Raw genomic sequence first — 204317 nt, 5'->3', positions numbered from 1 at the left:
TGCATCAGTGGTCCTTTTATCTGGAGAACCCCAGCAGTTATAATGAAAGTATGGCGTCTTTGGTATCTTACAACAAACAATAAAAATCACACATACTGCACAGTATGCATATATTAAATAAAGAAATGCCACTTATATTTCCTCTTTAAATGTAGGATGTTATTGTAATGCATGCTATGCTAAAATTGTTAAATCTATTTAATCACATTTTTTTTTTGATGCAAGTAAACTATATCTAACACAGTCAACACAAATAATTCACTTGAGGAGTCTACATAGTGCAGTTATACATTTGATGAAATATGCAAGATATATCAGAACACTATGTGTAATAACATTAGCACACACCATGTTTACATTTATCCTGCTTTCAATCATAAGAACAAGGGAATGTCAAGTTAATACATTTTCAAAGAGTATACTGTATGTAGGCAGTGGGACTTCAGTGTTCTCTGAAAAAGGCACATCTGTGAAAGTCACTGTAGACATAAACCACAATTTGTTCAATTGAATCCACAATAGAAAACGCTAAATGGCTACATATGTAGAAATTAATGCTTCCAAGCCAATTTTGCAAATAGGAAATAATCACTTCCAGTTTTAGCACCAAACTGTGTCACACAGTAGAATTTTCTCTTCATGTGGTGGACAACCTTTTCGGTGTAACCTGGAATCAAATGATTTGGTTATTTTGTAACATTCAAACAATGGATGGTGGTTAACATAACATGCAGCCATCACCTGAGGGCTTGTGTTTTGTTCTGCTCCTGGCTCAGCTTCCCTGAGGCTGACTAAAAGGCCAGTGGCCCCCCTGGCCTTCAGGGTCCTCAGCGGCCAATTTATTTTCATCCTGTTCCCCCTCATGGTTCCTTTTCTTGTTTATGTCACCGCCAACTCTTATTGTTCCAACGCTAGAACAAGCCAAGCTGCTCCGTGAAAAGCCATCCCAGTATTTGTAATGCTGCGTTCACACCGGATGTGTCACGAAATGTCCGTACATCCAGATTACATACAAAGTCAATGGATAGACTCGGCCCAGAGGCGAAATCTTTCCTGTGCGGCGGTGCGGTCCGATCCGCGAGTCAAGGGCGTTGGCCGTGCGAGCGTGCTCCTGATTTGACATCATATTCATCAAGAGTTGAAAGTATTGAACTCCTGCGACTGTTTCACATGGCGAAAGCCAATCAGAGTCTTTGTTGACAATGATGTCAGGCCGTCAACACGGACACCGGTCTGTTCACCCATTCAACCATGGAGTAGAAGCTGTGTGTGACCACCTGGAGCTGTATGACACGGCCTTTATAACTGGGACCAGACTAGGAAGGATTTGGCGTGGAGGAGAATCAGCGAGGAGGTGGTAGTAGCAGGTAAAAGTTCTCTCTGTAGTTTTCATCTTTGAAAGTCGGCGCTGAGCTAGGATAGCATTAGCCGCTAATCACACCATCTTTTTTCGCTGGTGATTTAGGTTTACGAGAGGAGCAGCTCCTCGCTTCAGCAGGCAGTGAAACTCACCGAGTTGGATGTGCCGCTGGTGGGCGGGGCTTCACTTCAGATGCGCATATGAAGCAATAGGGGACATTTTTTTGATCCTGCGAAACCTGCGGAACGTTTCGTGCGGCAGACGCGTCTGGTGCCACAGAAGACGCATTCGGCGTGAACCCAGCATAAGTTGTAGTCCAAGAACTGATTGATCTCTGGTTACTGATGACATTCACGCTTTAACATTTCTGTGTGGATAGCTTTTTTCTTTTTTTTCCCTTCTTTCTATCTGCTGTCACTCACACATTGTCAACCAGGTTCTGTCACTGAAATATCAAAGAGCAGCAGCAGCTTCTTTTTTACCTTATATTGTAAGATCAGAACAATCAGTCAAGGCAGTGCGTTTATACACACAACAAGAAATCAAACAATGGTTTATGTCTTCGTTTCATGATGATCTTTGCCTTTGTCACTAAAAGGAAACATTTAAAAACGAATCGTCTGCTGTGTTTGATGTATCCAAATACAGATATCATACATTTTTACAAAAACAAGACAAAAACATGAATAGGTTTTTGTTAGCTTAAGTCAGTGTGTTAAATCTTCCACCCATTTATTCATCCTCTATACCTGCTTATCATGAGGCCAAAGTCCATTACAAAGAGGCACACACACTGAGGCAAACATTTTTCAGACACACATAGATATTCACACCTTCAGACCTTTTATTGCCAAGGGTTAAAACTAAAGAAGTGGTTCTTGCACAAACATTGGTCGTGGATGCACTGGCATGCCTTGGGTTGTGGGATAAGCTTACTGGGCTTAACAAGATACGTTGATCCCAAGTTTAATTGTGTGAATGATCTGTGTATTTCATTTTTGTCTTTAATGTTGTACATTGGTCTTTGTATTTTCTGGATCTGCCAGCAACTACAGATGGAAAGTAGCCATTGGCCAGTTGCATGTAGGTATTCATACTGGGGATGGAGTTCATGGTGGGCCACAGAAGCATTGTAAGGTAGAGGCATTTTCACGGCTGGGTGAGGTAATTGGGGGGGCTTTGTTAGCCGTGGTATCTGTGATTCCCGTGCCGCATTGCCTGTGCTCTGCTGTAGACGGGTAGTTGGTGAGAATCAGAGGAGGCTATGTTGTGTGATGTGTTGTTGGCTGCTATACTGCATTGACTTTGTTCCAGGAGGAGTTTCTTTTAATTTGCCACCAGGTTAAAGAACTTCTACAAATCAGTGCTGGGTCTGGGCTAGTGGCGGCTTCTGGAGTGCTTAATGAGAGTCAGGGGGAGGCAGTTACCACCTCTGGCCCCACATCTGGCCATAGCACTGTGTTTGGCCAACAAGGTCTCACAGGGGATCGTGAAACAGTCGTGTTAATTGATCTATTATTTCGTGTATGTGCCAACAAAATTTTCTTAATTTATTGTCTGTGCTGCTTGGAACAAATTTGAAAGTCTTGTATTTCAAGTGGAAATGATTTCATGCTAACCGCAACAATGTTTAAATGGATGTGTGTTTTTCAGGACGACAGTCAATATTCCATTGATTTTATTTCAGTTCTGAACCTTAATTACAACTGAATAGAACATTTTATTCAGGGTTAGGGGTTAGGGTTAGACAGATTTTTACCCACGCCTATTTGATTGGATCCAACACATCATTTTTAATTTAATTTAATTTTTTCAGCACCTCCTTTGCTTTCAGGTGTTTTGATTACGTTTTTTAAGTATTATATTTGGGCAGCTGTGTCTTTTATTGAGTTGAAATCACTGGAAACTTCATTATACACACAAAATTGAAATGCTACGTCTAAATTTGCGCAAAAATTGTTTTTGGTTAGCACACATTTTATTTTATTTATTTATTGTAGGTTTTTGTGTTTTGAAAGTTTAGTGTCCTTTGTGGCTAAATTAGCTGTGATTTTGTAGATTTGACAGCTGTCACTCACAGAGAGAGACGGTTGCGGGCAATTGTCCGTGCTGATTCATCATTATTTTATTGAACATTTAGGTCAATTGGTTGTTTGTGTTCAGGTGATATTATTGGCTTATTTAGGTGCTTTAATTTTTTGATTCTTTTGAAATGCGAAACAATACCTAACTAGTTTTTTACTATGGTCTACCACCAGCGGTCATTCATATACGTCAATGTATATACAGTAAGTCCCGGCTTCGTGCTATAGACCCCAATAGGCTTTGGCTTTCTGTTTTTGAGACTGTCAATCAAAGTGAATGCGGAACTGTGCACGGAAACAAGGTCGCGCGTCACATCAGCAAACAGGTAAATATGATTTTGGCTCATACCTGACCCATAGACCTATATCAATGCGACCTTGTTATGTTCCGCGATGCACATGCAGAAAAGTAGTGAGGCTGTTTAGGGCGGGACATCGAGACGTTACTCAGAAACTCAACAGCTTTAAGTACGTCTTAAAGAAAGTAAAGTAATTAATTACATTTCTACACCCAAACATTACTGAGTAAATTATTATTTTTTTGTTTTAAAATGATCAACAGACATTGTGAAATTACAAAAAAATGAAATTACCACACAACAATCAAATGTATCACATCATTGCCGACCAGTTAGATTGAATGTAATGCACCGCACCAAAACAGCATTGAATGCTGGTTATTTTCTCAGGTTTAGAGTTCAGAAATGTAGCTATACTTTGTGACTGAGAATGTATTTAATTTTGAATTGAATTTGGGGGAGTTATGTTTTGACAAACCTTTTATTTTAAACAGATCCCTTTGTGGAAAATAAATCAAGTTCCAATTGTGCAAGATTTGGTCTCTTCCTTTTTACGTTTATACATGAGATGGGAACCATGACAAGATTTATTACCAAAAAATAAACATGTGGGGTGAAAGTAACTAGTAACTTTTAGTTTGAGTACTATTTAATTGAGCAACTTATTACTTGTACTTCAGTATTTTATGTATGACTTGATTGTACTTGTACTTGAGCACAATTTCAGTCAAGTAACAGTACTTCTACTTGAGTAGGATATATCAGTACTCTTTACACCTCTGATTATTGGTAGTACTTTCAATAGATAAGACAATGTTACTTTTAAAAGTGTTCTTTGAAAGTTTATTTTACTTTACATATTTCAAGATACTTGTGCGTATAGCTTTTTATACTCATCTTATAACAGATGTCTCATTGTGTCTGACAATCTCTACCACTGCCTGCCAGTGTGTGTAAAAGCGTTGCCCTGATGTCTGCGCCATTGTTCCAAAATGACACGACGAAGCCGTGGAAGCGTCTTTCAGTGCAATGAGTGCAGCTTGTGACAACTTACCACTCCCTTCTCATCTGCCACAGTAAGTCCTCTCTTGGCAGTGTGGAACGTATCTTCCCCTCAGCTCACAGTCAACTTTTCATTCATGACAGACAGCATTATAGCTCCATAAACAGATCGGAATTTATCATTGCGGCGCTCGAGCTCTACCTCACCGCCGGATTCATTATCTCTGACACCCTCTAATTCCTCACCAACTGCCTGCTTTAAGAGAAAGTAATCTTCCTCAAACACGGCGGCAGTAAATCTGAAATCATAAATATGTGCCCCGCTCTGATCGTAACTTCTCACTCAAACACCAGCCACTCTTAGACCCCCTCCCTTTTCACCAAAGGATGTCACGAGCAATAGAAAACACTCATCCATCTGAAATATACAGCCTTTCCCTGATACCACCTGTTTCTTTTACTCTTGTGGAGCTAATCAAGAGCTTGATCACTTCCAGGCATATCACCTGAAACTGTACCTTATTGTGCTGATAACGACAAGCCGTTCCAACACCCCAACCAAGCTCCAGTTTCCCCTATATCTTAAGACAGGTGTACAAGAAATCTAAAATAGCCACCTAATTACAATTGATTATTAGAATCTGGCAGGCCTACCTTTGTTGACATTGAAATGCAGTGAACATTCCTATTGGGGCTGGGCAATATGGGCCAAAACTCATATCTCAATATTGTTTCTGAAAATGGCGATATACAATATAAATCTTCATAATTTTATTTCAAATGAAGTCTGAGCAGAAAGACAATTCTGGGTTAAATTTTCTGATGCAAAATTCCACACAGGCACATTTATTAACAAACAGCTGCACAATATGTGCTACTTCTGGCTTTTTCACCTGGGACAGCAAGTGAGGGTGAGTTCTGTAGTGTGGCTTGTTATTGGGAAGGTCTGGGTTAGAATGCACTCAGAATTCCATCTAACTGAACTTTACATGCTGTTCTGAGAAGTAAAAGCAGCGACTCCTAAAATGAGTATTTTTATATAAAATAAGCTACGTACGGTTGCTGCATCAATATACCGACATTCTATCCGTACGCAGCTCCCCTCATTGGCCAGTTTAGGTCACGTGATAGGTCAGTCATTGGCCAGTTTAGGTCACGTGACTAAGACTAAACCTAACCCTAACTCTAAACCTAAACCTAACCCTAAGATGCTATGTACATGTTGTAACCCAGGTAGAAAAACAACGTACCAATAGCACCGGGGGTTGTCCGTACGGCAACTGTATGAATAGACACTTTCTATAGTATATACGGGTATATCAATATATGCGATACTGCAGTTTTCTGCATCCATTCATTTTCAAGACTCGCTTTGTCCTATTTCAGGATCGTGGGGGTCTGCCGGTGCCTATCTCCGGCTCACACTGGGTGCTAGGCATGGCTACACCCTGGACAGATTGCCAGTTCATTGTAGTTTTCTATATCAAACAAAACAGAAAACTCGATATATCTTGAATCACGATATATCGCCCAACTCTAATTCCTACATTATAATACAGCCTAAATGAAAACATAAAAGGGTGTATGAAGCACATGCGTTCATTTAATGTACTTACAGTTCATATACAAGTCAACGTGTTGCATATTTACTGTAAATTGCTTGTCTTTAAGTTTGACATTTACCTTTTGTTACCATTACATATTTTCTTTTCATTTCTTATGCTAGCTCATGTGGTTCTCTGGCATTCACTAATGACTTATTATACAGATTTGTTATTGCAGACTTTACATCCTTTAACACAGGGTATATTTGTGGCGCTTGTGCAAGGCTGATTTTTCATGCATCCTTCCCCCATGGGAGACGCAAAAATAACTGTGACCCATCCTGCTCCTCTTTAGGAAGGTTAATTTGCTGTCCTTTTTTCCAAGGTATTTAAACAAGGTATTTGTTTTTTTTCTCGTTGGAACGTCTTCTTCACATTAATTCATGAAAGTGTCTATTCGTACGGTTGCCATGCGAACAACCTCCGGTGCTATTGGTACGTTTACCGAAGTACACGAGTTAGGGATAGGGTTAGGTTATAACCCTATATCGCAACAATTTTTAGGGTTAGGGTTATGGTTAGGGTTAGCGGTGGGTTAGGTTATAACCCTATATTGCAACAATTTTTAGGGTTAGGGTTAGGTTTACGGTTAGGTTTAGTCCTAGTCACATGACCTAAACTAGCCAATGATTGACCTAAACTAGCCAAATAGAGGCTCTGCGTATGGATAGAGTGTCGGTATATTGATATGGCAACCGTACGGATAGCCACTGTCTTCATTCATCTCTCTTCTTAGTTGTTTCCGGGTTTTGTCCGGCTGTCACTTGTCTCATTAGAGCTGTCACCCAGGCCACTTCAGGTGGCAGTTCTCGTGAGGCTAGTGACAGCGTTCAGTTTAGAGGCAGAGGAATGTTTTTACTCATTTATCTTTTAATTATTACTACATTATAATGTGGATATTTACGAGATAATACTAATACGGGAGACGGGAAGACTTGACAGATATGGATTTTGACATTTCAGCTATAAAAAAAAGATGACCAGCACCTAAACAACATGTGCAGTTAAGCTCAGAGGTCATCAGGGATGTTTTCATCATCTCTGTGCAGAAGCCTCAGCGACACCACCTCCATAGATGTGTTCTTTTTTTCTAAAGAGTTGTTCTGAGCTGCCAGCCATCACTTTTCTCTTCGTTTTTTTCCTCCCGTCAGACTCGGTGCAATTTTGCCACATTTGCCCTCGCTGTCATGGCTGCACTCTTTGTCAACAGATTGCAGAGAATCTGCTGGATAAACACAGCAAAATTGAAAATGAAACTTGGCAGCTCGTGCACATACATGCACACACGCGCCAACATGTGAGCACGCAGTATCTTAGAAACAGAGGAAAACACTTGAATCATCTGCTGCAGACATTCGTCCTTGAGACGGAAAGAGAGAAAAAAAAAAGGAGAAGGTAAGTGAGAAAATGTCTGTAGTTTAAAATGCATCATCCACAGTGCTGAAATGTAGCTTTGAAAAAGGAAGACGTTCACAATAAGCACATGCTGGCTCACGTTTTTATGTAAGTTTATTTTCTGTTCATCAACGGTATCACGTTGTTTTTTTTTTTTTATAACTGCATTATAATGAAACATTGTTTTTCAAGAGAAGGACTGAGGACTTTAATTTTCATATTGTTTAATTCATGTATATCCAAAAAGTGGGAATAAAGTAGAATTCTATCTTTTATGACTTTGACAGTAGAAATACATCTGTCTCCATCTTTTATTAAATATGGTTTAAACCTCTGAGAAGTATCTTAAAAAGTATAGTTTGCTCTTCCTGGGAGAGTAAAAGGAGGAGACAAGTTTTGTCCTGAAAATCTTGTGTATTTTCTCTAGGTATTGTAATGAGTGAAATTACAGATTGTCAACAAACCACGAAGCTGTTATTGCATATTTGAATGATTTCTCTTCATTTTCTTATTCAAGTGGGTGAATAATCACGGTTAATTATCTGCAATTTTAACAGGCAACTCATGAGCAACATTCGGAATGACAAATTTGTCCCATGAAGAAAGCAAAAACCCTCTAATGGAAATAATAACAACCTCCTCTTGAAATTTCAGTATTTAAATATTAATTCACTGGACATTTTTTAAAATTAAGGTTTAATGTTTAATGTGCATACAAATGTACTACGCACTCAACGACTATATATACTGTCTACTATATACTGCATCTGAAATGCATTTTGAGAAACGGTCACCATTCTAATCATACTAATATTAGTATATGCATTTTGAATCTAGCCTTGCCTGCAAGATGGATTCTCCTGGTGTTCACAAACATCAGGCTCTTATTGTGATAAGTTAAAACTCAAAGATGGTGTAATTTACTCTGCACTCAACAAAATGTACAGATTGAAGCCACCTGTTTAACCTTTATAGTCATGAGTAAAGGTGAAAACGAAACACTTTAAGCATTACACAGCTCGGTCCTTTCCACTGCTGTGCGGGAACAGTACAAGATGTATGTATTCTCTGCTGGTGTTCACACCAAGAGAATCCATATTGTACTGTTCCCGCCTTTGCCTTTTGAATCCCAACCGAAACAGTTAGAACCAATCATGAGGTCATGTTGTGGTTTAGGGTGTGACAAAGGCAGAAGCGCCAAAGCAAAACTGGCGCATGCGCAGTTGCGGGGAGAAGAACTAGCTGGGCTAACGCTATTAGCATAGCTCCGAATCAAAATAGAAAGATGTCGACACAGGAGGATGGTTAACGTGTCCTTAACTCGCATACTCGTGTTGCAAAAACGGAAAAAGTCACTCAACGACATAATGACCGCAGCATTATTATCCCAAAAGAAAGTTTTCACCAGCGGAGCCTTGTTGTTGTTGTAGCAGCATCTCTGCAGCGCATGCCAATGACGACATAATCATTTGTTACCGTGTGATTGGCTAAAACAAATCATGGTGGACAGGCGCTTCGCCCAATCAGCTTCAAGCATTCTGTTCATGCCCTTTTGTGATTCGCCAGACATAGACCCAGATCGATGTGGAGATCTCCAGTTAGAGGGAGGGCTACACATCAATCTGGCTCATGCCAGGTTATTTCGAACTAACAACGACCAAAACCTGAAGCACACTGGGCAAAATTTTGAAAGTTCTGAAAGCGTTTTCAGCGAGAAAGTAACCTTGTAGACGGAAGACGGAAACACATTTCATGCCGACATTTTGGGAATTTTTGAATAATCATTCAGCGCTAGATATTTTTTTATTCAGATTTTAAGTTGAGTTCTTGTTTCATGTTTTCACTTGTCTTTGTGTTCCTGTTCATGTCTCCCCCCAGTGATGTCAGTGTGTTTGGTTTGTGAGTGATTAGCTGCCTCATGTTTTTCACTCAGGTGTGTCTCGTTCCCAATCAAGCCTCCCTCACTATTTAGCTGCAGTGTTTGGACACAGAATGATTGCTGGTTCATTGTCAGTGTTACCCTCTTTGTGTGGTTCAGTGTTTTTTGTTCCCTGCTCCCAGTTTTCTTTGTGCCTCTTTTGGATTTGGGTTTGATAAATAAACATGGGCTGTGTTTGAAACTGCATACTAACGTACTACACACCCAATGAGTATATATACTGTTAGTATGATTAGGATGGTGACTGTTTCCCAAGATTGACATTTTGACCCTACAATGACAAAAAACTGAAGCACATTGAGACAAATATCTGATATATATATATATATATAATATGATTTGCCACCTTTGATAGTTCTTCAAGCGTTTTAGGCGAGAAAGTGACCAAGTAGAATATCAACATGTGGTCATTTGATCCATAAAACTCACGGAAAACACTTTTCATGTAGACTTTTTGGAGATCCGCCATTGTGCTACTGACTAAACTTCCAGTTAACTTCAAAACAAGAGCCTTTTTACAATAGCATGAAAAACGACTGGAAGACAAACATCCCTGTTTTGAAACAGGGATGTTTGCCTTTTAGCTTGAAGCCGGTCCCAGGATGGCTTTACGTTCTGCTTGCAATGCATCATGGGGTGGTTAAGTTAGACAAGTGTGCCCACCGTGGATACTTCAAAAATGTCCTAATATAGTATACATCCAGGTATTTCTTGCATACTCCATCTTTCCATACTATCTAATTGGAACTCACTACATACTGATTTTGACGTCAGACTTAGTATGAGTTGTACCTTAGTATGTGATTTCGAACACTGCCAATGTGTTTGGGTTGTGAGTGATTAGCTGCCTCATGTTTTTCACTCAGGTGTGGCTCGTTCCCAATCAAGCCTCCTTCATTATTTAGCTGAGTATTTGGACATAGAATGATTGCTCGTTCATTTTCGATGTTACCATCCTTTTGTGGTGCAGAGTTTTTGTCCCTTGGTCCCAGTTTACCTTGTGCCTCTTTTGGATTTGGGTTTTTTTTTGTTTTGATAATAAATATGGACTGGTTCTATGAACACTATGCCTGCCTGCAAGTGGCGCTGCCGGGATTCAATTTCTTGGTATGCACAGATCCAGATTCAGTTTTAAAACGGCACAGAGAGGATTTTTTGTTTTGGCAGTGGCTGTCCGTACGGTTGCCGTATCTATATACCGACATTTGATCCGTACGCAGCGCGCCTCATTGGCCAGTTTAGGTCACGTGATAGGTCAGTCATTGGCCAGTTTAGGTGACGTGACTAAGACTAAACCTAACCCTAACCCTAAAAATTCTTAAGATATAGGGTTCTACCCTAAACCTAACCCTAACCCTAAGATGCTACGTACGTGTACTTTGTTAAACGTACCAATAACACTGGGGGTTGTCCGTATGGCAACCGTGCGAATAGACAGTTTTTTTTTTTTGTTTTTTTTCCCACACCTTCAAAAAAAATGTACGCACAGTGCGTACAGGTTTCTGGCTGGGGGCACTACTGCTGCCTCCCTCCTTCCTTTCTTTCTTCTTGGGTTCTCCACCACCACACCCACCCGGTGTGACAGTGAAACTGTCCATTTTTAGGCAATCAAGCAGGATAACTAGGGTGACCATATGTCCAGATTTACCTGGATATGTCTTCTTTTCACTTGTTGTCTTGGGTTATTTTTACAAATTGATGGAAATGCCCACTTCTCCTGGGGACCTTGAACGCAGCGCGTGGAACACTTTGATTTAAATGACCGAAACTCTGCGAATATTTGCTCTTTCTGGGAAATTCCACCAGTTTCTGAAAGCTAAGGTCTTGCTCTTTACCACAAGGAAAAAAGAAAGAGGAGCAAAGTCCAAGAGAGAGAAAGATATTAAAAGAGACCAAATACCGATAGATTTCATTAAAAAGGAAGACCCTCCTGGATTATAAAGTGACGTATTTGAAAACAAAGTAGGAAACTCAACTATTCTACTTTGTATTTTGTAGATTCAAGAAAACGTTGAGTTTGAGTATACCGAGGTCGGCCCACATGTACTCTTTTTTTGGAAATCAAAAATATGGTCACCCTCAATAACAAGTTTCTACATGAAATATGTTTTATGTTTCATTACAATCATAAATGATTTTTGTACTTGTGTAGCACATATAAATAAATATCAAATGTTTCCATTGGTGGACTAAGGAATCATGTTCTGCTCAGGTGATTGTCACTGTGCGACTTATGTAACTTCTATAAAACACTTCAATAAGCAATTAGGCAAATATAGTACTCTAATGTAATGTGCACAGTTTGTGAAATGATCACAGCACAATCTGTGAATTCTTCTTTGCCACAGATGTGTATGCTCTCATGCATGGTAATGAAATCTCTTATTCAGGTTAAACCACATCCGATCCTGGAATATCCTGTCCTTTATTGACATGTCATGGTAAATAAGTTCATAGACTCTTTTTTTTATTGTTGATTCAGGAACAGCAATATTTATTCAAAGAGAGTATTTAAAGTGACACATTTGCTCCATATTTGCCTAACTTAAAGAGAATGGCTGGACAACAGTACCACACTTTTGTTATTTCACCAACTGAGTTAGAAATAAGGATACCGTGGGGTAGACTGGCTGTTATTTCTAATCACTTATGATTTGGCAGAGCCTGACTCTACTGGATACCATCAGGTGACACAGTGCCATCTAGTGAACAATCTAGTTAGGACAGCAGCACTGTGGGAATGCAATATACATACTGTAGATATAGAAAGCCGTGAGCATAAGTTTGATATCTGTAATATCAACCATCGCAAAGCTTTATGTGTGCTCAAATTTGGAGTACATGTACTTTTGGTGAGTACATGGTGGTGACTAGTGTACAAGTAGACTTTAAAAAGTGTAGCAGCTAATAAGGGGGAGGGGACAAACAAATTCAGGCTTGCCATTGTAACCAATCAGGGAGCTGGATTTGGTTATAATCCCTCCTACTTAAATTGCGTTAGTTCTACTAGTGAATCTTTTGAATTTGAGTATAATGCTAGTAACAATTTTTAATTACAAGCTGGAAACCTATTTACTCAGTCTTGCTTTTATGTTGTGCTTTATAGTTTTGATATTACAATTTTATTCTTTGAATTATTTCACATGTTAAATATTTTATTATTGTTGTTTTTTCAACTTATGCTAATTTTCATGTTTTATATTTTATGAATTCTTCATTTTTCTGCTTTGTTTTTTTTTTATCTCTGACTCTGTCATTTTTTTTTTAAATTATTTTATTACTTCTGTGAGCATTTGTCTCTAAACCTCTCATTTTACCTTTTGTCAGTCACTAGCAAAATTCTTTAAAGCACTTTGGACTAAAATTGAATTTGTAACTATATAAATAAAGTTTGATTGATTGAAACAACTGTTTTGTTTTAGTAGTAAAGTTGTTTGGCACACTTGTGCATGACTAGAGCTCACTAGTAAAGCTAAATTGTCTACTAGTAGACACTTTTGTGTTACTAGTAGTACTAGTATGTTACTGGTAACAACTCCAAGTTTTAATCGTGCTAGTAAACCAAAACTGAGTACACATACTTCAAATCTGAACACTAGTAGAGCTTTCCATATATAGATCAACTTAAAATAAATGTAAAATATTACACATTTGGTTTTTGTTTTTACTTTTGCTTCATGGGTTAGGAGGATTTTAAAATCCACATAATGTATTTTAATTTGAACAAAGTGCTAATCTTTAACTGGTTCATCATAGTCAGTCATAAAATGATTGATGAATTGTCCAGCCATACTCTTGAAGTTTTGGCCAATGTCATAAGAACAAAGGGGCAGCAAAATGAAGTCTGGAGAGAAACAATGAATGGAACCAGTCCATGTGCACATTTTCATTGCCCTGGAACAAGGATGAAACTGTTGAGATGTTCAGTAAAGTCCTCAACTTGTGAATTTGCATGCAATTCTTTCAGTACACACAACAGAAAGCCTAATTCTGAATGAAAGCAGCTAAAAAGTATACACCTCAACACACAATCAGTCATTTTTTTTTTCTCTACTTGCAGAAGTAAACATAGAAAGTTATTTTCCAAGACAAATGGATTTTCCCAGTCTGAAATGTATTGAACAATGCATTAGAATAAAATTAGGCGATTGTGCTTTTATAACCAAAGTAGGACAAACAATACAAATACAAGATGTACATCACTTATAAAACATTAACACTGTCATATAAAATTTGACTTTGAAGCACTTCTGTGGCCGTAAACAATTTACAAGATGGCTGCTAGTGATCGTTCTCTCAGTTACAGTCAAAATAACAAGACAACTTTACAGAGATCATACGGACCGCATCAAGCAGTCATCATGGGAAATACTTTTGAAGACACTCATCATCAAATGTGCATGTGAAACCAGCCACTCAGCGTCCCGAGAGCTGGTTATCGAAAAGAGAGCATCAAACCAAAGTGTGACGGTTTAAACATAGAGCACGTTATCTTTTTCTTTTCTTTTTTTATTTTTCTCCAACACATAATGAGAAGTAAAAAGCCGTATCGGTAATTGTGCAGTATTTTTAGTCTTTCTCTCGGCGGTAAAACAATCATAGTCCTTCGTCTCAGGTGACCCCAAGGTTTTTCCTGCATTCTCACTTTGCTTCTTAACTTTTTAACTGTGAACATGAAACGGTGTCAGTTCTCTGATATTCACTTTTTAAATGTTTCAATTTATTTTGGTTAGAGATTAAAACAGTTGCATTACTTTGCAACACTACTGGGAATCCTATTATACATGTTTCCTCTCGACCTGCCCATGAGGGGGCCCCTGCACTTCCTGTTTGGTCCTTGAGTCTCCAAATGATAAAAAGTTAGACGTGTTACACTCAGCTTGTTCCCTTTGAGGATGACCTGATGGGAAGGAGGGACGGCTGTAAAGAAAAATGTCCCCGGATTCTGAAAACAAAATCATACATAGAAAAATGAAAAAATTGTTAACTACACCTTTATTGTAACCAAAGTAATCTACTTACCTGAATGCTGATTATTTTGACTATTTCCTTTCACCGTGATCTGATTCTTGTGTTTTTCCTGGTTTTCTTTGAGCTCACATGTTCCGTCTCTGACCCTATGAGTCCCAGTGCTGCCTCGTCGACCTCTTGGCTCCCCAGAGCCAATGCGAGGCAGCGTGGCCCCCCTGACTTTATAATCACCTTGGGACATCTGACCAGTGAAATTCATAGGCATGCAGGAATCTGAAGATACAATAGAGCAAATGTAAAAGAAAAACATCATTAAGAGTAACGAAAATCAGATACAGATTTGCTTCCTCTGTCTTTACCATCATTGGGCTGGTAGCAATGTTGAGCAGCCAGGTTCTGTTTATGCCTCCTGGGCCTTTTATGTGTAATTGCAAGGCTCATGTTGCTATCTGTCGACATAGGGCTGCTGGGTCGCTGCATCAGCCGGCCTTATGTAAAGAGAGGATTAGGGATTAGAGATATTACACATTACATAGCCTTACTTTATTCAGTGCATAGACTTGTATCAACATTTTTAAACAACTGCTATTAGAGGTGGGATGATATATACAAAGTTAAAGAAAAAATACGATATACAATCCTGGGTTGATGATAACAAGGTGAGATGATCTTTTTGGAAAGGGAAAAAAGCAGGAAGTTTGAAAAATAGCCATGCTTTACTGCTGGAGGAACAAAGTTTATTAGCTTTGAATCAGACAGATTACCAATCTCCTGTGGGGTTCCTCAGGGCTCTGTTCTTGGACCCCTTCTGTTTAGCCTTGATATCCATTCTTTATATCTATCACTGAACCCAGATGACTATGGTCCCATAGAGGTGTTGTGTGACTGCTTAGAAAAGGTAAACTGTTGGATGATTCAAAACTTCCTTTGACTAAATAATGACAACATGGAGGTGCTTGTCTTTGGTTGCAGCTGTCAACGAGTACCTTGAGTCTCAATCTTTAAAAGCTAAAAGCCAAGTCTGACACCTTGGTGTCCTGATTAACTCAGAGCTGACATTCATATGTCAGATTAAATAATTTAGAATAACAGCTTTCTACCACCTAAAGAACATCTCTAGAATGAATGACTTAGAAACTGGTCCATTCTTTTATCTCCAGCAGACTGGACTATTGTAATGGTCTTCTGACAGGAATCCCCCAAAAGAGCATCAAACAGCTACAGCTGGTTCAGAACGCTGCAGCTCGGGTGTTAACCAGAAATGCTGGTCACTGTCATTGTAGTTTATTTATAATTAAACATGGATTATTGAAAACGTAATTATAACTGAAAAATGTAATTGACCCCAACCCTGCCAATAACTATTCCAGGTTCCAGAGCCACAGTTAGGAAGTTAGGACATAATGTGTTCCAACATTCACCTGTCTCCTCTGGGTATCTACACATGCGCAGGCCGACTATATCTCGTGAGGAGGCGACTGCCTGGTTGAAGTCTCCGTCTGTGAAGAACGAGCCCTCTGAGGTGCTGACAACACTGGACCTGCCTGATGAGATATTGTCTTCGGAGGCCGATCCCCAGCTGTTAACCATGGACCCCGTGACTGATCTGTCCAGATCCCCAGTGCTGGAGGCTGGTGTCTGCTCCAGGCCGTGGAGGAGCTGCTTGTGAGTGGAGAGGTGGTGCAGCTGGTGTTTGTTCTTCTGATGCGGCTGGTTGTAGCGACTCTCAGCCAGCTCTGCATCGGTTTCCTCCTCCGCCTCATTGTCGTTTTCCTCTTGTTCGTCCATTTCCATGCAAAGAGGTATTGAGCTGTAGGTGTGTGTTGGGGAATGTCTGTAAAAACAAGTGTTAATATTCAATGGGGTTTTGATGGAAATAACATTTCTGAAATGTTTGAATTCAGTCAGACGATGGTTGAATATACCCTTCAGCTCCATTGTGCAGGCTTTGGCTGAGTTCTTTCTGTGATAAAGTAATGGGTTGATGATTGTAGGACACATCTAAAGAGGGTGATGCAGTTCCTCTGACGGGTGGAGTGGGTGCAGCTATTCTCTCCTCCAGATTGCTGCTGAGAATAAAAGGACAGCTGATATAAAGTAATGGCAACAAGAAGAAAAGAAGCTTGCAGTTCTGACACATTAGTCACAGCCCATTAAGCATTAATGCAAAAGCCCCAGTCTGCGATCAAAACAACACTTAATGGCAAATGAACGCTAAGCTGTCTGCACAATATGTTTTTAAATTGCTGCGAGTAAAATAAATAAAAACCCATTGTTCTTCTCTCTCGTTTAAGTTTTCATTCAAATAAGTTGCTCGGTACACTGACTGTGACATAGGGGGGAAAAAATCCTAACAATTACTCGGTTTTGTCTCAAGAGAGGTTGGAGGTGTGTATCAGATAATTTCATGGTTTAAATTAGTACAGTGAGGCACTATCTGCTAATGATCACCACATTTTGGTGTTGCTCAAGGGACGTAAATTATGGTAACTTTTCTTTACAGCAAGGCTTTGTCAGCCAAGAGCCTGAAGATGTTTTATTACCTCTAATGCTTGGCCTTTATCACTTCAGTAACTGTGTTAATCTTAGCAGTAAATCTTAATTTAGCCTTAGTTTTAGTCTCCTAATGAAATTGTAATTGATATTTAGATCTAATTATCAAATTTATATATAAGTTAATCTAATTAAAGTAAAGAAGAAAAAAAAACCCTGCAACATTAAAGGAGAAGCAAATAGGCAATGGAGAACATTGTAAATCAAATTAATTCTACACTTTTCAGCAGCCTCTTTAAAATATTCACAAGGTCTTATCTTTCATTTTCATTTTTTTCCAAAATATTTTTTTAATAATAAATAATTAAAAAAAATTAATAATACATTTTTAATAATACATTTTAATAATCTTTTTTCCCACATGGATTTGAAAGCAGCTGGACACATTTTTTTTTTTTATCAGATAAAGACATTTTCTGCTGGCCTGGCTGCATCTGCGGGCCCGGGGCAGTTCCTGGGTTTGCGGTAACGGTTTTTGCACATATACTGGTATACGATGCACTGGCACGCCTTGGGATGTGGTATAAAACTCATACTGGGCTTAACTTTTGACACGTTAATCCAAAATACCTTTAGGTACTACCACTCACTCATTCCCCCTGTCCATAGCCACCACCATTATAGCTAAGCTTCACATTTGTCACTATACTGGCTTGATTACACAACATAATAAGCACAATATATTCTACAACTTCACATCTCACCCTCACTGTATAACAATCTATTCTTCCACACCCTATTTATTTCCTATCTTGAGCCTCTCCTCCCTGCTCCCTTTCCCCTCCCCCTCCCCCTCCACTTAGGTGTAACACTGCTCTCCCTTTTTATATTTTCCCTATAATAAAAGATTTCTTACCCTTCCTTAGGGAGGGCTGGTGATGGTCACAATTAAGCAATAAAATAAATAAATTTATTTTATTGCAATAACAAAACATGCATTGCTGTCTCATAATGATTGCCCTTCTTGTAGTGTTGACCTTTTACAGCATGTGCAGACAAGAAAAAAAAAAAAAAAGATAAAAACATTGAATAGGTCTTATGAATCAATAAATTGACAATGATTTGGTCAAAATTGTAGTTTGTTTTTATCTACACCTAAAATGCTCTGTTTTTTAAGATTTTTACGCATTGCATTTTGGGATGTGGAGTTGCAGAGACGATTGCATAAAGGTGTTTTTACTTCAATCTGAACAATATTGGCCTCGAGCGAAACCCTGTCCTTCTTGTCTCCACAGTAAGAATGTAAAAACACTTCTATGCATTAATTTACAGGACTCCACATCCCACAATGCAATGTGCAAAACTTTTCCGAAAATGTAAATAAGACACTGTTTACAGTGGAGACCAAGACAAACTTCCGAACAGCAATTTCATACTTTTTCCTTCCTTTTATGGAGTAAATGATGTTGGATTCATTGATCTACTGTACACACTATGATTTGATCTAATACAAGATTATCATGGGTAGCAGCTTTAATGAGGTCTAGACTGAAAATATGATAATTTCTTGAGTTTATTGAGAAAAGTCTCAAAACTATATCCAATTACTGCAGATAAATGAGCAATTGTACTTGATATTTGACTTGTTTATCTGATCAATGAGAATAAACAAGCAAGAAGTCAATAATCCAATGACAGGATGTGTAGTAGTTCCTAAAATAATGAAATTATCCTGAAAAACAGCTGCAATGAACCAACAGATGGGCTTGTGTTTGACTGTGTGACATTAGTCTCATGTCCTTACCTTCTTTCCACAGGCATGCTATACGCATCGCAGTCCCAGTTGTCTGTATGAGGAGGAGATACGACGTCCCCCCAATTTACTGCGGTATGTTTTAAGATCTTTGGGGCCCGTCCTCCTTTCTTTTGGTTTTGACTCCCTGCGATTCAAAAAAGCAAACATTAAAGCACACACAAGCTACTGCTTTGTCCCATTAATATTAAAACGGATTCAAAATGGATCGTAGCTTCACCTGAGGTGCTAGTGCTGCTTCTGTCAGAGCTGTGATGTGAACCTCCGGTGCTGTGATCTCCACTCTGGTTGTACAGGATCGTTTTTGGATGATTCATGCCTTCACCTCCCTGCAAGTGATCTTAAGGAAAAAGCAGCCAACAAACTCAAAACTGTCTCTTTATCTACGTGAAAATTACACACAGGCCCTCAATTATCAAACTTGCGTGAAAACGGGTGCAAACCTCAGTGCACATTGTGTCGTAGGACATGACGCGATCGTATATTTGACCAATCCCAGCGTACCAATGAACGTATGTTGATAAATGCGGCGGCTGAATTTGTTTGTCAGTACATGTTACGCCCTTAAATATTCCTGGTTTGGGGGCCCCGCCCACTGAGGTCAAACAAACATTGGCAAGAACATAGTTTCCGAGATGAAAAAAGCATATTCTCATAGCTGAGGTGGAGAACAACAACGATGTGCTTTTTTGTAGCGTGAAAACTAGAATATAAGAAGCTCATTTAACCCTGGGGGTACTTTTAAAAGTTACAGTCTTTGAGCTTGGGTACCAAAAGGGCACCCTTCATAAAACTGTTATAAGAATATTGTATATTTAATAATTGTTTCGCCCCCCCATTTGTTCACATCAGATCTTTTCAACAACTGCAGACATAACCATAGATATAAAACATACAGAAATATAATGAAAACTTTATGTTTTTATGCCCTTTCAGTAAAAAAAAAAAAAAACAATTTCTTTTTTTCAAAATATGCATTTTTTTTCAAAAATAATGTGCCAAGTGGAACATTTCATATGAAGTTATTACAGACTTGAGTAGATCAATAATCAATAGGAACGTTAATTTTGAGGCATTATTACTTTTAGAGCTAGGAGCATTTTTTTTTTTTTTTTTTTTTGGAAAAAATCTACACTCTGAGCTTATACCAAAACTGTACCCTTCATAAAAGTGTCTTCAAAATGTCATATAAATATTTTTTTCCCACTTTTTTCCACATCAGATCTTTTCAACAACTTAAGACCTCACCATTAATATAAGGTTTCTGGGAAAACCACTTTCATATGTCAGGATAGCAGAATATCCAAAATATGTGGTTAAAATGGGAGTCAATGGGACTAAATCGGTCCCGAATTCAAAGAGTGACTGTACATTTTATAGCTCCTGTTCTGTACATCTTGCAATAAATGTAATCATGGAATTATGAACATGACAATAATAGAAAACTCCTGGCCAAAGTTCATACAATTATGCTTTAAGCTGAATGAGATATTGAGAATTTAAAACACTGAATAAGTAGAAGGTACACGTTTGGTCCTCAAAGGGGCCCCGAGGGTTAAACGATCTGTGGAAGAGAATAATGGAGGCACTGAACTGCGTTTCTGTATTTGACTTAAACTAACTTAACAAATGCCTAATGATGGTTTGAATGAAATGTTACTCATCCACAGCCTAAAAGCATAAATCCCTGCTTTTTGATCAAGACAATTCTTTACATTTTGGTCAAAAAATGGACGAGTCAGGCTGGCGAGTGTGAATCCGTGCTCAGATTTGCGTAAAAGAGGTCAGACCTGACGAGAGATCTGATCGTAGCGTACGATCATGTCAGAATTGGTAAATACCAAAGCTTGCCTGAATTTGGTCGAACGCACGTCGTACGCACAGATCTGAACGTACGAACGGTTGATAAATGAGGGCCAACGTGTGATATTTAAGTATACCTTTACTTTTTTGATCCATCAGGTTGTACTGCATCTGTGCTGCCATCTCCTTCGGTATTGGAGGGAGATTGGGAGGCTGGTTCCAACAGGGTATGTCCACAGGCTCCGCTATGGAGCCTGCACTTTTATTTTTAATGTTGGTCTGTATAAGCTGAGTGGTGGCATATGGAATGGGCTCATACGTGGCTGATGAATCCCCACCAGGGCTTGCATAGCACAAGTTGGAATTGGTGAATGATTTTACATCATTGAGCTTGTTGGAGAGGTTCACGTCGCTGTAAATGGCAGTCTCAGATCCAAGCTGTCCCCCTGCTTTGTTATCCAAATGGTTTCCATAGTTGGCAATGCAGTCAGCTGCAGGAGACACACACACAAGACTCAAGCATCACTGCACTGGTTTGTAACACATCCACCTTTGCACCAGGGCTGGGGTAAATTCTAATTGTAATTGCGTGGTTGGTAATTGAAAAAATCTATTGGTGGTGTAATCGTAATTGAATTGTAATTAGGTTTAGATAATTGACTGCAATTAGTGAGAACGCAGGAGGCAACTTTTTCAACCCATTTCGACTTTTTTCAATTATTCAACCTTTTTCAACCTTATTGCTCATGTTCAGCTATTGCTAGGTCAATGCTTAGCTAATGCTAGTTTAGTGCTAATGCTAGGCTAATGCTATTGTCAATAACGAATCCTTTCATGGAGCGGATCCTTTCAGATCCTTTCAGCGCATGCGGGAAACGAGTCAACATCCCACATTCTATTTTACAGCAGTTATTGTACTGTTTAAAAGGTTGAAACCATGCTATTTAAAAATAATTGGAAATTTATGTTCTTGAGTAAATTGCGATTTATTTAGTTTTTAATTTTATTTTCTGTTTGGTTTTTGGTTTTGATCAATGTTGTGTATTATTTTTTTTTTTTATCCATTTTTGTTTTTTTTAATGAACAATTAAAAACACCACAAAACAGTCACGTACTGCTGATTCTCATTCCGGCTGCTTCACACTCGGCTGCGAACCGATCCAGTGAGAGTTGAAGGTCACGGTATGTTGGAGCCAACAGGACCATATCATCTGCAAAAAGCAGTGATGCAATACTGAGGCCCCCGAACCGGACCCCCTCAACGCCCTGACTGCGCCTAGAAATTCTGTCCATAAAAGTTATGAACAGAATCGGTGACAAAGGGCAGCCCTGGCGCAGTCCAACCCTCACCGGAAACGATTTCGACTTACTGCCGGCAATGCGGACCAGAGTCTGACTCCGGTCATACAGGGAACGAACAGCTCCTATCAGGAGGTTCGATACCCCATACTCCCGGAGGACCCCCCACAGGAATCCCCGAGGGACACGGTCAAATGCCTTTTCCAGGTCCACAAAACACATGTGGACTGGTTGGGCAAATTCCCATGACCCCTCAAGGACCCTGCTGAGGGTGTAGAGCTGGTCCACAGTTCCACGGCCAGGACGAAAACCACATTGCTCCTCCTGAATCCGAGGTTCAACTATCCGGCGGACCCTCCTCTCCAGTACCCCTGAATAGACCTTACCGGGGAGGCTGAGGAGTGTGATCCCTCTATAATTGGAACACACCCTCCGGTCCCCCTTCTTAAAAAGGGGGACCACCACCCCGGTCTGCCAATCCAGAGGCACTGCCCCCGATGTCCACACGACGTGGACGAGCACAGAAGTCCAACAACAAAACACCGCTCGGGTTCCGATCAGGGGGGCCGTTCCTCCCAATCACGCCCCTCCAGGTCTCACTGTCGCTGCCAACGTGAGCGTTGAAGTACCCCAGCAGAACGAGGGAATCCCCAGAAGGAGCACTCTCCAGTACTCCCTCTAAGGAATCCAAGAAGGGTGGATACTCCGAGCTGCTGTTTGGCCCATAGGCACAAACAACAGTCATGATCCGTCCCCCCACCCGAAGGCGGAGGGAGGCTACCCTCTCGTCTACCGGGGTAAACTCCAACGTACAGGCACTAAGTCGGGGGGCAAGAAGTATAGCCACCCCGGCCCGGCGCCTCTCACCATTGGCGACTGCAGAGTAGAAGAGAGTCCAACCCCTGTCGAGAAGGCTGGTTCCAGAGCCCTTGTTATGTGTCGAGGTGAGACTGACTATATCTAGTCCGAACTTCTCCACCTCGCACACAAGCTCAGGCTCCTTCCCCGCCAGAGAGGTGACATTCCACGTCCCTAACGCTAGCTTCTGTAGCCGGGGATCAAATCGCCAAGGCCCCCGCCCTGGACGACTGCCCGATCCACACTGCACCGGCCTCATATGATCCCTCCTGCGGGTGGTGGGCCTACGGGAGGGCGGGCCCACGTCGTCCTTTCGGGCTCTGCCCGGCCGGGGCCCGTGGGCAAAGCCCCGGCCACCAGGCGCTCGCACTCGAGCCCCAACCCCGGGCCTGGCTCCAAGGTGGGGCCCCGGTAGCGCCAATCCGGGCGACGTGAACTGCCTTTGATTTTTATCTTTCATATATGGCTATTGAACCACTCTTAGTCGGACCCGTCACCTGGGACCTGTTTGCCTTGGGAGACCCTACCAGGGACATTAAGCCCCCGACAACATAGCTCCCAGGATCATTCGGGTACTCAAACCCCTCCACCACGTTAAGGTGGCAGTTCATGGAGGAGCACAGTAAACATATTTGGGGGATAAAAATGTCACATCAATTACATAGGGTTAGGTTAAAAAAAAACATTATAGTGTCTAGTGCAGATGTGCAAATTGTGGCCTCCAAAGTAAACACACAAAATTACACAAAAAAAACGAACTAAAATATCAAAACCACTTCAAAAACTGAAGACGATTACAAAAACAGCAAAAATACAAAAAAATAAAAAAAACTATTAAGAAAAGTATTTGTTGGACAGGAAATGTTTGTTAAATTTACATTTCACTCTCACCTTAAAACAGTCCATTTTCCTACCCTGAATCTCTCTTCCCTGTTCCCTTCCCCTCACCTAGGTGTAACAGTGCCTTCTCTTTTTATATCCTCCCTTCAATAAAGTGTTCCTTACCCGTTCTTAGGGAGGGCTGGTGATGGTCACAATTATGCAAAAACATAAATTCATTTATTTAATTGCAATAACAAAACATGTATTGCTGTCTTAAAAAGATTGCACTTCTTGTAGTGTTGAACTTCAACAGCATATGCAGACAAAAAAAAAAAAGAAAAGAAAAGAAAGATGTAATTGACCCAAACCCTGCTTTGCACTAACCTGGCCGGCTGTAGGTTGTCATGTTGCTGTCACTGGTGCCGTTGCCGTTGTTGCAGCAGTTGATGCTACTACAGTCCTTATGATTGGCGCAGGCATTGGGCCAATTGTCTGGCAGCCACAGCTGGTTCAGAGGCTCACCCATGTTGAGAAGGCCAGGTCTGCAAAGACAGGATCACAGTTCTGTCACTCAAATGTAACACCTCTGTGTATCACTAATGAGTGCAGGAGGAGGGGGATTTGGGAAGGCCAATAACTCAGGCAGGTAGACATCTCCCCCTGGTGGTGCTACAGTGGAAGTGTCATTTCTCTGCTCATCCTTATATAACACAAAGGGGACCAAAAATATCACTCACCTGCCAGCACTGCACACAGAGTCTCCCCTTTGATAAGCGACTGCAAAGCAGAAGAGAAAAACATTGAACCTTGATGAGCTGTCAGAAAGAGGAAGTGCTAAAGGCAACTCACAAATCATGAAGGAGGAGAAGCCGAAAAACCGTATCAGAAAGTTCAAAGTCTGCGCCCCTTTAATACATGCCCCCATCTATAGGGTGCAAGTTCAGACTGTCTGCTTTCATTTGCATAAAGATGACATAAAGAACTTTGTAACTTTCACCCGCCTCGACTCAACTCCACCAGTGAACTTTTCTCAGCCAACACCAAACATCCACTTTTACTTTCTATGTTTTAATCAATAACAACCATACTAACTTATTACACTTTTGGGGTCATATTTTCATGGATCTGGATTCACTCAAATATATATGTGTGTGTGTGACTTCTTACATCTATTTTAGCTTTTATTTTGCATTCTACTCTCAGGGTTTAAAATAAAACTACTAAATCAGTTGTTCTTTTTTTGCTCAAATACTTTTGAATCCAAGTACCCCTGTTTGAACTATATAAAGAACTATAAAGCATAATAATGGATAGGATGAGTTATAACACATTTTAAATCATCACATTTTGTAAATAAGTGGAATGAAACAGTATTTAGTGCCTCCTGAATACATTTGTTCCTATAGATGTTATCATTTCCAGTTATCAGCATCTGGTGTGGGACCAAGACTGACCCTTGTATTTTCAGTTCATGTTCTAATTCAAATAATTTAAATCATCATTTTGTGTATATTCAGTTTTTATCTGCTTTTTAAAAAATTTTCAGTACATTGTTCTCTTATTTTGTTGTTGTTCTTGTGTGTTGTTGTGTATTGTTTAAATTATTCTCTGTGTGTGATTTTTTTTTTTTTTGGTGTCGTTTGGTTGTTTCTCTGTTATTTTTCTGTATTTTGTAGTGATCGTGTGTGTCTTTGTTGTCGCTTTGTGTGTTGCTGGTAACGGTAAGTATTTATCTTTCTTAGTGCGTGTGTTTTTGGTGTCATTTTGTGTATTAGGTTGTTGTTTGTCTGTTCTTTTTATTAATCAGTATATATTTTTCTCTTATTTTGTGTATTAATTGTCGTCATTTCGTGAGTCGCTGGTAATATTTAGTATGATTATCATTTTTCACTAAAAATAAAAAGTATAAAACCACCATATTATTTATGCTTTAATTTGTTAATTTTTACCCTCTCTGTCTCTCTCAAGTAGTGCCATTGCATACCCCTAGGGATATACGTACCCCCATTTGAGAAACACTGTGCTAAATAATTCAGTTAAACCAAACATATAGGTTTGACATGGTATATGTACATACCTGATGGGGTAAAGGTGAATGACGGAACTGAAAGAGCAAAAAAAAAGAGATTTAACACCACATCGATTCCACATTGTGATATTTTTGCATAGCGATGATGGACGTCTCTTCATCAAAGAATCTGATGAATGAAAACATTTAAATAACCACATTTGACTTGTGCTATTGTGCGTCTCTGTCTTTGACTTGTCCGAGTGAAGGTTAATGGGAGTTTCAGGCGAACGGAGTGGCAGGGGGAAAATAACAGGCTTGTTGTAGCAGAGACGTGGGGATGGCAGGTTGACAGGCTTGTGCCTTGAAGCTTTGAGAAAATGACACCTTACAAATAAGTGATTAAAGGTCAGCTGGGGAATGTCTTCACAGGAACAGATGCAGATGAGGTCTTTGAGTCCAGGGAAGATTAGCCTGGCATATCTTAACCCTCTGATGTAATGTGTTTATCTGTGTCTGAAATATTCTGTGATATTACTTAGATGATGATGGATGCATTTATGCATCATGGACATCACACAGCCCGAGCTCATCATGACCTTCTTATAGTAGCTACATTATAATCTGATTTGGTCTGGGATAACTGGCTGTGAATTATTTATTTATTTCGAATAAAAAAATAAAATGAAAATTAAAACAAAAAAGCAAATCTGAACAGAAATACAGAAATTTCTATAAAATAATAATATTTTTAAAAAAGTCTGTTTCAATATAATACACTAGAGGTGTCCCGATCCGATATTGATATTGGATATCAGCCAGAAAACGAATATCGGATTTTATCTCCAATATATATTATATTACATTATATTTATTCAACTGTAGACTACTGTAGATATTATGTTGGACGTTAAAATGTATGTAACCAATTGGTTAATAATAAAGGAGTCAGTTTTTTCTCATACCTACTGTTGTTGACTATTGTTCTCTGTTTGAGTGACATCACTTGTCCAAGCCTTTTCTAACATTCCACACTACAAAATAAGTAATAAAAGTATGTAGGATTCATGCTGGTATCATACCGGATCGATATACACTCAAGGCTGCAATATCGGTATTGTATTGGAAGCGAAAAAAAGTTGTATCGGGACATCCCTGTCATACACGTTTGATTCGTTCAACAAGGGATCGGAAGAAGCCTGGGCTTGTCAAGTCCAAGCATCATTTTTCACCATTAACAACTGCAAAATGAAATAAACTAAATGGAAATTCAAATTCAAACGACGACTCCAATCGAGCTATTAAGAAAAACAGAACCAAAACAAACTAAATGAACAGCTGCCATTTGTACATATATATATATATAAAAAAATGTATACTGTATTATTCATACTTAGTTTAATCGTTTCATCAAGATCGATCCACAAAACCACCCCACAAATGGAAATACACATACTATAGTTTTACTATATGAATGGCTCTTTCCCATAGTATTACTTCCACACAGTAATTTAAATATGTGTTAAAAGTAGTGAATCACCCACCCTTGCGGATGCCTGTGTATGTGCTGCTGAGGCCGCTTCTCTTCTTGCGGTGGCGGTAGAGCCACACGCTGAAGATCATGAGGATCAGCCAGCAGGTGGCGCCAACGCCAGCGATAAAGGCGGGTTGTTTCAGCACATCAGAAATCTGAGACAAAGTGTCTTTGTCCTCACTGACGTCCACCATCTCACCTAAAGAGTCTGACCACAAACAGCACAAAGAGCCATTTAAGCTGTGTCTATGGAAACCTTGGTAAAACACACACACACACACACACACACACACACACGCACACACACACACACACACACACACACACACACACACACACACACACACACACACACACACACACACACACACACACACACACACACATCCCACAGTAAAAAAAAAAGAAATAATAATGAGTTAAATAATAATGTGTTTTTTTTTCCTCATTATTATGAGATACTAAGTCATAATTATGCAATAGTATCTCATAATTATGACTTAGATTTTTTTTAATTATTTTGCTTTTCCTACTTTTTTATTATGAATAATCATAATTATGATTATTATGAGATTATTATGATATTTTTGTAGTATTATTTTACTTTTTACATTTTTTTTTACTTGTGGGATGTGTTTTTTTTTTTACCTCATCATTGTGAGATACTAAGTCATAAATATTATGATTATTATACATACATATACAGCACTTTTTTGGGTACTCAAAATCGCTTTACAATGAAGGGGCAGTGTTGTGGTTTGGTGCCTTGCTCAAGGGTAAATCGGCAGTGCCCGAGAAGTGGCACCTCTCCAGCTACCAGAACAACTTCTGTTTTTTTTTTTTTTTTTGGTATGCACTGAGACTTGAACTGGCGACCCTCCGGTTCCCAACCCATGTCTCAGCATTATCAGTAGTATCTCATAATTAGGACTTAGCCTCTCATAATTATGTTTTTTCGAATTATTATTTTACTTTTCCTACTTTTTATTATGATATACTATCTCTAATTGATTCAAAATGTATCTTACAGCAATCTATTGTTTAATGTGTATTTGATGTGTATTTTAAATTGAGGTTTTGTTGAGTGAATAACGCAGTGCTCACCAACCTTTTTCGGGTCGTGACCCCATTTTTATATCACAAATTTCTGGCAACCCCAAAGACATTTTTTCTTCTAGAATTAGGTTTTGATCATGTTTGTTATACTGTCACAAACACAGATATTAGTGCAGATTAGTGACAAGATGCACAAGCTCGGACATTTAATTTAAACTAATTTCACATTTGAGAAAGTGAAAGTATACAATACTAGACATTTCAGGTGACCCACACATGGGGTCACGACCCCAAGGTTGAAAAACACTTGAGTAATGTGACTAGACGAGTACTAAATCTTCTTATTGAAGCATTTTTTGTGTTATAAAATAACTAGATAGGGATTTCAGATATAAACTATGTATTTATCAGCCACTGATACTCAAATATTTGAAAATGATTACCACAGCGTCTTTGTATTCCAGAGTTCACAAAAGCTTTAAAATATTCTTGAACATTTCTAATTCATTTAAGGGTGTATTTCACAAAAAAAAAAAAAAAAAATGGAAGAGAAGAGAAAAGGTTTACCTAATTGAAAGAAAGCAACATCACTCCTTGCTCCCGGCCCGGCCCCGTTGCTCGCAGCAACCTCCACGCTGTAGCGAATTCCTGGTGCCAGACTGGAAATGAGTACTGAAAAGGTAGAGCCATCCACCGACTGGTTAACATGGTAGCGACTCTCATTACCCAGGCACCAAATCTGGCAGGAGACGGAAGAAGAAACGAGATGACAATGATTGCCCGAGGGACTTACCCAACAACATGAGAGGAACAGAGTCACTCATGAGTCCCACAAAGATGAAATTTACATTTTAACTAGTTCGGAGAAGAACTTTCTATTTATCTATTCACCTTGTATTCCTGAATGATGCCTGTCTCATCCACTTCTGGAGGAGGTTTCCAGGAAACAAGGATGGCAGATCCATTGGTGTCCCCTTTTGTTACTGTAACACCTTGAGGTGCTCTGCTCGGGGCTAAAACAATAATGGCCATTTTGAGTTCATTTATTTTTCCATGTTTTGTTTTACACATCACACAGAGATGGTTTCACTCACCTTCCTCCAAAGTTCTGACCACTTTCACCTCACTGTCTGTTCCCTGGAACTCATCAAAGAAGGGCCTCACTTTGAACTCGTAGATGGACCCTTTCTTCAGCTGACCAATCACTAATCCATCCTCCCGTGGGGAATGTACCTCCAGGACTTTCCAATGGCCTTCTGGCTGGCCGTGCTCAGCAGAGGCCCTGTAGAGCACCTTGTAACCCTGGATGTATGGTGAGTGCTGCTCCACCTGGGAAACGGTGATTAAAAAACCAAAAAAATGGTTAATGTCCCATTATAAAACAATAAGGACTTCTCTGATAATACACAATAAAAGCATGCATGTTTGAAGCCTAAAGATGTTGGAATGAAGCAATGGCACCCAAATCGACATAATTCAGCTTCAATGAATTATCATTAAGCACATTGTTGGTTCAAAACCATGCAAAAAGAAAATGTTGAGCTGCACCAACAACCACCATCCAATGGTGTTTTTGAAATTTTGAATTTATTTATCTATTTGTTCATTAGATGCTGACAGCGCACATTAACCAACATCTATCAAATAAGTCATATGCAGTGTTTGGAATAACGGCGTTAGGTAACGGCGTTTGTTTTTCAGTAACGGGGTAATCACCGTTATCGTTACTGAACGCTAAATACGGTGCGTTACACGCATTGATTGAATAAACTGTGATCCGAAAGCATCCCTGGCTTCATACACAGCTGTAGTGAGGAAGTGGGTTAAAAACAAGGTGAGCGATTATAATTGGCTAAGGCGGAGTCATGTTTCATGGTAGCCAATCAGAGCCAGTGTTTTTACTCATGTGCCAGCACACGCGCCACACACACACACACACAAACACACACACACACTACAGATTTGATGAAGCAGCAGAGATGGCGAGCATCGAGGAATCTGATGAAAAGTTGTCATTTTTAAGGTGACAACACAAACACTACTTTAAATTAATTGTGGTCAAAGGCAAGAACGTGCATGTGAAGTGTTCATTATATCCAGGAGTGAAGACTTTGTCGACATCCGTTGTAAGCAACTCAAATTTAACGAAACACCTCATGACACGCATCTAAAAAATCTGAATTCTTTGACATATAGAAACTTTTTTTTTCAACAGTAACGCAAATAATTACTTTTATTATAGAGTCATTCAGTTACTAACTCAGTTACTTTTTGGAACAAGTAGTGAGTAACTATAACTAATTCCTTTTTTTAAAGTAACGTTCCCAACACTGGTCATATGTATATATACTGTAGATATCTACTGTATATAGATAGTATATAGATATTTACTATTGCAACAACTCATCATCAGTAGGGTAAAACTAAAACTAACCTGTCTACGATGGTCTATTAACTGTGAACGCTTCATGTGTTTGATTAAATCTTCATGTCATTATCAGGAGGGTCTGTTTAGAGGAGTATTATGGGATGATTTTACGCATTACTAGAGGTTGACCCCAACCACTGGGCCAAGGACCAGTCTCTGCACCATTTCATACCGGGCCATAAAGAAAATAAATAAATTATATATATATTAAACAGTGGCTATCCGTACAGTTGCCGTGTCAATATACCTGCATTCCATCCGTACGCAGCGCCCCTATTTGGCCAGTTTAGGTCACGTGATCGGTCAGTCATTGGCCAGTTTAGGTCGCGTGACTAAGACTAAACCCTAACCTTACCCTAACCCTAACCCTAAAAATTGTTGCGATATTGGGTTATAACCTAACCCTAAACCTAATCCCAACCCTAAGACGCTCCATAAGTGTACTTCGGTAACCGTACCAATAGCACCGGGGGTTGTCCGTATGGCAACCGTACATACTTTCTATATATTATTTATCAGATTAGAGCAAAAATGTTATTCATTTTCATCCACAGTCCCAAGGCAGGAAAAAACAAACAGCAATAAGACAAAAAAAAACACAATAAATTGCAATGAAAGCACATTATAGAACAGTGCACAAATAATTTCAACAAGATCAATAGGACAATAACTCACAGTGAACCACATTACAATATAGTACACAAGTTAATGGTCAATAGTCTCAGGACTGGTTGGATTTCAGCCACTGTTCGAGTTAAGTTTTGAAAGTTGGGAGTATTGGACGCTCCTTTATAGAGTGAAAGACTGTTCCAGATATTACTGGCCTTAAGAAAGCATTTTCTCCAAACCCTGTTTTTCACATGTAAAAAATGACAATATGCTTTGGAAGAAAGTCATACCTTCCACTGCAACCTAGCGGCAGAAGATGACAGAACAGTTGGCGTGTTGAGGTGAATCACCACATCTCCCAGCTCCCTCTGAATATGACGATGATCTATGCCTTGCATTGTGGCTGTGCTGTCTATTAGCACCCAAGAAAAAAAAAAATCAGAAAACAATTAGAAACTCTAATTTAACTTTTGTCAATTGTTTTTGAAAGACTACAAACAGTAAGTGAGATCCACACTGACCATGTGTTCTAATAGCATCAGAGATTGGACTGGGGTCGCTGAGGCCGTGGCCGTTCATAGCTCTGACCATGAAGAGGTAGACGGCTCCAGGTTTGAGATTTTTTAGAACAAAAGATTGTGTCTTCACATGCTCTGCTACAGTTACCCATCTGTTCCCTAACGTGTAACTGTACAAGAAGAGAAGAAGAAGTTTAGTCAGCGCAAGACGCAGAAACAGTCGTGAAATCAAGTTTGAGCAGTAAAAGCTATTGTTTTACCTGAAAGCCTCGATCAGGTATGATGTAGGTAATGCACCAGCATTAGGGAGAGATTTCCACGATAGAGTAGCAGAGGAGCGGCTGACATCGCTCACATCTGGTTTTGACGGAGTGCTGGGAATGAGGCTTGGATCCGTGGGAACACTGGACTGGACTACAACACCGAACTCTGCAGCAAATACAACAACAAAGTCATTGAGTAAATAACAACATGCTACTCCTCCAAGTGAGTTGCATTCAAGTACCTTGCACTTGCAGGTAGGCTGTCCAGAACGCTTCACCATTGGGACTTGAAGCAACGCAAGTGTAAAAACCAGTGTCCCCCAACTTCAGGGAAAAGTTACAAAGAAAGAGAAATGAGCTGACGAGCTTGGGATTATTTTATTACGTCCATTATTACTTTACCTTAGCGTAGTGAATATTCAGTGATCCTGTCCCCGTAAGAGATGTACGCGAGTCTACTGGGGACAACACTGCACCATCTTTTCTCCACTGGATTGTAGGAGGTGGTGTACCAGCAGCCTGGCAATCCAGCACTACTGTACTGTCTACTGGGACAGTCTGGTTCACTGGGCCCTGCCTGATGATGGGGGGAGGGTGATCTGACCCCGCTAAACACATGAACAGAAAAACACAAATATTAGCAATTTCCCTGAATACTCTCTGTATACATTCTATAAAGGTGATTCTCAACTGGTGGATCAGGAGTCGGGACCCAAAAATGGGTCACGGACCTGTACTAGGTGGGTCGTGGACAGCTGATAAAAAATAGTCAATGTATTTAGTGTATAGCACCAACATAAACCAGTTTAAAAAGCTTTTTAATCATTAATATATTAGTATTGGTATAAGAAATAAGAGCTACAATTTTACAATTAGGACAGCAATAACACAGTACATATAATATGTGTATAACGGTATAAGATATATTTACACTTAATAAACATAATAAAAGGTATATATTGTGATAGAGAATATTATTTATGTATATATTGCCACACTGAATTTAATTGATGAAATTTGTGTTGCAGATATGAAATAGTATATTAATATTATGTACATGTCATGTAAATGCATGTGTATGTATGTACAGTATATATGTGTGTACAGTACGTACGTAAGTTTGATGTACATGTATAAACTGTATATATAAAATGTGTGCAGAATATATATTGTAAAAATAGTAATATAAGTTAGAAAATTAACGAGAGAACCTTGTTTTGTTTTGTTGTGATGGGGTAGGTGAGGAAAATCTATACATTTAAAAAAAAAAAATATATCATACATCTGTGTTCTCAACTGCTATTTTAAAAAAAAAAACTAAATTTGGTTGATTAATTTCTAAAAAAGTGGGTCACACTTTATTGATCTTGGAAAAATGTGGGTCCCAAGGTGAGAGCAGTTGAGAACCCCTGATCTATATAACATGTTGTCCAATTGTGCTACCAATAATAACAGTGAATAAATATTATAAAAATAAATAATAAACATTTGTTATAATAGATATTACATTGTTTATGTTAGGGGTGTCCGGATACAACTTTTTCAGTTCCGATATGAGCCTTGGATATCGGCCAATACATATTGATCTGATATGATATCAGCACAAATTATATATACTTTTATTGCTTATTTTGCCATGTGAAATGTTAGAAAAGGCTCATTACTCAATCAGAGAACAATAGACAGCAACAAAAACTGACCCATTTATACCTTTATATATATATATATATATATAAAACCTCAATAAATCTAATAAAAACAATAAATAATATGGTGTAGATTTCTGATATACAATATCAATATTGGATCGGGACACCCTTATTTAATTTATTCATTTATCTTATGTACTTGCTTAATTAGGAGCATTAGAGCAGTGCTTATTCCAGATTATACACCCTCTTAGTGACTCTTAATGTACCTTTTTATGTAATGTTTCTGTATATTTTTAACTGTTCTTATATGTATTTTTATGGACCCCAGGAAGATTAGCAACCACCACAGTAGAAAATAATGGGGATCCAATAAACAAATAAACCACTCCCAATGTGCTTACTTTTAATATATGCCTAGCCTTTTGAGACATCATAAAAAGTGGGGCATAAAACCATATTGAAATAAGAAAAAAAACCACTAATCTCAAAATACAAGATAACGTGTTAAATAACATAATATGGAGGAACATACAGTAGATATATATAAAATACTCTTGTACCAGACTAAGAAGAATACTTTAATTAAAATACACAAAATGAGATGAAAAACCCAATAAAACCAGTAAGAGAAGACATTATGAAAAAAAAGAGGATGCAGGTAAAAACCTCAGGCAATCACAAGACATGATGAGTAAAAAAATTTCAAGCAGCAAGATAAGGAAGAATTGATATTGAAAGTAAAAGTGGAAAAGAGTGAGAACAAAAAGCTTAGGAGGGTGTGCAGCCAGTGGAGGAAAAAGAAATCAACTTTTCCCCTCCAGCAGAGAGCAGCTAATCGTTCAAGGGTTAGTGGGTACTGCCGGAGTCGGATTCAATCATTACAGCAAAGCCCAGCTAATAACAGACCCACTTAGATAACAGAACTCTATTTTTCAAATTAAAAAAAAAGAATCCTGTGGATGAGGTAAAGGTTTCAGATGAAAAAAAAAAAACAACAACTCTGAAATAAAGTAATGAAAACCTTGAAAGCTGCCATAGGTGATGCTAACCAATAATTGCCGTTCCAATTCACCTCTTCAAATGGGTATGAGAGGAGTATGTGGCAGGATGGAGATACTTTGGGGGAGGGGAGAGGAGAGAAAAAAGGAGTGCCAGAAAATGAGCTGCAAGTGCAGATCACACAAAAAAAAAAAAAAAACAGAAAAAAAACAGTATTAGAAAACGTGACAGTACCGTGCCCCTGTCTTTTTCTTCAATAAGTGAAAAGCTCTTAAACCTGAGGTATAGCAGCAGGAAACCTTATCAGTCTAACAGAGGGATGTCCATCATAATGGTAGTACCTGCGCTGCACTGAACAGTTCAATGCACTTTAAACCTGACGCAATTATCATTAATGTAATGTATTGGACGCAGCACCAACTGACACAAACATATGTATTCATACAGATGTGTAATTACTGCGCTGAGCCTCCAAGCACATTTAAATTGCTTTTTAGAACCAATTAACACACTTGTTTTATCAAAAAAAAAAAAAAAAAACACATTTGCAGGAAAGATCCACTAACCCCTATCCTGTAAAATGTAATGTCAATGTTGCAGTAATTATCACCACATATGTACCAAACCATTTGCTGAGGCTGTGTTAAACTATCTTAGAATGAAAAATGTAGTCGCACCATAAATATGTCTCACAACCCAATATCAAGTCAATATTTTTAGTTTGATATTTTCAAAGATCAAACACATAAAAAAGCTGACAGTTTTTCCACAGACAGTCGCCATGGAAACAGGGATTTTTAAGCTCACAACAACATCATCAAATCTTTCCCCCCCGACAGCAACCGAGACCGACGATTGGGAGGAGGTTACATTCAGCTGTCTGACAGCGAAGCACAACAAAGGAACACGGTAGAACTCGTCTTTTTTTGCCGCAAGATTAAAAAAAACAACCTGAAAATGTGCGTCATTAAAAACTCTCCATCACTCACAGTCTGTAACTTCCAGCAGTGCTTTGGTAATCACACTGCCGGCGATGTTGAGAGCCTGGCAGCTGTAGAAGCCGCCATCAGACCGCTGAACGTCAGTGATGGTCAAACTGCCCATCTGGGAGACAGACAGGCGACTAAAGGGCTGTGGTGGCTGGTAAGAGAACAGGAGACTCTAGAGAAGAAGATTATTACAGTTATAACTTTTATAGGCTAAAGTGAGAAGTGAATATCATGTATGGCTTCAGACTCACCTCACTGCCCTCCCTCTGCCAGAAAATGGCTGGCTGTGGGTTTCCTGTGGCTTCACACTGGAAGGTGACTGTCCTCCCCACAGCCACCACCTGGTTTTTGGGGCGTACGACGAAAGCTGGGGGTACTGCAGAACAAGAGAGGTGCTGATTGCTTGTTGATATAATCCACTGGCATCCATTCTAATTATAAAACCTTAATAATTAAAGCCAAAGTGCGTACACAAAACACTATTTTTACTAGAGATGGCCAATATTACCCACCAGCCAATATTAGCGGCCAATATTTTCCATTAAAATATCGGTTGACATCAGTTTTTCCTTAGATATGTTGATCCCAAATATCAGTTTTAGATATAACCTCTGTTCAAGGCCACATCATTATATTTAAAGGGGCAGTATTATGAAAAATCACTTTATAATGGTTTTGCTATAGTGATGTGCATCCCTTTAGCCTCATTCAGAGGGCCAAAGTTGAAAATGTTCTGTTTACTCCCTCACTTGCTATTCCACATTTTGTAAAAAGTCAGCTTCAAATGAGCGAGTTGGATTTTTCTCGCGTTGTGCCGTCACACTGCAGACACTCCTCCTCCTGACTCCTCCTACCCTATGAGAATGTGAGCTCCTCCCTCTACCTACCTACCTACCTACCACACAGCAAAATCAAACACTGCAGTTTAATATATAATATACATTTTACTTCAATGTCATATGTAAAGCTACAAACATAAAATGTGTTCTCTGCAGCCATGGTGTAGCACCCAGGGAGCAGTTACAATCAGTTCCACTTTTAGTAACAGTTATCCCGCCTCGTATCATCTTTGACATGATCTGACGTGTTTGTGACCCAATGCGAGGGAGCAGTTGGACAAAACAATGGCCTTGAATGGACTATTCCTGTGCTAAGGACGACAAGAAGGCGAAGGCGAGGTAGCAGCTCCGGTGAGTGTTTGAAACAACTGACTGACTCCGCTACTGATGTGATAAACACACACTGTGGAGGAGCGTTTGTTGGACTCACAATAGCCTCTTAAATAGCCATGTGTTTTGCTTAACGTGCATTTTTTTGGCTGGAAAATCAACAAGAGTGTGTGGATAGAAAATCGCTACAGTGATCAGCTGTGGAATTAAGTCTGCATCTACAGACACACCCACTCATGCATATGCATGTTTTTAAAAGCTTCATGAAACTGTCTTTTCCGAGAGCTAAATCTCTGGAAAACAAGTGAGTTTGGGAAAATAAACCTGAAATACTATGTCGCCACAGTGGGCGACCGTGGTTCAGGTGGTAGTGGGTCGTCTTCTGATCGAGAGGTTGGGGGTTCGATCCCAGTACCTGACTATGTGTCGAAGTGTCCTTGGGCAAGACACTGAACCCTAAGTTGCTCCCAGTGGTCGACTAGCGCCTTGCATGGCAGTCCTGTCCCACTGGTGTGTGAATGTGAGAGTGATTGGGTGAATGAGCTGATATGTAAAGCGCTTTGAGACTGCTTCAGTGTGGTGATAAAGCGCTATATAAAATCAAGTCCAAATCAAGTCCATTTACCATTGTTGGGGTTCTTAGAACAAATGGAGATAAGTGAAAAATAGCATAATACTAGACCTTCAAGATGGGTGCTGTGTCACCCGCTACAATTTCTCCACACTTGTCACCAGACTGGTTTAACTGATACAATATGCACAAGTGTAACACCACATTTCACTCTCACCATAAAACAGTCGACTCTTACCCACACCTCCCATTGTCCTACCCTGACTCCCTCTTCCCTGTTCCCCCTCACCTAGGTGTAACACTGCCCTCTATATCTATCACTGAACCCAGATGACTATGGTCCCATTGAGGTGTTGTGTAACTGCTTAGAAAAAGTAAACTGCTGGATGAGTGAAAACTTCCTTCAACTAAACCATGACAAGATGGAGGTGATTGTCTTTGGTAACAAGGAAAAGAGGACTGCTGTCAGCAATTATCTTGAGTCTTGATCTTTAAAAGCTAAAGACCAAGTCAAAAACCTTGGTGTTCTGATTGACTCAGATCTTACATTCAGCAGTCACGTCAAATCTATCACAAAAACAGCCTTCTACCACCTAAAGAACATCTCCAGAGTGAAAGATTTAATGACTCAGAAAGATCAGGAGAAACTGGTCCATGCTTTTATCTCCAGCAGACTGGACTATTGTAATGGTCTTCTGACAGGAATCCCCCAAAAGAGCATCAAACAGCTCCAGCTGGTTCAGAACACTGCAGCTCGGGTCTTAACCAGAGCAAAGAGATCAGAACACATTAGTCCAGTTTTAAAGTCTTTACACTGGCTCCCAGTCAGCCTCAGAATAGACTTTAAAGTTCTGCTGCTGGTGTATAAATCTGTGAATGGGTTTGGTCCAGAATACATCAGTGAGATGTTAGTCAGGTATGAACCCAGCAGGTCTCTCAGATCTATGGACACAGGTCAGATAGTGGAGCCCAGAGCTCACAGTAAACATGGTGATGCTGCTTTTAGTTGTTATGCTGCAAAGAAGTGGAACAAACTGCCAGCAGAGCTGAAGTCAGCATCCAATGTGAACATTTTATAATCAAAGTTAAAGGCACTTTTTTTTCTCTACTGCGTATAATTGAGAGAGAGATCTTTGGTCGTGTTGTTGATATATTGTGTTTGTTGATGATTTGAATTGATTTTACTGATGATTTTAAACGTTCTTATTGATTTTAAACAGTTGAATGTTTTATCATGTAAAGCACATTGAGTTGCCATGTGTATGAAATGTGCTATACAAATAAATTTGCCTTGCCTCTCTTTTTATATTTTCCCTTTAATAAAGTGTTTCTTACCCTTCCTGGGGGAAGGATGGTGATGGTCACAATTATGCAATAAAATAATATATTTATTTAATTGCAATGACAAAACATGCATTGCTGTCACGAAAAGGTTGCACTTTCCCTTCGTCAGCATGTGTAGACAAAAAAATATGTATATATAGGTTTTTCCACAGATATTGAAAAATCAATATGTGCTGTTTTGGGTCAAGCTTTGTGTTACAGAATTTTATTTTTTTGTGGCGTAGCTATAGCGTTTGGAGAGAATATTGACCTTTCAATATGCCCAAGTTAGGTATTCAGGAGACTGAGGAGAGCTTCACACATTTCCATTCGGAAAGGACAATGCTAATTACTAAAGTTCTGAAACAGAATTAAATTAAGTGCACATTTAACATTTGTTAAAAACAATAATTTAGCGTTTTTGCCAATATTTGATATGTTGATAATAATTTATTTATTTAATAATTTAAAGCATTAGCATTGGTCTGTAGAATGCTGAGGAGGGAACGGGACTCTTTCTAGCATTTTCTAACTTTTTACGGCTAAATATTAGTCATATTTAGGCTGATACAACTACTATTTGCTAGTAAAACTAAGGAAAGAACTAATTTCAAGTGTGCATTATTAATGTAAATGAGTGAATATATTTGCTTACATATTTGGTGAGAACTGTCTGGGATTCATATAAATACATAGACATAAGTCTTCTTGCAAGGTGTTTGAGTACCCCTATGGGTACAGGTACCACCGGTTGGGAAACACTGCTCTAGAAGTCACCAAATAGCTTTTAAAATGTCAACATTTCCAGGAAACAAAATTATTTATTTAATTTTAATCTCCAAGCGGGAACTGTCCCCAGATTTCATTTCACAAATCTGGTCACTTTGTAAATGTCAAAATGCTACTACATCAGAACTTTTTTGTGTTTTATTTGAATCTGTATTAATACAGTTTTGCACTAAATGTCATCAAAGACTCCTTGTTTGTTGTGGAGTTCTTGCAGCTGTTTAACTGCTTGGTTCACAGCTGCTGTTGGAAACAACATATGTAAAAGCAATATGGCATGTTTCCCATTACTGAAGTTGAATAAGTATTCTTATTTAGCACAAATAATGATCTTTTGTGGAATACGTGTAGTGGGACATCACATTAAACGTAGGATTGTCCTGGTATTTCCAGCAAGAGATTTTTAATGTGACCTAAAACTAGGTTGGGCGGAGGAGATCTATGCATATATCGGCATTGGTTAATATCAAAAATCTAGTGTTAAATATCAGCATATCAAATATTGGCAAAAACGCTACTATGGACTTCTTTACTTTCAAGATTCAAGATTCCTTTATTATTGCGTCTCAATGTACAAGTACACAAGAGTAAAATACTTGAGCTTTGTCTCACTAACAATTATAGTATGAGAAAATAATAGAAAATCACATTATTATTATTGTACCCACAAACAACATGAGTTACATACTGTTATGGTGGATGGAGTTACAATGGAGATATGACAGTGAGAAGGCTCAAGTTTTCCTGTTGTTTTCTGATGGTGGATGAGGGATGAATGACAACTTACCAGTGTTAACTAGGGAAAGACACAAAGACAAAAAGTAGTGTAATGATTAAATATGGAAAATACAGTATGGCTAATACATAAATGAAGACAGTGACAAATGTTAACATGGCTCAACACAATGGAGCTGGTACAAAGAAAAATGTGTCAAGAATTGATTCCTGGTTAATCCAATGAAGAGATTTTTTTTTTCTATATCAAGAATTATGCAGGTTTAATTACAAATGGGTACTGATTCAGATTTTCCAATTCAATTCCATTCAATTCACGATTCAATTCAATTTTCGATTTGGTTAAGGATATTTTAGTCCCAGTACCAATTTTACTTGAACATGGAAAAAAAAATTTCAGAGATCTAATGCTGTAAATAGTAGAAAGTAACTGTAACTTAGTGCAGTATTCAAAATATTCAGGTTTACATTCATAATTGAGCCCACAGCGCTGCATAAAAACACAGAGTACAAAAGACATATGAAATGGCTTTTTAAAGGTTTTTTTTTTTTTTTTTCAGCCAGCCCAAGTTTGAATTATAAATAGATTTTAGAATTTAAAATGTAAGGTAATCAATATTAAAAGCAGATGTTCATGGTTTCTTAAAGAGGTGGAAACAAAGCAAAACTGTCTAATTGTTGGTCTTTTATTTGTTTTATTATTACATCTCCTGCCTCTCTTTACTGTTGTTGTTTTTCAGTGTCTATGATAATGTCGTATTTTAATCCCAATGGCAGGATTTGGCCAAGTGAAGCTGTAATCACAGACCATGAGACTTCAGATCTGATTGGTGCCACTGTTCTGTGGCGAAATGGAGCAGCACCTGTCACCAATCACCAATCAAGAGGGAGCCCATGATTTGCTACATAAAACCCAGGTCGACAGTGACTCAGATCAGATGGTTAGCACTGTGCCTTGCATGTGTTTTTTGGGCTCGGAAGTTAGCATTAGTGCTAACCCAGGGTGTTGCTCAATTGTGTTTAGTTTCGTTTTTTTTTTTTTTAGGACTAAGGCATTATTTACGAGGTTTGTTTTTCATTATTCTTCAAACTTAGACCAGTTGTCTGTCGATCTGCTTTGGTTATATTTTCTCCTTTGATTTAGTAACGCCTATCTGACATTCATATTGTCTGCCTCACCTCTTTTTGTTTTTGTAATTATGTAAATTTTATTTAGAAAGCGCTTTTCACAGATAAAAACCCCAAAGTGCTGTACGAAACATAAGTGAATTAAAACAAAATGGTTAACAAAAGTTAAAAATCCCTTAAGTAAAGCCAATCAAAATGTCTCGAATTGTGCCAAAAATAAATGGCTTCTGTTAATTTTCCATCATAAGCCAAGACATGTAACATTTCAAAAAGCATTCAACCACATACAAAATAAAGCTTTTCAAATGGTAGCCTTTGGGCTACACGAGTCTCGTTTAAGATTACTCAAGAATGCTGGGAAATCAACACTTTCTGGAATATTTAGACCTTTTGCCAGAAGCAATGACTGACATTAAATGCAAAATTGCCTACCGGTGCTGCTCTTTGTAACAATACCAGTAACATAAAACATGCCTTTCTCATCTCTGAAACTTCCAAAGTGCATATAAAACATGTATTTTTCTTAACTTTATTTCTTTTGGGGAAAAAATAAGAGCTAAAAAACACCTCTAAAAGTGGTACTTTAAATTCTGGAAGGCCTATTATACTAACCAGGGCTGAGAAACACCAGAAGAAAAGCAGTTTATTTTGTTGTGGTTTTACATGCATTTTGGTCTGTTTTACAGCCATTGTCATTGTTCTACACCACTTAGCAGTGGGTTTTCTTTGTTGTTGTGGTTTGAGTGTCTCGGCCTTTGTGTACCAAGTTTGTCTCTTTTTGAAGTGGAAATTTGATCTTTCCAAGGTGGTTTTCTATTGATTTTGAACATGTTGGTTCACAAGTTAAATTATTTTCTTCTTCTATATCGATGAACTCCGCAAGAACACACCACTAAGCCCAAGCAGGCAATTTACATCAATAATAACGGGGTTAAGTCTGAATACTGGTCAGTTTGAGGTTTCATTGGGATAAAGCTAGAAATTAATTCCGAATGTTCTGATTTCTTCCCTTTTTTCCCCCTTGTGACAAAAACGAATGCATACATTTTGTGTACATGTAAAAACTCTATAAGCATCTGTATTATATTGATTAAAGGAGAAAATAAACCATTTACCAAGAAACTGTCTTTTTTGTTTGTGTTTTTTTTTTTTTTTTTTTTTTTTTTTTTTGCTGTGGGGGAATGACTGTGGTTGAATTGGGCTAAATATAAACTATATCCTATGATCATACTTGGATCCTGTGAAAACTTGGCAATGAATAGGGAAATAATCTTGTGTTAACCAAAATGACTTTTCCTGTTTCAATAGAGTCATTGGGTTTAAAACGGGAGTGGGTTTTTTTTTTTTTTTTAACTGCTTATTTTACAAGTTGGCTGGGATTGTTCTTTCTTCCAATTCTGTATTTTAAACTTTTTCCAAATTGAATGCAGAATCACACAACATTCTTTTTGGAGGAAGAAAAGACAATGTAATTGGAATCATGTCTCTTCCCAGCATGAAACCTACCATGCATTTCCTTTTATTGAGACCCCCCCCCCCAACCCCCCATAGGCCTGTGCTCATCAGGGAGAGCCTTCTGACTGCTTAATGCATGTCACTGATTCAGAAATTGAAGGGTGTCATTGTAGCTTAACAGCTTGGAGAACATAAATCAATTTTCAGTGGACATGCAAGCACTTATTTGCATGTTCTTTTCACATTAGCACATGAAACAGATTTTTCTTTAAAGAATGCTAGAAATAGATTATGCTGGTTTTAAATTTAGAACAAGGCACTGCTCTGGACCACGTCAAATTTTCAACAAGAAAGTGAAAAACTTGCACAAATAAACTCGGGAGATAAGCTGACTGTCTTATAAGTCAAAGTGATCCAAACATGTAAAATCAAACAAATCAAAACTATGTTTGGATAAAAAACATAAAACTGAGTATAAGTCATTCCCTGTTAATTTAAGAAACATAAATAGGTTTAGTTATCATTGGTTGGAGAAGATGGCAAGACATGCTCTTGTCATCCATGAAAAGTAAAGCCGGAAGGCTTTGAAAAAGTTTGTAAGGTAGTGACATGGTTCAAGGATGTTATGCGTGAAGGTTGAGTTGTACTTACCGTGCACAGTGAGCGTGGCGGATGCTTCAGACTTCCCAACCATGTTCTCCACCACACATGTAAAAGAGCCCTCGTCTGTAGAGGTCACTTGGCGAACAATCAAGGTATGGTCCTCTTGGATTTCGAATCTGTGGGCAGAACAGACACACATACTCAAGAGATGAAAGAAGAAGTTCAAAAGAGCGTGCATGTATGGTAAATTACTGTATGTAGCCATGTCTTTGTAAGTTACCTGCCCTTAGGCAGGTCAGAATCATCTTTCCTCCAGCGCACGGTGGGAACTGGATCTCCTTGAACCACACAGTGGAACTCAACACTCTCTTCTGCCAAGACGACAACACTGCTAGGCCTCTTTACAAAATTGGGACGTTCTGGAGGCGACACCAGAAGGAGAAGAAAATAAATTATTCTTTGTGAGAAATATGAAAAAAAAAAAGTGACAACTAGCGGAATAAATTGTAGAGGTTATACAGCGTAGTTTATGTTCAACATCAACTCTATCTCGAGAGCAGTGGTTCCAAAACTTTTCACTTCAGACATTTAACCTGAAGCCATGTATCCACTACTCCTGTACACATAATAATGTAACGTCATATACAATAAAGCCCTACAGTGAAATTTGTCTCTGAATTTTGACTATCTTGTTGAGGATTAACATATAACACATTTGGCTAGCACGATTTTTCTGTCCCGGCTAAAGGATAGTCTTATAGAGGACAATGTGTAATTTGTGGCAGTGCATGGAGGCTCCTGACTGCTGCTCTATTTAAAGTCTACTTTCCTTCCAATGTTGTCAAGCTGTTTTTTTTTTTTTCTCATTTACCCCAATGACGATTTGCCCCCAATGCTAATGCCAGCTGTATTTCCTGTCAAATTTAGAGTTGTCAGATTGCTTTCCAGAGGTAGCTAAGATACATTTCAAATTAAACTGATAATGTGTGTATACATTCATAGCTATGAATATAGAAATCCACAATGAAAGTACAAAGTACATTCACATCTATTAGGAATTAAACTTTAATTCAACATATTACAACAGTCATCCAAGAGTGTATTTCAGTTAGATATCTCAAAGCATGTTATAGTCACCTGAGTTTCATCAAAAAGAAAAATCTGACGTTTCAGATGATACTCCGTCCTTACACGATTGTACATTTATTTATTTTTTCTTTAAAAATTCATTTTTGAACAATGAAAAAGGTGGTGGCACTGATGAAATCTTTCATTGTGACTTGTCCTCAATGGGAATGAATGACAACAGGGAATTTTCCAGTGATTATTATTGGTCTTATTATAATCTCTTCAAAAGCAAAGAAATGCATGCGAACACATGCTTCAACGTGTGCTGTAAAGTTAAAGTAATTCAAATGCTAATATAAGTCATTCTAAGGCTCCTGCTCATGAATATTGAATCTACAACCATCTACATGGTATCCTAACTTTAAGTACAATGTGTCTACAATCTAAGCATAGTTACTGAATATAACCATTTTATTGAGCAAACAGTCTTATTTCTGGGATGTATCACTTATCCGACTCTAAGAATCAAATCCATTTATCCTAAGTAGGCTACCACTTGTAGACTCTTCTCTGCATTCAGCAGGATTATCCTTCTAGCCTTGAAAGGGGCGATGAGATTCTGCACTTTAAATTTCCAACCCATACCAAGGTCATCATTCTGTGTGGTTCAAGATAAAAGCACTATTTGGATGGAAAGTGAGAGAGACGATGAGTGGGGGGTAGTAGGGAGAAGCAGAAAAAGAGGCTGAAAGCAGGAGTTTTGGCGAGAGGTTTTTTCTGCAGGAGCTCAGTAGCTCTTGCAGCAAAAAGGTTTTAATGAGGCATGTAGCACTGGTGTGATGGAAAATCTCTCTAAATGCTGCCAAAAGTTATAGCCGTACTCTTAAATTTTCATACTTAATGTGTTGTTTTACCCTTTGACAGAAAACCTCATGTAGTGAGTGAGCAGAAAAAAAGCAGAGAAAGTGCTATTTTTTGATTTTTATTTTTTTAATTGTTTTGTACCTAGGACTGTGAGCTCGGCAATCTCGCTCTCTCTCTCTCCCACCATGTTGGTTCCGACGCAGATGTATTTCCCTGCGTCGCTCTTCCTTGTGTTGGTGATCATCAGCTTGCCACTGCGGATCTAAAAGGAAAAATGAAATGTTTGTACTGCTGTATTTGCACAGGATTTTACTGTGTCGGGTGTGGATGTGCATACAGAACATTTATAATAATCTGCTTGTGTAGGCTATTGTATGCATACACAAGAGGGAGAATCTTCTCTGTTTGATATTAGAATATGATCACAATTTGGGAAACTATTATCAGAATGTAATATTTAAATACACACGCGAGCTCCTGTTGTGTGTATTAAAATATGCTTCTGTGTATTTAAGGTAGAGTTTGCTTTGTCTTTCAAGCAGCACAGAAGGTCACCCATTATCAAGTTCCATAATTCATAACTAGTGCTACACAAGCACCCGAGAACAAAGACTGAGCCTCTTTGTTGAGATTTCCTTTAGATGTTCTGTCAGCCTGCTTTGCCTTTCCCAAACTTTTTATTTTTTATTTTTTTTTAACCTCATCTACACTCTTGTCTGCACACACATAACAAAGAGGTGAAAGACATATGCACTCCATGCTGTTTTTGCTCTTTTCTACCCACCACACGCCTCCACAGACCATGCCAGCTGTCTTTAAGGTGCTTTGAATAGTAGCTACTCTGCTGATAGTCTGCATCTACCCATTGGTAGAGGTGACACCGGAGCAGACCCAATACTGCAAAGAAAAAAAAGCAGATCCAAAAAACCTCCAAACAAACACAAAGCCGCTCTCTGCAGCCAGAAAACTGAAACCTACTCTCTGGCAACGGCTTCAATTAAACTTTCATCCCAGTTATTATGCTTTAAGATTGCTTCCTTCCTACTCACACTGGGAGGTGGAATGAAACTATTCATATATCTCTGCTAGGGGCACATATATCACATAGCACGGCTTTGTTGTTTCCTCACCGGGGTCAGGGGTCAAGGCAAACTGCAGTGCTTTGGCAGTTCAGCCTCATGCTAGACAGCCCCTAAGCTGGTGGACACTTTTCTTTATCTAGTTTAGAGAAAGAAACCATCATTAAACTGCTACTGCGGGGACATATAACGACCGTAATAGCAGATCACTCATTAGGCACCATCATCCACGTGAATCTTATACTAAATGCTTATCATCTAAGCCAAAGATTATAGATAAAAGTAAATTATCTTTTTGATAAAAAATAAATAAGACTGAATATGGCCCACATTCAAAAAGTGTGGGTCAGATAAACAAAGCTCAAAAATCACATGCGAGCCTAAGAAATAGGTTTTGCCGAATCATCTAATAAGGTCTACGTATAAACTCTTGCGAAATATTGTATTTTATTTCAATTCAAAGAATAATTTGAATTTAAAAGCTTTTTTCAATTGGCTCATTGCATTGCATTTGAAGAAAATTTTAATGTCATTACAATGGTTATTTAAACAATGTAGCAATAGCTGGAGGGCTAGCATTAGTGACACAATATAGCATTCGCTCCAGGGCTCTACCCATTAAAACATACAGCAAAATAGACCCGAGAACTGCCTGACTTTGGTCGCCATTTTACCGGCGGCTAACAGTAAATAATCAGGACAACTATCAAAATTCATGAGATTAAAAAACTGTTTTGTGAAATTTAGCAATATGAAGGACTTACAGTACACATTAGAACTAAATGAAAAAACAACAACAATTTTAAAAAATCAGTAAAAGTTTAGAAACATTAAAATAAAATACAACAGAAAAGACCAAACGTGGCCTATTTGCATTTTTATATCTATGGCTGTAGCATTAGCAACACAATTTAGCATTGTTGAAAAAATGTACATAGCATAACATAGCATAAGCTCTAGGGATGACAACATGCATGTTTGTTGCCGATCATAGTCAGTAATAGACCACCCTAATATTTAGGGCCACTCCCAACTAATCATTACTGTAAAGCTATGCTTTCTGTAATTTATTATTATTATAAAGTTACTGTGCATGTTTGTATTTTTAATTGCAATTTTAATCATTTCTATTGTAATTTGGAAATAATCACACTTAAAATTTAAAAAAGAAAATAAAAATAAAATTGTTGTATTTTACGGCTTTTTGTTCATTTCAGACTTTTCGAGTCATGCGTTTGGTATTTGCTGCAAGTACTTTCAACTATAGAAGCTGATTAAAGAGAAGACAAAGCTGTTTAATTTCTTAGACTGACCACTCCTTGTTTTGTATGAGACTTTTATTGCACAAAAAAGTGGTTTGTGCATCTGTCCTCTGTGTTAGGCATTGAAACCTGAGGTTTCCTTTGTCTAAAGTGCCCTCCTTTGTCTTCATACAGCCTCCTGAAAAGACTGTATTCTGAAAAAGTTTGGTTGTGATTTATGCGTTTCATTGCATAAACGCATACATTTTTAATTTACAATTCATGAATTGGTTTTCCAGTGGAGAACTTGAGTGTGTTATCTACATATCACTGCTAAGGCACAAAAATAAGACACACCACCTAATGTGGTGTAATGAATCACTCACTGGAAGGCTCATTTATTCTTTGTACAATAAATATTGTCTGTGAAGAAACAATCATGACAAAGAAACATTTCCATATAGAAAAGATGATTAGAGAGGACAAAGACGGGCATGTAGGAAGTACAAAGCAAGACGCAGCCTTTGTATTTCCCTCAGAGGAGCCTCACCCCCTTGGCTCTGATCCGTTCCTCTCCTTAAATCAGAGATAGCTGCTCTGTCCATCACAGACTCCCAGAGAGACCCTACCTGTCACTCCCCGCTAACGTGAGCTTTGAATCGCCTGCTGCATGTACCCAGGAGCTCTCAGGGACTTTCATATAAACAAATCAAAACATGCACACACACATGCACATGGATACAGAAACATTGTTCCATTGTGCACCTAAAACAATTCAATTCAACTTTATTTATATGGCGCAAATTACAACAAAGTAATCTCAAAGAGCTATCAAAATATAAAATTCATAATAAAAAAACAAGATTCACATGAACAAGCTTTTAGCGATGGTGGGAAGAAACAACTCCCTTTTAACAGGAAGAAATCTCCAGCAGAACCAGGTTCAGAGGTGCAGCCATCTGCTTTGACTGGATGGGGTTAGTGAACAGGAGGAGGAGAACAGAACAGGATAGAGAGATAGAACATCAGAGTGTCCAAGACTAGTTGAGCCGTGAACCACAGATAAGGAACTGTCAACTCCAGTGTCAAGAAACCTGAAACAAAAGAGAGAGAAAAGCAAGGAGAAGGCACAGACTGCAGCAAAACATGATACACCATCAGCAGGACTGCCTGCATGGAAACACCTGGTGCTAAAATATGTGTGAGTAGAATGAGAGTCAGTACGTGGTGGACATCATTGTAAATAGTGTGTAAGTGGTGTGAGCAGTGTGATGAGTATACAACGAGGTTGGCTGCAACCTGGCACAATCTTGTCTGACTGGACTTCACCCATTGCAACCCATTAGAGCTATGTGTAGATGGTGGATTGTGTTTGAATATAGTGTTGGTGTTCTACTATATAATCTTAGTTTTTGGTTCCTATTTTTAGGTTTAGAGCTTTGTTCCTAGAGGTTACTGTAGCTATTATACGGTATACACTTTAACAAATAAGTAGGTTTGGAGTTTAGCCTTAAACGCTCTGCCTCCTGTTCTACTTCTAGACACTTTAGGAACTTCCAGTAGACCAGCAAACTGAGAGCGGAGTGTTCTGCCCGGATGATAGGGCACTAACAGACCTTTAAGATATAAAGGAGCTTGATCATGTATAGCTTTGTAGGCTAACAGGAGGGTTTTAAACTCTATTTGTTTTACAGAAATATAATGAAAGGAAGCCAATACTGGAGAAATATGATCTCTCCTATTAGTACCTGTTAGTATTCTGGCTGCAGCATTCTGAATTAACTGGAGGCTTTTTAGTGAGTTACTGGGACATCCTGACAGTAAAGAGTTGTAATAATCTAGCCTAGATGTAACAAATGCATAGATTAGTTTTTCAGCATCACTCTGGGCCAAGATATTGCTGATTTTAGAGATATTACGGAGGTGGCTGTTACATTTCTAATTTTTAGAATAGAAGGTTCAACAGAGCTGTGGCTTTTGGTGAGCCTAGCTACAGTGTTGAATAAAAACTAAGATTATTCTTGTTTTCCTCTATTAAAGTTGAGTAAAAGAAGTTTAAGCTTTGCGAAGAGCTTTTTTTATAAGCTAGCAAACCCCTTCTCGAGGCAACATGAACTTCTACCATGTTTGAAGAGAGCCACTTCCTTTCCAAGTTTCGCGATGCCTGTTTTAAAAGACACAATTCAGAATTATACCAGGGAGCGATCTTTTCATGACATATCGTCTTCTTTTTAAACAGAGCAACAGCATCCAGAGCTGTGTGCAGTGACAACTTTGCACTGTTGACAAGATCATCACAAACAATGTGAAACCAACTGTAAAACCAACTGAACAGATATCAAAATATTATAGGGAAAAGTACAAGTTGACTGACTTTTTTTTTAGACGTAACTAAATATTCAAACAATAGATTTACAAATAAAGTTAATTTTAGAATAATATCAAAATTCAGGGTTGGGGTAAATTGTAATCACATAATTAATAATTAAAAACAATTATGGCATAGTTATCAATGTCGTAAATTAAAAAATCTGTTGCTGTCATAATCATAATTAAATTGTAAATTAGTTTAGATAATTGACTTTGTAATTGTAAGTGCCATGAAAATGCTTTTAAAATTGTCAATTATAATTTAACGCTAAACTGGGGAACCATGTTACAGTTCTATGTACAGTTGTACAGATATGCAGGTAACAATTATTAAAATGTGTTTCATATCAAGCTTTCCCACATTTTACTATTTATTTATATATATATATATATATATATATATATATATATATATATATATACTGTATAATCGAGGGGTATATTGACACAAAAAAGGCTCAGACCCTCACACCAAAAATATTAAAATCTATATTTTCATTGATTAGGAAGCTTAACAAGGTAATCAATAGATAGGAAAGAATTTAGATGATAAATATTTGTTTTTAGTGTATTTTACAGCTGATTTAGGAGCTGTTATAAGAGATGCTAACAGAAAGCTAACACAAGAGGAAGGTTACATTTTTTTAGGGTTATTTAATAAAGGCTCTGTAATTGTGATTAATTCAAATTGAACTTCAGTAATATATCATGTAATTGTAAATCAGGGGAAAATAATGCTTGTAATTGTATTTGGCCATTAAAAATGGCCAAATACATTGTAATCGTAGGAGTTATTTTTCTTCCGCAACTCCTTTGTACTAAAACTCCTCCGAGGCTATTAATGCAGCATTAATCACACGTATCTCTCATAGGGGCAATGTCAAGCATCATTAATCGGCCTTTTATTTAACTAGTATTTATTTAATCAGATCAAAGCTGTAAGACCTACAAGTAAAATGATCTGTAGGGGTCAAAGTTCATGACGTCATAAAAAAAAACAAAATAATACTTTCTTTTCCCTATAACTTGGCCACAAACTGAGAGACAGTGCTCAGACTGGTACCATTGAACAACATTTCCTTTCAATGTGTGACCTTGACCTTCACCCAAGGTCATATTTAAGGTAAAGGTCAGTCTTCTCTTTTCCTACATTATATAACTATATAACAAATCCAGATACAGGTTGTCGTTCTTGCCAATTTTCAATGACCAAATACGTATTTGCCTTGCGAAAAACAGGTCTTTCCAGTTTTAATTGTAATTCCAGCGTATTCGTAATTGAGTTGTAAATGAACATGAATAATTAAAGACATAATTGTAATTGAAAAATGTAATTGACCCCAACCCTGTAAACAGGGTATTATAGGGAAAAGTACACGTTGGCTGACTTTGTTTAGACCTAATTAAAGATTAAAAAACTAGATTTACAAGTAAAGTAAATCACTTTGGATCAATCAACGTCAAGTCCAATAAGCATTCTTTACTGTTATTCGTTCATCTCGGTCATCTACGTTGACGCCATCTTTTCTCCAAGAGATTGTGGGTTCAGGGTGTCCTCGGGGGGGTTGGCACTCCAGCACTGCAGGCTCACCCACTGCAACCATAACATCCACAGGATTCTGCCTGAAGTCGTCACGTAAAACTGCAAAAAAACACAGTAAATATAACAGAGATTAAAAGCATCCAACCATGAATCAACAATGGTTTGTTTGATCATGGTATTAGCGTTCACACAAACATAGGGTTGGAGTGAGTTCAGGAGTTTAATGGTTCTTTCCATGCCCTTTTGTTTTTGTGTATCAAAGCAAAATCTTTGAAGAAGGCCAGCTAATGCTATACACTTAACCCTCCTAGTATCCCTGGGGTCAATTTCACCCATCCAATGTTTATCATTCAAAAATAATAGTTGACTATTATTTTTTCATAATTCATGACTTTTCCTAACTTGATGGGTACAATTGATTAGGCATAAAGTTATGATATTTTTTTCAATGTACGGAACACTTATTGCACGCATTGGCGTTTCTCTGAGGTCAACTTGACTCCAGGTTGTTTTAGCTGTGTAAAACTTGTCTCTTACATCCCCACACCATGGGCATGCATTTGTGTGAGTGTATCTGTTTGTGTTATGTTGTCAGTAAATTTGCGAAGATTTAAATAAAACTATTGAAATAAATTAATTTTAAATTTAGAGTTTGGCCTGATGGTGGCGCTAGAGAACAGGTCAAGGTTTCGTTATCAAAGGGTTATTTATGTATTCAACAATTAAACAAAGTGCCTGACACAAAAACTCTGTAAATCATTTTCTGGAGGAAAATATCCCTGGGGTCAGATTGACCCCAAAGGTAAATGGATAACAGTATGATTTAAACAATAAATACAGGTTTAATGTATTACTAGCTTTTCTAAGAACTCTTTGTTAGCTTTGTTTAGCAGACATAAACTTTGACTAAACCCATTCACCGTATTACAGTACCCATTCATCTGGAATCACCTAGCCTTCTACATTAACTCATCAGTCTCTTGGGATTACTTAAAAGCTTACTGCCTCACTCAAACTGTCCACAGAGACGTGCAACTGAGAAAGTTGGTACTTAAATAAATGGCAGTAAGACGAGAAGATACGCAGCTGTAATGCTCTACAGGAAAGGTAGGATCCAGATGAGTCTAAGAGCAAAAGGAGTAATACTACCACAGCAATTTATCATCTTTCCACAATGAGTACCCTGTGCGCAGGCCAGGGAGGAAACAAAAAATGCAACCAAAAGCTGTACAGAATAAAAAAGCAACCTTGCAACTTCTCCAAGGACACCACAGGAAGAATGCGAATCCTGGTTACCACATGCAGCTATTTCCTTACTTCATTAGAAGTACAGAATTGGACAGAACTGGCCTTCAATGTTTAAAAAAACTCAAGTCAAAGGGAAAAGGTTTTTTTTTTTTTTATCTCTGAGGTAATTATTAAGATGACACCAAAAAAAAGACCAAGATATGTGGAAGGAAAAAAAAAAGGTGCTCTGTAATGAAAACAATCTATCATCCTCTATCACTGCTCAGACTTCTGCCCCCGATGAGGTGAATAACATGTGCTAATGTGGGCGCCTGCGTGAGTGACGGTCGTAAAGTGTTCACGGTCTTTTATTACAGTTGGGGCTTAGAACCTGAACGAGGCTAGAAAGCTGAGCCAACACAGAGCAAGCTGAACAGCAGAACACGGTAGAGCCTTGGTTGGGTTAAAAAGGCAGGAAACAAAGAGGGAAAAAGGCATAATTACTCCCAGATGGCAGCAACCCATTCATCTCTGGCTACGGATTTGTTTGTAACACTTTAACAGGGACTGAGACGCCTGGTGTTCATTGTGGCTGTGGGAGAACAAATTAGGATGACCCTTTAATTGGAAGTGTTTGGCCTCCTGCATGTTCTTTGAGGTCCATTCTGCTGCTTTGCCGCTCTGATCCTCTAAGCAGGGTTGCAACTTGCTGACTATACTGAGCGCTGATGCGAAACAGCTGTTGGACAATCCAAAGCCACCCCCCCCCCACAACCCCCCTCCTCCTTCACCACTCTCCCAAGCATCACCGCCAGCACATACGCGTCACATGATAAAAGGCATTCCTCATGGGACAGAAAAACACAGTTGAGGTTACTACAGACCGGAAGAAAGTGAGACCATCACAGTTTTGTGTATAATGTGTTTCGGTCTGTCATGTGAACGACTGACACTATCTTGGAATTCCAATAGTCTTCAGGTTACAACATCTGCTTTCACCATTGTGTGAGGTCCAAATTCTTTAAAGAAAAAGAAGATTTGAAAACTATTGCCTTCGAACGCGATGTTTACGATTTGATCTGTTATGAGTGATAACATTAGAGTTGGGGTAAGGAACACAATCAAGGCTAGATACAGAATAAAAGAAAAAAAGTTTTACTGAGTGTCTGCAAGGGAATATGAGCTGGGTTTCCATTACAGATTTCTGCAAAAGAAGTGATATTTCTAAATGTCGACAAAGTATAATTGCGCTTTTAACGTGTTTCCATTGAGGGTTCTTTAAGCAGGAGCTTTGTAACTCCTGTGAAATCCTGCGAGATTTCTCTGCTGGAAGATGGACGCTCCAAACCTCCTTATAACTCTTCGTATTCCTTTGTTGTTTCACGTCTAATGTGGCAGTAATAATTTCTCAGTACAATGCTAAGAAATGTCTTGGTCTCCTTCAGTTTACACGTACCGTGTGTTTTCTCGGAAAGAAGTGGTTATGTGACCATGTACCTCACGTCATGTGACCAGGAACGCCACCTTCTGCCACCAGGTACGTCACGTTCTGTGACGTGTATTTGCGGAAAAAGTGATTCCATAGCGCCTTTGCGACACAAAACTTTTTAGCAATATTTGAGTGTTTCTTTTACACTCAGGTGTTTCCATTACCAGTTTTTATTGCGCTCTTTAGGTTGTGCGCATTTTTAAGGGTAATGGAAACACAGTGATTGTTGGCACATAAAAGATCTAGAACAAATAGAATTGTCTTTTTTTTTAAAGAAAAGTCCAACGTTATAACAGGAAATAATTAATTGCTGTGTATGCAAATAGCTACATAGGTGCAGGGAGGGTCAAACAAATGCTAATTCAGCCAAAGAGAGGCGAAATATACAAAGGACAATCACCCTAAATAATTTTTCTTGAGAAATAATTTTAGGATTTCAAATGTTCTGCTTCTGATCTCTTCGACATACTCGGAGCACTCTTTCAGAAATGTACACAGCAAAGCAGGAGGGTTGACATTTTACAGATAAATATTGTCTTATGTAGGTACACCAGCTTGTGTATGTTTGCTTCATTTGTGAATGCATTATCATTGTTGGTATGTTGTATTGTATTCTTGCATATCTTACTGATTATTAGTCCGTTTTCCTATATTGCATGCTTAAGAAATATTGATTCTTCCCATTCCTTTTCAAACACATTATTGCAATTATAAGTTTACATGGATCACATATATTATTTTGAACATATTTGATAGTTTTCTCTATTGGGGTTTCCTTGTACACACTTTCTCTTTCCTGTCCCTGCTTGAAACAAACAAATACTCTAAATGAAAAATGAAATGACATCTTTAAAGTATATAACTAATGTGCTCATAACAAAAACATGTTTAAGCACATCAATGAAATCTCGTTCTCATTAATTCCACAACTGTTTGTGAATTGTTCGGTTCCCTCAATAACTTCTAGGCTTGAAACTCTCCACTCCAGCGTTTGAAGCCAACATAGCTTGGATGTTTAGCTAGATCTTTGCACCTCTCGCTATCTTCTTTTTCTCTCTCCATTTGATCCCTCCAGATGAGAATCTCACAGCCCACATCAAAGCATCAGCCCTGGGCCTCACTAGTCTGGATCTGACACTGTCTGACTTGGTGTTAGTCCTCTGGTGCCTAAGCCATAGCTTGAAAGGCCTACCAGCAGCTGGAGCTACAATAATCCTCTCTGTAAATTCCAACTGGACCAGAGACATACAATCAAACTCTGTAAATGGGATGGAATGGGACACTCAAAGCAACCTTGTCATAAAACATCATTGCGTGAGACTGTCTTTGGCCACAATCTCAATTTATTCTACTTGGTGCCTCCTGATAGGTATTTACTGTGGCTCCATGCCAAATGTTGAGCTTCAGTCCTAAGTAACAACTTTCAATAAAATTGTTTACTTTTAAAGCTAGCATATTTGAACTTTGTCACTTTAAAACAAATGTAGCTGCTTAGTTTTCCCTCATCTCATATTATCAGAATTGAAAACAATTCACTATGAGGGATTGGTTCCCGGTCCAGGGTCTACTCCCCACCCAATGCCCTTTGAGAACTGGAGATAGGCAGCCGCTAACTCGCCCGACCCTGAACCTGAACAAGCGGGTCAAAAAACGAATGGATGAACAAATGCTAATCAAAACTTCTCATACATCTGTTTCGTGAGGAAGAAATTAAACTAGTCAAAATTCTATTTGCAACATTTAATAGCACTTTACTGTGACAACAAAACTATCATTAACAAGTTAATAGCTGGTGTATACATGTGTCAATATGTAATATTTGCATTGCTAGCTAACAATATATTAGCTAAGCATACAGACTTGGAACAGATGTAAACTGCAAGCTAGAAGCAATAAGTCTGGACAGCTAGCTAAACAATTTTATCCTGCAAAAACTGTTATGTTAATAGCAGATTGGTTGCAACCAAAACCCCTACTTTGTAATGTATGGGAAAAAACAGTGATACATGAGCAGTATTGGCTTTAACTTTGTTTTAGGTCACTTTGGACAGAGTGGAAACATAATTAAGGAGTCCAAGTACCAAAATAAAAATGTACTGACATCCATTAAACTGTCTTTCCAGCCTAATGTTTTCCAGAGTGTAAAATATGAACTGATATAAGATCCAGTCTTGTTTCACTAAAATACCCCACAGCACTCACTCAAAAATACACTAAGATAACCTTAGAGCACAGCTATCATTCAATCCCAGCAGAAATGAAATCCCTGACTTCTCTCACAATCTACCCCCTGACCTTTACTACTCCTCCAACCTTTCTCTATATCCACCACCCCCCACCTCCCTATCAAGCCCCCCTCCACCCCTCTGGAGTTAGGATCTGGAGAGACTGAAGGCTGCAGGAGAAACAGCTGCTCCACTGAAAAACCAATACAACTAGCTCGTGTACAATAGCTGGTCAGACAGATCGAAGAAGGGAAAACAAAGAATTCACAAAACGTTAAAAAAACATTCACACAGGAGGCCTGGTGAGCCTTTGGCAGGCACATACCATAGCCAATACTATGAGATAAACTGCAAACAAGCAAAATGAGGGTTAGGGTTTGAGTTTAAAAAAAAAAGGTGAAGGTCTCTTACATACAAATTAAAATCATACATTAGCTCGGTCTCATAACTATGCCACAAGAGGCTTGTAGAAAACACACAGTCTGTTAGGAGACAGCACATACTGCTTAGAGAGAAAAACAAAAATCCTTGCCAGTCCTCCCCAAGCTACCTTATTTGAATCTAATTTTCTGTAAAGAAATCATTAGTGGAAAAAGTCCCTGGGCAAACATATTTTTGGTATGCCAGGCAATCATCTATCTAATGCTTAGCAAACCAATTAACTCAGTAAAGTCACTCACTCCATCTCAGCTTAATATTTGTTTGGTCTTTGAACACTTTTTGCAAATTCAAAAGAGAAATTGCTTCATCTGGGGCTTTTTAAAAGTTTAGTTATACATAATATAATGACCACTGCCTATTTTATATTCATTCCTGATTTGCTGAGGTCTAAAAGTCCTCATATGGTGTACAAGGTGGAGCCTCTTGTTTGTCATGGATGATAAATTGGTGCCTCCAGTTTGGACTGTTGCCCAGACTCCTGTGGCCGTTAACCATGTACGAGGTCTCAATAAGCCATGCCAACCGACTGGAAAGGATGGTGAGCTTTCATATGAGGAAGTGGCTCGGGCTTTCCAGATGCCTCAGCAGCGTTGGACTCTACAGTGATGGAGCTCTGTCACTGCTAATTCCTAGCCTGGTTGAAGAGTTTAAATGTGCCAAGGTGAAGCTGGACATGTCTCTTGCTGACTCCCGGGACCCTGTCGTAAGAGGCGCAGCTCCTACCCTAGTGACGGGGTGGAAGTGGACCATAGCCACAGCAGTAATACAGGCCAAATCTGCTCTTTTTCATCGAGATGTGGTGGGTCATGTCCAACAAGGTAGAGGTGGCCTTCGCTTTGGAACAGTAACACCTCTTTGGCAAAAGGCATCTTCAACTGAATGTCAAGGTTTATAGTGGTAGAGGTGTTGCGTCAACAGGAGGAAACAGTAGATGTTCCAAGGCCGTAGCACAAGCCCAACAGGGCCGTTGGATGAGTTGGGAGGGCATTGAGAAGAGAAAACTCACGTGCTGCCCTCTCCCACAAATCTGCAGCTATGGCTGGGAAAATACCCATCCTGCCCCCTGTGTACAACCCCAGCAAACCTCAAGCACATCCTGGTTGGCTGTAGGAACGCTCTCACATAGGGCAGATATACATGGAAAAACAACAAGGTCCTCAGATGTCTAGCGGACAAAATTGAGTGCAAGAGGGTAGCCATCAACGCTCAACCCAACCACAAAAATGATTCGCGTCATTACCAACAATTGTTTGTTAGGGTGGGAGGCAAGCTGTATACTAGCCCCTCAACCCCTGATCTGGGCCTACTGAAAGCAGCCAGGGACTGGCTGATGCGAGTCGACCTGGATCAGAGACTCATTTTTCCCACGGAAATTGCACCAACCACCCAGCGCCTAGACCTCGTCCTCTGGTCTAAGTCCTGCCGGCTTACATCGTTGAACTGATAGTTCCCTGAGAGGACGCCATTGAGAAAGCTTATGAGCGGAAGTTGTTGACGTACTCTGTTTTGTTAGCCGAGGCTGAGAACAAAGGCTGAAGGATAAAGGTATGCCCAGTGGAGGTGGGGTGCAGAGGCTTTGTAGCCAGTACATCGAAGCTCCATAGGGTGATTGAAGTCAGGGGCAGGCTCACAGGCAGGCCATCAAAGACCTGGCCAATACAGCGTAGAGGACAAGCCAATTGCTGTGGCTGAAGAGGAGCGACACCATTTGGGCTGCTAAGGCTAACAGCTAACCGTGGTACACACACCCAGACTTGATGAACCTGTGGTGGGCCTGCCGCAGCGGAGGGGTCTTGTGATAATTGGCCAAAACACCCTATGATGCTGAGGGACACAACTAACGATGTGTCCCGCTGGTAATGCCATATAATAGCCTTTTCTGAAGAACTCCATTCGGATCAAATGTGTTGCAAACACGAGGGGTATATAACACCCAGTCCTTTCAATGAACTTGAGACATTTCAAATTTAATGGAATATGTATTTTTTGTTCTTTCACAAACTGAACTATTCTTGTTATTGGTAAATACTATTACACTATAGTATAGAAAGTCTGCAACCATTGTCAGCACATCATACAGCATGTTCTAAAGTGGGGTGTCAAATACAGAGCAGTTTATCCCAAGTGAGCCACAGATTTTAGGCAAGAAAATGAGCAATTTCAACATTAATGTGCCCTATTTTGAAAATAATTTATATGTGAAATTTCAAAGTATGCAAGGCAATGACAATATCCAAGCAACAAATGACATATCAGTCCCTGCAGGATCTTTTAAATTCTAAATTTAATTGATTTTGTGTCCAATTTTTATTTAATTTATATAATATTTTAAGAAAAAAATGCAGGATTTTTGAACAGTTAAGAGTTTTTTTTTTATAACTAAATGAGATATAAAATGCAATAAGGTAATGTTTTTTCTGTCATTTCAATTTCTTTTTAGGGCCTAATTGGATGCTCTAAAGGGCCGGATTTGGCCCTTGCTCCTTGAGTTTGACAGTTATTCAACACATTAAAAAGTAAGAGAAACCAGTGATTTTAATGGACTGCAGGTTTGTGTTTGCAGCCTCACATTGGTGTGTATGTGTGCAGCGGTGCATCGGTTCTTGAAAGTTCTGACGCTCTAATCCCTTGGTGTATGTGCGGAACATATCACTCGTGAGGGGCAGATATTAAAACAGCCTAAAAGGATTGTGTATCCTAATTTTAATCTCCTTCCTTCTCTCTATCCCTCTGTAAGAAGTAGAAAGCATAAGGAGAGGGCAGATATGAAAAGACAGACGAACATGAAGAAGATTAGGAGAATTAGTGAAGTTGAAGAAGAGTAAGGTGAAACGGAGGCTAAGCGAGTCTAATGAGGAACGGACAACCGTCAGACAAATGAATGAAGATGACTCAGATGCTTGGACTGATCAAAACAAACCAGAAATGTGTATTTTCAAGGGCCCCAATTATTTTGCTTCCTGCCAAAGCTAAATAAAAAAAAATAATCATTTGGACAACACACATAAAATACATACACAAAACTACACACACACATACACAGTTCACTGGTTGATTGGTTTAAAGGATATAAAGTATGTTTCCTGAAAACATTTCAATAAAACATTTACTGGTTTTATAGGTAAAGCAGGTGAGCATCCCTGCAGTTATAGGGGAAACAAAAGAAACCACATTGTTTGCCTGCATGGGAACCTCAGCAGAAGCCTAGCATAACTTTAGTCTGTACAATAATTTGACTAACACCCTATGGGATAATATAGTGCCCCCACTCGCAGCTCACACTCTGCTGCCTCCCCATCAGCAAGACCAAATACTGCACCCTGGGGGACAGAGCCTTTGTCATCGTGTCCCCAACCCTCTGGAGCTCCCTGCCTCTTGACATCTGGAACTCTGACACATTTGTCTCATTTAAAAGTCTTCGACATTACCTGCAATACCTACCATCCGCCATCATATACCCCCGCTTTCTTTAAAATTGTTTTGATTGTGTGTTTTTTCTTTGTTTACACTTTTTTGGAAAGAAAAAAGCTCGCTATAAAAGAGATCAATTATTATGATTATCGTAATTATTAACAACAGTACACAATAGGGGTGGGACGGACGATATCTAATCCCAACTATCCATATTTGTCACTGAAAAGCTGTAGCTTAACCCTTCTATTATCTCAAAATATTCCTAACACATTTTACCCTTGGGGTCAATCTGACCCCAGGGTTAGTTGCCTGCAGAAAATTATTTTCAGAAAATTGTTCACCAAGTTTTTGTGTCAGGGACTTTGTTTATTTGTTGAATATATGAAAAAAAACCTTGATAATGAAACTATGACCTGGTCTCTAGCGCCACCATCAGGCCAAACTTTTAAATTAGAAATAATTTATCTTGAATGACAACATTAATGATTAAAAGAGCATGAACCCTATTGGTTATGGTGATGATATGACTTTTCCAATGCGGGATAGTGGGTCACACTCATAAGTTTTACACAGCGAAAACAGCTTGGGGTCAAACTGACCACAGAGGAACACCAGTGCATGGAATATGTGTCCAGCACATTGAAAGAATATGATCATGATCATTTTATGCTTAATCAATTGTACCGATCAAATTAGGAATTGAAAAAATCGCAGTGTATGCCTGCCTTTACACTACAGCATTAGCACTTTCACACCTATGTCCTGCACCAGCAGAAGGGTTAAAATATAGCAGGCTACAGCGTTGGTTTAAAAGCAGTAGTTTGTTCACTCAGTCGCTAAATAAGCCATTGGAATGTATATGTACTGACACTGTATGTAGCTGTGATGTTCTTCCTCTGTATCAAAGCCCTGTGATGGATTCCTGAAGGAGGCATGTCCTGGCTCTTAGTCAGCTTGGATAGGCTACTTCACACCATGGTTGGGCGATATGGACCAAAAATACACTCAGCAATCTGTGCCGTGCAGAGGCACAGCTTTTTCTCCTGCTGGCCTGAACATCTCATGCTTAAAGACCAAATCATTTCCAAAAACCTGAGATTTTGTGCTTTTTCTTGCCAATTCCTCCTTATCATAGATTGCAAAAAGAATGGACAGGACAAACTCCACGGTATAGTTGAAGCTTTTTTATTTAGAGCTCCCCCTGATGACTGGCTGCAGTATAGATCATAAACCCCACCTCCTCAATGATAAAGGATGGGATGTAGATCAAACTGTAAAGTTTAAATACTGGTCACATAAGCTAAACTCTGCTCTGATCATTAGTTATTATCACCCTACACTGTGTTCAAGTGCTCATTTTTCTGTGAAGTTTGTTTTAAATAAGTTATTTGAGGTTGAAAAACAGGATTTTACGTCGTATATGACTGATTGACAGCCGCGGATCTTGCGTAGCTCTCTTTGGGCCCTATTCTCCGGTCTGGACTTAAGCACTTTTTTACGCACCTGCAGTTACGCGTCTCTCTCCTGCGGTTATTCTTCGGTCCAGGCTCTTGACACACCCACCTCGCGTAAGTAGACCAAAAGCACGTAGTCTATGAATGAAGGTGGTCTGAAGCAAAGGAGGCAGACTGGGCCATGATGTCACTATTTGGGGGCTCTCTAGATGCTTGTAAATGTCATTAAAATCCATGAAAATGATTAAGCCCACTATTAATTTGAAACGCCTTTGTTGATAAACAAGACAACAGGCTGATTTGATCAGATTATTGCAGTGTGAAGACAGAAGTCTGACGTCTGTCAGAGTTTCATTTATCGAGCAGCAGCAGCAGCAGAGGCACAACTTGGGTGCGCACAGCTGATCAGCTCCATGACGCACGACCGACCATCTCTGCAGAAAAGAGTGGACTGCACGGATAAAATATAATGAAATAATGTAACACATTTTGTCCCATCTAGAACTGTTAAATGTGAACATATTGAACCCCAGTTTGGATAGATTCTTTCTGGGAGTCTCTTCTGCAATATTATGAGTCTGTGGCTTAAATTGTAACTGTGTCCAAAATTCTAGTGCAATATAATGTTTCACTTTATCGGGGCGCTGCACTTATTCCAGGTTCAGAAGCGCGTAAGAGGAAAAGAACTTAAGCAGACGGGAGAATACGTGCAAGGCCAAATTTGAATGGGAACGTCCACATTTCAGGGCCGCTCCACCCAGAGTGCGTAACTGGGATGAAGGCGCGCAGTGAATGATTTAAGTACAGGGGGAGAATAGCGCACAGGTAAAAAGGAACGCAGCTGTGAGGCTTTTTGGACTTACTTGCATGGGAGAATATGGAGCCCTTTGTGAATAGCAGTTATGTCATGAAGGAAAGCTGAGACGCCATTTAACTAGATATTTGAGTTGAAATATATCATGGTTTTGTACTAACCTATGATCTGAACAAGCCGTTGGTAGAATTTCCAGCGGGAAAGATACTTATGTTCTTGGCATAGCTGGGCTTGCGTAAGTCATCAGGGCGGGGCGCATTACCAGGGCTCCTCCCACCGAACCCTACTGCGCAGACTCTGGCTCCAAATGACGTCAAATTTGCAAGATGGAATCGCCCTTAAGCGCCGTATGTTGGCGCCAAGAACATTGAGTGGGAACAGCTACAGTGCGCGCCCACTGATTAGAAGTAGAAGTAGCAAAAAAGGTGAATCTTAAAAAAGAATACTACTGTAATACTGCAAAATAGACTATAAAATGAAGCCATCTCATTATAAACTGTATTGTCTTTTTTATATTGCATATGATACAATTCTTGATACATCTTGAATCTAGATGTAAAGATTGTTACTTTTGTTTTGTCAATGCCCTGATGCCACATGGTGACACCTCAGAATACAGCAATTTAGAAGACACAAACACTACACTAACGCTGGCTATCACAACAACAAAAAATGCCTTGGGTTGTAAAACATGAAAATGAAAAGTCAAGCAAACACTTCACGACTCACATGTCCAATAAGAGTGGAATGAAACAGTGATTACCGTAACTAAACTGCTAGGACAAAAATATACATTCCCTTGACCACTGCCAACAATTTGCTGACAGCCACCTTTAGTTTATCTGCTTCTTTGTGTAAGTTGTTTTTGTCTATATGGGGCTACCTGTGTGTGATTAAACCTAAATGCATTCAATTGAAACCTTTTCAGCTTGGCAGCTGGAGGCCAATTCTGACTGATTAAAATGGGTTTTAATGGTTGCATATGGTAAAAAAGGTCGTGGCGAGTTAATCACTTAAAATGAAATTACTGTTAAAAAATAGAAAAGATTAAATAATTAAAAAAAATTGCTCTTAGTTGTATTTTTTTCCTCAAGCATTAAATTAACACATAACCATTAAAATAACATCTAGCAAGCCTTACTTAGTTTTAGATTTGTTTGTCTAAGGCACACGTGTCAAACTCGAGGCGCGGGGGCTGAATCTGTCCCTTTAGGGCATCCAATTTGGCCTGCAGAAAAAAAGCATTAAAGTCAGATAAACCATGATTTCTTGTGTAAATTCAGTTATAGATATCTCCAAATGAATACACTCTTTCAACGCCACTATGTTAGCAGGGCTCACATTTTCCCCACTCTTATAACACATGATGGCAGTTATTTCAAATTGTTTAAATAACTATAAATTTTTCACGAACCCTGCAACTTTCTTTGAATTATTCCACTAAATTTCCCCAAGTTACAAACAAAAGGGTCACAAAATCAAATAAATTGAAAGTGAAGAGAATGAACTGATATCTGTCACCTATTGCATTGATATTATCAGTGCCGTACATATCTAATCATTTATTTACACGTGGAAAAGCAACATTTTCCCGCCTAAAATCTGCGGCCCGCTTAAGATAAACTGCTCCGTATTTGACCCCTGAACTAATATCGGTTTGGCACCCCTGATCTAAGGGGACTTGTTGATTATTACAGTTTTATATAAAGCAAAATATGTGAGTGGGACAAATTGATGCCACAAATGGCAGATTGGCCAAATTAAAAATGTGCAAATGCCTTCAGGTAAAAATATTTCAATTCATTCAATCACAAAAAGAAGTCTACATTGAGCTCCGTTCTTTTGTATTTTGTACTTAATCTCGAATCCATGAGGAAAAGACACTCCTTTGGGAGGCCTTATAATAAGATTTATCAACTTTGCTCACTGTGAGTGTTTTCAGAACTGTCAATTATTTGTTTTAAACTGGAATTCCTGCTGGTCAGTTGACAGGAGACATCACATGGGGAAAAAACTGTGATTTTTGTAAGGATGACACTAATGAGTGGCAGGCAGGGAGACACAGAGTGGTGCGTGGCGGGATGTGGATGGTGACAATGGCAATGGAGCTCCGATTAAACCTGAGGATTGTCAGACTCAAAGCAGAATGACCTACAACACCTCAACCTAACCCCCACCTTATCTCTCAATCTTTTCCCAAGGCACAAAAACATTGCTTTATTACTTTTCAGGCATAATCCTGGTTGGAAAGCAATTTATTGATTGAATGAAGTCAATCAGAACACAAATAACAGCAGGTGTGGGACACAACATGCAGGCTCATTTAAAAATGTACCAGCATCAGTAGACGACTAAATCCTTCAGGTATGAGAGAAATAATAAGAATCAGAATGCCCCACCATCAATTCGAAGCCTTTTTTTTTTCTCCTGACTGATGGAAAGAGCTAAAGGGAGCAGAAACGTAACCCTTTCTCTCTCCGGGGGCAAAAGTCCCTCACATGAAAGCGGAACAGCCGCATGCACACACTCTCACGTTCACACAACGTGCCCTTTAACCCTCTCATTAGTGTAATCCTGCATGTGAAGAGTAAATTGTCATGAATAAATCCACTTAGAAGCTGGTGAATGAAAGACTCTCACTTTGAGATTGTAGCATTACCATTTCAATAAGCGTGCCGAGCCGCAAAACGTTGCCAGTGTTTGACAGAGTAAATGGGAACATTAACGAGTAGATAAAATATGTTAGTAGAGAGAGGCGTGTGTGGAAGTATAAAAATGTGAGAATGTCAATTAATTTTTTTTTTTTTTTTGCAGACAAAAACACATCAATTATGTTTTTTTTCTGCTAATAGAGCCAACGCTTTCCCTAGAAGGAAAAACATTAGTTGAAATCTGTTTGACAAAACAAAAGAGCCAAAAAGCAAACTGCAGTCAGACCTTAAGAAATGCTTATTCTGGTTTATGAGTCAATTCAACCTTTGTTTGAGCAGTGCAACCTCAGTAATGGGGTTTGGAAAAGTCTCCTTAGGCACCTTTCATGAACTGTACACAAATGAAATGAGGTGTAAACACCAGGGTAAGTACGGTTACAGACTTTACGAAGCTTACAATGGCCCTCCTTGCTTCAAATATTAGTTTTACTAATTCCTAACTGCCCTTTGTTTATAAAAGTACAACATGTGGAGAGAGAAGTAAAAACAATGAGCGAGGTCCCAAAGAAAGGCCACGGATGAGGAGGAGCAGTTAGTTGGGAGTGCAGCGCAATGGAACAAAGAGAAAAGTGGGCGTGACAAAGACTTAGGAGAATATGTAAGAAACATACCCGTAGTTTCGAAGAATCAAAGTAAACAGGGATTTACGATGCAAAAATAGTTTTTTTTTTTGTGTGTGTGTGTAGCAGGTGCCAAAATATGAAAAGTTACAGAAATCAGTCACCCAGCCCTGCACACACTTATCATTACAGCTATGTTCTGTATCTTAAAGTACCCAAAGGTGCCACAGTCTTTTCCTTATCATCAATCTGAGAGACAACCATGGACCCGAGAGAGAGAGAAACAAGAGAGCGGTAGGCTATGGGCAAATATGTAATGCTCGCCTGTATGACAAAAGAAGGAAAAAAAAAAAAAGCACAACATAAATCAGGCAAAGATATATACCAGAGAGAATCATGGGAAGCTTTCACACAAATATTTGAGACTATACCAAATATCCCTGTTGACAGACGGATATACATTTGACATGAAGATTGCAACTCAACAATGCCTCCATTCAACCGAGGAAAATTGCATTTTTTCTGACAGGAAAAGATGCTGACAGTGCAGCTACATTGGGCAGAATCACATGACTGCTGGGCGTGCAAAGAAGCTGCATTTGACGCCACACTACAGATAAATTGTGTACTGCTGTTGGGTATGTGGGGAAATGCAGCACATACATATATAGGAATACAATAACTGGCTGATCTGGATCCATTTAGAGCATCATGTCAGGTGTCTGGCCTTTCTAATAACGTGTGCAGGTGGAATGAAGTAGATAGCGTGAGCACAATGACGCCCTATTGAGCATAAATCACAGTTATTGAGCAATTCTCTGCTTTGGGCTTTTAAAACATTTTTGCTGCTGTTGGAAAAATCTGCTTCGTCTGTCAGCTAGAGTTCCAACGCTTTTCAGTACCAGAGTTGTTCTCCTGTTTTCTTCTCAGGTTTGTTATTACAATTTTGTTTTAAAAAAACATTTTTGGTTGTTAATTGCAAAAAATCTATTGGGTTTAGAGTCTTTAAAGTGAATAATTGCAATAGTTGTATTTCTGACACAAAGTGGACTTTGAATAATTTTTCATGAGTGGCAAAAGTGTTCCCCTCTTATTTTACATGCTGCAGGGCAGAACATTTATCCGTGGACGTTTTTTGTTCGTGTTGGGCATCACAGAATGTTGTGGTGCTGCCTGATGGGGATTGCAAGGCGATGCATTTTAATGAGGGTTTTTACCTTGAAAATAACTCTTCTTACCTTAACCATATCCCAAACCCTAAATAAAGTCTTGTAATAAGATGCAATCTCACCTACGGAAGAGGATTAGGGCTAATTTGGATGGAGAAATTTTTTTTAGACAAGTCAAGAATAAAGTCAAAATGTCAAGAAAGAGCTTGAAATTTTGCGATTAAAGTTGAAATTTTGAGAATAAAATTGAAATATAACACCAAGACTAAAGTCAAAATTTCAAAAATAAACTCAAAATACAATATTGTAAAAAAAGTTGAAGGTCTGCTAATAAAGTCAAATCTACGGAAGCGGACTACGGGCATCTGGGACATTATATTTCAACATTATTCTCGACATTTCAACTTTATTCTTGATTTGCCCAAAATTATTTGCACCATCAAAATTTGCCGCAGTTCGCTGCCGTACTAACCAACTAACATTCAATCGAAATACGTTAAATTACAAAATCGTGTTACACCGCAGGAAAAAGTGCGTGAGTTGATATTTTTGTGAACATTTCATGTATCTCCTTGAGACTGTGTTGGTGTGTTAGCCTTGTGATAGACAGCCATATCCGAAAATAGTGTTGGAAAAACATATGACGAAACTGAATCCTTAAAACAGTAGCCGGTGACACTTAAAACCCTTTACTTTCTAGGGACGCTGACGACTGGTGATTTAGAGCAGTTGGAAGCGATATCGAGTATAACGACAAGCTTGTTTGGCTTGGACCAAGCAGCGCCAGGGAGGAATGAATACGAAGAGAAATGAATGAGGGGTGAAAGATGAAACTTTAATGATCCCTCTAGGGAAATTGAGTCATTGCAGCCGCACAGCGAAGTGTATAGATAAGAACATAGCAAAAGCACTTCCAGTACACATAATTGACGGAGGATAAACACACAAGGGATGGCTGAATACAGTGAAGAAATAATTATCGACACATTTTTTATGTCAATGCCCACGCTAAAAAAATGTCACGGAGTCAGAGTAGGAGGAAATGTATGTGCAAATGTCTATAGTGAGATTCAAAAGTACAGATGGAGCAAAGGCTGCAGAGGAGAGTGGAGACAGATTGAGCAGAGGAGGGAGGAAGAGCAGAAGGATTGTGCTGAAGCAGTCCCCTAGCCTTCCTAATTGGTAGGAAACAAGAGGCCTCTGACTAAACACTCGTCACAAGACAGAGCATGGCTTATTTTTCCTCTGCTTGTACTATCATGTCTGAATTCAACCGTCGAGTCCTTTCAAGGCTATTTTGTCTCTACGCCTCCTCCTTTTTGCCTCTTCACCATGCTCCAACCATCTACCCTTCATCCTCACCCATATATACAGTATCTGTCCGTTGCTGGGACAACAAACTAAACACTGTATCTCAAGATTTCCAAATATAACAACAAACGGCCCTCGGGTTGCCCCAACCTTCTAAAAGCTCAACCTCATCACCTCTCCATCTTGCTGTGGTCTGCAGCACCTCCACGCCATTTTTTTCCTGCTTTTTGGTATTCTCTCTAATTATCTCTGTTGGAGGACGAGGTAGCCTTCCCCATCCCCCACACTTCTACTTCCCTACTACTGCTAGAAACCCTGATGAATAATTTCACGTTTTTCAAGCCTTTTCTTTCTCTCGTCCTGAAATTGATTATTGTAGAAAACGCACGGCTAAAGGAGCAACCCACAGGGTAATTTGTCTTTCTGATGGGCAGAGTCTATATGTACTGTAGGTCTAAGTGGGGAATAGGCGCACGCACGAGAGCTCAGAATTATACACGTACAAAGGATAAAACCTAGTTATCCAAAAAAAAAAGCAACACGTCACCCAATTTTTCACTGAAAGCTCATTCCGTTTGATGTCATTCCATGGTCAGAGGCACAGTTTGAGACATTTGTGTGCAAAAGTAGGTAAAGTAAGAGACAGGAAACCACTGCTAGTGCTGTGTCCTCAATTCTTCTCTTTTTATTTCCCATTCTCTGTGTGCGTGGGGTTTCGTTTTAAACCCAATCTCAAACGCTGCAGCCCCTGTAGCTACAACCACTCATCTGTCAATGTTTGATTCCCAAAAAAAAAAAAAATGAGTGATCTGGTCGAGTGACGCTAGGTAGCCCGCAGGTGTTTTCAGTGACATTCCCATTGGTTGCTGTGCCAGACACAAGTGATGACAGGGAAGGAAGGAGGGTATCATTTGGGCACCGCAGGAAAAATCGTTACATGAGTGTGTGTGCACTCTGTCTTGTCATTACTGTAAGCTATGAGCACGCTCAGAAGGAATAAGCTTTTATAAATACATGCACACAGTCTGACTCAATCTGCTGCAATATGTGTGAGTCATATAAATGGATGGGAGTTAATCAAGAAGCCAAAATGAGGTGAACAGTCAGCATCATTGATGGGTTAGGCAGAGGCAAGCGCAAGCCTGACTATGTTTAATAGTTGTAACACTTAACTGTGGTGAGATGGTGTTTTACCACAATTTGTACAGGTTTCATCATGCAGCTTTGATTTCCAATGTCTGCAAAGTAAGCTGAATCAGCCACCCACAGACCAACTCCCCTTATTTCTATCTGCCTTCTCTGTTCCGTACTCAACGTCTCATCACTTTTCATTCCCCTCGTGCCGTAGCCCTCAAACTTCAAACCTTGCTTTCTCTCGTCGTCTTATACCTCTAAGCTATCGCACCATCTCCCATAGCTTTTCTCTTCCCCATCTTCTTTTCTTGTCTCCTACACCAAACCTACTCTTTTTTTCAGCAAAGATAGATTATTTTTAATGCACAATTGTAATTGGTTGTTTTGAGGGTTTTGCACCCCCCCACTACAAACTAGTTATGTTGTGCACTCTAAACCTGCATCCAATGAGCAGAATCTGTCTCTGTCCCTTTTTCATATATTTAGGGGAAAAAAACACAACTGTTTTACTTTTCTGTTAAACAGAGAATAATCTATTTTAAATCTATTTATGTTTTTTTTTCCTAGAGTAGGTGGGAGTAATGAATTATTCATGTGTTATACCAGAGAGAAGAGAAACAGAGGATTAAACAAAAGAAAAATTTAACAAAAAAAAAATATATATATATGGCAGTCACAATTCTCATTGTAGAATGTTAACTGGATGGATTTATTTTAAGAAATGAAAGCCTCTATTATCATGTGCTTTATGTCATTACCTCTGTCATCTATTTGTTTGTCTGTTAGCAGGCTTAAGTCAAATGCAATATTTACCAAATGTAGGCCTTATGCAATTGAAATTGCCTTATGCATTATGCCGTTATCTTAAAATATGGATCCAGTTTCTAAAATTAAAAAAATCACTTTCTTTCGTCATTGGGCATGAAATCTTTATGAAATTTGACTCACTTACCAATCTGATTTGGATCAGATTGGGTATTTCATGGTGATCTTTCCAAAAAAAAAAATACGGGGACCCTTAGAGCTGTAAGGGGGCTTCAAAAGTTTGGCTCGACATTGCCTAAGCCCGACAAAGTACACCCATGTGAAGCCAATTGATTTAAGGTCAAACCCATTCAACCCAACACTGGTCACATCTGTGCACGCACACAGCTCAAGAACAAGTTATTACATTTTTAAACATTATACTCATTTGCCAGAAGTCAGCCTTCGATTCACCTCCGAACCATCTACCAGTAGTTGTGCGTCTTTCTCGTGCTAATCGAAATGCATCATGAGACCGCTCAGTCGGATTTGGGCAAACCATGGGCTCTAAGTGCCCATACATTTTGATCTAGCATATAAATGTTAGTAGGAATAGAAATTTAGGTAACACTTTACTTTCATAAAAAGGCTGACATTATCTGTCATTAGCATGAAAAAAGTATCATGAAGGCTGTCATTAAGTGTTGTTTGCTAAATTATGACACCTTTCACTGAATTATGACACCTTTGGAGCTATGTTGGCATTTTTGGGTTAGGTAGAGGGATTTAGTGGGGCTGGTTAAGGATGGGGTTAGGGTAACAAAGGGTTAGGGTAACGAACGACACTTAATGACAGCGTCATGACACCTGATTCATGCACTTAAGTGTTAGCGAAAAAAGTGTGAATGATCATGGTACCATGAACAGAATCACTGATAGATTTAGCCGTCAATATCTAGCAAAGAGGATATTTTGTGCTAGCCAAAGGTTTGTGCTGTTCTTGTTGATATGTGTTTATGTGGTTAGCGGGCATGTACTGTTTACAAATACAAAAAATGTTCCATCGTAATATGATGTCTGTCTTGCGAGCTCTACAGTCTCAGATTGCAGCTTGTGAGCCTTGCCTATAGTGCTACTTTACACTAATGAGCTTCACCAGTGACGCTTTATTTCCAAAGGTGTTTAAACAAACAACAGGAAGCTATCCAAGGCTGCACTCTTGGGCCTTGTATTCTGCCTGACTGCTGGGCTCAGGCAGTAGCTACTAGCTATGCATGCAGAGAGGCTGCAACAAGCTCACAGGGACGAGTGTGATAGACGAGCCGATAAGAGACTGACAGGGACAAACTGACACATCTCTGCAGGGCTACAACTCCACAGGTACACGGCTTTCTAGGCTAGGTGGGACAGTGACAAATGGATCCAATTTCCATTTATTTATCTATCTGTAGTGTGGACCAAAGAACACATGCTGGCCTGCTCTCACATAAATCTTTATCTGGTTACCACAACACCAATAAAGCTACGCGTTAGCCCTCCCAAGCTGCACAGTCCAATCAACATATACCGTCACACAATAACTAAAGACAGGTGAAAGTAAAGGATCACAAGTACTCACGTTACTGTAATTGAGTTGATTTTATGGGTACTTGTACTTTTTAAAGCATATTTCTGAATCAGTCATTTTACTTGTACTTAAGTATGTTTTAAAATAAAGAAGTAAAGTAATTAATTACACTTCTACACCCAATCGTTACCGAGTAAATTATTATTTTTTTGTTTTGAAATTATTAACGGAAATGAAGTCCCGTCTGGACTTAAACGCTTTTTTGCACGCTTGCAGTTACGCACTTCTCTCCTACGCGTATTCTTTGGTCCAGGCTCCTGACATGCCCGCCGCGCGTAAATAGAGCAAAACCGCGGTGATGTCATTTTTTTGGGCTGTCTAGAAATCACGGAACATGGAGTTTTCCCAACGCTTGTAAATGTCATTGAAATCTGTGAAAATGAGAAAGTTCACTTTTAATTTGAAACGCCTTCATTGATAAACAATGTAACAGGTTGATTTGATCAGATCGCTGCATTTATTCTTGGGTTAGAAACGCGTAAGAGGAAAAGGACTTAAGCAGACGGGAGAATGCGCGCAAGGGCAGATATGAATGGGAACGCCCACATTTCAGGGACGCTCAGCCCAGAGTGCGTAACTGGGATGAAGGCGTGCAGTGACTGACTTAAGTACAGGGGGAGAACAGCGCGCAGCCAAAACAGCGCCGCTGCGTGGCTTTTTGACTTATGCAAATGGAAGAATAGAGCCCTAAATGACCGGACAACAATCGAATGCATCCCATCATAGCCGACCAATCAGATTAAGTGTAATGCACCACGCCAAAACAGCTTTGAATCGAGGTTATTTTTTCAGTTTTAGAGTTCATAAATGTTCATAAATACATAGAGCCTGATTTTTTTTAATTTTGCATTAATTCATTTGTTATTTTATTTAAAAAAAGAATTGTACATTTTGGCAAACCTTTCTATACAGATGTTTTTGTGGAAAATAAATTAAGCTCCATTTGTGCAAGATTTGTTTTTGGTTTTTTTTTAAGTTCATACATGAGATGTTTACTGTATGCAAAGGAACCGTGGCAATTACCACAAATAAACGAGGGGTTGAAAGTAACTTGTAATTTTTACTTTAAGTACTATTTTTATTGAGCATCGTTTTACTTGTACTTGAGTGTTTCATGTATGACTTACTTGTACTTTAATACAATTTCAATCAAGTAACAGTACTTCTACTTGAGTAGAATATGTCAGTGCTCTTTACACCTCTGACTAAAGGTTATCAACTTGTTTTCTGTAAAATATGCTGCAAAAAATGACATTAAAGGGGCTAGTCCCATCAAACATGTGACTTTAGTCAAAAGCGTGTACACACACCAAGCAAGTGGCCCTAATGCACTCGGGGGATAAATCTGCAGCTAAAAGTACTTCACTTACAACTCAGTAATAAGTTTCTGCTGTGGATAGAGGGGGGATGGAAAAAATCTCCTGGGAATGATGGGGTCAAGGGAGTGGGAAGGCACCCATTTATACAGTTTAGTCTTGATAAGACCTTGAAATTGCTGAGTGCGGTAGCCACTTCTGGAGACACACACACATGTGGAAGTCTGTCAGGGGACTCTACAAAGGCTGCTTCCGTGAGTGCTTTATGTTTACCCTTTAGAAACGTTTTTTTGCACAAGTATTTACATTACAAACCACCAATCTAACCATCCAATCAGAGTAGTCTTGTTTTTTTTCTTTCTTTCTGGCTCTCTTTCTAAAATTCTCCTTAAAACAAGTACTTTCTCTCTCGATGGCATTAGCACGTGCCCACATAAACCCTTCCTTCTGGTCCTGTCATATTACCTGACAGAGCACCAACAGATTTTCTTTTTCTACTCAGTGCCAAGCAGTCAGTGGTGTGAATGGTTGAGCTGCTGGATTTAATTAGTGCTGCGCCCATATGGATTAGCAAACAGACAGACACACGCACAAGCAGGAGAGTATGTCACGTTCCCACCTGATTGGCTCTTAACATCGTCCTTGGTGGCACACAAACACAAATGTGCACTTGAGCACACACACTAGGGGGAAAGAATGAATGTGTGTGTGGGTCTTTCTCCCTGTGTGTGCGGGTGTGCCCGTGCTGAGGAACCTTTATAATCAGGTGAATTCTTTGGTGTTTATTTAATTGGTTTTAGCAGCAGTGCAAAGAAAACGTTAAGGTTGGCTAGCCGTGCCATGTGCGCGGAGACAGCTGCTCTGATGGGCAGAAGGATGGCGTGTATCGAAGGCACCATACTGCTAAACTAGATTAGAAAAATAGCAGCCAAGATAATGAATATCATGGCAAACAACATCTATCATCCTTAAAAATAAAACTTGTCAAGAAAATAAGGTTATTCCACATTATCTTGACTTCATGATTTGCATTTTAAATGATTTGATTTCAAATTACTATCTAGAACAAATGAAAATAAAAACCTTAATTATATTTTTATTTAATATAATAACGCATGTTGTTAGTGTAGTACTCACGTTACTGTAATTGAGATGCTTTAATGGGTACTTGTACTTTTTTGAGTATTTTTCCAAAAACTGTAATTTGACTTGTACTTAAGTACGTTTTAAAAGAAGTAAAGTAATTTGTAACATTTCTACACATTTCTACACTAAATTATTATTTTTTGTGTTTTTTTTTTATGGCAGTGGCTATCTGTACGGTTGCCGAATCAATATACTGACGTTCCATCCGTATGCAGCGCACCTCATTGGTCAGTTTAGGTCACGTGACTAAGACTAAACCTATCCTTAAACCTTTACCTAACCCTAAAAATTGTTGCGATATAGGGTTATAAGTCTTAACCCTAAGACGCTACTGTACTTCGGTAAACGTACCAATAGCACCGGGGGTTGTCCGTACGACAACCGTACAAATAGACACTTTCTTTTTTTATTTCTTTTTCATGGAGAAATTGAACACAATCCAAATGTTCTTAGTCGTGCCATTTATGATCAACACCCAGTCACTTTCTTCGGTTCAGGCTGCGGTTTCTACCTATTATGTTGTTACCACCCATGATAATTATTTTTATTTTTTATTTAATTTATTGATATATTATTATTTAAAAAAAAAAATAATAATTTTAAATACTTTTAATTAAATACATTTTGACAAACCTTTTATTTAATACAGATGCCTTTGTGGTTTGATTTGGTCTCTTCTTTTTTACGTTTATACATGAGGTGTTTACTGTATGCAAGGGAACCCTGGCAAAATGTATTACCAAAAATATTTGGCAATTGAGCTACTTTTTACCTTTCTTGAGTATTTTATGAAGGACTTACTTGTACTTGAGTGCAATTTTAATCAAGTAACAGTACTTGAGTAGGATATATCAGTACTCTTTACACCTCTGGTAATACATTTGAAAATGAATGACGTGAATAAGTCAATAATTAACAGGTGTAGTGAGCCTGCATGCAAGTGAGTGGAAAAACTGTAGAGCACTACAGCATGTGCAAGAGCAAAACGTTTCACATAAATATGCAAAGCCTTGCTGTTTCCACATTATTTTTCAGTTAGATAAACTCATCCAGCTCACAAATGTCTTTGTTTATTCAAAAGCCAAAAGATGGATCCAACATGTCTCACCCTGATACAAAAGAGGAGTTTGCTCAAATGGATTTTGGCAATTTTTTAAATTACTCTAGTGGTAAATGTAGCAAGGAAAATAAAGAGATGTTACTTGTAGTGTCAGATCCAAAACATTCATGTGTTTTAATGCAGACAAGCCAATGTATTTGTAACTTGCAATGAGTTTATGACTTAATGTGATGCAGAATACTTTATTCCATCGACAAATGTTTTAAAACTGGCCCTACTTTAACATGGTTAAAGCCCAATTTGTCCAACAGGTGCCAGTGTTGGGGACAGATGGGCTGAGGTCGTAGATGTAGCGGCTGAACGACTTTTAAAAGGACAGGAAGTTAGTGTTTGTGTATATGCAGTTCCTAAGAAATTGTGTCCATTTTGTCCGGGTCAAACACAGAGCAGTTTGATCTACAGTTTTCAGTTGGAAAAATAGGAACATTCCAATATTATTGTGCCCTAGTTTGCACTTCCATGTATTACTGAGCTCTACAGTACACAAGGCACCTTCAAAATCCAAGAAATAAACGACAGATGACAGATCCTGCGGATTCTGCGCTTCAAAATGTCTTTTAATGTAATTTGGGCCAATTTTGTGCGACTCAACTGAAATATTTAGTAATTTACACAATAATTCATGTTAAAATATCTTGTGGGCCGCATTGGATGATACAAAGCATCAGATTTGGATCCTAGGCCTTGAGTTTGCCACATACTTTATAGACATTCTGGACCCTGGAACCACTGGCCCAGTGTTTGAAGACCTGCAATCTATTTATTGCATCAAATTAGAATATTTCCATGAAAACCTTGGATAGATTGAACAAGATAGATGGCAGACCTTTGTATTCATTTTCCTTTCGCTTTATAAAACCCTATAGAAATATCTCAACTTAATAACACAAGTATTAAAAAAATGTTGCATAGACACTGAACCTTTCCAGGCTGTATGTATTTGATCAACATGGTCCTTTCCAGGCACTCTAATATACTGGTTGGAAGGCCAAGAGAGGAGAAACATAACATATTGATTTCCATGCAATAAGTAGAACCAAAATCAATAGAATGAATCCAAATATCTGTATACTATACCATCAAGACTTGCCTTGCACTAACTGTTGGTTTGCGTCGACATTGGGTTTTTTATGTCTGATTTTTTTTCATTAGTGAGGTGCAGTATTACAGTTCCAAATAGGTTTTCTTCAATCACCCATATTTTCATTTCTATCAAAGTAATAAACATAAAGTCAGCAGAGAGTAGAAGTTAAGATCAAATGTTTTCCTCAGATCAGTAAAGCTCAGGTATTCATTCAAACCATTGCCATTTCCAACAATCATTTCAAACCTATAAGTCATACCTTGCACTCCTTGAAGTACTGATTGATTGCCTGGCTGAACCGACTGCCATTTCCAAGTTTATACCCACCAGTACACACTCAATGCCTGAGCCTAATGCAGTCATCAATGATGTGTTGTATACTGAGCACAGAGCTGTAATAGGGTAACAGGGTTTGTTATTCTTCAGTCTTGTCAAAGCCATTTCAAAAGTGTACAATGCATACCAATATGTGCTACGTAATGTGATGGTGGTTAAAGAGTATAATGCCGTGAAGCTTTGTGAGAATAATAACATAATCTGCTGCAATTATAAACTGATATCTCATAATTAGCTCACTGTAATCCTCCAGCTGTTGAATGCTAAACAGTCCAAGTCTAAATAGGAGAAAATGAGATTGAAGGTGGTTTTGGGATGGGGATAACCTTTTCTGGACTTAAATAAGATGATGTCCTTCACATTTACGGGGAATCTTTTCCTTTCTTTTATGTCTTAATGGGTGGCAGTGAGGTAAACATCCCTTTAAGGAGTGAATCATGCTTGAGCCAACGTCAGAGTTAATTATGATTTATGCTCTGATGGCACACTATCATACGAACCACAGAGCTCCACAGCTTATAGGTTTTGGGTTTGATCTGATTAAATTATCCCTTTTTTTTTAAAAAAAAACAATCCTGTCCATATGTGTCTAAATTAATTGGTCTGTAATTGGATGCATTGTTTTCTACCGCTCTGCTTGATAAAAATATGAAACAGCTTAGGGCTTTGTGAGATTAGACGGAGGTCAACACATGCTTGCAGTAGTTTTACATTAATTTACGAGACAAGGAACCGTATACTTTAGTGGGACTGAAACCCTTGATTAGACCCAGTGGGTGGCTTTGCTGAAGGTAGTTTCCATTGAAGCGTACTGACTACTAACATGGATAGACTGTTCAACTTTTGATGTTTGTCACTGTGTTAACAAACCAAATGGGAGTGTCAGGGAAGGCCATTGTGCACAGCAGATTGTGTATACTGTAAACAATGTACAGCACATTCCCCTGCTGTGTGCATTCACGCGAGTGCAAAGCTACATCCACTATTCCCTCCGAGAAGCCATTTATTACCAGAGTATTCTATGCTGCAAAACATAGCCTGAAGAAAAACTTGTGTATAACAATTAAAAAATATGACTAGTAATTATCATCATCACTACTCATCATACTCTTCTTACCATTTTTGTCACCATTTGCTTTGAGCAAAACATAAGGCGACGTAGCTGTTTGTACCCCTAGACCAGGGGTTCTCAACCTGGGGGTCAGGACCCCATTTGGATTTGTGAAACACTGGGAGGGAGTCGACAGATGCCATCAAGAAACAATTTTTTTTTTTTTTTTTTTTTTTTACAATTTCAGCCCATTTTTGCTTATTTTTACCCTTTTTCTACATCGACACCAAACTTGCCAAATTTTAACCTAATTCATATTTTTTCTTACCATCGTTTTGCTCCTTTTAATGCATTTTTGCTACATTACTCCCATTCCTGCCACTTCTCATTAAATTTCAATGTCCATTTTCACCATCTTTTCTGTCCGTTTTTGGCCATTCTAATTTGCAACTTTTAATCAATTTCTGTGGTTTTTAAAAACACATTTCACCACCTTTTCCACCTTTTTTTTTTTTTGGTCACTTTTAACCCATTTTATTCATGATTAAAACAAGGATATACATCTATAAGACGACTATATACTATGGCGCAAATAATAAACTTCCTGGTTAACAGTGGATATTATTCAGATAAATAAATGCGGTTATCACAGATTCATAGAACAATGAACCATCATTTAAAATTAATTATGTTAACTTCATGGATGGGCTCTATAAAGCTCTCCCCTTTATTCCCCCTCATAGATGGCCCTGTCTACACATCAATGTTCATGTCTGTGTTCAACCACCTTCAGGCACATTAGGGATGCCCGGTCTCGGGCACCTTTATTTTGGGGGTTGCGGGCTGAAATAGTTGAAAACCACTTGACTAGACAATAGAGCACAAAGTAGAGCACTCTGGGCCAGATTCACAAAGATCTGATATAAAAGGTGGTAATTTAGTCTCAGTTTCCTCACCTGCAGCACGGAATTCACTAAGATTGCAGCAATCATTAGTGCACGAGCAGAACTGGTGCAGATCGCCTCTATTTAAATGAGCGTTTTGCTCATCTAATGTGGAGACGTCAAACATTTGTGGAAGTTTAAGGCAGATGGACTTCTCTATCTGCTGCAAAAACATTTAATAATGTAGAAAACTAAATAAACAAATGTTGTTTTTTTTTGTTTAATTGTTAAACAACTTTAAAACCTAATGATTTTTCCCTCTCATTTAATGTGGTTTGATTTGATTCATCTGAGTTAATACAGCTACACAGTCTGTCAATCAGTCTGCATTCTCTGAAGATGAACTACTGACCATCATCCAGCAGGTCTGACCAGTGCTGTGTCACACACACTCTCATATGTCACCGCTGTGCCATCAGTGATCATACGTAAATTAAACATCTGATCTGCTGATTCTGGCTTGACATCAATACAACATGAGACTTGACGGTCAAAACACGGAGAGCAAGACACAGAGTGGAGCAGCGAGTCCGAAGCGATATCGATCCATGCTTATATCCATACACCCACACACACACACACACACACAACTGGAGCGTTTTGTTAATCTCCGCTGTGTTTTCTCTCCACATTTACTGCAGCGATGATCTCTGCGTGTGTGTTTGCACCTCCTTCTCAGTTGCACTATTTTTCCGTACTAAAACAATCACCGCAAACAGTTCCAGATTTCATGAAGCGATTGCATTGCTGTCCCAGCACAACTTTATGTGCATTTCCCCCTTGATATTTTTGCTCCACCTGGGATCTCTGCCTACTATGCATATTCATTAGAGGGAAATGCACTCAATTAATTGAGGGTGTATTGGGAGTGACATTTGCACACGTTTTAATACCCCTAAAACTTTTGTCTAACCTCTACCCAGTGCTAAATAATCCTCTATGCCAGATATTGGCCATTATCTGGATCAGTGATCCTGATCATGGCACCATGATCATTTACACTTTAAAATCTTGTAAGAAATTTCTATCATCATTAGTAACAATATAGTGGGTCCAAATGTATGGGCACCCCCATTTTCAAGAAAGATCGCAATGAAATGTGCAATCTGGATCCAATCCAGATGAAACGCATTGGGGTAATTGAGAAACCAACCCATCATAACAGAATCAAGTTTCAATTATGAACCAATATATGAATTTTTAAATTGTGCTAATGATGAGAGCGAGAGAGAGGGATTTTTTGGATTTTTCAAACTGATCCAGAATCAGTACATTGATCAGAATTCCCTACAAAATGTTCTGGAATCGTCAATGGCGTAAGGTCTTTGGTTAATGTTGACGACTCAATACAAGTATCCTATTTGTAAAACCAGTAATCTTAAACAGCATCAAGTTGATAAAAGAGGAGCTGTCAAACTTTTAGTGACCCAGATTATTTCAAGTTCAGGACTTTCCGAGTAATTTAATTTACTCAAACTAGAAGTATCCATGAATCTGTGGAGTCAAGGTGATAATCAGATACAATTTCATACATATCTGCAAGTAAATGCTGGATATTTTCATTCTTTATCTTCTCTTCACTTTTTTTTTTTTCTTTATCCCTCACCACAATCCAAGATCACCTCCATCCCCATGGCAATGTGAGGCGGGCAAGAGTATCCGCTCTATTACAGAACCTCTAGAGATATCTGCCTTCTCAGCATGCAGGGGAGAGCTGGAGATGGGGAAACTTATACACACAGCGCACGCACACACACGAGAATTCAGGTCTTAGATAATCAATGCCAATAAAGCAGTAGCAGAGAGAGTGTGAAGAGAAGCATATACTCAAGGCCAAGTTCTACTCAAACAAGCAAGTCTATATGTAGATAATATGTTCTCGGAGTACAGTATTCCATAGTGTGATATGTTTAGATTTACTCACAGCTTATTGGAATTGGAAAATGTTCAATAAATGTGAATATGAGATAAACGAGTTCCAAAAATAAAAGCATGAAAAATGTTTGAAAACCTCTGATTCTGATAAGAGACGAATTCCTGATATTTTTAGATATGAACATACTAAAGGAGGTGCATGCCAACAAAAAACACCACACGTCCTTTGCGTGGTCTATTTATAAGTGGTACTTAGAGAGGATAGGTGACAGCAGGAATATAGGACATCAGAGTGACAGTGCAAGCTGACAAAAACTGACAAGATGTGTTGGTGTCCAACGGCTATTAGTGTGGAAAATCTTCCCCATCTCCGTCAGTGAGGAAAATAGTGCTTTTTGAACCAGCTGTCAATTAAACATCAAGCTTCTCCCACTTATTGTTCAGAGCGAGGAATACTGGGGTGAGTGCTTCTGTCTGTGGTGGGTGATTGTTGCATGTTGACATTTCGGAGCAAGACTTTCAGTGAAACATTTTGATAGACACCAATTTATCAACTCTTCTATGTATAAAATCTTGCGTTATCGCTGTTACCTTCAGCCCCAGCCACATGGTGGTGTCAATACAAATGCTATTTATAAGACACTGTTAGGCTGTATTTTCTCACTAGTGAAGTATTTCAGTTTTTAACAATTATCTAAACACCCACTGTCTGGAGACGCATCAAAATAACGTAAAAGAGACGTTAAAAAAAGACGACTACAAGATACCCATTACAACCAGTAGTGGCTTGGTAATATGGGGCGCTCGGGTGACGCCCCCCCCATCAAAAAGCTTCAAGGAAATTTTTAATTAAACGTCTTAAACATTAAACATACATTAATGAGATAACGCAGTATTAAAATTATTGACTCATACAGGGTGTGTCCGTAGTGGCATTCATAATTTTCTCAATATGTTCATTTTACAAGCAAGGGGCACCGTTTCAATGTTAGTCTGTGTATAAAGACTGCACTAATACACTTTTTAAAATCACAACTCAAAAAAAATATTGATAAGTTCATTTTAAAATGGTGTTTGTAGTTCACAAAGCTGTGCACTATGAACTATTAAATAATCTACAAAAACTGTTCAAAGCAAGAGACAATGGTTACAATTTACGAGGAGAACAGAATTTTATTCATCCAAAAGTCCACTCAACTTAAAAATACTTGTGGACTTCTATTTGTGGACTAAAATGATGGAACAAACTTGATTATAATTTAAAGTCTTGTAAAAACTCAATGATGTTAAAAAAAAAAAACCCAATACAAACTAATTCCAATTGATTCACACAGTATATGCATAGCAAATAAAGAGACCACGATCCTATTGTTCTGTATGTACTGTATGTAGTTTAGTTTAGTCAGAGACAATGCATAGAGACATTAAGATCATAAAAGACAGATATTTTCTACACCAGATTATAGCTAAACAACTAGTTTCCATCTGTAGTCCCTGGTTACATGTATAAAACATACAATATTGTTCACTGTGTGTTAAAATGCATTTGGCTGAATGGACATGTTGACCACTTTATGCTGAGGGTTGGTCATTGATAGTAGGAGGGTCAGGACTACAGTAGATAAGCGTTTGCTTGATCCTAGCCCTTCTCCAACTGAAATATACATACTGTATGTTCAATTTGTGTTAAATCTATTTCATATTTGTTTTTTTTTTGTTGTAAAGTGATGAGAACATGTGTATTCCATGTTTGGTTTAGTGTTTTGATGTTGATTTTATCAAAAGATTGAGACAAAGAAATAAAAAAAAGAAATATGTACGTAGGTCCTAAAACATTAAGCAAGAAGGTGACTTCAGGCTGGGCCTAATTGGTTACTCTAAGATTCTGCCCAGGGCGTGGCTCTGTGCGTCTCCAGCCAATCAATGTCATCTTGTGCTATCGTTCATGAAATCTCATAGGTTCCCAAAAGCTGTCAGTTAAAGTCACGGCCATGGTCACTATATGCTCAGTCGCAACCTCAGAGTGACGAATTCTTGCAATAACTACGCACTTATATTATTATATTTCTGTTGACATTACAAAATGTGAAGACGTTTTGGAGGTTTGTTTGCAAACTTAAAGAGTAACTCAATCCCTGCTTTCTCCTGACTTGCCACTCGGAAGGATATTAAAAAAAGGCCTTGAAATATAGGCGGGGCTCCTGGAGCAGTTAAGACACGCCCAGTTTATGCTGTAGAATATTCAATAAACAATCTATGCTATGTTAATTAGCTACTTAATACTCAGTATATCTCTCTATTCACTCTTCTCTCAATCCATCCTACTCACCACAGATTGTAGAGCCCACAGGTGCTAGTTTTTATAAAAGGGGTGGGGCTAACAGTGCTTGTTTGTGACACAAGATGGTCCCAAAAAACAATCTCCCCAATCTGCGCGCCTTAAAGTTTTTATCACCAGCCGCCACTGATTACAACCTGCACAAACTATTGCTCTCAATGGAGCCTTAAGTTACGTTAAGTAATGTCCTTTGAGTCACAATGCATTTTAATGGGGAATAATGGACGCTTTGTTTAATGTCTCTGAGGTATAAGAAGAATGGAGAGAGGAGAAAATACCGGAAAGGTGTGCAGAGCACTTTTTTTTTTTTTTTTTAATGTAGTACAGCAGTGGGATGTTAAAGTTCTAGAAATGTAACCCTTGCTTACTGGCAAAATGTATCAACAATCAACAACCGAGAATCCGGCCAAAAATGTCTGTTTCCCATTGATCGTTTTTAAGGTATACAATCGTGCAAAAAAGTACTTTAACAGAAGTTTCTTAAAATATGCAAAAAAGTTTGTTTATTGCTCATATAGTAAACACATTTTATGTTATGTACAATTCCAGTACGGGCATATTTTCAGTATCTCGACCACAAAAATTCAAATAGGGCTTCAAACTGCTTACATGTAAATGTTGATTGACGTAATGTGTTTTTTCTCTCTCTCTGCAGTCCATGCTTTCTTCTCTCTCGTCTCTTCCCTTCTCTACCCTTTTCTTTTTGCATCCTAGCGTTGGAGCTCGCGGTTCCTGACTTGTGGTTTGTGATTCCACCAGTTAGTGTTACTCTGATGTTCTTTCTTCCACTAACCCAAACCAGTCTGGCAGATCGCTGCCAACTCTAAGTCCAGTTCTGCTGGATGATTCTTCCCGTTAAAATTGAGTTTTCCCACTCCATCATCGCTGAAACTTGCACATGTGGAACATTACTTTATATTTTATTATCTTTTTTAAAATCAAGCACATACTAATTTAAAATAGTTGTTTCCCAGATTTTTTCCCTCAGTGATTATAAAGAGGATACGGAAGTTGAATAAATTAGTGATTGATTATGAATTAACTTACTAAAATTACAAGTCAGTTCAAATAACACTAAGTCTAAGTAGAATTTGCAGAATATCTAAATCCAGCTCAATCCACTTATTCATCCAGTCATGTACTCAGTCTCATTCACTCTCCATAATTAGCTATCTCTGCTCGAAGGCCACTGGGATAGAAAATAGCAACCAAGCTTGGAAAATGATGGGCTTCCAATCAGTCTGTGAATTTTTTATGAGACAATGCTAAACCTGTCAGTGAGAGGCATTGCAGTGGTCAATAACGCAGTGGGATGAAGATCTGACTCCTTGAGAAACATTGATATCTGACAGAAAATGCATCCTGTTGAAATCTAGATATATCAAGTAGCATTATCTAACCTTGTTTTTAACACAGACGCTGATGGGTCGTTTGTTTTTTGTTTTTTGTTACTTTTGTCTATAAAATCCAGCACAGAGGTCGATCATAATTCATGGCTACAACGTTTCACACAAGAAAATGTAAATATATTTATGCAATTGTGGTAAAAGCAAGACGCAACAATAGCAATCTGGAGCTAAAGCATTACCAGCAGGAGAGCATAAATGTCATTCATCTGCTGATACATAATATGGCTTGAAGGAAAATGGAAGTAAAAAAATCAGCTTTTAGTCCTGTCACTTCTGCACACTTTTACGCTCCATGTTATTGTTTCCTGAGTATTTCCAGTTGCTTTGTACATTTAAAAAAAACATCATTTGACACATAAGACACCATTAAAATCATCTTTATAGAGGAAGTTTAAGGCACACTGTGTAACTTTTGGCCACTAGGGGTGGCCACAAGCACTGCAGCACTGTCACAAAACAGTCAGTCAGTCGAGCCAACCTGATTGTGTATGCAGACGTTGACCTGTAACTTTGAGATAAAGATTGGCTCTAAGGGCTGGGTCGGTCAAGCTGGGGTGCGAAGCGGGGCTGGGCTCGCCGCCGCCCTCCTCTCCCCACCGCTGGAGGCCCGGCGCTCGGCCCTCTTTGCCATGTCGGTGGCGCTGCACCCCTGGGCCAGGGAGTAGGGGGGAAGCGCCACCGACGTGGGCCGAGCACCGGGTCTCCGGCGGTGGGGAGAAGAGTGCAGCAGTGGCGGCTTCTCCTCCAGCCCATAGACTGTAGCTGCGGGGCGAGCCCAACCCGACCGATCCAGCCCTTAGAGCCAATCCTTATCCCGAAGCCCCGCTCGGAGCATTGATATTGTCAAGCGTTGTATATTGGCCTGAGGAATTATATAAAATAACTCATATGGGTCAACTCTTTAGATCAAAAAGTCCACAATGTGCCTTTAATGTATCTTTTCGTATCTTGTCTTATTTTCAAATTCAAAGGACTCAAAAGTGTCTTTTACCCCCCTATTTTTCTTTTTACTGACACATGCATTCAGCAGCAGTTCTCTCTGACTTCTTAGAGTGGAGGTATGTACAACCATCATTACAAGCCTCAGAAAGCCTCACTAACTCATTGAAAGGGCAGTAATAAAGCCCTACCTGACCGTCATTGTTCGAACAGGCAATAATGTGGTAACACACAACCACCGATCAATTATAATCTATAATGTATGCCATTTCTGATTTCCTCCCCTTAGTGGCTGCTTGAAATTGTAATTTACAGAGATTGTGTATTTTAATCATCTTTGTGTATTTCTACAAGTGGAGCATGCATCCAGAAACAGATTCATTAACATTATGCAAATAAATCTATTTGACATCCAAGGCTAAAAATGTTATTAGGCTCTTCTTGAGGGGCACAACATATAGTATTAGACCGAAACTTTAATTCCACATGCATAATTGCTTATTTTTTCATGCTTGGTTGTGATAAATTGCCACTAGATTGCTGTTATGAAAATGAGTTGAATCCTGACGTGCTTTGCATACCTTGAATTAAATATATGGGTGTGGGGAGAGACAAAGATTTATGTCTTGAATGAGGCATGAAAAAAATTGTTTTTTTTTTTATGTGTTCGACATTGAGTAGAAGTGCGTTATCTGATATAATGTGCATGTGTGGAGGAGCATTTATACGGGTGTAAATGAATAGGAAGACCCAGTGCTAGAGGCTATATCACTCTGAAGACCCTTTTAATTATCTCCAGTCCTACTTTTCTGTCTCCTGCTTTCCGTTTACTCCTCATCTCATCCTCCCCTTTAGTTCCCAGAGCTGCTTCCCATGCTGTCTGTATTTGTGCTTCTTTGTTTTATAACTACAAAATGGCCTTGGGAAGTCTGGAAGAAAAGGTAATGGAATTTTTCCACAGAGAAAAGCACAGATTAATGTGAGATGGGCAAATAAAGAAGAGGATATATTGTCATAAAGTTTGTACTGGTGAAATGATGTTTTTTTTGTGTTTTTTTTTTTCACTTAACTGTATGTAACCTTAAGTTTTAGCCATGTTTTTCAGTCATGTTGGCAGCTAATGAAAAATCAAGGACGTTAATAGGATTGAGGAGAAAGGAAAAGTACCTGGAATAATACAACGCTGTCGTGTTGCAATGACGATAAACTACATGCAATTAATAGGACAATTCAATGCAATTGCTCTTTGAAAATTAGAAATATCCGCATTGTAATTGCCTGTTGTTATAATTAATGCAATAATTTACTGTGTTTAACCAGATAATCCATTTCCATAAAATAAATCTCATTATTAATGTACATTATCAATTCTAAAATCCATCATTTAAAATACACTATTCTCAAAAACAAGGCAGACTTGCACACAAACCAATTTCACCTCAGGTCGATTTTCCTTTTATTATTTGGGGCAAACATTTACACAAATAAATGGTTTAAAAATAATTGCGTATTTGACAATTTAATGATGGAAAACACATCTCTGGTGATCAAAGCTAGTAGCTTCAACAACAGCAGCCTTCTCCTCCAACCTGCCCGCAAGATCATTTGGCATGAATCCCCCAAAGGAGAGAGGAAGGCAGGGAGGTGGTTGAAAAATGGAAGAAATAATGGACTGACAGCCATGCAGCCAGGTCCAGCACTGGTTGCAAACACCTTAGAAAAGTACATCTCATTATTTACCTCTCCATTGAGAAACAACCCCCTCTCTCAACCGTTGTCTCCTGTTTTTGCAGCGTATTATAAATCACCACATCTGCAGCCCATTAGAGAAGATACCAGGGTTTTTTTTTTTTTTTGGTTGTGTGTAAGCAGCAGAAACAATGCTGCATAAACAGTCTGGTAGTTAGCAGTTGCTTATTCAACAATCGCTGACGGTAAGCCCTGATAAAGTGTCTGTCACTGCTTCGCTGTATTGTCATTATTTGAAAGTATCATTCTTTGTTGAAAGGTGAAATAACACCACATACATTTTTTATCTCAGGAATAAATATTCTATAAATGTGGAACAGGCAGTGGTCGACATTGACAAAGTAAATGTATTTAAGTACGATACTGAAGTAGTCACTTGAAAGACAAATATTGTACTTTTTACTCTACAGATGTCCTTTTTACAAAGTACTTTTTCTCTCCTGTCAGCTCATGTTTTTTTTTATTGCTTCATTTCAGATACTGAAGAGTTTCTGTTGATTTTCATACAAGTTGTCCCAGTTCTACCATAACTTCATTACGTGATGCTTGTCAATGCAAGAGCGATGTTGTTTTTGCAGAAATTGACCCTAAGAAGGATAAAGATCAACCGTCTGAGCATCCATTGCCGTATTTTAAGCCTACGTTAAAGGTGTTTTATATAATATAATGTTTGCAACAAATTATAAAGTCTGGTTAGACTTTATATATAAAGTCTGGTTAGACTTTATACTTAGATTAAATCATAGTGTATGCCTCATAGATCAATGAATATAAGTTAATTTACTCCAAGAAGAAGGTTGGCATTGCCGTTTAAAAGTTTGTTTTCCCCCGTGAGGCAGGGTGTCGGGGCCAAATTAGGGGGCCACATCCCGGCGGGGCGGTTTGGCTTGGCCTCTGGAGGGGGCCCTGGCTTTAAAGAACTGAAGCTCGTGGCGCGGGCGGCATCAGCATCTGGGGCGCCCGGGGGGGCTAGGTTGGGGTGCCTGGGGACCGGCGGGGGGACCCCCAGCGGCCCCCTGGTGCCTTATGCGGCTTGGGGTGTTGTCGTTCGCCCTGGGCGGGCTGCTCCTGGTGCTGCATCCATTCCGGGTCCTCCTGGCCTGGGGTCGGGTCCCTGCTGGCTCTGGGCTCACCGGCGGGTGCCCGCCGGCTGCCCGTTCGGCGTGGCTCTGGTCGTCTGCTGGGCGTGGGCTTTGGCTCCTCCGCTGGGGTCTCGGGCGGGGGGCTCTCTGGGCCCTCCCCTCGGGGGGCTGAGCGCGGGGGTGTGGGTGGTGGTGGGGGGGTGGGGGGCTGGGGGGCCTGGGGGTTGGGGGTTGGAGTCGGTGGCGTGGTGCGCTGGGTCCTTGGCTCCTTGGGGGCTTTTCGGGTGTGTATGGGGGGGCAATGGCAGCCTCTCGGCTTGGGAACTTGGGGGCGTTCGGGGGGCTGCTTGGCCGTGGGGTGGTCGCCGGGGGCCCCTAGATCTCTCGCTCTTTCTGCTGGCCCGACTGCTTCATCGGGCCCGGGGGCGGCTCATGGGTTTTGCAGTAGCGGCTCTTGGAATCACATTTGTCATGGACGCACTGGCCTCGGGCTGTGGGATAACACTCATACTGGGCTCAACCATAGACACGTTGTTCCCAAATACCTGTTTTATGTAACTTCCACTCACTTCCTCCTCTGCTCACAGCCACCACCATTATTCCTAAGCCGCACACTGGTCACCAGACTGGCTTGATAACACAACAATAAGCACAATATACACAACCACAATTTCACATCACATCACTTGAAACTTATTGACTATTCCCCACCCATTCGTTTTCCTATCTTGTATCCCTCCTCCCTGTTAACTCCCCCCCCCCACCCCCTCACCCTGGTGTAACACTGCCCTCTCTTTTTTACATCCTCCCTTTAATAAAGTATTTACCCTTCCCTAGGGAGGGCAGGTGATGGTCAAATTTATGCAATGAAATAAATTCATTTATTTAATTGCAATAATAAAATATGCATTGCTGTTAAAAGATTGCACTTCTTGTAGTGTTAACCTTCAACAGCATGTGCAGACAAGGTGAAAAAAAATAAATAAATAAAAATAAAAATAAAAAAATAAAAAAAATAAAAGTTTGTTTTCACCTCCACTGTAAAAGTGTTTGCGCATCGCATTGTGGGATGTGGAGACGGGTGCATAAATGGGTTTTTACTTCATTCTGATATGATGGGCAATACCGGAAACAAATTAGAAAGAGCAAATCACTCTCCTTGTCTAGCGAAAAAACAACAAGAAATCAGGGTGAGAAAACTTCTATCCATTCCTTTATGGGACTCCACATCCCACAATGCAATGTACAAAATATCAACAAATAAAAACTAAATTTCAAGCAGCAACTTTGACCTCTTTGGAGTCAACAATGTTTGATTCATTAATCTACGAGGGCTACACTATGCTTTTCCATCCATCCATTTTCTGACCCGCTAGCACCTTTTTTCAGTCCTTTTGTTTGATGATTTTGATGATACTTTGTCCACCTCTGGATACAGGTGATATACAGTATTTCATTGGGAATCACACATTACCAATCAGTTTAGTTTCATTGCAATCATTATTATTCACTTCTCTAATTCCATACCTCACAGTAAGAAGGTCCTGGGATGGTTTTAACACTAAGGTTCTTTCTGTGGGGAGTTTGGATTTTTATGCTCATACTTGTGAGTTTTCTCCATTTTTCTCTTACCATACATAAATATATATGTTAGGTTAGGTTAATGGGAGCCTCTAGATTAACTGTCTGTTTGACTGGCACCCTGTCCAGGGTGAACCCTAATTTTGTGCCCATGGAGAGCAGGAAATAAACACCAGCAGGCCCCTGGGACCCTAAACATCAAGATGAATGGTAATGGGATGGAGAGTTTAGGCGCGTTATATACTCTGTTTACTGATCAACGCAGATACATCTACTAATGGTAAAAATTGGACCAGGAGGCAAAAAAGCTTTGTTTGCAGAGCATTACAAATTCGGAAGCAGTAAGAACAGTAGCAGCGAAATGAGCTTCCTTTTCCATAAAAGTGAAAGAGAAGCTATTCTTTTTTTCGTCAACTTGGGAAAAATGGGTGCTGTCTATAGTTCAAGGGTGCATTCACACACTGACAGATGCTAGAGTGATTAAAACGCTCAAGGATTCATTTGCTCGGATAGTCCGCTTCGTTTGGGCGGTGTGAACATGCAAAGCAAACAAAGTCTAGAGCGGATTAAACTGCTACTCTCAGAGTGTTTCCAATCAAAACCGAGAGCAATAAGGTCTGCTGTGAAAGCAATGCGGACCAAAAACAGCAAGTCTGGGAGATGGCATAGAGCGCACGGTCATAAATCACTAAAAGCACAGAAACTTGTTGCTACTCCATGCTTTAATGTTGTGAAAGAACAAATGGAGAAGGCAAAAGTTTCTGTGCACTCTTGGGCACTCGCTTTGACCCATAGATGAGTGCCTCTTCTTCTGGTGTCTGTTTTCGTGCCTAAAGAAGTATCTACTCCAGTAATGGACCCCTCAAATGGTTAGCTTATGCAACTGCACCAGAGGCTGTTTGGTGGGGATCAGAATTTGCGCTCTGAACGCAAACCGAGCCAAACCAAGGTTAGAAAATGATCAGCTTTCCTCTGCCTATTCGGACCGAGTCCGGGACTAAATCGGTGTGAAGCAGCCTAGAGGTGCGTTCACATCAAAAGTGATGAAGAGATTATATTCAGAATCAATGTAAATGACACAACGTCAAGCGACCTCCCTTCAAGCGACGCACCTCACGATCAAAGTTGAAAATGCCAACTCTCCCTACGGTACTTCCTCGGTAGTCACATCACTGGTCACTGATGAAGCAAGCAAAAAGCTCGACTATGTTCAAGCGACTCCTCACGGGCCATTTAAGCAACTATAGTCGCCGAAGTCGCGTTAGGTGTGAACATACCTTAAGAGTGTGTTGGCAGCTTGTGATGTACTTAACAATTTAAGTCCATCTGGGTTGGAAAACTGATGTTTAACCATTTATTGTTGTCAATAGCAGATTGCTAAAGAAGTTGTGTGTTTGGGAAAGGTGCATCATAAGCAATTAAAAGTCTGCATAGCTCTATAGCCGAGTCAACAACTAATTTTCCGCAACATTTAATGTTGTCCTGATGACACATCAACACTTTTCACTGTTTAGCAAAAAACCTGTTTTCGTTTGCGATATTGCCTCCAACAAGTTATAAACATTCATTTTTATTCCACTCCATAGTAATTTGGCTGTCTGGTTTTTGTTCAAATAAAATGTTTTTTATGCTGTTTTTGGCAGTGATTTCAAAAGAATTTGCCTCTAGTAGATTACCAGGAATTTGATTGGCCAAATGATAGTCCAAAAAGTTGGCATTTTAATCACACAACACTAACAAACCATCGTCAAACCCCAATTACACAGCGCACCATCTGGGAGAGCATTCATTTGTCATTTTCACGCCCTCAAGGGACTGTCGGAGCAGAGCAGAGCGGAGACTTCTCCTATTTATTTATATAATTCTTAAAAATAGAATTACTATCAACTTTCACTGACTGATGAGTTCCAGCACAGTAAACTCTGTGCTCATTGGAAGCTTGATGTACGATTGAAAAGACAAAGCGAAACAACCTTTGACCTCTGTGGAAGTTAGCATTAACCCTGAGCGGATACAGCTGCTGGATGCTGCTGACTGTGACAGACAGATAGAGGATGGATAACGTTAATATCTTATCATATGCGCAACCATCCCTCTTCTTTCAGTGACAGCGGGATTACTCAACCATGCAGCAAGCCTTTAATGCTTTCAGGCTGATAAATTTAGGGGAAAAATATAGGGCACACGAGAGATATCATAGTTTATGTCGGGACACAGTATGCTGCCAGTTGTGAGTCGATGATGGATTTTTACTGTTAATTGATTTCACTTGGTATGAATACTTATGCGAATAAACAAATCAGCAGCAGGTATTTTACTCCCTACGGCAAGTTTTTCATGCTGCAATGCAAACCATGCGAAGGAATGACAAAAACCACAGATGACATCAGAGTAACTTGACACAGCAAGCATTAGATTTAGTCGGAAATGCATCAAACTCTAGCTGCATTGCAGTTCCTGGAATACAGAGGGAAAAAGCGAAATGCCTGGGAGCTTTGAATGGAGTAGAACGGTGGAAAAAAAAGGGGGGGGAAAGCATCAGGAGAAATGGGCTGAACCACACAGTATCTCCCGGGCAACAATCACAGCTGAATACATTAACTACAACTAAATGGAAAGGCACCCGAGCACATTGGCTAGGAAGAACGAAAACATATGCTTAATGTCAGTCACATATGGGCACCTTGAAGCACAGTGTGCACAAGTTTTCCCCCTTAAACAAAGAGCTTTGTTGATTTGAATCTCGCAGGCAGCTATTTCCTCTTTGTTGTTGTTTATGGGTTGCATGCACAGACACAAACGCAGTAAACGCTAGTAAAGGCAACTTCCTCCGCCTGTAAAACATGTGAAGCAAAACATATAGCTGAAAATAAGGCATCTGCATTCAGCTCATTACGACACACGTGAAGCATTCTTTTTTTTTTACTTGACATGTATATTGAGTATTTCCTTTGCAAATGAAAGCTTTCTATTGTTAGATAATTGAATAAACTGATAATGAATGAAACATTTGGGGCTTTGTTCTTTCCATTCTGCAATGAATCTACTTTTGTTTCAGTTGACAGATGCATTTTTCTGACACAATATACAACTCCACACAGAAAAAAAAAAAAAAGCACAGCTGAACATTCTGATCATATTGCCACACACCCGCCAGCCATATGGTCTTTGTCAGTTGCTCTGAAGCACTTCCACTTTACTTCTCTGTACCATTACAAGCCAAACAAACTCTTTTCCTCTCTCCCCGACACTGGCAAAAAAAAAAAAAAAGAAATTGGCGCTTGAAAACACTGAGCTAAGGGTAACATGGTGACTAAAAGTGTTTAGACAATACTTGCAGTGCTCTCGCTCCAGTCTCCAGACTGTAAACAAAAACCAGCTTTCCCCGGAGTCGGTGCGACACTCGTTCACTGACGGATCTAACCATAAGGCCGACTCAGGGGGAGAACATGTGGAAAACTGGATGGGGAACAAGAAGCTGGCAGAGATTTTTCCAACTGTCACAGGCAATCGGAAATACAAACGGATATCTGAATTTGTGGCTGTGAATGTGGTGCATTTACAAGGTGTCAGTGTTGCCACTGAAATGGTATCACTCCACTTACACGGAGAGAAAATGACAACTTTTCTGAGATATGGCACTCGACTGCCACTTAGGATCTGTGCTGTGTTTTTTTTTCAGGGTGACTGAAGATGGAAAGCAACCAGCAATAGTGACAGGGACTTGAAGTGATGAGGCATTAGTTTATGGAAAGAGGTTTACTGACAGGGAATCTGACCTCTGCAAAATCGCCAATGTCTTCACTGTTTGGTGCATCTTCAGGATCTGCTGGTTTTCAGCACGAGATTACAATCAAAGAGAAGTGGATAGGGAGACGGAGCAGGGGTCCCAGTTTGAGCTGTCAATCTCACAGTAACACATATCCCATGATCCACTTCAGAGGGTGGGGTGGGTAAGTGAAGTGCCTGTCATCCTAATGCATTCATGTAATTACCACGTGCCTTCACATAGCTTCTACTGATGTTCAGTTTGAAGTAATGGAAGAATTGAAATGAAAAATCGATGTCAATCCACTGCAGTATGTTGGGTTACATTTTATGCTCTTGCATTTAAGGCATAGTTTGTTCAACAACACTAATATTATATATGCACAAATTATTTCACATTTATTTTGAATTGTTTTAAATGAGAACGAGACAAACTGCAAATGAGGAAGCATAAGGTGAACCCCTCGGAGTCACTATAACCCCACAGAGTTGGTATAATTCTTCTGAGTCAGTATATACCTGAGTATTACCCCTCAGAATCAAAATTACTCGTCAGAGTCAATATAACCTCTCGGAATCAGAATTACCCCTCGGAGTCAGTATAACCTCTTGGAGTCCGAATTACTAAAACAGTAAACTGTATATAACAATAGCAGTATACTGTATTAATAATAGTAAACTACATTAATAGCAGTATACTGTATTGATGACAGTACACTGTATCAATAATAATAAACTGCATTAAAAGCAGAATATTGTATTCATAATACTAAACTGTATTAATAGCAGTATACTGTATTAATAATAGTAAACTGCATTAATAGTAGTATACTGTATTAATATTAGTAAACTATTAATAGCAGTATACTGTATTAATATTAGTAAACCATAAATAGCAGTAAACTGTATTAATAATAGTAAACTGCATTAATAGCAGTATACTGTATTAATATTAGTAAACTGTATTAATAGCAGTATACTGTATTAATAGCAGTATACTGTATTAATAGCAGTATACTGTATTAATAATAGTAAACTGTATTAATAACTATGGGGTGCTGTGTTCACTGTCCCAATAGGTTTGAATGGGAAAATATCAATTTAATTTTGCTATATAATCAATAACAGCTAAACTCACCAGGATGCCAGAATATATCAGGACAAGTTATTGGACAAACATCTGTTCTATAATAATAATAATAATAATAATAATAATAATAATAATAATAATAATAATAATAATAATGATGATAATAATAATAATAATAATAATAAAATACACAGAAAACAATAGTTAGGATGCCATACATTCTCACTAATGTGTAAAAAAAAAAAAGAGTTATAGATAAACCTTACAGGTCATTTAAACACTAAACAAAGTGAAATCAATAATCAGTTTTTAATGAGAATCCGGTTTGTACAAAAAAAAACGTGCAACATCTGTTTGAGACAGTAGACAAATGTTAGTGTAAAAATACAGATACATGACCAGATGTTGTGGAATATCACTATTCATTATGCATCCTGCTCAAATGAATGAATACAAAAGAGGAATGTGTGGTTGTCTTTTCCTTTGGCTCATCACTTCATCCAAGCACTATTGTGGCTTAACCTTCAGCTCAGCCATGAGCCTCACTTTCCTCCAACGTCCAATTAGTTTAAGAATAACATTTATTCTCCTCTCTCACTGAACCTAGAAACAGTTTCACCATCCAATAACCTTTAGAGTACAGGCTGTGACTTTGCCTTCACCTCAATAAAGCGCTCCATGATTGAATCAAGTGGTCGAGGTCAATAGGACATATGTTCATTTCCCAGGGTCCTCCAGGGTCCCGGCAGACTGAAAAAATATGCTGAGTGTATTTTGTGACATTTATTGGATAGGAACTAAGTTATATTTTTTTTCCTCTTTTCCCGTTTTATCTCTTCCACTTTTAAAATGCTAAACTCTCTTCTGTGAATGTGCGTCCGTCAGTGCGTGTGTGCGTGTGCTGTGCTTACTCAGCTTTTTAACCCCACGGTCACGCTTCAGGCACCAGCACATACTACATCTGTCAGTGTCGCTACATCGTCACCTCAATTTTCTGCAAACAAGTTTCACTCTGCCTTGAAGGACAGATACTTCTCCGTCTCCGTCGTGCCTTCCTGTCTGTCTCTGTCACTCCTTTCCTACTTCCATCACTTCACATCTGTCAGCCTCCATTCCTGCCTTTTGTCAGCCTTTTTTTTTTTTCTCCACACTTTTCATCACGTCTCCCTTTCATCTGGTAAGTTACGGCCAAGATGGAAAAAGTTATAATGCAGTAATGTCTTGTGGAATTGAGTTAAGGGCTTAAAAAGTAATTAACTCCGCTGTGGCTTTCTCATCCACTCATTGTTATTTCAAAGCTGCAGTCTGCTGCTGTGTCAACGCTTCCACAGGAACTTGGAGTGTATGAAGTCAACACAGTATTTAAGATAAGGTATTTATTGATTAGGACCAATTAGTAAAAAATACATTAACAGTAGTTTATAAAACATTTGTAAAGCATCAGGATGTTTAATACACTTTGATTAATTGGACTAATCGTCAAGAACAGGAAGTCATGATTAGGGTTGCAAATTGTGGAAAATTTCTGGTAACGGAACTTAAGCTCGGGAATTGTGAGAATGTTAAACATAGAAAGTGTCTATTTGTATACGGTTGCTGTACGGACAACCCCCTGTGCTATTGGTACGATTACCGAAGTACAAGTACGTAGCGTCTTAAGGTTAGGCATGGGCACAGGACATCTTTCCTCCTTCCTTGGTACGCTTTAGTGGTGCGACGACCTTCGGTGAAAAACAACAATAAAATATCAAATGATTGAATAAAAAGTAAAAGATAAAATTTCAAGAAAAATAAAGATAATTCAAATATTTAGACACCCTAGACTTGGAACCAAATAAAACTAAACTGTTAAACAAGGCGGGCCCCCCAGGAGAAACTGTCACCCAGGGTCAACACAAGTCTGAACCACAGCAACCTGGAAATAAAATTAGTAAAAGGATCATCACCATACAAACAACAGAAACTTGTAAAATTAATTTAAAAAAATATTTAAAAAAAAAAACATACAAATTTAAAAATTAAAGTTAAAAATAAATAAAAATAATCAACACAATTCATAAATGTGGGGGTTGGGGTTAGGGCCATGGGTAAGGGTTGTTTTTCAGGTTAGGGGAAGGAGAAGGGGGAGAGGGGTGTTTAATTTAAGGGGGATAAGGGTTAGGGTTAGGATTAGGGTTCGGGTAAGGGGTTATAAATAAAAAGGGGGTTAGGGTTAGGGTGAGGGGATTGGGGGGGGGGTAAAATAAAAAAGGGGGGGTAGAGGTTAGGGTTAGGCTTTAGGGTAAAGGTAAAGGAAGGGATGTCCAGGGGCAGCTAGGAAAATACATCCACAATCAAACTCCAATATTTACAAGAAAGCGGGGGTCTTTAGGGGAGGAAGACTTCCCCACCCCATCACATTCCCTTCCCACAGGCCCCGTCCCATTGGGTGGTACTTTCTGGTAAATTTCCACGGAATTTAAGCTCAGGAATTGTGAGAATATTAAACACAGAAAGTGTCTATTTGTACGGTTGCCGTATGGACCACCCCCGGTGCTATTGTACTGTTACCGTAGTACACGTACGTAGTATCTTAGGCTTAAGGTTAGGGTTAGTTTATAACTCAATATCGCAAAAAAAAATTTTTAGGGTTAGGGTAAGGTTTAGTCTTAGTCACATGACCTAAATTGGCCAAATAGGGGCGCTGCGTACGGATAGAATGTCGGTATATTAATAAGGCAACCGTACGTGTAGCCACTGCCTTAAACATATATTATTGGCATTAACCAAAAATTGTGAGTGATTTTAATAACTGTGTCATATCCAAACATGAATGTTAGCATACATTTTAAATAACATAAATAAAAAACACAACATATAAACTCGTGTTGTAAAATAAGGTGAACTATAACCCCACAAAGTTGGTGTAATCCCGAGGAGTCAATAAAACCCTCAGTATTTGGATATGCATTTGTTTCATTGTAATATTAAATCATGCATAGCTGTAAAAAGACTGCAGCGTTTGTAGCATGGACCTTTGATTGCATGTGCAGACAAGGTAAAATAAAAAAAAAAGTATTACTCCTCGGAGTCAGTATAACCTCTCAAAGTCAGAATTAGTCCTAGGAGTCGGTACATCCCTTCAAAATCAGTATTATTAGCGCAGTAAACTGTATTAATAACAACTAGGGGGCATTGTGTTCACTGTCGTAATAGGTCTGAATGGTAATATATCAATATATAATATACATATACAATATATAAGTAAGATACTTCAACTAGGGTTGTAAAATTCGGGGAATTTTCAAAGTATGAAACGTGAGGGGAATTAATGGATGATTTTCAAAATTGAAGGTTGGACCTTTACAGGGATGTTAAATATAGTTGGGAACATATATTGTAGTGCCATCTAAAATATCAGCATAAGTCATTTAAAATATTCCCATAATTCCTGATCTTAAGTTCTGGCCTTCCATAACCCGAGTCATGATCCATAAGTTTGTGTAGCTCCAAAATGTGCATGTATAACATATAATCATGTTAATATAGCATGTCATCAATTTGCACGGTGGGGTTTTGATACAGACTCAAGTGCATCCTACAGATTATTGATTAGTTTGAATGCTGTTGAATTTAAAAGGCTTAGCAAACACCTCAAAATCCGTGTTGCCTTTATGAACACTTTTAGAGATTAAAATCTGTAAAAAATAAAATAAGTGCATGAATGAATGGCTTCACACAATAAACATACAGAAAACAAAAACAGTCCAAACCCCGCCACATTTACATGAAGATATAAATGCACAAATTCCCATTGTTTTATGCTTTAAATTTCATATTCCCATCAGGATTTTTTTTCTCTTCACATTGTACATCAGATTTTCATGATTATTCAGTTTTTCAACATGCAATAGAAACCTCATCTCATTCGGTGCCCGGATAAGTGTGAGCTTGTAAAATAAAAAATGAAGAATTTAATCAATTAAACATTACGGCAATATTATTTCTTCATGATAGGAAGAGGGCTTGATAAGTCAAAGAAAATTATTCAAATAAAACAGCTTCTGCTCTAGAAAGAAGAGTTTTATGCCCAAAGGAATGAGTCCCAATTTCTATCTACAGCTGGCTCGAGCTTCAGTATGTCGTTTTTCTTTCTTTCCCTTTTTTCTGTGAAATCACTTTTTTATGCAGGATTTATTCTTGCAAAAAAAAATTAAAACATTCTAGAATTTTTGCATAACTGTGATTGTCACCGACTAACCTTCCTAAAGGCAAAGCTGACATTTTAGGGGGTAAAACATAAAAAGAAAGGGTAGTGTTACACCTGAGTGAGGAAAGTAATAGGAAGGAAAAGGGATTAGGAAGGAAAGTAAAAAAAAAAAAAAGGACAAGAGCGAGGTGGTGTTTTGATCTGATGCTACAATTTTGTGGAGGAGTGAAATCTGCCCTGTGAGTGAAGGTACATACAGTGTTTAGAAAGAATATTAGGCTGCTGAGACACTCTAAAGATAAGAGTGAAGAGAGGGAGTGAGTGTGTGCTTACATGTGTGACAGAGCTATTAGTTGGAAGCAAACATTTCTAAGCTATGTCAGAATGTAAGTTATCCAGACATGCCTGTGTGTCCACAACAGATTAGTGTGTAAGAGACGCTTTTGGATAGCATTATACCGCCCACCCAGAAACACACACCCCCACCCCTGTGCACCAGAGCGAGCCCGTAGAACTGGACTGTGCCCATCATGCCCAGCCATTTTTCTGCCTATCTCACGTTTACCTTTGAAAATGTGTTACTAATACATATAGTTTCAAAACATTTTCCTTTAAAAATGCAGACTTTGTGCAACAAGTGGCCAGAACATTCTAATGAATAGACTAATTGTTGACCACATCTTTCCGCAGACTAAGGCCAGTCCTCCTTTAAGGCTCCCTATCGTCCAAGCTAAACTCCTTAACTCAGCAGCATTTGCCAAAGGGTATTCTGTTTTACCATCTAGCCCCAGGGTGACCCTAGAATCTGTGCGACCTCTGAAGGATGAAGCTAGAAGACATAATTCTTCCAGGCAGCTTCAACAAGTCCTCACTGTGTTCCCCTTCGACCTTAAAAACCTGGCAGTAAATTTAGAGGACTACAAGTAATAAACTCGCCCCCTGGAGGGCTTAGCTTTTCAGGGTAGGAGCGCTGATCTAGCATTACCATTATACCATTTGACCATCTATTTCATTATAATTCAAGAGGTGAAACAGATACAAGAGGGGTGTTATTATTCAAGAAAAAAAAACCTTGATGTCTGCCCAGGAGAGCCTGGAGCGAGCGCTGTGAGCAGACACAGCCGAGCTGAGTGGGGGATTGGCCATGATGGACTAGGGCGCTATGCTGTGTCTAAGAGCATGGCTGGAGCTGGAAACTCTTTTCACCAACATTTCCTTTTCCAGGGAATTTCTAATCTTGCTGTTGGACCACAATGTTCCAACAGTTCTATTGCCATCTTGCTATCTTCACTTACCCTCATTCTGATAAGTGTAAGACCTTGACCTTCTGCTCTTTACCATCCTAGCTACCACACACACATACATACTGAGACACACACATGGCTGCATGCAACCTGATTGTCACACCGTCTGAAGCTGTTCCGGCAGGGAAAGGACAGTTACCGGCCAATACCCCCACATTTGACACTTGCAAGTGTGCAATTTAGTGAGTTGAGTCTGTCACCTGTTGGGAACACACGCAGCACATTTAAACACAGGGGCCATGGCAGACAACAGCTGCTGTGTGTCTAACAATGGAATTCCACCTGTCTTTCTACCATAAAAACCAACCTATTTTAAGTAAAGAAAAGAGTGAAATAACAGCTGAGTCAAATTTCAAGAGTATTTCTGATCCATTGTTCTTGACCATGTTTTGGTAGTTCAGTGAGATTGTCTCATTGTACCTAACTGGATACAAAGTGATAGGTGAAACTGTGTCACTGTACCCCTCACGGATACATGGATACATGTATAGAAAACCACAGCCTTAGGGGTGGCAGTGCCTAAATGTTGATGCTTTGAATCCAACTCCTTCTCAGGCTTATTTCATTGTGTCTTTGGGCAATGTACTTTACCAACATTGCCTTGTGTATTACTGTCTGAATAATTTGGTTTTGGTCAGACGGGCCACACTTCTCACACGTTGCCCCACGGCAGTAGTGGTAACAGACATTCTGGGCTTTCCCAGTTTATTTTACCAGTATGACTGTGGTGCTGTGGATTTATGCCTACAAGATAAACTGATTTCAAAAGCCTATCCATTAATATTATTACATGTTTTCCTACTATAGCCTATCACAGCAGACATGGGTCTCAAGGCAGGTTACACCAACAGAATGCCATTCTAATTGTGTGTTGTATGTTTTTAAAAATGTAATTATGTTTCTGGCCTTTTACGTGAAAAAATAATGGTAAAATCTTACAAAAGTTTTCTGTCCAAAACACGGAATTAGTTTGTTTAACGCAGTGTTGGTTGGTTGGGTGGTTGGTTGGTTGTATTTTTTGACAAATATAACCAACTCATTTTGAAACTTTTCTTTAAAAAACCCTACGGTGTATGGCCTTGCCTGGGGTTATGTTAATTTCCAATCTTTTTTTCACAATAATCTTAATACATTGATAGAACTTACTTGCTACTTCTAGGGATGCGTTGTGACTGATTGCTTGGCCCAGATAGTTTCGGGCCACACACACGTAGCTGCCATCATCAGGTTTGCTCCGTCTTCCATGGACGATGCGTAAGAAGAAGAGTGACCCGCTGGGTAGGAGCATACGGTGGGAGCGTGGATTGTCGCGGTCGGTCTCCACTCGCTCCCCATCTTTGTACCATTCCACCGTGGGGGCCGGGCGGCCCTCGGCTTTACAGTTGAGAGTAGCTGGCTCCCCTTTGGACACAATGAGGTCAGAGGGGTGCTCCACAATGCGGGGAGGGAAGTCTTCCTGGCGGAGACGAGATCCTGGAGTGGATGAAAATGCAGAAGAGAATTTAAAAATCAGACACCAGCCAAAATAGTAACTCCACTTGTGTACATAAGTTGTATAAGCTTAAAATAACTAATTTTCAAAACAGCAGTTGCTCTCAGGGAATTAGAAATGGCATAATTATGTTTCCGAGGAAGTGCCTAACATAAAAATAGTCTATAATTTGCACACCAACACATGTCCCCTGATTGTTATTGTGTAAGAGCACATAGAGTTTGAAGAACTAGAAAGACAAATGCTAATACATGACATCTTCACTGAACAATTACTTTAGAAAACTGGCCTAGACTTTAAAAATATACATGCACAGTAATAACTAAGTTGAGATTTTGAGGAAAAATACTTTGGGGCTGAATTATTATTCAAACACTATACTACCATTTTTAGTCCTAATGCCACGAGATTTAATTATCGAAATAGGCATTACCGGTATTATTAAAAGTAAATGAACTTTCCACACTGAATCTCAAAAAAATTATAAATGCATGAATTTCCAATAATGATCATTGCTAATGTTTATACAGAGTACTTCATTAAAGACGGCAAGAAATGTATAGATACACTAGTGAACTATGCAAGCATGAATTTGTAAATATTAAATATCATACAAGCTTCATAATATGCGGTTACTATCTCCCAACAGCATCTGAAATCCCTAAATCAGTTATAAATATTTAAATCCGTATCATTAACTGTACCCTAACCACACTAGGAAACGCATAAACACCTCTTATCCATAATGCACTACTGGGATGTCAATCATGCTGGTTCACGAAGGAAACCTGTGTAAGAACTGGTCCAAGTGTAGCAGAAGACAGTAAACCTCTCTAATGAAATCGAGGGGCACATCACCAAAGGCTTTGTTCAACCTACATTTCATTCATCTCCTCCCATCTCTCCAATGCAATCAGAGCTCACACTCGGCACCACAAATCCTTTCCACAGAGAGATCATCACTTATTCTCCTGGCTTTTTCTTTTACGTCTTATGTAAAGTTGGAGTGAAGTCAGCAAAAAGGTGCATTTTCTTGCACCATCTTGACCATAGAACCATTACAAAACACACAAATAGGTGTGACAATGACCTCACCATACCACTATCTCAAAGGGGCAAAGATAAATGACACGTGGCATCCACGCGTCCGTCATGCAACCTGTGTTTACGTGTTTTACGACAGGGAAAACCTCTGTGTGTTTCTATACAGCTGCGAAACAAGAGCTTGTTTTAATAGCCGATGGCCCTGTAAAGCAGATAATCACCACCCCGCAAGAAGGATGAGCTCCTATACTCACTTTGCTAGCAGCAATAAATCCCACAAAGACAAGTGTTTACCCAGAAAAATAATACTGTCCCTCTCACACTGAGAAACTGGAGAGAATTTAATCCGCGGGATAGTGTGCAGACTGTTGTGTGTTTTTACAAATTAGTGTTTACTGTATTTAACTAAGAAATATAAAAGTGTCACCCTTTATCTTAAACACAACATTGGTACAAAGACGTCATTAAAAACTAAAAGACATGCTGACATCAGCAGGTATTTGCAGGCAAATGTGTTCTTTCACAAATCAGGCACTTTGAATTTGAATGAATTGGAGAATGATGGGATGAGCCCCCCTGTAGCCCTAATGTTCCCTTTTTTATTTCTGTGGAACAATTGACTCTCTTTGTGTTCTTTTCACTCTTTAGTGTTGTAGAGTTGGTGATGATTACTACTGTAGGGCTGCATGTTACTGAAAAGGGAAAAAGTTATTTTCTACAATAGGCAAGTAATTACCCTTAACAGCCAGGAACTCTATGTTCATTCTTTTTTGTTGAGCCCACCGACCTACTCGTCATAGTGTTAAGGTAAACTGCTGAGTTGTAACAATGGACTTTGATTGGAGCTGCCCAAATTGATATACATTGGTTAAACATTTATGCATTTTGTACAAATTGAATATAACATTTGTTAGAGATGAAAATAAACATACATTTTAAGTACTGTATAGTTGGCTTGAACTTAAGCTTTTGCAATCTTGCTTCAAATCAGAAATATATGAGGGGAAGGGACAAAATATATGCGTTACGATAATAGATTGATGACATTACAATAAAAAGAGTACCCAGAGAACGCAAACCTCCGCCAAGCCACAAATATCTTCTTTGCCAGATATTGGCAGTTATCTGGATCAATCATGGTACTATTATCATTCATACTTTAAAGGCTTAGAAGATATTTCTATTCCCATTAATAATGATACAGTAGTTCCAAATGTATGGGTACTCCCATTTTTTTTTCCTAAATCGCACCGGTCTGATTCAAATGAAACTTGGTCAGGTAGGAACCAACCCAACATAACTGAGTCAGATTTCATAGAGATCAGTCACTTATGAACCAAGACATTTACTTTTTTAAAGTTTTTGAAACTAAGTATATTGATCCCCTCCAAAATTTAATGGAATCTTCATGGCATACGGTCTATTTTTGGTTAAAATATTGTCAAAATCTATTAAGTACTTTTGACCTAATCCTGCTAACAAACAAACACAAAAACAAACGCTGGGGAAATTATTACCTCCTTGGCAGAGGTGAAGAATAACGAATAAAAGTTTACTTGCAAACAAAAACCGAAAGACATTCACAGACCTGTGAGCAAAAAAAAATAAATCTGAATATTCTAACACATTTTCTTCATCCCTAGCCCTGCTGCAACATAAACAAGACGGGCTGTGAGGACTTCTGGCTTGTTTACAGCACACATGCTGCCTTCCTTGTACCTAATTGTGTTGGGCTGAAGCCTGGGGGTTTGTCGAACTCCCAAAGCTCCCTGGCATTACCGAGAAGCAATATCAGCCTGCCACAAGTGGACCTTGAAAGACGGGGCTTTATCTGCTAAGGGCCAGCAGCCAGCATGAAATCACAATGCAAAAACATGGACACAGGTGCATAATGAAGAACATACTCGCACAATAAAAAGTCCTTTGTAGCACCTTGTACCTAAAAATATGCAGATTTTTTTTTTTTTCTTTTTCTTATTTCTGTCAGTCATCCCTGAGGCTGTGCTGTTGTCTTGTGAGAATGTCTGAGTAGTTCTTTCTCAGGCTGTGACAAAAGGGTGAGTCGACAGTCTACTTTCATTATTGCTGAGGATTGTCTAAAAATATCAAATAAAACATGGCGAACAAAAACAGGTGAGCAGACAAGGCGCATTCGTTTGAGATATTTTGTGGCAGAAAGCTAGTAATAGACAGAGGAAGAGGAAAAGACAAAGTGAGATAGTTCGAAGTTAAGGAAGGGCCTCGGAAAACATAAATCTAGAGTAAGCAAATAATGCCAGAGTGGATTTAATTTGCTGCAATGCTGGTGGTCTTGGATTATCTTACTCCGGTGTCATGTGTTTAGATTAAATGAAAGAAGACTAATATGACTTTTTTTTTTTTTCAACCAAAGAAATTAAATATACAAAAATAAAGTTGTTAGCTATCGTCAGGTCGAAGAGTTAAAAATGGACATCTGGGTTGCAATTGAAGTCAAACAAAGGAAAATCTTTAAAGAATGTATAAAGATGGACTAAACAAGAAAACACAATAAACACAGGGTGACATTTATTCCAAAGGCTGCACACTGCTGATAAGTGTTTGAGAGAATCTGTCTCCCAGACAGACTGCAGAGCCACACTGGGACTAAATCTCTACCTGAGGAATTGTGGGATTACCTATGCTCGAGTGCCAACAACTTGTTGAAAACGCTGGAGCTAATAGAGGTGGGGTGATTTTGTTGGAGGCTTAGGAGCTGTGCCATAAAACAAATTGCAATGTCCTGCTCTGGAAATCGTTTTGTTTCAGTAGAAGACATATAGTTGTCAGTTTCTGTGACCCAAAGGCTGAACTGAGGATCAAAGTCCACACCATTAACGACAAGCCAGGGATTTCCTGGAGCTTCACATTCAAAGTCCTGACTTTGTAAGTCAAATGAAATGGCATGTAGCTTGAAAACGCAAATGGAAAAGGAACCAATAATGTAGATTAAAAATAAACACTGTGCTAAATTAGATTTGCTTTCTTGAATGTAAAGAGTGTCTTACTATAATTGAGTCAAATGTATCGGCTCCAGAATAAATCCATAATGCAGAGTGAAACTATGAAAATGAGGAACAAGTTGTTTCAACATTACATTTCTTTACATCAGCCAGAATACAATAGGCTAATAGGTTACAAGCCAAGTTCAAACTATGTGAGTCTTGAGTTACATAAACAAGTTCAGATGAACTACGGCTGGGCCCGCGGAACATCTCGGCGCCAAATAGCACGTACCACCTTCCCGAGAATTCAGTGAAATGATTCGGTTACATCGATGAAAATCGTACTCTACGTTGAATTGCCTTTGAAACGATATATCACACGACTATGTTACGATAAATTTAGAAATTACCGGAAAAAAGGGGGTGGGTCCAATTCAGCCCGATTCAACAAGCATTAACAGACGAGTAGTCATTTCAAGAATGGGGCCCCCTGGTGCCCCTGTGGAACATATGGAGTCATAGGCCCCATTCATATATTGGTATGTGTCAATGATTCGATACCACCAACTGTTCCAATATTTGACTCACAAATAAATGAGAAAACGACTTTAATGGAAATCGCCTATAAAAAAGAGGGTGGGCTCCTAATGAAATTGTGCCAGGCATAATCGTAATCTATGTTGGATTACCTTTGAAACGATATATCACACGACTATGTTCCCATAAATTTGGAAATTACCAGAAATGGGGGGTGGGCCCCCCTGGCGCCCCCGTGACATTTATATATTGGTACGTGCCAATGATTCGGTTGCCACCCAACTGTCGTAATATTTGACTTGCAAATAATTGAGAAATCGACTTTGCTTTTCTTTCTTTTGGGCCCCAAATCGAAAATCGGGCTCCGAGCGTCGATGCGTACACATCCATAGATTATTACCTTCCAAATTTCAGCCCTATCCGTTCACGACTAACAGAGAAGTAGCGATTTTAACTAGTGTACACAACAAGAAGAAGAACAACAACAATGTGAGTGGCGTTTTGAGTCCGGTAGCCCGGCCTAAAAAGAGGAAGAAGGAGTACTTGTAAAAAAAAAACGAAATGCTAAACTTAAAAAAAAAAAGTTTAGACTTGGAAAAACAGAAGAATGTTTGAGCACAAGCTCATATAAAATAGCAGAATAAAAAAATTGTCAAATCAAACTCAAGCGTCATTACTTCGGTCAAAGACGACACAAATGTTATTATTATGCTTACTCGTGTCAATTTGTGGCATTTCATATTATCTGATGAGCGCCTTGAGTTGACTTGCTGTCATGAACGCTATATAGATAAAGTTGAATTGAGTTGAACTAATAACAGAGCTGTAGAGCTTGAATGAAAACACAAGGCAATGATTGCCGTGAAATGGCAGTAGACTCTATAAAGACAATAGTCATAATGAACAGGCATTTTTTTTTTAGACATTTAAAAGACATGATAGAATTTTAATACATAAACAAAAACAATACATGCATATTTTAACTTAATAATATTCACTTAATTTCAAAAATATTTTGCTTTAATGACACATTGTGTCACATTGAGACCTTATTGTGTAGTTTTCATGTGTCCCATGGGCTTTCTCCGTCTTTCTAACACAGGTTCTCTGAAGAATAATGAATCAATTAATGAGACATGCTAATTGAAACTTTTCTCAAAGGTAGATTATCGGTGACCGTTTAATTAAAACCTAATCACATGAACTTGAAACAAATTAGCTTCATTGAAACACTCAAGCCTCTTGTAGTTTCAATGTTAAGATACAACAGTAGAATAAACCTTCTTAACGAACTCGGCACGTCAACTACCAAAGTGTGTTTTATGAACGTATTTGTATGCTCGTCTCTTAGAGACCCGTACTCTAAACATACATACACACACCCCTATTTATTTGCAAGGTAAAATACCAGGAACCAATAAATGCCTGAAATTCTTTCTCTTGCTGTATAAACTACAATTAAGTGGAACAGTTGAACACTGTCATTCACTGAAGTATGTGAAGGAAGGAATGTGGAGTCATTTTTGCCTGTGTGTGGCCAGGACAAGGTGTCTGCCAGCACATTAAATGAATGACAACTTTTGACTGAAAATTGGATTTGTACCAATGGCTACATTCCACTAAGAAAGGCGTGATAAACTTTGACTGCAATGCTACAAAAACCACCATTCAGTATTTTTTCCCAGCCACCTTCTCAGTGGCACAATGCGCAGGAAAGCAGTCTCTGGGGAGGACAGTCAAGGTCACGGGCTGGATAAACGCCTCCCGACTGCAGATGTTCACAGCCTGATACGAGCTGTGAGAAAACACGGTGATGAAAGTGGCTTACCCATACCATTAGTGAAATAATCAATTTCACTCATAATGCTTTAACTGTCGTAAGCTATGAAGAATAATTAGTTACAACATGTCAAATTGAGTAATGACAAATTGAATTTTGAACTCTAAACGTAAAAAAATTCTTACCAATCTATAACTCATTTTCAGGGACAGTAATATCCAGCTCATTTACATTAATTAGATTAGATATTTCATGTTGTGAAACCAAATAACATTAGTTGGATGCAAGTATTTGTCCTTGTTTTTTGTTCCCACTTTGTCAGAGATCTCAGTTGGCATCAGGCACATGGCTTAGTACAGCGGTCTGCAACCTGCGGACTCCGGAGCCTCATGTGGCTCTTGAGTCTTTTGGGATGACTCCCTATAGTTTTCAAAAATATATTGAAATAAGGAATTGTTATTTACTATAGGGCTGGGCGGTTTTGCCTAAGAAAAAAAAAATCTGATTTTTTTTCTGAAGAAAAATGGGAGTTTCGATTCGATTTTCGTGTTTTTTTTCAAAAGTACAACTTTATTGCTGTGATTGTCCTCAAGGGTTAAAATGCATAGAACAATCCCAAAATCATTCAACAATTTCAAGCTTTAACCAAGGTTTAAGCAAAAGTGCAACATCAACTTCACAGTAGCTTCAATTTTCTGATTAAGAAATCAGATCACTGCATATTTTATAACATATAACATTACAATTGAAAAAATAATGAACTCTTCCTTTAGCATCTCAGCATAGTGAGAATAAAAAAATGAAACATGCCTGTGGCACACACATAGTCTACTCAAAGGGTAAACACATGTAAACAAAAAGGGGTCCAAAAAAACTGTGGAGGGAAAAAAAAATTATATATATACGATTAATCGATTAAATCGATTTTTGCCTAGCCCTAATTTCATACAGTGGGTATTAATGGTTAATGAAATTAACTTCAAACTAAATTATGATAAAACCATTTGTTAACCTAAAAATAAATCATATTGTGCAATAACTGAGCCACCTTCCTACTTCACCTCCTGCAAACTGCAATCATTTTTCCTTCCACCTGTGGCTAACCATACGTTCCAAATCCCTTGTAATATAACTAAACTAACAAAAAGGCTATTCTGGAAGAAAATATAGATTTTATGTGTGTGAAAACATGTCTGCTTAATATGCATGCTTGATATGTTGCAATAAATCAGCAATTAGCATGTGTTGACCGACATGATCATGTGTTATCTAATTCAAGTAATTTTTTGTAGCCCTACAAAAACATAAACTCAAATAAATGTTGTTTATGTAACATTATTCGATATAATCGTAAGTGTATAGAATTTTATACCCTGTATTGTCTTCATTTTTTTCGTCTCAGGAAGGACTTTAATCCAGGTGAGATTAAACGTAAAGGTTGCAGACCCCTGGCATAGTACAACCTGGGCAGAATGTCTATGAAAGCCTTAAGTTTTTTATTTTTCTTGCATTTTAGGATCCACAAGAACAGATAACCCCATAGTATAGGCCTCATTGATTAATAAATCAATGTTTATTTACTCAGAAAAAAAAAAACAAAGATGTAAAATGATGAAATTATCACTTGAAAGTTTGTTTTCATAAACCTCCGTTAGATGGAGATGAGTACGTAATGTGTTTTTACTTTCTTCTGATGTCACAGGGAATATTAGGAACAAACCAGAACAAAAAATGGTGTCAAGTGAATAACAGTCCTCCTTGTCTGGTAAAAAACACAAGAAATCACAGTAAGAATAAAGTAAAAAAAAATACTTCGGTCTTTCCATTTGCATGTCTCCACATCCCACAATGCAATGCACAAAAATGTCACCAAATGGAGTGTTTACAGTGGAAATGAAAACAAACTCTTTCCTTTTTGTAATAAATGATTGGATACATTGATCTATGAGGCCTACCTACACTATGATTTTATCTAATAAAACAATTATCATGGGAAGCAGCTGTAAATATTTGGAGGATCCACAATGAAATGCAATGTCACAGTTAGTGTTTCCATCTGGTAAATGCTCAGTGAGAAGGTAAAAACCAATGAACTCCCTGAGGCACACACCCACCAGAACATAACTGGTGCAGGAAAAACGTGTGAGCCAACTAGGTCATTGGGAAAATTTCACAGAAAGTAGATCGATCACACTGTCCAGGACACACACACACACACACGCACAGAAAAACACACAAGTCTAAAAACAACCCATCTTCCTAACAACACACCTGCAGTGTCCAATAAACCATCTCTACCATCTTGCACAAGTTCTTGGTGTGAACCAAGCCGACTTGAATGTCAACTGCATTGCTGTTAATGTGAGCATGACTTATTCCCACTTATCCTAATACCGTTTTCTACTGATTCCTCATCGCATCAATACAGTCGGCCTACTTTAGCTTTGCTTTTGTTTAATCTCCAAATCGGCTGAGGTTGAAGGTGCTCAAAGGGCTTACCTTCTGTGTTTATGATGAAAAACACCTTTTTCAGCACAATTGCCAAGCAAAGGCCCTTCTGAGAAGCTTATTCTCACTTCATTAAATGTTCAGTGAAAAGTGTCAGCACAGGCCATTGATTATCACTGAGGCAGAACTTGAAAGCCAAACTTCCCATGAACGAAGCACAACCAGTTGGCGCTGAGAGGATTTGGAGTTAAACTCCAGCTGTACTGATGTGAGATAGTTCTGCTTGTAAGCAAACAACCTATTCCTAGCAACAACAAAACAAGTAGAAATTATAGTTGTAATTCAGTGTAAAATCTCAGTACCAAATTGAATGCATGATGCTTGTTGACCATCTACAGAAAACCTTTTACTTCATCTCCTCTGAGGTATAAAACCTATTAAAACATGTTGTTTACAGCATTTAATGCGATACAGACTTAATAAACCCTTTACAGCAGTTCATGCTGTGTCACAAGTGCATATCTGACTGACCTACATTTACTCCTGGTCCTAAATGTGCCCATGGTCTAGGAGGACCAGATGTGAAATGGCTGTCAAACTGTGAAGGCAGAGAAATCGCTCAAAGCAACAAACCCATCAACAAAACTGAGGCTGTTCAACTGGAATCACTCTGATTAGCCAAGTCCCCAATCATCGTAATACATGTGCGGGGCTGCTAAACCATTACCGACATTAGCACGCACAAATCTCCTAAAGCTCTAAACTTTAGTGAACACTCTACGTTTACAATAGCTGGTAATAGCTGGTTAATGTCAAAGAGCAGAACACAAGTGGTTCTAATGAAACAATGTGTAGCCTGATCTGGCCTCGCTCTAAATGGGCTGAAACTTCTCTGATTACATTCAGAACTATAGAAACAGATGGTGTTCTCCCTTTTGCAACGACTAATCCTATTCATCAAATTAAAGATTTATTTTAGATTGAAAACAAACATAATGCTGCCCTTTGTGGTGTCTTCCCACAACACTTATTTTTCGAGATCGTCCATTCTCAAACGAGGGTCAGTGTTTGTTTGTGAATAATTATGTGGTTGGAAAACACACCGACAAACGTCAGTATACGACTGTGTGCACCAGAAACTGCTTTGTCATCCACCTGAGAACTGTAAAGAATACAATTTCCAACGAGAACAGGAAGCCTGGTCATTGAATAGAAGTGGGAGAAAAACAAAAGTAAAGTAATGAAGTCAAGAAGAGATGAAGAATTGAACGCGTGCAGCTGTTTTGTGTATAGACAGTTAACAATTACCGGTGTTTGTCAAAAGTGCTAAATATATACAAACTAGTGCCTCCAAATCAGTTTCATTTTTGGTAAATCACATTGCCTATGCTAAATGTTCTATTTGCAACACCTACGAATCTGGACCAGGTTGTGTTTGTTTGATCAACCCCAATGTTCCAAATCAATTTCATTGGTTAGAAACTACATTATGAACCAATATTCATCAACTATCTCCAATCAAAAGTTAGCTTATCCATCTATATTCTATTATTGGCAATTCTAATCAAGGTAATATACAGTACATTGGCTATAACGTAAGGTTGTTTGTAGAAGACAAGACAACTGTGTAAAGTGAAAGAGGAAGGCCAGGGAGGAGGTTGATGGATGCAGTGAGGATGGATATGAAGAACCTCGTGGGTATGAAGAAGGAGAACACAGGGGAGTGGATGAAGTTGGCGTTTACATGCACGCAACAATATATCCAGCTATGCTCACTATAGTTGATTAGGGACCTCTCGTCTTGTCTGAGTGAACACGCATGAGAGACAACCTAATCCCTGAAAAACTTTGTCTGAGATAGGTGGCGCCGCATGCTTTACAAAACATTGGCGTAGTTCGGGTCGACTCGCCGTTTTCTCGCGTCCATGTATTTTATTCAGTTTAGCTCCTTTAGCTGCAGCATGAAATCGGTTTCCACAACTGTCTTGATGCTCGTCATCAGTTTCCTTCTTCTTAGCGGAGAGAGTGGCTGGAGAAAAAAATGCTGTTCTGTGTAGAACATGTATAGACGTGTTTACATGCATTTTAAAATCCAGTTACTAATAGATTAAGCCTAACCTGGCAAGAGCCAGATTGATGCGTAGCTCTCCTTCTAACTGGCGTTCTCCACATCTATCTGGGTCTGTGTCTGGTGAATCCTTTCGTAACCAGGGAGGGGCATGAACAGAATGCTTGAAGCTGATTGGGCGAAGAGCCTGTCCACCATGAATTGTTTTAGCCAATCACACGGTAACAAATGATGTCGTCATCGGCATGCGCCGCAGAGACGCTGCTACAACAACAACAAGGCTCCGCTGGTGAAAACTTTCTTTTGGGATAGTAATACTGCGGTCATTATGTCGTTGAGTGACTTTTGTGGTTTTTGCAACACGAGTATGCGAGTTAAGGACACGTTAACCATCCTCCTGCGTCGACATCTTTCTATTTTGATTCGGAGCTATGCTAATAGCGTTAGCCCAGCTAGTTCCTCTCCCCGTAACTGCGCATGTGCCAGTTTTGCTTCGGCGCTTCTGCCTTCGTCACACCCGGATATCCCGCCCTAAACCACAACACTGCCTTATGAATAGTTCGAACCATTTCGGTTCGGATTTGAAAGGCAAAGGTGTGAAGAGCACAATATGGATTCTGGTGTTTGTGAACACCAGGAGAATCCATCTTGCAGGCAAGGTTAGATTAAGCCATGGAAGTGCAAATCAAGGTTTTCCTTGATGGTTTTTCCTTTCTGTCACATGGATATATACAGGTAGTATTACTATTTTTATGCCTTAAATCAATGAAGAATTCGATTGACGTTTTTTTCAAAACATTTGTTCATTATTCCCAAATGTATTCATTTCCTCAGTGTTTGCTTCAAGTAGCCACTGCTCAGGTCAGGTAGACTGAAAGACTGAAATAAAATACTAACAATAAAAAGGTACAGGTTGTAAGAATACATTCAACGTGGACGTATTTAGTATCGGGTATATTAAACATCACTGAACACAAAATCTCAGCTCATTATCAGTATCTGGTTATAGGAAGTTGAACCACTTTATCTCAGCAGGAAGTCTATCTAACTAACGCAGTGTAGAATTGTACCCACTACATGCTAACAGTCAGTACCTGTTTGACAAAAGAAGAATGTTATACTTAATGATTAAATACAGCAAATTCCACTATAGGGACTCTAAAGTGTGAAACCTTGATCTTTAGTTCATCTTAAATGTAATTCTTCTTTACAATAATATACTGATGTCTGCTTGTCACTGTCAATATTCTCAGAATAATTGCCTCTAAACCATCCACTATTTCACACAAATGAACCAATCACACTATGTGAAAACAAAAGATAATTACTGAACTGAATAATATGACAGTATTTCTTCGTGGCACATTAGATATTACACATTTAATTACTTTAAATGTAGTTTAAAACCTTGTACTACTGAAGACTGAAATGATCTTATCAAAACATAGCTGCCGTATCATTACCTTTGCCTAAACATGGTCCTGATTTAAAATGTTAGACCTTGGTGCACTTTATACAAAAAAAAAAAAACAGATTTAATTAAAAGGAATCCTTCTCATACGATGAAACTCATTTCCTTATTTGAATTTCAACTGTGGAATCCAATGTTGGCTTAAGTGAACAATATAGAAGATTTTTCCCCTCCATTTGATTTATAATACTACCTCCTAAAGGAAGGGTAAAAAAAGCAGTATACAAGATGCAATAAAGCATTAAAAAAGAGGAAAAAGCCAGAATTCACTTTGCCTCAGATTCAGCGTCTGGAGCTCCTTAATATCTTGACTTCCCTTTTTTCTCACACAAACCTGCTTGTGTCACTCACTTCCACCACACATTTATCATTTTGTGTCCTCCACAAATTACCTCCCTCCATAGAATGGAAGTGCACACAAGCAGACTTACCCATGTTTTTCCTAATGAAAAGATAAAAGCCCCAACCATCAAGCGGATTTTGCGACAGAATTGTAAAAGGTGATTAAATCGTTCGTGTGGCAGGCTGGTTGTTGGAGAATTTATCTGTATGAACAGCTTTTATTTGGCTTCTTAATTTTGGTGCTGTTGTTGATCGCTCATGTTGGCACTGGCACCGCAGTCGGTTTGTTAACGTCGGCCTCATCTCTGGTTTACCATGCTGTGTAAACAGACTGCAACTGTTAGCCTGTCAACCTGTTTTCATTGTATTAACAAGTTTTAACAAAAATAAAAAAAAATAGCTTTTTTTATTTCATACCAAACTCAAGGTGTGTTAGTTTCATGTTAAACCTTGTTGTGTTTCTGAACAGTCCATTAAAAACTCCTCATTTAAACTGATAGAAAACATTTATTATTACTACATTTAGTGTTAGATTGTTTTATTAATTTAAGATTATTGTGAACATCACAAATTGTGAGCCTCTATTACATATTTATGGTTCTGCGCCTTATTGATCTGAGTCAATTCAGCTTGAAGTCGAGTTTGACCAAATGTAATTTATGGAATATATTTGACTAAAAGAATAAGTGTACTGTTTGTCATAGACTACTTTGGATGAAAAGTACCAAGAACATTTTTTTTCTAACCATTTAAAATGTTTAAAGTCACCTCCATTCATTACTAGTGACGATCATGTATGACCAGGAACAAAAGTTCAATAAAACCTACAAAGATTTACGCAAACAGTTTAATCTCTGTGTTAAAATCTCTCTTTAACCTTCAGAGCATCTTTGTGACCAAAAGTAACATTTTGGGTGTTTTTATTTGTTTGGCTCTCAATATTCCTGTCATTTTAAAGGCTGGCTGCATGGAAATTTGTAAGGAAATTTTGCCACTATTGTTTTTACATTTTTATTTGCGTAACTCCAAAGTTCTGTGTATTGGAAGTGTATAGAGAAGTAGATATGCATCATACTGACACTTAGTGACTGTGTGGCCAAATTTTTCCTATTGACTCCTATTATAATCACATATTTTTAATATACTGTAATCATGACATATAATGCTTTTTTCCATCAAAATAAAGGGAAAACATGTTTGAGGTGTAATGACCCTCTACCAACCAGAGACCATCGGATGAAGTTTTAGTGGGTTTTTTTTCTTTAAAACTGTCCTTGTGCCAAACATAATAATGCATTAAATTCTATTCTGCTATCAAATAATGACACGGTCAAGGTTATAATAATTGCATCACAAATATTTGACTTTGGCCATCATTTTTAGAAATACTGCATATTTAGTGTTTTTCCTGCTGAAAAAATAGAGGTCCATATAAACATAAAAAGTGTTTGAAATGTATAATACATTTCATATTAGGGGTGTCCCGATTCGATATCGATATTGGTCCAATATTAGCCTGAAAAAGAATATCGGATTCAAATTTCCGTATTTTCCTTTTTTTTTTTTACCTTCAATTCATTTTTTTATTCATTTTATTCAATCGTAGAATACTGTAGATATTATGTTGAAGGTTAAAAATGATGTAACCAATTGGTTAATAATAAATGGGTCAGTTTTTCTCATACCTACTGTTGCTGACTATTGTTCTCTGTTTGAGTAACATCACTTAATCAAGCCTTTTCTATTTTTTAACATTCCACACTACAAAATGAGTAATTTATTATTTTTTTATTAAAGGAAAAAGCGAGAGAAAAAAAAATATATATGTAAAAAAAACAAACATATATATATATATATATATATGATCCATGCTGATATCGCATCAATATCGGTGTTGGTCGATACGCAAGGCTGCAATATCAGTATCGTATTGGAAATGAAAAAGTTGTATCGGGACATCCCTATTTTATATATATGGATAGGTCTGAAGTAGTTAAAAACTAAGAGTCTTAGGTCAGTCTGATCAAATTAACTATATTTTTACTCATATTCATATATATATATACTTTTAATCGGCCGAATTTGACCGTAACACCACATAAGGGATAAAAAATAACCCTCCAGTCCATATCTGACTTCAATCTTCAATCAAAGCACTGTTTGAAGTGAGCAAACTACTGCAGGTTCCTCAGCTGATTAGTGCCAACGCTTATATCTGTAGCATAAAATCAGAAGCAATGGAACCACAACGTCTGTGAGACGGACCGTCAGAAGTTTCCTTTCATCTCTGAGCTCAAACGATTTTGAAACAAAATTTAATTAACATGCTTCACAAAACAGTGACCAAAGCCTGCACATGTCATCGTGCGTCCTCCTTCCTCACACCTTGGCTGTCCGCACGCCGCAGCTCCCTGCCGTCTCATTAACCTCAGGCATGTTATTCATGTGATGCAATTTCATCGGCCATCGTGCCACACTGCCAGTTGTGAGGACTTCCAAGAGAAAGCTTCCAGCTATAAGCTACTGGAATGCAGCACAGTGAAAAAGGAGAGAGAAATGTGTGAAAGTATTAATGGTTTACGTGATTTCTTTGCTTTCCCCTTATTTTTTTTTAATATGGATTATTATTATTATTTATTTATTTATTTTTTTACAATAAATCGCAATGTAATTCAGCAAATAAAAGATAGGCATGATTAATAATTTCATCTCCCTCGATACATGAACCGCACAAGTGCAGATGTGCAAGACCCTGAAAAGTATTGCAACATTCTTACCATATCTCACGAAAACAGGCAGATTTCAGTGTTGAGCAGGAGCGGGTAGTCCCCTTTTTTGTTTTTTTGTTTTTCCAATAAAAACACTTTAAAAAAGCCTATGATTGACTTAATAAATACAATGTGAATTAAAAAACTGAACCCATCTCTCCTGTAGTTTTATGAAAAAGGCATCGAATGCAGGTGAGAGGAGGGAAATGATTAGCTTGTTGCTACGCTAGGGCTGCTCGATTATAGAAAAAATAATATTCACAATTATTCAAACAATTTTATTTTCTCGATTATGTTATTTTTGTAATCATTGATTGTAATAATCGAAATCGGAATAGAATTTCGATCAGTTGAGCAACCCTATGCTACGCTAGCTGCTGCTTGAGACAAACAGGTGACGTTTTAGGTTCTGAATATCATACCACGGACTGATCAAAAATTGAGGCTTTTTGCCTGCTTCAAGCTGTACAATTCCAGTCAACTTTACAGGCTACAAGGACGTAGTGAAGATGTACCTGAAACCAAGCATAGCATCAAGGACTCTCAAGGAGTACCTGTATTCTACTCAGCACCAAGCAAAATAAGTGAGCAAAAGCAAGAAGCTGGAGTGGGAAAGAGCGTCTTTTCATGCCAGCTTTTCTATATTGAGAACTTTTAGACGTTTAATCTGAGACCCTTTAAAAGCAAAGAAACGCGAAACTGTGTGAAAAACTGTAATCAATCATTTTTACTAAGCAGAGCTTTTAAAACACACAGTGAAACTTTAACAGTTGGAGGAATTTTCAGTCCACATTTATTTATTTTTAAACTGAAAATGATATGATTTATTTGGATCTTTATCAAATATTTGTTAAATGCTCTCAGTGCCAAATTAATCAATACAATGTGGAATACTAACTCAGTTGAAATTTCAAAATATTTGACCATTTAATCCATTTTTTTTTTAAACAGCAACTAATGAGAACACAAGTCAAAATACGTGAGATGTTTTAAAGTCTGGTCTCTGACATTAGATCCTGGCTAATGAAGGTAACGTCAAGCATTCCTCATAATTACAAGGTCAGTCCTGAGGACACATACATACACATACATTCCCACTGATCTTCACACTCTCATAATAATTCACTGATAATTTATGACGAGCAGAACTGGGTTTGGTTAGATTTTGAATAACATTCTACATAAACCGAAACATGTATATTTGAACGATGGTTAATCAATAATAGATTCATCCCAATTGTTTTTTTTTTAATTATAATCCATTTTAATTTTCCAAAGATTGAATATTTATAATTTTCAACTTGTGATACAAACCAGACGGGTCCTCCGTATTTGGATATTTCTATTACACTGCACAGTATTGAAGGTACTGAGGTGTTTCTCAAAAGCGAAGTCAAGTAAATCAGAAGCTGACTGATGTTCAATAGAAGATCAATAATCAAATATTGGTTTGTAATTAAATCAAGGCTTTGATAATCAGAATAGAAACTCTTGAAGTTGACACAATGTAGAGGTCGACAGATATGGGATTTTCATAGGCCGATGCAGATACCGATTACAGTCGATGGCCGATATCTAAAGCCGATTTCGGAGGCCGATATACTTTTTTTTAAAGAACATTAATTATGAATTTGTTCTAAGAAACATAGTTGCTGAGGTTTATTTTCCCAAACTTGCCTGTTTTCCAGAGTTTTAGCCTCTGAAAAGTCACTTTCTGAGCAACTCTACACAAACGGGCTGATTTGCGGCCTGCTTATGCATATTCATGAGTGCATGAGTCAGTTCATGACTCTCCGCACGGTGACGTAGGGCCAGAGGACGGCCCACCCTCCTCCCACCCATTCCGTAGCTGAGCTCATGCTGCTTTATAAACACTAGACAGAGCGTGGGGGCGGGGCGTTCGCCGGTACATACATAGACTGTAGAAAATACATACATAGCACTGCGCGAAGGACGCTGAAATGCTCACCTTTGTGGGCGTGTCTGTTTACATGTCAATCACGGCAGAGAGCTTCCTGGAGGCGCGGCTTCTCCAGCTCAGTGCCGCGTCAAATTCGTCATCAAAGTGGGATCGCGTCATCAAATTGGAGTGAGGTGTTTGGGCTCACCCTGCAGTAAGAAAGGAGCAAATCACCCTCTAACTAACGATTGAGGGAATCAATGAAAAAAACACTTTGGGCATGTGTATGAAGCCTAAATAGCACTTTTATGATGTTTAAAGCACAGAAAAGTTGATTTAGCATAATATGGGACCTTTAATTATACATGTACACAACCAAGTAAAACAATAATCCTTATCATATTAAGAATATAATAGAAGAAGGATATTTGATCAGGCACTATTTAATTATATCCTTATCCTATTATATCGGCTTTTTATTAGTAAGCCTATTGGCTTCCAACTCTCCCATGCACATGCTATTATTATTATGACTTAATAATATATATATACATTTTTTTTTTTTTTTTTTTTTTTTTTAGGATATTGAGAAAAGTCCAGATATCGGTATATCGATATATCAGTCGACCTCTAACACAATGCAATCTGTTTTATGTTGTTAGATTACATGATTGTCATGTATACTGGTATACATACCGGTACATTTTTATTCTGCATCTAACCCATCCCTAAAATACAGTCGCAGTGTTTTACCCAGGGAGCAGTTGAGCTTCATGTCCTTGGCTCAGGAGCCCAAAGCAATGACCCACAGCAGATTCAAACCTGCAACCTTGGGATTACAAGAAGTAGAAAATATCTAGTCTAACAGGCTTTTTTTCAGCTCCTTTTCCGACACTTTCGGCAGCTTTTCAACTTCAATTTAGTAAATGGACACAGAAAGAGCACCTTTCAAATCCTTGACACAGAAACATCCACTCAAACTATTTTCTATCATTTTGTGCACTATCCAATGCAGATGCCATTTTGCAATGCAATGCATTAACAATAATAACAAAAGCCTACACTTCCATTTACTCCATCAATTAAAAAGAAAATGAATAAATGAAAGGGTCTCAACAATGTTGTTCATAATGCTACTGCTCTAACATCTTTGTCTTATTACAGGTTAATGTGGGAATTCAATCCAATAGCATGGCATTTCACACTCACTAATAATAGATGGGCTAATTAAGGCAATGCATGCATGCTTTGGGCTCCTCATTGAGGGGATGTTGTCGTTGGAAACACTTTGTGATGCTGTTGTCTTCACACAGAGGGCTTTGAACCCTGTCAGTAATGACAGGCACAGACAGAAGACAAATGAAGGAGAAAGATGAGAGGGACGGAGAAAATGGCAAAGGGATAATCTGCACCACTGATGCGTCCTTTCGCCACCGTGAGCCATTTGTCTTTCTTTTAGAGCTAATCTCAGCTTTAACAGTCAGAGCCTAGCCTAATTGATGACTTTGAGGAAAAAACAGGCATTTCTTTGAGTGTGTCCAAGCATAAACGTGACAAGGCTGTGTGAAGATCTATCAGAAAAGCTTATTGATTGTATTGGTTATTAGCCGCATGGCTGGAGAGGAGATGGTTCACATATATGAAGACCTGGAGAACCATCTCAGAGGTCATTTAGCTGTGACCTTTAAAGCTGCCCTTTCGAAATATTAATTCCACCAAATACTTTGAAATCCAAATCCTTATGGGACACAGTATTACCTCTTCAAGGTAGTACAATCCCTGCAGTGCTGCAATCACTGCTACTACAGGGACACGGTGAAAGGTTACAGCGCTGTTTTAGAAGAATTTTGTGGGAAAAATTGGATTCAGAGGCAAAAAATGACAATATCTTTAAATGCTTCATTTGGAGGGATTTTTATTTTGTTTGTTTTAGGGTCTAATACGCTGATTTATTAACAAAATGATTACCAAGTGCGCTGAAACCTGAGCATGTTAAACCAGCTTGTTTTTTCAATAAAATCTAAAAAGAAAGTACTAACTTTCTACATTAATTTGTTGTTCTAGGCATATACCTCAGATAAGTTGTTGCACTAAAGTCATGTTGCACTACAATCAAAGTTGGTTTAAAAGCCTCAGGCAGATTGTATGTTATTTTTTTTATTTTAAATTGTTGGCACATGACATGTTAAAGCCAATGTTTTGAGTGTAAAATATGTCAATAAAATATATTTCATACATAATGTTTTCATGAAGGTGTACACATTTACAGATTAGTTGTTTCTTAAGTCATATAATTTTTTAAAAATCGAAAATAATCGCCTTATACTTTAGTATTGGGATATATTGTACCGTATCGTATCGTGACCTATGTATCGTGATGTGAATCGTATCGCCAGATACCAGGCAATACACACCCCTAGTGGTTACAAAGCACCACAAAAGAGGTTTAGGCGACTAAACCTAAACCTTTATCCAAACCTTGATGGTGATCACCAATACTCCAAATACCAAAAATCCAAATCTGTATTAGGCATATTAAATAATATATTAACGGTAATACTGGAAGGAGTTAGTTATTATCACGTCTTTTTGTCGCATGGTTGTTTTTGTCTTTTTCAACTTTGGCAGAACTTTTGATCAATGAAACAGTCTCTTTCCACCCAGACACTATACGGAGTACGCCGATATTTAATACCAGAAGCGCACATAATGCAACAAATCTATCAGCAGAATATTATATTTACAACTATATAAATCCCTCTAAAGCAGGGGTTCTCAACTGGTGTCACCCTGGGACCCACATTTTGCCACGTTTATTAAATCGCAACCCACTTTATTTTAGAATTCAACCGACCAAGATTCAGTTTTTCCAAAAACACACATATAATCTTTTTTGAAACATAAATCTATATATTTTCCTGTGCAACATTCATGTCAAAAGAAAAGTTTCTTTTAAAATAAAAGACAAGTCCAACATGAGAGACAAATAAGTATTTATTTTTGACCAGCTGTCCATGACCCACTTTTGGGTCCCGACCCACCAGTTGAGAATCGCTGCTCTAAAGGTAGGGTAATCCATATGTGGTTACTAATACACCTGTACTTATTTGGAATGGCAAAAACCCATATTAAATACAGGTAAACCTTATAAATACTGTATTTACAATTCAGTTAAAAACTCACACTTAGAGTTTAATATTTCATATATCATATTGTATTATCACATTTTAAGCCTTATTGTTTTGTTTAATATTAATAATTATTCTAAAAATGTTTTTTCTCAACGCACACAAACACACACATGAATGTGTGTGTCGGTGCTGCACAAAATTGAGTTTGGCAGATCTTCAGGATAAGTGGGTGGAGATGATGAATAAATGAATGCAATCAATAGTTTTAAAATGTTGTTGCTTCAGTAAAAAAAAAAAAAAACAGTGAACGTGAAGGAAAACAAAAAGAAACGTTTGCGCTATGATTCTTTTTGTATAATGGAATGGATTTGTGGAAAAAGCTGAAGACTAGTAGTCGATGTCAGGGTGGATCCTCTGTCATTGATCCCGCTGTAGGGCAGTCAGGGAGAAATCGATCCCACTTTCAAAATAAGGAGTATGTGCAGGAACATCTGCCTCACGGTATCTTTGTGCATGTTCGTGTAGAGGGGAGATGACCTGTGAACTCAGGCCCTACAGGCACTTGTCAGAGCTCGGTAGCTTCTCCTCGTCTTCGCACACACACACCCCCCCCAACAAGAGAGCACTGCAGGAAACCGGTCGATAAACAAAGGATGCAACAATGATGCAAATCTGTCAGCAGACAACATAGAAATAAACAATAGAAAAAAGTTTTTAAACCCCATCACATATGTATTTATGGATATTAAGGCAGAACTATTCCACCGATATCTGCAGGGATTTAAGAGCTAAGATGCAGTGTTAGCTATTCTGCCTCAGCAGTCCCTGGTGGACAAAGTTGCACAGATATGTCAAACCACCTTTGAGTTGGTATGATCGAGGTTTGACTTTGTGGAAAGCAATGAATCCATCATTTAACATCAAAGTTGTTCAATATTATGCAGTGGACTACAAAGTGTGGAGTTAAGCCCCAAAGCAAGGCGGAGAGATGCCAAAGAAGAATAAGAAATTCAGAATTACATGAAAAAAATGATGAGAAACTAAGGTGTGCCAGGGCACAAAGAAAATAACACCCCATGCATTTAACTTTAAAAAACCAATGGTGAAAGTAATGGATTACAAGTACTCACGTTACTGTAATTGAGTTGCTTTTGTAGGTACTTGTACTTTTTTGAGTATATTTCTAAATCAGTCATTTTATTTGTACTTAAGTACGTTTTAAAAGAAGTGAAGGATTATTGTGAAACTACAAAAAAATCAAATGACCAGACAACAATCACATGATTCACACCATAGCCAACCAATCAGATTAAACGTAATGCACGGTGCCAAAACATTCGAAAAATTCAAATTTGGTGCTGTTTTATTTTTTTAAAGAATTGTACATTTTGACAAACCTTTTATTTTATCTAGATGCCTTTGTTCCAATTGTGCAAAATTTAATCTCTCCCTTTTTATGTTTACTGTATGCAAGGGAAACGTGGCAAGATATATTACCAAAAATAACTTGTACTTTGAGTACTATTTAATTGAGCTACTTTTTATTTGTACTTAAGTATTTTATACATGACTTACTTGTACTTGAGTACACTTTTAATTAAGTAACAGTACTTCTAATTGAGTAAGAAATATCAGTACTAGGGCTGGGCAATATATCGTGATTCAAGATATATCGAGTTTTCTATTTTGGTTATATAGAAAATGACAATATTGCCTATATGATATATCTTTCTTTTTTTTTAAACTTGTTTTTATTTATACAATCACAGTACAAATCACATAAGTAGTTAATATTATAGAGTGCAGTCAAACAGTGTCCTTCTTTACAAAGTTTCCATATTTCTGAGATATATATTTTATAGCTTATTTTATTTTAAAACAGTAATTGTCAACTGGTGGGTTGGGACCCAGAAGTGGGTCCCACTTATATATATATATATATATATATATATATATATATATATATATGCGTGTTTTCAATGGCTACTTTTGAAAAACTAAATTTGATTGGATGAATTAAAAAAAAAAGTGGGTCGCAATTTAATGACCGTGGCAAAATGTGGGTCCCAGGGTGAGACCAGTTGAGAACCCCTGTATTAAAATACTCGTTTGAGGAGTCGCAAATTAACCCAGAACCGTCTTTCTGGTAAGACTTTATTGAGTTAAGAATATCAAAATTTATATAGTATGTCACCATTTTGAGAAAATTAATATTGAGATATGAGTTTTGGTCCATATCGCCCAGCCCTAATCAGTACTCTTTACACCTCTGTAAAAAAAATAACCTGCTTTGATGTACCAACAATCTTGTTTTCGATGGAGGAAAAAATCCCAACGTTAAGGTGTCAAAACAACCCTTAATGGAAAGCGTTGACTTCCACTGGTGCTTATTATTAACAGCATTATCTCGATGGAAGAACAGAAGGAATTCCACAATTTCCTTTAACAAACAAAGGAATTTCTGTATGCGCACACAGATGTCTTATCAGCCCTATCATCCATGGCTGGGGAGTTCTCATTAGCAGTGAGGCTGAGCTCGTCACTGTCACCATCACAAAGACTGGAGGGGGCCTTGTTAGCTTAGCGACGACACAGAGGGCAGCGCTCTCCAATCAGCTGTCTGCGTTCAGGCCCGTGCGTTCAGTAACCAGAGCTGTGAGGTATTCCGAGTCACAACAATGGACCTTCTCGCAGCCATAAGTGTCGGTCAGTGGAACAGCGTGCGTAAGTACACGCGAACTCTGACCTCTGTACAGCTGCGTCTGCCACACCAAACCAGATGTGTCAGTTAAACCAGTCCCAGCGGGGTTTCTGCCGAACACCAGCGATGAAATGAGACTGTGGTCTGGGGGTCTCTGAGCCACTTCTTATACCTCTCTACATAGATGAGGGGAGGGGGGATTAGGGTAGTAAAACACCCCTCAGAGGGCCTTGTCTTGGTTACTTATTGCTTAAGCAATTAGGTTAGCTATTAGCCTAGTTAATAATACAGTTATTAAAATGATCCCACTCCCACTGAAAGGACAGCTGTAGAACAATGATGTAATGGGGGGAAAAACCCAATTATTCTTCTGTTCCTTCATGAGACGCGGCTTTCACTGCCTCAGACAAAGCAGGTAGAAAGGTGAGCCCAGACACAAGGAATGGCGTGATTAAGATCTGCTGTATATGAATAGAGAGAGAACATCCCATAAGCACGTGCTTATAATGACCATCATTTAGATTATTACACTTTATCCAATTACCACAGGCAGATTTATTACTTGGAGAATACACTCACAACAGATGAGAGTTCCTGGGTTTTATTTTATGTGAAGTCACTTACAACCCCAGCAATACAAGGGGTATATTTACAGCTTTGGGACCATGGTGGTAAGATTAGTTTCTCATTTAAACAGCCCCGAAGACAAGAAAAATAAATAAATGAGCCCGCCCAACACGTTAAGAAACTGATTGCAGTTCGTCGCGTTTATTAAGACTTTCATCTTCCCTTTTTAATATGTCAGAATAACGTATTTTAGGAAGAAATTCCTATAGTTTCGAAAAACCAATGGATGCAATTTAAATGGTTTGAAAGAAAGCATTAGGTTCATCTGGTTCTTGGATGTTTTTCCATATGCAAAAATATTCCAATTATGATAGTTCTGGACCGAGTACAAGAGTACAGTCATCAGAATATTCTCTCTCTCTGTTAGAATACTCTCTGCTCTGCCAAGGAGGTAATATTTTCACAGGTGTTTATTTATTTTTTTTGTCTGTTAGTAGAATTTCATCAAAAGTGGGAAAAACAAGTGTACCCAAAAGACCTCGTACCATGGTAGATTCTATTAAATTAAACAGTTTCAAACATCTACAAAACCTATCTCTAGGGGTGGGAACCTCTGGGTACCTCACAATACGATACGATACACGATACAAAGCTCACGGTGACGATTATCTCGCGATGTGACGATACTGCGATTATGGATATATTGGTCAGAAATCAATCTACGATAATCTATGACAACAAGGAAGAAAAAAAAGATTAAGTGTAAAATTACAATTTTTATTTTATATCTCTTAACCACAACAAATTGAAAAAGTGTCCTATGAACAGTGACACTATTTTAGTGCAACATTTCTGTAAATAAGTGTCAACATACCAATGTAAACGAATAAGTATCTCCAATAGTGCTTATTGTAAAAAAAAAATAGGGTTTTTCTTACCAGTGACACTAGTATAGTGCAATATTCCAGTAAACAATATATTGGTTCCTTCAACAAACAGTGACAACATTTCTGCAAAGACCTACTTGTACATTTTAGTAAAAAAGCAGAATAGGTTTAGAAAAAATAAAATTAAAATAAAAATCAATACTTAGGGCGAGCATATCGATAATCGATCGTGCGAAAAAATATTGCGATATATCGCCGTATCGAGATATCGTCACACTCCTACCTATCTCTCATCATTGGCGAAATTTCAGAAATTCAAATCTTGGTTCATAATTGACCGATCTTCATGAAATTCGACTCAGTTATGTGAGGTTGGTTCATCATTTACAGCATGGGTTTCATTCCGATCAGATCCGGATTACACATTTTATTGCTTGGGATTTTATTGTTTTTTTTTTTTTTTTAACCAAAAGTGCCCATACATTTGGACCTACTGTATCGTTACTAATGGAGATAGAAATTTCTTCCAAGCCTTTAAAGTGTGATTGATCATGTTACCATGATGAGGATCAATGAACGAGAGAACTGTGAATATCTAGCTCCTGTTACACTACTTTCTTAACTAATTTATAAAACAAAGATTTCATGTTATGCTAACTTTTGTGCTCTTTAATATACATAAAAGCCTCTGTATTACAAATTTGATAAAATAGCAAGTTAGCACAATGATCCTACATTAGCAACTTATGTAATACCTTAACAATGTACACTCAAAAAACCGAAAGTTTGGTTTTGAGCTTGTTTTATAATTACAACTATAGTAATTGACAGGGGGCCCCAACGTTTGCCTGTTCCTGTATGTTTTCTCTGTAATGGTCATTTTCTGTCCCCACAAAGTGGCATAAATCCACTGGGATAAACTCCAGCACGCCCACAAACAGGAGAAGCAGGTACAGAAGTTAGGGGAAAAAAATGAAGGATTTCAGAGCAAAAAAAAAACAAAAAAACCAAAACATAACAATGTGGTTAAAGCATGTAATGCTGAAGTTGTTAAATGCATTTCAGCTGTCACTGCAGTGGAAACATAAGAGAAATATATGCACGCTGTCTAGGAAGGAAAGTCACACTAGATACACCCATCGATCAACGTCAGACACTTGTGAAAGCTCTGGTGCAGAAAGCATTACGTCTTCCTCAGCCTGCAGCTAATTCTAATGTTACTGACAGCTGCCTGTATCATAGAGCAAACACGACTGACACTACAAAGATATGTGAAGAAAATGTGAGGAAAAACACTGCAATAAACCGGCTGTCCTGAAACCCAGAGAGGAACAAATCATGAGCATCATCATGTCTCTGTGCTGTCTGAGCGTCGTTAGGTGCAGCAGTTTGTGCAGGCACTGCAATTTTTCTGTTGATATTATTAAACCATTTTCCAAATAAAACAATGCGCGTAAGGTTTGTGAAAGTTCATCTTTAAGACAGATATCAAAGATTAACCACAACAAACAAAGCCTTAGACAAAGTGGATAGTAAGGGGGGATACATCTTATCCAAATGCAAACTGTTGTTTCTCCATAGCTCTCATATTTCTTCTTTAAAAAAACCAAGGTTTAGCTATGGTTGGTGGCTGATTTCCAGGTTTTTCCAGCCAAACTAAATAAGTACAGTGAACATGAAACGGAGCCTTTCTGGGTAAGGGTTAGCCGAGACTTGATATGTGCAACTGATTCCTCAAGAATCTGCACAAAAGCATGCGTCCATGTACTCACCTATTAGTCTAATTTTCACCTAATTACACACATTATAGGTGGAGGAATGTTGAGGGATCATTTGGGAGGTATTATAAACAGATTGAATGAATGAATAAGTTTATTTCTGATCATCAAAAAATAAAACAAAGCAACAAACTGAAATAAAGGCTGGGTGTTAATGTAGTACAGTGGTTCCCAGTCTTTTTTACCCCCTTAGCATTTTTGTCAAAGTACCCCCTCTTCATATCATAAGTACCCTCTCCATAATTTCATATGCTTTATCATTTTCTGGAACAGCAGGCTCTGCTAACCCCCTAGCTGTGTCTCCAACATTGTTCCCTAAGGCTGATTACTTTAATAGTAAGTTCATATGGTCTACTGCAGCGATTCTCAACTGATGGGTCGGGACCCAAATGTGGGTCGCGGAGCTGTACTGGGTGGGTCGTGGACAGCTGGTCAAAAATAATAAATACTTAACGTCTCTCATTTTGACAGACTCAGACTTGTCTTTTATTTTGAAAGAAGCTTTTCTTTTGACAGGCATGTTGTCAAATGCATGTAGCATAGAGAAATATAGAGCTGCATCAAAATAAAAATAAAAAGATTATAGATGTGTGTTTTCAACAGTTAATTTTGAAAAACTAAATTTGGTTGGTTAAATTTGAACCAAAAATTGGGTCGCAATTTAATAACCGTGGCAAAATGTTGAGAACCCCTGGTCTACTGTGTAAAATGTAGCTAATTATTGTCTCCTATTGTCAGAAGTGTGATAAAATATGGCCTCTATAGCATAAAATAATCCTGTTTCAATAAATTACAAGAAAATACAGTATTTTATTAAACAATAGTACTGTTAGTTTATGGTCAATTTGTTTTTTGTTTTTTTTTTTTGTTTTTTTTTTAAATAGCCTTAAAAGGAAATAGGAGCATTTCCTGATTATTATTTTTAATTTATTGTTAAATCTTTCCTCCTGCAATGTGCTCCTGTACCCCTAGGGGTACGCATACCCCTGTTTTGGAACCACTGATGTAGTACACCTACCCCATTTAACTATAACACACAGAAGTGTATAAAAAGAGCCCAGCATCAGTAAGAGGAACAACCACCCAACAGCAGGTCAGGGGCCACATAAGCTGAGGGACATTACTGGACTCTTTAAAAGTGTTTCACCCCATCACTGATATTCTTTTTTTTTCATATTTAGAACATATATGTGGGAAAAAATATATAAAAGTGCCATAGCAGAAAAGACAAAGAGTAGAATAGGCTCAGTCATACCTGAACAAATGGTTAGCAGAGCTAGACAGCAGCAGATTCCAGTGAAACTGGGAGGCATTTCTATAAGAGCAGCTGGACGCGCTGTAAAATCCACTTAGAATGACTTTTCTGTGTGTTTCATCGAAATGAAAACTTGGGAGTCCCAGTGGCGCAGAGTTTCTGATGAAAACAGATGATAAGGTTCAGAGTTTTCTCTCCGAATCAGAGCTCAGATCAGACTGACACATGTTTGCAGGACACTGGAGAAGAAAAAGAAGAAGTGGGTAATCCATTCAACACCGCTTGGATTTCCTCCGCTCCGAGCGTCCGACTCCGCACTTCCAAATGCTGTGAACTTCTTCACGGAATTCATCAGTGATCACATTCACTGATTCCTGCTCAGAAAGCAAGGGTGGAAAATAGAAGGAAGGGGAAGAAGAAGAAGAAGAAAAAAGTGTCGTCCAGTTGCAGTCACTTTATCGGTTTGAAAATGTGGAGCGTCGCCCAGTTTGGTGGGACTGGCGCTGGTTGGATGAGGCGCCGTGCGTCTTTGCGCACAGAGCTGCTGTGGTTTCCCAACCCATTCAGAGGCTTTTCTGCTGTGCAGAGGAGATTCCTGTGAGTTAACTACACACAGGATTCAGTTTCAGCGATTGGTTCTGCCAAAAAAACTGAGTAAAGCTTGTTTTAAAAGGCAAAAAAAAAAAAAAACCACAGCATTTGTGTATTTTTTTCGGGTCTTAAACCAATTTACATGTGGTTTAAATTAATCAGCAGAAGAGTATGAATTTCTAGTCCAACTAATGAAATGCAGATTGTCCAACTGAAGAGTGTGTGTTGTCCAAAGTGAGTCAAAGCTGACCTTGATGAATGAATAATAACATTTCCAGTCCCTGGTTGAGAAGTACGTGATCTGCGTCCTCAAATAAAACAGAGGGTTACAAAAAAAATAAATAAAATTACAACCACGTTCATACTGAGCAAAGTGAGTAAAGACAACGTGCTTTTTATCCGCAGGAGAGGAGACTGCTGCAGTAGGAAAATCGATCTTCATGTTCTCCACCTTTCACCTCTCACTACACCACTGGGAAATTAAATGATATTTCAAAGTGCGTTTAAGAAATTACCTCCACATTCCTTCAATTCACATCTAATTACAGGAATGACAAAAAGCCCTCAGTTAAAATTAGGGACAATTCAATTTTTTTCTTTAAAAAAAAAAAAAAAAAAAAAGCAAAGGATTACACATTTTGACTATGTTTATTGTATAGTTTTGCACATTTTCTGATAGCTGTTTTTTTTTCTAAGAATATTAGCACGCCATCTGCTGGTAGAAATAATGTAGTACACTTAAGGATTCCACTCAGGGTTGCGAGTTTGGGCATTTTCCAGTATTTTATGTTGGAAAATGTCTTTGTTGGTCAATCAAAAAAGGTATTTTTATTTTATTTATTTTTTTTAAATGCACTTCAATGAACAAAGACAAAAAGTGTTTAAATGCTAGTTAATATTTCACACCCCAATACATTTAAGAACACTTGTTTCTTTGACTTAAATGTTTTTAGTTTGAGTTAAGTTGTTATTTTATTTATTTTATTTTATTTTATTTATTTGACAGGGACCATGTACAGGAGCATTAATCAGCATAGAAAAGATGCTTTGTACTAGATTTTAGCTCTTGGAGCGAATTTCTATCTGCACTGCCCAAGATAGACAATTACAAATCACTGTACCAAAAGCATAAAACAATACAGTTTATAATATTTACAAACAGTGTTATTGTACATTTTTTTAAAAGTACTTTTCATCAATGGGAAAACGTGTTCCTCTATAGTCTGTACCCACCCTCTAGCCTTCTCAGATGTAAAGTTTAGTGTTTTTTTTGTTGTTTTCTTTAGTGCTGACATGTCTGAGTTCCAAATTTTCATACAATTTTTTTTTTTTTTTTTTTTTTTTTTTTGTGATTGAAGCCACTTTTTATATTGAGTAATACAGATGAAAATCTACTGCCATTCTTATTTATGTACTGTATTTATATATTTTTATCACCACTCTGATTTTGTTATTCGACCACTAAACTCATTTTGGGAAGCTGTAAGTCAGATTGTTCATATACGCTCTATAATCTAACAATGTATTATCACTGAATTCTCTAGTCTCTGCAAATGGATTGGCTGATCGTTAATGATGTAAAACATGTGTCAATCCCGAGGCCCGGGGACCAAATCTGGCCATTTAGAGCATCCGATTCAGCCAGCAGGAGAAAGTAAAAATGACAGCGAAAACATGATGCATTTTGTAATAATAATTACCAAATAATTCAGTTGTAAATTGCTGTTGAAGGAACTTTTACCAAAATCCTGCAATTTTTCTCAAATTATTCCACAAAATCTCCCTGAATTAAATACAAATTGGTCGAAAAAAATAAATAAATCATAGGATATTTAAGTTTCTGTCACTTATTGCTTAGATATCGTTGATGCCTTCCATACTTTGTGTCTAATTTATAACTGAAAGGGCTATCTTGGGCACATTAATATTGAAATTGTTTGTTTTCCAGCCTAAAACCTGCGACCCACTTGTGATCCAACTGGTCCGTATTTGGCCCTTGAACTAAAATGAGTTTGACAGCCATGATGTAAATGTTCTGATTCACCAGTCCAAAGGTGTTCTACTGTTGTGAATGCAGAAGCCTTTGATCTATAGCTTTAAGCCAATACAATGTGGTCATCGAAGAATGTGTGTGATAAGAGTAAAGTGTTACGAGTAAGGTGGATCAATGCTTCCATGCTGGTTACACTATCTTCTGACCCTTCCATGTAAATGCCGCAGCATTAATTCACCAACGGCCGATTGTTTGAGCTCTAGCCACAGGAGGTGTTCTCAGCTGATATTAGGAGCATCCAGCATTCCACCATGAAAATGTATTAGATCCACAATTTTTACAACTATTGGACCTATACCAACAACGTTTATCTAACTTCACGCATGCTGATCCTGCACAATATGCATGCACGTGCACAGCAAAACAGAAAAAAAGACAAATTATACTCTATGACGATACCAATATCAATCTGATCCGATATCAGCATGAATCATACATACAGTATACTGTACTTTTGTTACTTATTTTGTTCTTTGGAATGTTAGAACCAGCTCAAGAGAAGAATTGGAGTGAGAAAAACTGTCCCATATACATACATTTTAACTTTAAACATGAAAATATTTTACAATTGAATAAAATGAATTATTAGATCCTAAAAGATCCAATAAAAACAGAATATATATATATATATATATATATATATATATATATATATATATATATATATTTTTACAATACTAAATAACCAGTAGTAGCTTGCACATAAGCATATTCCACAATTTAATAGAATAAATATAAATTAAATTATAAGACCCTGAAAAATAACAACAATAAATCCAATAAAACGGAATTATCTATCTGAGTGCTTGTATCACGGATTTTAGATGCTGGCCGATATAATCCGATCTTTTTTTCTTCTTCTTCCAGATGTCTGACCGATATCCGATATAAATGTCAGATTGGGACACCCTAACATGTTCTGCTGTGTTTTAGCCTAGGTTGGGTTTTTAAATGCATCATCACAGGTCAAAGTTCTGCTCGCATCCCAAAAAGTTTTAAATCATAATTATATACAAAGTCCAGAAGCATCAAGACTACGTCACACAATAATTGAAAAAGAGATCCCTTCACACTCCAGCTTTTCAATACAACTGTCTGTTACAGAAGAAGCCTCATCCATAGCCTCCTCGCCTCAGATTGTTTGATTGCTCATTGTGCAGCTCTGCTGGTGGTGAATGCATCATCTCAGTGAGACAAGACATCATTGTTGCTAAACGGAAATACAGTAAATAACAGCCTCAGGGTCACCACAAGCCCTTCAGAAACCTTTTTATTCTGCTTGCTGTATGATTTTTGCTACTTTACTCTATTTTTCCATTTGTTTTACTCATCCAGTGTATACGAATAATCACTACTGCTGCATATGAACCATTATGGACCAAACACAATCAATGGATTTCACTTGTGTTGGAAGAATCACAGAGGAGAGTTGAAGGCCAAGTAACTACGGTTCGGGTTCATCAATGAATCTTCGTCCCCACGTGGTATTAATACGACAAAAGGAAGTTATGTAATGTTGTATACTGTATGTTATATAAGTGCAGTTTTATTTTTATTTTTCCCCACATTTTTTTGTGTATTTCAGTCATCACTTCCCAATCGCAACATTTCGACGAACAGATGGTGAAAAATGACATGATGACAAACAGGCCTTTGCAACAGCAGTGTACAGAAAATGGCGTCGATTCATAAGGGAGTGTGCCAAGCTTTCAGAGCTATTTTCTTTTATTTATTTATTTATTGATTTATTTTTGCATTAGTGAGCAGTTGCTTACTGCCAAAATAGGAATACCTAAAAAAAAAAAAGAAAAAGCATAAATACCAAAACATTATATATTCTGGAAAAAAACATTAATCACACAAAAAAAACAAACTTAGCATCTGTTTGTCATATATTAATTTCAGTCTATTGTTTTGGTTGCATTTGAGATGGTCAAGCATGAACAGTGGATAAAACAGCACTCATTACCTACTGTTGTCATATTTTACTGTTATCTGTGACTATTATTATTTCACTTTCCAGCACAACTGACAGCTCCAGCTTTACCCTCTTTTTTTTTCTTGTTTATATCATTGCTTATTTGTTGCCACCTCTCGCTGAGCATCACTCCAGTCAGGCAGGCAAAACAGAGAAAAAAAGATTTGCCTTCACCTTGCAGCACTACAGTCCAATTTGCAAATGCAGAAGCTCTCCATGTGTTTTTATCCGTCTTCCCACAAATTGGGAAAACTGGCAGCAGTGATGGCCTTATCGTGAGTTGGATTTGCTTTCAACTTCAAACAAACTGCTTCTTTATTCCTTGCTGTGTCACAAACACATTCGAATATGAAAAAGGCTTAACTGGTAAAAAGGAAATAGATCAAAAATCGTTCTTCACGCCACACGAGTCCCATCCACTGGGAGACAGCAGAAGCTCCAATTTACGATGGAGACCTGAAACTCCAAACCAGTAACACTGAAGACAAAAAAATAAAAATAAAAATTGGGAAAACGATTTGATTATCTTGTATGTGTTGGATTGCATCCCTAGTTTCATGTTGTCTATGAAAACGTAGAGGGCTACAGTGAATAATAATAACCCTCTCTTTAACCCTCCTATTATCCTTGGAGTCAATTTGACCCTTTTCAATGTTTATCATTCAAAAAATAATAGTTTTTTGCTTCATATTTCATGACTTTTGATAATTTGATGGGTACAAATGATTAAGCATAAAATTATCATGATTATAGTTTTTCAATGTGCTGAACACATATTGCACACATTGATGTTCCTTTGGGGTCAATTTGACCCTAAGCTGTTTTAGCTGTGTTAAACTTGTCTTGCCCATGTGTGACCTAACATCCCCACACCTGCAGGTGCAGAGTTGATACTTTTGAGTTGATTTGAGAAGATTTGGAGGAAAGATTTTCAAGATACATTAACTCTAAAAATTTGACCTGATGGTGGTCATATCATTGACACAACCAATAGGGTTCATACTTTTGTGGTCATTAAAGTTTTCAGTTAATTTGAGAACATTTGGATAAAAACTATTTAAGTTGCAACACATTCTCAGTCTTTGGCGTCACTATGTGACGTTAAGGTTCGGCCCGTGGAAACAATTGTTTTTATGATATTTCTAGTGAGAAATTTACCCATAACTTATGGCTAGGGTTAGGTTTAGGGTTAGAAGTCTTATTTTGAAAAGTTGTGGTGAAAAAAAGCTTACGCACCCTTAGCATCGCCAAGGGTACGTCGATATATGACGAGTTGGGAGTGAGACTGGAACTTCGAAAGTTTGGCCTGATGGTAGCACTAGATAACATGTCAAGGTTTCATTATCAAGGGTTTATTTATGTATTCAACAAATAAACAAAGTGCCTGACAGAAAAACATAGGTAACAATTTTCTGAAAGTCATTTTCTGGAGGCAAATATCCCTGGGGTCAGATTGACCCCAAGGGTAAAATATGTTCATATATCTGAGGATAAAAGGAGGGTTAATATTTAATTGGCATTTCAAAGTATAGCAGGAAACCTATTTTAATTTGAAAGGTGGAATAAAACTTTGGTCATACATGTGGCCAGTTTTGATGCACATGGTATAGAGACTTGTTGAGGGCAGACAGTGTCTATTGGTACAGTTACCGAAGTACAAGTACATAGTGTCTTAGGGTTAGTGTTAGGGTTAGTCTTAGGGTTAGAGTTAGGCTTAGGTTATAACCCAATATCATAACAATTTTTAGGTTTAGGGTTAGGGTTAGGTTTAGGGTAAGGTTCAGTCTCAGTCACGTGACCTAAACTGGCCAAATAGGGGCGCTGCGTATGAATAGAATGTCGGTATATGGATACGGCAACTGTACGGATAGCCACTGCCTTGAAAGAACCAGATAGAAAAGCCACACAAGCAAAAAACATAGGCATACAAAACAGGGGTTCTTCTGGCTACCAGGATTGAACCATGAACTTTGTTCTGATGACGTGACATCAGTAACCTCCATTCCCTTGTGCTGGGAGGGCCCCTCTTATAAGTGAAAAGCCACAGCAAAAAAAGGGGGGCATTGATCTCTCCTGCCTTTGGACTCTCTTTTCTGCAGCTGCTGAACTGGTGTTAAGGTGAAGTAGTGCCTTTGTCAGCAGAAGGAAGTATTACAGGAAATGGGCTTTATCTCTCACAGGACAAATACAGATTCAGCACACGCTCGTTGACACTTTCAAGGTCAATCTTAGACTCTTTAGAAGTAACCAAAAAAAAAAAACACCATCACACAAGTTGAAAGATGACCTCCAAACGTTTACTTTGATTCAAAAGGCCTGACATAAGAAGTGGGATTTGTAAAACATGGATTATGTAAATGACAGTGAACATCGGGGACTTTCGTCAATGATCTTGAACCTTACCTTTATATCCAGGGTCGTTGTCTCCCCCTACTTCTCGCTCAAATTCAAAAGGTTGGGTGGTTCCTTTGTGTGCGTCCACATCTGTTTGAGTGGATCCAAAATACAGCAAGTCAATGATTGTACATAAAAAATAGAAAATTGAGAAGTGTTGAAAATGTTGCACTGTGGCCTAAGGCACCAATACATTATGTATTTGACTGTTAGTGAGTTAATAGACAATTCAGCGAGAGTATGATCCTAAATGTACTGTTTGTGCAGATAATAAATTTATTGCAAACAAATGGATTCCTTCCTCTTTTTTTCATTTTTAAAACTAAAGGAAAAAGCATTATTTCTTTAATTCAGAAAATGGCTGGTACATAGTTTAGTCTTTGTAAACAGAAATCGATAAAATTCCTTACATGCAAAACAAAGTTTTTATGATATTTCCTATTTTGGGGGGAAATTATATATGTATTTCTTAGATAGAATAGAATAGAATATTCACATTTGCAGCAAAAAGAGCAGGCAGTAAGAAGAAAAATAAATACTAACATAGGATAATAGTGCAAAATGCAAGACTGTAGGACATACATAAATTAGAAAAACAACAATAACAGCAGAAAAAAACAACAAATGTACAAAACAGATAGATAGATAGATAGATAGATAGATAGATAGATAGATAGATAGATAGATAGATAGATAGATAGATAGATAGATAGATAGATATAATTTGCTTAATGGCTTTATGTTAGGCAAGGCAAGGCAAGGCAAATTTATTTGTATAGCGCATTTCATACTCAAGGCACCTCAATGTGCTTTACATGATAAAACATTCAATTGTTTCAAATCAATAATAACATTTAAAATCATCAGTAAAATCAATTAAAATCATCAGTAAAATCAATTAAAATCATCAGTAAAATCATCATTACATCAACAACATGACAAAAAATCTCCCTCTCAATCATATGCAGTAGAGAAAAAAAGTGCCTTTAACTTTGATTATAAAATGTTCACATTAGATGCTGACTTCAGCTCTGCTGGCAGTTTGTTCCACTTCTTTGCAGCATAACAACTAAAAGCAGCATCACCATGTTTACTGTGAGCTCTGGGCTCCACTATCTGACCTGTGTCCATAGATCTGAGAGACCTGCTGGGTTCATACCTGACTAACATGTCACTGATGTATTCTGGACCAAACCCATTCACAGATTTATACACCAGCAGCAGAACTTTAAAGTCTATTCTGAGGCTGACTGGGAGCCAGTGTAAAGACTTTAAAACTGGAGTAATGTGCTCTGACCTCTTTGTTCTGGTTAAGACCCAAGCTGCAGCGTTCTGAATCTGTAGCTGTTTGATGCTCTTTTGGGGGATTCCTGTCAGAAGACCATTACAATAGTCCAGTCTGCTGGATATAAAAGCATGGACCAGTTTCTCCTGATCTTTCTGAGCCATTAAACCTTTCACTCTGGAGATGTTCTTTAGGTGGTGGAAGGCTGTTTTTGTGATGGATTTGATCTGACTGCTGAATGTCAGATCTGAGTCAATCAGAACACCAAGGTTTTTGACTTGGTCTTTAGCTTTTAAAGATCGAGACTCAAGATAATTGCTGACAGCAGTCCTCTTTTCCTTGTTACCAAAGACAATCACCTCCATCTTGTCATGGTTTAGGTGAAGGAAGTTTTCACTCATCCAGCAGTTTACTTTTTCTAAACAGTCACACAACACCTCAATGGGACCATAGTCATCTGGGTTCAGTGATAGATATAGTTGTGTGTCATCTGCGTAGCTCTGATAATCAACCTTACAGTTCTGTAAAATTTGTTCTAAAGGAAGCATATAAAGACTAAACAGAAGAGGTCCAAGAACAGAGCCCTGAGGAACCCCACAGGACATTGGTAATCTGTCTGATTCAAAGTTTCCAATGCTTACAAAATAGCTTTGCTCCTCCAAGTATGACTTAAACCATTGCATTACTTTTCCATTTAGTCCAACCCATGTTTGCAATCTGTGCAACAAAATTGTATGATCTACAGTGTCAAATGCAGCACTTAGATCCAACAGAATGAGAGCAGATACTTTTCCTGAATCAGTGTTCAACCTTATGTCATTGATCACTTTGATAAGAGCAGTTTCAGTGCTGTGATGAGAACGAATACCTGACTGAAATTTATCAAATATTTTGTTGAATGTTAAGAATTTACTCAGTTGGTTGAAGACCACCTTCTCAATGATCTTGGCCATGAATGGAAGGTTGCTGATTGGTCTATAGTTAGCCAGTATAGAGGCATCCAGTGTTCTCTTTTTTAACAGAGGTTTCACAGCAGCTACTTTCAGGGATTTTGGTACGGTGCCTGATTGGAATGAGCAGTTAATTATCTGACACAAATCAGTGACAATTGACTTTACAACAGTTTTAAAGAAGTTTGAGGGTATTGTGTCAAGGCAACACGTTGACGGATTCAGCTGCTGATAAGTCTCCTCTATTGTTTTTGGGTTCACTGTAATAAACTCTAACATTGTAGTTGACTCATCCCTCAGTGGTTGAAGCTGTTCAAGCTTTTTGTGATTTTGCTGGTTTGTTCTGATGTTTGACCTTATTGATTGTATTTTTTCATTGAAATATACAGCAAATTCATTGCATTTTCCAGCTGACAGTAATTCAGGGGCTATCTGATCTGGGGGGGTTGTGAGCTTTTCAATTACAGAAAACAACGTGCGAGAGTTGTTGACATTTTTGGCAATAATTTCAGAAAAATATTGCTGCCTTGCTTTGAACAAGCCATCATTGAATTTTTGCAGACTTATTTTGTACAGTTCTAGATGAATTTGTAGTTTTGTTGATCTCCATTTATGCTCAGCTCTTCTACAGTCAGATTTCAAATTCTGCATTATCTCAGTCCTCCTCCAAGGTGTTTTCTGTGTGTTTGGTTTTCTCTTAGTTTTGATTGGAGCCACCACATCTATGACATTACAGACTTTTCTATTATACTCATCCAGAAGATCATCAACTGTCTCAGCACTCAATGTTGGTGTCATTGCTATGGCTTCGCAGTTCCAGAAGGTTGTGTGTTGACCTCATTAGAGCCAGATCCTAGGTCATTCAGCAGTGGGGCGAATCGATTACCCAGTTCTACATGAAACTGGGTTTGTGACTTGGTGATACTCCTGCCTTTAGCAGATGTCCACTTTTGTGCCTGGGCAGACAAGGGAGTTGATGTTGAGGCTGCAGTCTGCGAGGCCAGTGCAGGCCAGTCCCTCTCATTATTGATATCAGGGCGCTTTGCTCGGCCCGTTAGCCTTTGAAGTGGATATGACTTTTTCTTAGGCTTAGCTCCCAGGGTAATCCAAGGAGGACTCGCACCTGTTGGCTTATCAACGGGAACAGGATCCTCCCTAGGCCTGATAGCTTTGTTAGCACGGGCTGGTAGCGAGTTAGCTTTATCCACTCCGCTATTTTGAAACAGCGGCACAGTCGTATCATTATCATATCCACAGTGCCCATTAACCTCAATGTTTACTTGTATTCCTCGCACGGTAGTGTCCAGTTCAGTAATCTTTTGGAGAAGACTGCTGTATTCTGTTGTGGAAAGAGCCATTCTTCTGCTAGTTAGCTTGCTACTTGTAGCTAGCTAGCTTGCTACTTAGCTTTCCAGTTGAGCCAGCAAATAAAAAAGCAGTAGATGATTACCTCAGAGCCAGAGTCAGATGGTAAATGATAGAGTTTGATGTTGAGGTATCGTATCATTTCTCAGAAGAAAAAGTTCATGTTTAGTAAATAAATTCCTCTGTGAGCTCCGCTCTGCTCTTTTGCTGCTGTCAGCTCAGCTGCCGGAAGTCCGGAAGTCCAGCTACTCCTCACGGATGCTATCACATAAAAATCTAATGTGTGTGCATAGATTAGAGAAATAATTTAAATTTAGTAGAATTAAAGACTAAAAATGTCATTATATATTTAATTATAAAGGTAGCAGGGGGACTGACGCTGACACAAATTATAGCCAGATATATTTCACATTAAAAAAAAAACTGTGTCCAAAACATAAAAACGTGCTGAAGTGAAGGTTTGTGAGGTTTAGTGAAGAAAGGATTGTGCAAAGGTTTTTGAATGCCACACATACACACATACTACTTATTTTAGGCCTGTTTGGCCACAAGAGGGAAGCAGAACGCCCCATAAGAAAAAGAAGGTGATGGTGTTTTATTGTCTAAATACTTATTTTCAGCCAACCCTCTGTATCCCATCAGGGCTTCTCACCTGATGAGGTGTCCACCCCATGGCAGTGGTCCAGCTGGCAAACATAAAGCAGGCCAATAAGAAAGAATTGCTGAAAAGCCAACATGGTCCCAAATGGCTCTGGATGCCTTCGGAAAAAAAGATCCTAATAAATGTGGGACAAAGAGACAAGGGGAGATTGTCAATATCTTGTTAGGACATCATATACCACACTGAATAGGATTTGTCATGCTGTCACAATGAAGAATCAATGCCCACTGCTGATTTTTTATTTTTTATTTATTTATTTTTTTGCTTCTTGGTGCAAATGTCGTTCTGAAAACAATGCAGTAAAAGTCTCATCATTTGAGATTCATAACGTAAAGATATTTCAACAAACTCTGTGTCGGTTTGAAATCACACATTGTCTCTCTCTCTCTCTCTCGACCATCTTTCTGCTTGGCAGGCATTTAGAGGCATTTGTGTGAGATTCCACAATAGAAGAAGGAGGCAGGCAGATGGACTTCTCTGAAACTCACCCAGCAGGCAGCCAAACTCTGGGCCTGCCTCTTATAGTCTTCATCAGTCCACAGTTTGCTCTTAAGAATTCTGGGGTCTCTGGATTGCTTTTCTCGTCATGTTTTTAGAGTGCACTTTCAACTACGGTAGCTTTCTGTGTGTTTGTGTGCCAAACAGTGCATCTTCATTGGTTGTCATCAAGGACTCCATCAAAATGTGATGTGCTCATGCATAAAGCAAGTCTACCGTGCAGTCATGCTCATATCTACCTGCTGTACAACTCATCAGAACCTCAAAACAACTGTGCGTCTTCACACACACGCGCACACACACACACGGCAGAAAATGCTCTCTTGCTCTCAAGCGGGTTCGCAGATGAGCTTCAATGGCAGCAGGCATGGAGGAAAGGGAAGTCAGCTCTACTGATCAGCCATCTGTGTTACAAACAGCTTTGTAACTCATCCTGGCCGTCTGATGGACAGCCAGATTCCCGGGATGCATTGGCAGCCTGTGGCCATCAACTTCTATGCACCACTTTAATTGTTGGGAATGCTGTCCACCAACAGCCAGCCCGCTACATTTGCCAACACTTCAGCAAAATGTTTTTAAAAACTTCCTTTATTCAATGATGTGAAATGAGTTAAGATTTACTTTGCACACTAAAATCCTTAATTTGTGATTTTTCAAAAATAAAAATGAAAACAATCTTTTTGTATTTAGAATTAGGTACCAGTAAATGTTGGACGAGAATACCTCTAATTGACCTGGCTTCAGTTAAGATAGAGCAAATACAAACAAAACATTTTTGTCAAAAGAATTTCAAGTATTTTATATCACATTACAAATATATAAAATGTGATTTAGTTGCAAAGCAAATGATAGCAACACAAGAGATACAGTTCTCAAAATCTACTTCATAAATGTGTGACTTTACACCAGGAAAACTGGCGTTCAAAACATTATTTTGGCGGTGGCTATGGGTTAGGTACGGTTGGCGTATCAATATGCTGACATTCTATCCGTACGCAGCGTCCCTATTTAGCCAGTTTAGGTCACGTGATAGGTCAGTCATTGGCCAGTTTAGGTCGAGTGACTAAGACTAAACCTTACCGTAAACCTAACCCTAAAAATTGTTGCAATTTTGGGTCATAACCAAACCCTAAACTTAACCATAAATCTAACCCGAAGCCTAAACCTAACCCTAAGATGCTACGTACTTGTACTTTGGTAACCGTACAAATAGCACCAGGGGTTGTCCATAGAGCAACTGTACTAATAGACATTTTCAATTAATTTTGGGGGGATGGTTTTGGAACTCACGGCAATAAAATGTTATAAACAATCTAATTTGATAAACCACTGATAATGAAATCCCACTTGTATTTAATAAAAACAGTTGAAGCAATTCAATCACTGAGCCATGGTCCAATGACCTCTAAGGTGAATGATTGATTCAAATAACCTTTATATAAGTAAAAGCCAGTTGACCAAAACTAAGCACATACTTCAAAATGAAGTACTAGTAGAGCAGGACTATGGTTGATATCGCTGATAAAACTGCTTTCCACAGAAGACAGCTAAACTGAAAGACTATTATTTGTCAGCTTTACAAATGGGAATTTTTCAATTTATGCTTGTGGAGGTCAACATGTTTAACAAACTGGGACGTAATCGTTACTGTGTAAGTAAGCCATTCAGGTAGCTCCAGCTGGTTTTAGACTCGTTTAAAGGCATCGAATTGTTCTGATCGTAGCGTCGACATGCCCATTTTAAGATGTCTTCCTTGTTCAGTTGGAAAGCATATGTGTAGTAAGATGGCCTTCCAAAAGAAGTAAAGTCTGATTTCTCATTTCAATTAAGTGCAACGACAAAATCCACCTATCATGTTCTTGGTCTTTTTAGGAATAACGTCATTACGCCCAAGTAACTGGATGATATGTAACTATGCTTTAAAATGTTGGAATGAAATTTTATTTCACCATAATGTTACACTGGATCAGAAATACTTAGGGGTAATCATTATAAGCTGAGAAGATGATACGTGAATGCTGATTGGCTGAAATCGCCAAAATGGCCATGCCCACATATTGAGGAATATCACAAGTATTTTTGGCTAAAACTTTATATAAATAACTCCAAAGACATTTCCTACACAAATAAGTAACAAAGTTGTATTATTCAGCTTTAGACCTATCATCTAAGGTGCATTCATGTGATGTGTTGCTTATCTCTTTAAACGTTACTTTGTTTTTTTGTAAACAATTAACAATGAAACTGGTGTATTAAATGTCTGTAATGTGTTATCAGTCACACTTCACTTGACTTTTATACATAAGGCTGACATTACGCTCTCATTAGCATGAATACGGTGTCATGAAGGCTGTCATTAAGGTGTCAATATGTGTCATTCGCTAAGTTATGACAACTTTTGCTAAATTATGACACCTTTGGAGCTATGTTGGCATTTTATGGGTTAAAGGAGCATAGGGCAGGATTCAGAAATCAGACTCCATAGTGACACTAGGGTGGTTAGTGGAACTGCAGCCATCAGCCAAACCACCGCGGGGGCGCGCATCAACTGATTGTTGATCACCGGAGCACAGCTGATTAGATACTGTGGATAAAGGATGGACACCCGATCGAACCCTGACGGCACCAGATGGGTCAGGTTTGGACAAATATTTAGAACTGGTGTTCGGGTTCGGTCACATAATGTTGTTTGCGCGCAGTCTGAAGTGAGTGTAGTAGCAGCCACAGCTAATCCGCGGTGGATGTAGAATGGAGCAGAGGACCATTTTAAAGGAATACACTGTTGAAACATTCCTTTCACTGCACAATAACATGGATTATCTTTTTCTTTGATACATGGATATATGTAAATATATTTGATGGGTGTCTTGTGTGCACTGCGCCCCTGTTTGTTTCACTTTCGCTTGTTACCTGTGCGCTGATCTGATATTGACATTAATAGTTGTTTGTTAATAAAATCGGTGCTAACCACTTAAGTAAACGCACATGTCATTTCTTTGAGAAAAAAAATTAGGTTTTCACTGTTGGGTCGGACTCAGACGAGAAAATGTGGCCCGATCCCCACTTTAACTGTGACACGGTTATTTATCTACTCTCCGTTCATTGACTGTTTACTGCAAGACCAGTGCACATGCCTCTGCGTACATCTGTGGAACCAAACAGTAATTTAGTCCACTGTGCTTGTCTCTAAGCCATCTTTTTTTTCATTCTTTTTTATTTCCGGGTTATTGGGACGGTTCTCCGTCGTGAACGTACCAGTGTCATTTGATGTCACCATCAGTGTCATTTGACTTCACGTCCGCAGAACTGGGCGGGAAAATCTGACTCCGAAAAGCAATAGAAAATGTATCGCAATCTTTTTAAAGCAATAGGTAGAAATATGTGTGGACTCATTCTCTTTGGATTAGAGCGCTTCATCACCCATTAGCAGTAAAAAAAATTAAAATGAATGTTTATTTTTTCTCAAATCCTGCCCTATGCTGCTTTAAGTAGATGGAAAGGTAGGGTTAGGGGTTAGGTTTGGGTGCAGGGTTAGGTTAGGGTGCAGGGTTAGGGTTAGGGGTTAGGTTAGGGTGCAGGGTTAGAGGTTCGGGTAATGAACATCACTTCATGACACCTTATTCATGCTAATGATGTGTCTTGTCATAAGGCAGCGTAATGCTAGCCTTTATGTAATAAAACGTCAAGCGAAGTGCTACTGTTTTCTATGTAGGATAATGGAGAAGATCAAGACAATATATAAACAATTTTATATATATTGAATTAACTCATATTCTCATGTTAACATGGGTTTATCCACCAAGACAACAGTTTGATATTATCATTGTTATTGGTGACAACAAGTATTTTTGTTTGGCAGCACCATTTAACAGCTTTAGTCAGAATTTTTGTATTCAAAAAACCAAACCTTAAAAAAACTGAATATACAGTATACAAATGCATTTATTTTTTTCTAATAATGCATCCATTCAAGATAATGCATTTTTGTTTTTACTGCAGTGCATTTTTAATAAAATTGGACAATTGGACAATCTACAATGCAGTACTTTTTGTATTTAGTTTTGCTAGGTTTTTTGAGTTACTCACAGATGATGATGCAATTAACTACAAAAAAAGAATCTTAACAACTGTGGTTTACTTCCACTGCTATGGCTTTAAGAGAATGTATAATAGATTCTTGAAAAAAGGTTGGTTGTAAAGGAAAGTGTGTTTGATCCGAGCCCTGATTATAATGCACTATATTTCCACTACTCTAGCAAAAAACGTGGAAATCTCAAAAGCCATAAGACAGAAATAATCAAATTTTGACGATACAATCTTCATTTTGAAACCATTTGTATTGAAATGTGCATAAACATAAACATATTATGAATATAATGAGTATGGGGAATTGTTTTTTGCAGAGTGCTCAATAATAACTGTGGATGGTAATAACATTACACTTTAGTTTTAGCTCACATATTATTTAGAATACATCAAAAAGCGTCAGGCAAAAGAGGAGATGTAGAAGTGGGAAAAGTATATTACGAGCATAATGTGATTTCAAAAGATGTCGAGGCAGATCCCTGATGGGGAAAATAGCAGTGGAATGAAAGGAAATGCTGACAATAAGCTTTTAATTTGTGCACAAAGATGCTGTCACACCAAGAAACAACAGAAAAGTTGAAGTTGATGTGCTCTATTAAGATAGCAGTGCTTTTGGTGTGCATATGCAAGAATTTGTGTCAGGTATAATACTCTCCTGCTTTCTTCGTGAAAAAAGAATGAGTTTAGAGTCAGTATCGACATCCTCCTGAGACACGAGGATAACATTTTCCTTTAACAATTTTTCGTCCTTAAAACCAGTGAAAAAATGTGGAGTACACCCCTGTTTGCACATGTTCTAAGGCAGACATGGGCAGCTAGCGGCCCGGTGGCCACATGTAATCTAATTCCCAAAAAAAATTGTAATTCAAGAAGTTGGAAGGAACATGAATCCCAACATAATACACAAATGCACCAAAAAAAAAATACAAAAATACACAAAATGATTCATAAAACCCAAAATGACAACAAAGACAGACAAAAAACTACTTAAAACAAAGAAAATGACTACAAAAACACACAAAACACATAGAATAGCTCCAAAGACACACAAACTGTTCACAAAATTACACAGAACGATAGGAAAATACAGAAAACAACAACAAAAATGCATAATATTACGCACAAATCAACAAAAAAGACACACAATTTCACCAAAAACACACAAAATGACTCCAAAAACACACAAAATGACTAAAAACTGACAAAACATGAAAATCACACACACACAAAAAAAAAATCTGCTGTATTAATGCTCTGATTGGTCATTATTCTAAATGTCATGAATATTGATCATGTGGCCCTCGGATCAGATACAGTCACATGTTTGTGGCCCCCGCTGTGATAGAGTTGCTCATCCCTGCTCAGTATTGGATCAAATCTGCACTGCAAACTAGTGGGGAGCCGCTAATATGCTGGAGCCAGTCTTCCTGGGTATTATTATCACTGCTCACTCTGTAACACGTTGTCAATAACATAGACTAGAATTCCCCCTTTTCCCCAGCAGACAGATCTCATACTGTACAGAGCAGTGGAGCATGAATGAAATGAGCTTTCTGCACTCCACACACAGGCGCGCACTGACATCCGTTCATTTCTTCCCCTTCTTACATCAAATCCTAAGCACTTGAAGACTGACGTGTGCAATGCAATATGTTTCCAAGTGCATGAAGCCAGATATGTAGCGTAGAAGAAGCATATTTCCTGCAAAACTGTATACTTTAATGAAAAAGCAGCCCTATTTCAGCACTTTTATATATTTCACCTGTGGCACTTTGCAAAAATGCATTATTAAATGTCTCACGTGAATGAGATTGTTGAATGCTTCAGTTATGTAAATCATATCATATAAATGTAAATGCTCTGTTTATGAGCATGGTCATGTTTTACTTGTTTGAATCCAAAGGATTAATAAATAAGTCTTGGTTCAACACCAGCAGGGTGCAAAGGGAAATCAATGGCTAACACTGACGTGTTCGGGGTCTAAATGGAGGAAAATATATATAGTGTGGCATGCTATATACAAAGTTTTGCACATCGCATTTTTCACAGTTTTTTTTTTTTTTTTTTTTTTTTAATTTAATCTTGCAGTCTTTTGTTCAGATAAGTAAGGTTTTCTGAGTTTTTATCGACACCTGCCTGTTATTGCTCACATATCTTTAGAGGAAATGGACGAGGGCACAGACATAATGCGTTAGATGGCCTATCTGCACAAGACAAAGGATATTAAAACTATAAGGGAAACGTATGTTCTGTCAGGGTTTATTGTATAACAAGTCATAGTCAGCTATACAGTAGGATAAAGCAGCTAGAAAAGGGAAGACTAAAATGAACATCTGCGAAAGGCAGGCATGCTTTAAACCTGTTTGTCTGCTAACTAGAATAACACTTGTCTCCACACATCTCTACACACTCTACTCACATCTGAAATCACTGTAAAAGTCAGAATGGCTTTTCACAGCTAGAATGATGATTGTATATACAGCTGAACAGTGTATTCTTAATAATTTGACATTTTTTGAATTGTGATTTCTCATTGTATTATCTGAAAATTATTATTTTTTTGTTTCAAAAACTCCTGCAATAATCTCACGTACCCCCCAAAAGTAACCCTGTGGGAATCACTTGTTTATATGATTATTCTTTTAATATATGAAATTGTGGACCATAAATATTCAAGTTGTTGGTTCAATGCCTGTTTTTTATGCAGCTACCTGAAGCTTTTTTCCTTCATTTTCTTCAGTGTTATTTGTGATCTTTTCATTGTTCATGATAAAGTGGACAAATAGAATATAGTAATTCATTTATGATATAAACTTCAATGATTACCATTCCTCACACAAATTATTCATTTTATTTTTAATTCTTATTTGACCAAGAAAGCTAAACAAATATAAGTGTGTCTTTAGTTTTTGTGAGCTTTTGGACCTTTCTTTTCTTATTTTGTCAAACCCACCAAACATTGTGCAACCACAGTGGATATTGGTGTATTTGAATTTCGATCATATGACTGCCACTCGCAATTTTCTGAATCATTCAAGTCTAAAAGATATTCAGATTTAGAAACCGGGGCATGAAACAGGCACAGCAGAGGCTAGGACACTTTGATTTTTCCATATTTCAAAATAAAACTTGACTTCTTCTATGCAACTTTTAAAAATATGTATTTAACCATGAAATGTATAAATCAATTAAGTATTTATATTTGAACAGACAACAATATTGTACCAGGTTTAAGATAGTACAGCCCTAGAAATTGTGAATTGCACGTAATAAGAGCTTTTTGTTATACAGGATATTTCTTCAGCCATTCATAGGTAGTCTAATTTATTACACAATCACATTCACAAGTGTAGCATTAAATATCACTTATTTGACAAGTTTTTGTAAACCACGAGTAAGTTTTAACACAACACAACATGGACTTCCTTTGCATCAGCAATAAAATACAATCAAAATCAAATCAATCAAAATAATTCAACTTTCCCCTGGGGACCATAATGCAAAAGCTAATCATGCTCCACACTTAACTGAAATGAATGAATGCTACTCCATAACTTACCTCCACAGGTTATTCCTTCAGTGTCACTGCTCCATCCTCTCAGCTGAAGCCAAAGCTCTACCAATAAGTGTTTGTGGCATGCAAGAAAAACACAAGAATGAAATAGAGAGAAAACAGAAGATATGCAGAATGTATTTTAAAAAACAAGTAGAGAAGGATTTTCAGAGTAAATGCCGAAGGAAGAGCCTAAATAATCCATCTGTGATCTGAGAGACGCTATCAGATGGAGTGCATACAAATCACAACCCTACCTCTGCAGCATCCTTGGTCCAATATCCTCAGGGTCCTAGGTTCTACACTCAGATGGTTTACATGCATGGATTAAGGTTGACACCTCCTACAACCAAGGACAAAAGACAAGATAGTAAACTCAAGCAATGTCTGTTGGATTTTTTGACACAAGAATACAATTTGAAAATGTTATTTTATTCATCATTGTCTATTCTTGCAGTATTTTTCACATGATGCAAGTTTGCACAGTTTCCCCTGTTGTAGAATTACAAAGTTTACCATATACTGGAATTCACTGCATAGCCTTAACTACAGGATATAGTCTTGCATGTCTAAATATGGTGCATCTTAATGCACCAGCAAATTTGATGATGGGATTACTGTGTGCATAAGAGGAAGCATTGCTTTGTGTTTTGTTGTCTGCGAAACTCTATCCCACCGGGTCCACGCATACCTGCAGCAAATCCAGCCAGGCTGTCTCTCGCTCTCACTGAGTCGTATTGAAAGGTTTTTCACCCATTTTCTCCTCTGGAGCTCATTTTTATTCATGTAGTGGGGGGTTCTGAAACCTTTGCATTCTTAGGCCTGCAGGAGGCAGGGAAGCACCCAATTCATCATAAAGATAATAAACACAAACATATATTTATGTGTATATTTTCTTTAATTTTTGCGTTAACCTGATGAGCAAATAGGTTGGTGCCTTTAAAAAATAGCCCTTCCTCCATATGTTCCCACTTTGTTCTTTTTTATTTTACAATAATTGATTTTTTTTGTATTTTAATAATAACTATGTCCACAATGACTGATGAAAGCCTCTTCTGTGTAATGATGCATGTAACAAAAGGAGAATTGATCTGCAACTTTGCTCAACAGATATTCAATCAATCAAGTCTACCACGCACTACTGCGATGGACGCTGATATCTACATAAAATACAATAAATGTAAAATATTTGGTGAAGATCTTAATAGATAGTCAATTCAGTTTGACCACTAAGTACATTTAGAGATTTTTCTAAAATCGCACTTATCCAAATATTAGGAAGCAGGGGAATATTGAGTTAAAAGAAATACTGCCAAAATCTCACAAACATACGCTCAACGATTCAGAAACAAACTCAGTGTGTTTTGCATATACAAAATATAATTCGCAAACTAATGCATTTTGTCTTGCAAATAAGAACCGTGACTATTAAACAAATACACCATGGTTTACATACACAAAGAAACATTTATTTAATTACAAAAAAATATTTAAGTACAAAATATCATCTATCAAAGACAAGAAATATCCTCTAGGGGTATCCTGATCCAATATCAATATCGGATATCGGTCCGATATTAGCCTGAAAACAATCAGATTCATATTTCCAGATTTTCCAATATTTTTTTTCCCAATTCATTTTTTATTTATTTTATTCAATTGTAGAATACTGTAGATATTATGTTGAAGGTTAAAATTTATGTAGCCAATTTGTTACCAATAAATGGGTCCTTTTTTCCCATACCTACTGTTGTTGACTATTGGTCTCTGCTTGAGTAACATCACTTGATCAAGCCTTTTCTAACATTTTTCTTAATCTTTTTATTAAAGAAAAAATATATATGAGTCATGCTGATATCAGATCAATATCGGTATTGGCCGATACGCGAGACTGCAATATCGGTTTCATATCAGAAATGAAAAAGTTGTATCGGGACATTCCTAATATCCTTTCGTTTTGTGTTTTGAGTTGAAAACCACACTGAGTTTGTGAGTCACTGGGCGTGAGTAAATCATGTTTTGTGTGTGTCCGTGTGTTTCTGAGCTTTTAGCAAGATTTTAAATCCATAGGGAATCTGAGCAGTTGAGCCATGCAAACGGAATTTCAGCACCTTAATTTCTCCACCTAAGCAATTGTGTTAACAGCTTTGTGAATTTAAGAAAAAACGACCATCAGTAAACACTGAAAAAACTCAACTATTTGACATTAACGTCATGCATAAATCAAAAAGGCGTGCTCTGTTATGCACTTCCAAATAACAGGGACATAGTGTCTTTTTTTGCTGAGATCTTTTGGCGTAACAACCTGTGGCCCAAAACAATTTTCTTTTCAACTGCACTCTTATCATGAGGAGCACTCTTATCAAGATCCTTCATCTAACTCAGCAGTGTGGTTTTGAATTAACCGCAAGTCAATATCATGGCCATCGATCACGCTGACAGGGGCAGACTTGTGAGTGCGGCATTTGGAAAGATAATCATCTCAAGAGGACACGTGGTCCACTCCAGCCACAGAGGTGCTTTGCTGATTAGAAACACCAAGTAACTTGTGGTGTGAACCTGAGGCAAGACACATGAGCACAAGGGCAAGTGAAAGTCAATGACATTTGTGCCTTTATAATAAAACTCAAGTGACAGAAAAACAGCCAACACATATTTTTCTAGTAGAAATCTTGGTGCATCATGCAGTTATTCACATTACTTGTTAATCTGCTAGTTGTTTAAACGTGATATGGATCAGAGACATAGTCAGAGGTTTTGATTAGCTTGAATCAATCAATTGTTTAATAATTAAGTAATATCTTACGATAGGCAGTGCTGTTGTGATGAAATACCAGCACTGGTGGGATTCGGTCGTAGGCACGAGGCCCATATGCGACCTCTATCAGATCTATTGAAGACACTCTGGACAGCATAATTCCGATGAACTCCGCATCATTATAGCCGCTGACATCCCTATCCCACCACTACGATGTACATTTTAGGATATCCTCAGGTCTCAGAGTGGGGTATCAGGTATCAGGAAAACCTCTGTCATTTGTCAGATCAAACAGACTCATTTCTCAGCAAAACCTCCGTCAGATGAAACGGCTTCACTGTTCACTTCGACTTCACATCCAAACACTCCGTTGTACAGTTGTAGCAGCCGTCACACTGCAAACGGCTAGAGCCATAAATCTGTCTTTTTCAGTCTCCTTAAACCTAATATCCGGAGTTTCTGAGAAATCTGTTTATGTATGATTCTTTTGAAATGTGAAAAAATACCTAACTAGCCCTTCACTATGTTCTACTGGTGGTCATTCGTATACATTAATGTATATAACTCCCTCCTTTGTCCTATAGACCCCTATACAAATGGAAACGATTGCCAAGTGCGCCCAGCCAATAGGCTTCGACTTCCTGTTTTTGAGACTGTCAATCAAAGTGAATGTGGAACTGTGCACGGAAACAAGGCCGTGCGTCACAACAGCAAACAGGTAAATATGATTTTAGCTCTTACATGACCCATAGACCTATAGCAATGCGACCAGATGCAACCTTGTTATGTTCAATGCTGCTGGTACGTTCTCTAGCTAGTGGGCAGGATAACACTACAGTCAGGATCAGTGTTGTGCTAGTTAGTGAAAAAAAGTAACTAGTTACCGCTACTAGTTACTTCATTCACAAAGTAACTCAGTTACTGTTTTGATTACTTAAACCAAAAAGTAATGCATTACTGGAAAAAGTGACTTTTGAGTTACTTAGAATTAAAGAATGTATTATTTATTTTGGGTCATTTGTGTCCATACAGCTTCATATCAGTGCTGTAATAATATAATAATCCACTGTTGATCAACTGCTATAAAACAACCATAAATGCTGTGCATATAAAGCACAAAACAGCTGCTCCAAAATTAAAACTGTAATTTTTCAGCATGAGCACAGTAATGTAAAGTAAGCTGTGCGCATTCCAGGTGCACATTCTGCTGTTGAAAATGCTTATAAAATAAATGTGGAAAAACTAATTCACAGCATTTTTCTCAGCTACACAATGCTAAACATATCAGGTTAATGAGCTGCTGTTAGCAGTGACTCAGCAGTAGCGACAGGCTGCATATTTACAACAACATAAGGTGCAATAGTTTGGCTGATCTGTCCCCGGATAACAGTCCATTAAAGTCCAGCCGCAGCGTTAGCTTTGCTTCACTGATGCATCTTTTGGAGAGAAAAATAATGCGTTTGTTTCCACTCTGAGAAGCACGTCCTGTTCTCGCATTGACTCGCCATGATTGGCGCACGTGATGTAAACAGAAACACGCTGACAATGCTTCTTCTTTTACTGTTTTACCGTGTTTGGCACGGCATCCCGCAAAAATATGTAGCACCACTGTAAACAGGAAGTACACTGCAGCTCGCAAAGTAATGGACTAACGCACCATATAGTAACGGCGTTATTTCTTTAGAAAAATATTGCGTTACAGTACTAGTTACTGTCAAACGTGTTACCGCCCAACACTGGTCAGGATGACAGCACTAGAGACGATAGAGAAACTTTCTTTTGGGGAAAAATGACAGCTTTTAAAAGATGAGAGACCAACATCTGAGCTACCAGACCTTCAGCAAAGGTAAGGTCAGAAAATTGTACGTACTTTTCACAGTGAATGGTACAAAAGGAAGGATTGGCTTTGTGGAGGCTGTTCCGAGTTGTTGTTGTCATTTTCTCCGTGTTTCTGTTTTCAACACAAACAACGGATGTGCTGTCGTGTCATGAGATATAGCTTGGTGGTCTCGATTTGCAACGCCCTACCTACCCAACCCTAGTGGTCACAGCACATCACTGAACTGTTATATAATAGATTTTAAACAAACAGAACATGAATCAACAATGAAGATAAAGTCAATAGGAAAACAAGCACTCATCTAACACAGCTGTGGTCTAGAGGGGACACCCTTTCAAAACAACATTGACAATGTCCGAACCAACAGACCCAGGGTCGGTTATCTTCATCTCCAGCCTCGATTGTAGTATTCCTCAGCATTTTATCCAGCAGTTGTTTCCTTGTGTCCCTCCTCTTTTTGGCATGGAACAAAGCTTCTTCTTTTCAGCCATGTGCACCGTTACATTACGCCAGACATTCTGTTACAGCTAATTAAAGATGACAATTACTGCAATACCAATTATGTACAAGATTGTTGTGATTATTCATCATTATGAGGGGTCTAAGGTGTGTGCTTATTTGATTTATGTGTTGTATGAGCATCAGTATTAAAAGAGAAGGCAGAGTTTTTATTTGTTTTTGTTTTATTTTTTTTTAATTTGGCACTTGGATTCAAACTGTCTTTTTAGTGATAAACTGAGTGTCCCTGGGGTTGGCATATCTGACTTGTGTCGTTTGCTTACGTAAAGCTTTTTGTATCGCTAACAAGATTTGATCGAAATCAGATGTTTGAAACTTTTTGTCAAGCTTCTCTCAGAAAATAGGCCTCGAAAAAGTTGACCTGACAGGTCTGTATCCTTACATATCCTTTTATGTAAGGATATATTTAATATAAGGATAATTAGTGTAAGGCTATTGAATATAAGGCAGGGATGTCCAGAAGCGTAGGCGGCGGGCGGAATAGCCACCTTCTCCTCTTAAACATGTTCATAAATGATTCCTTATCCCTTTAGTACCAAAAGAATATCTGTAATATCACGTGAATATCTGTAAAAGTCACGTTTTTCTCTTAGCTCTGTCTGCTAGCACATAGCATCTCTTCTTCACTGTGCAGAAAAGCTGCGTCCCAACCGAACACTGGGTTACCAGCGCCCTCTGCTGGTCGAAACAAATATCTGGCGGCTGCAACTGAAAGAAAACAATCATTCTCTCTAAACATTTCCCCTGTAATATAATAAATCTTAACATTCACAACATTACTGAATTCAACTAAATTAGATAAACATTATCTTTAAGAAAGATTCAACAAAGAAAAGAGTCATTGGTAAGAATAATTCAGAGACCAAATTCGAAAAAAGTACATTTTGAAGGGGTTTTTAATTCTTCTCTATGGAATTGAATATGTATTTTTTTAAACATTCATGATCAATATCATCATGAATCATGAATTAAAGTCATGCATCCAGGGTACTGGGTTATGAAAATCACAAATGTAAGGGTATATGTAAGATATATAAATGTCAATGTGCTTGTGTTAGATATATTATGAATATTAATGTGAAATGTTACAACTAAATATATTACCATACCCCCCTAGCCCCAAGGTGTCACGTGTCATCCAACTTGCCGCAAGTTTGAGCCTTGTACTTTTTTTTTAAGCCTACTACTTTTTTTACTGTACATCTCTGATATAATGATATTTACTATGTCTTAAAGAAACAATAAATTAATAATATTACACATGAAGATCCAAGTCACAAATCCAAACTGTGATTAGCGCTAAAATAACACTCATAAAAGTTACTTACAAAATCTGTTTTTCCAACATATTTTAGCCTCTCAGAAATTAGAGACTGATATGATCTGACCAAAATATCTCCCAATGAAGAAAACAAATAGCTTTTTAAAGGTGACTGACATACACACATTGTCACATTACATTCACCTGTGATTTGCTTATATAAAAGAATTGCCAAGTGCCTAAATTAGCATTCATTTATATGGTAATATCACTTCTTTTTTCTTTCCACTCTTTAGTCGCGTTGACTGACACCTAAGCATCTACACAATCCCGGAAGCCAAACAAGGCTATTTTTATGGATGGCCCATTACACAAGAGCTGCATGGGGATCATCTGTGAGAATGCAATCCAGGTGTCATAGCCCCATAGTAATCTCTCTCTCTCTCTTTCGCTCTCTCTCTCGCTCTCTCTCTCTCTCTCTCTCTCTCTCTCTCTCTCTCTCTCTCTCTCTCTCTCTCTCTCTCTCTCTCTCTCTCTCTCTCTCTCTCTCTCTTCTTAAGAAATTCATTTTCTGAACAGCTTCACTTGAAAATGACATTCTGACACTATTTACATGGAAATCACTTTGCCTCTTCACCTGAAATAGTGGCCGATGTGCCAACGAGACCTCTCTGAGGGCTGGACTATTGATGGGAGTGAGAGTGAGAAAGAAAGAAAGAAAGAAAGAAAGAAAGAAAGAAAGAAAGAAAGAAAGAAAGAAAGAAAGAAAGAAAGAAAGAAAGAAAGGGATTGTGTGAAATCCAAAACATTGGGTTTTCAGGGTTAAAGTCAAGTCAGAGCTTCAGGTATTAAAGGATAAAGTGGTTGTGGAGGCAAGAAAGAATGGGTAATGTGGGAAATTTCCTTTTTCCCACTTAAGCATGTATCTTCTCTCTCTTCTCACACATACAATAAAAGAGGTATAGCCTACATTACATGCCAGGGTTATTCCTGAAAGAAAATAAATCCAGCAGGCAAGCTCGTATAGCAATGATCAAAAGACATGCATTGATTATCTACGTACACTGTTTTTAGACCACAGTGAGAAACACTTAAGAAGGCACCGTTACTCATGTAAATGTGAATTACATCCCTTATGTACCCATCAACCAAATTAAAGCTTGGAGTTACAGTTAAAAAGACAATATATACCTACATTGAATTCCCAACATTTAAAAAAAAATGAAGATATGGGCTTTCTCCTTGTAAAATACAAAGCACACTTTCATGTGGATGAAACCTTATGAAGTTTCTATGGTTCATCTGTGGAATGGTAATAAGCATGAAAGGCTCAAACAGACTGTCCATACTAATGTAATACTTAGATAAAATGTATGTTCATGTGTGGTTTTATTATGCTCTGATAAGGATCTAAAGCATGTTTTATGATTGCAGAAAGCAAAAGAAGACAGAAAAGAATAAAAAGTTGATACTGCTGGATTAACACCGCCTCCACCTGGTACTACTGCAGCATCGCAAAATGTACAATTTTTCTATTTAACAAATGTGAAGTAGTAGTGCCAAGAGCCCTATACTCCAATGGTTCGTTTTTTTGTTTTGTTTTTTTTTTACACCAATGGCGGTCCATGGAGCCTCACAATTGTTCCTGGAAGTGAGCAGTTGACTGTTGGAGTGCAATGAAGCTGTGCGGCTTAGACAGTTTGTGATGTACTTTTCAACGGTAAGAATCAGAATCAACTTCATTTGTCATTGCACACGTTACAGAGCAACAAAATCCATTTCAGTTTAATCCCGTCCAAGAAAAACATGAAAAGACAATCACATATATAACACTTATAACGTGGGGACACAGGAGCGGGAGAACTGTGGGTCGCCAAAAGAGCAGCGCCCCATATTTAGATGAAAAAAAGGGGTAACAGCAGCAGGATAGGTGAGGGGAAAAAGGCTGGTTTTAAACTGAATTCCCTATTGTGGAAGTCAGTGTAAAACTTCTAAATCTCCTTATTGAACATGCACAAAGCAAAAACACAGTCACAGAAGAGCACGAAAACCATAGCATGCCATATTGGATATAATTATTATCAGCGTATCTAATAACTTCCGGGAACAAATTGAGTCTACATTAATCATGTGACGGTCAAGCATTTCGAACTTCCGTTGTTGCAACTTTCTCTCTACACGGCTCTGGTAGGGCCTAATAGTCACATTTCAGAATGAGTGTAAAAACAAAGGTTACAGCAGAATTAACAGAGTTAGAGTACGAATAAATGGCAAAAGTTGTATATAAAGTACAAACATGAGATAAAATGCTGTTGTCTTATGGCAAACCGTTTTAACCTTTAAACAGTAGAGTTTAATTACATTTTGAGTTGTCCAATTTCAGATATCAACTATTGCATTCCACATAAGTTTTTTGACTAGTCCGTTTTTTATATCAATCCATCCATTTTTCAGACTCACTTTGTCCCATTTCACGGTCACGGGGGTCTGCCGGTGCCTATCTCCGGCTCACGCAGCATGGGGAGAACATGCTAACTCCACACAGAATCGCAAAGCTTCAACCCAGGACCTTCTTGCTGTGAATCGGATGTGCAAATCTCTAAACCACCATGCACCCCCTAAATTACAATCCCAAGCTGACATAGCAGTAATTTTATTTTGACGAGTCAGAATTGCATTTTAGACATCTGAAATTCCATCTACGATACCTGTAATGTAAAAACAACTGTAGATATCAACGATTGACATATCTTCTATTTAGAACTGAATTATTGATATCTACATTGTACTTTTCACGAGTGAGAATGGAATTGTTGACATCAACTTTTAACATTGTGAGTGGTGAGAATAGAATCGTAGACATTGCCACAATCAGAGCGGATCACCATAATCATCACACCCCCACAACACCTATTCACATTTAGGCCTGTGGTAAGATGTTTGAGAAACCCATCATAGACACAACACATTAACCAGCTGACAGCTGAACTGAGGAGAAAGAGACAAAAAGCCTCAGAAATACCGAGATACAAGCTGTCACAGACACTCTCCCCCTTTCTTCTTTTGCTTTTTCTGAGAAAGACTACCACAATTTCTTCAGGTTTATTTTTCACGCCGTGCCTCCCCTGAAGAATTCTGGCACCCCCCAGCAGAGGCATGACCCACACTTTGAAAACTCCTGTTCTAGAGCATAAGTACATTTTATGAAATAATAATTTACACCAGGCACCACACAGATGCTCACGGGAGACAGATGTCCCGCTCTGCAACCAGACCTCGTGCCGTACGGAATGTATTCTGACTTTGAACGCAGCCGGTAGAAGTGAGTTGCCTCGTGCCTCGACAGGCACGGCAACCAACCAAATTGAGTTTTTCAAAAATAGCTGTTGAAAACATGCATCTATACTAGTTTTTGATACATAAATCTATATATTTTCCTGTGCAACATGCATTTCACAGCATGCCTGTTAAAAGAAAAGTTTCTTTCAAAATAAAAGACATAGTCCAACATGAGAGATATTAAGTTTTTTTTTAAATTATTATTTTTGACCAACTGTCCGCGACCTACCCAGTACAAGTCCGGGACCCACTTTTGGGTCCTGACCCACCAGTTGAGAATCGCTGCTTTATATCATTAGTACTGTCTCCAAAATTCCAAATGCTGTTTCATTTGTGTATCAGCAGGCTTCCCTAAACTAAAAATATGTCTATTTAAAAAAACGGGGAAAAAAATACCAACTTTCATGTGACTAATTCAACACTTCAATAGTATGTAAATACTGTGTAACTTCAAGCTAACTCATTATCTCACATAAATTAATCATCCTGCTTTAATAATTTACAAGAACAGTATTATATTGAGCATTAGCACTGTTATTACTACTGTCAATTTATTTTTTTAAAATTATTATTCATTAAAAATGTACTAAATGACGTTAATTAAAGTCTTAAAGGAAACTGGGAATGTTTTGCTATTATTTTGAAATGTATCGATAAATGTTTCCGAGTACCTACTGCAATGTGCTCATGTACCCCAAGGGGTACGCACACCCCTGGTTGGAAATCACTGTTGCTCGGTTATGGAATTAAAATAAATAACTAAAATATGTATGTATATTTTATGGTTGAAATTAATGTAACCAAGGCAGGAAATCACCCTGTAGTTGAAATAACATATATGGTGTTTGTAGATAGACCTGGTAAATATTAATAGGGCGGTTTCAGTCTTCCAAATCCATGAGGGCAGCACAGCCGTCAGGCCTCTGCCGTAAAGCGCACGCCGTGACGTCATCACGTACGGCGCGGCGTCTGAGACAAGATAAACAAAAATGAAGGAAGCCTTGGGCCGCACATCGCGGCAAAAAACGGTTTAAATTTCTCGGCTGGGGGACGTAGATAGCCGCTAGATGCTGTGTTTCCTTTAACCGGTTAACCGTTGGCGTTTACAATCATGGACGACGCAATAGTTTTTCGAATGAGTGCATTTTCCGAGCAAGGAGGCAGAAAATACATGGAGGATGTGGTCGACATTAGAATCGAGTACGTGCCGACATCGCCAGAGGAAGATTATCCAAAGTCACAGGGACCGGGAGAGCCGGTGAAAGCTGAGAGTGAGGAGCCCATTAAACACACTGACAAAGAAACACCCGAAGATAAGCTCAGTTTGGATTCAGGTCCAGCCTCCGTGGCGTGGGTAGAGAGTTTACCAAACATCAGTCCGCCCGCACCGGACGGAAACAACGCAGAGCATGTGGTCGACACGCGGAGATCTATGGCGTTTTTCGCTGTGTTTGATGGTCACGGAGGTCGAGAGGCTGCACACTTTGCCAGAGAGAACCTATGGGGTTTGTTGAAGAGACAACGGGGATTCTGGTCCAAGGATAACAATGATGTGTGTGCGGCTTTGCGGAAGGGATTTATCGCCTGCCATCACGCTATGTGGAAAGAACTGCGTAAGTGTTGATCAGCTATATTGTCCCATACACTGTGTGAATATTGTGTTTACTGCAGTGTGGTGCTTGTCTGCTGTCTTTGTTATCCCTGCACGAGTAGAATGTAAACTGGGTCACATGAGACAGTGTCCCACTCTGAGCTGGTGGGATCATTCCAACCCCCTGCTCCACAGTCCAATCACGAATGCTCTCTGTCAACTGTGTTTTTAAATAAAAAACCCCAAAAGCACTGTTTTAAAACTTTATCTACCAATATTTTCTTCATAGACACCAATTGAAGGCTTCAAAACAACCATTATTTCACTCTAATCCTAGTCTTTTAGTTAATCAGAAATAGTTTACAGTAATTTTGCCATTAACTAGTTTGTCCTGATGTCTTAGAGCAGTTTTTCTCAAACTTTTTTTGACTGAAGTACCCCCTTTCTCTTATTACATCATCATTATTATGATTATAATTTTTAGAAGAAAAAAAACCCTATTGTTTTAATGCTTTTATCTATTAATTTTCAACTATCTCCTTTTCTCAAGTACCCCCTGTAGTGCCATTGCGTACCCCCATTTGAGAAACACTGTCTTAATGAGGGTTACGGGTTATGAGGCTACGTCATGTTTTGGGCAGTAACATGGATGCGCGGCCATATTGGAAGCACTCGGAAGTCAACACTGCAATGGATTAATGTCTCCTCAAAATGCGTCATAGATAGCTTTATTTCAGACTCGGGGTCCAAGAAATCCATAAAACAAGCACATAAAAAGGTCTAACAGTCAAATTTCAAAGAAAGTGTATTTGTACGGTTGCCGTACGGACAACCCCCGGTGCTATTGGTACGGTTACCAAAGTACACATACGTACCGTGTTAGAATTAGGTTATACCCTATATCGCAACAATTTTTAGGGTTAGATTTACTCTTAGTCACGTGACTTAAACTGGCCAACGAGGGGCTCTGCGTACGGATAGAAAGTCGGTATATTGATACGGCAACCGTACTAATAGCCACTGCCATTTATAAAAGGCACTAATACCAGTGCTTCCAGAGCTGAGATGTGCAGCGGGTATCACTACACTCAGGGCTCTACACTAACTTTTCCAGTGTTGGCACCAAAAAAAAGTCATCCATACACATTCACACGGATGCGGCCAGATACATTTTTCACTCGCACACCCTGAAAAAAGTCGCATATGTGACCAATTTGGTCACAGTCTCGAGCCTTGCCACTGTTTACAATGTTCACCAATCATGTCATTTGTAGATGCAAAGGCAGACAGGGAAGGACTTGGTCCGCAGGAAATGATATTTGGAAAAGTTACGGTTTATTGGATGGTGCAGATGCACAAGAGTTGGCTCCCTCGTCTTGGATCAATGACGAGCCGGAGAGTCTTCCATCTATTGCGTATCCTAATATCGTCAACTACCTGGTTTTAACCCTAACCCAATCTGGGTCATCCTTTTGATAAAGGTCAGACCTTTTACCTGGAACACAATTAGATATACAGTACATTTTAGCTCTACATTTTAACAACTGTGTTGCTACTGTAGCATGCTATGAAATGTGATTATATTAAGTCAATAATGCCACATGCAGTAGGTTGACATGAATTATGTTATTATCATCACACTCGAAAATTGTTAAAGAGCCTCTGCTATCAATAATTCACTTACCTGACAAGATTTTTTGCCTTGTCAATCCTGGTTTAGCTTCGGTAACCACAAACCCCTCCTTTCCTCTGATAACTTTTGACTTTGTTCTCCCTGATTTGTTATAACTTTTGGCAGTCTATAAAACTCCAAATGTTTTTCATGGTTTGACCGATTGTTACAGCCAAAAACACGGCAATAATTCACCATTTCCTTTCGTTCCATGTTCGGGATCTGCTTTGTTTACCTGCTGAGTACCTCCAATATGGCGACTTCCGGTTTGATGATGCGCCGTGAAAACCTTATATAACACACATGTTCAACTCAAGGCCTTTGGGCCAAATTCGGCCAACCAGAGTATCTACTTTGGCCCACAGGAAGATTTTGTTCGCTATGAAAAATACAGCAAAATCACCCTTCTAGATATCTGTTCAAAAATGCAATACTAATAAACCTTTACTTAAAAGTAGTACGATGGGGCTTGTAGTAGCTACTACATTATTTGCAGTTAATATTGAATAGCAAATTATTTCTAAAACCTGGAATATTCTTACAATTTTTTCGACCGAACTCTGGCAAGTTTTGAAAAAATGTGTTTGTAAATTTAAGTAATTTTGATCAATTGCTTAACATGCAGGATATTGTAAGTTACTTACAATACTTCTTACATGTGAACGTGCAAAAACAAGACACCAACATGTGTATTTCTGGTCTGGCCCATATGAGATCAAACTGGGTAGTATGTTTGTTAAGTTGGGTATAATCATTTTCAGGGTTTGAATGTAAAGTAAGGTGTGTCATCAACAATTTTATGTGTTTTCAGTGCTCACATCTTTTTATGGATTGTCCTTATGATACAGAAAATAAAATCTTGTGGCTGTCTGCCTGTGATACTTTAATTTACAATCGTAATAATTTATTTTTAGAGAAAAATTTAAAAGATCATCAATAAAAATTCCTAGCATCTGTCACGCTCAATTATTCTGATCAGATTAATGGAGGCTGCTGGTGTTTATCAAGTTATTCATATCACAATGTGGGGTTCCCTCTGGACAAGCTGCCATTCATCATCTGCTAACAATCCTAGATAAGCATGCATTCATCAGTTTAGAAACGATACTTTAATGCCTTTTCTTCTTAGAAAAAAAAATAGGAACACCCACTAATGCTTAAAGGAAATAATACAAAATAGCTGGCAATAATTATTTTTCAGGTTTAGGTCAGATCAAAGTGTATCAGAAACGGCTTAACCAATCATTCTTTCACTTTTAGACCATTGTGTTGTGATTGTGATCTTCTGGTGGTGGAAAAACAAAGTAGAATAATGTACATAATCAAAAGATTTGTGAAGAGGGGAAACACAAAACTACAGTAGTTTGGTTTAACAATTTCTAGCTCTGTCTTCTTAATTCATTTGCCAGATGTAAATGCAAATCTGAATGTATTTTACTTAATTTATTGTTACCTTACAATCTTCTTGCACTTTTTCAACCATTGAGAAGTAGGGGTTTCTGGTACAACTTTTTCACTTCTGATATCACGCTGATATTGCAGCCTTGGGTATCGGTCGATTGTGATAGAATGTGATATTGGCATGAAATACATACTTTTATTACCTGTGTTGTATTATGGAATGTTGGAAAATGCTTCATCAAGTGATATTATTCCAACAGAATAGTCAGCAACAGTATTTAATGTATGAGAAAAAGTGACCCGTTTATTATTAACCAATGGGTTCTTTACATTTTAATAATAAACATAGAAATATTCTACAATTGAATAAAATAAATACAAAGTACATTTGAAGACCCAGAAAAATAACATCAACATATCCAATAAAAACTACACATATAAATATAATATTAGAGATTTTAGATGCTGGCCGATATAATCCGATTCTAAGTTTTGCTGATATTGGACCAATAATATATCACAAAAAAGGTTGTCTACATGCTTTGTGTAATCTGAGCACGAACTATAACTCAATCATGTGATGAGTTTGGTGGGATTTTCTTGCAGTTCATCTAATTATCGCAAGCAAATGCGTTATCCTGTAAATTATTTTTTTCCAGAATGAAAACCCAGTTCTCATTCCAAAGCTGTCATTTGTTTGAATAAGATTTGTCTCCTCTTTTAGCGGAGTGGCCAAAGACCATCACAGGCCTGCCAAGTACATCTGGCACAACAGCCAGCGTTGTTGTGATCCGTGGCTCTCACATGTATGTTGCGCATGTCGGAGATTCAGCAGTAGTGGTCGGAGTGAAAGAAAATGATTCTGATATCACGCTCAAGGCACTGGAAATAACACAGGACCATAAACCTGAGCTTCCTAAGGAAAGGGAAAGGATTGAGCGACTCGGTGGGAGGTGAGAAGCAGGCAAAGACATCATTGCAGTTTTACAGCAGTTGTATCCATCATGGCTGCAGGCATGTAGTGCTTTTAACACACTTTCTATGTTTTTTATTGCCACTGTAGTGTAATGAAAAAGTCTGGTGTGAACCGGGTTGTGTGGAAGAGACCCAGGCTGACCCACAATGGCCCCGTAAGGAGGAGCACCGTCATTGACCAGATCCCTTTTCTGGCTGTCGCCCGCTCCCTTGGTGAATATAACATTATAACACAATTATTACACTGGTTACTATGCAGCACCCCTAAATTAATCATATCTTTTTTTTTTGTCGACAGGGGATCTCTGGAGCTATGATTTTTACAGTGGGGAGTTTGTCGTCTCTCCAGAGCCCGATACCACCGTGATGACCCTTGACCCCAAACGACATCGCTACATCATTCTTGGCAGTGATGGATTATGGAATATGATGCCACCCAAAAATGCTGTTAATATGTGTCACAACCATGACAAATTAGTGGTATGTAAAAATAGACATAAATATGATTATGCATTTATATATTCCTGGTTATATTCTAACTTTTTTTAAACTTTATAAACTATTTGCATTAAAGTCTAAGATTCTGCACAGTTATTCAGTTGTAAATAATGCCAATCAATTGCATTGTGATGATATTTAGGCTTTATCGCCTTTTATTAAGTAGCTACTGTTATAACTCGACAATGACGTTATAAAAGTTGACTCATCAATCAGTGAAATATTGTAATTGCAGGTTAAAAATGCATTCCTATACCAACCCTAATGATAGAAACTGACTTCTCCATTTTTTTTTTTTTTAAACAAAATGTTTTTTTAGGGTCCCAGAGGAATTTCGTGTGCCCGCCGACTGGGATGTACAGCTCTCCTGTTTTGGCAGGAACGCATGCTCCGTGCAGACAACACAACAGTCATTGTCCTGGCACTGCAGGAGCGTGGAGCACCTCCTCTTCCTATGCATCTAGATGAGATTGTTGTTGACATGGCTACCGGGATCGACCACGTTCCATATCCAGGAACTCCCTTTAACACGTATGAAGGCCCAAAGGTCAGTGTTGTTAGGACAAAACGCATAAACGCTACAATCCACACGGAAATGTGACGGTGTTTAAATGCTGAGCTAGTGCTAAGGAAAATCCCTCAAATATGGAAAGCTGTTTGAGCATAAATTTGATAACAGTGATATCCACCGTAGTTCAGCTCTACTAGTACTTCAATTAACAGTACATGTACACAATTTTGATTAATTAGAACGTGAATGCACTTTACTAGTGAAGTGAAATATGTCACTAATACTGCGTTCACGCCGGACGCGGCACAAAATGTTTGCACGACCAGATGTCATACAAAGTCAATGGGATAGACGCAGTAAGAGGCAAAGTCTTTTCCTGTTGGGAGGCGTGGTTTGATCCACGCAGCAAAAGCATTGGCCGCGGCATGCGCGCCCCCGATTTTCTGTGATGTTTGTCTGAGTTGATAATATTGAACTGCAGCAAATGTTTCGTGTGATGCGCGAAAGCCAATGAGAGCCCTTGTTTTCAATGACGTCAGACCGTCAACATGGACACCGGTCTTTTCACCCATTTTAGCATGGGGGAGAAAATAATCGTGGTGGTGTGTGACCACACGGAGCTCTATGACGTGGCTCGCTAGTTTTTTTTTTTTAACCAGGACTGGACCAGGAAGGATTTGCTGCAACTCCTGAAGAAAACAGTGAAACTCACCGAGTTGGATGTGTCGCTGGTTAACCTGGTGAAGCCAGGAACGCCGGCGTTGAGCGTTTTGACGGCTCTACAGCTTCCACCGAAGGTTAAGAGCATCGATTTTACTGGAGTCCTCCATAGTTGATGGTGAAAAGAAAGCGAATATTCTTTTTTCTTTTCTTTTTTTTCAATATTGCAGAAGCTTTCGCACGGTGCCCGCATCTCGAAATTTGCGCCGCGTCCGGTGTGAACGCAGCATAATTCTACGAGTGAAGCAGTGTCACTAGTTAGCCATATATGCTAATAAGGGGTGGGGAAAGCTAGTTCATTCTTGTCATTGGCTTTCAAAAATATCACAACCAATCAGGGAGCTGGATTTGGTTATAATCCCTCCTACTCGGTAAGGCTGAATGATTAACCCTAATGGCATCGATACTAAGGTTTTCACTACTTCGATAACGTAACCTCAGATGCTGAGGTTTTTTCTTTCGTCTCCATCATTTGAGTGAAATATATATGTTCACCAATCAGAAATGCCGAGAACCGCCTTCCTGGGCTGCTGGTCAATCAGAGATGGTTACAGGACACAAGCTTGTATGCGCTGCAGCGAGCCTCTCAGTTACCCCTCAGTTGAGTGCGCTAACAACAACTACACTAGGGCCCTATAAAATTCACGTTAACAGAAGCATGGAATCAACCAATGAAAACGGAATCTACCATTGAGCGCGGAAATGGACAGATTCGGGTTGAAACGGCGTCACCGTGAGGAAAATTACTTTTTTAATGGGGAAATGTTTCGGGGACCGCTCATTATGGTGCACCGCCCGCCCCCCTCCCGTCCTAGCTGCTTCAAACACAGTCTAAACCCTGTCTAAACTGTCAAAAAACGACAGAAATAATCACTGACTCCTAAATACAGAGCCACCAGTGCCCGCTTAACTGTAACGTGTCTGTGGAGCTCCGACCGTTTCTTGTGTAGTGCTGCTGTGCTCCGTGAAAACATGATCAGCTTTAATCAGCTTCTCCTGCTCAGTGTTTAAACATCTCATCAGAGCCACAGAAAATCTGCGGATACAGTTGTTCTATTGTTGTGGACGAGACCATTGATTCTTGGATTGTAGAGTCTGAGACATCGTAGGATAATAATAACTTCTGATAAGTTTTTTTTTTTTTGTTTTGTTTAATCTTTACGGTCTGGAATGATGTCATCAGGATGATTTAAATTAGGTTCATTTAAATTAAGTTGATCAAAACTTAATCAATAAACTTGCTCAGATTCAATAAACCATTGATCCCTGAGGGGAAATTGGGTGACAATGCTGCGCTCATACATATATGACATGAATAATTAAAAAGGAGCAGTCAGAATAATCCATGTCAGTACAACTTTTAATTGTGTTTTACTCATTATTTTAAATGACATTTTTATTTTTGACATACATTTTTGTTTAATTATAGTTTTCTTTTTATTAGTATATGTTTTGTTTCCTCACAGTACAGCTTATATCTACCTTTGAATTGTATCTTACTTTATTTTTGACATATTTATTTTTGCTTTACGGGTAAAGTCTACTTTCTCTCTAGTGAGCCAAAAACATTTTCCTTGTAACACAACATTTTTTGTTTACCAGTACATTTAAAATCTCACAAGTAGTACTAGTTGACTGTTTATATATAGTCCCCTCTAAGTAAAGCTAATGCAAATGAAGTAGAAGGGATTAGAACTAAATCCAGCCCAATGATTGGTTGTAATATAAGTAAATGACGAGCCTGAATTTGCTTTTTCCGGCCGCCTTATTAGCATATAAGGCTTACTAGTGAAATTTTGTCACTGGTAAAGTGAAGCCAATATTAAACCAAAATAAAGTACATGTGCTCCAAATTTGAGCACTAGTAAAGCTTAACTGAGGTTGATAACACTGACATATGTAATTTATGCCCGAACAGCATTCTATACTCAATATTTCTCTGACATGATGAAAAAGTGCAGGCTATTCTTTCTCTGTGTGTTTGTTGTCAGCTGTTCACCGTATTGTCCATTAATTCTATTCAAAGTCATGCGCTCATTTGGGAATATGTTGGTAAAGCTGAAGTCCAGTGTCTGTCAGGCTTCACCACATGACTTCACCACATTACTCTTTGTTTCCGGGGCCAACAGGCGGAGCATGAGGATGGCATATTTTATGAAGAAGAAATGTATGAAGAAGAACATGAGGGATGGACATGCCTGGAGTGGTAGTGAGGTGACTGCACCGTGATAAAAATGTTTAAAATAGCCAACCAATTATAAAATAACAAGATCAAGGCTAGTTTTGGAATTAAATATAACCTCCTCCCCCCAAATGATCTACAGTTAGAAAAGTAACTACATTAAATACTATATTATATAAAATATATGTTTGTTTTTTTTTTACTGTGCAGGTAGAATTTGACTATAAAAAATTATTGTGTGTGTCAGTCAAGATTTCAGATCTTTTCAAAAGATTTAAAAAAATGTTTTTCTTCTTGTCTTTTAATGACTTGAAATGACTGGTTTAGTTATTATTACCTAAAAATAAAATCACCTTTTGTAGTGACTTTGAGTTTGTTCCATTTATAGACTAAAAATCATCAAATAATTATATTTAACAAAACTTGATATAAGACTGAAAATGTATTTAAATGAGAACTGTTTAAAAAAAATCTATTAAATACAAACAAGGAAGGAAAACATTGTGTTCAAATCTGTCCATCTACTGTCCACTGTTAATACAACTCATACTCATATTCATAACAAATAATGTAAATCCATTTAAAGGAGAACAGGGCAGGATTTGTGATGTATTTCGTATCGTCATTCTGGGCCCGAATTTCCCGTGTAGTCCTGCGGACGTGACATAACATGATGCTGATGCGCGTTCTCGATGGCCACTCTGCCTGAATTAAAGAAGACGACGACGTCTTGGAGACTGAAAGAAGACAAGCACGGAGGACCAAACTACTGTTTGGTTCCGCGGAGGCATGCGCGAAACTCTTGCAGTGCGGGTCGGGCCACATTTTTTCGTCTGAGTCTGACTCAAACCCTTCAGTTGAAAATCAAATTTTTTCCTCATAAAAAATGACACATTTACATTGTTTTTATGTTGTTGTGGTAAGCCTGCTTTTTCAAAATCCTTCTTCTTACACAAACACCGCACCAACCCTCCAACGTTCAAATCACTCATCAAAAATCACCCTTTTAAACAACTTGTGATTGTTATGTATTTTCTGTATTTATCTTTGTTGTTGTTAGTTTCTGTTTTGACTTGGATGTAATTGTTTTAACTTTAAGGGGGTATACTATGAATCTAGATTGGATTAAGCTCCGTTAGCTGGCTTGAACAAACCAGACATTCCTTTCCAGATAGGTGCTGGACTACGAACGTCGATCAAAACACACTAATTTAAGCCAAGTGATTTCACTTTCGTTTGTGCGTGCTCACGTGAAAGGGGTGGAGATTGCAGCGTCTGACCATCAATGGAGAAAACTGGCAGAGAGCGTCTTCACAGGAGGAACAGCTTATGATCTTAAATATGATGAATATAAATCCATGATGACAGGGAAGAGCAACAGTAGTGCAGGAGGCGGAGCTTTTATACTCGCTATCAGACCTGATCCATTTCATAACCTGGGTCCAATCGGTTACGTGTTGCCTAAGGTTAAAAATATGAAGAATTAAAATTCATAATTCAGAGCAAAAACACCACTGGTGCTGCAGCAAAAGCAGAAAGTTATTAATGCAGGAATTGATGAATGTTAATGTTTACATTTGTGAGATTATAAACGGCGAATAAACGGACATTCTGATAAGTTTCACTTTCTCTTCTTTTTTTAACATGTCCACTGTGGCTGTGATCCTGCTTTCATACAGATCAGCCTACATCACAAGGTGGAAGATATTATTTTATATTATCTACAGGACTGAGGCTGTCAGCATTATGAATTATTTAATTAATTTATTGGTGTGAAAGCGCCTGATGCACACGGGTGTTATCAGCTGACTTATTTTATTTTATTAGTTCATCAGATATAAATCTTTCATTGGTGAATGAAAGGATTGCATCTCTCTCCTGTCGGTGTCTTTTTTTTTTTTTTTTTTTTACAGTTTATGGTCAGCTGTCACATCAGATCCACACAGTGACATGATCACACATCACCTTTTATTGGACAGCTTGATCTGATTGGTCAGGAGGCGTGACTTTATCACTAGCTAACATTTAAGCCAGAGAAAAACTTGGTCGGGATCAGGTTAGTTGTGAAAGACTAGTTGCCATAGTGATTCAGTTTCATCAAGCTTTGTAGGCCAGCACATATGGATTAAATCCTGGAAGTTAGCGCGAGAAGAGGTAATCTAGATTTGTACCGTACCCCCTAAGTATCTTTGGGTAAATGATAAAATGAATTATTATTATTGTTATTTTATTAACAAACAACTGTAAATGTCAACGGAACAGATCAGCCAGTTCTATATCCGTGCAAACCCGATCCGTCAGATCCCGTCGGGATTCGGTTGGTTATTCTTACTCTACTTGCAGTAAACAGTAACGTGAACGGCAAGTCGATAAATGTCACAGCATCAGCTGCTCTACTATGAAGAGTTCACGCACGCAGTTACCCTAGCAACCATCATGTCACTATGGAGTCTTATTTCTTGATCCTGCCCTGTGCTTCTTTAATCCATTCAGAATACCCTATTAAATTCCAATATGATTTTAAGCGCATTCATTCCTGTGAGTTTACTCTTTTATCATTTGTACTGACTTCCATTGTTGTGTCTCGTCCACAGTGATACAGTGTGTCAGTTACAGCTGTTCAATTATCATTTTTTCAACAATATTAACAAAAATACCAAAGCTTGTGCATGCGTTTATGTTACTGTGTAAAACGTGATCTTTATCTTTGCTACGTTTCAGCAGAGCGATGCAGGGAACACTTGCTCGCCATTCCCAGGAGAAAGTTCCACCTCTCTGGAGCGAGCGCTGGGGCTGTACGAAGCCTCGTTCTGTGCCAGCACACAGCTGGGGCCAAACGTCGACTCCCCAGCAGACACTTCGGTCATTATTTTTGAAAAGCAAGATCAGACAACTCAAACAAACTGTCTCTCGACTCCTCCTCCACCAACATCGAAAAGGCCTTGCCGCTGTCCACACACGCACACTCCCGTGCAAATGAAAGGTCCTCCTCGCCGGCGTGGAAGGCAACCGCCCAAGCCGACGCCCCACATCAAAAAACAAAGCAAATTGTCCGAGCAAACTGCAAACGGAGAGAGAGGCTCGTCTGAGGAAAGCAGTATTCTTCCGCAGCAACACAACGCTGCCTTATGTGTGTGTTGAACATGAGCCTATTGAAAATGTATCGCCTGATGCTAAAGGTGCGCCACAGGTGGAGATGGTAGTTTTTATACAGTTTGTTTTTGTAAATATGGTCATATTAGAGTTTGTAATGATTTGATTTTTGTTCACCTGTTGTTTTATCCATTCTCCTTTTCTCCATCTCTTATTAAATTTTAAAGATTGGAAATGTTAAATTATTCTATTGACACTATTTTCATACTTATCCCAACAATTTATTCAGAAAACCTGTTTTGACAAACACTAATGACCATCTCGTGACCCAATAGATATTTTTGCTTAAGTTGTGGCAAATAAATGTGGATTATTTTAACTTAATTGCAAATATGTTTTTTTGGCTTTTTTTATTAACTTGTGTGGGAGTTCTACCTCAGAATAATAGATTGGGTTTTGTCTTCTTGAATATCTTTGTTAATGGGGCTTTTTCCTACATTTGCATATAAGCTATGAGAAGTGATTCCACAGGAGGGTTTGAGCGATGAGTCCGGGGGTAATTATTATAAATGTGCTTGTATCGGGTTTTTCATGTATTTTTAGGATACATAATGAACTACTTCATCAAGTTCTCTAAATAGTAGGCCCATCTATGAATTAGGTCAATTTCCTGTCATCTGAGAGCTGTGATTTAATTATATATAAATTTGGATTCATAGCGTTTATGATTTCATGATGTCTTCCTATTTGTTCTTGTCCAATGTTTGATTTTAGAGTAGCTCACATCTAAGATTTTGAATAAATTCACTCAGAACTCCCATTAACCTTATGTTTGCTAATTACACATTAAGTGCCACATGTACGAAGATCTAACTTGTTTCATTGTGGCAGTTCAGTTAAAACTCAAGCTTGTTACCTTGTTTTAACATTGAATGGTGTCATGGTTGCCTTAATGCACAGTTAAATCAAGTGCTTTTAACAAATGGGACCCAAACAAGTGAGAATCTAAAGGTTTTGTCGGATTAGGCATAGCTGAGGTATATTAAATATTTCCCCATCTTTTCTGCACATTTAGTTCTAGATTTTATTTTAAATTTGGACACTAAATCAGCTTGACATAGGTTGTTTCTTTCTGTGCATTTTTGTACAGTAGGTCGATATGCAATGGAACATTTTGTACAGTACTTTATGCAAACTACTTGAGCTTTTTCAGGATTCTGGCATGCTCAGTTTTACTCTGTATGTTGTGAGTTGTTCAGAGATGTTACAGTAATGGGCATGTAGAGTGTTGTGACAGTTGCAATACTCCGGTCTGACTTTGTAACCACTGCAGTCAGTTTTCACAGCTAACCATGTAATGGCGTATTTTGACAGTGACTGGTTATGTGTGCGTGTGTGTATGTTATAATAAAGTGTTTGTCTTTTTTACAGCGTTGTCATGCCTAGTGTCGATTGTGTTTCAGTTGTCAAATTTGGTCTGAAGTTGTCATTTTTTTTTTTTTGTTTTTTTCTTTTTTCGATCAATGACATCATTGTTGTGATGAACTTTGTGTAGATGCTCCCATCTATCATCTATCCATCCATCCATTTTCAGACCCGCTTGTTCCAGTTTTTCAGGGTCGCTGGGGTCTGCTGGTGCATATCTCCGGTTCACACTTGGCGCTAGGCGGATGTACACCATGGACACGGCGCCAGTTCATCACAGGGCAACACAGACACAAACAGCCACTCACACTCACATTCACTCCTATGGGCAATTTAAAAACTCCAATCAACCTAACAGTCATGTTTTCTTTTTTTGGATTGTGGGAGGAAGTATCCAGAGGAAACCCACGCAGCACGGGGAGAACATGCAGACTCCACACAAAAGACCCAAAAAATCTCACTGGCGTATTTGTGCAAGTAATTATGATCCAATCCACATGAAAATATGAACGACTTCCAGCAACTAATGAAATGATGATCTCTGGGTGGCAGACCTCCTTCTCTCCATTAAGCTTCTGTATAAGCAGGAAACCACATGATGAAGAATAATGTGGGAACCATCCTCTCACCTCCTCCCCTGGCTCCCCGAATACCTACACTTAATTGGACTGTGGCGACACCTCTCCACCCACACTGTCTCCTACCAAAACGATTAACATCGCAGCTGACCATGTAAAATGGCAACTGGTGAAGCTCCACACTGGCAAAGCTGCAGGACCTGATGGTGTCAGTCCCTGTGCTGTGGAAGACATCGTGCCTGGTTCTTGTTCCAAAGATGCCACATCACAGTGGCTTCAATGACTACAGACCGGTTGCATTGACCTCATCATTGACATCATGAAGACCCTGGAGAGACTCATCCTGGTACAATTCTGACCATCTATCAGACCACACATGGACCTGCTACAGTTTGCCTACCAGCCCAAGGTTGGAGTTGAGGATGCCATCTACACTGGGGCCCCTCAAGGGATGGTCCTCTCTCCCTTCCTCTTCACCACCTACACCACGGACTTCAACTACTGCACTGAAACCTATCATCTCCAGAAGTTCTCGGATGACTCTGCAGTGGTTGGATGTATCGGAGGGGGACGAGGGCTGCTGTAGACAGCTTTGTCACATGGAGTGAGTGGAACAATCTTTAGCTCAATGTGACAATGACCAAGGAGCTGAATGTGGATCTGAGGAGAACCAAGAGGCCATTCAGCCCTGTCTCCATCCAGGGGGTCAGTGTGGACACTGTGAAGGAGTACAAATACCTGGGAGTGGTGATTGACAATAAACTGGACTGGGGAAAGAACACTGACTCCCTCTACGGGAAGGGCCAAAGCCGCCTCTATTTTCTGAGACGGCTGAGGTCCTTCAACGTCTGCAGGAAAATGTTGAAGATGTTTTATGAGTCTGTGGTGGCGAGTGCGATCCTCTACGCTGTTGTTTGCTGGGGGAGCAGACTGAGGGTGGGGGTAAAACTGGACTCTCTGACTGTGGTGACAGAGAGGAGGACCCTGTCCAAGGTGAAGGCCATCTTGGTCAATGAGTCCCACCCACTCCATGATGTGCTGGTCAATCACAGAAGCACCTTCAGCACCAGGCTGATCCGACCACGGTGCTCCACAGAACGCCACAGGAAATCATTCCTGCCTGAGGTGATCAAACTTTACAATTCATCGCTGTAACCTCACAGCTTTGATTGTTGTAAATATCTGTATTATATTATTACTATTTATCTTATTTTATGTTTTACTACTGTAATGTGTGTGTGTCTCATCTTTATTTTTAACAGTCTTTTACTTAGTTATGCACTTTCTTTCTTCTTTGTTTAACGTTTATTCTTTTATTTGTAATATTTCTTGAGCGGCTGTAACTAAAGTAATTTTCCCCTAGCATAAATAAAAGACTTCTGATTCTGAGCATAAAGGTGTAGTACCCTTCTTTCTGATACTGCAGCATCAATTCTCTTCTACACTATTTAAAACACACACATTTTGCATGAAATATTTACTTATTGTATGTTATTTAATTGATTTTTTATTTTTTTGGTAGTGTTTTTAACGTATGAGTGTAATACTTTCCAGAAGAGGGCAGTGTTGTTGAAGGATTAAACAATAATGTTTGTCAATACAGTATTCCATGAATACAATGTCTTTATTCCAACCGTAGAACTTCACTCTTTACGTTTTTATTTATAAACTAAAACAAAATAACAAATTTAACTATTTCTATTGTAATCATAAATGCAAATTTGGATGTAAGCTAGAGAAAATGTAAGTAGTTTTAGTCCTTTTTATAGTCTTCCTTCTTTTGGATGAGTTTAAGTTATTTATATTTCACAAATATATTATTATGTCGTAGGTTTGTTTGACTAAAATACCCTTATTTTTTCTTATTTTAATTCTTTATTATCTTATTGCCAGTAAGCCTTTTTTTTCTGATCATTTAACATAACATCATCCTCTGAATATATAACCATCTAACTGGATTAAACGTGTTTTGATATCATTTAGACATAAACAGTTTAGTTAGTTTCTTATTTGTTGATCAAAATGTCAGACAACTTAGTATTTATGTACTTGTTTTTCTCTTTTATTGTTTGCATTCATTCCTAGGTGAAAATTGCTGAAATCTAATAACATTAATTCTAATAGTTTGTATTGTTATCATTTTCTAAAAACAATTGTTGAAAAAAATTACTGGATAATTTCACAGCATCTAAAAACCATGAAAATGTCATGATTGGAAACTCCATTTTTAAGGTAGTACAATGGACTTTCTTCAGTATATGACGCATTATTCTAAGACTATTCAAAATGGATTAGATGCACTAACCTCTGAATGTGGGCAGTGATACCTGGCCACTAGAAATCAGCTGCTAATTCTTGATATGCAGATAAAGGCCTACGTTGATCAAACTTACGGTACTTGTCTTTTACCAGCGTTTCATGAAGACGTCGAGTGTTTTGTGTTCTCGAGATTTTAGAAACCAAATTATTGCTCTGTCGTGAGGTTGTTACCCTGAAACCGCTCCATCTGAATTAAAGTGTGTTCTATTTTTTTCTAAACAAATGTCTCTTTTCATACTTCTTAATGTTCACCATTTAAATGGATCACAAGTATGCAACACACTAAGTAATCATGGTTTAATCAGATCAGGCCCAGTTCTAATGCTACACCCCTGCATGTATCAATGAGTCTTGGCTATCCAAGACCCATTCATCACTAATTAATTACTTTTCCATCTTTGGACCAGTTTTGACAGAAGCTGACTACTGCGGATAAGGAAATACTTAAACTCAGTGTTTTTTAAGGTCTAATCATGTGAGATAGATTTGGTAAACTATATATTTATTTATTTATTTTTTTAGCATTGCTGTTCAGGTTAACAGCCTATTTGCTGCTTTTTTTTTAACTTCAGAAATAAACATCGAGACAAGTCAAAGTTTTCTCTGTGATCCTCTCTGGACTCTCAACTTAAGTGGCGAAAACACACAAGGCCAAAGACACATATCGGAACATAACAACGTAACAGCCTATAGTCATCCCTTGGCTTCAAATAAATAGAGAGATTTTGAAGTGTTTTTTTTTCTATGTCAAATGGCCACTTTCTCTTCAAACTTGCTATGCCATACCATACAAACCAATAGATCCTTGCTATACATCTTGAAGCTGCATTCAGCTGCTACTGCATTATGCCCCCATCACATTGGGCAGCAGCTTGTACACATTTTACTTGGTGAAGCACATATAATTCTTTTTTTTTTTTTTTAAAGAATACCTGTGAATAAACGCCAAGAGTGGTCTCTCGGTCTGGTAATGTCTAACCCACACAGTATATGATTGCTACTATGTTCCTGTGGCATGTACAGGGCTTTTCTTTATCCATACCGTAGTCCGTTTAGGAAAACTCAGACATCACGTCCATGATAGCAGTGTCTTCCCTTGAATATTTCATTGACTGTCAACCCAGCATCTGCTGACCTGCCTTACACGCTACATTCCTCTCTTCCTGCAGACAGTCTGTCAATGTACATCAAGCACTGAAGCATCATAGCATCCACCAGTTCACATCTTTCACCCCCACTTGGAATTTTTCTTGCTAATAGACATGACAAATACACTAACATTTAAATGTCAAATGATCTATGATGGGGTTATTTTATATTTATGTTGCATGAAAAAAAAATAGAGTAAAGTGCTATCTGTTAAAATTTCTAACGGCTGGTGTTTAGTACCTTTTTTTTTTCCCCAAAAAAGGACAATAATTGTCAGTGTTGTTTACCTCAGAGATAGTCAAAGGATGGGAGTCAGTTTTGCAAACTTTTCTTAACTGAACTTGGTCTTTTTCTTTTTAGCTTTATTTTGTTTTGTTTTTGTCTTTTTTGGTGCCACCCACTGTGAATCTTTCTGCTTTGATCACTCAAATGTCCTAATGTTGCCATATGATGCAATCGGAATATTGCATCATTGGGCAACATTAGGACATTTCTTTCTGTAAATTTGAACAAATTGATTGTGGTTGTGGCATATCATTAAATTAGTGATGGTTTAGTGCATGGTTTAACCATAAAACCTTTAAGCACTTATTATATACATCCTGCATGCACGTTTACATCATCAAGACACACAAAAACAGTAAAATAAGTACAAAAGTTTACCTAAACCACCATCATCCAAACATGTCATCTGCACTTGACTTGTGTGTGTTCCAAAAAGGCCTTTTTTTTCTGAAATGTTATGTTGCAAGTCCACAACATGGCTAACCAACAGTGACAGTCGCAAACACACACTATGTACACATTTACTACCGCAGTAAATCTCAAAAGTCCAACATGCGTTGCATGTTTCTTAGCTACCTTCCATCCTTTGAATCTTTACGCTTGTCACCAAACTGCTTTTACAGCCTCTTTTGTGCCTGTATCAGACGTTTTACATGTGTTATTAAACCTTTTTTTTTCTCCACCAGAAGCCTGCACAAAATGACTAAACCAGACCAATGCTTTTCTGGCACCTTTTCACTCTTAGTATAGGCCTGCTGTTTGAGTTGTGAGTGTGAATGCGTCACTTGACTTCCTTTGGTGAAGTCTCACTATCTTGTTTATTTCTATGTCTCCTGTCTCCCTCCGACAGTATCAGAAGTATTTTAACAGGCCTTTAATGGCTTGCCCTCGGCCACTCCTGGGAGGCTCTGTAGTAAGTGTTGTGACGAGCAAGACTTTTCCAGATGATAGGAAATGACGTGTCCTCTTTTTCTTGCCTTGCACTGTCTCAAAGAAAGCAAGGAGGACTGAGATGAAAGCCTGTATTTATAGAAAAAAAAAGTTTTCCGTTTTCGTGACTTGCAAAATTTTGGTTTCAGCACATTTCCAGAATGATGACCTTGAATATGGGCCTGTGTTTGAATATCACATCAAATCCCCCTTCTTTGTTTCAGTTTCTATTTATGGATGGTTACCAATATGTGGTTTTCTTTACAGGGAAGTATGTTTGATCCGACACGAGGGAATCTCACGCACCAGAGTAACCGCATTTTATTTTACTTTGTAGTGTGCTCACAAAGAGCAGCACTTTCCTTTACAAGGTCTCTCCTCTGGATGTCTCACTCTAATCATATATTTACTCGGGTACTTACAGACAAAAGCTCACAAGGACACTAAACCCTTTTGCCCGCAGCCAAAAGACACCTTTTTTCTGTGGATAAGGTCACAAACTGTGCACATTGTGTACTTGGAGTGACCATCTTTAAAAAGCAACCGTCCAGATCCATAGCAGAGTTTGATATTCTTGCCAGGGGGGGAGCAGCAAAAAAAAACATAAAAACAAACATATATATATATATATATATATATATATATATATATGTGAGGCGAAACTTGACACGATACCTCTCTCTCTCTCTCTCTCTCTCTCTCTCTCTCTCTCTCTCTCTATATATATATATATATATATATATATATATATATATATATATATATATATATATATATATAGTAGTAAGGAATGTAAGGAATGAAATAAGGAATGAAAACAAATTTACCAATCTCACTGTTTTTTATTATTGTCATTTCTGTATAGCTGCATTATGGACCTGCCAAAATAAATCCAAAATGCAGCTTGAACTGTTCAGCCCCCCACTGTAACTAAGAATGAGAGAGTAAAGTTGCTCAAGTGTTATTATTTATTATGTTCTACATTATATATCAGACAACACATGATACATTTGCTTTCATATGGGGGACACACTTAAACATGGAGGGATAGACTTGCGGTAAATCACTAAGTTCAACAACAAGTATAAGCGAATAAAATAATCCATATGGATTAAAAGCAGTTATAACGACAAAAAATCTCGATTGTTGTCTCAGCCTTGATAACTTGCGTAAATACACAACTATATTGCACAATTAAGTTGATTTTCGAAAGCAAAAGCGGCGTTTTCAACCTGTACAAGCATCCAATGTCATACCTACGTATAATAAGGGAAACCGTTTGTAAATTTGTCAATATTTTATCGAGTTAAGGGTATTTTTAGAGCCGTAGAGCACGTCACAATGTCAGAACATTAGTTGTTTGAGGTAAGATGGCTGTTAAGCTACGCTGGCGAATCCCGCTTGCATCTAGTGTTTATATATATATATCTATGGTTCATACCATTTTACTGTCTTGGTACTAAAATTACATATGTTTTGTCACAACATTCAGGTTTAATCAGATTTAAAATATTTTCTCCCAATGGAAATAAATATAATCTAGGAATTTATTTTGTTTTAAATATTTACCCCATTAGGCATTTATTACTGATCACACAAGGCTGTTAACAGGCTGTTACATTACATGTAATTCTTAGTACTGATTACTAAGAATTTATTACTGATCACACAAGGCTGTTAAATTGGTTAAAAACAGCACAATGTTTCATTTTCAACAACTTTGGTTTTGATAATTACTACAATCCTCACAATGCTACAGTATGAAAAATAAAAATACATATATAAAAAATATCCAATGCTCAATGTTCTTTTACTTTGTTTACATACAGTATATATTTTAAAGTATATTCCTTTGTAACACATCATAGCATAAAAAAAAAACTGTGATCGAAGCAGGAATCTTTGATTGGGATTGTAAATCTAAATCTGGCTTTATTGTAGTGCCTACCCAGACTGAGGATGGATGGCTTAGCCTTAGTGCACCCAGGTGACAAAGATGGAACTAAGGTGTTTTTATCCAGTATGGTGGTACAGGTCCATCGAGTCTGGATACAGATGGCTTCAATCGGCTTACTCACTATGTTCAAGCTCGCACAGCACGCTTATGTGTCCAAGAGTGAGAGAACTGCTGAAGAGAAGGTTTGACTGTTGATCGCTAAATCCAGTTAAGTCTCAGCCAGGTGTCAATGTGCTCGACAAACCACATAACCCCAATTAATGGTATAATATTATGGCAAAATAGGTTTTAGCTGAACACCAACACCTTAGTTGTGCATACTTAAAACCTTACAGAACAAGCTGTGAACTATATTTGATGAGATGCATTTAGAAATTGTTAATTTTACAAATTGTTTTAGTTGTGTAACATTAAAACCTTGAACAAGTGTAAAATTTGGGAAACATGGAGTGAGCCCACCTGTTTGAATTGATAAACTCCATTAAACAAAATTATTGTGACATTAGAATAACATGATTATATTATTGAAGAATTACGACATCTTATGGATGTCATGTGATTTGAGCATTTTTTTTGTCTCACTGACTTTGGCTATCATTTAAAGAACTCACAATGGTACTTGTTACGCACCAAAGCATCATTATTGATATTTTATTACACAAGATTTAAATATACATACCGGTGTCATTGCAAGGCTGATTCAACCTTCATTGCTGCAGAACAGCTTTACATTGTTAACCCATTTTGTGATCCCTGAAAATTCAGAATAATTCTGAAATGTACACTATTTTTCAGCTGTTCAGTACTTACCTTTGTACCATTTCAAGCTATTCATTGGACTTGCATATCTTGAATTGCAATAAATGACTGGAAAAATGATGGTGTTCTAAAACTTTTGACCGGTAGTGTATATATAAAACTTATAAGAATCAATTAACCGTGGCATAACTAGTGTCAGCAAACATGTTTAGTTAGTGTCTACTAGTTCACCAAAAATATCTTTGGAATATAAAGCCATTCATGGAGACGAGATCAGGCAACAGAGAGGCGATCATGCAAGATGCTATGAGATGTGTGATGAGTGTTTCTGTGAGACTCTGTCAAATCTTCCACATCAAATGAGTGTCGACCACACACTATACCACCAGGCAGAGTAGAGGACCTGGAAGCATTTATCGACCGATGTACTGTGCTGTAGAATATTTTGGCCAGCTTTCCACCACCATTTCATTGATGCTGGCCAAGCGGAAAAATACAGATGACTTTACAGACACAAACCTAGAGACGGCTGATATCCAGGTTTTTGGGCTTGAATTCATCATTAAAAAGCTGGACTTAGGCACCAGGAGATCAAGGATAATTTCGTTCTTTGGTTATTCCATTTTAAAACAAAATCCAAATAACAAATAAACAGTGTGGTTATTTTGTTTTACTGACTTAAAATCAAAACAGAAATACAGAAAAACCAAAAACAAGATAAGCAGCGATTTTTCTGTTTGAAATTAATTCAATTTAACTTTATTTATGTAACGCAAATTACAACAAAGTAATCTCAAAGCTCTTAAAATACAGAGTCCATAGTAAGAAACAAAGAACCCAACAAGATCCACATGAATAAGCATTTAGTGACAGTGGGAAGAAAAAACTCCCTCTTTTAATAGGAAGAAATCTCCAGCGGAACCAGGCTCAGAGGTGGCAGCCATCCGCTTTGACTGGTTGGGGTTAGTGAACAAAAGGGCAAACTGAATAGGATAGAAGGATAGACCAGTGTCCCAGAATAGTTGAGCCGCGAACCATCGATCAGGAACCACCAGCTCCAGCATCGAGACACCTGAAACTGAAAAGAGAGCCCCCAGAGGGTGAGGAGAAGGCACGGATTGCAGGGAAAACATGATACACTATGGTACACTCGTTCCTAGTGGTTAGGTTGACATTAACCGTCTTGCGGCATCCTCCATCCTCTGAAATGCTACTGCTACAGATGAGGTTTCGTCTTGTACTCGTTGCATGAAATGATATATGGGGTGGACATCATTGTAATTGGTGTGAAGCAGTGTGAGCAGTATGATGGGGGTTGTCTACAACCCTGCACAACTGTGTCTAACTGGACATCACCCCATTGCAGCCGATTAGAGCTATGTGTAGATGGTGGATCGTGTTTGAATATAATGTTGGCGTTCTATAAGGGTGTGCGATCTGATGATATTAGATCGTTAAGGATTACAACATGACAAAGATCTCCCAAATCAAAGAGATCTTTGTACCGTCTGTAGTTCACATTTTAACTCTGTGTCATATGTCTGTGGTGCATACACAGCACATCCAATGGTTTTTTTTATCTGCCAAATCACACCATTTGCTTGTCAGCATGTCAGCATTACAGACATTACAAATTATTAAGCGTTTAAATGGGGCAGAAGTACGCTCCGCTCCCCCTCCCCCCAGTGCACGGACACAGATTTAGCTGTGCTGCTTCCTCCGTGTTAGCAACTGTCAGAGGCTCAGTGCATATGTCTGTCTGTACTGTAAAACTTTATCAGTTCTGAGTGTTGAAGCACTGAGAGATGTTTGAGAAGACACTGCATGTGTTTCTCTTCTATAACTAACTCTCTGTTGCTGCGCTGTAGCAGATAGCTGCTGCTGCTGTAGCTAACAGGGCTGTTTCCACATTCTTAAAGAGACAGTGTTCTGAATGTGCTTTACTTTAAAAACTACTTTCAGCAACTCAGAGAAAAAAACACTACATAATTTAATCACATTTCAGCCTTAATGAAGGAAAAAGTCAAAAGTGATACAAAATGTTTTTGTGCTGCTAGTGATTAATAAAACTGTCTTTGTGGCATTTTTCGCCACTGACTTTGTCCCATTATTGTTTTTCTTGTAAAACTATTGAAAAAAAAATGAAATAAACAGAGTTTATATCACCTATTGCTATTTTGAGGAAAAATATAAAGAGAGACGAATATTGGTCCATATCACCCAGACCTAATGTAACCAAAGCAGTAACGTTTTATCTTGTAAAGGATATGATTGTCAAAACTGTGTGAAATGAGGGGTTCAAACACTGCTTAAAGTAGGATTTTATTAACATGAGTGTGTTACCTCAATAACATGGAAATCACGAGACTGATATGCTGCCTTATTATGTAGTGTTGCTAATGCTACACCACTTTAATTAAACAAAGTAAAAAGACTGTGACTAAAATAACTTGTCAGCCTTGTTGTTTGATGTTAATTGTACTAGGAACCAGTTTGATGAATTGCTTATATACGATTAAAAAATAAATTGATAATTACCTTGTCCTAAATTATTTTTTATTCCTTTTATCCATTTAGGGTGATGATTTTAAGTAGGTGATTTGGTTTGTTTTCTTGGTAAATCACTTTAAAATAGTCTAAATGATTTGAATGAAAAAAAATGGTGATCGTGATTTCACAAAGAAAAAATCGTGATATGATATTTTTCCCATATCTCCCACCCCTAGCGTTCTACTATATAATCTTAGTTTGTAGTTCCTATTTTTAGGTTTAGGGCTTTATTCCTAGTGGTTAGGTTAACACTATTATACGGTATACGCTTTAGCAAATAAGTAGGTTTTGAGTTTATTTTTAAGGGTGGAGAGAGTAGCAGCTTCCCATACTAAGACTGGGAGCTGGTTCCAAAGGCGAGGAGTCTGGTAGCCTAATGCTCTGCCTCCTGTTCTACTTCTAGACACTTTAGGAACTTCCAGAGACCAACAAACTGAGAGCAAAGTGTTCTGCTGGGACGATAAGGCACTACCAGGTTTCTAAGATATACAGGAGCTTGATCCTGTAGAGCTTTGCAGGCTAACTGGATATTTTTAAACTCTATTCTAGATTTTACAGGAAGCCAATGAAGGGAAGCCAATACTGGAGAAATATGATCTCTCCTGTTAGTACCTGTTAGTATTCTAGCTGCAGCATTCTGAATTAACTGGAGGCTTTTTAGTGAGTTTCTAAGACATCCTGACAGTAGGGAGTTAAAATAATCTAATCTAGATGTAACAAATGCATGGATTAGATTTTCAGCATCACTCTGGGTCAAGCTATTCCTGATTTTAGAGATATTACGGAGGTGGAAGAAGGCTGTCCTTGTGATTTGTTTAATATGAGAATTAAAAGATCAGTCACTATCACAGATAACACCTAAGTTTTTTACTGTGGTACTGGGTGACAGAGTAATGCCAGGATGTGATATCTTTAAGACAGGCCTGGAGTTTTAATAACTGATTAGTTTTGTCTGATTTCATTGAGAGATAAAGCTGTGTATCAACTGCACAGCAATGGAAATGAATATCATGTTCTTATCTAGTAGATGCATATATAATGTAAAGAGTATTGGAACCAAAACTGAATCTTGTGGAACTCCATGATTAACTTTGGCGTGCCCTGAGGAGAGATTATTAACATGAACAAAGTGGGTTCTGTCTGATAGGATTTAAACCAACCCAGCGCTGTTTCTTTAATCCCAAAAACGCTTTCCTGTCTCTGCAGCAATAAATGATGATCCACTGTATTGAAGGCTGCACTGAGATCTAAAAGCACCAGAATTGAGATCAACTATCTGTCTGAGGCTAAGAGGAGATCATTGGTTACTTTTACTAAAGCAGTGTCTGTGCTGTGGCTCTAAAGCCAAACTGAAAGCTCTTGTATGTTGTTCCTATGTAGGTGATCACATAGTCGAGATTGGATATTGGCCTATAATTGGACAAGTCACTTGGATCTAGGGTAGGTTTTTAAGGAGAGGTTTGATTACAGCGGTTTTAAAGGCCTGTGGTACAACCTGTTACAAGAGGTGTGTTAATCCAGTTCACCATATTAGTGCTAATTAGTGGAAGAACATCTTTAAATAGTGGAGTTGGGATTGGATATTAAAGACAGGTTGTTGGTTTAGAAGCACTAACTATTGAGGTCAGTTCAGATAGAACAATTGGAGTGAAACTATGCAAATAAAGGCAAGGCAAGGCAAATTTATTTGTATAACGCATTTCATACTCAAGGCAACTCAATGTGTTTTACATGAACAAAAAGTGTAACAGAAAACATTCAAAAGAAAACATTTAAAAGCTGCATGTTGGGGATATTTCAGGAGCTGCTTTGTTTAAGAAATGATTGAACACTCCTGCAGGGGAGACATTAGCTTTGTTTCTAATTGTTAGAATTTCATCAGTAAAGAAATTGATGGAGTCGTCACTGCTCAGGTTGACAGGAATAGAGGGTTCAACAGAGCTGTGGCTTTTCGTGAGCCTGGCTATTGTTGAGTAGATGCCAAGGATTTTTCTTGTTTTCCTCTATTAGAATTGAATAATAAGAGGTTCTAGCTTTGCGGAGAGCTTTTTTGTAAGCTAACAAACTTTCTTTACATGCATTATGAACTTCTACCATGTTTGAGGAGAGCCACTTCCTTTCACGATGCGTGTTTTAGAAGACGCAATTCAGATTTATACCAGGGGGGGACCTTTTCATGAAATATCGTCTTCTTTTTAAGCGGAGCAACAGCATCCACAGCTGTGTCCAGTGACAACATTGCACTGTTGATAATATCATCTATTTTCTTTGTTGAAGGACATAAATAGCTACACTCCGTTGAGATATCATTTGGATCAGAGGTAAGCAATGATGGCGCTAAATCTTTAAATCTAGCTACAGCTTTTTCAGACTGTGATCTACTATAGTGTACTCTTCTCTCAGAGTTTAACAGGCTGATATTCTAAATTCAAAGGATAACAGGAAGTGATCTAAAAGAATAGGATTGTGAGGATATATTGTCAAGTGGTCAATATCTAAACCATATGTTAGAACCAAGTCCAGGGCATGATTAAGATAATGAGTTGGTTTGCTTACATTTTGTGTAAAGCCGATTGAATCTAATAGTGAGGTAAATAATTTTTTTAGCTGTGGTTTTTATCATCAACATGAATATTAAAATCACCTACTATGATAGCTTTATCAGTGCTCAGCACCAGATCAGTGAGAAAGTCAGAGAATTCAGAGAGAAACTCCAAATATGGACCAGGAGGACGGTAGACTATAACCGATAAAGTGGGTTTTTCTATCTTGTTTTTGGGATTACAAATATCAAGGGAGAGGCTTTCTAATGAATTTTGAAGTTTTTTTTTGGGTAACTGATAAGCTTGAATGAAAAACTGCTGCCACTCCTCCTCCCCGACCACTCTCACGGGGAATATGGTGATTATCATATTTGGCAGGGCTGCCTTCATTAAAAGCAACACAATCTTCATTTTTGAGCCAAATCTCAGTGAGGAATGATAAACCTAGTTAATGGTCAGTTATAAGATCACTTACTAAAAGAGATTTAGATGAAAGCAATCTAATATTTAATAGTCCACATTTAATAGTTTTTTGTTGTTTTCTTTTCTGCTCGTAGTTTTAATTTTAATGAGATTTTTATGTTAACTCCTCTATTGTGGGCTTTAGTTTGTATTGCATGTTGCTCTGTACTGCTCAGCACAGTGTTTATGGGTATAGGTGCTCTGTACTTTGAATAAAGGGCTTATCTATGGAAGTGTTTGTTGTAACTGCTGGTTTATTCTCAGCTAATCATGCGCGTGTGGACCTGTGAATCACAGACCGTAGATTTAATTTTACCATTTGTGCTTCATGTAAATTAGGGTGGACACCGTCTTTTTTAATAGATCAGCAAATTAGTACGAGAACAGAAGACTGCACCTGGTTTCCCTCCTCAGGTTCTGGACCAGGTCTCCTCACTCAATAATAATGTTTAGGATTTATTTCAAGAGTTTTTTGGTCCTGCTCCTGTTTTCATGCAGTCTGTGGATGTTTTAGCTCATAAAAAGCTGCTCACGGTGTAGTTTTGTTTTATGGTGTAGGCAATTTTAACAGTGTTATGGTCAAAGTAGTATTCAAATAAACTGGTGACTATCGACTGTGAGGCTGGTGTGAAGAACAATAGGTGTTACAACTTCTTCAATTTAACACTTTTGTTACATGTCATTACACAGTTTTTTTGAGGGCAGTAAAATGTTTATTTTGCACGTTATAATACCATAATATCGTGAACTACTAACGTCAACACAGACGTGAGTTGATCACAAGAGACAAGGAGCACCAGTAGATTACATCCATTTTTTTTTCTTTTGATTTATTGATGTATTAATAACGTTTCAATTCATAGTCTTTTTTTGTCCTAGTGTAAAAGTCTGTCTGTATGTCCGTTCTGTGTGGTGAGATGAAAATATGAAGCTCTCGTCATAGTTTCCCGTAAATATCCAAATATCACACAAACAGAACAAGATTTAATTTTAAAACAGAAAAACACTGCCAATCTGTTTTTTTTATTTTTCTGTATTTCTGTTTTGGTTTTAAGTCAGTACAACAAAATAACCACAATGTTTATTAGTTATTTTGATTTGGTTTTAAAATGGAATAACCAAAGAACAAAGGGGACACTGATTAAGGATCTGATGGTCAACATTGAGCTTCTCTTCACTCTAACAACTCTCGGAGCATGATAGACAATTTCATTTTCTCTGGGATTCAGGAGAATTCTCAATACAACCTGGATGAGCTAAAGAACTTTATGACATCTACTCTGAAGATACCGACAGACTGTAGAACAACACCTTTCAAAGTCCTTATTGACCAGAAGAGGGAAATCACTTCAGCTCCATCGCCAAATTTTAGAAATGAAATACAACAAAAATGCTTTGGCAAGGTGGAGCCAGGGTGCCAGGTATGCAAGGGGGATGCCATCAACCACAGCCTCAGTGAAAGAGCTGCTGACCTAAGAAGGGAGTTCATGAGAACAATTCAATCCTGGCACCCCTGTAAACTACTGAAGCTAAGTTGGCAAGTACCATCGTAAGATATTTAAGAAGATGTGAATGCTGCTCTTAATACATCCTGACAGACACCACAATACAGCAACAGTAATTCTACAAATACTGGTGTATAAGTTGGGAACAGTACATAACAACCAGTACCCTCCATGGAGGGTAAAAAAAAAGGCGACGCAGAGAGAGGTCGGCCAATTAGCAAAGCTGCACTGGAACCAAATGGTGAATATAGGGGCACCAGGAAATGCAACATGCTGTCCCTTCCTGAGGCACTAAACACTGCCAAAAAAAACTTATGGCTCTGTCCTTCTGTCTGACATCTCAGACCTACTGATACCAATTTGGAAATTAAGTAACAATCACTTGTTAGCCACTTGCTGCCATTGACTCACTGATCCACACCACCAGGAAATACAGCAAGGACAACAGGATGTCATTTGCATTAGACAAGTGTGGTCAGATGGGATCCAAGAGAGGCCAGTTGATTAAGACCAAGGGAGTTGACCCACCAGAGCGGAACATTGGACATCAAAGACAAGTACCTTCAGATCCCACAGGCTAATGTAAATCAAGAGGAGGCTGCAAAAAAGTCGACCACAACCAAATACCTACAGCAAATAATGCAAGTCCTGAGAAGTCACCTGAACAGTCAGAGCAAAGTCCGAGCCATCAACACGTACGCACTGCCGGTCATCAGATACCCAACTGGGATCATAAGCTGGCCAAAGGAAGAGATTGAACTCACAGATATCAAATTCCTCATCGTGCATGGAGGGTTCCATTTTAAGTCCAGCACCATAAGGCTAAGTGGAAAAAGGGAGGATGTGGACTAGTGAGCATCAAAACCACTATCAAGGATGAAACATTCACACACTAGGAGTACATCAAGAAGGATCTCCAAAGGATAAGCTGCTCAGTGAAGACTTCAGATAATCACTAAATGCAACATGGAAGGACAACCCCCTACATGGAGCATACCACCACCAGACAGAGAAAGTGGCTTTAAGAAGACCTACCAGTGGCTTGAAAAGGCTGGACTGACAGACAACACAGATAATTATGACAGGATGATGAGCACGGTATTCATAGAGGCCAGGCTCTACCACAACACATCAGACCTAAGGTGCAGGCTTTGCAAAGATGCTTATGAGATGCTCCAGCACATAGTCGCAGGTTGTAAGATGCAGGCAGCTTCCACTTACATGAAGAAGCACATCAAAGTGGCTGGGACAGCATACAGGGAAAATCTGTACGGGTAGACTGAAAGCTCACAAACCCTCATGGCCACTAAAGGTGGTTGAAAAGAACAGGGGTAAAGTTATGGGAGACTTCAGCCTCCAGACTGACAAACAGCTGCTCGCTAACCAACCAGACATAGTGGGGGTTGACAAACACCAGCAGAGGGAAGTGGTAATAGACGTGACAATACCAGCTGACTGCAACATCAGGAAGAAAGAACAAAAGAAAGTGTAAAAGTACCAAGGTCTCAAAGACCAACTGCAGATGTGGAAGTTCAAAGCCCACATGGTCCCCATGGTAGTAAGAGCACTCGGGGCAGTGACCCCCAAACTGGAAAAGTGTCTCCAGCAGATTCCAGGAGCAACATCTGAAGTATCAGTCCAGAGGTGTATGTATACAGGCTCTACTAGGGAGCAGAGAGGCACTAGTGAAGCTGTTCACAGAGTAAACGCAACAACGTATCTGACTTGCATCACACACAGCAGCAGCTGTGCTCACTCAAGGTGATTTTTATTACTCAACCAATCACAAAATGTACACACCGACATTACACATCACGTGCCATTTCATAAATAATAATCAGTAAAGAAAACAAAAAAAACAAAATACACATTATCGCATTTGTGACTTTAACAAAACATAAATCACATTGAGAGCACACTGTTAACAGAAGCCTAAGCAGCTCGTCTTGTTGGGCTCTTGGTTCCGTGGGCTTGCTCGGGTGCTTTGGTACCGCTTTTCCACCGGGCAAGAGCTGGAGCTAACTTGGAGTTAGCGAGTGTTTTGGCTCCGAGCCATTCTGTTTCAACCAACATAACTCCAGCTCTCAGAGACAAAAATGAGAGCTACACTGGCCCCAAATAGCTGCTGGGCTACAACTCAGCTCGGAAGTGGGTGGGTGCTAGGCGAGGTTATCAACGGTCCTCCAAAAACGAAAAGTAGCCATTTTTTCGGTGGCGGGCGGCTGGTTACGTTAGTGCAAATCCGACAAAAAAAACATATTTAAAAGTGAGTCAAAGAAGACAGAGCAGTGGTCAGAGGAGGAGAACATTTTTTTCCTAGTACTGTGGGTGTTTGAAGAGATTCAGGGGAAATGGACAGACGGGGCCCCGTGGACCGAACAGAACTTTAGCCACGGAGGAGCTTGTTACGTAGAACTCCGTTACTAATCCTGGTAAGTTTTATTTCACCCCGTTGTTAGCCTCCTACCAAAATTTGATTGCTACAATATTCCCTCATCAATATTATGAACGTTGTTACATCTAACGTGGTGCAGGCTAGCCAGTTAGCCGCTGGTTAGCTAGGAAACCATAACAGTGCTTTAATATTCCCAAAAGCAGCAGCAATATTTCACTGACCTGTATTCAGAACTTCCCTTATTGTTACACAATGGTCATGTAATAATATTACTGAACTATGTGGTAACGTTTCTTGCTGATTTCAGAGTTGGATTTGGAGGTTCATCTGTAGCTCAGCTCGTGTTCATCTCAGAACAACTCCAGTAAGATTCATTCATTCTATGCAAACATCAACATGAACAATATTATCTGTTGGTCCATCCTGAAATATCATTACACGCCATTTACTGTTTGTTCATGAATAAATTAAACTATTATTAAGAACTAATATTCTTGTTTTCTATTCCTGGACAAAACAAGGCACATTCTTAATCAAAAAGTATTACTCTTTATTGTACACTTGTTTTACCATATTTGAGTTACTGTCTAGAAGTTTGGGGAAATACATACATGACGAACATCCAACCGTTATTCATAATGTAAAAAAGATCCATCAGACTGATACATAACACAGGATACAGAGACAGACATGGATTATTCCTAAAAACACCAGATTTAAAACTCCCAGATCTCATCCAACTCAAAACTGTCCAAATCTACTAATAAAAGTAAGAAAGGTTTGTGTGCTTGTGTGTGTGTGCGCGCGTGTGTGTGTGTGTGTGTGGAGCGAATATCTCCCCGACGTGGTATGAGTTTGACCTGAAACTTAGTCAACGGCTTCCAAATACCACAAGTGTCTGCATCTGTTATTTTGGAGAAATTTGGTGTTACAAAACATTAATTTTAAGAGTACGGCACTCTTTGTAATAAGCACGGTATTGAGCGTGCAACTTCCGGTTCTGGGTCATGACGACACTGTGTTGCAGTTTGTTTGGTTTTAAAAAAGAAGGTCAATATTAAAAATGTTTTTATACTGCTAAAAGTTATTTAAGTTAATATTTCATGGTTATTTAAAATTATCCCCGTGATCCCAAACTTCCTTTAAATCGCAGGTCACAGACATCACTTCCTCCTCCATCTCCATTACTGTGGGCGGCAGTTGTGCCAATGGCCAATAGCTGACCATATCACAAACTATCTGCTTCTTAAGACAGAGGAATGTAACTTTTTTGTGAGCGGATGGGTCTACAACACGGCTCCACTATGATTAATGTTTGTTCTGCGCCAAGGTAAGTATTTCTTCTTATATTATTCTATGTGTTAAGATGTTTGCAGCTATAATGTAAACACACACACACGGCTGATACGCATGCCAGGATGTACATACAGAGCTGTTTAGAGAGAAAGATGCGACTTTGGTGTTGCAAAACGCTTATTTTTTGTGGTACTTCCGGTTCTCTCTTTTTTTTTTTTTTATCTCTCAACCTGTTACAGATTATGTGCATGATGCACGCGTGTGTGAGAGATGACCCACACACACACACACACACACACACACAGCATTTATAATAAAAATAACTTATTTAGTAAAATGAAACAAAAAACTAAACAATATTTATACAAAAAGTACACAAAATGACAACAGAAATATACAAAAAGGCTACAAAAACGCACAAGATTACTCCAAAAAACATACATTACCGAAAAATACACCAAACAACAAAAATATGAAAATTACTCAAAATACACAAAACTAAATATTTATACAAAAAATACACAAAATACACAAAACTAAATATTTATACAAAAAATGCACAAAATAAAACAAAAAATTAAACAATATGTAAACAAAATGACAACAGAAATGCACAAAACTACACCAAAAAGATTCAAAAATACACAAAATTACTCCAGAATCACACTACAATGGCAACAAAAAAAACTAGTTGTACAAAAAATGCACAAAAACACAACAGAAAGATACAAAAATACACATAATGACTCCAAAAAACATACATTATAGAAAAATACACCAAATGAAAAAATATATAAAAATGAGTAAAAAAAAAAAAAACAATTGCACACACTATTTTATTTTGCACACGCAAATATATTCCTTTATAACACTACAGAGTACAGAATATGTACACCTCTTTGTACATCCAACCTTCAAACACATACTCATTTGGCCATAATTGACAGCTCTATTGTATGAATACATACTTCCGACAGGCACTGTACTAGTGATTTATAAAGCAAGCAAAAGTGCACTTCCAAAAGGGTTGCAGAAAATATTTTTAACCTATGCTGCACTTATGCAGGCGTAGTTGAAGCTAAGTATCTTAGCAAAGGCTAACACTAACATGGTCATTGTTAAGAAATAAATCATCCTTGATAATTACCTGTGTTCACGAATGTTGTCACAGACTCCTGTGACTCCAATGAAGACGGGTAGTTAGGCTGAGTTTTTACGTAGGATAAGATAGCATTCATACGATGTCAAAAAAAGACGTCAAAGCCTGAGCTTCATTATGGCGCAAGTGCTCATGGGTAAACTGCTACGTAATCAGTGACGTACTGCCTCGGCTGCAGTGGAAAACTGCAGCTAGACAGGAGTAGCTCTAAAGTAGCTCTAGCTCCAACTATAGATCCAAATGAAAACTCTGTGCTCTTGGTGGAAAAGCCCTATGGAAGAGCTGGACGGGTGTCTTTGTGTGTCCCGGGGTCTGTGGGGCATCTAGTTAGGATATGCGATCTCTGGGAGGCTGTCCAAACTTCCCTGTTTCCTCTAGTGTTGCATGCCAAGCTGCTCTTCTGGGTCCTGGGTGGGTCTCTGACCTCTAATAGTGGCCTCTTTGAATATCCCAACAAGTCAATCCTGGAATTGAACCCAGGGAATTCCTGATGTGAGGATACTACTGCAAATAGTTTCATTTGCAAATTTATGGCTCTCAAATTTTAGTCAAGTATAGTGAAGTGTTCCCACTTTCTAATCAATTATAGTGTAACACACAGTCTCTGTAACAGCAAATGTCAGGACCTCAGATTTTATAGCAAAGAATAAAACAAATTACAAAACGCCCACTACCTTTCTTTGGTCTCTCAAGTGAATCCTGCAGGCATGTTAACCTAGTGATTCATTGCAACAAAATGCAGTAGTACTGTACTGTTTCTCTGTCCATCTGTTCTTATGTCACCCCATCATATTCAGCATCTGTTTACAACAAATTTTGTGATCATCCCTGAGATTTATCTGCGTGGGCCTCCATTAATGACATTATTATAATAAACGCAGTTTGGCCTATAGTGTAGTTATTATGGTTCACATTGCTGCAACATACTTGAGCTAGCATTTAGGAGATTGTTTGAGGATTGTTTCAGGCAAATACAAGTTCATATTTATATCTACCTCCAAACAACAACCCCTCTTAACAGACTTTTCACTTTACCAAATACCTCCAACCCCTCGACAGGTGCTATTGTAATGAGATCAACAATGTTGCTCACCTCAACAGTCGGTATGGTGTGGCTGATCGGTGTGTTCTCATTTTGGAGCTGGATTTAGAGGTTTGGTGAGGTTAAGGTTCTTAGCTGACTTTAAGTCCTGCGGTTGTTTCCCCGTAAATTCCTTGACCCTCACACATATGTATGTCCCTTTTTAGGAAGAGGATGGATCTATCTTTTAAGGTAAAAGATGGATCAAATGTATCGTGTTCTGGCAGTAGATGAAGATAACTTTGTTATTTATAGGTGACATTAAAAAGGGCAAATTTGCTTGTCAAATTTTCTAAAATCTACATGTGATGTTAATTTGAACTAAGAATGCAACAAAATCTAAAATAAATTGGCTGTATTTTTCATGTCCAAATGCATTTAAAATTTTAGGGATAATTGAACTAGTACTTAGCACAGTATACCAATGTGAGAAAATCGATTCCGAGGTGACCTGCTGAGAAATGTGAAGCGAGAAATCCTCTTTTTCTCAAGTCAGTTTTGTTGGTATGTAATACAACAGGTAAAACCTGTTAATCTTTCACTAATGTGTCCTTGCATGCCGTTCTTTCTTTAAAGTGCCAACTGACCTTCCATAGCTTGTAAGGCTCTTACTTTGATCAAACCTCTGAAGCTTGGATTATAACGCCATAGAGGGTCACCGCCTTAAAACAGAGGTGAGAAGTGTTGACACCCAGCTTGGGCACTGTTTTAGGAAAAGGTTCATGAGTAATCCCACTGACCTGAAAGAACAGTGTGAGGCCCTAATCCTTACCAGGTCACACAACCTGGTGTAAATACTTTTGGAGCATTTGAAGAGAAGACACACATTCGATTTACTAAACTGTTTTTTGGTCAATGTCGTGCTTTGAGGAAATGTAGCTAGTTTTTTAATTAGCCAACATTGGTAAATAAAAACATATTACAGCATCTACTACAGTACAATGTTAAAATTTGAGCTTTATGATGAAGAAACTGTAAACCAGTTTGAGTAATGCAACAGCAACCATCAATTTAAATGTGACCCAAGTTGACAGACATAAGTATTTAAATCAATTGAAGCATTTTTGTTGTTGATGGTGGTGGCTTCAAGTTTTGTGTTATTTTTAATTTTTCTGTATTTTTTCATTGGAATCCTACATGCTGTCACACACTTACAGAAGTGATACAATTCAAACACACAAACTTATAAACTCCTCTCTGAGTCATTTCTCTCTTAATTTCCCGCTGGTCGCAGAGGCACTTCTCAAGTGACTGAATTCATTTCGCTTGACTGTTGTCTTTTCAGTTTGACTTAGACTAAGGGTGAAAGCAGGAAGATGTGCAGCAGGCCCTCGAGTCAACTCACTTTTCCTCCTTCACCAGTGTGCCGACTGCTTTTACTGCAGTTACGTTTAATTACTCAACAACACAAACAAGCTTTTATAGAAACTGATTCCAGCTCTACATATCCGAACACAACTAAATGTATCCATTGAGAAATATTGAAATATCGACTTTTTTATTATAGCACAGGACCCTAAAACTGCATGTCTGATAACTAATTTTGTGATTGTGACAAACGTTATTTGTAAGTGTTTCACTGTTTGCCCAACTAGGTGTTTTATAAGACAAATGTCATTAAAACAATATTTCGAAGCACTGGTGTATTCACTTTGAGCTTATTTTGTATGTAGACCAAAAGTTCACTAATCCTCTCTGCAGTGTGATGGGTCACAAGTGGTCAATCCTCAGAAAACAGATGCACCCTGAAACACTGAACAATGTTAATAGGGGCTTTTCAGGACAAGATGTTAGACCTAATTAGCTATACTTAAGTTTTCAGTTATCAGTACAACCAAGTCTTATAACTAATGTAATCTTAGGGTCAAGGATACAAAGCTCCTCTACAGCACCGTTTATTAAATCATGTGAAAAGCAATGCATGGGGATTTTAACGCTTTACCGGTTGACAGATTCACAATGTTTGACCAGTGATATCCGATTTGTTTGGTACTTGTGGCCTAAAAGTAATCACATTTGTTTTTATTATGACCTTTGAGACATTTTTGAAATTGGGTATGAATGCCTGTCTTAACTACTCTATCTATCTCTATCTCCTACTGGGCGACCGTGGCTCAGAGGGATCGTCTTCTGATGAGAGGTTGGGGGTTCGACGAAGTGTCCTTGGGCAAGACACTGAATCCTAAGTTGCTCCCGGTGGTTGACCAGTGCCTTGCATGGCAGCTCAGTCCCATTGGTGTGTGAATGGGTGAATGAGCTGATATTGTAAAGTGCTTTGGGACTACTTTGAAGTAGGCATAAAAGCGCTATATAAATCAAGTTAATTTACCATTTATCACTGGAGACATGCCACATGCCAGAATACTTCAAGACATCTGCTATCATTCTTGTCCCTAAAAAGTCAAGAGTCACTGGATGGAATCACTGCTGGCCAGAGGCCCTGACCTCTGTGCTGATGAAGTCCCTTTGAGGCCCTTGTGCTTTCCCATCTAAAGTCCCGTTTTTGGACCCCTTGCATTTTGGCTGTAGAACCAACAGGTCAGTAAATGATGCAATCCACAAGTCCCTCTGCTTTTTCCTTCAACATCTAGATGAGGTGAGGATCCTTTTGGTGGAGTTCAGTTCTCCTTTCAATACAAATATCCCAGCACTGCCAGAGGAGAAGCTGAGCTAGCTGAATGTGCCTGACTACATCTGCAGGTGGATCACTAACTTCCTGTCAGACAGGAAGCAGCAAATGAGGCTCAGCTACCACTTCTCCAACTCCCAAACCTAAATTCCCCTCATCTCCATCTTTCATCTTGCGACCCCCACTCGGACCCCTGAATTGGGAACCACTGTGCTAAGGTGATCACATGTAATCTGCCATGGGGGAGTGGTGATGTAACAGTAAATTAAGCGGGCTTGTAATCAGAGGGTCACCGGTTTGAATCCAACCTGGGCCATCACTGTGGGATGTTGAGCAATTTGGATATCCCTTAACCTTAACTGTTTGTGTTGATTTTGCTTTGGATACTAAATGAAGTAGTAATCTTCTTGTAAATCTCCCCAGGACCTATATGCTTTCTATACACTTCCAGGACACTAAAGCATGCAGCCGGGATTGCTGCTGATCCCTCCCACCCTGGACTTGCTGACGGCAAGACACTGCGAGCCATTAGAACTTAAATCTTACGCCACAAAACAGCTTCTTTCCCTCTGCAACAGTCACAAGTCCCCCACAGCCCCACCCTGAACACACCCCTTTAAGTCAATGTCTTTTCACTGTGAATTGATTATATATTCATACTGCCTGATATTTTGATATTTGTATTATTTATGCAATGAAAACACCAAAGCAAATGTATTGTATGTGCAAACAAATGCAGTAAAAAACAATCTGATTCTGATATTTTCATTGTCTTCCTTTGTCTTGTGTATAGTGACCATGACATCAAAAATTCTTCTTCAATTAATTTACTCAAACATCACTGGATAAGGGTCTCTGTATCAAAATATATTGATATTTTACTTACTATTAAAAACTACACTATAATTTTCACATTGGATGAAATACAGTACAATCAGAAATAAATGGAGTGGCGTTGAGGCAGGATTCTCAAACAGCTGACTTCTTTTTTAAAGTGTAGTTCCTTTTGCATAGAAAAAGAATATTGCAGTACTTTTAAGTTCGCCAATCATCACATTAAATATGTAATTAATGATGACTAAAATGGTCTGAATCATCGCTCCACTCTAGTTAAAATCTAAAACACATACCAGATAAATTATTAACCTTGTTACATTTTTAAGACTATAGTGTGAACACCGTACCGAGTGCTCGTCACTACCCCTGCATGTTAACAGTTGTTCAGGTATCCACTCAAAGTCACCTGTTGTAATTTGTTGTACTTTCAATGAGAGTCATGTAATTTTAATGACTAAAAAGAAAGAGAGCAGTTTGTGTATGCATTAATTTTGCAAAATGTACAGAATAATCAGGAGCTTTAACATTGTAGTCATACTTTGAAACCTGAGAGTGGAGCAGCGACACTGAATGTCATGTAATATTGAGCATTCTGGAGACCTCTTGTCCTCTCGGGTCCCATCCAGTAGTCGGATGCCTCCAGGCATAAAACAGGCTTATTTAGCTATGAAAGGTCCCTTCTGCTTTCTGGAACGTAAGAGAGAAAGTGTTGAGTGTTGAAAGGGCTACGCGCAGAAAGCACTTACAGACTTCTTACTGCTTGGAAAACTAAAAAACAAAAATCTAAAAAAACTAACTTTAAGGTGAGCTAGGGTAGAGGCATGTGAAAGTCAGCTCTACAAAAACCTTATGGGTCTTTGGGAGTCAAAAAAATCTAACGATGGCAGCTTTGGCATGAAAAAAAAGCTAAATGATTTAACAGTCTTTCTAATGCACCAAAGAAACCAAGGAGCTGCTGCAGCATCACATAGACAAGGGCCCCTGCACCTCTGTAACTGACAATGTTCTTAGACATCACTTGTTTTAGGATCACTCAAAGTTACTAACACGTTCATGTCACACTGGGTACCCAACGTTGGCTTAATGGCTTTTTAAGAGCATGTTCTCATTAATACGACATTCAGAATTATTTTATTTCAGTATCTATTATTCCAAACACTGTTCTACCGTATTAATGGGCAGAGGTGTAAAGAGTACTGATATATCCTACTCAAGTAGAAGTACTGTTACTTAATTGAAATTGTACTCAAGTACAAGTACAAGTAAGTCATACATAAAATAACTCAAGTACAAGTAAAAAGTGGTTCAAGTTACAAAGTAAAAGTTACTTTCACCCCCCACGATTATTTTTGGTAATAAATCTTGCCATGGTTCCCATGCATACAGTAAACATCTCATGTATACACAAAGGGATCTATAGAATATAAAAGGTTTGTCAAAATCTTTAAATAAAATGTGTTGTACTTTTCACTGCACTGTTTTCATCTCATTTTTTTTTTTTTTTTTATTGTGTATGCATACACAGTGTAAATAGACAAAAAAGGGGAAACTGAATCTGAAATGAACCTTAAAACTGAGAAAATAACCTCTATTCAATGTTGTTTTGGTGCGGTGCATTACATTTAATATGATTGATCGGCTATGATGTGATGCATTTGATTGTTGTCTGGTCATTTCATTTTTGTAGTTTCACAATGTCCATTGGTCATTTTAAAACCGAAAATAATAATTTACTCAGTAACTGTTTGGTGTAGAGATGTAATGAATTACTTTACTTCTTTTAAAACATAATGAAGTAGTAAAATTACTGTTTAAGAAATTTAAAAAAAAAATGTACAAGTACCCATAAACGCAACTCAATTACAGTAACGTGAGTACTTGTAATCAGTTATTTTCACCTCTGATAATGGGTAAGATCTTGTTCCTATGTAAGAAAAAGGTAAATAAATACAATATACATCATAACATAAAACATTCATGTTTTGTAACTTGTTGTAAAGATGTTTAAAGTTACAAGTAATTTTCACACTCCTGTTTGACTCGTCCCATAATTACCTGATTTATTTTTCTTTAGAACCATTCTTTGAGTCTCAACAGGAGTCAACTCCAAATGCATTCATCTCCAACCTCCTAATTCTGCCCCCTGTCAATGAATAGGACATGAATAAACTCATTTAGGAAGCAAAAATATGACATAATTCAATAATCTCAACAAAAGATCTTCTTTTTCCCCCAGCAGACATTAGACATTTTGTTGCCAACTTGACTTTGCACTAGGAATTCATGAGAATTTAAGATGGTTAGAATTGACTGGCGCCTCTTACAGCGTGTCCATCATGTCTTGATTCGATTTGGGGGTAAATATATTTATAGTTCTTGCAGCAAGAACAATGTCCTAGCCCTCTCTTTATAATTAGTTGAGTCTCTGCTTCTGTGTCATTAAATTAGTTTGGAATCCCAGACGCTCAGAGTCCATGCTTGAAACACCACTGTAAATGGGTTAACGCAACCCAAAATTCATTACAACAGCATTAGCTTTATCTGGCAGACACAGTGTCTCTATGTCTCCAGGGTCGTGGGCACACACACACACAAACACACGCGCACTCTGGAACATTTTATTTATCTTAGTGCTTTCGTAAACTTTTTTAGTTTACGATATCCTACTAATGGTGTTATACGACACTGGTCTTGTCCACATTACTATGTGTGTCTTTATATAGATATTTGGACAAAAGTCACTCTGAAAAATTGCCATATTTGTCTTGTGGGTAAACATGAAGTAAATGTGCAGGCAAACTGCATACTATTCTATCCAATGTTTTCTAAAACAGCTTTACTTTGAGTTATAAACAGCAATATCAATGGCTGCTTTTATTTGAGTTTGACAAATTGACTAAAAGACTAAAAGCTACAATTACTTTTCACTGGTGAAGCAACTTTTTGTCTATCACACCTTTCCACAAATTATTTGATAAATAATGAAAAAAGCATGCTACAAACATAGATACACATGTTCATCACCATCTTGTATCATCAGCTCCACTTTCACGACATCATTAAAGAACAAAAGCTAAGTGTTGCATGAAAGAATGGAGGTCACGCAAAAGTAATATCCTAAGGCTCGTGTGCCTCAGTGTTAATGACATTAGACAGACACGATCATACTATGCCTCGAGCAGGTTAGCAGCTTTCACACAGGAACAAAGTGTGTGTATATGACGGGGTGTGCTCCATAAGTTATCTAAACACTGGTGAACCACGGGCTCTTTTAAATCTTTTTTTTTTTTTCCAGTCCAGTATTGTTGGAGTGAACGTGTGAGGGATCCATTTAAGTCTCCCAACCTTTTAAGAGAACTTATTTCTGTGGAAAATGAATTGCTCAGCCAAGCACGAAGCTCCAGCATTAGTGTTGTAGCCACTAGGTTGACAAAAATACCGTAGTCTCTATTTCTATGTTATGAATTTTATATTTGGCTTGCTTCACTGCAATATGTTTGTGTTGTTGTTGTTTATTTGTTGGTTTTTTTCACAAACAAATTTTAAAAATTGGCACATTTAAAGTTTTTCTTTTAAATATACATTGGAGTCACTCAAAAGTTATATATTATCTGTTAACAAAAACATTATTCTTATTGCTATTTTTTTAGTAAGAGAGAAATGGTCACGTTTAGACATCTCTAAATGTTGTTTCAAAGACTTTAGAAATCTTGTATTTTACTTTAGAGCATTGGTGTCAAACTCCAGTCCTCGAGGGCCGGATTCCTGAGACTTTTAGATGTGTCACCTGAATCAAATGGTTGGCTCGTTATCATGCTTCTGCAGAGCTTGACGACAACACATTGGTTTCAACCAGCAGCCCACTGGGCACCACGTTGGTGACCCCTGCACTAGAGCGACTGCCACTTCACTGGTTAGTGCATCCAAGTATTAACAAGGCCCAGCCTTCCTTAGCTTCAGTGGACATCTGTAGACAGTGTGAACTGACATGCTCTCACATTGAATCTCAATCTCAGTTTGAATAGATTGGATCCTAAACTATTTGAAGATAATCATAGTCTTTAGAGTTCTATAAAGATACGGTAGGTAAATTAGTTGTTTTGCAGTGCAACCTCAGTGTAGGGTGCTGTAAAGATTCTCTGCATCAGAATGATTAAGTCAGGCTTAACAGATTTGTGTCCGTTTTAACTCTGATACCATTCTTTCTGAAAACAGTACACAGTTTCTACAACACAGAGGCCGATCATCCAACCTCAGTGTTCAGCTTTAAGTCACCACTTAGTTTCCCTTCTGCTCTTGTCCTCCTGTTTGTCGTTTAAAAGCCCTCTTTACCCTTCAGACGTGATACGTACTTTACTGGATTGCCCTTCACATGACTTGTCTGGAACTCTCAGTGGCCTAGCATTCCTCTGAATTTGTCCCAGGTGTGGACTGGGACCAGAGGTGAAATTCATGCACCATCACTCTGATTGATTGCCTCTTTCCTGTTCTGGTGCTTCTCTCACGCTGCTGCCTAAGCTTGCACCACAGAGAAATGGGGGTGCATCGCAGCACATCCCTCACACTCGTGCTGAGTGAAGGAAAGCAGACCCGATTGCTGTCACCACTCCCTGTTTCATCCCCAAACTCGTTGCACTGTGTTGTCAACAGCTGTGTTATGCACGCAACCTCAGTCATGCTGTTTTTAGTGATTTTTTTTATTTTTTCAGCAAGGGTTGAAAAACGTTAGCCTTCCTCTCTCGGTCAAACCTCTGTGAACTCAGCTATGATTACGACTTACTGCTCACTATCTAGGGAGTCATTTGTCATTTATGGAACCTGAAATATCACTTCCTATATTCTGAGATGTTTCTTGAGACGCTCGAGACTGTAAGATAACACTCTGCAGTCATTGAAGTACAGCTTTGAAGATCAAACCGTCTAAATAAACATCGGCGAAAGACATTGCACACAGAACCATCTGAGAATGTGCCAGTTTGAGTGGGATTCCCGTGATTTCTTTTCAGGGCTCTACATTGGACCTCCTCATAGGAAGAGGTTTTGACTGTCATCCGAAAACAAACCGTTTATACTGACTGACCAAATAGCTGTAATATTCTAAAAGTGCAGCTAATCGTTTTCTATTAACCCCAAAACATTCTTATACATTATACAATTTTAATTTATTTTATTAAATCTGCTGCAACCATCATTTTTCATTAGATACAAAGAGTTTAGACCTCATCAATCAATGAATTAAAGATGTCACTCGAAAGTTTGCTTTGATCTCCACGGGAAACACTCTCTTGACATTGTCGGAAAAGTTTTGTGCATTTCATTGTGGGATGTAGAGTCCCGTAAAAGGATGCATAAAAGTGTTTTTGCTTCATTTTTACTGTGGTTACTCAGATTTCTTCACCAGGCAAGGATCACAGTGATTGGTTTTACACTATTTTTGTTCTCAATTGTTCTCGGTATTCCCTGTGATATCACCTCACTGCGAGGCATTTTGTGTAAGCCACAAAGTAAACATCTACAAATGTTATGCTGCCACTTTCTCTCCGTGAAAACCAAATAAATGTTTTGGGAAGTCACTTTTTTTATGTAACTCTTTTTAATGTAAGCAGTTTCACAGGTAACAATGAAACGCAACCTTCCTTTTTGTTTTTTTGTTTTTCTTCCCAAACCCATTCTTCGATCCCTCCCACCCTCCCGTATCACCCATGGGAGAGCAGTTATCAGTGCATAACGGTCAAGGGCATATCAATAATATAAAGTACATTTAAACAATACAAGAAAAAAACGTAAAAAGAAAGAGGGTTGGGGCTCAGTTATTAGCATGAGGATGTCACTTTTGATATGTTTTTTAGGGGCAAACAGAATAAATTACCGTGAGAATGAAGTAAAACACTTCCATGCATCCATATACAGGACTCCACATCCCATAATGCAATGCTCAAAACTTTTATTACGATGCCAATTAGAGAGTGTTTACTGTTGAGATCAAAATAAACTTTAGAGCAGCAATCTGATTTGGCATTCAGCATCTGATTTTTTTTTTTTTTTTAAATGTCTCCAGCTGCTTTAATACATGCTTGTTTTATAATAATAATAATAATAATAATAATAATAATAATAATAGTAGTAGTAGTAATAATGATATATTGGATTTTATACAGCGCTTTTCATAGGCACTCAAAGTGTTTTACATTATAGAGTTACCAGAGGTGCTCGACGGTCCGTACCTGATGTTAGGGAACTTTAAGAAACTGTAGAACCAAAAACAAATTGTCCATGGCTGGCCAGTCACCCAGTCCATTCAACATACACAACAAACTAAGAAAACATATATTTGGACTTCTGTGCACAGCACTGGGTGAAGTGAAATGTGCTTTTGTCAAACTGATTCCTTTTGCAGAAACGCAAAGCTCCACTGATTTAAGCTACTCCTCAACCTTTTCATTCATCTCATATTACACTTTTCTCTTTTCATGTTTTTTTCCACAACTGAATTATTTCCTTCTTAAATATAAACAGAACCGGAAGCAATTGTATTAATGTAGTCATACAACGAAGGGATTTCCCAAAACCTCTACTCCATACATGGACAACTGGCAGCTCTTGGTCGAATTTTGTGCAGCCCCAAAAATAAAAACACAGAAAAGGTCAACAAAACTAAACAAAAGAAAAGAACACAGAAAGGACCACATAAATACATAAAATGACTCAAAGAAACATACAAAATGGAAGGAAAGTACACTATGGACAACAAAAATTCACAAAATGACAACTAAAACACACAAAAATTACTAAAAAAAAACACACACAAAAGGACCCAAAGCTACACAAAAGAAAAGAAAAAGACACTTATTCACAAAATAGAATAGAAAATATGTAAAATGACAACAAAAATACACAGAATGACAACAAAATCACTGAAAATGACACAAACCCCTTTGTTATTTCTTGTATTGATTTGCTGTCCAAGTGATATTGTACAATGCCCTGAGACAATCTGGGAGGTGATTGACTGGTCCCTCATTCACGTCCTTGGGCCCTGGATAACAGTGCTGGATGTTCAAATGCCATTGGTGTGCATTGTTTTATTGTTTGGGTCCACTGCAGGAAAGAAGCCTGTGGGGCCATCTGAAAACTGGAACAGGCAACTGGAGGATATGGATAATGTGAAGCGACAGCTG

The 204317-nt window shown here is 38.4% G+C and overlaps 2 protein-coding genes across 5 annotated transcripts; one reads left to right on the top strand and one right to left on the bottom strand.

Moving 5' to 3' along the window:
• Positions 1 to 12167: 12167 nt before the first annotated feature.
• On the bottom strand, positions 12168 to 140892 carry LOC114475539 (roundabout homolog 1-like). 3 transcript variants are annotated; one of them, XM_028466434.1, is made up of 30 exons: positions 140775 to 140892; positions 136532 to 136612; positions 101521 to 101847; positions 51675 to 51832; positions 45642 to 45762; positions 43849 to 43987; positions 43617 to 43744; positions 40435 to 40443; positions 36050 to 36174; positions 35799 to 35970; positions 32561 to 32766; positions 32401 to 32482; positions 32156 to 32324; positions 31899 to 32065; positions 31668 to 31789; positions 29435 to 29669; positions 29232 to 29353; positions 28908 to 29079; positions 27295 to 27492; positions 25820 to 25846; positions 24480 to 24519; positions 24127 to 24284; positions 20901 to 21254; positions 19181 to 19300; positions 18952 to 19087; positions 16580 to 16723; positions 16076 to 16488; positions 15014 to 15142; positions 14706 to 14927; positions 12168 to 14628 (listed from the first exon to the last, which is right to left on the bottom strand). In XM_028466434.1, exons 1-30 carry the CDS (start codon positions 140857 to 140859, stop codon positions 14462 to 14464), a joined length of 4728 nt encoding a protein of 1575 aa, XP_028322235.1. In that variant the 5' UTR covers positions 140860 to 140892; the 3' UTR covers positions 12168 to 14461. The 3 variants fall into 3 exon arrangements, with proteins under 3 accessions (XP_028322235.1, XP_028322236.1, XP_028322237.1); XM_028466435.1 differs by lacking the exon at positions 40435 to 40443; XM_028466436.1 differs by lacking the exons at positions 45642 to 45762; positions 51675 to 51832; positions 101521 to 101847; positions 136532 to 136612; positions 140775 to 140892 and having other exon boundaries at positions 43821 to 43986.
• Positions 140893 to 159598: 18706 nt separating this feature from the next.
• Positions 159599 to 172715, top strand: LOC114476145 (protein phosphatase 1D-like). Of its 2 annotated transcripts, none has more exons than XM_028467445.1 (6): positions 159599 to 160250; positions 164026 to 164254; positions 164365 to 164489; positions 164575 to 164756; positions 165094 to 165321; positions 170912 to 172715. In XM_028467445.1, exons 1-6 carry the CDS (start codon positions 159749 to 159751, stop codon positions 171326 to 171328), a joined length of 1683 nt encoding a protein of 560 aa, XP_028323246.1. In that variant the 5' UTR covers positions 159599 to 159748; the 3' UTR covers positions 171329 to 172715. The 2 variants fall into 2 exon arrangements, with proteins under 2 accessions (XP_028323246.1, XP_028323245.1); XM_028467444.1 differs by having other exon boundaries at positions 159749 to 160250; positions 170909 to 172715.
• Positions 172716 to 204317: the final 31602 nt, after the last annotated feature.

This window comes from Gouania willdenowi, chromosome 14, assembly GCF_900634775.1.
Source record: "Gouania willdenowi chromosome 14, fGouWil2.1, whole genome shotgun sequence".
In the NCBI taxonomy this organism is placed as follows: domain Eukaryota; kingdom Metazoa; phylum Chordata; class Actinopteri; order Blenniiformes; family Gobiesocidae; genus Gouania; species Gouania willdenowi.
This window is presented reverse-complemented; position numbering and strand designations above follow the sequence as displayed.

What these genes read in the sequence shown, in the direction of transcription:
- LOC114475539 (XM_028466434.1), bottom strand. Translation starts at nt 140,859, where the DNA reads ATGTTGGCTTTTCAGCAATTCTTTCTTATTGGCCTGCTTTATGTTTGC. An exon ending in TCTGACCTGCCTAAGGGCAG is followed by an intron (nt 43,745 to 43,848) that starts GTAACTTACAAA and finishes TTCTGCCCACAG; the next exon opens with ATTCGAAATCCAAGAGGACC. An exon ending in ACTGCTGGAAGTTACAGACT is followed by an intron (nt 32,767 to 35,798) that starts GTGAGTGATGGA and finishes TCATGTGTTTAG; the next exon opens with CGGGGTCAGATCACCCTCCC.
- LOC114476145 (XM_028467444.1), top strand. Translation starts at nt 159,749, where the DNA reads ATGGACGACGCAATAGTTTTTCGAATGAGTGCATTTTCCGAGCAAGGA. An exon ending in GGCTGTCGCCCGCTCCCTTG is followed by an intron (nt 164,490 to 164,574) that starts GTGAATATAACA and finishes TTTTGTCGACAG; the next exon opens with GGGATCTCTGGAGCTATGAT. An exon ending in ACAACCATGACAAATTAGTG is followed by an intron (nt 164,757 to 165,093) that starts GTATGTAAAAAT and finishes ATGTTTTTTTAG; the next exon opens with GGTCCCAGAGGAATTTCGTG.